At 45.0% G+C, this 265,647-nt stretch overlaps 3 protein-coding genes and 2 long non-coding RNA genes across 18 annotated transcripts; 2 read left to right on the forward strand and 3 right to left on the reverse strand.

The window, feature by feature from the left end:
• Nucleotides 1–14,826: 14,826 nt before the first annotated feature.
• Nucleotides 14,827–45,977, reverse strand: LOC122235964. 3 transcript variants are annotated; one of them, XR_006214130.1, is made up of 5 exons: nucleotides 41,591–41,666; nucleotides 39,073–39,298; nucleotides 38,034–38,154; nucleotides 30,458–30,501; nucleotides 14,827–15,374 (listed from the first exon to the last, which is right to left on the reverse strand). It is a non-coding gene; the product is annotated as an uncharacterized LOC122235964 (long non-coding RNA). The 3 variants fall into 3 exon arrangements; XR_006214131.1 differs by lacking the exons at nucleotides 30,458–30,501; nucleotides 41,591–41,666 and adding an exon at nucleotides 45,919–45,977; XR_006214129.1 differs by lacking the exon at nucleotides 30,458–30,501.
• Nucleotides 27,408–35,501, forward strand: CCDC190 (coiled-coil domain containing 190). Its single transcript, XM_015542438.2, has 5 exons — nucleotides 27,408–27,775; nucleotides 28,817–29,015; nucleotides 33,887–34,010; nucleotides 34,281–34,848; nucleotides 35,051–35,501. Exons 2-5 carry the CDS (start codon nucleotides 28,829–28,831, stop codon nucleotides 35,165–35,167), a joined length of 996 nt encoding a protein of 331 aa, XP_015397924.2. The 5' UTR covers nucleotides 27,408–27,775; nucleotides 28,817–28,828; the 3' UTR covers nucleotides 35,168–35,501.
• A 6,797-nt stretch (nucleotides 45,978–52,774) lies between the features above and the next one.
• LOC122235935 lies at nucleotides 52,775–58,166 on the forward strand. 2 transcript variants are annotated; one of them, XR_006214075.1, is made up of 4 exons: nucleotides 52,775–52,856; nucleotides 54,487–54,628; nucleotides 57,596–57,896; nucleotides 58,007–58,166. It is a non-coding gene; the product is annotated as an uncharacterized LOC122235935 (long non-coding RNA). The 2 variants fall into 2 exon arrangements; XR_006214074.1 differs by having other exon boundaries at nucleotides 58,010–58,166.
• A 3,377-nt stretch (nucleotides 58,167–61,543) lies between these two features.
• On the reverse strand, nucleotides 61,544–84,849 carry HSD17B7 (hydroxysteroid 17-beta dehydrogenase 7). Of its 8 annotated transcripts, none has more exons than XM_042976142.1 (9): nucleotides 84,779–84,849; nucleotides 82,870–83,073; nucleotides 78,818–78,910; nucleotides 77,170–77,284; nucleotides 73,465–73,659; nucleotides 69,799–69,903; nucleotides 69,029–69,085; nucleotides 65,549–65,647; nucleotides 61,544–62,938 (listed from the first exon to the last, which is right to left on the reverse strand). In XM_042976142.1, exons 1-9 carry the CDS (start codon nucleotides 84,811–84,813, stop codon nucleotides 62,837–62,839), a joined length of 1,005 nt encoding a protein of 334 aa, XP_042832076.1. In that variant the 5' UTR covers nucleotides 84,814–84,849; the 3' UTR covers nucleotides 61,544–62,836. The 8 variants fall into 8 exon arrangements, with proteins under 8 accessions (XP_042832076.1, XP_042832077.1, XP_042832078.1 ...); XM_042976143.1 differs by having other exon boundaries at nucleotides 82,870–83,001; nucleotides 84,779–84,823; XM_042976144.1 differs by lacking the exon at nucleotides 65,549–65,647.
• Nucleotides 84,850–89,136: 4,287 nt separating this feature from the next.
• On the reverse strand, nucleotides 89,137–243,491 carry DDR2 (discoidin domain receptor tyrosine kinase 2). Of its 4 annotated transcripts, none has more exons than XM_042975992.1 (19): nucleotides 243,424–243,491; nucleotides 242,899–243,097; nucleotides 218,649–218,796; nucleotides 151,685–151,793; nucleotides 123,923–124,025; nucleotides 122,287–122,518; nucleotides 121,831–121,978; nucleotides 121,345–121,450; nucleotides 117,285–117,468; nucleotides 112,773–113,016; nucleotides 111,023–111,085; nucleotides 110,047–110,177; nucleotides 107,281–107,491; nucleotides 105,436–105,659; nucleotides 103,945–104,072; nucleotides 101,476–101,667; nucleotides 100,948–101,182; nucleotides 98,051–98,200; nucleotides 89,137–95,984 (listed from the first exon to the last, which is right to left on the reverse strand). In XM_042975992.1, exons 3-19 carry the CDS (start codon nucleotides 218,652–218,654, stop codon nucleotides 95,850–95,852), a joined length of 2,601 nt encoding a protein of 866 aa, XP_042831926.1. In that variant the 5' UTR covers nucleotides 218,655–218,796; nucleotides 242,899–243,097; nucleotides 243,424–243,491; the 3' UTR covers nucleotides 89,137–95,849. The 4 variants fall into 4 exon arrangements, with proteins under 4 accessions (XP_042831926.1, XP_042831925.1, XP_042831927.1 ...); XM_042975991.1 differs by having other exon boundaries at nucleotides 117,285–117,471; XM_042975993.1 differs by lacking the exon at nucleotides 218,649–218,796 and having other exon boundaries at nucleotides 117,285–117,471.
• Between the last annotated feature and the right edge of the window lie 22,156 nt (nucleotides 243,492–265,647).

The raw sequence follows: 265,647 nt of genomic DNA on the forward strand, positions 1-265,647 counted from the left end.
CAGCCACTTCAGTTTTGAAGAAGAACTTTTCAAGGAGTTACCCGCCTTTCAAAATGTTGATGGAAAAACCTAGATAGGTAGGCTGCCACCAGGTGAGAGCACTTTTCCATGGTCCCACGTTCCTCGACAGCCTCACTTACTGAGTCTGGTGCACCCCTGTGTTCAAACGCTGCAGTTAGGTTGCCATGAACCTTTTTAAAAAATAAAAACACGTTTATCAAACCAGGTAAAATCAACAAAGATTAAGCACCCATCAGTTTTAAAAGCAATACTTTAGAACAAAGTTTAAAAGTGTTTGGTACGCAACAGTAACTTTCCCGGTGATATTTCACTCTTGTCAACTCATCCCATATCATTGTAGGATTGACAACTGTCTTAGTAATTTAACTTCCAGGTAGCTCAGCCTGAAAGTGACCACCCTGTTGCTTGTTTCTAAGGATACTTGTATATCTGGCTTCAGTGAGAGGCAATCCAGTTTGTGGCTTATATGCCTTGAGTTCCAGAAGGGATGTCCTACTTGGGCATGGGTAGTGGCAAAATGGAAACTTCTAGGAGACACTGGACCTGGGAGTTAGATGGCCCCAGAGGAGTAGAGGGTCACGGGATGAGTGCAGAGGCAGAAGGCAACACAGAGCAAGTAAGTCTGGATCAGGATATGGGGAACCATGCAGTGCCAATTTCAGTGATATGAACCAGGGATCTAGATTATACACTAAATTAGAGAAAATGTAAACAGTGGATGGGAGCACAGGCATCCGCAGACAGAGTAACAGGAGTCAAGAACTTAGAAACAGGCCAAATCCAAACACCGAATGACAGCAAGACATAAATGTTTGTAGTATAAATGTCCCTGATCCTGATTCTGTTTGAAACCAGATGTGGCTTATACCAGGAAAAGGAGACTGCAGGGAACCAAGTTCCAGAGCCCAGTCCACCAGAGTAGCAGAGGACCGCAAACAATAGATATTCAGTCAGGTTTATCGAGTGAATAGAGTTGAAAATCATTCCTGGTTTTATTTGCATAGTTTTCTCACCAGTGACCGTGGTGTGCCTACCACAGCCTGCCCTCACTCTCTGTTAGAAATGAATCTATCAAGGGGCACCTGGGCAGCTCAGAGAGTTAAGTCCAACTCTTGATTTCAGCTCAGGTCATGATCTCACAGCAGTTCGTGATTTCGAGCCTCGGCATCGAGCTCTGCATTGACAGCACAGAGCCTGCTTGGGATTCTGTCTCCTTCCCTCTCTACCCCTCCCTCCCCCTCTCACTCATGCTCTCTCTCTCTCTTAAAATAAACAAAAATAAACTTAAAAAAAAAAAAAGAAATGAATCTATCATGGCCGCTGGAGGGCAGAACGTAAGTTTAGGTGTGTTTTGGGTAGAAAACACCAAGCTATGGGCTAGGAAATCTAGATTTGGACCCTAGCTCTGCTTCTAACTGTGTGGCTTTGGGCAAGTTCTTTTCTGCCTCTGCATCTCAGATCCCCTCGTAGACAATGAGGCAAGGAGGACGGAAATATCTACTCCATGATCTCTAAAGCATGTCTCAACCCTCAAAACCTCTGGCCCCGCACAGCAGCGACATTCCTAAAAACCCGTATCGAAGACTGATCTGCCAGGTCAGCTTACGTAGGGCACCTGCCTCTTACTGGCTCCCCGTGGCTGGTGATCTTCCGGACATTCTCAAGGCCTCCACAGTCAACGGGAAGTAAATCTGACCTTTCGGGGGTGTTCATGCGGCCAAAGGGCAACCCTGTGGTTATACTGATGCCAGCCTTAGAGGGCTTTTCTTGGCTCCGTTTAAATGGAAGTTCTGCAGGGTTTCCCTGAGGAAAGCCCTTGTATTTAGGGCAGGGAAGCAGAAATCAGAGGCGCGGAACCAGACATCTGGTATTAGCTGTGGTCTTTGTGCGCTGGGGTCAGAGGTCGGGGTGGGAACCAGCAGGGCAGTGGAGAAAAGTATCCCAGACACATGGAGAGTGTTCTTCCCTCCTTCACGTCCTCCGGAGGGCACAGCCCGCACCCGGGGCCGCTACGTGCTCCGCAGCACTCCTAGCCAGATGCGGGTTGGCCCGAAGGCCAGCCATCTGGACTGGAAAGCCAATTATAGCCATAACAGGCAGCTGATTCTAGTTATACACGACAGCCTCTCCCAGCCTGCATGTCTCAAGCTGGAAATCACACATTTAGGAAGCATCTGCTTGGGACACGAGACACCGCTCCCATGGGGACCGAGGGAGAAGAATGTGGGGCCATGGACACAGGCTCACAGGCTGCTGGTAGAAGCAGGTTCTGAGCAAGGTGTACAGGCTCCTTCCTGCCATCCCAGCCCTGATCTGTTATCTTCTCTCGCCTCCCTGGAAGGAGCACGTACGTCCAGGACTGTCCAGCAAAGAGCACTGGGAATAGTCACATCCACAGACCGTCCAAGCCTTAGACAAGAGGAGGCTCTGCTGTGGGGCTGCTGAGGCCCTCGGTGGGGGCCTCCCAGAAAACCCCGTGCTTACCTCCACAACCCTTTCTCCACGAACCTCCGGCGGACCCCATGCGGTGTCCAAAGGCTGATGGCCATTCAGAAGGTGGGACACACAACAGCAAATCCCACCTTCCTCTGCTCAGGTGCCCTGATGCCCTAATGTGCCTCCCTTCCCCAGGATGGGTCAGGGTCCCCCCCTCAGCCCAAGTCAGCCTGATGTCCAAACTAGAAGACCAGAGCAGATGTCCTGAGACGTCCTGAGAGCCCCAAGCCCCGGCCTCCCATGCCTGGCTGTGTCCCACCACAGCGAACTGGGCTTTTGTGAAGACCACCCCTCCCCCATCCTGTGTTCTCCTGCCTCCATGACCAGCACAGCCTGAGCTCTCTTTCTGGAATGTCGTCCTGCTCCACCCCACCTCTTCAACATACAGGAAGCAGAAGAGGGGGCAAGAACACCACCTCTGAGTGCCAGCTGTCCTGGGTTCAGAACCTAGCTGGGCCACCCTTAGTAGATGCCTCCCTGGCCTCTCTGTCCCTTACTTTCCTTTCCCGGAGCGTGAGGATGACGACTACCCAGTAGTTACTTCACATGGCTGCTTTGAGAATTAATCAAGCCAGGGCACCTGGCCGACTCAGTGGGTGGAGCGTGTGACTCGATCTCAGGGTTGTGAGTTCGAGTCCCACATTAGGTGTAGCGATTACTTAAAAAAATAAATCTTTAAAAAAAAACAGAATTAAATAAGCTAATACTTATAAAAGATTTTTTTAAGTTTATTTATTTATTTTTGAGAGAGAGAGAGAGCACACGCTAGCAGAGGAGTGGCAGAGAGAGAGAGAGAGAGAGAGAGCGCGCGCGAGCGAGCAGGCTCCACATTGTCAGTGCAGAGTCCAATGCAGGGCTCAATCTCAGGAAGAACCATGAGATCATGACCTGAGCTGAAATCAAGAGCCGGACACTTAGCCAACAGAACCACCCAGGCACCCCCTGGGAAAGGTTTAAAACAACACCTGCTCCATAGGAAACACAGGATGGCTGCTGGTCTTTTTCCAGGAACACCCTCCTGACTCTCCCCATCCTCTCTCACCGCTTTCCCCAACGATTCCTAAGTAGAGCGCTCACACCGTTTCTCCATTATTAGTTCAGATGCCTGTCTGCTGCTCTAGGAGTTTCTCAAGGAAAGAGATGGGGACTTATTTGTATTCCCATCTCCAGGACGAAGTGATGGGCATCAGGCAGGGATTTGAAAGGATGCATCTTGAGTTAAATTGGATGGGAAACTCCTAGTAATGCCTTTCATTCAATGGGCGGTACCCACACGCAGGACGTGTTGCTAAGAAGTTTATTTGTATTAATAAGTAGTTTCTCTCAATTCCATTTCTCAGGTTCTCAGAGCTCACAAGTTGGGCTTTGAGAAGCGTGACGACACATTGCTACTATAAACCAAAATTGAGGACTTAAGGAAAAAGAACTGGAGAAGTAGAGATAAAGACATGGGGCACCCGGGCGGCTCAGTTGGTTAAGCAACTGACTTCAGCTCAGGTCGTGATCTCCCAGTTTGCGAGTTCGAGTCCCACGTCAGGCTCTGTGCTGACAGCTTGGAGACTGGAGCCTGCTTCGGATTCTGTGTCTCCCTCTCCCTCTGCCCCTCCCTCACTCACACTTTGTCTCTGTCTCTGTCTCAAAAATAAACATTAAAAAAATTTAAAAAAACAGACAGACACACAGTGACCTCTACGGAGAGAGATACAGCAGAACTGCCACCTTGGAGTCTTCAGCACAAAAAAGGAGATTCTCTGTGGCCAAATGAGCTCTCAGGAAAGCACACTTAAGTCCAGAAAAGACAAATATATAATCAGACATATGCCTAAAAATATATAACAGAAAATTACATAGAAATAATTCAAAATAATAGAAAAATGGGGCACCTGGGTGGCTCAGTCGGTTAAGCGTCCGACTTCAGCTCAGGTCGTGATCTCATGGTCTATGAGTTTGAGCCTCACATCGGGCTCTGTGCTGACAGCTCAGAGCCTGGAGCTGCTTCGGATTCTGTGTCTCCCTCTCTTTCTGCCCCTCCCCTGCTCATGTTGTCTCTCTCTGTCCCCAAAATAAATAAAAACAAAAACAAAACAAATAATAGAAAAGTAAGTTCAGGGGATCAGCATAAAACAAACCAAAGTAGATGAATGGGAGGTTCTCTATATTATACACACACACACACACACACGTCCCTGTATATATTACATGCATGGCTATATATTATGTAACATACATTATATTAATTGTTGTAGTGCTACAGTAATATATAATCTTAATTATACCAATATGCTATTACTAAATAGTTACTAAATAGTAATAGAATGATATATACACATAAAATAATAATATAAAATAAGGAGTCACAAAATGGAAGTAGCTCAGTCTGCACCCACCGAGGGTGGCCTGGGGCTGTGAGGACAGGTGTCAGACAGGCAAACTTCTGGAGCGAACCGGGCAGGAGAAAAAGGCCTAGAGAACAAAGGAGATTCTTCTCTGAGGTGGAACAGGTGCTCAGCCAGTATTCAGACGAACAGAAAAGAGGGAGCCGCCCCTTAGGAAGGGCGCTGTCTGGGTGGATGATGGGGACTATGTGCATCCCTCTCCTGGGAGGACAAGCTTTGGCCAGTTAGGAACTGGGGGAAGAACTGATGACCAAAATAAGTGAAATGATAATAACAAAGTCCTCAGTGGTGCAAAAGAACATAAACCTCTTGCCCGGGCAAAATTTTATAATGACAATCATCATTTTATGGTTTTTAAAAAGTCCTCTCTGCTATTTGATGAATTTAACTTCAAAATGCTTTAGGAGGTTCAGGATGAAGAGTTGATGTGGGTCTTTGGGCAGGGCCCTGCAGAAATAATTCTTGGATGCAGAAAAGTCGTCTTAATTTCACTCACACCAAAGATGGAATCAACTCACGTGGCATAGTTTTACCATTAAAAAAAAGGTATTTTGGGGGCACCTGTGTGGCTCAGTCGGTTGAACGTCCGACTTCGGCTCAGGTCATGATCTCACAGTTTGTGAGTTCGAGCCCCGCGTCAGGCTCTGTGCTGACAGCTCAGAGCCTGGAGCCTGCTTCAGATTCTGTGTCTCCCTCTCTCTCTGCCCCTTCCCTGCTCATACTGTCTCTCTCTGTCTCTCAAAAACGAATAAACGTTAAATAAATAAATAAATAATAAAAAAAGGTATTTTTTAAATGTATCCCAAATTCTATCATGAAAAAAACATTGCCGCAGCATAAGTCCCATTAAAAGAATAACCCCCTCCCCGTCAAAAAAAAATGAAAACCCCATTTCACAAAACGGGATCTGGAGGACTGCAAGACCGGCCAACGTTCAATGTGAGGAAAAGGCGGAGGGAGGGTCCCCTTGTTGGTGGAAACCCGGCTCAGCCCCGCTCTCACCTCCACCCCCCTCCCGCCTGCATTTCGCGCTCCCAGTGCAGCGCAGAGGCCTGAACGCCAAGCAAGCGGTTTAGCAGCGCCACCCGGTGCCAGATTCACAAACCACAACAAGTTTTCACCTGAAAGGCTATAACTGGAGGCCTCCTTCTGAAATTCGGCGCAGGCACTAACTTCTTGCCTGGGGTTATTTCTGGAGCCCAAGAAACCTAATTCCAGCACACTTTTAAGAGTTCTGTACAGGAGAGGAGCCAAGATGGAGGAACAGCACGGAAGTTCTTTGTGTGTCTCGCGTCCGTGAAATGCAGCCAGACCGACACGAAACCATCCTACACACCTAGACAACTGATCGGAGGATGAACACGACAATCTGCACAACCCGAACCACAGCATTCAGCAGGTACGCGGCGCAGAGAGGTGAATTTGGGGCGCGAGAAGCCGCTGAGGATAGGGAACCGCTTTTGCGGGAGGAGAGAGGACGGAGACTGGGGAGGGGGGAGAATTCGGGAAAAGCACCCCTCCCCAAAAGCAGCTGGAGAGAAAGTGGAAAATTGGAAACGGCCGCAGGGACTAAACTCAAAAGGGAGAAAGGAGAAAGGAGAGGGTTTCAATTCCATTAAGACCGTAAATAAGGGGAGCGCAAAGGCTGCAACCCCGCAGCTCCCTACCTGGGGGTGCTCTGGTGGGAAGGGCGAATCCCCGGGAGCAGAGTGGAGGCCGGGAGGTCCTCGGGCCACACGGGGAAAGGCGGTTCCACTGCCAAAGGGACATTTGGTGGAGACTGTTGAAGCCACCTGGTCCCGGCAGACCCCAGAAAACGGCCACATTCGCTGGTGCTGGAACAGGGTCGTTGGGGGTGGACCCTGGTGCCAGATGTGTTGTGATTTCCCATCATCCCTGAAACGCTGCTGCTGCCCTAGCTCGCGAAGTTTCTCTGGGCCGGGCTGGCACCTCGGCGCAGTCTCGGGGCACCAGCAGCAGCAGCAGGGTCCAGCGGGCGTCCCTGGGTGCAGCCGACATTCGGCCATTGCTCATTTGGCCACTGCTGGTGAGACCCTCCCGCAGAGGGGCGGAGCGGGTCAAGGCCGCAGTCCTTCGGAAGTAAGGGGCCGGGGAAAACAGCCGCGTCTGAGACAAAACTCGGGAGAGAGCTGCTGCCTGGGGCCCGGTCACGGAGAGTGAAGAAGCAGGGAGTGGACGAGAGCTGAAGACGGAGGACGGGTGCGCGACTGCCGATCTGGGAGAACAGACCGGGTAGCCGGGTGACGCCATTTTTACGGCTCCCGCGCAGGCGCATACGCACCTACGAGCGCCGCAACCTCCGCCCCAGTAGGCTAGCAGCGCCATCTAGTGGAGACGGGAGCCGTTACACAGAGCCCCGCCCACTGGGCAACCTTGCTCTTCAAGGACACAAATCTCACCGCTGGCTTAGTTTATGGACTATAAAGAGCTTCATGATCTGACTTCTAGGGGAAAACGAAGTAATTTCAGTCGTATTTCAGTCTGTTAGCAGGTCCATCTATTCCATTTTCTTTCTTTTTTCTCTCTTTTACACTACTTTTCTTTTTCTTGAATACAGAAAGAAAAAATTCATTTTTATTTTCAATTTTTATTAAAATATTTTTCGTTAATTTTTTTACTATATTTTTTACTTTTGTGCAAACTTTTTCAAACTCCATCCTACTTCCATCATTTTATTTTAGTCTACCTCACTGTACTCACCTTTTCAAATTTTCAAACGATTTCCTTTTTTTTCTTTTTTCTCTTTTTCATTTCTTTTCTTTTTCTTGAATGCAGAAAGAGAAAAACTTCATTTTTACTTTCAATTCCTATTAAAAATATTCTTTAATTTTTCTACTATATTTTTTGCTTTTGTATAAATTTTTTCAAATTCTATTTTACTTCCATCATTTTATGTTAGTCTACTAGAGTGTATTCACTTTTTCAAATTTTCAATTCCTTTTTTCTCTTTTTCCTCTTTTTTGTTTCTTTTCTTTTTCCTGAATACAAAAAGAGAAAAATTCATTTTTATTTTTAATTTTTATTAAAAATATTTTTCTTTAATTTTTTCTACTATATTATTTACTTTTGTGTAAATTTTTTCAAATTCTATTTTACTCCCATCATCTCACTTTAGTCTACTTCAGTGTATTCATTTTTTCAAATTCTCAAACGATTTCCTCCCCCCCCCCCTTTTTTTGGTCTAATCTGTCAAACCACTTTCAACACCCAGACCAAAACACACCTAGGATCTAGCATCATTTATTAGATTTTGTGTGTGTGTGTGCGTGTTTAATTTTTTAATTTTAATTTTTTTAAATTTTAATATTTCTACCTCATTAATTCCTTTTCTACCTTCAAAATGACAAAACGAAGGAATTCAGCCCAAAAGAAAGACCACAAAGAAACGACAGCCAGGGATTTAACCAACACAGATACAAGCAAGATGTCTGAACCAGAATTTAGAATCACGATAATAAGAATACTAGCTGGATGGGGTGTCTGGGTGACTCAGTCGGTTGAGCGTCCGACTTCGGCTCAGGTCCTGATTTTACGGTTTGTGAGTTCGAGCCCCACGTCAGGCTCTGTGCTGATGGCTCAGAGCCTGGAGCCTGCTTCGAATTCTGTGTCTCCTTCTCTCTCTGCCCCTCCCCCACTCATGCTCGCTCGCTCTCTCTCTCTCTCTCTCTCTGTCAAAAATAAATAAACATTAAAAAAAAAGAATACTAGCTGGAGTCGAAAATAGATTAGAATCCCTTTCTGCAGAGATACAATAAGTAAAAAATAGAATGAAATTAAAAATGCTATTACTGAGCTGCAATCACGGATAGATGCAGCAGCGGCAAGGATGGATGAGGCAGAACAGAGAATCAGCGATATAGAGGACAAACTTACAGAGAATAATGAAGCAGAAAAAAGAGGGAGATTAAGGCAAAAGAGCACAATTTAAGAATTAGAGAAATCAGTGACTCATTAAAAAGGAACATCAGAATCATAGGGGTTCCAGAAGAGGAAGAGAGAGAAATAGGGGTAGAAGGGTTATGTGAGCAAAGCATAGCAGAAAACTTTCCTAACCTGGGGAAAGACACAGACATCAAAATCCAGGAAGCACAGAGGACCCCCATTAGATTCAACAAAAACCGACCATCAAGAAGGCATGTCATAGTCAAATTCACAAAATACTCAGGCAAGGAGAGAATCATGAAAGCAGCAAGGGGGAAAAAAAGTCCCTAACCTAAAAGGGAAGACAGATCAGGTCTGCAGCAGACCCATCCACAGAAACTTGGCAGGCCAGAAAGGAGTGGCAGGATATATTCAGTGTGCTGAATCAGAAAAATATGCAGCCAAGAATTCTTTAGCTAGCAAGGCTGTCATTCAAAATAGAAGGAGAGATAAAAAGTTTCCCAGACCAACAAAAACTAAAGGAGTTTGTGACCACTAAACCAGCCCTGCAAGAAATTTTAAGGGGACTCTCTGAGGGGAGAAAAGATGAAATATATATATACCAAAAGCAACAATGATTAGAAAGGACCAGAAAACACCACCAGAAACTCCAACTCTACAAGCATGATAATGGCAATAAATTCATGTCTTTCAGTACTCACTCTAAATGTCAATGGACTCAATGCTCCAATCAAAAGACATAGGGTAACACAATGGATGAGAAAACAAGATCCATCTATATACTGTTTACAAGAGACCCACTTTAGACCTAAAGACACCTTCAGATTGAAAATAAGGGGATGGAGAAACATCTATCATGCTAATGGTCAACAAAAGAACGCCGGAGTAGCCATACTTATACCAGACAATCTAGACTTTAAAATAAAGACTGTATCAAGAGATGCAGAAGGGCATTATATCATAATCAAAGGGTCTATCCACCAAGAAGACCTAACAATTGTAAACATTTATGTGCCAAATGTGGAACAGCCAAGTATATAAATCAATCACAAACATAAAGAAACTCATCGATAGTAATACCATAATAGTAGGAGACTTCAACACCCCGCTCACAGCAATGGACAGATCATCTAATCAAAAAATCAACGAGGAAACAATGGCTTTGAATGACACACTGGACCAGATGGACTTAACAGATATATTCAGAACATTTCATCCTAAAGCAGCAGAATATACATTCTTCTCCAGTGCACTTGGAACGTTCTCCAGAATAGACCATATACTGGGACACAAATCAGCCCTAAGTAAATACAAAAAGATCGAGATCATACCGTGCATATTTTCAGATCACAACACTATGAAACTCGAAATCAACCACAAGAAAAAAAATTGGAAAAGTAACAAATACTTGGAGACTGAAGAACATCCGATTAAAGAATAAATGGGCTAACCAAGCAGTTAAAGAGGAAATTAAAAAGTATATGGAAGTCAATGAAAATGATAACACCACAACCCAAAACTTCTGGGACACAGCAAAGGTGGTCATAAGAGGAAAGAATATAGCAATCCAGGCCTTCCTAAAGAAGGAAGAAAGATCTAACCTTGCGCCTTAAGGAACTGGAAAAAGAACAGCAAATAAAACCCAAAACCAGCAGAAGACAGGAAATAATAAAGATTAGAGCAGAAAGTAATGCTATCAAAACAAAACAAACAAAACAAAACAGTAGAACAGATCAGTGAAACCAGAAGCTGGTTCTTTGAAAGTATTAACAAAATTGATAAACCACTAGCCAGTTTGATCAAAAAGAAAAAGGAAAGGACCCAAATAAATAAAATCAAAAATGGAAGAGAAGAGATCACAACCAACACAGCAGAAATAAAAAAAATAATAGGAGAATATTATGAGTAATTATATGCCAATAAAATGGGCAATCTGGAAGAAATGGACAAATTCCTAGAAACATATACACTACCAAAACTGAAACAGGAATAAATAGAAAATTTGAACAGACCCATAACCGGTAAGGAAATTGAATTAGTAATCAAAAATCTGCCAAAAAACAAGAGTCCAGGGCCAGATGGCTTTCCAGGGGAATTCTACCAAACATTTAAGGGAAGAGTTAACACCTATTCTCTTGAAGCTGTTCCAAAAAATAGAAATGGAAGGAAAACTTCCAAACTCATTCTATAGAGCCAACATTACCCTGATTTCAAAACCAGACACAGACCCCACTAAAAAGGAGAACTATAGACCAATTTCCCTGATGAACATGGATGCAAAAATCCTCAACAAGATATTAGCCAACCAGATCCAACAATACATTAAAAAAATTATTCACCACAACCAAGTGGGATTTATACCTGGGACACAGGGTTGGTTCAATATCTGCAAAACAATTAACGTGATTCATCACATCAATAAAAGAAAGGACAAGAACCATATGATCCTCTCAATAGATGCAGAGAAAGCATTGGACAAAATACAGCATCCTTTCTTGATAAAAAACCCTCCAGAAAGTAGGGATAGAAGGAGCATACCTCGAGATCATAAAAGCCATATATGAACAACCCAAAGCTAATATCATCCTCAATGGGGAAAAATTGAGAGCTTTCCCCCTAAGGTCAGGAACAAGACAGGGATGTCCACTCTCACCACTGTTATTCAACACAGTATTGGAAGTCTTAGCCTCTGCACTCAGACAACACAAAGAAATAAAAGGCATCCAAACCGGCCAGAAGGAGGTCACACTTTCACTCTTCGCAGATGACATGATACTCTATATGGAAAACCCAAAAGATTCCACCAAAAACCTGCTAGAATTGATTCATGAATTCAGCAAAGTTGCAGGATATAAAATCAATGCACGGAAATCAGTTGCATTCCTATACACCAACAATGAAGTGACAGAAAGAGAAATCAAGGAATCGATCCCATTTACAGTTGCACACACACACACACACAAAACAACTGTAAAATACCCAGGAATAAATCTAACCAAAGAGGTGAAAAATCTATACACTGAAAACTATAGAAAACTTATGAAAGAAATTGAAGAAGACACAAAAAAAAAATGGAAAAAGATTCCATGCTTCTGGATAGGAAGAACAAATATTGTTAAAACGTCGATACTACCCAAAGCAATCTACATATTCAATGCAATCCCTATCAAAATAACACCATCATTCTTCACAGAGCTATAACAAATAATCCTAAAATTTGTATGGAACCAGAAAAGACCCTGAATAGCCAAAGCGATCTTGAAAAAGAAAACCAAAGCAGGAGGCATCACAATCCCAGACTTCAAGCTATACTACAAAGCTGTAATCATCAAGACAGTATGGTACTGGCACAAGAATAGACACTCAGATCAATGGAACAGAATAGAGAACCCAGAAATGGACCCACAAATGTATGGCCAACTAATCTTCGACAAAGCAGGAAAGAATATCCAGTGGAATAAAGACAGTCTCTTCAGCAAGTGGTGCTGGGAAAACTGGACAGCGACATGCAGAAGAATGAACCCGGACCACTTTCTTACACCAGACACAAAAATAAACTCAAAATGGATGAAAGACCTCAATGTAAGACAGGAAGCCATCAAAATCCTGGAGGAGAAAGCAGGCAAAAACCTCTTTGATCTTGGTCGCAGCAACTTCTTACTCAACACGTCTCCGGAGGCAAGGGAAACAAAAGCAAAAATGAATTACTGGGACCTCTTCAAAATAAAAAGCTTCTGCACAGAGAAGGAAACAATCAGCAAAACTAAAAGGCAACTGACAGAATGGGAGAAGATATTTGCAAATGACATATCAGATAAAGGGTTAGTATCCAATATCTATAAAGAACTTTTCAAACACAACACCCAAAAACAATACAGTGAAGAAATGGGAAAAAGACATGAATAGACACTTCTCCAAAGAAGACATCCAGATGGCCAACCAACACATGAAAAAATTCTCCACATCACTCATCATCAGGGAAATACAAATCAAAACCACAATGAGATACCACCTCACACCTGTCAGAATGGCTCACATTAACAACTCAGGCAACAACAGATGTTGGCGAGGATTCAGAGAAAGAGGATCTCTTTTGTATTGTTGGTGGAATGCAAGCTGGTGCAGCCACTCTGGAGAACAGTACGGAGGTTCTTCAGAAAACTAAAAATAGAACTGCCCTATGACTCAGCAATTGCACTACTAGGCTTTTATCCAAGGGATACAGGTGTGCTGTTTCGAAGGGGCACATGCACCCCCATGTTTATAGCAGCACTATCAACAGTAGCCAAAGGATGGAAAGAGCCCAAGTGATGTCCATCGATGGATGAATGGATAAATAAAATGTGATACACACACACACACACACACACACACACACACACACACAATGGAGTATTACTGTGCAATCAAAAAGAATGAAATCTTGCCATTTGCAACGACGTGGATGGAACTGGAGGGTATTATGCTAAGTGAAATCAGTCAGAGAAAGACAAAAATCATATGACTTCACTCATATGAAGACTTTAAGAGACAAAACAGATTAACATAAGGGAAGGGAAACAAAAATAATATAAAAACAGGAAGGGGGACAAAACAGAAGAGACTCATAAATCTGGAGAACAAACTGAGGGTTAAGGGAGGGGTTGTGGAAGGGGGGATGGGCTCAATGGGGAAGGGGCTCTAAGGAATCTACTCCTGAAATCATTGTTGCACTATATGCTAACCAATTTGGATGTAAATTTAAAACAAGTTAAAAAAAAAAAAAAGTTCTATATAGGATGATTCACGAACTGTCTGAAGGCCAAATAGGGACCGGATATATATCATCACCGTCATCGTCACTGATCACTAAGTACTCCTTGACCATGAGGGCACATGCCCTAAAGATTCAGGTGTTTCCAAGTGGAAGCCCTCTCCTTTGCTGAGTGTGTTAATGCCCTTGAGTCTCTTCTTCAAACCTCCCCACCTTTACACCCTACACCTGAGGGAATAACCAAGCCTCACCCCAAACCCTTCTTGTGTCTTGAAAATTCTGCCACCTCAGACATCAGTTCAATCTCCAAGACGTTCTTTTTGGTCCAAATTTTGCTGAATTTGGAATCAGGAAAGGATGTGCCTTGGTCTTAGGGATGGAAAAAGGAAGTAGAAAATGGATTAGGGCATGTGGGTGGGCAGGTGGGCCGGGGCACGGGGCAGGTGGGACAGAGCCTGGAGAGAAAAACAGGTGCTTCAGCTTCAAGGCACCCCTCCATCGTATTTCCCCCCTAATTCACCTAAAATGTTAACACACTTGGTGCCTCAGAACTTAATTTTCTCCCAATGATCATATAGATCAACCTATACATTCCTTGTAAAAACAAAAAGTCCTTAGCTCTACTTGCAAAATAGTAACCCTGACCTCATTGTGTTAAAAGTAAATCTGACTTCTTCTTTTCTTGGTTTTAATTACAAATGGTCCCCACATTAACTCAGATGCTTCTGCTGATTCCAGAACAGATGGCCTTTTATTGAAGTCATTTCTCTCTGGTCATAATTTTCCCAAACATGTGACCTGTTTTTGTACAGAGAATACCTTAAAAAGGGGAACAAACTCAATTTTGGAATCTCTTCATCTTTCTACCCACTAGTTCCCCTCAACCTGCTTTTCACTTCCTCGAAGCAAGAATTATTTTTACCTTCTCCACAGCTCTCCAACTACTGAGCACAGCGTAACTCTCAGTGCATGTGTGTTGAACTAACCCGCAAAAAATGACAGTTGATGTGGAGGAAACTTCTTGATAGTGGCAGTGACAGAATTTCAGAATGGGCGGCCATGGGCAGGAACAGAATCCCTGGCTCTGGGGCTCCTTAAGAAGGGAGTGGATGTGAGGGCAAGAAGCGCCAAATCTCAAGAAAGGACTCTAGCTTCTCAAACAGTAACCTCTTTGGATAAATAACCCAGCCTGTGAACCGCCATCCAGTGCAAAGATGGTGGAAATGAGGAGGGGATGGGAGTAGAGGGAGAGACGTACAGGGAAGAGCCTGAAAGGAATGTCGGTCTTCTGCATGTGAGGAGACACTGATACTCTTCCGTGGTCGTTTCCACTCTCCTCGGGGAGCTTCCAGTTCAATTGTTTGCATCCGCGAAGCCATTCCCAGGTTTCTCTTCTTAATGAAGGGGAAGTTGAATGGATCTTGGAAGCCAAGGATGTCTTTAATTTGTCCATTTCAGGGACGAGGTCAGATGGGATCATACAAAGAGGGACATCAGCCTCTCTGCACAGGGTAGTTGAGTTCAAAGTTGAACTCGTCTTCCTAGAAGCAAGAAGGCAGGTCAGAATGTTCAGAGATGCCTGTGGGTCTCCATGGAGAGTGGCCAGAACCGTCCTCTCTCGTGCTCTTGCCCCCCACTCTTGAAGATCTCCTCGGGGAAGGTTCCCGGGTGCTGCTGGTTTGCAATCGCCTTACTTCCTTTCTCTCCAGCAGGTGGTGCCATAAGATTCAAGATGCTTTGGAAAATCCTCAAGACCCCAATTCCTCTGAAGCTTGGTTTGGGGAGAAGAAGCCTCAACTCAGCTCCTAGACATGAGAAAAGAACGTGTGGAAAACATTGAACATGGAATAAGCATGATTGGCTAAGTTAAAATAGTTCGAGACTGAAGAGGTAGGGATAATAAGAGGGGTAAGGAGGTCTGTGGTGGCCTGGAGAGAGACTACACATTCATTAGACATTCATTAAACCGCCCTCATTAGACACTTTTCCTCCTTAAAGACTAGACAGAAGCATTTCAAAATGTTAATAGGTTGATGAGCCCACAGAACGTTTTTCCACTATTTTACCAACAAAATTTTCCAAATTTTCTGCACAAAGTAGATCTTCATTTCATACCTACCAAATATTAAATATTATTACAAAAATCTCTTTTATATCAATATTCAATATCTAAGTTATACTGGTTCTATTATCTCTGTTTGTAAGTAGTGAGTGACAAAATCTGACTTCTCTTGGATGATTGGGCATGTTGGAGATCATTGTGCTCCTTGCTGTGGATATTATGTGTCCTGATGCCATATTGGTAAGACATACAGAACATGAACCCTTCTATCACCCACGCTATAGAGTTGTGTCCATGTCAAGCTTCCAGTTCTCCCAAGTTAAAGCATTTCTCTCATTCATCAAAGACATATTCTAGAAAAGTTTTAAACAATGGGGTTACATGAGTACTAATCCAACGGTATGAGGAGAGACCAAGGTTGGGAAATCAGTTAGGAGTCCGTTATCATGGTTTAGGAGTCAAAAGCATGATGGCAGTGAGTATTAAGGAAGAAATGGAAGCAAGAGGTATTCTAACGGATGGGTACAGAGGGTTTAGTAATGGATAAGCAGTTCAAGGGGAAAAGAGGAATCAGTAATGGGGACAAGGTAGACTGGGGCGCCTGGGTGGCTCGGTCAGTTAAGCGGTTAAGCGTCTGACTTCAGCTCAGGTTACGATCTCCTGGCTCAGGAGTTCGAGCCCCGCGTCGGGCTCTGTGCTGACAGCTCAGAGCCTGGAGCCTGCTTCGGATGCTGTGTCTCCTCTCCCTGCCCCTCCCCTGCTTGTGCTCTGTCTCACTCTGTCTCTCAAAAATAAATAAATGTAAAAAAAAATTTTTAATAGATTAACAGGATATGTTGGGTCATTAAAATAGCATAACTCCTATTAGTGAATATAGTAAATGTTAGTATTACAGCAATTTTGGGGGGGGGGGGCCTTGGTGGCTCAGTCGGTTAAGCATCTGACTTTGGCTCAGGTCATGATCTCACAGCTCATGAGTTCAAGCCCTGCATCAGGCTCTGTGCTGACAGCTGGGAGGCTACAGCCTGCTTTGGATTCTGTCTCCCTCTCTCTCTGCCCCTCCCTCGCTCACACTTTGTCTCTCTCTCCTTCAAAAAGAAACATTAAACAAAAATTTTTTAATGACAGCAATGCCTTTGTTTTAAAAAACATACAGGGCACCTGGATGGCTCAGTTGGTTAAGCGTCTGACTCTTGATTTCAGCTCAGCTCATGATCTCACCATTCATGAGTTCGAGCCCCACATCAGGCTCTGCAGTGACAACACAGGTCCTGCTTGGGATTCTCTGTCTCTATCTCTCTGCCTCTCTATCTCTCTCTCAAAAATAAATAAATAAACATTTTAAAACTATACATATACAAATTATCTATTTGCAAAAATTAGAACTAAAAAATTAAGGGAACTCAAAAGAAAGGGTTCCATAGGATTTCCCTGGTCCCTGTGAATGTGACCTTACTTCAAAATATGGCCTCTGCAGACGTAAACAATTTAAAATGATGAGTTCATACAGAATCAGGTGGGCCCTAATCCATTGTGACCAGAGTCCTTTTAAGACAAGAACAAACATTGGGGCACCGGGGTGGCTCAGTCAGTCAAGTGTCCGGCTTTGGCTCAGGTCATGATCTCACACTCTGTGAGTTCGAGCCCCGGGTATAGGGCTCTGTGCTGACAGCTCGAAGCCTGGAGCCTGCTTCGGGTTCTGTGTCTCCCTCTCTCTCTACCCCTGCCCTGCTCACGCTCTGTCTCTCTCTGTCTCAAAAATAAGTAGCCCTTTAAAAAAGAATACAAAAAGACAAGAACAGACATAAAAACAGACACAGAAAGGAGACAGCCAGGAGAGGGTGGAGGCGGAGAGCAGCAGCATGCTGCCACAAGTCAAGTCCAGAGCTACCGGAAGCTGGGAGACTCCTCCTCCAGAAGCATAGGAGACAACACGTCCTGTCTACACCTTGATTTCAGACTTGTAGCCTCCAGAGCTAGGAGGGAATACATTTCTGTTGTTTTAAACTGCCCACTTTGCTATGGCAGGACTGGAGACTAATACAGTCCCTCTTGAACGCTCAGAGCACCCGAGGAGAGGTAGATGTTTAGTTTTGAAGGCGGGGTGGATATTACAGGATTATGTCACTATGGAGAGCCACACGCCATGTAAAGTTACCCGTGAAACAGATGGGGAGATTAGGAGCGTGTTGGTCCAATAACTCTGTGTACTTTTTCCTTGATAAGGGTGGCTGCTGCCCTTATCACTGTGTGATGAAGGCTGAAGCCTCGTCACCAGAAACAAAGAGGTGTTTGGCCAGCCCACTCTCCTAGCACACCCCATCCCCACCAAAGAAACACGTCCTAGGCACCTCAGTGTACCCCTTCCTCCCTGGTGAAGGCTGCTGGTGCTTGGAAGGCCAACAAGCTCACAGAATGTTCCAACATAACACGGGAAGACAAAAGACAAGAAGCTCATCTATAAATCGAGAATGAGCCAGCTGTGGAGACAAAAGGGGAAAAGGAGTCAAGTTTCAATAATATGAGATAACCATGACAAGCACGGATGTGTCCCGTAGGCTACAGTCTTCCCCACTTGAAATGTTAGTAAGACATTTGGCGTTCTCTTACAAAAAACCACTCTCCCCTTTTCAGTGTGGTAAGAGAAGCCCCAACATCCTCTTGGTTATTAATTAACAGGAAAATTTGAAGGTTGAGTTGTGTAAGTTTCCAGGGAAGATTATTTAACTTGCTGAGTATTTTTTTCCTAAGGAAGTTTTAATTCAGCAAACACGCACTGAACACTTACCTGCTGAAGAGACCAAGAACTTTTTTCAAGTCTCTGCTCTCAAGGAGTATGCACACCGGTGGGAGAGACAGACAAAGAAATAAATAGCTAGAGGATACTGACGTTTTAAAAAATTGCAGTGCAATAACGGTCCCTGTTGGGGGTTGTGATAATAATAACATAGTGGTAATAATAATGTCGAATGTACTATATGTTTTACATACGTTAAGGGAGCAGAGAGAAAAGTGTGCCCAGCTCCCTCTGGGGTGATAAGGGTGCCCGTCTGTCCCATTGGCAAGCTCCTATTCCTCCAAAGAGCCAAGGGAGGGAGAAAAGGGCCAGCAAGAGACCTGGAGCCTCAGGAATTCATGTAGTCTTTGCAGAAATGCCAACAGCACAGGAGATGATGTGGGAGAGCGGGACACGAGGCCGGGGCCGTATCTTGAAAATCTGTGTGTGAGCCTCATTCCCTGACCCAGGTGTTTCCAGACTGGTGTCCATAAACACATGGGGGGATTTTGAACTTCTCTGTAAGAACGCATGCATGCATGTGATGGTGCCTTGTTTCAAATATCATCTAAAAAACATCATATTAACATATTCTGACCATCTGGATAAACCACCTTATAAGAGAGCACTGCCAGTGATTTCAGGCTTTGCATTTGCATTTAGAACAACGTTTGCCCCAAGCAGTGCTTATTTGATTGTAGCCTGTCACATACTAAGTGTGGTGAACATTCAAAAAACAAACAAACAAACAAACAAAAGCCACATTGCCCAGTCTTTTTTGAAGCTAGCTCAAGTTCAAGTCAACAAGTCAGGTATGAGCAGAAGTACCTTGTGACAGCTTCCAGGAAACTTTCTTTAAAAAAAAAAAAAAAAAAAAAAAAGATGTCTCTATGTGTTTATTTATTTTGAGACAGAGAGCGCGAGCCACTGGGGGAGGGGCAAAGAGAGAAGGAGAGAGAGAATCCCAGGCAGGCTTTGCAGTGACAGCACAGAGCCTGACGTGGGGCTCAATCCCACGGACGAAAAGATCATGACCTGAGCCAAAATCAAGAGTCAGATGCTTTACTCACTGGGCCACCCAGGCACCCCAGGGAACCTTTCTTAACAGCAAGGTGATTTTCTCTATATGTTCATAAGGTGAAGTTTACCACTGCGTTGTTCCAATGGCCCATGTCCTTATTGATTCTTAACTGATTCTGTTAATTACTGATACAGGCGAATTAACCTTTTCCACTGTGATTCTGGGTGTCTGTTTTTTTCTTATACCTATTTCAATTTTCACCTTATAAATATCAAGTTCATGTTCGGGGGAACAATATGAAAATATTTGGATCATCTCAGTAACCATCATTTAATTTAATAGAGAAATTTCACATGATTTCCTCATTTCCATTTGTATTTAGATTTATAACCATTTCGGTGCCAGTAGCGTTCTTTAAAAAAAAAAAAAAAAACAAAACTCAGTCTTTTAATTAGAGCATTTAGTCATTTGTATCCACAATTCCTGATATATGTTTGGACTTAAATTTCCACCTTATTTTATACATTCTTCTTTCCCCATCTTTCTCTCTCCCTTTTTAGACTGTTTTTTCCACTGGCATTCTTATCCTGTACCAGTTTGTAAATCATACTCTCTTATTTAATCCTTTTAGTAGTTATCCCAGACATGGTAACATGAATCTTAGTTTACAGGTATGTAATGTTAATAAGTGTTTTTATTCTTCTCTTGGACGATGGAAGAAACTCAGGACATGTCACCACCCTCCTCCTTTGAAAGCCCCATACTTTACTACTGTGCATTACATATCTTATTTTCCGAATCTCAGGTTTATAGAGCCTGTATTCATTTAGATGTACCCACATATTCATACTCTGCCCTTCATTCCTTCCTGAATCTTGGCCCTACATCTAGGAACATTTCCTTCTGCCTCAAGTACATCCTTTAGAATCTTATTTAGTGCAGAACAAATTCTCTGTTTTGTTCATCTGAAAATATCTTTTACTGTGTATAGAATTTTAGGCTGAGGGTGCCTGGGTGGCTCAGTCGTTAAGCATCTGACTTTGGCTCAGGTCATGATCTCACAGTTGGTGAGTTCGAGTCCCACATCGGGTGAGCACGATCCCCGCTTTGAGTAAAAACACGAGACCCAGGTGAGCCCCGCCTCTCTCTCTCTCTCTCTCTCTCTCTCTATCCCCAGCTCACTTGTGCCCTCTCTCTTAAAAAAAAAAAAAAGAATTTCAGATTGATAATGTTCTCTTTCAGGATATTGAAGATATCCCACGGTTTTCTGATTTCCGTTATTGCTGTTTAAAACTCAGCTAAGGGGCGCCTGGGTGGCTCCGTCGTTAAGCGTCCGACTTCGGCTCAGGTCATGATCTCACGGTCCATGAGTTCGAGCCCTGCGTCGGGCTCTGTGCTGACTATTCGGAGCCTGGAGCCTGTTTCAGATTCTGTGTCTCCTTCTCTCTCTGACCCTCCCCCGTTCATGCTCTGTCTCTCTCTGTCTCAAAAATAAATAAACGTTAAAAAATAAATAAATAAATAAATAAAATAAAAATAAAACTCAGCTAAAAGTGTACCTATCACTCCTTTGAATATAGTCAGTCTTCCCCTCAATCTGGCTGCCTCAAAAAAAAAAATTGTAACTACTTGTTATGGAAATTTTAAAACATGTTCATAATTAGAAAGACTCATCTAATAAACCCTTTCGTGCCCACATCCCAGCTTCAATAATTAGCAGCATTTTTGCCACTTTCGTGTCCACTCTTCCCACATATGCACACACTTAGGCACTAGTTTTAGGATTTTATTTTTACTGGTGTATTTTAGAACAGATACAAAATATTGTCTCATGTCTTTTCATCTGTAAAGCCTTCAATATGCACCTCGAACTGATAAGGACTTTATTAACATAAGAGCCAAGCCATTATCACAACCAGTCAAATCAGCAAAACCCCTTAACTCTTCTAATACCCATTTTCTGTTCACATTTCCTGCTTGTCCCACAGGGGCTTCTCACAGCTGGTTGGTGGGAATCAGGATCTAAAGAAGTCCACACATCGCCTCGGTTGTTATTTCCCTTAAGATGATTTTGTTAGAAGCGGCCCTTTCTTGATTTTTTCTCCCCTTGCTATACGCTTTTCAGAAAAACAAAACGAAACAGATAATTCTTTAGAAAGACCCACATTCTGGATTTGGTGTTCTCTAGCTGTTGGTTCATTTCTTCACATTGCTATGAATTGTCAGTCAGACCTAGAGGTTTGATTGGGTTTGAGTTCAGAATATTTGAGGCAAGTGAATTTTTTTCAGCGTATTCATGATGAATAAATGGTTTGCTTTTCCCTGTTTAGCAGCTCTAAGATTAAACCATGGTTTCAAAGTGTGTCAGCTGATGCCTCCATTATGAAGTCCCCCCTCGACCTTCCAGCCAAGGTTTTAGAACCACTGAGGACTGTTGCCTAGATTTGTGACTTCAACAGAGACTTAAAAGCAATTGTTTTCTTACTGCTCTCGTTCCTTCTGAGCAAGTAGCTGCAAACCTTCTAGAAAACCTCTCCTCCATCTACTCTTTCAGTGTCCTAAAAATACAGTTTGTACAGGAAAGACAGCATAGATGCTGGATCCTTTCCCTCTTAATTTTCAGGACAGAAAATTAAGATGCCTAAACCACCTCCAAACACAGTTGGTCCGTAGAGCCTTTTCAGAAGGATTCTTGTGGCTTTCTTCTTCTTCTTCTTCTTCTTCTTCTTCTTCTTGGAAAAATCAGCTTTACTTGAATGTTCAGCCAATAAAATTCACCTATGTTGAGTATACAGTTTGAGGAGTTCTGATGAATGAAGTATTTATGCAAACGCATCACAGTCAGGATTAGAACATCTTGGGACGCTGGCAGTTAAGCATCTGACTCTTGATTTCAACTCAGGTCATGGTCTCACAGTTCGTGGGATCGAGCCCTGTGTCAGGATCCATAGGGACAGCACAGAGGCTGCTTGGGATTCTCTTTCTCCCTCTCTCTCTGCCCCTCCCCCGCTCTCTTTTTAAATCAATCAATCAATATTTTTTATAAGATTAGAACATCTCCAGGACCCCCCAAAAACTTTTCTCTTGTCCTTTCAAGTCAATCTGTGCTCCCCACCCTGGCTCCAAGCAGCCTCTGTCTGCTTTCTATCACATTGTCTATGTTTCCTAGAATGTTCTATAAGTGAAATCACCCAGATTTAGTCTTTTCTATGGGCATCTTTCTCTTAGCATAATATTTTTGCGATTAATCTATGCTGTTTCATGTGTTGGTAGTTCTTTTTATATGAATATACCTCATTTTATTTGTTAATCCACAGTTTTGTTGGACATTTTATCCTTGCATAAGTAGATCAATACTCTGCCAAAGACTCGAAGGGACCCCTCTGCAGATCTCTGGACCTCCTACCCCCTCCCGTGTATTTACGTCCTGTTTGGTACTCTGTTCTGTACCTTCACCCTCTGCAGCCTGCCCAAACCCCATTGTCTGGATGCTCAACTCAAAGGGACAGTTGGGCTCTGTCTTGGTTGCCCCTTCCTGCACCACAGCCTGGAAACTTCTTCTAGGCACTAATTTAGGGCAGGTACAGAGCTCACCTTGTTTGTATCTTATCTCAGAGGGATCACAAATGTGCATTGTCTGTCCAATGTCTGAAAACAGTCGCTTTATATATTTTGTTCAGTCTTCCAGGTTTTTAAGGGAGAAGGGCGATTCCCGTAGAATTCAATCCTTCATGGTGGAAGCAGAAGCCTCCTGAATCTTTTTGACAAGTTGAAATTCGTTATTTTTTCAATCAACTTTACTGAGGTATAATCTATATACTTTAAAATTCACAGTTGATGTCTCCAGGTTGTTGATTTTGACAAATGCATGCAACATATAATCACCTCTATCTCCCCCAGAAAGTTCCCTCATTCCTTTTTGCCATCAGTCTTCATCCACACCTCTCAACCTGGGCAACCACTTATCTACTCTCTGTCACTACAGAGTAATTGCATCTGTCCTGATATTTTAAATATATAGAATCATTTTGTCTTTTGTAACTGGCTTCCTTCACCAGTATCATGTCTGAAGATTTATTCACGTCATTGTATGTAACAATGTTTTGGCTTTTTTATTTCTGGGTACATGCTTTCATTCCTTTTGGTTAAATACCTAGGAGTAGAATTGCTGGGTCTTATGTAAGTATATGCTAAATTTTATGAGAAATTGCCAAACTCTTTTCCAAAATGGTTACACAATTTTACATTTCCAGCAGCAAGGCCTAAAAGTTTCAATTGCTCTGTATTATCACCAAGAATGGTTTTGCCACTTTTTAAAACTTCAATTTAATCTAAATACTGAATATAAGTGGTGAAGGTAGACATCTTTGCTTGGTCTGTGATCTTATGAGAAAGAATTCAATCTTTCACAATTAAGCACGATTGCTAGCTATCAGCTTTTCATAGCTATCCTTTATGAGACTGAATAAGTTCCCTCTCAGTCTTGGTTTGCTAACAGATTTTACCAAGAAGGAATTTTGGATTTTGTCATCCTTTTTCTTTATCGAGGGAGCTAATTATATACTTTTCTTTATTCGTCTGTTAATATGATGATTCACATTGATTTATTTTCCAATGTTAATCACCCTTCCATTCTTGGGAAAACCACATTTGGTCATAATGAATTATCCTTTTTATATATTTGATATATTTGATAAGCTAGACCTTTACATTTATGATCACGAAGAATGTTGGGGCACCTGGGTGGCTCAGTCAGTTAGGTGTCCAACTTCAGCTCAGGCCAGGATCTCACACTCCGGGAGTTCGAGCCCCACGTCAGGCTCTGTGCTGACAGCTTGGAGCCTGGAGCCTGCTTCAGATTCTGTGTCTCCCTCTCTCTCTGCCCCTCCCCTGCTCAGGCTCTGTGCCTCTCTCTCTCTCAAAAAAGGAATAAACAATTTAAAAAAAATTTTTTAAAGAATGTTGTTCTATAGTATTCATTTTTCTTGTAATGTCTTTTTCTGGTTGTGGTATCCAGGTTAGGCTAACCTCATAAAAATAATGCCTCCTTTTCAATTTTCTGGGAGAGTTTCTGTAAAATTGGTATTAGTTGCTCCCCAAATGTTTGGTAGAATTGCCCAGTTTACTGTGTGGGAAGGTTTAAACTACAAATTCTGTTCGTGTCATCTGTATGAGGGTATTTAGTTGATCAATGTCTTTGAATGATCTTTGGCATTTTATGTCTTTCAAGGAATTTGTCTTTTTCATCTAGTTTGTCAGGTTGTCGGTGTAAACTTATTTATAATACTCTATTAGCTTTTTACTATCTATCGAGTCTGTAGTGATGTCCCCTCTGTTATTTCTGATATTGGTAAATGTTGTCTTCTCTCTTTCTTTATTACTTTTTTTTTTTTTTTTTTAGCAGTTAGATTTTGTATACTTTGGAGTCATTCTATTCGTGTTTCTTTTGCTTGGGATTCATTGAGCTTCTTGAATTTGGTACTCCTCCTTGCTGATCCTAGCTGCCTTGTTTTACTGGACTTCTAGCTCTGTCTCCTCAACTCAGGGAATCCACTGCCTGTCTGCCCATTCCTATGATGTGGCCTGCAAACTCTTTCCAGCAGTAAGCTTGGCAATAATAAAGATCTCTGGCTTGTTTCTGCTCTCTCAGGGACTGCTATCCTATCTGTCTGATGTCCAATGGAACAAAAAAATCATTTCATGAATTTTGTCTGATTTTTACATTGTTTCATATAGAAGAGTAAATCCAGTTCCTGCTACTCCATCTTTGCTGGAAACCAGGAACTAACTTCTACTGAATATCTACTATGCACACTTTTCATTTCTTCTTTCATTCAATTCTATTAGAAGTCCTATGATGAACATACACTATTAGTCCTTTTCACAGATGAGGAAACCAGGGAATACGACAAATTAATGAACAAAGTCATACATCGTATTAAATGACAGAACTAGGGGCAACTGGATGCCTTGGTAAGTTAAGCATCTGACTCAATTTCAGTTCAGGTCATGATCTCATGATTCGTGTGTCAGACTCTGAGCTGACAGCACAGAGCCTGCTTGGAATTCTCTCTCTCCTTCTCTCTTGGCACCTCCCCTGCTTGTGCTTTCTCTCCCTCTCAAAATAAATAAATAAATGTAAATAAATAAATAACAGAATTATTTGATCACAGATGTGTTTTACTACAAAAGGATGCTACCTCCACATAAAGCAGAGAGACAGAAAAGTGCATGAATGCAAATAAATAAAATACACTCTGTAAAATTTATTTTAATCATAACTATTTAAATGATCAGTTGAAACTGCCCCTTTTTCTAGTGGTGACAGCAAGATGTGACCTGGGAACGACAATTTTACATTTCCAATGACTATCTTTGTTGATTTTCCTTTCTTGCCCTTTAATGGTATCATGGGCAGGTTCTCCACATTTCTGGCCACTTTGGCTATAAAAAGTCCAGTCCACTTTGACGTTCCAATCCCATATGCAATCTAAACCCTTCCCTCACTAGACTCCAAGGGACTTGGAGAGAATTTACCAGTCTTCCTTCTCCAACCCCTGGGGTGGCACGAGGAACATGGTCTTGTTTTGTATACTTCCCCTCCCTGTCTTCTCAATATCTGACCCCTCTGAGGTTGAGGGGTCAAAGAGGAACAGAAGAGGCAGAGCTCTTCCTGTATAACGGCTGCTTGGGTGGTGCTGAGGCACTACTAGTCTTTCCCTGACCTGTGAGGCTCCTATTTTCCTGCTGTGCTCTGCTCTTAAGATGTATTTTCATGAGGAAGCTCACCTTCAGTCAGCTCTCTCTGTCCCTGCTCCTTTGGCCCGGCGTGTGGTTCTATACCCGCTCTGGTGAAGTATTACCTTACTTGACCTAGAGTCTTCCATGGTTTCTGCCTCCTTCTATAACCCCTCTGCCCCTTCACGTGGAGCCAGGAAGCTGCCGAGGTCCTCTTTGGCACTCCCAAAGGACCAAGGGGAGCTAGGATGGGTTTGGCCACCATTCCCTTGCACACTCACCACACTAAGGCTCATTCCTGTCCTCCAGCCTTGGATTATCTCTCCAAGCCTCCCTTCTCAGCTCTCTCTCAAGATGACACGGAGTAAGCAGCTTTTCTAAGAAATCCCTCACCATCATCAGCCCTGGCGGCAGCGAAGGGGAATATTTCTGAGGTTCTGTGGGTCATCGAGTCCCTCTGGGGAGCGAGCTGCCAGTCTCTTCCCCTGCTGGCACTCTAAGCTCTAGGTTGGTATTCTTGGAATCCCCAGCACCTTCATTTAAATTCTGGAGGTGAGAGAATTACCTCATGGGAAGGGATGGGAAGGGAATTACCTCCTGCTGAGAGAATAATGGCTTTCCCCTTTCCCTCCCCCTGTCCCCAGTAATCTCTTCATAATAGCTTGTTTGCTAGGTGATGACTGTGGGTAATAGGGCTGTTTTCGGTCCTCTCAGCAAGCTCTGGGGGGGGGGGGGGATGGAGGGATGGACAGGTCCTAGGACTGGCAATCCTCTTTAGACTGACACAGGAGTGCCTCTTGTTTTCCAGCAAAGCCCCACCCCACCCCCCGACCCCCGGCAACAGTAAAAATCCCACTTAATATCCTGTTCTACAACCCGTAGTTCAACTGGCCTTCTGCCGCAGCTCTCCAAACTCTGATGACAAAAGTCAACTTCAAGTTCAGTTTGCCTAATTCTGTGGTCACAGCTGAAAATCTCAAGAAGCTATGAAGTACACAAGACGCGTAGAAGCCCGAGAAAAGTCAGCAGGGTGTGCAACAATGCAGAAAGAAACAATTCACGACTCTCGCCACAAAATGTGCACATTCTGACCAAGGCAAAAGCCAAAACCAAAACCGGGTGCCTTCTCTGGGAGCGTGATTCCCAAGAGGCAGGAAGGAGTGTAGTGGGCAGGGGGAGAGGAGGGTATGGCAAACCAGGAGGAAAAAGAGGGGGGGGGCGGGGAAGGAGAGAGACTGTGAGTACAGCAAGACACTCTCTGCTTTCATTCTTGGTTCCCATGGACACAACCCAGAAGGAGCGCTGTGGGCCCCGCTCTGGGAGGGCTGGAAGCTGGCAGGCTTCCTTAACTCACAGAGCTATTTAGAGCACTGGGATTGCTGCCCATGTCCAGGGAGTTAGCATGCCCGTGTAGGGGAGGTGGCATGGGAGAGAGCTTAAATCGTATTCAAACATTCTACCCCCCACCCCCGCCCGGCCTCTCCCTCCTCGCTCCTCAACACCAAACTCCTAAATTTTCTGAAGGAAAACAAGTGCATTAATCCAGTCTCAGCCTCACGCCGCAAAAGATACAAGCAGCATCCTCCCGGTGAGCAACCTGGCTTTGTAGGTAAGTGCCACCCACCCGTCCTTTGTTTAAAGTTCAGTCTACACTTAGACTATAAAGCAAGCTGTCTTAACCCGTCTTTCCTGGGCCCTGGCCTTATCCTCCCTTTCAACGCCAAGCTTTCTCCTGCATTATTATCACCAAAGCTCCATCGATAGCGATGCATTTATATCCTGGGCACATATTGTGCTCTCAGCGCTGAATATGTATTGCAAAGGACTCCAAGAACAGGAAGGTGTGTCCAGCCTGTGTGTGCGATAGAGTTCCCCAGAGGAGGAAGCCAGCTTGGGCTTGGGGATCGGGGGACAAGAAGGGCAGAGACCATGGGGCTCTGAAAAGACGGGTGAGGGCGTCCAACCCAAGCTGTTTCACCAGTGCCGCCCAGACTGCTGGTCTGGGATGCCTGCACCGTTTTGTGACCAGTAGGTCCCGACCCTTCCCATATTCGAAATGTTGATTGTTCAGATTTGGTGTGGATCCTTGGATTCCACAGCCACAAGTCTGAAAGCCCCCTTGGGAGTAGACACTGTGACTCAGTCACCACCACCCTCAGCACTTAGCATAGCACCTAGCACCTGGTAGGCTAACAGGCTGCGTGGACCCATGCATGTGTGAATGAATGAACAGAAGGGGCCCCAGAATATCTCCGCCTAAGTCCCAGATCCTCTCTAGACCCCCGAGCAGGCTTTTTGGGGAGGCTTCAAGGAACAGAAGGATCTCTTTTATTGGGGGCATCATGCCTTACAGATGTAAAGTGTTTCTATTTTTTTCCCAAAGAGTTATTCGTATGCTTGATCTTCACGGCAGTGTGACTGGGGCCCTGGGGGACCCTATCATCTATCACTATCTTATTGACAAGGACACTGAGCCTCAGAGCAATGATTTTGCCCTCAATCTGGGAATCCATTAGGATAGGGCCAAAGTTCCCAATGGTGTGGCTTCATCGAACGCTGAAACCTGATTGAAAGCCAGGGGTCTGGGTCCCCATCTTGCTCTATCGGGTGAATCGCGGGGCCTGGGAGAATCTTGTTTTACTGCCCCTAGATCGGGAAGAGGATGGAGAGGCACATGGTCGGGGGGCCTCTGTCTAAGCACTTCGATTTGGAGAGGAAGAACGCCAGGCAGGCCGACGCCAGGCTCAGCCAAAGACTGCAGAGACTGGAGCGGGTCTGCCTCTACCACATGAAGTTGCTGACCCGCGAGCAGAGACAGCTCCAGAAAGAACTGCAGAGGCTGCGGGAAGGTGAGGCCTCCGGCTCTGGGGAAAGGCAGGGCGGCGAGCCATAGGGCTGAGGCCAGAGTGACACCGTCACCTCCTAAGAGGGCTCTCTCAGGGGCCTGAATCCCAAGGAAACAAGACCCTGACCCGACCTGGATTTCAGGCTGCCCTCCCTTCCACAGCCCTCCTTCCTCATGTACACAGCTCGCTGGAGAGGCTCACACAACAAGCCTTTTTGAGCTAATACCTCTCAGGCTTCCAGTCACTTCTGTGTTTCAGATGAGCTCTGCCTCGCTTAAGTTCTTCATTGCCTTCTTTCTTATGTCTCCTTCCGCTGTCCTTTCACTACATCTGGGTGGATTTGGTTTCACCTCTTTTTTTTTTTACACCTGGTCAACAACCATGGATTGAGCAACTGTTAATGCGCAAGCCGCCTTAGGAAAGGGAAGTGAAAACAGCCAAAAAAAGACCCCCGGGCTTAGCGACCACAGAGCAGCTATCCTCGAACTGATGGCCGCCCTCCGAGAGGGCTGAGGACAGAGCATTCCGCCATTTTCAACACTCTCCAATGTTGGAGACACAGAGGGCCTCCTTGCCTTCTGGGCAAAAGGAACTTCTCAACCACCCTTCTTGGGCTTTAACGTGTGTTCCCACTAGAGCCTGCAGATCTGGCTTCGATTAGAAAATTTCAAATAAGCCATTGTGGTGTATTGGTACTGTGTTTTCTTTGACTCCATAAGCCAAAGGGCAAATATTTCTGTCATTTTCCCAAAGAGGTCTCTTTACCTATAAGCTGTGTGCTCCCATTCTTGATACCATTGCTCTTCCAAAACACCCCCAGTCTCCACAGAATAACCCTTCCAAATGTATACATTACTTAGAAGGCTATCTGGTTCACAGAGACTATAGTGTTAAGTAGTGATAACAAAAATAATGTAACTAACTTCAAAAACTAGTTCCTAGTTCGTAGCTACTGGTCGTCGCAGAACGAAGGACTACACGGCGGTGTCCAGAATCTCAGACTTTCCAAAGCTGTCTACACCATTCAGTAAAAATTGAGAAGAAGAACTCCCTTCTCAATGATCCCATTAAAATATGGTGGCTTGGGGCATCTGGGTGGCTCAGTCAGTTAAGCGTCTGACTCTTGATTTCGGCTCAGGTCATGATCTCACAGTTTGTGAGTGTGGGCCCCCCTTGGGCTCTGTGCTGACAGCACAGAGCCTGCTTGGGATTCTGTCTCCCTCTTTCTGCCCCTCCCCTTCTTGTTCTTTCTCTCTCTCTCAAAATAAATAAAAATAAACTTAAAAAAAAAAAAACATGGTGGCTAAGAACATAGACTCTGGACCCAGACTGTCAGGGTTGAAACACTGACTCTGTCACTTCCTAGCAGTGAGGCCTTGGGTGGCTTGCTGGACCTGTCTGTGCCTCAGTTTCCTCACATGTAAAATGGGAAAGACGTTCCCTACCTTGTGAAGTTATCTGAGGATTCAGCAAGCACTTGGAACAGGACCTAAACACACAATCAGTGTCATATAAGTGTTTTCTCCTAGGCCTTAATCAATCAGTCAATAAAAGATGATTACAGGATTAAACCTTGCTACTGCTTTGTTGAAAATTGCCACCGTTGTGTAGTTTATAGAAACCGCATCCATCCTTGAAAGAATTAGGTTGTGATATTACTTCAAAATTCAGCATGCATGGGGGAGGGGAAGGAAAAAAAAAGTTAGAGAGGGAGGGAGCCAAACCATAAGAGACTCTTAAAAAAAAACCGAGAATAAACTGAAGGTTGATGGGGGGTGAGAGGGAGGGGAAAGGGGGTGATGGGCATTGAGGAGGGCACCTGTGGGGATGAGCACTGGGGGTTGTATGGAAACCAATTTGACAATAAATTTCATTTAAAAAAAAAAAAATCAGCATGGAAAGGATCCACCCCAGCTCGGCAAAACTACGGCCCTTCTCACTGAAGGCAGGTGCCGGAACTCAGAAGCTCTGAAAATGCTGCAGCATGTTCCAGAGGAAAACCAGGCATCGTGAATCAATGTAAACGTGTTTAGGTCTACACAGCTAATATGTGGACACAGGAGTGAAGAGTAATGTCCAAACAGCTGGTCTGGGGATTATTTCTAACCCAGGTTGGGTCTGAAAGATGACTCAGAGCAAGTAGCTGAACTTCTCCGCTTTCCATTTCCCTGTCTTAAATGGTTACAACAAACTAGACTAAGAGCTCACACGCTGGCAAAGAATCTTCGAAGCCATCTGGCTGAATCCCACTTCCATTCTCAGAAAGGACACTGAAGGCCATATACCTATTTTCAGTGAGGGGGCGCTGGTCATGCAAAAGGCCAGGCCCCGAGGTAGGTGGCTGTGCTGGCCGAGTAGAGAGTCTGCCCCAGCGGCAGGGGGTGTGGGGAAAATCTGGACCAGGAGGCAGAAAACTGATTCAGGGGCCTCCAACTCTACGTCCTTCAGAAAGTTATATCCTCTCTAATCCTCAGACTTTTAGATGGTAAAGTTAAGGGAAAGGGGAAGAAATAATATATATTAAGTCTCAGTATTTATCAGGCACTGTACTAGGCAGTGTTTTCCCATGATTCACTCACCAAAATTGTTACTGAGATTCAACTATATGCCAGGTGGTGGACTGTCTAAAGTGCATATTCCCAGCCCTCATCTGTAGAGATTTGTTTGGATCGGCAGGTTGGGAATCGGGCTCAAAAATCTACATTCGCAACTGAGGTGGTACTAAGGCAGATTATTCTGGGACAGGTATTTCGTGGACCGGACTTTACAAAGCACTGTGACAGCTACTCCCGTAGATGAAGGAATGTAAATGTGAAAAAAACAAAACAAAACAAAAAACCATGGTCTGTGCCCCCTTCGATGTTCACATTTGATTTGGAAGGTAGCGGTGCTTGTGAAAAAATGATGATACAAGATACTAATTACTAAATTAGAGTTATTTGCATAGTAGGACACGAGTGTAAGAAGGTTCCTATGTCTATCAAAGGAACTGAGGTGAGATCTCCCCAAAGAGGCAGAGTGTAAGCAGAATCTTAGAGGAGGGGGAGAATGAAGGGGTGGGGGGGTGTGGTTTGTCATGAGCACATGTGGAGTGAGGCCGCTCCTGCGAGAAGGAAGAGCACGTACAAACGCGTGTGCATGCGTGCACAAGGCTTGCTACAAACAGCCCGGTACTGAGGAGGCTAAGGGGCGAGGAGAAGATGAGGGAGGCGCTGTGTAGACGCAAAGCGATGTAGACAGTGTCTCTGATCACGAAGAGGGTGATGGGTCTTCCAAAAGAGTTTAGATTTCACCCTATCGCGTCTGGGAGTGGGGAGATGACACATTCCCTCAGGCTGCAATGTTTAGGAGAATTCCAAAGCCCAGGCCTAAACTGGGGAATCGGCCAAGTGAGGAAAAGAAGTATTTTGCGATATTCGGAAAGTGGAATTGTCAGAGCTTTGTGATTAATTATGCGTCCCGGAGGAACTAAAACCAGAGTCAAGAGTCTATTGCCTGGCACAGGGCAGGCATCCAAACAGCCTTGTGAGTTGGATAGCTGGATGCATACAGGTGGCATGCCTCCACAGGAGAACCCTGGAGAAAGATCAAGTTTTGGAGAAAAGATACATTCGTTTCTGAGCCTGTTGGCCCAACAAGGCTAAACTGCAGAATAATGGCCTGGGCGGGAGAAGTAGCTTAAAAATCTCCTGGCTTATAGGAAATAGATGAAGTTCTTACATGGTTCAGACCTACACACATACAGGCAGGCACGCACACACGCAAGCAGGTGACGGAGGAAGAAGGGCTCACAAAAGACTGTCTCTTGTCTCGACTACCTTCCAAGGCAATGATAAGATGAAACAGTGTTAGGAGATGAATGTGAATTCTAGTCCCCTCATCTGGACATGTTCCCTCTGCCCAGTGCCTGCTAACCCCAGTGCAGGTTCAGGGAACCCACTCCCATTAAAGCAAACCAGTGCAAGACTTTCAACCCCAAGTGAGCGACTCATGAGGTGTCTTGAAAACTAACTGGGTCCTCCACAGCGACCATGACTACAAGATGCCGAAACATTTACTCCAAGAGTGAAAAACCCACTTACTCACAGCCAGCAGTTGCCGCTCGTGGTTTGGGCGAGAAGGAGGTCACATAATTGAGGTGAATGAAACAATAGGGCGCCATCTCTGGGTATCGCTCACACCTAGTTATTTTGCCTTGAAGACACCAGGCTTGTCAAATACAACATTCAAAAGCAAAACCTCCACGGGCCCCACAGCCGGTTTAAACCTCTGATCTCAGTGTTTCTAAATCCTTATTAACATGTCGTAGGTCATGCCACACTGGGGGATAGCTGTAAGGTTTTCTGTCTTCATCCATCATGGCAGATCAGCCTTATGTGTATGTGGTCAGAGGGTATTCACATGCTCCTTCTTTGCCCAGAGTCCAGCATCCTTTCCCTTCTTCTCTTACTAGATTAGTTTTTAGGGCTTCCATAAGAGAGAACCACTAACTGGGTGACTTACTTATTGTCACATGGTTCTGGAGGCTACAAGTCCAAGATCAAGGTGTCCGGAAGGTTGATTCCTTCTGAGGCTGTGTGGGAAGGACTTCTTCTAGGCCTCTCTCCTTACAGTGTCGATGGCTGTCTTTCCCCTACATCTCTTCACACTGTCTTCCCTCTGTGTCTGTGTCCAAATTTCCCCTTTTTATAAGGCTACCAGCCCTATGGATTAGGGCTCCCCCTAATGACCTCATCTTAACTTGACTATCTCTGCAAAGGCCCTATTTCTAAATAAGATCACATTCTGAGGTGCTGTGGGGATTAGGACTTCAACATGTGACATTTGGGGAAGACACGATCAACCCATAACACTTATTCATTAACTCAAAGCAGATATTGTCAAGAAAAAGCTCTCCTCTGATTTGCGGAATGGAATTCAGAAGAGACCAGAAGACGTCCTTGTGTCCTCACCACCAAGAGGGAAGAAGCATGGAGGTCCACACACTAATAACGTTAGGTAAGAGAATGCTTGCTAAACTCATGGAGATGCCATTGAATCCCTCTTCCCAACTGACCTCCCAAAGTCATCCTCTCCCTGAGAAAATGTTGCCTTTTCTCCTTAAGCAACAAGACACTTCCCCATTCTGTGACCACCCCCTTCTCAGCCACTTCATTACCTCAGCCGATACCAACTGAAGGGGACCGTGGTCTGACAACTGGAAAACTCAAAATATGGGCCTTCTTGTTGTTTTTCACAGACCTTTCTTCTTTTTACCTCCTTCCCCAGAGTGCTGGCCACCAACATGACCCAAGAAACGTACAGAACTAAGTCCCAGATGCCTCTTTTCCATCACGCTGGCTTCAAAGACGCCACGAAAAGCAAAGAGCAGTCGCTATCTCAAAATTACAGAGCTTCTCACTTCACAGCCGAGAAGCCACAAGCCCAAGAAGAAGATTTCATGAGCCCACCAAAAGGCAAAGACTCCAACAAGGGCATCTCTATTCTGTGTCAACATCAAGACGTCTCCATCAACACCCTAGACCAAGGCCCTGGTTCGAGCCCAGTTTGTGAAAGTAGAACAGCACACATGGATGAGACCAGACCAAAGGATGCCAGCCTAAACCCAGGCCCCAATGCGGGGAAACAAAGTCCCTTGAATCCCATGGAATGTGCAAGAAACTTGAAAGGCGAGTCCGTCACACCTACCTTCTTAGAGCTGTTTGCTAAGGTCAGAAATGCCCACTACCTCCGGCACAGGGTCCCCCCGGAGTCTGAGAGATTGCTTAGCATTGGGGAGATATTCGGGCACAAGGAATCCTTACAGCCCAGAACAGGACAGGAGTGTAAGAACAGGGTGAGCATCTAATTTCCTTCCTCTCTAACCACCTAGTGTAACCTCACAATAACTTGCTAAAAAGATGTATTCCTCAAGTAATTGTATATATACATACACATATATAGGTACACACACACACACACACACACACACACACACATATACATATATGTCAATTTTATTTTAAACCCTCAGGTTTTTCTTTTTTTTCCTTTTACAGGGATATAATCTCTCACTGAATGAGCAATACAAGTATACAAAAAAGGAGGGGAGAGATGAATCTTCTGACAACACTTTAAGGGGTGCGTATATGTTGCGGATGTCATCAAAGATATGAATCTACATTGACGACTAGACTTTTTTCGAAAGGAAAAATATGAAGGGTCCTGCTTACGTTGGCCACCCTTTTCTTATAGGAAGTTCTTACGGTGCCACCTTCTGGCACAATGACATAGCTCTTCTCTTCGAGTTCACATCTAACATCCATGCGGGGAGAGGGACTCAGTTGGAAACAGTTACCGTCATGCGGTCTATAATTAAAACCTGCTCTCTCCTGCCACAGCCCTGGGCTCATCGGGAAGTCCTTGCCTCACCTCTTTCCTTTCCACGTGGCTTCACTTTAGCTTTCTCAGTCTCGTTTCCACGTGCTCATTATCACACTTTCTGGATCCCAATAACAGAATAATACACAGTTTACAACATTTCCTCTAACATCTGACGTTTCTCTCAGAAGCAAAGCAACAGAGGAAGGAGGGCCGGGGCGACAAAACCGACTCACGGATACTGAATGTATTCACACTGGCCCGTGACCAAGCTAGCAGGAGCAGGGTCACATAGTTTACAGAACCCCTCTGCAAAGTGCCCCCCAGCCCTTTCTTTTACGTCCTTCCTTCGTTCTCCCTCCTCGTCTTCTGCTTAAACCCCATCTGTCTCCATTACAATCACCCTCCAAGGGTGAATTTCCAAAAATGACTTATCCTACTTCTACGTGAGCCTTTTCTCTGGCTCAGCCACTGGAGGACGGGCCATCACCAAGGCAGCCGGGAGGGTGGCCCCAGCCTGAGCCTCTGCTCCACACGCCGTCAAATCCGCCACTCCAAGGACACCTCAGTCTTGTGAGCTCGAGAAATAAACATTCTGCACATGCCTCCTCATAACTGTGCTTGTGTCTTCATAGACCTGACGGGCCCGGATCTGTCTGTGCTTCTAACGCCAGTATTTTGGACACGCTGCTTTGAATGACATGTGATGCACTGCCACAAAATTGTGCATTTCCAGGGGCGCCTGGGTGGCTTAGTCGGTTAAGCGTCCCACTTCGGCTCAGGTCATGATCTCATGATTTGTGAGTTCCAGCCCCACATCGGGCTCTGTGCTGACAGCTCAGAGCCTGGAGCCCGCTTCGGATTCTGTGTCTCCCTCTCTCTCTCTGACCCTCCCCTGCTTGTACTCTGTCTCTCTCTCTCTCTCAAAAGTAAATAAAAAACATTTTTAAAAAAAAGAAGGAGGAGGAGGAAGAGAAGGAGAAGAGCAGTTGAAATCCCTGGGCTTCACAAGGCATATCAAGCTCCAGGATGGCTTGTACCCAGTCATCTGAAGTCACTCATTCATACCCTGGTCTCAGCTGGGGATACACGTGCTCCCCAAAAGACATTCGGCAGTGTCCAGAGACAATTCTAGTTGTCGCAACCCAGGCAAGGGGTTTAAGAAACCCCAACCTATATACCGTTGCATTAAATCTTTGCAAAACCCTCTGAAGGGTAGGAAATCCGTGAGACGACCGCTTCTGTTTTACAGAAAAGAAAATCGAGCCTCATGATAAGCCAAGCGACTCTCTCCGTTCCAGAGTGTGACTGAGGCACAAAGGCCAGGATGCTGCTTTCCTGTCCTAACTTCTCTCTCAAAAAGAGGGTGGGGGGGGGGGGGGGCTCGTGGCACAGTTGTCCAATGGCTTGTGTCCTCATTTTCACTTTGAAATACTTTCTCCCTATAAATAAAAATCTTAAACAATCAAATTAGAAAGAAATGGTGAAAAGGAAAACTGAGTACTTCAATTTTGAGGGAATATGACACTTTCTACTACATCCATTCATGTATTTAGAGATATATTGAGGACAATGTCTTCTCCATTTAGCCCCCCTGCCCCATGAGGAAAAGGGGGCTTTCACCTTGATACCTGAACCCATCCAATGGGCAGGGGATCCATGCTTCACCTGTAGGCAGAGGCACCTGGAAACTCTGAGGTGGTTGCTCAGCCTCTTACCCAGGGTCCCGAAGTTCTGGAGGCTGTTGAGAGGGACCCCAAAGGTCCCCACAACCCGCAGTGATTAGGTAAGTTGCTACCAGTAACTCTGGAGCAGCAGCCCCCCTGAGGGTGAAAGCCCCAAAGGCAAGGCGAAGGGAGGAGAACTTGGAGGGCGTCACCCCCGCACCAAGAACCCCAGGACAGCAGAGGCTCAGTCCAACCAAACAGAAGTCAACGGTCCCACATCACCAGCAACAGCCACCAGCATAGCAAGAACTGCTGAAAAAACAAAGGAAAGCCAGGGCACCTGGGTGGCTCAGTCGGTTGAGAGTCTGACTCTTGATTTCGGTTCAGGTCATGATCCCGGGGTCGTTGGATCGAGCCCTGCCTCAGGCTCCACGCTGAGCATGGAGCTTGCTTGAGATTCTCCCTCTCCCCCACTCATGAGCTCTCTCTCTCTCTAAAATACATTTTTTAAAAAAATTAAAAAACAAAGGGAAGCCAGGGATGTGTGAGCCAAGTCCTTCCCTCGCCCGACCCGACCCCAGCCCTGTGCAGGCGTTGAGACACTGAGGGCAGAAGGAGGGAGACAGGGGAGGTCCAACCTCACACTTGTGCTGAGCCCAAGCTGCACTGGGGTGGGGAAGAAAGACTTTAAATCGGACGAGGACCCAAAGTGATAATATCTAATGTGGTCGAAGAATGTCTACCAGAGATGAAACTTGTAAACCAGAAGTGACCGGAAGTTGTCGGATCAGACTGAGGTCAGATTAAGCCAAGCTGGTAGCAGTTACCGGGAGAAGAGCCCCCCACCCCACCCCATCCCATGGTTACACGTCATCGAGCTGGGATTTCTCAGTCTACTTTACAGGGAAGAGCATCGTGCTGAGAAACATTCAACAAGGAACACACGTGCTTATTACACAACCTCATCTCAGATGGGGCTGGGGATGTGGCTCACCTGAGACTTATAGGAGAAAATTTCCTTAATTAGATGTTGTATGAACTAGGCACCAGTCCTCCCATCGTCCTGCCCCCGCTGCGAACATGCTCTGGGTCCCAACAGCTGCATCACTTAGAAACTGTGGATGAGATTTAATGTAATCAGTTCAATTACTTTGAATTGCTCAAGTTTAATTCCCTTCGAGTTGCACCACGAAGCTGGGCCAGGAAGAAACCTTCCCAGGAAAAGGAAAACACGTGCAACTATACATACAAAGACTCCAAACACACTTAACACACGTTGCTTGGAATCAAACCCAATGTTAGCATGGGGCTTCTCAACTCAAAACTATTTGTAATAAAATATTATTCCAAAAGTGTGTGACAAGAGAAAATGTAGGCAAGCTATCAATAAAGATGTCTAATTCTGCAATTCACTGCTGGGAATTTTTTTTCATGTTTATTTAGTTTTGAGAGAGAGAGGAGGATGAGGAGGAGGGGCAGAGAGCAAGGAGGACAGAGGATCCGAAGAGAGCTCTGTGCTGACAACAGTGAGCCCGATGTAGGGCTCGAACTCACGAACTGTGAGATCATGACCTGAGCCAAAGTTGGAGACTCAACCGGATGGGCCACCCAGGTGCCCCACTACTCGGAAATTTTGAACACTCTTGCTGAGGACTATTTGTGCATGATGAGGCAAAAGAAATGAGACAACAGACGATATGTTCAAAAGCAAAGGATAAAAGCTAAGACTGCAGGAGGAGGTCTGACAGTGCTGGAGAAGCCACCGGAAATGGGAAGTAGGCTCCTACATGGCCATCACTGGGGCCTCAGCCTATTCCCCCCTTCGGGCTAAGCCCTAGCAAATAGGATGGTATGAGCAGAACAATGAGCGATTCCAACAGTTATCTTAACATTATTACATAAAACGTTAGGTAGAATGTTGTAGAATATGTGCAAGCATTCATATTTGAAAGATAATTTCCCTAAAGACTTTTCCTTCATTTTCTTAGGGGGTACGCACTCACGCAAACACTCACACACAACACTCTTCCAACCTGGCCGTGAAAGCCAGGTGCCCCATGGTCTCAGGGCACCTGGGCTGGTTCACTACAAAAGCTCCCACTAACATGGCAGCTCTCGGCATGTGGGTGGGAGGTGGCGGTGTTTCAGGGAGCTTCATCCTCAGTTTCAGATATGAGATGTGAACAGTCGACCTAATACGCGTTTCACATTCTAGCAAATTTGGTAAAAATTTTCAGCAGTGTCTTCATCCAGGTCCATCTGGAAGTGAAAGCAAAAATAGATATAATTTGGTCTTAAAATTAAAGGAAAACGAGATTAATAAAATTTGGATTAAAATGGGTGGTATTTAACATGTATAGGAAGGGTGGAAAGCTATAAATTGGAAAGAGACCAGCGAGTTGGGCTCCTCTAGGAATTACTGGCAAACTGAAGACATGTGATCTCATGGTCCCAACCCTGTCCCTTACCAGGTCAGCTGGGACCCTCATGAGCAGAAACGCTGACAGATCTGAGCTTTGCTGCCCGTAACGCCCTGGTTTTGGGGCAGAAGATAACTACTGGTGCCATGACCCAAGAAGAGACAAGCCCCTATATTAAAAACACAACAGGGACCTCAATTCTGAACTCAAGACTCATTCATAATTATCTGAGCAACTAAAAGTATAAACTTTTTTCCTATTACAACTGATTCTCAACAGACATTCCTTCAGTATAGAAAATAAGCAATAATCGTTGGGGTACCTGGGTGGCTCAGTTGGTTCCATGTCTGACTCTTGATTTTGGCTCAGGTCATCATCTCACTCTTGGATCTCATGGTTTGTGAGTTTGAGCCCCATGTCGGGCTCTGGGCTGACAGGGAGGGACTTGCTTGGGATTCTCTCTCTCCCCCTCTCTCTGCACCCCCCTCCTCAAAACAAATAAATAAACATTAAAAAACAGAGAACAAGCAATAATTGTTCAGCCATATCTACTATGCTTTTGCCCCAGAGGCAGCCCTGCAGAGGCTGTAAATGATCCACACTCAGGAAATAATTCACACTCTCTGAAATCCGACTTAGAGTGATCAGAACCCCTAGGGTGAAGGGTTCTACAGCTCACCCCCACGTTACTGTTTAAACCTACATATCACTAAAAAAAACAAAGAAAGAAAGAAAAGAAGCCTATGTTTGATAAAATAGAAATAACCATCTTATTTATACTCATCCTGGAGCTTTTCATAGGATATTGGGGTTGGGAAAGGCTTTGGGCATGAAGCAGTTCAAGCTCAGTCCCAAGGCGTAAGATGACTTCTTCAAAACAAACAGAAAATGAAAATACTCGCCTGCAGTGACTCTCCCAACAATAACCTGGGTCTAGAGTTGTTCTAGAGTTTTGGCCTGGAGTCCGGTCTAGAGTCTAAAGAGTCTAGACTCCATGTACACCAATGACCTTCCCTCGTGAGGAAGATGGGAGGTCTGAGCACCTAACCTTGAGAACCAGGGGTTTAGTTATTAGACTGATACGATTCCCTAGAAGGCATTCCCAGAGATGTTGCTGAGTGCCAGAGGAAAAAAAAAGAACTCTGGGCTAAAATAAGTTTGGGGGGCCACGGGTTAAACAATAAAGACAAGCGTCTCTCTCCAAAGGGACCTAAGTCTCTAATGTGCTAACGTTATGATGAATGTCTGAGGGGAAATTATGTTCCCCTAAATGATACAATCATGAAAATTTTTGTGCATAAATCATCTTCGGGTGCTGTGGTAATTTGCTAGCCGCACTTTAGAAACATTATCTTGGAATAAAAACTAGATTAGGAGAGGTTTTTTTTTTTTCCTCAGGTCAGTCTAAGAGTCAACCAAGAGCTTACAATTCCAGATGACAGTAGCACGAATGACACTTTTTGTAGAGACTATTTTCCTTTCAGGTGTCCCTGCTTGCGTGCGCGCACACACACACACACGCACACACGCACACAAACGTGACAACGGCCTCACTCAAAAAATGTCTTCCGGCAAAATGACAAAAATGGTAAGAAGGCGAGGCAATGTTTGTGGCTGTTTCAGCCACTTTATATAGGTTACATGTGTTGAGCAGTAATCTTTGCTTCATTTCACAGGTGAGAAATCTGAATTCTGGATCCTGCATAGGCAGTAAATACAGAACTGGGATCAAGCCTCTTTCTGCCCACATCCCATAACCTTGCTTACTTCCACCCAAAAGCTCAACAACAATAATCGCTAACTCCAAGCACTGGGCAACCGGCACTGGTCTCGCGGAGTTTGCCATTGAGGAGAATGAACAGACCCAGAGACAAATTCAGTTAAGACTGGCGTTGTAGTCACTATTGGGCTCTGTTCTCTAACATCTATTCTACCCCGAAGGGTCAAACAAAACCAATCGTGGTGACTCTATTCTGCCTGCCAGGAACTCTTTCAGCAAAGGGCATGTGACTCGATCCTTGCCAATCAGACATGAGGAGAAGTCAGCCAAGGGCTCTGGAACAGGTCTCCTCAGTCCCAAGAAAGCAACACGGAGAAAACAGTTGTGCTCGTCTTTTAAACGCTGTCGTACCTGCGTGTGATTCCCTGAACGGCTGCCATCGTCCTGCTTGAGACTGAGGAGGAAGCCCAGGCAGTGGGGAGCAGAAGGCAGAGCTGGACAAGTGGGTGGGAGGCAGATCATAAAAGGCTTTATGTGTTGGGTGACCATATAATTTACCACCCAACCCGGAGCACTTCTGAGAGTGAGCTCGGGGATGCTACTCATAAATATGTGCCTGTTAAGGCACAAAAGGGACACATCTTCTTGCATCCGATGCCAAGGAGTGTGGGCTGTGCCTGGGTCTGGGCACTTCACAGCTTTTAAGGAAAGGAAGGCAGCTCAGTTACACCTTTCTGGCCACAGTGGGGAGAAGAGGTTCATGGAACAGGCCAAGAATTGGGATGAGGCTGGAGGCATGGTCCGTAGTAGAGAGGTGGAAGGACTGACCATGGGCATGTCATAGAGATGAGAAAGATGAAAAGTGTTTAGAAGGAAAATAACTAGGAGAACCTGGAGGCTGAGTAGCTCTGAAGGAAGAAGATGGGATTCTGAGGATGGAATCCAGTTCCTGGCATGGACGTCTACATGAAAGACGGTGTCACTTCCCAGGACTGGGGCCACATGAAGGCCACAGTCCTCACCTCACCCCGGGGAAGGCCCCGGTGACCAAACTCTGAAGACTGGGGTAGGCTGAGCTCCCCTGGACCCGCTGAAGAGGCTTGTGTGTGAGATGGCATCTTGAAGGGATTCGTAGAAAATAAATTAGGGGTGGGGGGAAATTGTTTGTTCTGACAAAGATTAAGAACGAGAGAAAAATTTGAGGGACAAGAATCAGTTAGTGGCTCATCTATCGGACTGTCAACAAGAAAAGACTGAGGGCAACATATTGTGACGTGTCTGAGGCCCAGGACACATCAAGGAGACAAACTCGCACTTCGTGCCTGGATTTTAGATCACATGCATGCTGTGACTCTGTTCAAATCATTCCCTTTCTCCCCCAGATCAATCTGTCTCTCCCTCATTTCCTCTCCTTGTTGTCTTATCAGTTTTAATACCACTAGGGGGCCCAATTTTTATTAAGCATTCGAATGCCCGGCCGAGGCAACATATGCAATGTGGTGTTACTGGCCGGGGGATAAAATGCCCACTGCCCTATTGCTTGGGAATTCATTAACTCATTCATTTAACAAATACCTCTACTGAACACCATTATGTGATAGGTCTGTCCTTTCATCACAGAGAACAGAAAACAAGGCATGATCAGTGCATGTCCGGCCAACTTCCATGCTGTTTGTTCATGCCTGTAATCTAATCCAATAAGGACATCTGATAGGCTGGTGTTTGTCCAGAAAACACGCCGCTCTCTCTCCTCCCAATTTCCCTCCCAAATCGATGACCTTACGACGCACTCTACAAGAGCCACAGAGAAAAACACGAAGAGGCTAACTGAAGTTGGCCTTGAGTGTGACCACGATCAAATAATACACAGTTTCTGTAGGCCAACGATGAGTTTTCTCTTTTCCTATTACAGCTCATCTTGCAAAAAGACCCTTCGGAGCCTAAGAAGACCTTCCCTCTTTCTGTATTCTGTCGTCGGTGCCTTCAAAACCACAGCGTCTATCGCCAACTCTCATGGCTGGTGGTGCTCAAAGCGAGAGCGGCCTTAGGATGACTCAAAAATAGTTCACCTCTTAAGGGAAAACTCCTTTCAGTTAATGAGAGCTCTCCTATTTGGTCATTCATTCAATGTGTTTTCTATTGGATACTCTCTATAAAGTCCCCATCCCAGGTGTTGGGGACACAGAAAACACCCATAAATAACCCTCCCTCTTGGAGCTTTTACTCTGGCAGGGACACCAAAGAGTAAGACAGTAATTATTCAATTAATGTTTTAATCACGATTATGATGAGTGCCAGGAAGGAGTACAGGGGCTAAGAAAGCCTGGAACAGGGGACCTGGCCTCATCCGGAGAGATAAGGAAGGCTTCCCGGAGGGAAAGGAGACGTCGCCAAGGTAAAAGGGGAGGTGAGTTTCTAGAAGGAAGATGAACCTGAGATAAGGGCCTTAGATGAGAAGAAGCATGGGGTTAGGGGGTCCCGAAGGAAGAGCGGTGTGGCTGGCGCTTAGAGAGAAGAAGCAGAGAAAGGTCTGGAAAAGTTGTAGAGGAGGCAGTTTTCAGTTAAACAATGTTCACGTAACTTACAGTTGACCCTCGAACCACACAGGTTTGAACTGCGTAGGTCCACCTATAAGGGGATTTTCTGCGATAAATAAGGTACAGTACTGTACATGGATTTTCTCTTCCTTATGATTTTCTTAACACTTCTGTTTCTCTAGCTTACTTTATTGTAGGAAGACAGCATGTAATACATATAACATACCAAATGTGTGTTAATCTACTGTTTATTTTATGGGTAGGGCTTCCGGCCAACAGTAGGCTATTAGTGGTTAAGTTTTGGGGGGAGTCTAAAGTTATATGTGGAATTTCAACTGCTTGAGGGGTCAATGCCCCAACCCCCGTGTTGTTGCTCAAGGGTCAACAGTACTTTGGGGGGATTCATACCACTGCTTCGAAGGCCTGCGATAATGGTGAGTGGACCAGGAGACTCAGACTTTTGCTGGAACGGGCACAACCAGAAAAGAAACAGGAACGTGTATGACTCATTCCTACCGAAGCCAAGGGAGGGAGTCTCTGGTGCTGCTCACCTAGTACCTGACAGTGAACAACCTTATAAGACCCTTATTCTTATATTTGTCATCTCTCTGGTGATTGCATGTACCTGGAAAATAAGCCAGAGGAAGGAAGTAGGACCAACTGATGAGCAGCGTCCTCGCAAGTTACTTCAGGGAAAAAAAGTCCCATCACGGCTGTCTCCTGCCCTCGGGCTTACGGAATATAACTTAGCACAGCCTGTGTCAACACAAGACACAAATCCCTAATCTCCTGGGACTTGAAAATGGGCTGGGAAGGCATGGATCTAAACAGACCCCTCAACCATAACTAATTCAACATGTGTTACAGACACCGCTTGGCATAGAATTATTATTCTGCTAGTTTTCCGAGTAAAAATGGAGACCAGTCACATCCAAAAGGCAGGTTAGACAGATAATAAAGGGCTAAGCCTTATGCCTACTGGAGCACCTCATCCTTTCCAAATTACCAGAGGACAGCAAACTACATCCCTAACACAAGCTCAAACGCCGATGTGAGTATAGATATACATATGCACGAGCATGTACGTTTATACATATGGAAATAGGCACATAAATATTCATTGCCATATTTCATCTGACCCAGGATACCATATTTTGTGACATGAACCATTATTTTCTAGTAAGAAAGAAAAAAAATGCTGCCAATTAAACTGACATCTTGTTGACTGGGAGACCCATCACAATTTCCAAGAAGTTAAAACATGAAAATGTAAGTGTTAGAATTGAAGAAACGAGGTCTATCTGAGGGTGTATATTGGGTGCGTGGCACACACCTACTTTTTTTCATGTCTGTTAACCTGTCCACAACCAAACATCGTGTTAGAACATAGTCTTGGGTGATTGTCTCCTGTTGCCCAAATCATAAGAGATCAGAAAAAGATCACATCGGCACATTTCGACTGTGCTGACATTCCTTTATTCCCGCTGAAGTCCCACCGGATGCATGAAGCCTTTCCCAATGGATCGCCCTTCCCATCACTGCTGGAAGACCTGCGTTCGTACTACGCAATCCCAAACTCGATATAGAAAGTCTGATTTTCACCTCTCACCATTTCTGTTTTCAGTGGTGTTCCGGCATCAGGAATAAAGGTTCTTGCAAGTGTGTGTGTGTGTGTGTGTTGTGTGTACGAGGGGGAGGGATTACTGGGGACCACACTTTCTATCTATCCCAGGGAGTTTTAGCAAGTACATCCGTAAATACCCATGCTCTTGACTTGTTCTCCCCCCAGCGCTCTAAAATGCAAAGTGTGAACATTCCCACTAGGTTGCTTTTTAGCGTTACTGGCTCTTTTCAAAAAGAGAAAGCCTCATAAGAAAATCGATGCAAGATTTGTCACTCGGACGACAAATCTCCCCTTCAGTAAATCCTTTACTTGGTTTGAATCCAGCCACCGATTATGTTTTTATTTATTTTTGAGACAGAGAGAGACAGAGCATGAGCAGGGGAGGGGCAGAGAGAGAGGGAGACAGAATCTGAAGCAGGCTCCGGGCTCTGAGCTGTCAGCCCAGAGCCCGACGTGGGGCTCGAACTCACGGACCGTGAGATGATGACCTGAGCCGAAGTCGGACGCTTAACCGACTGAGCCACCCGGGCGCCCCTCTAGCCACCAGCTATGAAGTATTAGTTAGGAGTAGGCACTACCGAGGTAGTGGCAGAGATGCAAAGAGAAGAGTGACACTGCTCTTGGACCCCCTCCCCGGGCCAGATGAGGGCTGGAGGCTGCTCACAGAGAGGCTGTGGGGGGCAGACACCCCAACGTGCAAGCATAATGCCCTGTGATACAAGACACATATGTCACAATGCACGTGACCCAAGAAAGGTTTGGGCCATAATGGTAGCTGCTTCGGGGTGACGGTGCTGAAAAGGGTTCTGAGGCCCTAGAACTCACCCACCGATCTGTGCCACCGGAAGGCATGGCTGGGAAGGAATTCACAAACAGCACAGCTGAGCAAAGAATGACAGGTCACTCATTAACAACTTGCAACATTTTGGTCGTTGGGCCAGGGTCACGGAGAGGCAACACGGTTACTATGCTAGCATGTTTCTTGCCAGTTTGTTTGTAAGCATCCTCAAAAAGGAGAAACATTACGACAACAATAAACATATAGGAAGGACAGCAGTCTCCAGAGTGTATTCACAGGGCATTCTCGCCACAAGATGCTCTCAAAAAGGAGATCTGCGATCAAATGCATTTGGGGTGCACCGCATCGTGGGGTGGGGGGGAGGGTCCGCCCTAACATGGGATTAGCATAACAAAGATCTTGGAGGTTTCGCGGTAAAGAATTCCCATGGAAATTTCCCTTTTTTTGTTACTGTCTACCTTCCCTTCCTTCCTTCCTTCCTTCCTTCCTTCCTTCCTTCCTCCTTCCTTTCTTCCTTCCTCCCTCCCTCCCTTCTTTCCTTCCTTCCTCCCTCCCTTCCTTCCTTCCTTCTTTCCTCCCTCCCTCCATCCTCTCCTCCTTCCTCCCTTCCTTCCTTCCTTCTTTCCTTCCTCCTTCCTTCCTTCCTTCCTTCCTTCCTTCCTTCCTTCCCTCCTTCCTTCTTCCCACCCTCTCCCTCTCCTCTCTCCTCTCCTTCCTTTCTTTCCGCCCTACTTGCTTTTATTACCAGCCAGCATTTTGCAGCAGAGTAACATTCCTACAGGACACGCTGGGGAAATAGTTTCTCCGTTGATGTTCCCTCATCCCCACATTTATATGTTCCCCCGAGCCAAGCAACCAACATGAGGGAAGCAGGCCGTTCTCGTAAGTGCTAAGTGCTCGCGATGGTAAATGCTAAGAGGCTCGCGCCGCGCGTGGAAAGCTAGCTTGGAAAATCCTGCGTGGACGGGACTAGACTGTCAGACAAAACCCTACTGGGCAGGACCCACCGGAATGGGTAGGATAAAGGCAAAGTAAACTCTGAAAACTCTTAAAACTTTCAATTTACATAAATAGCCACTATCTTCATTTCCCAGACCTGAAATGCGTCTTCTATGATCCACAGTGAATGCACTTTTATACGTAAAACATACTCCTTATTTGCCAACAGTATGATGGGCCCCAGCAGCAGCCGCATGAAAGGAAACAGGACTCCAAATGTGGACCCCTGCACCACGGGAATAAAGGCCCTGAGGGCAGGGGGGCAGGCGCTGTGAGCATCTAGAGTCATCGGATACCCACTAAGTCATCAGTATCTGCAACTTACCTCGGCCTTTTGGCTAAGATCAAGTGTAGGAAACGTTCTCTTAATTTTCTGTGAAACCGAACATCGGGTTTGACCACCACGTACTGCGTGTCCACTCTGTGAAAGAAGGCTGCAGTTTGAAAGAAAGGCTCTAATCCCCGGAATCTTCTAGTATAAAAACACTGGCAGCTCTCCGGTGCCTTTATCTAGGAAATGGCTGGGGGATGGGCCGTGTCCCCAGAAGGGGGAACTTCTGGCCCCAGAGAAGCCTCAAAGTGAGATGCTTAGCCAAGGTCCCCTCACTCCAGAAAATTCTGCCCCTATAATGAACAGCATAGCATTTTGTGTGCATAGCCACTTACTGTATTTCATATAAAGGCTTGATCTTCAGTGATACCCACAGCCAAATTGCTCTACTGTTTTATCTAGTTTAATCGTGGGTGATTTATCTTCATTATTGATCATGTATCTTTGAAACTTATGTACTATTTGTCACCTTGGTTTCCATTCATTTTAAATCTAAATTTTGATCTATTTTTCATAAGCACGATAATAATCCTGTTACATAATTACAGACCATATGATTATACATAATTACGTGATATGATTATAACTATCGTATATAACCTTACCATAATTATTTTCAGTAACAAAGTATGCTAGTCTTCATCATCTTAACCTTAATTCTTTTCCTTGAAGTGAGGAATAGAAAATGCTGACGTTCCTGAGCTAGCCCGTGTTTGGCCTCCGCCCCGAATAAAAGAAGTCCGAGGCCTTTCTTCTTCCCTAGTCAGCAGGACAGAAGTCTGTGATCCCTTAAAGCACAAACCCTATTGAGTTCCTTGGGTTGTTTTGTTTTTTTGTTTTTTGGGGTTTTTTTTTTTTTTTTTGGCTTTCAGGCTATCACAATGTCCCCATCGGGGCAGAATTCATAAAGGAAATCTAGTTCCTTGTGTGGTTAAATGAGAAGCCCCTAATATCCTCTGGGGAAGGTCAGGTAAATAGCCTTAGACTCACCATCACGGCCCTTGGCAACTCATTATTTATTTTTTACTTATTTATTTTAATAAACACTAATATAGCAGTAGCTGCTGTATGCCAGATACTGTTCTAAGCATTTTATAAATACTGACCCAGAACTTCCCCCCAAAAGAGTAATGAGCCCCACCTCAAGGAGCGCTCAGAAGAGCTGAGAGAGCTATGTTGCCATCTTATTTTTAGAACTTGCACTAAGTCCCTCGGCAAGGAAATCTCGGAACAAAAACTCAGAGTCCCCAACACATAAATCAATATTAGAAAAAGAACGAGAGCAGAAAGTCACAGCCTCGCGGGCCCCTCCCTCGTTATAATTTCATTGCACCCGCTGTTCTGACCCCTTCCAGAACTTTCTGGGAGCAAAAGTTTACCTGATGAACCCAGGGGGAACACCAAGAAGCAGTAGTTGGTGCTGGAACAATGGTTCCTGAAGTGTGATCCAGGAAACTCGGGCAGAGGGCCCATGAGGTCAAAACTATTTCCACAGCAATACATTACTGCCTTTCCACTCTTTTCTCTCACAAGAATATATAGACCCAAAGTTTCCAAAAGCTCCATGACGTGTGGCTCCACGACATCGCCCAGAAGCTGCTGGACCTCCGGCCACCTCTGCCGGTCCGCCCTGTGGGATGCCGGGTGACTCACACACGCCATGAAACAAAGGGAATGAGCGGACACGCTGAGCTCACCCAGAGCTGGCCTGCCCCCAGGCCGTGCAAATTCTCTTTCCTGCGCCCGTAAGTCAGGCTCTGCCACCAGAGCGAAGGCTGACGACATGCATCCGTGCAGGGTGATCTCAGTTCACAGAGAAAGGACCAGCAAAATCTACTGGGAGCCTCAGGCCCAGTTTGCCGGAAATAAAGCCTATCCGGTAATCCCTGTGTGCACGTGTCTCAAATAGTGCACACGTGGGAAGGGAAAGGGTAGCAGTGGGTTATTTATTGACCTTAGGTAAGTAGAGTCTCCTCTGTACCTTAGTCACCCCCTCTGGAATATGGAGATATCCCAGGTGCCTCGCAGGCTTGTGAGCTAATACAGATAGTCTGGTACAGTGCCAGAACAGATAGCCGTTGCTTTATTACCATTCGTTAGATACATGAGAGGCCCCAGCGAGCTTCAGAGCGTGCAAGAATGAGCTCCCTGTCAGTGGAAGGCCACGAACCCCCATTCACTGCTCTAGAATGTTCCCTCATGCCACCTAGCAACACTCGGGTTCTACCTCGTCCTCCCGGCAATCTTGCTCAAGTGGCTGCAATGTGCTTTGTGAAACGATGGTGGTTATCTGGCGGTCAGTCTCATCATCAGGAATTAAATGGTAATAAAGAGACTCTTTTGCTGCGATTTCCACATCACCGAAACAGGCCTCCCCTGTGGGCTGAAGCCACACTCAGAAAGTCAGCGGAGTATATGGAAGACCTGGAAGGTTCCTGGCCTATGCTGCGCTGCCTGTCCTCAGGACTGAAATGAGATTTCGAGGCACCGCAGGATGACGTCCAGATGAGCTGAGATGGATGGTCAGAGTGACAAAGGGCACACAAGAAACAAAACTTTTAATGTTTATTTTTGAGAGAGAGAGACAGAGTGCAAGCAGGGGAAGGGCAGGGGGGGATGGGGACACAGATCTGAAGCAGGCCCCAGGCTCTGAGCTGTCAGCACAGAGCCCAATGCAGGACTCGAACTCATGAACCTGACCCGAAGGCAGATGCTTAACCTACTAAGCCATCCAGGCGCCCCCAGAACTGTACCTTGAAAACCAGCTCACTTTTGGACATGTTATGGTGATTACTGTGATTAGTAATAAGAAATACACATTTGGTCTTCGTCCCCCATTCCTGGCACAGAGCTCCTAAAATCCTCGGAAATTTCCTAAGTGAAAGGCAAGAAGAAACAACAGACACCAGAATCCAAAGAGAGCTGTGGCTGTGGCTGTAGCTATAAGAGGGCACCTGCTGAGGCTGTGGCCTTCAGTAAAACATTGCCTCTTCCCAACTTTGGCCCAGCAGGGAGGGACCCAAGGAAGTAAATACTCCAATCCTCCTTTTCTCCCATCTTGCCATCTCACCTCCTCCTTCCAATGGCTAAAACCAACTGGAAGCCAGATGGCGGGGGGCTCTGGTAGATCGTTTATAATGACAGCATCTCTAGCCACACAGCAGCGTGGACCAAGGGGCCGGGTGGATCTGGAGGTGTATACAAAGAACAAGGACGAAGAAAATGCACCCCAGAGAACCCCAACATTTAGACGTCAAAGGGAAAAGGAACTTGCGAAGGAATCACTGGCAAGGTAGAAGGACCATCAGGAAGGAAAGCACCGAGTCCTGGAAGCTAAGTGAGAAAAGGTTTCGCTAAAGTAGAAGTGATCCACGGAGTCAAACGCTGCTGAAGGCTCCAGAAGATAGACTCCATGCCAAGAAGCAGTGAAGGTCATTGTTGAGGTGGTTAAGAGCTGTTTGGGTAGAGGGGTGAGAGTGAAAGTCTGAAGTGGATTTAAGAGAGCAAGGGAGGGGCGCCTGGGTGGCTCAGTCGGTTAAGCGACCGACTTCGGCTCAGGTCATGATCTCACGGTCCGTGAGTTCGAGCCCCACGTCGGGCTCTGTGCTGACGGCTCAGAGCCTGGAGCCTGTTTCAGATTCTGTGTCTCCCTCTCTCTGACCCTCCCCTGTTCATGCTCTGTCTCTCCCTGTCTCAAAAATAAATAAAAATTTAAAAAAAAAAAAATTAAAAAAAAAAAAAAAGAGAGCAAGGGAGGAGAGGCATTGAAGACAGACATTCAAGACAGGTCTTCTGAATGTTGCTACAAGAAGAGCAAAACACTGGAGTTGTAAGTTGCCTGGGTGAACGGACTAAAGAGGTTTTGGTTTGACTGATTTTTGTAAAGAAGGAAAACGCTGACACATTGATTCATTCATTCCAAGTATTACTAATTGCCTATTCCAGCCTGAAAAAAATCCAATTTTTGTAGTATCCCGAGACTTTGAATCCTATTAAAACATCCATGCCCAGGGGCGCCTGGGTGGCTCAGTCGGTTAAGCGTCTGACTTCAGCTCAGGTCATGATCTTGCGGTCCGGGAGTTTGAGCCCCGCGTCGGGCTCGATGCTAACAGCTCAGAGCCTGGAGCCTGCTTCGGATTCTGTGTCTTCCTCTCTCTCTGACCCTCCCCCGTTCATGCTCTGTCTCTCCCTATCTCAAAAATAAATAAACGTTAAAAAAAAATTTAAAAAAAATAAAATAAAACATCCATGCCCAGCAGCATTTCTCACCATAGAAATGTTCCTTTCATAATATGCAATACCCATTCCTCCCCCATTCACCCTATTCCACCTCCCCTCGTGTTTTGCCACCACGATTTTGTACTTCAAGGACAAAACGAGGCAGAAAAGTGAAGACTTTCACTCCAAGGATACATCTAGACTATAGAAGTTACCTTGAAAAGAGGCCAGAGAAAAATGCTTCCCTGTCCAGCGTAGGATCAAGCAGGATTCCAGCATTTAGTTGCGCATAGTGTAATCTCCAAGTTGTAAACGGAACACAAACGTGGTATTGTTAGCTGCAACTAGTAAGACAAGATTAGGCCCCTCCTCCCAAACAAGGGAAACGCACTATTCTTTTCCAAGGAAAAGAAGATAGAGGGCGTGGTGTCCAGTATCCCCAGGGTCAACTGTCTACCTTCTATGCAGATACATTTGCTCTATCTTGCGGAAGGGACCTCCCCTGAAGGGAAATTGCATATAGTGTGCTGCCCTGAGAGATTTAATGTAGGAGTTAGAAGTACAGAATCTGGAAACTAGACTGGCCGGGGTTGAACCCTGACGCTATTGCTTACTAGCTCTATACCTTGGGCAAGTTACCCTCTGCCTCGTATGTAATACGTGAATAATGATGGTGCCTACGCCATAGCGTTAAAATCACCAGAAAAATACACATCGCATACTTAGAGCTGTACCCAGTATCTGGTTAATGTTATTTAATTGTTTAACATAGCTTTCTCCAAGACTGTCTCTGAGCTCATGGGCACCATTTAGGGGCCGCTGGGTGGAAGGCAGTGTCTCTTCCCGGAGGTTGGGGTGCCTGGAAGGCTGAGGATTCGCTGGGTGTGGCCAAGGTGCTCTCAAGCACTAAAGAGCTATTCTAGTTAATACAGAGTATAGGGAAATACAGTCAGTGCTGTGTAATTTTAATTAAACCCGTTAAATCTAGCACCAGCACAGACTGTAGGTGCCGGCTTCCAAAAGTAACAAAATGTATCGGTTAATGTCTAAAGCCTTGCCTCTTCGTGGGCCTGCGCTGGAAAGGCAAATGAGCCAAACATCCAGAAACAGAGTCAACAGGATGAGGCACTGGAGTTCTGGTGGTCTTTGATCCCATCCATATTCGAAAGGTAAATGATTCTTCCCTCCAATCGGTTAGTCGCCCAGCAAGAACTGACAGAAGCCAGCCAGTGCGCTCCACAAGCTCCCTCCCCCCAGTTCCTGTCCCACTTGATCATTAGATCTAAATAGAAGATAATCAGATCTCCTCTCCGCGGAGAGAAGGGTACACGGCACACAACTGGAAACCATCCCGGATCCCCGGGGTCAGGACCACCGGCTCCCGTTCTGAGCGGAGTCAGAGCTGGTCGTGCCCATCACGCCTGGATCACTGCTTGGATCTGCGTGGCGGCGGGACTCCGGTTGCTGCTGAATCTGGTTGATTCAACTGCACGTTCGCTGAGCCCTCTCCCCCCACCCCCCGCGGGGCGCCATGGGGCGGGGGGATGGGGGGCGGCGAGCTTAGGGGATCGGGTCGCCACCGCCCCGGGTGGAGCCGGCAGGTGCCTCCGGTGGGGTCCGCGGGAGGGCGCTCACCCGCTCGCCCCTCGACCAAGACCACCCTCCTCCACCGCGCGGCGGGCAGAAGAGCGAGCACCCAGCGGGGGGGCCACAGATTCCCAGAGTTGATTTCCACCCGCGACGACCCCTGCGGCCCGGCCCACCGCGCAGCGGGTCCCCGGCACGCTTGCCCTCCGTGGCCCGCGCCACTCCCGGCGGGAGGGCGACCCCTACTGGCCGAGACGCGCGGCGGGGCCCCTTGGGCCACCTGGCTCCCAGGCTGCACCTGTGCGTCCCCCGCCACAGACTCCAACTGTTCCAGAGCTTTTTTCCCCACGAGCTAACATTTTGAATCCTTGTTTCATTTGTTCTTTCGCTTCCTTTTGAATGTAAAAATCGAGCCAGTGTATCATTTTCGAGTTCACGTTCCAATTCCCTCCATTGCCACGACACTCCTAATTTCAGTCGCCTTCCAGAGAACTCTCCATTTGTCTTTCTTTGTTTCCAGGCGGAAGGGGCAAGTAATCTGGGTTTTGGTAAAGAATTATATGTACTATGACAGGATATGTAATTTCATGATGTAGAAGAGGTGATCCCCTTCTACCGCCTGTGGTTAAAACTGAACATCTATAAAATATTTCAATTTCTTCCCGTCACTTTTTCTCTGCTACTCAGGGCCGTCTTCCCAAATATCCACCCTCAGAGAGGTGGCAAGGGCCGTGTTGGATACCTGGGGACAGAGAAATCTGAGCCAACCATTTAATATCCTCGAGATTTTTTTTTCTTTTTGAGTAATACATGTTGGCAATTAAAGATAAAATATATAAACTACAAAGTCAGTGCAAGAGAAACGCAGAGAAAAGCCCCTGTCTAGTTTATCTTCCCAGAAAAACCAGTCACTGTCACAAAACCCTGGTTTCTTTCTGTCCTTCGAGATTCTGTGTGTGTGTGTGCATGTGTGTGTGTGCGCATGTAACACAAATGGAAGCAAAATATACACACTTCACAGCATCTCTTTATTCACTTAATAACATCAACCCATATATACCTCCTTACAGTCTTTCTACTTAAGGATTTTTAATCATTTTATTACTTTAAATATTTTCATTACATTTTTACGGCTATGACATCGTTCTTTACCCAGTACCCTCGTGGCTAGATAAAGATGTTTAAGTTGTTTCTACTCTTTTGCTGTTACAGGACCAAAAAAAATATGCTGCAATGAATGTTCTTGTCTAAAATCCTTGTCTGCAATTCCGAAGCCCGAACAGCTTTAAAAAATGCAAGTCTCTTCAAATTTTTGGCACGCTCATTTGGCAGCTAAACTATAGCTTGAACCAATGTAAGGCTATTTATACTCTTTATACTACTTAATGTGAATTCATATATCTTTTTGCTGACATGTTACTGGGTTTCATTACAGGTTGTTATCCCAACTCCCACTGGAGTTGTTGCAAAAAAAAAAATACTGTGTTGTATGCACAGACTTATCTTTCTAAAATGCAGGCAATTTTAAGTTCTAACGCACATTCAGCACTAACGGTTTTAGAGCGGTGATGGTAGCCCTGTATAGATATCTTGGTACATACTTATGAGTTTGTATCTTCAGGATACATTTGCAAAAGTAGAGTTGCTAATGATATGTGCATTTGAAATTTTGACAGACTGTCAAATTGTTCTTCAAAGGGGCAAACGATTTACATCACAAACAGGATTAAATAAAAATGCCTGTTCTTTCACCCCCATACAAAACCTTTCCGAAATTTGCTAATGTGATCAGTGAAAAGATAGTAACTTGCATAGTTTTGAGTTCATTTTATTATGGGTGAGATTAAGCATCTTTAGAATTCACCCTGATTTTATGCACCTTCTTTAAGTATTAGGTTAATTACACCATTGACTCTCAACATGTGTGCCAAATATTTTTTTCCCAGTTTGTGTTTTCGTTTGGTTTTATGATAATTTATTGTACAGATATAATTTATTTTGTAATTAATTATATTTATTCATCACTGCTCCAACTGGAATTTAATTTGATGTAAGGAATTGTTTGCCTGCCATAACAAATTGTCACAAAGTTAGCAGTTTAAAAAATGTATTGTCTCTCGATTGTGTAAACCAGAAGTCCAGCACGGTTGATATTAGAATCAGCACAGCCTGGGGGCACCTGGGTGGCTCAGTCGGTTAGGCTACCGACTTCAGCTCAGGTTATGATCTTGCAGTTCGTGAGTTCGAGCCCTGCGTCGGGCTCTGTGCTGACAGCTCAAAGCCTGGAGCCTGCTTCAGATTCTGTGTCTCCCTCTCTCTCTCTCAAAAATAAATGAATATTTTTAAAAAATTTAAAAAAAACCCCAGCACAGCCTGATTCAGAGTCTCACTGGGCTAAAATCAAGGTATTGGCCAGGCAGGATTCTAGCTCCTTGCACAGGAGGTCTGAAGTCCCTCTTTTCCTGGTGTTTGTCAGGTAGGGGACCAACCTCGGCTTCTACAGGACACCTGTCCTCTCCAGTCACATGGCCCTTCTCACAATATGATGGTTTGTTTCTTGAGCAGCCACAGACTCCCATCTACTCTAGCTTTGGTCTGACTTGAGCTCTATTTCTCTTCTGCTTATAAAGGCTCGTGTGTTTACACTGGGCCCACTTCAAAATTCTGGGATCATCTCCCTATCTGAAGGTCAACTGTGCCCAAAGATGACGCAACCATGAGAGTCACTCTGGGCAAAGATCATGGGGCACGTTTTGAATTCTGCCTACCACAAGCAATGCAGAACTCCAAAACAACTCCAACTTCTTTCGATTGTTAGGCAGTTGTCCCCAGATTATCTTGAAGAAACCACCGACACCAATCTGTTTGGTTGTTTGAAATTCAGAGGTCTGGACAATTCAGGAATTCGATGATCTGAGTGGAACTCAGCCCATACCTTTCGGCCACCTCAACTCCTCTAGGAGCAAGAGATCAGTATTTGTCAATTCTAAAACTCCCGGAAGTCAGAATAGTCCCATTCTGGGGCCAGGTCCACGGACTCCAGATGAAAGGTCCAGGGCTCAGTGGTGCCACGTGAGGGAAGAAAGAGTGGAAACTCAGGTGTGTGGCTGTTCCATGAAGAGCTCACCCCTGTAGAGATGAGGGAAGGGTCTGGGTCTTGTAGGTTCAGTACTCATTAGACTCTGGGAGTGACAGCCAGAGAAAATTGAGCCCCGGGGGCTTCAAGGCATTGGAGCACTGCTGGCAGCCCCCCCCCTCCGCCCCCCGCCATCTACCCCCCAACCCCGCACCCTGCGGGAAAGACCTAGTTGCTTGTATTTCCAGAGACTTGGCTTCAACTTCAACTTGGCCTCCACTGAAAAAGTGACCTTCAAGCCGCTGCAGACTTTGAACGGCTGAGCAGTTAAAAATGACAGAGAAGCCAGGACAGCATTTGGGAGGATCGCAATGTCATTTATTCAAGCTGTTAAATTGTTGTATTTTGTAAAGGATAGTTGTCATCACATCGTCCTTCTGTCCACATCTCCATGTGTGCTTCCAAGAACTCCAGTGCTCTCGTCTTGACTTTTGTTTTGTTGTTGTGGATAGTTTGGTTTCTGGACACTCGGCAGGACAGCCTGGTCGTGATAACCCTATTCCTGTACAGTCTTTGATCCAGTCCCTTACTAACAATCTGCCAGCTCTCTCCCTGGCTGGCTATTTGCTATCTTCCTCATCCATTTCTACTCTGAACTTTAAAATCCAGCTCTGATCCCCTCCTTGTGCCGGAATTGTCGTAGATGACCAAGAATGAAATGACTTACCCTTAACTCGTTATAACGGATTTCTCTGTAAATCTCTCTGGAATGAGCTTGCCTCCAGTTGTAAGCAGGGAAAAAAACAAGTACTGTCTTGAAATCAAATACTCCCTCCTTTCTTTTCCTTCCCTCCTATTCCTCGTAGCTATTCTTTTCAAATCCCCACGCATCCAGCCAAGCTCAGAACTAAAGCATGTGATGGGATTTTTTGTATTGTTTTTTATTTATTGGGGTTTTTTTTAATATCTTATAATCTTACTCATAGGCCACAAATAAAAAACCATTTTCCCTTTCTAAAAGTCTCAGAAATGAGAAAATACATGCTTGTGAATAAATATGCTTTCTTTTCAATTACAGAATGTAAATGTTTACAAATGGAGATCCTTTTGTAATCAAAGACATAGAGAATATAGCATCAGTCCAGTTGTTAAATAGAATGGGATAGAGTTACTTCCTAGCCTAAGGAAGAAAGAAATCTGTATATAGCCTATATCTAAAGTTGTACCTATGACACCTATCCACAGGTAAACTCATTTATGAATCACTAACAACAACAACAACAACAACAAATGTGGTTCTTAAACATCAAGAGTCTCTGGGGCTTTTCTTTCCCACTACAAACCCTCTACAAAGCTTCCCAGAATTCCTGTCCTTGAAGCAGGAGTCAAACTGGATAGCAAGGAATAACCCCCAGGAAGACTGAGATGGGCCCTCTCTAATCCAGTATTCTACCGTCCATCATCAACAGACCCTTGTCTGTATTTCATAGCGATAAAAAACATGATTTATCAGATAATGGAAAGAACTCAGATTTTCAGGTGCCAGGTAAGAAACATGCATTTTGGGGGGTAGGGGAGGTGGGGTGGAGTTTCATTACTAGGAATAGAGCTCACTCTGCACTCAAGTTGTTCTTACTACTTTTTCTTTTCCACAAGAAGGAATCGTATCGCACAAAGTGATTTTGAAGGCAGTAACAGCAGAGAGAACCTCCGTAAATTCTGGCTTGGTACTCCCAACACCATTCCACAGTAAGAGAGTGAAACCAAGGAGCGCCTGGGCGGCTCAGGCAGTTAAACGTCCGATTCTTGATTTCGGCTCAGGTCATGATCTCGCGCCTGGTGGGATCGCCCCGTGTCAGGCTCCTTGCTGACAGCATGAAGCCCGCTTGGGATTCTCTCTCCCTCTCTCTGCCACTCCCCCACTCACGCTCTTTCACTCTCTCTCAAAATAAATAAAAAACATTTAAAAAATCTTTAAAGAGAAAAAGAGTGTGAAATTGTCATATAGTTCGTTTCTTTTTTAATATGGCTACAATAAAACAGTCGATTAAGGCTATAAAACAGAAATAGCAAGGAGCAGGATATTTTTATCCAAATAAATGTTTGTTTAATCAATTGTTTATATATTTACTTATGTGACAAGTACTTATCAAGAGCCCACTATGTGCCAGGCACTGATTTAGTGTTGGGGATACAACAATGAACAAGAACAAAAAGTCCCCCAACCCTCCTGGAGCTTATACTTTGATAGGGTTAAAAGGCAACAAACAAGACAAATAAGTAAAATACATATGATAGGTAGTAATGAGTGGGAAAGAAGAAAAAAGGGGAAGGTGAGAAAACTTGACAGGCATGATGAGATTTCAGACGAGGAGATCAGAAAGGAGTCCACTGAGAATCAGGGCAGAAAACAAATGAGAAGCAAAACCCATGAACTAAGCACCCTAATTACCTCCCTCCCCCGCACAACCCCAAGGAAACAACTGCAGGAGAGGAGCACACACAATACACAACCTTGAACTATGTACATGTGCACACAATCTAGCTTAGGAAATATATAGACACCGATGCAAAACCCGTGCTGTGCCCGCTTTCAAAAGTAACCAGTATCCTTAACTTGATGTAACGTTCGCTTTCTACATATGAACGTGTTCTTAAACTATGAGTGGAACCAAACTGTATACATCCTTCCGAAGTTTGTCTTTATTCAACATTACGTATTTGTAGACGTATCCCTATTGACACAAATATCTGCAGGTCATTAGCTTTAAAGTGCTCTGCAGAATTTTATCGTCTAACTACTCTCTTGCTAACAGTCATGTAACTTTCTGACGAGCAGGAATGCAAGTGGCTTTTTAAAAAAATTAATTCGTACCCCTCTTTTGTTGATCCTTTTGATTTCTACGTCGTCTGCAAAGATGTGGCTACTTTGCTTCTTGCTTTCTGATCCTTACACGTTATTTCTTTGTCTTGTTTTATACTCTGGCTCAAACTTTCAGTACCGTGTTGAAAAGAAATGGGCAGAGTAGACATATGTACTTTGTGCCTGTCTTTTAAAAAAATGCTCTCCATTATTTCATTGAATGTGGCATTATGGGTACTTGCCATGTCCGGATATGAAAGTTCCTTTCTTATTACTGATCTCTTCAGATGTTTTTATTATGCATGAGTGTTGACATATTAAATCTATTTCTGCATCTACCGAGAGGAGCATATTACTTTTCCTCCTTATTCTTTTAACATCATAAATTATTAACTCTTCTGGTGCTCAGCTATCCTGTATTTTCAGTGTAAATACAACTTGCTCACATTTAGTTTTGTTTATTAATATATTGCTGTATTCAGTTACAACATCTTTGTAACCATGTTAAATGAACTCAGCCTACGATTTTCCTTCAAAGTATTACACTTGTCTGGGTTTAGTAAAGGTGTTCTGCTGGCTTCATAAAATGGTCTTAGAAACAAGAGTTAAAGTGAACCACAATCTCTTTCTTCTGAACGGTATCTTGAACATCTGTAATCAACTCTTGCAGCTCGCCTATTTCTACCTAGCCTTCTTTCCTCCTGAAACTAGCCAGTTTTATTATTGTTTGATAAAGTCGGTGTTTAAGGCTTTATCTACATGCTTGCAAATATCTTCACTCACTATTCCTTGGTGCATCTCACTTTTGCCTTGTGGGATTCAATTTTCTGCCTCAAATACACCTTTTAGGAATCTTTTCCAAAAACGGGATGTTAGAGGTAAAGGCTTTCGTGAAGGGTTAGAGATCAACTTGCAACTTTTGTCTTAAAATTTTATTTCAGCCTCACTACTGAGTTACAGTTCAGATGGGTCTAATGTCACTCAGTGCTTACTATTTTCCTGTCTTCTCGAACATAACACTGGAAGAAATCTGCTGTCAATCTCATGAACTCTCATTGGTAATCTCTTTTCTCTGATTGGCAAGCCAGCTTCTCGGGGTCTCTCCAGTTTACTGGGTCTAAGTTTGTTTGGGTTTGAGACTTGTCATTTCCCCCCAGTCTCCTGTGATCACGGCTGCCATCAATTCTGATGAATGCTCAGCTCTTCTCTCTTCAAATATTGCCTTTTTCCCGTTTCTCAATTCCTTCCGTTGGGAACACCTATTAAATGCGTTTGGGAATCCCCATTCTATCGCCCACATGCTCACTTTACATCCTCAAAACCTAACAGGGCCTGGGGCAGAGCCAGCGCCCCAAACATACCTGCACCATGAATGAACTACTCATATTGAACCCATCGTGGAAATCGGAATAAATGCACCAGTCCACAGAAATCTGATCAGCCATTTAGAAGAGGAAGCTCAGGCATCTCCTGGAGCCCAACTTCCCAGGAGTCGAATCTTCTTCAATCTAGTAGCCACGTTCAGATACAGAGACAGTGAAATCTGAGACGATTTAATGACAAGAACCAATTGTTGAGGTATGCCACTTGGGGTATGTACTTGGTGGGGGCCGGGGGAGCTGTGATTTGTTCTCTATTTCAAAGAAACCTGATAAAATGGCTCAGAAAATATGCAGAGCCCCAACCCACTGACGCCTCATAAATGGCAGGATACCGGGATTTAGTTCATGTTTCAAGTCTCCTCTGGGGCACTTCCTGTAGAACAGAAATGAATAATAGTTTGTGCTGACTGTGCATCTACTAGGATATAGTCTCACAATCCTTGGAGGTCGCACTGGTAGCAATATTAAATTGCTAATATTAAATTAAATATTAAATTTTGTAGTTAAATCCAGGTATAAATGGAAGAGATTTGCCCTAAGTCGTTAAGTTAGTTAATGACTGAACCCAAATTTGATCCAGTGTCCGCCCAGCCCCAGAATCCACACTCTTCCCCTGGTACCATCCTGCTGGTCTGGATGCTGCCAACCAATTCTCAGTCAGATGGGACACGGACAGTCATCACCATACGTGGCACCATTTGAACCAGGATGTTCCGGCCTGTTGATCTCTGATAAAAACTGTATGGCTGGGGCGCCCGGGTGGCTCGGTCGGTTGAGCATCCGACTCTTGATTCTGGCTCAGGTCATGACCTGACAGTTTGTGAGTTCGAGCCCCACGTGGAGACTGCCCGGGATTCTCTCTCCCCTCTCCCCTTCTCCTCCGCTCACATTCTTTCTCCGTCTCTCTCTCTCTCAAAATAAACATTAAAAAAAAACATACTGTCACCATTCTCAAGAAATGCTCTTTATTCATTCCCATGTGTTATTGCATTGAATGTCCCTCCACACCCGTGACCACAGGAAGCAGGAGGCTAACTACTCCACTTCCCTGATGTGGAGCCCGAGATCCACAATGAAGTGCTTCCTGCAAACTTGCAGTGTGAGTGGCTGCGAGAGTTCAACCCAGCCTGCCCTCCACTCTCCAACCCCAAAGACACCGGGGGGCGGGCAGAACCATTCGGTCCTTCTCTTCACGCACAGAATGTTTAACGGCATCAACGGCATCTCTAGCAACCAAATTAGAGAACCCGTAACCAAAATCCGTACTTAGAATGTATGGAAATGACATTTCTAGAACCTGTTTTGCTTTTGTTAAGTCATTCAAACTTTTGCTCGCTTTATTACAATCCCGGTAGGGTGCTGGTTGTATTCGGGGCAAAACCATCCAGGCATCTCACAGCATTTTGTCTTCGCATCACGCAAACTTGAGTCCTAACCACCTCCAGCTGCTGCTGACACCAGCGGATAGCTCACCGGCAATTATTCAGTTGGAAAATTTGAAACAACGTGAGTAAATCACGTTTGGCCGCAAGTGTGCCAACGTTAAAATATAATCACGAACACAGGTTGGTCGGTAACGAACCAATTTGCAAATGGTGCTAAGGGTCGGGCGCGGTATTAACACAGGCCACCTCAACATCAGTAAAAGACACTTTCAAAAGAAGACAGGATTCAAGTGGTGCAAACACAAAGACACTTCTGTTCCTGCGATGAACTACACGGGTATCTGTATTAGGACTGTTAGGATTCTAACGAAGTCAGGATTTTTAGAAGCAGCATGTGGAGGAAGAAATCGGGTACAAGACCTAAGAAAACCGTTCACAAGGAAAGGGACACAGCTCAGATTACCGCTCAGAGGGCGATCGGTACTTTCTCCTGCTCGGGCAGGCCAAGTGGAAGACCAGCGAGTGCCTGTGTCACGGCTACTCGGGTCCACACCTCATCCCACGCCGTGGGCCTTGGGCTCCAGTTGGCAGGACCAATGAGCACATACTTGGTTGGGTGACCCTCGCACAATTTTGCTGTGACACCATCCTGGAGACTATGTAACTGATATTTTACTTACCCATCTTTTTCTCATGTGTACACACACACACACACACACACACACACAGTCTTAGAATCCTGAAAGGAAGGAAAAGAGACCCTTCTAGTTCATGGTCTCCCAAAAGTGCACATCGTCCAACTCAACGGAAGTCCAGAATGCGCAGGAGGCACACAGTGTTTCTGAGGGGATAACGGTCAGCTCTGATGATTTCTTTTTTGAATGGTGGCCCTAACGTGCTTTTCCAGTTCCAGTAAGCTTTGGTAAAATTTTTCAGCGGTGTCTTCATCTAGGTCCATCTAGAAAAGAAGTGAAGACAGCGATGACCAGAGAGGAAAAATGAAACAAATGGGCTCTGTGTAAAAGGAAGGCCTTCAACATACATTAGAGAACCGGAAACAAGAGAACAGGGCCGGGGTTTCCGACTCTGAGATCCTGAGGACGTGTTAAGACCAAACTCCAGCACTCCCCAAACCTCCCGACGCTGCCCTTGCCCAGCAAGACTGAAAGGTCTGGTTTTTCTCTCCCCGCTAACCCCTGTGCCTCCAGTAACAGAAGACATCAACCGACTGTCATATAAGGACAAAACAGAAACATCAAAAGATTTTTTTTGAACTCAAACCGCCATCTACCTAATGTCCACCTTCTTTCATACGGAGCCCTAGTTTCAGCTGGGTGCACTGCCCTCCAGATAAAAGCCCACATGCCCAGGCTCCATTGAAGATGCTGGGTGCCATGCATTCACGCTTTGGCCAGCGAGGTCTCAGTGGAAGCATGTCGTACTGCCCAGGAGTCTCCTTTACAGGCATGGGCATCCTTTCCTTTCTCCCTGCTTCTGTACTGCTCTCTTGAGCCATAAGAATGAGCGTCACACGTTATGGACGGTAGAGGGGTGACGGAAGGACCCGGGGGACCTGACAATTTGGGGGGTGCCAGACCGGCCCAACACTACCTCTCTCCAAAACTGCTTTTACGCGCAAGAAATCTAAGCTTTCATCTTGTTTAACCTGCTGTTATTTCACACTCTTCTGTTTTAAGTGATACACTGTATGTAAAAGCAAGCTTTCACCCCCTGTAAAATAAAGTGGTGTCTCTTTTCAGGTCAACACCGATTCTAAACTTCGGAAAAAAACAGTCTCTTTCTTCCCAGAGCTGAGAGGCTGAAAATCAAAGACAACTTAACATTTTGGAAATAACATTTACCTTCATTTTAAACCCTGTCAAGCATTTTTCATAATGGAACTGGTAGAGGTGTTCGAGATCTCCTTCAACCCCACCTCTGAACAGAGGAGAAAGCTGACTTCTCTGAATTAATCAACATTTAAAACACTTTCTCCAATGCATTTCAATGAAATGCCAGTAAAATATTTTGGTGTATGGAATTAAACATTTTCTCCCCGTTCATAAACAAGGCATTCCCTCTAAGGGCCTTTTTAAAAGGAAGCTTATTGGAGCGCCTGGGTGGCTCAGTCGGTTAAGCCTCCAACTTCGGCTCAGGTCATGATCTCGTGGCTCGTGGGTTCGAGCCCCGTGTGGGGCACTGAAGCTGACAGCTCGGAGCCTGGAGCCTGCTTTGGACTCTATGTCTCCCTCTCTCTCTCTGCTCCTCCCCTGCTCACGTTCTGCCTCTCAAAACTGAACAAATGTTAAAGAAAACAAAAATTTGTAAACAAGGAAGCTTACTAACTTACAATACAATTCCCAAGGACTTCTTCTTCAGGATACTATGAAGTGTTACATAAAATTTGAAGGGAAAAACAAGTCATAAAGTCAGGAAACAGAAACAGCAGGATGAGACATCACACACACACACACACACACACACACACACACACGAACTGCAGCAACTTCTCAGAGCCTGTCCTGGGCCAGTGTGCATCGTGGAGGCCTCGGAAAAGGGGGAGTAAAATACGAGGCATTTCTCAAACTTGGCTGACAAACTGCTTTTTGCAAATCTTCTCAAGGAACCAGAATCCCACAGAGCATACTTTGGAAAACGCTGGAGGTTCAGAGGTTCATTGTTAGTAAACAGACACCATGGGAAGCGAGAGCACAGTCCCCTGAGGCCTCACGTTCCTCACACAGACAAGACCACCGCCGATTATGCGACGTCGTCGCTGGGGTAACTGGTCTGCCTCCATCTCATTTTATTTTATGCCAATGCCTCCCACGTAAATGAGGCAGTGGGAAATGGGAGGCTGAAATAAACCTTGCTAACAGGGGCAAAAATACATCAAAAATAGTTCTGTAAGTTCAGAAGAAATTTCCCTATTTTCTCCTATGTCACTCCATGTGTGACTTCTTTCTGGAAAGGCTATACGGAGTCTAAAAAACAGCACTCTGGGTTTTTTCCCCCACAGTTCATCCCCTGCCTCCTGAAAACACCAATGCGCGGAAGCCAGTAACTGTCGCGAGCAGAACTGAACACCCAAAGGGAAGTTAACTTCACTCAGATGCTTCACGTTTCACCCACGTTGCAGCATATCTATTGAGCACCTATCACACGCGAGGCAACGTGCTCGCAAAGGGGGTATAATCCTCCTGCTCACAGAGCTTACAGTTGGCCAGAGAAGTCCGGCGTTGAATGAATCCTACACAGAAGAGGTATGAGATGTCAAGAGAGCCTGCGACGGAGGCACTGGACCTGGTCTACCGGGTCACACAGGGCTGAGGGACAAGCCGAGGTCTCAAGCGTAAGCAGAAATTGTCCGTCAGTTGAAAGAAGAGGTAGACATTCAGGCAGAGGACATGCAAAGGCCCGGAGGCAGGAGGCAGGAGGCAGGAGGGAGCAGATGGAAAGGAAAACAGGCCAGTGAGATGCCAGTGACCAGAACGGGAAACGAGGGAAGGGAAGCCGGGACGCCATGAGGGCCAGTTCAGCAGCCGAGCCACAGTGTAAACACATTTACCTTCTGGGTCATTACGTAATTGCTTCCGAAGCCAGTGGTGGCGCTCAGGTATTTGGTCAGGGGATTGAGAGACTCGGGCTTTTGGTGGAAAAGCCATACCTAGGAAGGAAGAGGGTGTCCATGATTCTTTTCTTCTTCTGCCCGACATGAGTGAGGCTGGTGGGGATTGATAATCAGCACTTTACCAAGCTCCGAACAAACTCTAAACCTTCTCTTGAATATCATCAGCGAACTGTAACGTCTTCGTGAGCCACTACTGTACCCAGAAGGAAGCAGGCAATCTGCTTAATAGTCCTCTTTGAAAATTTATTTAAAGCAAAGAAACCCTTGTGTTTTAGCCATCTCTCCCCTTAATCCCAAATTGAAGTTCACAGCATGGAGACGGGCTTTTTCAGAGTTGATCCTCAGCTCATGCCACGGTAAGTACACGATATGTTGTTACGTTATTTCACGTTCTTAATAGGCCTGAACTTGAACACCATTCAGGAGACGTACTGGTAAAAAGTAAGTCTCCCTACCTTCACAATTTTCCAGCCACCTAGCTCTCCCCTCTGGAAGCAAGCTAGTATCTTACATATTCCTCCAAAGAAAAGGTATTTGCTTAAAAGCTTGTATATTCTTTTCTCTTACTCAAATGGAAGCCAAATGTATACTATTCGATACTTTGCCATTTTCATTTGAACAACAGCCCTTTGAGATATTTTCAACTCGGTAAATAGAGAGCTGTTTCATTCTTTTTTAAAGAAACAGTGTTCTATCTCATGGATGGAAATTGACACAATCAATCAAGGATGTAATGTACACAATCAATTTCCAAAGGATGGACATACACGCTGTCTCCAGTCTCTGCTAGTACAAACCACGCTGCAGTGAATGATCAAAGTCTGAGAACATCTGTAAGATAAATACCAATGATGGAATTTCTGGGTCAAGGGGACGTGCGTGTGTTATTTTGAATGATCTTGCCCAACAGTCCTTGATCCAGGCTACGTCAGTCAACCCTCCCCCTGGCTAGATGGGAGAACGCTCTCTCTCTACGCCCCTGGCAGGACAGCGCGGTACCAAACTTTCTAATCTTTGCTGATCAGAGTTGAGAAACCATCTCATTACAGCCTTAAGGGGGCTGCCTCCTAGTATGAGTAAGGTCGAGCACCTTTCCATGTGATTAAGACAGTTTAAGAACTCTCTGTTCACACCCTTTGCCCACTGTTCCAATAGGTTGTTGTTTCTCTGGACTGTTGAAGCTCCTTAACCAGGAAGAAACTTAACCTGTTACTGTGATATGAGTGCCAGGTACCTTTTCTTGGGCATCGTGGTTAGTCTTTGGAGTAGACTTACAGTGAGGATTTGGGTCACACAAAATTTGATTACTTTTATTTAATCAAAATGTTCAGTCTGTTCCTGGGAGTAAGGACGCCCCCACACTCTTAGACGATTTAGAAACGTCCCCCATATTTCCTTCTAGTCATTATATATTTTAACTCCGTCATGTGTAAATCTTTGCATTTATCTAGAGTTTTATTTGGGTGTGAGGTATGAAGATCCTATTCTATTTTTTGGCACAATTTCCAGAATAACCCCTCTCTCCCACTAATTTGGAAGGCCATCGTTGTCATATACTAGATGCCTGTGTGCTGGGGGCCTGTCCTGAATTTCCTATTCTACTCCACTGACCTGTCCATGCACCTGCCAGAACTATACTGTTTTCATTAGGACAGTTTTCTTTGAAATCGTTAACGCTGAAACACACAAAACCCTTTATAGTAAAGCTTCCTCTCGTCCGTGCCTGGAATTCCTGTTTTGCAGATAATGATAAAAGCAAATGAAAACATGTGCCCCGGCGTTCGCAGCCAGAAACCGGAGACGTGGGATCTGAAGAGAATCCGTAGAATTCCAGAGTCCACGCCCTCAACCACTGTGCTTCTGGCCACTCCGGCTTAGCCCACGTAAGGAGGTGAATCTCACCTGAGATCCTTCCTGCACATGCGCTGTACCCAAATCCCCATCCATCCACATCCACCAGCATCTACAACCATCACTAAATGGCAGTCAGGGGGATACTGACTCATCCATCGACATTTTAGGAAAAAACAGCAGGGTCACAACGGATTTCTTTAAACTGTGACGTGGGTCACGCTGTCCTATCCAGAGCCAACTTATCCCTCAGAGCCCAGACCAAGGAAGCAAAGTCTGCTTCAACCAGCCCAGCTCCCACTGATTCCCCGGTGATTAGTCTGAGGACTTACCACCCGATGACAGAATGTCTTATTTTCTCGCCTATTTTTATTTTCGACATTCTCTTTTTTTCCAAATACGACTCTAAGCGCCTTAGTACCTGGAGGTTTTGTCTTCTAAGTGTTCCTCGCACCGCCGACGCTCAGTATATACTTGACCGCCACACCTGATTGTCAGTATCTGGGATGTGAATGAGTAATCACATTGTCTCTAATGCTTTGGCAAATATATTAAGGACTCATTAGAAGTGGCTTAAAAGCACTTGCTTCTACAATCAATTTGTGTCCCTATAATAAATGCATTGATTTCTGCAACGTTTACCAAAACAAGAGTGGCAACCAATTTCTTTCATGTTTTCCTTGGTTAATTTCAACTCGGCCAAGATTTAAGAGGCTGCTAAGTACAAGCACTACAGTGACAGAGGACAGATAAGCTTCATCTCGTGTGACAATTCGGATCCGTTAGCAGAGGGCACCCTTGGGCCCTGGGTTGACAAACCCTCAGAGACAGCACTTCCATAGTTAATCATGTCTGCCACATGGGATCCACTTGTCACGTGTGATTTAAGGAAACGCACTGGTTTTCTAACAAAGCAACAAACCGATTCTCTAATATTTAAACAGAGGAAAGAGAATCTTCGTATAAGGAAACGGGAGTTGGACTGTGTCACCTGTACTCTTGGCCTGCAAGATGACCTTCTCCATGGAACCGAGGGCCCGGCGACCATCCTGCTCTGCCTGCCCCTGTAGTATTCCGCTGCTCTGCTCTCTAGCTGTTGGCGGACTTTGCTTCCACAGACGTGCTGTCCCTACAACCATGGTGTCCGGGGCTACGGTGGATACTAAACTTAAACTTCACTCCTAATACTCTGCGCTCGGCCTTATGGTCCCCCTTAGTCCAAAACAGGACGCTGATGATTTACATAGCCTATCGTTTCCATTGAGATTGTTTCCACTATCAGTGAGCTGCAATTTATATCCGCTCTGGGGCACCTGAGTGGCTCAGTCGGTTGAACATCCGACTTTGGCTCAGGCCGCGATCTCACGGTGCGTGAGTTCCAGCCCCACATCGGGCTCTCTGCTGTCAGCACGGAACCTGCTTCGGATCCTCTGTCCCTCCTCTCTCTGCTCCTCCCCCGCTCGCACTCCTTCTCTCTTAAAAATAAGTAAACATTTAAAATACGTACGTAAATACATTTATATCTGCTTAGCGACTGTACAAGCTACTGCAACTCTAGTGACCTACCAGGGCTTCTGTTCCATTGTACGGTGTCAAAGTGAAAGCATTTGCAAAAAAGCGAAGCTGAGGAAAAGAAAACGACAGTTATTTTGTGGTGATTTAGAGGAGTCACCAAAGCATTATTCACTCACATACTGAAAAAAGGTTAACTTGGATTTCGTATCACTGAACACTTAAGTATCACAAGTCTAGAAAAGAAATATCACATAATCGCCATCACTCTGAGCCAGCCACTTTTAACACGGGAGGCGTATTTCCTTCTCATCTTTTCCCCTTGCCTGCCATAACAGAAGGACGTTTTCTGCCAGAGCTCTGCGAGAGAGAAACCTTTCCCGTAAGCAAGCATTTTCTAACGTGTACTGTGGAAACTCTGGTCCTGCCACGTGCCCAAAGCGCAAAACAAAAACAAATGAGCAAAAACATGGTTCCGTGGTCACACAATGCACAGCCATTCCCTTCTTGTGGGAACTTTCAATGCATTGACAGCTCAGAGAAATCCACTTTAACGTCACCTAACACAGATTTCCCCAAATTATGCCATCCTAGAACTCTTGGGAGCTACGATGCATGATCAAAGGCTCATTCCCTTAAAGAGAAGGGGCCATTCAGATGGGTGGTGCTGCGGGAGACGTAGAGGTTCCTTACTAAGGAACCTCCAATGAAGTGAAACCCTGCCACCTTCTGGTTCAACTGCTTAGATCATTTCCCAACCCTTAAACACACCTTTTGGGTCCCCAGTCGAAGAGAAAGTAGGAGCAGAAGTGTCTGTCACTCACCAGCCATATGATTGGCATCAGCAGTGTCCACACAAAGGGAGGGAGAATTCCACACGTCATATTGGTCACCATGGTACCCGGGCACACCACACTGGAATACAGACCCTGGGAGCAGAGACAGGAGCAGTCATAAGACTCAAATTCCGTGCATACCAACGCAGCCCATCTACATGCTCCTGAATGCAGGAGAGACGCCAATGAGCCAGGAAGCCAGGGCGCGGAGGGTTTGTGCTCTGAGCTGCCCTCGAAGGTGGGCAAGCCATTTCGGCGTAAGAATCACGTGCGGAGAGCTCGCTACGGAGAGGCACTCAGGATGCAAAAACTAGTTAAGACAGGGTCTCTGCTCTCAAGAAACTCCCAGTACAAAGAACAGCCACGCTGGAGGCTGGAAGAGAAAAGCAGGATCCGGTTACCCGAGTCTGCGACGTGTTGGCGTAATCGAAGGCCAGTTTATTGATCGTAGTAAGTCCTGAAGATGAAGAAGACATTTCCAGTACGGTGTCTGCCTTCAAGAAGTTTCTGATCTACACGTCAAAGACAGCCAAACCTAAAAGCCTGGGTCTGCCCCCCACAGGCACATAAGAAGAACACCTCTGGCTCGAGGGGGGAGCTCGTGCCGTGAGAGGGGAATGGAGGGTTGCGTGTGGCGCCACAAAGACACCGCTCGCGCAGCCAGCCCTCCATCAGCTCCCTAGCCCGGCACCTGTCATTTTAGAAAGATCTGCCCTAGGAAGAGAGCCCAGCTACCAGGAAGGGCCCTGTGCGGGCTTTACTAATCCCTGCAGCACTGGGATTCGTCTTGCTAGTTTATTCAGGTCAATTTTTACTACATTTTACCTCACGTAGCTGCTGACCATTTTAACTCCTACTTTTCTCGCTTGTAATTTTATGTTTTCTTTTAAAAGAAAATAGGACACATCAGTGTACCACCAACTGGTCAGTGGACAGAAAGCACCCTGGGTAACAGAAGCTAGAGTTTTGCTTTCTTTATTCAGAGCTGCAGAGGTCTGGTGGCGCCTGCCACAGACAATCCAATGCCCGGGGATCCTGTGGTCCACCAAAGGTCCCCTGAAAACAGTTAAGAGCCTGGACTCATCAGCGACCCCAAATTCTCCCCAGGAAAGTAACATAGCTCCCCCCCGCAGATAGCTGAGGAGGATTTCTTATTCTGGCAGCTAGCTAGGAAGTCAGGGCCTACTCAGTCCTAAGCGAAGAAATCTGTGAACTGAAACCCAAGGTCCCTGAGACACGTGATGTTCTAACGTTGAGCAACAAAAGAAACAAACAAGGAGGCAGCCTCGTCCAAGAACACGGTCCCCCCACACGTCACAGGGAATCAGCTGTGAGGACCTGAGTGGTTCGGAGACGCGTGTGATGGGTCATTAATGAAGGATTAAACTCTACCAAGTAGCCGGCACGGACCCACCAGCATTTCCAGTGCTACGAGCCTTTAAAAGGATGGAGTTCTCCCGGGGCGCCTGGGTGGCTCCGTTGGTTAAGCGTCCGACTTCGGCTCAGGTCATGATCTCGCGGTTCGTGGGTTCGAGCCCCGCGTCGGGCTCTGCGCTGACAGCTCGGAGCCTGGAGCCTGCTTCCGATTCTGTGTCTCCCTCTCTCTCTGCCCCTCCCCCAGTTATGCTCTGTCTCTCTCTGTCTCTCAAAAATAAATAAATGTATATATAAAAAAAAGGAAAACCAATCATACAGATGTTAGAAGGCAGCAGCATTAGCCAAAACTCCCTTTCTTGTAAAAGATGAAATCCCAAAGCTTACTGGACAATCAAAACATACGCAAAGTCCCAGAGCATTTTACGAAAAGAGCAGCTAATCCACTCTGACCTTGTCTTCAAAAGGGAGCTGTCAGAAACAAGCAGTTGTGACAACTTTTTAAACATCTCAAGAAACCTCAGAAGGAGGCTAACAACTAGACCAACACACGGACTCAAGAAATAATAATAACAAGAATAATCCTGATGATGATGGCCATACAAACACGTACAAGCACAGGTGCACACACATAGACCACCCGCCTTCTGTACACCCGGGGCACCTCCACACGTGCACACACCACCTACACGATCACATTCACATCTGCACTCACCTGCAAACCCGACATGTGCGTGTGGGCAGGCACACCCTCGTGTGCACACACGTGCAGACGTGCGCACGCACGAGCTCATTCCGAGACCACGGCTGCGACTGCATCACACCCGGCCCCTCTTCAACCCTCCTAACGAATCTGTGAAGCAGGCACTGTTTTTCAGATGAGGAAACTGAGGCACGGGGAGATGAGATAATTTGTCCAAGGATTCCAATCCGGTTCTAGGGGAACGTTCTCAGCTTCGACTCTTCACTGAGAGGCACGGTTCTAGGACCCGGACCACAGAAGAGAGAGCTCCACCTGACAAGGTGTCCATTCCAGAATAAACCAGGTCTAGACTATCACAGAAGGCCCAGACTATGGGGGCGCCTGGGTGGCTCAGTCGGTTAACTGGCTGACTCTTGATTTCGGCTCAGGTCACGATCTCAGAGTTCACGAGTTCGAGCCCTGCATCAGGCTCTGCGCTGACGGTGCGGAGCCTGCTTCAGATCCTGTCTCCCTCTCTCTGCCTCTCATCTGCGTGTGCTCTCTCTCAGAAATAAATAAATTAAAAAAAAAAAAAAAAAGCCTTAGACTATTTCTGACGTATCATCAGAGAAGGTCCGGCAAGGGCAGACAGCTCCTTGGTTATCTTTTTCTCTCTCCTTTCTCTGCAACCCTAAGCCTGGCCCAGTGCCCTACACGCGGTAGGTCTTTTGTAAATATTAGTGGAATTAAATTTCCCCACAGTCCCACACTCAAACAGCAGAGTCAAAGCAAACAAAGGAAAATGCCATGGGAAAGACTGGAGATTTTCAGTTAAGATTTTAGACCCGAACAAGAGAGACATTCAGAGCAGCAGTGAGTTCCAGACCACAGAGGCCACAAGGAGCCAGTGAGACTGACAAGGGTTGCCTTCTGCAAAGACACACCCCCTAAACCCAGCGTCCTCATAAAGACAGAGCTCTGGAGCGTCACCCAAGCCCACTGTGCAGAAGGCTTTGTCACCCCTGGCTGTCCTGTAGCACCTGATATGGCAGACACTGGGACATGGTTTAGTGGGAAAGTTCCAACCTACAGTCACACGGCCCTGGGCTCAACTCTGAGCTCTACCATTAGTAACGAGTTGTGCGTGACGGCTGGGGGCAATCACCTAACCCTCATCTGAAGATGGGGATACTCAGACCTACTGTCCGCACTGTCCCCGGGACAGGAAAGGCATTGAATGACACACACAGGTAAGGATACAGCACCTGAAACGCAGCAGGTGCTTCACAGTAGGTACTCGCATCATTCGTGGGTCCCGTTCTGCTGCGGAAGCCAGAGCTGCCGAGGAGCTACGGGACGGCGAATGAATGCCCGTGTACCCAAGGCCAGGAGCTAATTATCTCTGCCCTAAAACTTTTACACGCACCACCTGTCACTCCTTTTCATGTCTTCTCTTGTCTTCACGGCAATCCTGCTCAAGAAACAGTACTGCATCTTCTAAGTGACAACAGTTAACAGAAAGCCAAGGTGACCAGGAAATCAACTGTAGTTCAGAAATCACCACCCTGCCATGTCTGCGTCACGGAGACAGGACTCACCCGCGAGTTGAAGTTCCTGTTCACAGCCACGCTGAGCAGGTCAACCGCGTACTTGGAGGAGCTGTAGGGCTCCTGGCCTCTGCTGTGTTGGATGTCCTCGAGGCAGAAATTCGATTTCCTTGCATTGCGAGACGATGTCCAGATAAGCTGGGAAGGACTGTCACTGTGACAGAGGAGAGGTGCCAGTTCCTGAATCTGAAGGGGATTTAAAAAAGAACAAAAAAGGAACAAAAAATGGATCAAAATCTACCCGAGGCGTACAGGGTAACAAGCGGGAAACTTCTATAAATGTATGCTGCGACTGAACAGGTAGGTCGTTGCCGGGGCGGCTCTCACAGACACGCGAGAGAGGAGGCCAGAATGATCCATGTGGAAATGAGTTCGAGACATCAGACGAACTGATGTTTAGCTTCATAAAGATACAGATGGTTACATATAAAAATATTTATAACATCTACTATAACATCACTATAACATATACTAACATATACACGGGTTACTATGCACGGATTCTCTCCCTGCTCCATCAGCCTAGAAGCTACTGATGCATCAATAGCAACGAGCCCTCGAATCTTGGTTTCTAATACCACTGTCCAGCAAGAGGAACCAGATCTCCTTAGAGAAAACGCGGATTCTAGGACTGGGGCAGGAAATGTACCGATGAGCCCACAGCATCGTGCAGTGCCAGAACGGGCATGCTCAAAACATAAACGGGAAACCATGACAATGAGGCTACATCAAAGACATGCAGGGTCCAACAGAGAGCACCCCCAATGGCCCAAAGGGACACAACTTGAGCAAATCATTTTTTTTTGCACAAAATACAGTATTTACAACTCAAAGTAGGAAATGAGTATCCACAAGCCCACGTGAATATAATAAATGATTTTTTTTAGCTTTTTTGAGATCAAATCGACTAAGAAATGATTGAATAAAGAATTAAATGGGGAGGGGGGGGGCGCCTGGATGGCTCAGTTGGTTAAGCATCCAACTTCAGCTCAGGTCATGATCTCATGATTCATGAGTTCAAGCCTCGCATCAGGCTCTGTGCTGACAGCTCAGAGCCTGGAGCCTGCTTCAGATTCTGTGTCTCCCTCTCTCTCTCTGCCCCGACCCTACTCACTCTCTCTCAAAACTAAATAAATGTTAAAAAAAAAAAAAAAAAAAAAAAAAAAAAAAGAATTAAACGGGGAACGGACAAATCTTTCTTGCAGAAAGCTTCCAGATAATTTAGGTAGCTAATCGACCCTTCAGGGGGTCAAACACAACCTCTTAAGTGTGAGCTACACACACTAACTCTCTTCCAAAGAGTACAATATGGAAAAGGAGAGAAAAACCAGAGAGGAACTTGACAATGAGAAACCTGACCGACACTACCTTGAGCCAGGGGATGGAAGAGAACATCAATGCTGATAAGCCACGTTGACAGTTCACACCCTTGATATTATGTGACGAGAATGGTACTTAACCTCTGTGGTCCTCCTCCCACACATGACTCAAGTCTAACCACGAGAAAAACTTCAGACAAATCCCAACTGAGGGCTGCCTACAAAATACCTCAGCAGTGATCCTCAAAACTGTCAAGGTCATCAAAACCAAGGGCAGTCTGAACAACTGTCACAACCAAGGGGAACCTAAGGGGACAGCTACTAAATGTACTGTGGTATCCAAGATGGGATCTTAGAAAATTGAAGAAATCTGAATGAAGTTTGGACTCCCGCTAATAATAATGTTGGTTCTCAGATTGCAACAAATGTACTACATCAAGGAAAGGTGTTAAATAAGACAGGAAACTGGGGGTCCAGGAACTCTCTGTACTATATTTGCAATAATTCTGTAAATCAAACTATTGGAAAACAAACAAAAAACTTACTAAAGAAAAACCTAGGAAAGTTTCCAGATGCGCTCCATCCACATTTGTGATGAACAAATAAATCAAATGCAAGCAAAGAAACTCAAAAACCCGAGATTAAATCAAGTTAACTGGTACCACTCTGTGCTTGGAACTTCACGGAAATTACCTCTATACTTTGTAACGATCCTAAAAGTTTGGTCATGTTGCATATGGATCAAACTTGGGATGGATCCATTTATAAAATGCACTGACACCTGGAACCTAGAATCCAAGTTTGTGTTCCATAGAAAGTGGTAAGATTCTTAAACCTATTTGAAGACAGTGGGAAGCATTCTAAGCCTCCTGATTATTTTATTAGACAAATCAATTCCCAAACTCCAGCTGCCTTGCCCACCTGTCAAAGGATCCACAGGCTGGGTCGTGTCACCAGGACACCTATGCTAACTCTGCCCACGGCCACCACTCTCCTCCGCCACTCCCCTCACCCAGATGACCCCAATGCTTGATCTTCTGAACAACCTAATTTTTAAACACTAGACTCATCAAAAAACTCACAGAGTCGTAATAGCAATAATTATCTTCTATCGTTATCGATTAATTTAATAATTCAAGAAGAGGGCAAAGAACGAGTATTATAAAAAGATACAGGAAATACTAGATAACTGATCTGTGGAAAGGTATAAAAACAAAGACCAGACAAGAATTCAATCCCGTTCTGACTTTACGTGTTAACGAACTTTTGCCATTGAAAAAGTAACACCACATCGCATTAAATAAACAGCACTAAAGGTTATAGACTGAAACATGAAACTCCCCCTCCTTGCTGATACCCTGGTACCCGAGTTCATCAAGGTGACCAGTGCTCCCAGCTTCCCCTGTATCATTCTAGAAATATTATACACATTTATCTACACTCTGTGAGGATACATCTTCTGCTGTGTGTTTGCATACATGAGACCACACTATACACGTTATGCCTCGCTAGTCCTTCTTTATGATAAAATGCTAGAAGCCGTCCCACAGAAGTGCAAAATATTTATCACATGTCTTTGAACGGGTCCATACTGTTCCAGAGTTTGGCTACACCTTCATTTATTGCAAATACAGGCTGGTGCTGAAAGAGGTCCAATTTTAAGGGAAATTAGGCTTAAGGTGGAGACAGGTGGCGGCGAATAAAAAGGTGTCAGAAATACAGGTTCTGCGCTGGCCAACCCAGCATCAGGAGTCCCAGCAACACCAAGGAATTACAGGCAACCAGCAACGTGGTCTGGCATTACTTCACGCACAGTAAATCTGTCCCTTGGGGTCAAGCCTGAGGCAAGAGCCCTGAACAAGCCAGGCAAACTGCACACCTCCCGCTTAACTCCACGCGCATGCCTGGAACTGTAACGCAGTATAGACACCCAAGAATCCGCAGTCACGATAATAAAAGATCGGGTATGAATTCCCATTTAACAACGGCTTGCCCACCACCCCATCCTGTCTGATGCCAAGCCCAGTGTCAAAGAACATTCAGAACAGGACTGGTATACTTTCTCACAGTTCTGCGCATGCGTGCACACACGTGCGCACACACACACACACACACACACACACACACGCCGTGTGCCTCTTTCGCGCTTTTTCCTCCACTCTCTAGAGCCAATGTCAAAAGAAAAAATTAATGTATCAATACACTGCTTTAGGGAAGCAATGTTTTCAGAGAGTACAGCGATCATCCTATTTAAGTACTCGACGACTTAATGCTAGCCAGGAATTTGTGAGCTGAACAAAGAGACCTGGGCTGCAGCCATGTGAGCCTTCAAGGTTACAACACTAACGTGGGCCGAATGAGCCTCAAGTCGTTTTACCAGGATGAAGTGGCCAAAGACGTTGGTCTCAAACACCTCCTGGAGCCCGTCGGCAGTGATCTTATCTTCCTGGGTCAGCAATCCTTCAGCTGTGGAGAACATATGAATCACTTTTCTGAAACAGGAGAAGACAAGTGTATGACTTTTAAAAGCTTCTTTAACTGAAGATCCTGAAAAACGCTCCCTGCTGCCCCTCCCCTGCCCCAAAACTACATTTTCCTTGATCCTATAACATCAGGAATAAAAACATGGGGTTCCTGGGTGGCTCCGCTGGTTAAGCAGCCGACTCAACCTCGGCCCCAGTCATGATCTCACGGTTCGTGAGTTCCATCCCCGTGTCGGGCTCTGTGCTGACAGCGTGCGGGGCCTGCTTGGGATGCTCTCTCTCCTTCTCTCTCTGCCCCTCCCCCACTCTGTCTCTCACAAAATAAGTAAACATTTTTTTAAGGTTTTTTTTTTAATGTTTTATTTATTTTTGAGAGCCAGAGAGACAGAGCACGAGCTGGGGAGGGGCAGAGAGAGAGGGAGACACAGAATCCGAAACAGGCTCCAGGCTCTGAGCTGTCAGCACAGAGCCCGATGCGGGGCTCGATCTCATGAACCATGAGATGGTGACCTGAGCCAAAGTTGGACGTTTAACCGACTGAGCCACCCAGGCGCCCTAAATGTTTCTTTAAAAAGAATAAAAATATCGATTTCTCGGACTGAGTCACGGTGAGTGCATAATAAGACACAAAAATGCTTCCTTTCTCCCAATTCAGAGACATATTTACATACCTCTAACTCCTACCACCAACAGGAACCTGACACAAAAAACCTGCTGCTAAAAGTCTCTTCACCTTTTCCCGCATTGGGGTGCAGGTGAACCTCTGTGGGGAAATAACAGCCATGCCAAGGGGAAAATGTCTCACCCCAGCACAAACTGATGTTTAACTGCGAAAGTTACACAGGTTAGTTTTCTACGGGGAATTCCTGAAGCACCCAACACATTAACACGGTGATTTGCCACGAGATCAACTTATTAGGTCAAGACCAGCATGTGTGTGTGTGTGTGTGTGTGTGTGTGTGTGTGATGGAAGAGAAATAAAATAAAAGTAGCAACGTAGTAAGGAGCGTGCAAAAAGAGTATGAATATCTATTTATAAGTACACGAGGTCACAAAATAAGGTATATTTCTTACTACAGGTCACGGTCAAACACTTCTGGAGCCACTGTGCTACTCCGTATAGAGAATCTCCCAGGGGCACCTTTAGCTGGGCGCGCTTCCCAGCCCCCCGGGCAAAGCACCTGCCACAGAGCTGGGAGATACTTCCAAAGCAGGTCTCGTGGATACTGGAGTCTCGCGGACAATGCTGCCTGATTCTGAAATGTTCTTGCTGCTAATCACACCCAGGCAGACCAGAAATGCACCTTCTGAAACATCCAGCCGTCTGGAATGTCCTGGAGACCTAGAACACCCCGAGATCCAGGACTTCCAGCCTCTCCCACAAAAGACGGATGCTTTTCTTCCATGATGCGGCTGCAACACTTCCTGTCTCGACTCATCTCCACCGCCCCTCAGCCCCCTAACTTAACCTGCCGAGGGCAAAACCAGGCAAAAAAAGGAACGGGTTCCTTCCACTGGGTTCATCTAGAAATTGAACATTACCTTGAAAAGAGGCCAGAGAAAAGCGCTTTGATATTTAGCTGTGGGTTGGGCATGATCCCAGCATTCAGATAGACATAGTCTAATCTCTGAAACCTGCAAGGAAAACACCACGATAAGACGGTTCATTATCCCGAGAGCAACTGGAATAAAGAAAGCCTATGAGGGACAGAAAACACTTTCTGAACCAAAAAAAGCGGCCACAGCCAGTTGAAGGGAATGTACAACACATCACACATTACACCCACTTCTTTCTCAACGGTTTCTCTTTAGCCACAAGAAATATCTGAGTTTTTTTTTTTTTTTTTTTGACAGTGGCTGCAAACAGAATTTGGGGAGGTAGGCTGGGTTTTGAAGTTACATCTCAGATCAACACTCCTCCCACCTCTGTCCTCCCAATTAGGATCTGCACACGGCCACGCTCGGTCTACTAAACCAACTCTCCTTCTGGTCTTAGAATGGTCTTAGAAACATTTTGCCTTTTTTTTTTTTTTTTTTTTTTTTTTTGAAGAGTCACAGGGGCGCCTGGGTGGCTCAGTCGGTTAAGCGTCCGACTTCGGCTCAGGTCATGATCTCACGGTCTGTGAGTTCAGCTGTGCTGACAGCTCGGGGCCTGGAGCCTGCTTCGGATTCTGCGCCTCTCTCTGCCCCTCCCCCGTTCATGCTCTGTCTCTGTCTCAAAAATAAATAAACATTAAAAAAAAAATTAAAAAAAAAAAGAGTCACATCTTCCCTGTTGATAGGTAAAATTTATATCATATTGATAATCGCCCAATCTGATCCATTAATGCTGGAACCTGAATGCCAAGATATCTACTGAAGCAAAAGATGCATGTGGAAACCTGTCACTGTTCGCGGCCGGCTCCTCTGTATCACAAGATGAGGGGGGCTCATAAGAATACAACGAGATTACGGAAGCTGAATGGGGGGAAGGCACATGTCATGGAACCCGCCATGGAGAGAACAGTGAAATGTGGACTAGAGGGAGCACTTTCATACTGAAATCCCATGTGAGACTTAATGTAGTGTACTCCTCTTGAGCTAGGGGCAAGCCTGCCCTCGTGACACTCACAGACACCATGAATATTCAGAATATCCCCTAGACTTCTGCACATTACACGGTCTCCGTGCCCTCTTGTGTGCGGCCCAAGACAACACGGGCCGTAGCTACTAAAGCTGGGACCCTAAAATACATCCACGCTCACCAATTCAGATCCCACACAAACATTTCTTGATCAGTCTACAAGTGATGAACAGCCAAATGACTCTAATTACTAAATTTACTGTTTAAAATCCTGACGTGGAAGGGGTGCCCGGGTGGCTCAGTCGGTTGAGCATCCGACTTGGGCTCAGGTCAGGATCTCACGGTTCGGGAGTTCCAGCCCCGCGTCGGGCTCTGTGCGGACAGCCCGGAGCCTGCTTCGGGTTCTGTGTCTCCCTCTCTCTCTCTGGCCCTCCCCTGTTCACCCTCTGTCTGTCTGTCTCTCTCTCAAAAATAAAAAAGTTATAAAAAATTATTTTTAAACATGCTGACGTGGATACTACTGGACCATCCACATAAGCACCAGTCATGTGGGCCCATCTATTGTTGGATGTTCCATCACCTAATTTGCAAACTTCCATCTAAGAACATGAACACATCTTGCTAGGAATGGAAAGGAAATGTTTAGCAAAGGGTGGAAATTGCACCAGAATGCCAGATTCAGGTCTGGCTTCAGTAAAATGGCATACTTACCCCTCTCAAAGATTAAGTGACGGAACATTAAGTGCTCTAGTCTGGATAAAATGGAACTACAATTTCTTACTGGTTTTCCTCTGCACGTAGCTTACAGAAGAGAGTCGTGCGGCCAGAAAACCCAGGTGTCAGGAATGGTGCTGAATTAGCCAACGGAAGGGACCTTCCCAAGCTCTCTTTGGCTCGAATTTACCTCGGGTCTACCATCATGGACAACCATTTGGGGCCATTAAGTGCAGGAGATCCTTTTTTTTTAAGGTTATTTATTTATTTTGAGAGAGAGACAGACAGATATGAGCAGCAGGGTCGGGGCAGAGACAGGATCCCAAGTGGGCTCCACACTGTCAGCGCAGAGCCCAGTGTGGGGCTTGAACTCATGAACCGTGAGATCATGACCTGAGCTGAAGTTGGACACTCAACCGACTGAGCCACCCGGGCGCCCCAGCAGATTCTTGACATAGTAATGGATATGTCTGGACACGAGCACACATCCCCAAATTTGTGACTCTCGCTACAACTATCATTTCCTAACTTTGGGAGACACCACTCAGCTCAGCAAGAGCTGTTCTGCTGATGAAATAAATACATCAAAGCTGCACAAAATGCTGACGGCAGACACGTATTACCTTCGTGCTCCCTTCTACCTTACTGCCCTGCGGCCTCAAATCCCTGCGAAATCACTACAACTCAAACTAAATGCTAAGTCACGAAGCTTGTGATAACTAAACATCTTGAAACTTTGAAGGCAACTGAGAAAAGTCAATACTATGAACGTTACAACTTAAAATCTCGAAAGTCAACTGTACTAGCACGGGCTACTCTTAACTGAGGACAAAGGCTCTTCTCTGCTAAGTGAGGAAACACCACGAAATCTCTACAAAACAGAAAAGACACGCTGGCTGAGAAGGTTTGGGGAAAACAATGCCTGAAACCTGATTTGAGCTCGAAACGTCTGTCCTGACGCTAGGGTTTTTTAAATACCTTTATTGAGCGGTTTCACAGACTTGGAAAGTCAAAGTTATGGAAGAGCAGAGGATAGGAAATGTAGATATTCTCAGTTTTTTAGAAGGATGATGTGGCAGAAAATTCCAGGAGCTCAGGACTAGTGAGAAGTGAGATTTCCCAACAGGGTGAGGCTGCACCCAGAAGAGCCGGGTGAAGAAGGCCGGCTTCCACCTTCACCCTGTCCCTTGTGTCTTTGGAACAGGGACAGGCAAATGGCCAGCAATTCCCACACGCAAAACACGAATTGCATTCTTCAGTAGATGCCTTTACCAAGAAGACCTTCCTCGTTTTTACTGGACATCATTTTACTGTCCGCGGAAACAAAGTGGCTTAAGGACCTCGAGGACAGGGGTGACTGGGTGCCTCAGCCCATTGAGCGTCTGGCTTCGGCTCAGGTCATGATCTCACAGTTCGTGGGTTTGAGCCCCACGTCGGGCTCTGCTGACAGCTCAGAGCCTGGATTCTGTGTGCCCCTCCCCCGCTACTGCTCTGTCTCTCTTTGTCCCTCAAAAATGAATAAATGTTTAAAAAAAAAGTTAAAAAAAAAAAAAGGACCTCAAAGACAAAAATGTTTGAAAATTAAGTATTCCACATATCTCCGGGGCTCAGTACAGACCAGTGCAGGGCTCCTGACCTTTTTGGATCATAAATTCTTCCTAGAATTTAAAATTTACAAAAAAAAAAAAAAAAAAAAAAGCATGCCTTCTTTCCCCAGAAAACAAATGCACTGTGCACCTGTATGCAATTTTGTGCACACTTTCTAGGGAGTTATACGTCCAAGGACCCTATTCCTTCATACACCAAATATTTCTCAGATACCTGTTATACGCCAATTACTGTGTCGATGTGAACAAATCTTTATGGACCTGTGGGGGAAAAAATCTCCGAAGAAATAGGATGCAGACGTGGGCTCTAAGACCAACCCAACCGACAGGAAGTCCAACCACCTTCTCAGCCACATTCCTCTTATCTCTGCGTCTCGGGCTCTTCACCTGGTAAATGTCAACACCTGTCCAACCTACTTCATGCAGGTGTGACACAGAGGAAAGATACAAAAACCGCATTCAGAAAGGAATCACCTTGCTGTCCACGCAACTGACCACACATCAAGGCGTCCTCATAAATTCATCCCCGTGAGATAATCACGATTACGACTGAGCACGAAGGTGCGGTGAGTCGCTCCATACGGATCTCCCCGGCACGACTACGGCTTGCGCCGCGCCTGTTTCTTTCTAGGTTTCCCTACCCTTTCCTATTCTGTTCGCCGCTGTGTGACGCAATCAGGTGAGAGAAAACCCATCAGCAAGAGGCGTACCTTTGCTTGAGCTCCCGGGAAGCCCGGAACACCGACTGCAGGTCGCTGACATCCACCTGCACGATGCTGACCTCGGCGAGGGGGCGAGAGGCCAGCAGAGCCGCGCGGACCGCTTCCGCTTTGCTCCCGTTCCTGCAGGCCAGACACAGGTGCAGCTCGTGGTCCTCCTCCAGCAGCCGCTTGCAGAGGGCGAGGCCAACGCCGCTGGGGGTCAGTTCGGACACGGAATATGCGTTAATTCAGGCGGTGCCACAGAGGCCTTTCCCTCCGGTTCAGAGAGCCGACCTTGTCAACGTGAGCTCCGATGAGGGGCCCGGGCGGGGAGAAAAGACTCAAAAACTATGAAAAGAAAGGAACCCCCTACCCCAACTGAACAGTCAGTCCCTCTCTCAGGACGCTGTCCCGTGTGTTTCTCTCATTCTGCAAACGCTGTCGCCCACAAATAACTGCACTGCAAATGAGAGCTGTCTTTCAATGCAGCGATTAACCTGCGAGCAGGGTTCCTTCTGGACTTGTTACGACACTCATGAACGTGATTCAGAGCATCGCCAGCAAGAGCTGAAAAGAGCATCATATGAGCTGTTTCCCGTGTGCATGTCTGACTCTGCTGTCTAGGCTCCTCAAGGGCAAGGGCTCCACGCCCCGTTGGTATGGTGGCCACTATCAGGGGCAAGAGCAGCTCCCGATAAGGACTGGATGGATCTTTCGCTACCGCGGCAGGAGGCAGGTTCCTCTCAACTACTACGAGATCGAGTAACCACTAGGAGAGAAAAAACCCAACGCGATTAAGTAGAAGGTAGGAAGAGGAAATACAAGATGGGCACCAGGAAAGAGGACGAGTCAAGGAGAGATAAACTCCTTAGAAAAGGCATTTGAAACTGCACAGTAGGTGGGAACAGTACTCCGACCAGCCCGGCTGGGGGCGGCCGGAGCCTGGGCTTTGCCAACAGAGCATCAGGTATATTTACACTTGTTCCTCCTCACTTGAGAATAGCAGGTCTTTATGATAATTATCCAATTGCATCCATCACAACGTATGCGAAAGAAGCAAACATACAAAATCAACTCGGGTCACTTCAAGGACAGCTTGGGAAGCCCCGAATCCGTTGTTGAGGGCACTGAGGAGAGGACACGCTAAACCAGGCCACTCACAGACACCTGCCACGCTGGCTTAGCTAATAGGGATGCGGCTAGGTAGCCCCGAGTGGACGGATTTTAGATGACATTGGACATATCCCCTGCCTTCATCCCTCCCCACTGCAACGGGCAGGAGAATGGCTGGGGCTGGGGGGGGGGGGGTGTCGCCTCCACACGTTCTTCACATTAGTGCAAAGAGAAAACAGAGGGGGCGGAGTCCACGCGGGCAACCCTGGAATAACTAGAAACGGGCGGTGATGGTGCTGTGCGCGCCTCCCGGGACTTTGCAGAAGACGGTTAGTTTTGTAACAGTGTGTGCAGGCGTCCAGCTCTGCGCTGGATGGAATGACACACCCCACCCCCACCCCGTCCTCCTGCTCACGGGTGTCGACACATATCCGGGGTGCAGCGTCCTGCACAGACAGGACACCGGGACTACAAGACGGACCAGGTGCAGGAGGCGGGGGTCGGCGTGGAGAGCGCCCCTGTCCCGGACACCAACAGGACCCCCGCGACGCCCCCAGGCTGCTTTTCCGCCGTCACGTTCAATTCCGGCACCGGCTCCCGAGCCCCCTGCGCGGCCGGACGCCGGGACGTCGCGCGCCGGGGACCCGGGAACAGCGGGGCAGGTGCTCGCGCGAGGTCCCACCGCGCAAGGCCGGGGACGCGCGCTCCCGGGGGCGGTCGCCGGCGGTGGCCCGCCCCGTACTTCCTGCTCCCTGAGACCCCTGACCCGCCGCTGCCGCCGCCGCGATCGCCGAGGACGCCTCACCTGCTCGCCCCGGTGACCAACACCGCTTTCCGCATGGTCTCCCACCCCGCCGCCCTGCCGCGGAGCCGGCACCCGCCACTGCCTCGCGAGCAGTGGAAACCAGAAGCGCTCCTCGGCCACGCCCCCGCCGCTGCTGTCCAATCAGGACCCGACGGTGCTCCCCTCGCGTCATCGGCTCTTCTCCAATCGCGGCCGGCGGTGCGCTCTAGGCGCCGGGCCCCGTGTGGGGTGAGGTAGGCCGAGGGGCGGAGCCGCACCCGAGCCAATCCGGACGCTCGTCGTCCCACCCTAGCTCAGGTGTCCCGCGGGACCCACCCGGCTCCTGCTGCACCTGCCCTTTGCTGGGTCGGGCTTTCCCCCAGCAGAGCACTGGGGCGCGGGATGCGTGGCACGCACGGGATCTGTACCCTGGTGCCCCCGCCTGGCCTCTATTGCAGGAAGGCCTCAGGATGTTTGCACCAGAACTCCTTGTTTTAGAGAAAAGATTTGGGTCTAGGAGTTAAAGTTTGGGTATTGTCATCTACTTCGTTTTCTACTCCTTTTGGGATGTGTAGATCCAGGCACTGTGCCACTTTACAGACAAGCTTCTGGTCCCAGACCTGCTGTTCCTCTAAAAAAAAAAAAAAAAAAGTCCTCTTTGGAAAAATGAACATTGATTTCCTTAAAAATTTTTTATACAATCATGGATGAGTTGCCAGTTTTCAAAATTTGGAACGTCTATGAACCTGAGAACCTAAGAACTTCATAGGACATTATCAGTGGTGTACTATAAACTACTTCAGTGCTTCTCAAACTCTGTGATAAACAACCCCTTTTGTTTTTCCCAGCCATCCCAGATGGGTACTCCTGAAAAATACGAGAGCAATGAGTTATGAGAAAAATGAAATAAAAGGCAAAGGATGCAAAATTCAAGCCCGGATTTTTTTATTATTAGATTTAACACATAAAAGAGTCTTCTGCCCAAGTGCTATTAAAGTTTCTAATGCTTAATCCAGGTTTCTATATTTATCGTGCATTGGTAACAAGGTGACCATCACTAGTCCGGTTCACGCTAAGGAACTCGGCACATCATGTATCTAACTCTAGGGAACACGCTTTAATCTACTTCATGGCCTCTGTAACAGTTTCAATTATTTATACACAGCAATGATCCCCGAGCAATTTGAGACTGATATAATCTATACTGTCTTTTGAAATCATAGAGGTCTTGATTAATTTGATATTGTAACAGCACTCCAACCGGTCGTAAGAGTTAAGTTGCTTCAAGTGTATGTGCCTCTGGCCTTAAGGAGTAAAGAACCAAACTTTCCCAGAAGGTAAGACCGGACTACATTCGAAAACGGGTGCCACGGAGGCCAGCAAGTCTGTGCAGGGTCATGTTGACACATAACTAACTGCCTGGGCGCCTGCTTCTCCTGCACACGGCCCCCCTCCCTTCTCCCATGCCTTCTCCTTTAAAACGCTCCAGCTTCACCTGGATGGGGAGATGGTCTTTGAGAAGTTAGTCTTACGATCTTCCCAGGTCGCTGGCTTCCTTGAATAAAGCATCCTTTGTTTCCCACCATCACTTGTTTCTCGAGTGTTGATTTTGAGTGGGGAGCAGCTGAACCCGAGTTCAGAACTGGTTCTCTGTCCACTGATAATATCAGCTAGTTTAGAAATCCCTTATCCTCTACCAATAAAATTATATTAAAAATAAATCCTATTATTTAAATATTGGATTCCTAAATAATCACAGTTTTTTTCAATTTTTTAGAGAGAGAGTGGGGGAGGGGGTAGAGGGGCAGAGAGAGAGAGAGAGAGAAAGTGAGAGAGAGAATCCCAAGCAGGCTCCATGCTCAGTGCAGAGCCCAACTCGGTGCTTGACCCCATGACCCTATGATCCTGACCTGAGCCAAAATCAAGAGTTGGTTGCTTAACTGACTGAGCTGCCCAGGGCCCCAAAACTTCGTTATTGTTCTCTGGATGGAACTCAGCTCCTACCCTTACCCCATGTTTCAACCATTCTAAAGAAACCACACTTTAACAATATTTTCTGGGAGTCCTAAGACTAAAGTTAACCCCAATCTTTACAGTCTAGACCCAAAGGCTCCTTTTAAAGTGTCCTAGGGCTCAGAAGTGACATGTAAAGGGAATACAACTCCATGTTTGTCCCGTGGCAAACTCATTCCTACGAGGGCAGGGGTGGGGGGAGGGTGCAGATTCTGAAGAGTCAGCATCACCACAATCTGGGGATGACAAGAGTACAGGACTATGAGTTAAGTGAAGGCAGGAAAAGCAGAGTGAGATGGGCAGTCTCCTACTAGCGTGATGTCCGTCCCATCCAAGGGGGAAACCTTGGTCTCTGCTTCCTTCTTTCATTTGAAGTTGGGGCTTTCAAAGTTCTTTAACATTCACGGGATGGGCTGAACCACTAGAGGGGCCAGAGAGACTAAGAGAACGGAAATCTGTTGACAACACATGTCATTGAATTTTGTATTTTAAAAAATATTTTATCGCGTGTAGGACACAGCTCAGTAAAAGTTATAATATATAGTTTACTGATAGGTGAATTAGTATGACTTTCATCTTCCCAAACTAGTCATCTTGAGTTTGTATTGTTTGTGAGCTGTTTTCCTGGAAACCAGAAGAACCTGGTACACAATGATTGATCCCGTTTACCCCTGGCAAAACTTGGTCCCTTGACCACCATAGTAAATTGACTATTTACTGCCTTATAAAATAAATTTTGCTCTACCCTGAACCCTGAAACCGATCTTTGGTTTCTTTTATGGTACCTGAAACAGTCCTCAGGTAGACAAAGATCAGTAAAGTTACCTTTAGCACCCATGACAGAGCTCTATTCTGGGTCCTCAGAAACCTCTCCAGAACTAACTTGTCTCTGGTTTGCAAACAGGGTCAGAAACAAAACAAAACCAAACAAACAAACAAAACAGCTACCGTGGGGCCATGTAGCATTTCTCGTGGGTGTTTTTTATCTGTCTCCTCTTCCAATCACCGTACATCCAGCCTGGACCAAACCTGCTTTAAGAGTGGGATTTTACCCATTTCCTCAGGTAGCAAGAGGTAATATGTCTTATTATAAGACATATAACCCGTAAGGAGTTATTGTTCGGTGTGATTCAAGGACCAGAAGATGAGTGTGTATGTTTCTTTTTCAAATACGAAATGAATAGAAAATTGTAAGTGGCGACAAATCAGTTTGTAGTGCTCAATATTAAGCAAAATAGAGTCCCCGAAGTTGTTAGTTAAAAGATAAAAGAGCAGGGGCGCCTGGGTGGCTCAGCTGGTTGAGCGTCTGGCTTCGGCTCAGGTCATGATCTCTCGGTGTGTGAGTTCGAGGCCCGAGTCGGGCTCTGTGCTGACAGCTCAGAGTCTGGAGCCTGCTTCGGATTCTGTGTCTCCCTCTCTCTCTGCCCCTCCCCCACTCATGCTCTGTCTCTCTCTGTCTCAGAAATAAACATTAAAAAAATTTTTTTAAATAAATAAAACATAAAAGAGCAGACTTAATATGTGTCCTCAGAACAAATTACATACTCAGATACATGCACAGCATATACCTATGCTGTATCACTCACACCCACCTTTAAAGCTTGGCGACAGGTGTTGACCATGGAATTGGACCTCTTTGAACATCTCTGCTCTGTTACTTTTTTTTCTCCTTTGCCTCCGACCCACTCCCACTACACAGATATTTGCATCCCCGGGCCTTTGGTACTGAAATCACACTAGATACTTTGGGGGTCTGAGTGTGCGTTCGTGAATTATTGTCCTCTGAGAATTTTTATCCATTCTCTACCATGGCCATCGCTGAAAAAACATATAATTCTTCAGAAAATTCAAAGTATAAATTTATTCTTCAGAGACCAAGAAACATGTTGTAGGGGTGGCTGGGGGGGGGAGGGGAGGTTCACCTTAATGTGTCGTATGAAGACTCGGTCTGTATTCTGTTCATAGTTTTTGTTGCTTTTTGTATGCGTGGTCTGTCTCGAGCCAGACGATCTTTGGATTTGGGAGGGATTTCTATGTATCAGGCAAGACAACTTTGTAATAACAATAAAGCATCCTCTATTAATTCCGGACTGGACTCTCCGGAGCTGGACTAATGGGACGACACAAAACTCCAGGTCTCTAGTACGTTTGGATGTGCCAGAGACCCAGACGCTTTCCTTCCCATACACAGTCAAGGAATAGGAGACAGGCTTGCGCAAGAGACCCTCTACCGACCCCGCGCACCCCGCGCACCCCCCGCACACCCTTGGCTCTGCCCCCTTGCCCCGTCACTGCTCCAGAAAGACTGTAAGGAGTGACGATCGCAAAGCCAGGAGCCGGCGCTATTTGCACAGAAGAAGGATCCGTCAGTAGCATATTTCTTTAATCATTGTTATTTACAATTTATCATCTGACAGACTTACAGAGAATAAATAAAGAAAATATACAATTGGTATCTTGTTTCCTTTTCTAATACAGAGAATTTTACCTATTCTGTTTCGGAATGACTAGGATAGTTTTAAGCAGAAATCAATCAGTTTGCTCTTTGCCCCTTGACGAGACACATCATCCTCCAAAGCCTGCAAAATGAGGCTCAGATATTCCCTCCTCGTAGGAAGAGTGAGCCGTGTTGATTCAGAAACTCAACCCTTAGGAAGTTACCAGACAACAGGGTAGAAAAAATAGGATATCATGAGTAGTAAAGGGCATAAAATGAATAGGCTAGATTACAAACTCTTGGTGTGTTTGCAGGAATCCTCCCCAATTTCAACTATTTCCAAGCCTCTTTGCAAGAAAACAGGTTTTCACTCAAAGTAATTGCCTTATCACATTATGCTTTCCCAGTAAGTCTTTGTGCAAAGTCTCCCCTTATATGCAATTGTGAATGTGGGTAAGCACAGGCCTGCTTGGGACTTTGACCTTTCTCCTTTACAAGTTCTTGACCAGGTGTCTGCAGGAGAAACCAAAGAGCTTCAAATGGGCTGGGTTTGGGGCTCTTGCTGGGGTGCATTGCAGAGAACTGCCTTGAACTGCTGTCGAAACACCTCAAGGAATGAGGTATTTCCATAGATCAATGTCATCGTTAGAAAATATACAAACTGAGAATGAACTTCACCAGGTACAAGTCTGGGCACTTTTTTCTCTCTCTTCGTTTGAAAATAAACCCTCTACGATATAGCAAAGCAATTCTCCCTAAATTCACCCCAGTTACGCTGAATGACAAGTTTCGGTTTCTATCTTTTATTCATTCAAAAAACAACACTCAGCAAATATTTGCTGAGTGCTCACTACATGCTTGGAACTTTACAGGACACAGGCTAAGCAGTGTGAACACGGTTACCGCCTTGTGACCCTTAAATAGGGCACGTTAAAGATGCCATCTCAAAACACAGCTGCGATCCACAAACCCAGAGTTTCAACTGCCCCCAAAGTTGCTTCTGTGTTTACATTTAATTTGGTCCAATGTACCTGCCATTCCGTTTAAGAATTGGTATTTAGGCAAATTAAATGTCTGTACTACCCTGAAAATTGTGTTCATCACACGTTAGGGGACCCTATGCCACTGTACTCTGTTCCTTCCACAAGCCGGCCCTGGTGCCATCAACTAAGTGCCACCTAGCTCTTGACCAAAAGACCCGTTTACCCTAAGTCCCCTGCTTGCCACCATCACAAATCTTACCACTTGTAGGAACTGCAGGAACCATCTAGAACGTCCTACAACTGATTCTCTAGCCATCAAACTACGTGCGGGTCTCACTGTCTTTTGTGTTTCCAAATCCTTCTGAGTTGTTTTTGGGTTGTTCCAGAGGCTAAACAGCAAAACTAGTCAGAAAATGTGGAAGCGGTCTAGGCAGGATCTTTCTCATTGACAAAGGAACACATTAATTTGTTGTATTCTCTCTAGAATTTTGTAGGATTGTAGTGTGTTTCCTGCTGCATCCCACACAGGGCCAGGCTACAAATCAGAAAGGGATAAAGTATCCAGAAACTAAATAAATACATGTAAAAAAACTGGTGACATCTGAGTGAGGTCTGCAGTTTAATGAATAATATTTCAAATGTCAATTTTCTGGTTTTGAGAATAGACTACGGTCACATGTGATGTTATCAATGGGGAAAGCCTGGTGTTAGGGAAAGACCGCTCTACTATTTTTATAACTTCTTGTGAGTCTTAAAGTATTTCAAAATAACAAGTTTTTAAATAAAAGATACACCAAGTAAATAATTACCCACCACTTGTCTGCCCCATCAAGCAATGCAGCTAATCGTGCCAGAGAACTAAAAATGCCAGAAATCCAATCACCGTTGACCATTCTGGTCTCTTTCCGTATTGATTCAGCATTCCAAGGCATTTACCAAGTGGAAAAGGCGTTCATCCGTTTCTATAAAAATGTTAACTTTCAATTCAAGAAGGACTTCCCAGCATAGATCAGAATCTGCAATCAGTATTCCAGAAATTTTTAGGGACCTACCGTATACACTGCCAGAGGTCAGAGATCTTACTGAAAAGGCCAAGACGGCAGGAACATAAATTCCAGTTAGGATCAAAGACTTATTAACCATATGCTGGAAGTGATCTGGGCCCTGGCTGTAATTTTCTTCATTTTCTTTTCAGTTTTGGGCAAAACAAGATGCTGTTCTGCTTTGGAATATTTCCTTGGAATATCTTCATCTCTCCCTCTTGCAGACACTCCCCCTCTTCTGTTCCCCTTTACTCAAAACATATGGCTCAGCCCCACATCATGGCTTCCTCGTGGGAAGTCTGGATGGGACTAGAGAAACACATGGTTCCAACGTGGCGTATACCTCTCCGCATAGATATCAAGTGAGATTTGGTCTTGTCTAACTTTGGCCTATTATTTCAGTGTTTCCCTGTGGCTTTTCTGGGCACAGCAGTGATGGGCATTATTTTAAATGGCTTTGATCGACAGAAGCAAGGGAAGGGAAACAACGCCCCGTGAACTGCCATAAATCATTTCCAAAGCGGCACTTGGGAAACACAGTCCAGTTCAAGCAAAGGAATGGTCTCTTCCCACCACCGTTATCCCCAGCGCCTGCGGGGTCCAGAATACACTTCGACGGGGCGCCCCCTCACCCGCCCCCGTCTGAAATTAGGTCATTCCCTGATGGTTGCTTATGTGTTTTCATAAGGACCTTCCCTTTCCAAAAACTCTGAAAAGCTCCCTTCCTTTTCATACACCGCACCTGACTTTTCATTTTTTAATAAATACTTTTATCGTCTGTGCCATCCAGAATTTCTTTCCCTACACATATTTACCTTTTATCTCCAATAACACTTACATTTTCTGCCCTCTCTCGGATCTCTCTTCCGAGACTTGCTTTCGTGCTTCGGCATGGATTCTCACCTGCCCCACCTGTTTCTGCCTTGCCGCCCTGACTCACCCAGGGTCCTTCCCCTGCACTCTCCCTTACCTTTTTTTGTGTAGCCTTCTTTCTAGTCCCCACCCGCCTCCCCACTCAGGCACATGCACATTCGTTTATTCTTTTTCTTTGTTGGTTACTCCATTTCCATATAATGCTCTTCCTCATACTGTCTTGTGGACTTGTACGTGATCTTTCCACGGCATCAAGACCACGCTTTCCCCTCTGTGCCTCCTTCCGTACCAGATCCCTTCTGATCACACAGGTGTCTGGACAGCACATCCAGATTTGGACCTAGTTAGCAGCACATTCACCAGCAAAAGTACAACGTGAAATCTGACGATCCCAAAACACAATCTGGATATGAAGCAGTTCATATCTATCGCGAAGGGGATGACTCACTACGAAGGTCAACAAGGCCTCCGTGGTTCGCTGTCCCCTTTCCTATCTCCTTTTCTCAAAGCTCCCAGCTACGTCTTTCTCATCGAAGTTTGAGCTACTTTGAAATTCTACGTACTAAGCCTTCTTCACCATGCCCTGCTTTTGGGTTTCTTTGGTCCGTGCAGCGAGGCTCTGCGGGCATGGCCGGGCTAGGAGCTAGAGCAGGGTCTCTAAGGTAGGAGTCTCAGTGCCAGAAAGCTTCCTCCTCCTTCTTCCTCCGTTCCTCCTGAACGGGCTTGGGAGCCACGTGAAACCAATTACTCTGTGGCTCAAGGCCAGGAAAATCCAGACACGTTCAGTTTATCTCCAATACGATTTTCTTTTTATATGGGGGATCATGGAATGCGTGCGGTGGTTTGAGGCAGAAGTGTGAAAAGAAAGAAGTGGAGAGATTAGGCAAAGACGGGGAGATGATGTTATTCTCTCTGGCCACATAAGAAGCCGGGGGCGCGGGCTGCATGTGGGTCTACCAGAGGCAGGTGCATAACGGAGGATAGGCCATAGGCCTGGATTTCACCTGCAGCGAGGTGAGTAAACTTCCGTGTCAATGTGCCCAGACGAAACAGGGTTTCTGGGTGGCTCTGTGAGGGTGTTTCCAGAGGACTTCAGCATCTGAATTGGTGCACTGAGTGAAACAGACTGCCCTCTCTGGTGTGGGCCGCTCGGGAAAAGATGCAAAAGACAGGAGGGGAGTCTGCTCTCTCTGCCTGACTGCTGAACTTGAACGTCAGTCTTCTCCTGCCCTCCATTTTCCTGGAACTGGGCCCCACCCACTTCCCTGGGTTTGCAGCTGCAGGGGACAGCTTGTGAGACTCCTAATCACATGGGCCAAATCCTTATAATAAATTTATATGTGTGTGTGTGTGTGTGTGTGTGTGTGTGTGTGTGTATACATATGTATCCTATTGGTTCTGTTTCTCTAGAGAGCTCTCGAATACATGAAGTTAACACGGGTCTTGAAAGCAGTGTGACAGGTCCTGGGACATAGGAGAATGAGTCTGGCCCTGCAATGTCAGATGAGATAATGTCTATGGAAATGCCTGATGAACTTGAAAGCGCCGTACAAGCGGCCGCTGTTACTATGACTATGACAGTGCGTTCCCTGCATCGTTGCTTTTGCTGACCTCGATCGGCAGAGCAGGACAACCACGTGACCAGATGACAGAATCTGCGTCAACTCTAGATGCAATTTTCCAGCCAGCACGGAACCTATCAGAACTGGGCGAGGTTTCAAGGCCGTCTAACCCCATCCCCTCATTTTACGGCTAGGGAAAGTAAAGTCTGGAAAGGTGAAGTGATTCCAGAAAGTGTGAAGAATAACACACTTGGCTTGAGGCAGAAGTAGGATCAGAGCTCCAAGCCAACGCTCTCCTGACCCCCACGCCAATGATCTCAGCAGAGTTAGCCCTGGCAGAGACTGCAGCCCAGAGTTGAAGGGCAGCTATGGGAGAAGGTGTCTGCTCACGTCACAAGACCGTCTGGGGAACTTGGGCACTTGCCTTCTGCGGTAGCCTGGAGAGATGTTAAAGGCTGAACCAGGGAGGACAGTCAAGTCCCTGAGCGACTGTGCGCAGGGGGCCGGGTGAGGGCTAGGGAAGCAGACCCAAGATCTCAAGACTATTTCTTACACTTGGGAAGCGTATTCTGTAACCTTTTCTTGTTGCTCCCTCGGAGGGAATGGAGGGGCCCCCTTTCCTGCTTCCCATTAAGTCTGAGGCCTCGTGGAGGAGAGAGCTCATCATCTGTTCCGAGGGGACTCTTACTAGATAGCGTATCAGTTTCCGTGGCTTCTGAACCCAGAACCCCAGGATTTCTTTCCTGCTGGCCGCACCATCCGCCGGGGTAAGAGCCTCCACACGAAGCAGGAGCAGTGAGGGACTTCTCTCTCACACTCACCCTGTGCCTCTCTACAATCAAGGACTCGGAGGGTCAACCATCTCATACAACCATTTACCTTGGGTTTCAAAGCCTCTCCCTTCCTTGCCTGGCTCCTCAGCCTGCATCTGAAACTCTTCGGCAACAAAGGACTCCCCCCGACCTCTGGAGGTGACCCGTTCACCGTCGTGTGTTCTGCTGCTTATGCTCGCTCTAATAAGGAGTGGAAAGCTATCTCTTTGCGACTTTCCCTCGTTGGCCCTAGGTCAACATTTTGGAAACACTCAGAACAGACCTACTCCCTACTCCACCGGGCCTTCAGGTATTTGTGCCAGAGAAACTCACACACACACCCCAGCCCACGGGTCCCCTAGGGGATGCACCTAATAAAAGAGCTGAAAGACTTGGAAAAGACGAACCAAAGGACCCACGGTACGGATATCAAAACACCAGTCTCTACTGATTCAACACCAGGCTGTCACTGAAACACATGCCTGAAAATATCTGAGCAAGTGGGGGACCCTCAGCAGAAATCACAAGGGAATAGTCCACGTGTTACCTGCCCTCCATAGACTTCTTTTCCTATGTCCATTCTCTGTTCAGGAACCCTTCCACGCACAAGGTACTTTTTTGGCAAATGACGATTCCCCTTCACACGGCCTTGCGGTACGCTCTCTCCTACACACACTCTCTGTATTTCCTATGCATCTAGACCTCCCCCTTGACCCCGCCCACAAAATGAACAAAACACCCATTCTGAGAACCTGGGGTTTTTCAAGCATGTATCATCCACTTTGACAGGAGAAGGAAAGGCAGAGGGTAGGACGTGTCCAGAGGCCACATTAGGAAACTCAGAAATCTCTGATCAGTTACCGAATACCAACCATCTCATCGGATTCTCCACGCTTACCGAGCGTCTTCCCTAAGCTTAATCCCACGTTTCCTAAGATATCAGTATTCTTCAAGTTTTTTCTTTCTGAAGATACATTTTGAAAGGTGACATGGAAAAATATTGTAGCATTTGCACATTTATAAACATAGCATATTTAACCTTTATAAATTATCTAAATTGTCTAGCTTGCTATCCAACACTTTGGTATATTAAGTAAGATTTCTTTACTAGATTTTATCTTTCCTAGGATTTTTTTTTTCTTTTTGAGTTCTTTAATGTAAAAAAAAAAAAAAAAAAGAGTATATATGGGTCAGGGGTAGAGAGTGGGGGAGTGGAGTGAAGGCAGGCCAGGGACAGAGACAGAGAAGTGAATAAGCCTCCGTCCCCCGGGCCCATTCAACGTCCGGATGGAGTGGCTTAGGCGTGGGTGAGTGGTAGGTCTCATGAGAAGGACCTGGGCCATCGGAATGTCGCCAGGCAGTGATAGCGTCACTCGTCCCCTTGCTGAAGGAGCAGAAGGTGGATCTCCTGGAACGAAGGACGATGCTTGGTGTCTCTTCTCCAGCAACTGAGCATCAGCTTGTACACAGAGTCAGGGCAGATGGCAGGCTGGGGGAGGTAGGTCTTTGAAAACAAAGGTGAACAGAAAACAAGGATGTTAAGAAGCGGGGCGGGGGGGGGGGGGAGTGTGGTTGCATTATAGTTTTGTCTGCCTCCCTCCCTGCTTGAACTTGAAAACTAAAACGGGTGTGGTGTCTGTTCTTCCCGCTCACATCTCGGCCCCCGTCCCTTTGCTTGTCTTGCCCAGTTGTTTGCAGCAGCGTTTCCTGATGAACCATTCTGAGGTCCCCACTGTCACACAAAAGACGAAACTCTAGCCAAAAAGAGGTCTCAGACTGAAAAGCAAGTTGTTAGAACACCAAGTCCTCCGGTTACGGCCCAAGTGTTGAGGTTTATCTTGGCCGAGCCCATCACGGCAGGGGCAGAAAGTGAATTAGGTGGTCTCAGCTCCTCTACCAGAATAGGACCCCAGCCGGATGCAGACGCCGGAATGCTGGAAATATCCATGTTGCTCCTACCATAATGTTCTCTGGGACCCCCTGTCCCTGATTGGGCCACGCAGAGGAGTCTGCTGACCTCAGAGTCCACCTTGCAGCTGACAGTATTGAGAAACTGCTGTCCCTACACTCTAATGTCAAACTTAAAATTTGAATACGGACATTTTAGGAATAAGATTTAAAGTAATGAAATTTTGTAGACTATAATAAAGTTTAACTTTGACAAGTTATGTTTAGTGATTAAGGTGCTAAATGTAATAAATTTTTATCGAAAATTGCAACTTTTGCTTAGAGGGGAGAAGTTTACTGAGCATATAATGGTAATATCTGATTTTGACCTCAGCTTCATTCAATAACTTAACTTTGCTATTTGACCCCTTGGTAGTGGGTGAAAATACATTTGGCTCACTACTAGTAGTGAAGATGAACTGGGGGACCCTTTTAAGCTGAGTATTTAAAAATAAATAAGAAAAATAAAATCCTGGGCATTGTTAGAAATTAAAACTAGAATAGGTCAACCTGGTGTCATGATGTATTAGTCCAGGAGAAAAATCACTCTTTTCCTTGGTCCGCTCACTTGGCCTTGGTCCACTGCACACAGGAGTGAATTTGCCCTTTGTCATGGTATGAACGCAATTATTTTACAACCAAGACAGGTCATTTGGATCCCCTGCTCCCAAAAGATCTACAGAGCAGCAAGATAAAGGGAAATCCCAGGCCCTCTTCCTCTTGCTTTCAACTTGCATATTGTCTTATCTCTTCTTATCTTTTGTTTATCTTTTGCTTATCTTTCTTATCTTTTGCTTACTTCGATGTATTTAAGGATTTAAGTTCTTTTCTTTTCTTTTCTTCCCCCATCCCCCCAATGTGGGGCTCGAACTCACAAACCGTGAGACCATGACCTGAGCTGAAGTCGGACCCTTAACCAACCGAGTCACCCAGGCGCCCCTACGTTTTCATTTTCTGCAGGCCTTCTCCCTCTCACTAGCTGGCTTCAACTGCCACCCTCCAGGGTGCTGTGGCCAGGCCACTTTGGGGAGGCTCAGTGCTCCAGCCACATCAGCAAGCTCCAAATCCGACAGGTCACGGGGTCTTTACAAACCGAGTCACTAAAGAAATGTTAGAGTATCCTGACTGGGAATTGGGACCCTCGTCAGCGTGGGACCCCGCTGTTCCCCGAGTTCTGGACACATCTGCTCATCTCCCGGCACAACAGTCCAGAAACGTTGCTAAATATTTAGTCCAAACCAAGTTTTTAGGTACTGCCAATGAATCCCTTATTCATTTTTTAAACTTATATTTTTGTTCTTAGTGTTTCAACCAGGAAGATGAACCATACGGTCCACAGCAAGAAATAGTGAGAGAGCAGATTTGATTTCCTGCTGTCTTCGAGTCGCGGAGGCACCTGGCGGAACGGATCCCTGCCATGTGGATCAGGCAGAGTGTATGGCTGGCAGGGGTGGTGGGGGGGGCAGACCTCAGTTTTTCACGTTCTCTGGATAATTAGTGACCAAAGACTGCCATCCATGTAGCCCATCTCCCGGCTCCGGCTATCCTGCTAAGTCAGGACTTTCTTCTTCTCACCTTGTGGAGCACCCAGGTGCATACCCTCCCACCCCCAGCAGTTCTCACCTGCCTCCCTTGGTCCCGGAAGAACTCTCCAGTATTCTCAATGACCTGCTCATCAGACAGCTGGGAATAGGGCTGCTCCTGGCAAAAGGTGAACGTCTCCCACAGAGTCACCCCAAAGGCCCACACGTCACTCGCTGTCGTGAATTTGCCCTGTTCACGTAAGGAAGAGAAGAGGAAACCAGGATAGCCGGTGCATGATATGCGCAGGTGAGGTCTGCATGACCTGGTCACCCCCTTCCACTCCCCAGGGCAAGGAAGACTGGGACTGCCAAGATGTGCTTGGAGAATCTAAAATGGCAAAATGGGGCGCCTGGGTGGCTCAGTCAGTTGAGCGGCCGACTCTTGGTTTCAGGTCAGGTCACGATCTCACAGTTCGTGACATGGAGCCCCGTGATGGGTTCTGCACTGACAGCGTGGAGCCTGCCTGGGATTCTCTCTCTCCCTCCCTCTCTGCCCCTCCCCGACTCGTGCACTTGCACACTCTCTCTCTCTCAAAATAAACAAACTTAAAACAACAACAACAACAAAATGAAGTTGCTTGGGCCTCAAGCTGCAGATCATTGTCTTGTCCCCCGTGGCCTCAGCTTAGACCTGCTTCTCTTGGGGATGAGATCCCAGGGCTGAAAGAGGTGCAGCCGTAAGCCACCTGACTCTCCCACCAAGTGTCAGAAGCTCAAACTTCAGGCTGTAGGGTAGCCTTGGGAAAATGCCCATGGGAATGGCAAAATTAGAATGGAAAGTCAATCGCCTTTACGTTAGAGACAGAGAAATTTAGTTTAGGTGCCCGAAGTCCCTGGGAGAATGCAGGACCCTTGCTTCCCAGGTCAGGGAGAGTCCCAGTCTTGAAGGGTAGACTAACACGTGACAGCAATGGGATTCAGATGTAATCAGCATGCGTTAAATACGTGCACATTTTCTATTCAATAAGTACAACCCTCAAGTAGATGAGGTTATTTATCCTTATTTATTTGGGTCAGAAAAGTGAGACAAGAGACGTTTACTAAAAATCTCCTAGATAGCAAGACCATTAGTCATGGAAAAACTGAGATTTGGAACAGGACCCTCTGAATCCCAGACTAATAATCTTTTACAACACTCTATAATACCTTCAAAGAGAGCACTGCTCAATAATCACATCAGAAATGGGAAAAATGTGTGAGTCACGTGTAGATGGTAAAGATCCTTGTAAGGACTTATGTAATCTGGTGTATACACGGCAGCATTCATAATAGTGGGAATCAGAAAAACACTGACATCTCAAATTACAGAGATATCATTAAATTATCGGCTATACACACACCATAGGGTATGATGCAGCCATTAAAATCCCATTTTTGTAAATGTTTTACTTATTTTTGAGAGAGAGAGAGGCAGAGAGAGAAGGAGACAGAATGTGAAGGAGGCTCCGAGCTATCAGCACAGAGCCTGACCCAGGGCTCGAACTCGTGAACCGTGAGATCATGACCTGAGCCAAAGTTGGATGCTTAACCGGCTGAGCCACCCAGGCGCCCCTAAAATCACCTTTTTGAAGAACGTTTAATGACATAGGAAATGCTAATGTTGTAGAGTTATATGTGCATCGTATCGTCCCAATTATGGAATGTAATTATCTGTACACAGGAGTCCCCCTTATCTGTAGTTGCACTTTCCACGATTTCAGCTGCCCACGGTCAACCGCGATCCAGAAGCCAAGAACGCTCTGCCCACGCTACGTGGTAGCCTAACGTCACTTCACGACACCTACGCAATTCACCTACTTCATCTCCTCATGTAGACATTGTATCATCCTACATCATCACAAGAGGAAGGGGGAGCACAGTACGATATTTTGGAGACAGAGAGAGAGAGAGAGACCACGTTTGCGTAACTTTGATGACAGTATCTTGTTATAAACAGAATCTTGTTATACGATATAATATAACAATATTATTATTGTTTTTACCCTGTTACTGTGCCAAATTTATACATTAAGCTTTATTATAGGTATGTATGTATGGGGGAAAACAATATATATAGGGTTTAGTACTACGTGTGGTTTCAGGCATCCACTGGAGGGTCTTGGAACATCTCCCCTGCAAATAAAGGGAGGCTACTGTGTATATATATACATATACATATATGTACACGTATATGTACACACACATACACACACACATCTATATATACACAGAAATGTGTGTACAGAAAATAACCCTCAAAGGAAATATGCCAAACTACTAATAATGGATATCTTGGTGAGAGAAAGGAAATAGCTATATATATTTTTTCATTTCAAATTTAATTAATGAATCCTTTAAGAACATGAAAGAGGAATAAACAGATTAACTATAAACAAGGAAAGCTAGATTGCTCCCAGGCTTTTCTCAGTGATGTTAATTTAGCCAATTAAGACAAAATTAACTGTGTGCAGCATGGCAGGAAGTAAATGTTTAAGTCTAAAAATTCCATAAATCAGCTAAGTGGTATAAAACCAACAATAAAATATCTCAAATATACACGGCCAGAAAATACACCTCCAAAAGAGACATTTGAAAAACTATTCACTCATGGTCCAGAATACCAAGCGTTGAATAAAAATTATAAAGTGGAGGCACCCGGCTGGCTCAGTCGTTTGGGCATCCGACTCCTGGTCTGACTCAGGTCACGATCTTGCGGTTCGTGAGTTCAAGCCCTGACACGGGCTCTGTGCTCACAGTGTGGAGCCTGTTTGGGATTCTCTCTCTCTCTCCGTCTCTCTCTCTCTCTCTCTCTCTCTCTGCCCCTCTCCTGCTCATGTTCTCTCTCTTTCTCTTCCTCTCAAAATAAATAAATAAACTTAAAAGTGGGTCCCTATGCACCATATGCACCTGCCTCCACGTCAGTCGCTAAGGTAGGGCTTACAGACGTGAGGGACTCACCAGTAAGATGCTCTCCCAAGACATCCAGCGGATAGGGAGGACTGCCCGGCCCTGGATCCGGTAGTAGTCACCGCTGTACAGGTTTCTGCTCATCCCAAAGTCAGCTATCTTGATGGTATAGTTCTTACCCACCAAGCAGTTTCGTGTGGCCAGGTCTCGGTGGACAAAATTAAGAGAGGAAAGGTACTTCATACCAGAGGCTATCTGGGTAGCCATAAACTTCAGGTTGGCATAACTGAGGGAATAAAAAGGAAGAGAGAAAGTAGCCTGTGGAAAGAGGGAGCCGTGAAAGGCGTGCGTTCCCTGGGTGCTTCCTACGAACTGGAGTTTCGACCTCAGCATCCCTTCTCTGCTCTCCGTGAATCTCCTTGCTTTCCCCCGCAGGACAGTTGCTCCATTATTCCCTGCATACTAACCTCCCTGCCATCCCAGAACACCAAGGTACTTTCAAGTTCACCCCTCCGCTTCTTCAGAGCCCAAGTTTGTCTCAGGAACACACAGAAGGGACAGACGAGCTGGCTTGCTTACCTGACAGTGGGTGCGTTGCTGGAGGCAGAGCTGGGGGGCTCGTGGCGGGAAAGAAACTGATTGAGATCTCCATTCTCCATGTACTCAGTGATCATGCACAGAGGGTCCTCGGTGATGCACACAGCTAAGAGGCGGATGATGTTTGGGTCCTTGAGCCGGGACATGATCTTTATCTCCTTAAGAAAATCGTTCCTTTGGAGGACACAGACACGGGTAAGCCCAGAGGTTGCCAGGGTTAGAAACAGGAAGGGGAAGAAGACACGGCAAAGCCTGGTCCCACCCATTATTCCAAGTCTTGTCTCCCTTTGGATAACCTTTGAGAGGACAGAGAAGTTGGCACCCGGACACTGTCTCATTCTAGTCACCCTGGAATCGGATGCACCCTCTTCAACTGAAATCTTTTGGAGAACACGAACCATGATCTGCTCACATTTGAATCCCTAGAACCTGACAGAAGGCCCACCACGTAGAAAATGATTACCATTTGCTGAATCGAATACACGCTGCTAACAACGAGTCTGCGAAATCAAACTTTTCACTGGTAATCGTATCTTAAGTGCCCTGGGGATTTACCTTTTTAAAAAGCCATGGAGTCACTCTATGAATAAAGCAAAGAAATCTTTTATAAAGTGAATAATCATCCTCTGGTTTATCTGATCATTCTTTTATTTTTCCCCCCTCATACTGGCTTTTCCTGATACAGGGCACACCAGCAGTCAGTCACAACACACACTGAGTAGCCCATTCAAAACAGAGCTGTTGAAAGCTCAGGGTGGTAATGTGGGGTCATTTCAAAAACAGCACTCGAGTGGCCAAGACCATTAACCTATTGAGTGCTTAGTGACAACCACCCTTGAGTCACAAAGTGGGCTATCACCTTCCCAGTAACAATAGCTGCGTTAGTGAGACCACTGGCCCACATTCTGGAAATATCGGAGCAGAGGAGTCATCTCCAGTGAGTTTTCTAGGAACCTGGACTGGCAGTCATATAGTGTTAATATAACACCCTTGAAATCAATGTAGTCGTGATGTGAAACCTGCCCTCTTGGATTCCCCCTCCATTCCAAACCAGGGGTTTCCACGGCTTTGGGGGGCAGGGCAGAGTCTAGGTCACCCATCACTGCTAAAGTGCAGTGGGTACAGGAGGAGAAACACCAAACCTCGCCAACCAAAACAATGGGCAAAGGCTTTGTCACATCGTACGCTTTCTTCCTCTTGCCACTCTCTCCAATCGTGTGCTAAGGCCAATATAAAGAATATTCCATCTCTCTAAGGGAGGCAGAGGATGTCATCAGTGCATACTGATGTCCTTAAGATTGAAATTCTCAGGGGCGCCTGGGTGGCTCAGTCAGTTGAGCATCTGACTTCGGCTCAGGTCATGATCTCACAGCTTGTGAATTCAAGCCGCGTGTGGGGTTCTGTGCTGACAGCTCAGAGCCTGGAGCCTGCTTTGGATTCTGTGTCTCCCTCTCTCTCTGTCCCTCCCCCGCTTGCTCTCTCTCTCTGTCTCTCTCAAGAATAAACATTAAAAAAAAAAAGATTGAAATTCTCACAGTTGAAATTCCAGTTCTGTTCCCTCACCTTTCTTCATTCCACATCCTGTCCATTGCAACACTTTTAGTGAAACTCTACCACCACTCGTGGAATTGACAATAATTTGGGGAATAGGAATAGTAAGTTTTCTCTCACTGTGAGTATCAGTGAGACTAATCAAGTCAACACAAATGGGAAAATACATACGTTACCCAGATGTGCAGACTTCTCTGAGACACAGACAACCAGCTTTCAACCAGCACGCCTCCCTGGGTGAGGATTAACTCACCATTACTGTAATGGAAAGGCTGTCAGACAACGGAGTATGGCTGGAAACTGCAATTTATGTGGCAAAGGATCCAAGAGACTATTAGCCAGTTTGGGAAACAGCTAAAAGGACTGTGGATCCTTTTGCTTTGAGGTCCATGGATACTTTTCCAAGTAGAGGTAGCTTCTCACTTGGGGGGTTGCTGGACACAGAAGAGAAGAAGCATAAAAGAGAAAAAAAAGGGATGAGAAAGTAAGTAGAGATGCGAAAAAAGGAGAACGGAAGAGACTCAGCAAGAGAGATGTGTGTGAACGTGGAAGTCTGCCAAGACGTGGTAATGACATTCAGGAGTATGTCTGTGCATAACCATGGCAGGAGCAAATATTCAGGCTGTTGTGTGTGTTGGGACGTACAGCTCTGTGCAGAAGGAGTTAGGAGGTAAATAGGTAGCTAATTCGATGGATGGTGGGCATTTGCGTCTGCCAGGGATGGAGGGGAGAGGAGACGAGGGCGACAGCCCATCAGAAAAATAAAGCATAACAGTGAAAGGTGAGGCAGCTCACAGACCTTCCCATCTCAAAAGAAAAAATTGCTCAAAGGTTTCCAGGGGTGTTCCTGATCCCGAAGGTGAAATACATAAGGGAGAATTCAAAATGCAGACCACAGACCTGGCGTTCTTGTTGGCATCTGCTCGGAGCATTTTCACGGCCACCAGGACAGGCTGGTTGGCACTGACATCTAGGGCAAAATCTTTGTCTTTGAACTTTTCCATCCCCTCCACTTCACAGAGATGAACCTAGACAAAAGTCACCTACTTTCAGCATCATCGTTTCTCCTGAAGATGCCTCAGTGCTCTTGCTGGGCATTTCCTGGAGACAAGCTAACTCTTAACAACTCCAGCAAAAATCATCAAGAGACTGTTAAGATGCGTGTGACACACCTTTAATTCAAATGGTTGACACACACAAGGGTAAAGTACCCAGCTGATATGACACGTTACTGCTTTGTGAAAGAAACATACATTGATTGGAACATTAAATATGTCAACGAATCTACAACATGGTATTTTATTACAGCACAGTCCATTATAAAATGTCACTTGGCATAAATGCTCCAACTTTGACTCAAGGGAGTTTAGTTACTGGATCATACAAAACACATGGCAATCTCCTCTCTAAGTCATCCTTTGGTATGGCGTCAGCAACATAAGTAACCCCGATGTATTATCAACAGTGTAACGAGCCTGTGTTTTCAACCCAGGGGACAGAATGAGTACCTACGACATCACAGACAGATGCCATGGACCCTTCTGCCCCCACCAACACCAAACCTACCCAAGGGTAGAGCGCCACCCATACTGAAAACCAATAACACATTCTTATATTTCATTTAGAGTTCAGATGGCACTGTTGAAGTGCCTATTGCCACTTAAATCATGGCTTGGAATTCTCAGAAGGTTCATGTGACCGATGGAAGAGTGCAAAGTCACTATTACGTGCATCACTCGGAGGGCAATTGGGAAGAGTGCTCCTCCTTATCTCAGTTGGCAGTTCATTCCCTGGTGGCTGATTCTGGGACTAAAGTCAGGGGCGAGGTTGTTTTTGACCACTTTACACATAACTCCCATTGAAAGGAAGAAAACAAAGTGCCTGTCAAGCAGCAAGATGTTCTTGGACAGTTTATAAAAGATGATCACATCTTATGGGTCCCCACCCTCTGTAACCTATCGTAAAAGTTGCTGAAAATATTGAATGTTTTTCAGGATATCTGAAGTCCAGTGACTTACTGGCTTAAAGAACAAACTGAGGGTTGATGGGGGGTGGGAGGGTGGGTGATGGGTACTGAGGAGGGCACCTATTGGGGTGAGCACTGGGTGTTGTATGGAAACCAATTTGAGAATAAATAAATTTAAAAGATAAAATAAAATAAAATAAAAAACATTAAAAAAAAACCTCCTACACAGAAATCAGAAGACCCAGGGTCTCTGTTATTTCGCAGAGATGAGGTTGACCCAATACCAGCCTTCTGGAAGACAAGGCGAGGAGAGATAAGTGAAGGAGACATTCTAGTATGAATCCACTTTGGAAAGGGGTCCTATGCTCTACTGGACAGTTTTGAGATACCAAGAACTGGAGACCCCAATGGAAGACTCAACTCACCTCCCCGAACTGGCCTTCTCCTAGCTTCTCCTTGAACGTTAGGAGTTTCCTGGGGAACTCTTCCACAGCCACGTCTTTTCCTGAAAGCAAGTCCATGGTAACAGCAGGCACTGAATAGGTGTTGCCTCCGGTTACCCCCTGCAGGTTCACAATGTCAGCCTCCGCGTAGTGGGGCGCCCCCTCGGGCCCGCTGGGCTGGGCCGGCTTTGCAACACCACTGCAGCCTGGGAAGACATGGGCGATGAATCTTACTCCAAGGGGCATCTTGACAGGAAGACTGGGAGGCACCCCCAAGATCACCCACCACACCCCATGCCATTGTCATTTGGAGAATGGCTCCTCTAGAGACTCTTTCTTAGAGCCTTTGGAATGTAGACCATCATTTTCTCTCTTTTATTCTTTTCAAACTGCATGATCACCAACAACCTCCTTGGCTAATCTTATGGGATTGTGGTGAAGCTATAGGCCACTTCATGCACTATAAGGGCAGGAGTATTAAAGTTTGAAGATTTTATCACGTTTCTTTAATTTTAAGACACCATCATTGATTTAATAACCTATATTAGGGATTTAAAAAACTTTCTGATTATATGATCTAGTTTAAGATATATCCTTCCTTAAAAAATAAGCATTACAGGACACCTGGGTGGCTCAGTGGGTTGAGCGTCCAACTCTTGATTTTGGTTCAGACAGTGATCTCATGGTTCATGAGATCGAGCCTGTCAGGCTCCACACTGCTTGGAATGCTCTCTCTTTCCCTCTCTCTCCGCCTCTCCTTCTCACTCACTAGGTCATTCTCTCTCTCTCTCCCAAAATGAATAAACTTTAAAAAATTAAAAATAAACATTAAAACATGAGGGGGGAGATGTTTTAAGACTTTGGAAAATACATAAATTACTTTAGTTCAACCTAGGAAATAAATTAGTTTATATCCCTTATTCTTGCTATCTCTGTAAAATTGTCTGAGTTCAATGTGCTCCTTCAGTGTTTGCTGTCTGCGGAATGATAAATACATGCTAATTTCCTTCCTTCCTTTGAAAAGAGCCCTTGAAAAGCCTATGCACCCCAGTTAGTCCTGTCTACTTCTCTATCCAGCTCTTCCTGCCCCCCCCCCAGTTCTTCTACTGACTTGGATCACTCTTCAGTTGCTGACCTTATGGAGAAGCTACTTTGAGCCCCAGCGATGACCCCAGAATCCCTTCTGATGTCACTCTGAAACACGTTAAAAAAAAAAAAAAAACCTGGATGTGAATCAATTGGCACAGTTTTACCAAAGCAATGCTTTTACTGAAGAAAGGCAAGAAATATTTGCTGTCATAAAAATTTTTTTGTATTATTCTAATAAACTTTCACCAACGATAAATCAACAAAAATTAGATAAACTCTATTATCTAGATGGCCAAAAAAATTGGGAATTCTAGGATGTCTTTAGCTTCATGTATTTGTTTTCTCCAGGGGAAGTGCTAGCCCTGAATTTACCACGAATGATGTTTAGTAGTGGGTGAGTACCCTATCTGGGCTTCCTCATCTTCTTCCTATGGAAAATGAGGAGATCAGACTAGTTGGACTGCTTTGAGTCTTCCGGTGTTAACACTTAGGGAACACCTTTCCTCTTCTGACCTGGGGGTCCCTTCAAACACCGGCTATGTGCAGTAGTGAAGGAGAGGCGCTCAGATTAGGGTAGGAGAAGCAGCAGATCAATCTAGAAAAAGGGTGTGAACTTCTCAGGAGAATGTGGACTTCTCTCGATCAAACCAAGATTTGGTTGAGTAGGAGCAAAGCATCACACCTTCATAATCCCTGTCAAGAAGTCTCCCTCATTCTCTGCCACTGGGTCATCCTCACCTGACTCTTCCTCCCCTGGCGCAAATTCTGGGAGTTTTCGTATCAGCCTCGATGGCTCCTGGTAGTCAGGGCGAAGGGGAAAGATGCGATCATAAGTGGAATTGGACTCCTGCTCACTTGGCGATGAGGAGCGGTTGTTGTTGAACATGCTGGACTCACTGGGCAGGGACAGGCTGACTGTCATTTCATCATCCAGCATCCTCCTGGAAGCCTGAAGGAGAAGGATGGTGAAGGCAAGTTGGTACAAGGGGGATCATCACTTCCTCCTCTCCTCAAACCCAGCTCTTTCACTCAGCTGAGATACCTCTCTGTTACTCTTAAACTCTGGAAGCACCACAGGTGACAGGATAAGGCACAGTCTGGTTCCACAAATACCTGTGTCATAGAAATTTAGAACAATCCTTCATTGTGTCAAGGCAGAATCTGACATCCGAACTTCCATGCTGCCAACATTCATTAGCCTTCACTGAAGCACTTAGAAGCGTTATTTACGTGACACTAGAAGAACCCCTCAGTAGCCAATCAAAGATCTTCTCAATCTTGCAGAGTTTTTGATGTTCTATTAAATAATAGATTTTTGCAGACTTATCCTTCAACTGGTTTGATTTTGCGTAGACATACACTAAAATGCTCATTCAGTCAACAAACGTGCTGCACCATGATGGGTTTGCAGTCCACCTGATCACTCTGACCCTGTAGGTTAGGATAATATGTCCTCAATCCTTCATTTTACTAGCCAAAAATAAAATGGCTACAGAATGGGAAAGAAAAGCCCTGAGGATACTGAGGTGAATTACACCTGGTAAAGAAAGAGGAAGATGAAAATAACAAATTGTTTTGGCATCCTATTCAATGTGACCTACCTGCTCCTTCCAAAGGAAAATGCCAGAATCCGAATTATGTGACTATTTGGATTTGAACATGTAAAATGTTCCACTCCACTCCAACAAACACACTTTGGTTGCTCAGGAGAAACTTAGATGTCTGCTTCATCCCCTAGACTGAAAAGTCCTTTGTTGCAGTAACGTCCTCGATACTGCATGGGATCTAGCACATAGTAGGTACTCAGTAAATATGGGTTAACTCTCTCAAAGAAAAAATGACACCACCGAAAGTATCCTACAAGTAATGCTTAGTCTAAAGCTATTTTGAGTAATGTTTCTTGGAATATATGTGCATGCTTAAGGGTTTTATACACACACACACACACACACACACACACACACACACACAAATTCTGTCCCCAGGAAGAAATCTTGGGTCATTCAAGAGCATCCAGAGTTATCTTACTAGGATATACAGGGTTAGAAAGGATTTCTTGAAGGACCAAGTTAAATATTCCAGGGCAAAATTTTTCCTCTCACTTTTACTTAAAGAGTCTCCAATCCGACAGTCATCTTCCAACCCATGAACATATTCCAATTAGACTCAGTAGAAAGACCCAGAGAAGTCCGGTAAATTCTGGTTCCAATAAAGAAAGAAATAGCTCATAGAGTATAGAACACAGACTCCCTCTTCTCAAAGAAAATGCAGTCATAACAAATTACTGAAGGACATACAGTAGCTTCCAGCTGTCCCATGAATCTCTAGTCCACCAGCTTCTACTACCACCAGTACTCTTTGCTGCCCCTCATCCTGAATCTAGACACCCAGTAGGTTCTAGCATTCTAGAAGAAAGAAGGTTTTAACATTGCCTCATCATGCCTCACAGCTCAGAACTTCTACAACATCTCACAGTCCACATCCCTTTGAACTCATTGATCAAGTGAAGACGTCCACGGCCAAATGTAGACATATGTAATCATCAGCAGACCTCAAGAGCATCAGATGCTTAGCAGGAGTGCCCAGAAAGCTGCTATCTGGCCTTAGGAAACGAAAGAAAGTCATAGATATTCCATCTTTGGTGGAATGTACATATTTTGGAAGAAAAACGTCAACAAATTTCAAGATGGGAATGAGCATAGAAAATAGGATACCAGTTGTATGACCTTGAGCACATCACATTTTCTCAACAGAAAAACAGTTCAATATAACTACTCTGCCCAGCTCACTGGAAGTATTCATTGAGGTTCAAGTAAAATAATACATGTGAAAAAAGTCCTTGCAGACTGTCAAGTATTAGACAAATGTATAAAAAATTACTCAGATAATTTAGACTGGACAAAACAAATCTGAGGAGGGACTCAGAAAGATGCATCATCATAACTTCCAAGTACACAAAGAAGTAGAAATAAGATTACAAGAAACTTGGCTTGGATATTAATGAGGCTGAATGTTTTTCCGCACATACACACACACACATGCATGTGTGTGCATGCGTGCACACACACACGCACACACACACACACAAATGTAAACTGTAACGGAAGAGAAGGAGTAGCATTATCAGAAGTTTCAGCTAGGTTTTTTTAATTCAAAAATTAAAAATATATATACAGATTCCTGCACTCCCCCCTGCCAAACCCAGTGAATCAAAACCTTCAAGGGAGATGCTTGAGTTGAGATTCAATGTATTAGGAAGAGTTTTCTGAGTTAGTCTAGGGAGGTTCCAAACTCTCCATTCCAAATAAGAGAAAATGGACTTAGCTTGTTCTTTTCTGACTCCTTTCAATAACAAGCTTCACCACTCCCAGTCTTCTTAGTAGCCCCAGTTAATGCTCTAAGCATTCATAAGTTCTTATAGTTTGCCATTTTCTCCTAGGGAAACAGTGGCTTAGGCAAGGGTGGGGTAGGTTCCTATCCCATGACTGTTCTGCATTTCCTCACCTTCTCCAGCATCTTCTGCCAGAACTGCCTCCAGAGGATGATGACAATGATGGCCAGGAGGATGAAGATAATGGCCACCAAGCAGCCGATCAGGATCCGAGTGTTGCTGTCATCGACTTTAAGCATTGGATCTGGGATCAGGAAAAGAAAGATGGAGAACACCATCATCTTATGGGGCAAGGCAAGGCATGAAGGACTGGACCAGAGACAGGGAGGTAGAAACTCTTCCTTCAGGATAATTCTGCAAGATGCCACCTCAACACTTCTGCTTCGTTTTGGTCTTGCTACTCACGTAGTACTTCGCTTCTACACTGTACAGACCTCCTCCTTGGGACAGTAGCCTTCTCCTCCTCACCTATCAGACTGGATAATGGAGAGGTTTTGCATTCATCCTCAAATTTTGTTCCTTTATTACCATTGCCTGGATCTACTGGCCCCCAATCATACCTCGTGAAAAACAGGTGAAGAGCCAGTTTCACCCTTCTCATTCTGTGAAGCACGCCGAGGTAGCTGAGAGTTCTCTTTGGAGACACTCAATCACCTGTATTTCCCAGATTGCTACTCATATGACCGGTGACCATCCGAGGTGCTGGACACGCTTTTGCATGTATCTCCAATTAGAGAGACTAGCATTTTGTTTAATGACTTCCATCCATTCACTGAGATCCCCTCTATGGGTCTTACCCAGAAATGTCCCTTCCTGTGTTTCTGTTCCAAGCAACCTGAACTTTCATGAAGCAACTGGAACAACTCCAGACTCTCCTTTAGCTGAAGAGTCACATGGAACGGCAGTGAGAAGAGTGAGTTGGGGGTCCTTTGCTTTGGAGGTGGACTGGCCTACCTTCCCAGAGCTACTCTTCATCCAAAGCACCTGGTATAAAGCCTCCTACGCAGACAGGCCCTTGCGAATCTCCGCCCATCTCCATCCTCTGAAGACACCCTCAGTTGACCTTTTGTAACTAGAGATCACACATACCATAGGTTGTGGGCGCCACAGGTGAGGTAGGCAGGGCTCCAGAGTTGTTGTACATGGCCGCATCTGTTACAAAAGAAGGGTGAGTCAGAGCAGGGGAGAAGACAGTGAAGTAGTGATTTTTCTGGAGGTAGATTGTGACCTAGCACATGGTGAAATCCATTTAGTGGGTTGCCACCGGGCTTTCTCAAAAATGAAATCATATAATATTCTAAATTTAAAAATCACCACTCATCTATATAGTAAGGACAACCCTTGTTTTGTGAAATGTTTGTTGCAGTGACACTGGCTGCCATGGTACAAAAAAGTTTAAGGAATAGTGGTTCAGAGGGCTGTGACCACACATTATCATAAAGCACGCACAGGAATTCAGACCCAAATTCAGCAAAATGTGGAGAGAATACGGTGGGTGAGTGGGCATGGGGTAGACAGTGCTAAGAGGCTCTTTCCTTCAAGGAAACTGTTTGCAATTGATTAAACATATTGAATTTATAAAAATGCAATGAGTGCATAATGATACTAAAAAAAACAACTATGAAAAACAAAACAAAACTCATTAGACATTATTAGAAGTTGCTAGGGCATCAATTCTGAAAAGAGAAAAAATTAATCGTGTATCCTGTCCTTCCAATGTAAACTGTATTTCAGGGTAAGCAAGTTCATGAGGAACAGTTCTAATCTGAAGAAATTCAGCTAATAAATGCCAAAGGAATGCAAGAATTAGAATCCCTAATGAAATAAATAATTCAAGCAGTGGTCATCAGTTCATGGAGACAACCTGAGCCCAGAAATTAATCTTAGCACCACTAAAGGTGAGAGAATCTAATATTACATCCCCATGATGGGGTTGAACGTGAAGGACACAACCCTATCTATGACAAATTCTTGACAAAAAGAAATATTGAACTTGAATCAAATTAGCCTGTAGATATCACCTCCAGTCTATTAGAATGACAAAAGATAGAAGCTCTGGAAAATGACATCAAAGAAAGCAATCAGTCAAACCAGAATGGATGTTTTTAAAAGGACTGTTTTATATTAAAAGAGACACTTAGGAACATAATAAAGAAAATCTTCCAAGAGGACCTTATTTGGATCCTAATTCAATCAAGCCAGCTGTAGTGGTAGACAACATTGTCTATGATTGTCTATGATTATCTGTGATTGTCTATTAGATAATACTAACAAATTAGATTATATTAGATAATATTAAGGAATTACATACTAAGAAATGCTGTTAGATGTTATAATGCTCTAAGCTTACAAGGCATCATGTTTAAAAAGACGATGTTATTTTCTTTGACGTATTCTCAAATGTTTAGTAATGAAATCAAATAACGTCTCAGATTTGCTTAAAATATGACAGCAAAAGGGAGAGACAGATAAAACAAGCATGGAGAAACATCAGTGGTTAGTATGGCTGAGTGACTGACCAGTGGGGTTCACTGTTCTCTTTACTTCTGTGTATATTTAGAAATTCTTACTTAAATGTTTTAAGAGTGTGCTTCCCCTTAACTGGCTTGATTGATATAGCTTTAACACATTGGACTCTCACGTTTTAATGCTTTATTTTACATGCCTCTTAGACAACATGGGAGAGCCCAGTAAATATTCTAGTCACACAGAAGATTCTTCTGTCCGTCAACAAGGAGTCGCCGTGCAAGCCTCTTTCTCAGAGACCCGCCACCCTCCTCCTTCACCACCCGACCCCCATGTCCACAGGAGACCCCCCCCCCCACTGCCAGCTCCCAACCTGATTGGAAGGTGATCTCACTGAACATCATCCAGGTGTCAGCAAAATGGTACTGGCACTTGATGGCGCTGGCCATGCGGTGGTGGAGGGGCACCGTGACAAAGCGAGCGCTGGGGTTGACGTCGTCCAGGACAAGGGGGAAGGACACGGCGTTAGGTTCCCACTCATTGGCTTCAGAGCGGAAGTAGCACTGCACCTCCTTGAAAATCTTCACACCTTTAGCAAACATGTTGTTGCAGTGCACCTGACAGGGAAAGAGGCCCGTGAGTGACAGGCTGGCTCCAATAAGTGGCATGGGGACAACCTAACCCAACAAAATCCTAGCCCCGCTGGTTTCTCTGAGCACTGCCCTTGGTGGGTAGTTGGTGCTCTGCTGTCTTTTGGATCTGCCCCTCCAGGAACTTCAGAGCGTGTGGCATATCGGTCTGCTCCTCCAAAACCACGGTGGCTCCCCAGTCACCTCTCTGCACCTGTGTGCCCCTGACCACCTCATTTCCTGTTGCCTCATCTGCTAAATGAGGGCTGGACCAGCTTCCCCTTGGGTCCTTCCTTGCCCTTAACACCCCAAGTCTCTAATCCTCTCCAGCCCACTTGTCGTCCACCCAGAATCAAGCTATTCTGAACTGAGGTAAGGGGAGCCCGCCCTCCTCCTTCCTCCCAGGTACATGCTAAAGCCAGTCCCCTCCTTCTAACAGGTAGTTGTGAAAGCAGAAATAAGATGCAATGTGAAACAATTTCAGCTTTCTCTTTAGAAATCTCACGTCAAGTGCCACGTATTTATTAGCAGTTTTCAGCCAGGGACACAAGACTTAATTATCTATTGTAATTAAATTCAGTTTAGGTAAAGCCATTCTGATAAGGGCATGGAACTTCCTCACAGATATTTTCTGAGACGAGAAAAGAAGGCCTTTTGGGAAGCAGCTTGTATCCTCTTGCCCTGCTGTTGTGACTCTTTCACCGGGATATTTGTATGGCTTTCAAAAGGTCAAAAACAAAGATCCCACAACAGTTCCTCTGGAACACCTTGCTGTGTCTAACGTCCCTTAAAAATGGGATATGCATATTTGTAACTAGGTCAGGTCTCTTGTGACACTTCAGTGACATTTCCTCTGGCTCAGTCACACGTGGAAAATGGAGCCTTTCTGGTCACTGTCCCCTTAATTAAAAGACCTTATAGGTCAGGGGCACCTGGGCGACTCAGTCAGTTAAGCGTCCAACTTCGGCTCAGGTCATGATCTCACGGCTGGAGTTCGAGCCCCACATCGGGCTCTGTGCTGACAGCTCAGAGCCTGGAGCCTGCTTCTGATTCTGTCTCCCTCTCTCTCTCCCCCTCCCCTGCTCGCACTCTGTCTCTGTCTCTCTCTCTCAAAACTAAATAAACATTACAAACATAATAAAAAAATACAAGGCTTCATAGGTTGGAAAAGTATCATTGCCATTCTGGGAATATATTTGCTGCTTGCATTTTGATGTCTTGCTCAGGCCCCGAATTGCAACCCTTCAACTGCCTTTGACACCCTCCTCTGCATTCTGGATGGCAAATACAGGACTGCCGTTCAGAGTTTATTTTCAGCTGAAGCAGCAGCAGCAATGGTTATAGCAATTGTATGATCAAAGAAATGAGCAGAGATGCTCTGAAAGAATAGAATAGAATCACCTACTTGGACTTTTTATGTCCCAGTGAGCTAGGGCTCAGCTAGGTTTGACCTGCCAGTGGCCAGTCAACAACAGAACGGAGTCTAGAACCCTAAATGCCTCGTCCAGGGCTCTTGCCAATAGCATGTCGCACAGCAATGGAACAAGGTGCCCCAACTTTTCCATTTGGACTTTCCCGTAAATGTTATAACGATGAAAACATCTGTTAGTACCTTCCTTGGGATGCATTAACCATTCCAGTTTATGGAGCGCAAGTCAATGGAGCAAAACTAAGAAAAAAAAAATACCAACTACAGCTTGAATAGATTTTTCAGATCTTTTTTTTTTTTTTTTTTTAAATCTGCAGCGTGTTAGGGGCAGCTGGGTGGCTCAGTTGGTTAAGCATCCGGCTTTGGCTCAGGTCCTGATCTCACAGTTGGTGGGTTCGAGCCCCATGTCGGGCCCTGTGCTGACAGCTCGGAGCCTGGAGCCTGCTTGGGATTCTGCATCTCTCTCTCCCTCTGCTTCTCTCTCTCTCAAAAATGAATAAACATTGAAATCTGCCAAGTGTTGGGTAAGAAGCCTGTAGGGGAGGTAATGATATATCTTACAGATGTTTGGGGAATTCTCCTAGAATGCCAATAAATAGTATAGAATTTCATTCCCCTATGGACTTACATATTTGTTTAATAAACACAAGACATTTTAAAAATATATCAATATATGTCAATGGTATATCTTGACTATACTTCAGGGGTGGGGAAAATGAGCAGTAATTTGCCGAGAAAGCAGTAACTACTCTCTAGATGTTAGTGACCTGAAAGTCATCGCTTACATTTGATTTGTCTCAGAAAAATTAAAATATGCTAGAGACCTGTTTGGCCTAGACAGGACTGACCCTGAGTTAGCTCCTTAGAAGTTCCTGGCACCTGCTTACTGCAGAATACGCTTCTGAGTAATTTTGATGTGTGATAAGTTAGTTACACAGGAGCTACGGGGGGCTCAGGAAGATCAAAGTCTATCGACTGAATATTATAACTTCATGGAGAGTTTAAAATACATTTTATTAATTGTGAGACAAAAAAACTGTCCCAATGGTACATTTTTGTGAATTGATACGCATGTTCATAGGTGCATGTGGATATATCATTATTCAGCAATATAAATAAATTTTCCCTTGAGGTATATCTTTGTTACTGTGCATATGCACACCCCCCTCTCCCAGAAGAACCTGTGAAGAATAATGCGTTACACACAGTTGCACACGGTTATGTTTTATAACCGCCAAGGAGCCATCCTTCGACAATATCCAGGCAGATGGGTGAATGTTGCTCCTTCTGTTCTTATCTTAAATGTTTGTTCATTTAACTAATGGCTAGTAATCCAGTTAGGAGATATTATCACATTACATGTGAGAGTAAACATAATAGAGTAATATAATAGTAATATAATAGAGAGGAATATAATATTATAATTATATAATAGAATAGTAATAGAATAGTATTAGAATAGACAGTACATAATAGAGTAATATAATAGTAATATAAGGAATCCATTTTATTTTTATTTCATTTTTATATAAATTCTATATCTTTTTGACTCCGAGTTTGTGCCAAGAATAACACATTGTGATTAATAGGGGCCCTTAATGATGACAAAGATTTCTTTCTTCTGGGTCCCCATGTCGTCCTACATTCCTCCTTTTGCAAATAAATAGTGCCTTCTCCCACTGAACTGCAAACCATCCCAAGGCTGGGACCACTTCTTATTCATCCGCTTACCCCCAGAACTTAGCACAGAGCTACGTATACTTCAAATACTGTTGCTACATTAAGAACAAAGAAGAATGAATGAATTTAGGAAACAAATATTGAAATAGAGGCAGAGTTACCAATTTGTTGGCCATTAATATTCTGTACCCAGCTATTAATAGGGGAAATAACAGATAAACAGAATCCATGTGTGAGGTCAAATTCACTTGCCCACTCTCTTTCTTGGGCCTCATACTGGAATTCCTCTAAGGCTCCTTCACAGACCAGTAAGAGTTATATGTGAACCACAAAAATTTCAGGGGTCTCTCTTACATTTAACAAAAGGATTTTCTACTGCTAAGCCCCAGTTTTACTCAAGCTTAGAGTTCAGGTCAAAGGAGCTTGAAATCTAGTAAGACAACCAGACAGATGTGGTGTTGCCACAGACAAGGAAACAAAGACCTCTGGAGACAGAAGAGAAAGGAGGCTTCTAGAATGATTTCTCAGGGTTGCATGGGTAGAGGAAACAGAGTAGGGGTAGAAAATGATTCCAAAGACAAAGTACAAAATACTCAATTCTCTCATTGAGAATCAGAGCTGCAATGAGCCAGCTTTACTGATAAAAGTATGTCTTGTCCCTGGAGAGCCCTAGGCAGAGCCATAAAATGATTTTCATGGACTCTGGTTACTTTTGCTTTTGTGGGCCCTCCCTCCATAAAAAAAATCAAAATCGTATTTTAAAACCGTGTTGTTAAGTAGATGAAAATAATTTTTGACCCTACAAGTTCTTTTTTTACCCCTGATGTTAAAAGAAATTAAAACATTTCCACAGGGCTTCAAAGTATTGTGGGCTCTAGACACTGGACCCACTGTGCCTAATGGTACCTAGACGCTGATGCTGGAACAACGACACAAAACATTGAGAAACAGCGACCTAGTCTGAGCCCCCTTTTCACAAATGAAGCAGGAAGCCCACAGAGATGAAGTGACTTGTGAAGCGCATGTAGCTAGTTGGTAGCAGAACACCTATTTGAATCCAGTTCTGCTGGCAACACCCAGGGATCTTTCTAGCATGCCTTTTCTCACTGCCATTATCTTGGCTTCCACCACACCTAACTCCACTGACCTTCATGGTGGTGAAATTCCTGATGCGGTCAAATTCAAACATGATCTCGATGTAACCACTGGGGGCACTCTCGTTCCTCCAGCCCACGTAGTCATAGCCTGGCCACACGTGGTATTCATGGGTCTGAGTGAAGTCGTCTAGGCCCGACACCCCATCTGTCAGCTGGCCCAACCCTTCGGTCATGCTGCTTAGGCCAGAGGAAGAGAAGGGAGAAGGGAGAAATGAGCCTGGAATTAATTACACATTCGTGGAAGAGCCTTTACCCAGCTTCTTCACCCCGGGGTTTTGTAAGAGTTGATTATCTTGAAGGTTCAAGGATTGTGAAAAACCCAGTATATTTTATAGTATTGACTCATTTATCCTGCATCAATGGAGAACAAAGAATTTCATATCAATGAATTTTACAAAATACTTAATGCTTACTCCTTCATTAGGAAAGCTTTGAAACAGTATTTTATCATTTTCTAAGAAAAGCTTTCTATAATCTATTGTATCCTTACCTATTCTTGCATACTGAATATAAGTTTTTCTATAATAACTCAACATTATCAAATGCATTTGATTAATCCATGAACAAGTAAATGAGGGAATGGATGGATCAATGCATAGAATGAACACTACAGTAGATGGTAGCATTTGACCATCACTAAACAGTCTCAGAGCTTGTTGGAAATTTTTCTGACTCTCCTTTGACTGTATGTTGTCATTTTTCAGTGAATCAATTCCAGATAAGCCAGTCATGCTCTCTTCTACCCCACATCCAACAACCCAATTTGAGTCCAACTAAAGGGGGGGGGGGAAGGTGATCAATCCCAAATTTAAATACTAATTTATATGTAATTTTAATTAAATTGGTAGAATACTAGACTCATGGAATAAAAGGCATTATTTACATGAGGGTCTCAGGCATTGGATTTAGTCTTGTTTTCTAGCTTGGCAGTCTTTCCACTTCTGATTGTAAGGCTTTGCTTGATTGGTATATGGGATGATTGTGTATTTATGTCAGATTGACTATTTCAGGAACACAGAGACCTTCTTCCTTCTTTATGAAAGACAGAGCAAGGAACTTCTGGAACTTCTCTCTCCTCAAGCTCTGCCTTTCAAGATTTAAACGATGAATCAGGAGTCTCCCAAGTGAAGAAACTGGGATACTCACCCTCAAGTGATAATGCATGCACCCCTTGAGGTTATATAAAAGTTGTGAATTTACAAAAAAATAATTGAGTGATTATGCCAGCCTTACAGATACGCTTTGTTTGTTCATTGAAAAATGTTTGGCAAATTATAAAATTTGACTGGCCTTATCCACAGTGACCAGAGCTTGGGTGTCCCTTCCAAGGATTTGCCATCTTTTTCTTCTCTCTACAGATCAGAAGGCTGGGAGAACATAAGTTTACTTGCAATAAATATATTTCCCATTGTCCCCAGAATAATAAATCCCCATGAAACTCTTATGAAAAGCAACACAAATTAAAAATTAATTTCTTGCAGTCAGAATTAAATCAAATGGGGGTGGGATAAGCAGAGAAACTTTCCCTGCCATATCCTTTAGAATTGTTAGAATTCCTATAACAAGCATATACTACTTCCATAATTTTTTTAGTTTTTAAAAAAGGAACTTTTGCTCCTAAAACTATCTATTCTTGAGACTCTGAATTGGATGACTTTAATACCTCACCACTCAGGCACACTCCAAAGAGATACCTCACTACCTCAGTTATCAAGTGGAGGCAGTCTGTATCCAAATCTTATTCTTGATCTTTCCTTCTGTTACCAGTTACCTGCCTTATCTATTTGAATGTCTTGCCAGTCCCTTAAACTTATGTCCCGAACTAACCCCATCATTGCCCTTTTTCTAAACTAAATCCATTTGCATTTCTGCCCATTCTACTTTTCCTTCACACTCAGTGAAGGTGCCTGGTGTACCGGAAGCACCAAGATATACCTGTTGAGTGAATAAATGCCATCCCCACTGTTTGATCTACTTCTCCTCACCCTACTGTCTCGCCCCTACACCCAATCAGATTGCAAACGGTCCCCACATGGATGGCTGCTCCTCTTCTGTTCCCACAGTCACCATTATCGCCCTGGGCCCACACACTTTTTACCTGATAGTGTTTGCAATGAGAAAATGTCCCTCATCACCTCCTCTTTCCCGTCACATCTAACCTTTGCGACCTGCTTGATTAATCTGTCTAAAGCACCGTGCCAATCGTGTCCTTCCCCAAGTTGAAAAATCTTCAGTGATGTGTTCTATCAATGATTATGCTGATGAAGAGAAAGTCAACTCCTCCTCCCCTTCTTCCTGGCCCTGACATTCAAGTTCCTCCAAAATCTGATGTAATCTGCCCTATAGTGCTTCTCATCTACTATTTTGCTACAGAAATACGGCTGGTGGTTCACTAAACTATTGATCTTTACCAGGCATTCCCCTAAACTTTACAGGGTCGTCCTTTTGTCCCCATGCTATTGACTCTGCCTGAAATGCCATTTCAAGATTGTTTACCTGTGAAAGCTCCACCCATCCTTTGGAGCCTGCTTCAGATTTCATCTTATTCCATCATGTCTTTGCTGGTTTCCCAATCAGATACAAACTTATATGTATTTAGCACTTTACCTTTACAGAATGCTTTTCTTATACATTTTTATCACTTAAGCAAACAGAACTAACTTTTATTATGTGAATCCAGGTGTTTTCACTCCCAGTGCTGTGCTTTCTCCTACCTTGGCTTGCTCTTTCCCTTGATCCCCAGAGCACTCCTACGATCTCTTACTCCAGGGCTTATATCATAACAATTTATATCCTGGCTTAGTCCCCATTCCTAATGGTGAGCTTCTTAAAGGTAGGATCAAGGACTTCCTTATGTTTGAATACCTACCAAGTCTGGCCAAATTCCTTGCAGGTATTAACGGAGGATCAGCAAAGATTTATTGAACTAAACTGAATTCAACTGATCTCTGATTTCCTCTATGCCTCAAGCATATGCCAGTTGGGGTGTGGCTGAGTGAAATGATGCCCAGATAATTTAAGCGAATGGGGAAGAACGGTGACTAAGCACATGGAAAGGATGTAGCTGGAAATCGAATACTGGATGAGTCAGGTCTTCACTCAGGGGATGGCAGCTGGTGGGGCAGGAATTTATTCTTTACACCTAAGACAATGGAAGTGCTATAATCCCTCACTCCCCTTCCTGAGATTAATCTCTCCCTCTCTCAACCACTAGAAACCTCCATCATCTGGTCTGGACCTAACCTCTCTCCCAGGCTCAATCTTTGCAGGCAAAGACCAAGCTAAGAGAGAAAAGTGTGGAAGTGGACTAGAAGAAAAATGGCAAGGCTCAGAGTGAAGTGAGATAGGGAGGAAAAGCTCTCATCCAACCCTAAATTCCCACTGTGTCTGATCATACTCTTCCACCATGGCCCTTCCTAGGTCCACTTCAGGACTACCCATTGGGCCCTCCTGCTGTTCCCGGATCAAGCTTCTGCTGCAGTCAGGCCACTCTTGTCCTCAGCCCTGCTTTCTTTCCTCTGCTCCCTGCTACCTGCCTCCCCTGCTCTAATTATCATCTCATCACGGAAACTCTCCTTGTTTACTGTAAGTCTTACGGGTGTCCTTTTCATAATTTCTAAAGCATTTCTATTTATGGGGTTCATTCTTCCCGAACTTCTTGACCTGTCCAATTTATTATACTTATAACTTCAATTCTTCTGGCCCTTTGTCTCCATAAGTAGGCCATTATTTGTGTCAGACCACATGTCCTGTTTTAAGAGTCAAAAAAATATGGCTACCGTACCTAGAGCCATACTACAATTTTAGCTTTTGTTTTGTGTAATTTATTGTTTCCCTTGTCTTCCCAAAACAGGCAAACGTTCCTTGCAGATAAATACTCCATGTTTTACTTCATCTAAATTATCTCACAATGCCTAGTACAGGGCCTAAAAAAAAAAAACACTAGTTGGTTGACCAGTTGATTGATTATTGATCCCAAGCCATAATAAAATATTATCTCTTCTAGTGGCCACTTTCCCATTCTGATGACCAAAGTTTCCCAGGATTTACCTGTACCCAACGGCTCCATCATAGACAGAATCATTCAGATAAATGATAGAGCCTCCAGGGAGTACAAATTGTTGTCCAGCTGGAGCATTATAAGACACCAAGCCATCTGTCAAAGGAAACACAGATGTGTCAGTGCCTTTGGGAAGGAAGTGTACCTATGGCTCAGACCAACTACCCCAGGGAGCTCCATGTGACTTCAAAGGTACACTTGTTCAGTGTATCCACATAGGACTCAATCTGGGTACACAGGGAGCGCTGCTGAGGAGCACTCCTCACTAGCAGTCAGTGAAGTGACTCAGAATGCATTATTCCAGGAATGGAATGAAGCCTTGGGTGGAGGAACAATGTCCTTTCTTGACTCTAACCTACAGGGAATCACTTCACCCCAGAGATTACTAATCCCATACCTTTCTGACTTAATTGCCTTTATGTTCCAGGAGTTGGAGGTTTTAATAAGGTCCATATGCTCTGTCTCTAGAGACCTACCTAGCCAGACACAGCCATAAAGCTCCACTCGCATGCACACATTCATGGAGTGGTCAGTGACTGGAATGAAGCGGACAAATCTGGCCACAATGGGTGGCTCTAAGTCCTTTAGGAAAATGTCATAGGGGTTACTGTTCCCATCCAGCACCTGAGGAGACAGAAGAGAAATAGTGGGGAGATGCTGTGAGGTTATGCTGAGTCTTCTTCATAGCCTCTTTCATGGACCCTCTCTTTTTAATTGAAGGAGCAGAATGTATCCACTCAGCTTTCCCAGCAGCCTTGATATTCCTCCCGGTGCCCCCTCCCCACCCTCCCTCCTCCTCAGTCACACATTTACAAGGGCATGCCAGGTCTGTGGATGCACATACCTACAAGACAGCCTGTGTACTTCCTCTTCTAGCCTAAGTCAAAATATGGTCCTGGACATCTCAGGGTCTGGATGTCTCTTCTTCCTACCTGTTTTCCATGCCGGTTCCGCCAAGAGATCCAGCGAGTGCCATCCCGACTGTAATTGATCTTGTACATGGGGGCAAACTCAATGCCATGGCCCCCAGCATGGCGCCCTTGGGTCCCCACCAGAGTGATAAAGTGCAGGGTGTGCAAGTCAATCTGTAGGAACTCCTTCAGGTCATCAGGTTCCACTGGAATCTCAGGGCACCAGGCTCCGTCCCCTTCTTCTGAGTCCAGCCTTTTGACACAAGGGGTGGGAGACAGAGAGGAACCATGGAACTAGAGTTGTTTACCAATCCAGAGCAAGCAGCTGCTCTGTCCTGAGGGGAGAAAATGTATCCAACCCAAGACTCAATCTAAAAAGTTGGGACCCCAGTCTAAAAAGACTCTTTGGGTCTCCCCTCAAGCCTGACAGTCTTCTGTCCCTGGGGCACCATGAAACCCAGATAGACAGTCACCACCAGGGCTAGAGTCCTTCAGATCAGATGTAGCCTTTATTTCCCACCCTGATTTAAAGACCACAAGGGAAATGAAACTCTTTCTGCCCTCTACTCCCCCATGAGTCATTTTACCTCCCCGTTCCACTTTCAGTCCCAGCATAACAAGGGTGGCCACCCCTTGCTTGGATATCAAGTTATAGGAAGGAGGAGGGAAGGATCATAAGATCTCCAGTGTGGGTTATGTAATGCAGTGGAATTTTAACCAACAGGATGGGCATGGCAGCCCAGCAAAACGCCATGGGAACCCATGATGAGAGTGAGGGGTAGGAGCATGTCAGGAGAGTAGTAAATAATCTGGTTTCATTTTATTACCTCCAAGCTAAGCTACCAGTGAGCAAAATTGTGAAATCAGTGGAAGGTTTCTTTTGGGAACGTCTTACCACTTTCCCTCTTCCCTGGAATGTTCCTTTTCTCACAGATGTCAACCTACTCATTGCCGTTCTCTTCCAACCCCACCAACCATCACTCTCGTCTTTCACATACTCAGAAATTATGGAGAAGGTTTACTAAGGTTGCTTTTCTCGTGGGTGATTCCATTTGAACAGACATCAACACTTTAGACCAAAAAATCAGATCCCAGGAGAAGGATTAGACCCTCACCAGCAGAGTAGCTTTTGACAAGGGAGTTCGTTGCTTTGGAGGACTCCTGGTACTAGGCCACTAGGAACCCACCATACTCTTTGTGGGTGAGGATGGCCCTTCAATGAGAGAAGGGAAGACTTTGCTGGAGTCCTCAGTGTCTGCTCAAAACCTTGATGCTTTGCACCGCGAATAATGTTTCACAGACACCCACTGACAAGAGGATGGGGTGTCCTCGCTTCCAGTGTCCTACCCCATCTGCGCCTTCCCCAGTCCACCACGGTAGTCAGCTTCCTGTAATTTCTCACACTGAGAAGGTGAAGTAAAGCAAACCCACTGCATATCCATGAACCCATCTGCTGTGGGCAGGGTGGCTCAAGGCCCTGTGATTGGGAAGGGGTGGCCAGACCAGCACATGCTGCCAAACCCTGAATTTTCTCCCCGAAAACATACAGGACAGGCCTCCCCCATGCCTACCAGCTCCCACCCTTCTTCCCCAGCCCCTTGAGCCAGAAAGTGCATCCAGCCCGTGGCTTGGGCTTTCTTGGGGCCTCTGTCCTCACCTTCCGTATTTGGCAGCTGTGGATTCTGACCACTGACTGGAAGCTGTGATGTCCTCATCTGGAATGTGGCCTCCTGACATACCCAGAGGATAGCGGCATATGGCTGGACCAAGAGACACCGAAGGGAAAAAGAGAGGAAATACTTTTCTTTTTATTTCCATGGATGCCCCATCCCCTTCTAGGAAGAATGTGATTGACTATTGGACAGGGAAACAGAGGCTTACATCTTCCTAAGGCTTTCTATGACCGCAGTTTGATCACCTTGACTCTCTCAGCCTTTCTCCCTGGGCCTGCCTCCAAACTTAGTAGTGTTCAATCCCCCAAGCACGGACCTTCAGCCACATCTATCTTTCAGTCCCAGACCCAAGTAATGTAATGTGATGCAATGTGCTGATTTATTCTTTTATTTGGTAATAAGCCCATGGCCCATCCCCATTACCTTATCAGCAGATGTGTACTACTAACCAGTTTCCCAAAGGTGCTGAGTCATCCTCACGGCCACCAGGTACCACCTGATCCAAAGCATTCGTTTTTCTAGGTAGCTGATTGCACAAAACTACAGGGCAAAGCCAACTGTCCTATGAAAGTACTGGACACACAAATTTGGCCCCCATCAGCACCATGTTTTCACCTCTGGCTATAAACAATGGCCTCTGGGGAAGGACTTCCACCTCCAGCCAAGATAGAGGAACAAGGACCAGATTGACTCTCCTGGGTGAAACAACCAAAGAATGGACAAAGTATTCAAAACATTGAGTTTCAAACAATGAATACGGGATAACAAAGGCCAACAATCCCTGAGAGGGGACAAAGAAGATGAGTCCTACAGTGGCACCAGCTTACTGCTGTGGCAGAGTCCACAGTGAGTGAGAACAAGGCAGAGTTTGGAGGGCTCCCAATCAAGGAGACAAGGATAAGAGTCTGGAGAGGTCGGGGGAATCTAAGGTTGCCAGAGAAATACAGGATTCCTAAACTTAAATTTCAGATAAACAATGAAGAATTTTTTAGTATAAATAGGTACAATGATGGCAGGCATATAAAGAAGCAGAGAAATAGAACCTATAATGAGAAAAACAATCAATCAATGGAATTGATTCAGAATATAGAAGAGGGGCGCCTGGGTGGCTCAGGTGGCTGAGCGTCCAACTTCGTCTCAGGTCATGAGCTCACAGTTCGTGAGTTCCAGCCCTACATGGCCTTCTCTGCTGTCAGTGCAGAGCCCACTTCGGATCCACTGTCCCCCTCTTTTTCTGCCCTTCCTCCTCTTGTGCTGTCTCTCTCTCTCTCTCTCTCTCAAAAACAAAAACATTAAACAAAAGAATTTAAAAAGAAAATTAAACCAATTATAATTATATTGTTATAAGGTCAGCCACTGTGGAAAACACTATGGAGTTTCCTCAAAAACATTTTTAAAAAGAATTACCATATGATCCAGTAATTCCACTATTGGGTATTTACGCAAAGAATACAAAAACAGTAATTTGAAGGGATTACTAAGTTTTTTAAAATTTTTTTAATGTTTATTTATTTTTGAGAGAGAGAGAGAGAGAGAGAGAGAGAGAGAGAGAGAGAGAGAAAGCAGAGGAGGGGCAGAGAGAGAGGAAGACCCAGAATCCGAAGTGGGCTCCAGGCTCTGAGCTGTCATCAGAGCCCAATGTAGGGCTCAAACTCACGAACTGTGAGATCATGACCTGAGCCAAAGTCAGACGCTTAACCGACTGAGCCACCCAGGCATCCCTGTACCCCATGTTAATTGCAGCATTAATTATAATAGACAAGATATGGAAGCAATCCAAGTGTCCATCCATAAGACTTAATCCATAGGATCAAGGATATGTGGTATATATTGGAATATAATGGAATGGTAGTCATAAAAAAAGAATGAAATCTTGCCATTTACAACAATGTGGATGGACCTAGAGGGTATAATGCTAAGTAGAATAAGTCAGTCAGAGAAAGGCAAATATCATACGATTTCACTCATAAAATGCATTTAAGAAACAAAACAAATGAACAAATAAATCAAAACAAGAGACGACAAACCAAAAATCCAGTCACCTAAATACAGAGAACTAGTGGTTGCCAGAGGGGAGGTAGGTGAGGAGGATGTGAGAAATAGACAAAGGGGAACAAAAGTACACTTATCTTGATGAGCACTGAGAAATGTTGAATTGTTGAATCATTATATTGTACACCTGAAACTAATATAACACTGTGTGATAATTGTACTTTAATTAAAAAAATAATAAATATATATAAGGAGAGCTAAGTGAGATAGGGAAGGATATAAATAAAATTTCTAGAGATGAAACTTGACTATATGAGAAAATACATTGAATAAGATTAAAAGGAAGATTATACATTAAAGAAAAGATTGGTGAACTTAAAGACAGCAATAGAAATTATCCAAAATGAAACAATGACAGAAATTAATCAAATCACTCAAATAATCAATCAAACAAAAAGATAGAACATAAGTTAAGTTGTGAAACGATTGCAAATATCCTATTATACATGTAAATGGATTCCTTAAAGAAGAACAGAGAGGAATCAAAAAATTATTTGAATAAAACATGGTGGAAATTCTTTTCGAATTTGATGAAATTATAAACCCGAGAGGCTCAGTGACTTGAACCATAAGAAACGTGAAGAAAACTATACTACAGTACATCATAATTCAACTGCTTAAAACAGGTGATAAGGAGAAAAGTTTTTAAGCAGCCAGAGAAAAAGGATACATTATGAACAGAGGAACAAAGATAAAAATGATTACAAATGTCCCTTTGGAAATGGTAATTACATAGTAAATATATAAGATGAGTTTTCATGTTATTTACACCTCTTTAAATGGTAATTGACTATTTAGATTAAGATGATTTTTCATGTTATTTAAATCTCTTTAAATGGTAATTGACTATTTATATAAAAACAGTAACAATATACGGTGGGGTTTATAATATGTACAAAACTAAAATGCATGAAAACAATAGCATGAGGGCTGAAAAGGGAAAAACGGAAGGCATCCTGCTCGAAGATTTTTTAAATGTTTATTTTTGAGAAAGAGAGAGAGTGCACAAGCAGGGGAGGGGCAGAGAGAGAGGGAGACACAGAATCTGAAGCAGGCTCCAGGTTCAAAGCTGTCAGCACAGAACCCAACACAGGGCCTGAACTCACGAACCGCAAGATCGTGACCTGAGCCAAAGTCGGACACTTAACCGACTGAGCCACCCAGACATCCCTCTTGTTAGATTTTTTTGCTGTATGTGAAGTGATATACTATCACTTACAAGATAGACTTTATTTAATTAAAATGTACATGACAAACCCTAAAGCAAGCACTAAAATAATATTTTCAAAAAGGTTCATGGCTAATAAATCAACAAAAGATAAAACTGAATCATAAAAAGTTCAATTCACTGAAAGGAAAGCAGAAAACCACAGGTAAGTTTACACATAAAAGGATGCGAAAAGATATACCACGAAAACGTAATTAAAAAAAAAAAAAGCTGGAGTGGTTATATTAATACCAGACACAACAGATTTTAAGACAAGAAATAGCGATGGTATTTCACAATGATAAAGGGGTTAGCTCATCAAGAACACATGACAGTCCTAAATGTTTATTCACGTAACAGAGCTTTACAAAACAAAACAAAACAAAACAAAACAAAACAAAACAAAACAAAACAAAAAAAGGCTGCAGGGAAAAATGAACAAAACCACATGTCGTTGCAGATTTCAATACTTACGTCTCAATAATTGGTAAAACAATTAGACAAAAAATCAGTAAGTATACGGAAGATGTGAACATTATCCACTGGTTTTTGCCTAGCTTGACATTTATAGAATTCTACTGGAAAACATAGAGTATTCATTCTTTTGAAATGCACCTGTGATATGTACCAAGATAGACCATATTCTGAATCATAAAACAAGTCCCAATAAATTTTAAATATTCAAGTCATACAAAGCATGTTCTCTGTCATAATGCAATTACTAGTTAGAAAAAATACATAATAGAAAGATATCTGGAAAATCCCCAAATATTTTCAAACTAGCATAACACTTTCCTAAATATGCCATGGGTCAAAGAAAAAAGGAAAATTAGAAGAAATTAGAAAACAAATTAGAAAGTATTAGAAAAGTATTAGTATTAGAAAGTATTCTGTACTGCAAGATAATGAAACTATAACAAAATTTGTGGATACCACTTGACAAATACTTATGGACAAAATCACCACAGTAAAATCCTCCATTAGAAAAGAGCAAATAATAACTCTAAATAATAATCTCTAAATAATAACTTCAGTCTTCACCTTAAGAAACTAGAAAAAGTAGAGCAAATAAAATACAAAGTAATTACAAGAAAGGAAGTAATAGATTATTAGTGGAAATCAGTGAAATAGAAAACAGAAAAACAATAGAGAAACTCTAAAAAACTAAAAGCTGGTTCTTTGACAAGACTTAAAAAAAAAAAAAAGGCAAAAAGAATCTCTAGCCAGATTGGGAGAGAAAAAAGAAAACACTACAAACATCAGGAATGAAGGAAGTTTCCTTGTTACAGAAATTAAAGATATTAAATGCATAATAAGAGAATCTTATAAACAATGTTATGCCAATAATTTCAACAACTTAGATAAAATAATCAAATTTTTGAAAGATACAAACCACTAAAGCTCATTTATAAAGAGATAGATAAAAACCTGAGTATCATTTATGTTCTAAAAAATTTAAATATATAGTCAACAACCTTCCTACAAAGAAAACCCCAGGACAAGATGGCTTTACTGTTGAATTCTGCCAAATGTTTCAGAAAGAAAAATTACCAAGCACTCACAAACTCTTCCAGAAAATTAAAGAGGAGAAGATAGAAGGGGATATTTCCTGATTCATTTTATGAAATCCTATTACTCTAATACAAAAACCAAACAGGAAGCTTATAAGAAAACTATAGACCAATAACTCTCATGAACATAGATACGAAAACTCTAAACACAATTTTAGTAAACCGAATCAAAGAATATATAAAAAGAATAATACACCATGATCAAGTAGGATTTGTTCTAGGAATGTAAGGTTGGTTTGACATTCAGAAATCATTCAATGTAATTCGCCACAGATTTAGAAAGTGAAACCGTATCATCACTTCAAAAGACACAGAAAAAGCATTTGCTGAAATCAAACATCATTTCCTGATAACAATTCTCAGCAAACTAGAAGTAGAAAGGAATTTTCTCAATATAAACAATTGTAACCGAATATTATGAAAACCTAAATGCCAACAAATTGGACAACTTAGGGGAAATGGATAAATTCCTAGAAACGTAAACTACCAAAACTGAATCAGGAAGAAATAGAAAATTTGAAGAGACCAATCACCAGCAATGAAATTGACTCAGTAATCAAAAACCTCCCAAAAAACACAAGTCCAGGACCAGACAGCTTCACTGGCAAATTCTACCAAACATTTAAAGAAGAGTTAATACCTATTCTTCTCAAACTATTCCAAAAAACACAAGAGGAAGGAATCATCCTGATACCAAAACCAGATCAAGACACCACAAAACAAAAGAAGTACAGGCCAATATCTCTCATGAATATAGATGCAAAAATCCTCAACAAAATATTAGCAAACTGAATCCAACAATATATTTAAAAAATCATGCACCACAATCAAATGGAACTTATTCCCAGGATGCAAGCGTAGTTTAATATTTGCAAAACAATCAACATGCTATGTCACATCAACAAGAGAAAGGATAAACACCATATGATCATTTCAATAGATGCAGAAAAAGCATTTGACAACGCGCAACATGCACGATGCCATCTGATACTTCCAGGAACAGTACGATGAAGCAAAACCAGACTCCGCCACTTTGGCAAGAATCATGGCCATATACACCACCGAAACACTTCCATGTTCCTGTCCCCTGCATTTTCCAAGTCAAATTTAAATCAAGAGATGAACATGGGATCTAGTATCATTTTGCCTATTCTTGTCAAATGTATAACTTCTGCATCTGGGGTGACAGGTTCTACAAATAATCATTATGTTTGAATCTCGAGTGTAATTCTGGGCTGTTCAGGAATGAAGCATCAAGTTCTCAAATTCTAAACCCTCTGGAATGTGAAAATTGAAGGGAGGGGTAAGGATGAGGAAATACTGATACAGAATGCCAATGGGGCCCAAATTACCAGTGAGTGAGGTCAATGAACATTTCAGAAATCACTCACAGGGTGCGCCCTCTCTTGTGCTCCACCCCTTTAGGCAGTGGAGGCCATGCCCTGCCTCAAGGCCTCCTCCGGCCCCCTCCCAGATGCTTGTCCTGCGTGTTTTTGGGTGTGCTAAACGTTTTCGCACTGCTGCTTGGTGTCCCTCAGTACCAGTGACTTAATGGGCCAGGAGAAGCTTCTGGACACCTTTATCTCACAGGCTACACGTTCCAGTCCAGGTTACCAGAACACTTGCCTTGGCATTTGTGACCCAAGCCAGCTACTAATAAAGTAACTTTGCTTTCCCATTGTTACTGCTCTCTGCGTGTATACATCCCTCAACGATCTTCTGGGGAGGGGACCTGGCCGGCCAAGGTAGACGGTCCTTGCACCTTTGGCTATCATTCATGTCGTGGTGCCCCCAGTTGCTATCTTGACTCCTAAAATACAGTTCATTCTTCACAGTTTTCAAAGTGCTGTCCCATTGTTTTCATCTTGTTTACCCTTACGATAACCCTGTGTGGTAGGCGGGGCATGTATTATTATTCTCAAATTACACATGAGAAAACCGGTTAGAGTCCCACGGCTATGAAGGGGTCCTAATCCAAAGTTAGCCCAATGTACCAGACTGCCGCTCTCTGCTCTAACCAAAGGAATGGCAAGATGTAAGCTGTTTCTCCCAACACGCCAGGCTGTCGGCAGAAGCACTGCAGATTCGTAAGAGAGCTGGCCTCTGGCACCTTCTTTCCCTTCAGAAAACAAAGCTTTATTCATGGACCCAGTCCTATCTCCATTCCCAGTGTGGTAATCAACTTATTGCTCTCCAAATCCATAGGGGTTCTAAGCTCCTATTTTTATTAATTCATTCATTCCATGATTTTTTTTTTTTGAGCCCCGTGGGAATATAGGCATAAACAGAACAAAGTACCCTTTGCCAGAGTTTACATTCTAGAATGGGGACAAAGACAAGAGGCAAATAAATATGTAAGATGAGAAAAAGTGGCAAGTGTTGTGAAGAAAAGAACACAGGGAAAGGAAATAGCTGCTCTTCCATGTCAAGAGATAAGGAAGGTCTCTCGGATAAGGTGTCTCTGAGCAGAGATCTGAGTGAAGGAAGACAGCCAGGTGACTCTTGGAGGGCGGAATGTTTCGTGGAAAGGGAACAGAAGTCGAGAAAACAGCCTTCTTAGTGGCTTCGGGTACAGCAAGGAGGTTCGTACACCTGAAGTGGAAAGACTAGCTTAAGTTAGTATCTAGCACTGTCCCTTTGCAATGTAATCAACTTGGTTGCAACTAAAGCAAGTGTTTTTTTAAAGAAGGAATAGTACCAATTTCGGTAAATTTCTCCTGACTCCGACGTCCGACATTTTTAGTATCTGTTTTATAGCCTTCGGTACATAGTGCTTTGTCTTATAATTGTCTGTGTGTGAGTCTCATCTCTCCTACAGATGGCAAACTTCTGGGGGGATAAAAGGGCGTAGGCGGGGAGATTAGATCTTATTCAACTTTATTTCTCAGGGCACATCTGGGGAGACAGGAGGTGCTCAAAAATATTGATTGAAAACAGAGGTAGACATAGATTAGGAGTTAGAATAAAGTGGAGTTAAATATGTCACCCTGCAAACCTTACCCCCAGTCTGTTCCATTTCAACCAACTCCACTCTTCCAATTACTTGAGCCAAAAATCTTGAGGCCACCCTTGACTCCTTTCGTATTCCATATCCAGCCCAACAGCCGATGAGGAAATCCCATTAGCCACCCTAAAGAATTCCCATAACCCACCTCCTTTCCACATATGCCACTACCATTCTAGGTCGATCCTGGAATAAAACAATAATCTCCTAACCAGACGTCCTTTTGTCCACCTTGTCCCATTTATCTATGAAGATGTAAGTCAGACCACGTCACTCTTTTGCCCAGCACCCTCCAGGGAGTTCCCACCTCACTCATGATAACATTGAAAACGCATGCGTGGTCTCCAGGGTCCTGCAGAGCTGATCCCGGGCTATCCTGGACCTCAAGTCCAGCGCACTGCCCCCTCCAGTCACGCTGGCCTCCTGGCTGCTCCTCAAGCACACTAAGTATGCTTCTTCTTCAGACATTTAACTACTTAATTCAATAATGGTAGGAATCTGCGCTGGGTTGGGGAAAGAGAAGTGGAAGACTGTATCTCCCATTATTTTCCACGTGCTAACATCTGAAATCTGAACGCACTTCACAAGCAAATGGTGAGTCATAGCTTAACTGGCTGGGGTTTTTTCTTAGAGTGACACAGTAGAATCCGTAGAATCAGTACAGTAGAATCAGCAGGCTCTTCAATTTGATGATATACTGTAATAATGGTAACCACTTATAAACAGCACTTATCAAATGTCAGACGATATGGTATTTTTGTCACTCATTACTTCCTGTTTCTCACGAATCCCCCATCTACAGGTAAGACGTTAAATAACTGCCTAAGGCCATTCATGGAGTAAATACTAACTCACTTTAGATTCGGACTCTATAGACGGCTCTCTCTAAGCTACACAACCTCTGAAGGAAAAAAAAAAGAGATTTCAAATCCATTCCAGGATCTGAGCAAAGTTCACATCCTTTCTGGGTCTCAGTCTTCTCCTGTGGAAATCAGGGGAGCTGGATTAGATGTTTTCTAAGGCAGTGATTCCCAAAAGCCAGTCCATGGACCGACTGCTTTAGAATTGCTTGGGAAGGTTGTAGAATATAGGTTTGTGAGCTCTGTCTTAAGAGATTTTTCTTCGGTAGGTCTGAAACTGTGCCCAGGAACCTACATTTTTTTTTTTTTTTTTAATTTCCCAAGTGATTCTGCTATGCAGCCACGCTTGGAAACCATGCTTCCAGGTCCCTTCCAGCCTGGACACATGATCATTCTCTGGGGCCATTCCAAAGTCCAGGGACATCCACATTCACAGTCCCACTGGGCTTGCATTCCTGGCTATCATGAATCTCTAGTCACTGGGCCATGAGTGTAACGAGAACTTCTGTTTCTCGGAACATCTAAAGTAAACCAGAAATGGGGAAAGAGGGTCGCATGGGGTGAGTCATGATATTGTTGCAAATAACTTCCCCACCAAGGCACTGCTTGTCCTGGGAACAGCAACCAGGGAGTTTTAACACAGCTGCCTTAGCTGCAGCTGCCTGTATGAAGCATGTTGGTATTTCCCGGGCTTAGGAACCCTATCTATTTTGTGTTCCAATTATGCCTATATAGGTACTTTCCATATTTAACAAAGAAAGGGAGAGAAAAACCGAGAGACAGAGAGAGAGAGAGATCCCAGCTAGGATACTCTATTTGGTGTCCAAGGAGGGCCAGTTGCCTGGCTGAGGCTCTTTGCTCCCCTTAATTACTGGGCTAAGGCTTTGATCCTCAGAGTGGTCTCCCAGGACCGGCAGCCCCCAACACTCTCTGAGAACTTGTTAGAAACAGAAGTTCTCTGACATGTCATTTGCCAATACCTTCCCCAATTCCATTGTGAGGGGAGGGGTGAAATGGGTGATGGGCATTAAGGAGGGCACTTTTGGGGATGAGCACTGGGTGTCATATGTAAGAGATGAGTCACTGGGTTCTACTCCTGAAGCCAAGACTACACTGCCTGGTAACTAACTTGAATTTTTAAAAAAATTGGGGGGCGCCTGGGTGGCTCAGTCGGTTAAGCGTCCGACTTCAGCTCAGGTCACATTTTGTGGGTTCGAGCCCCGCGTGCGGCTCTGCGCTGACAGCTCGGAGCCCGGAGCCTGCTTCAGGTTCTGTGTCTCCCTCGCTCTCTGCCCCTCCCCCACACGTGTTCTGTCTCTCTCTCAAAAATACATAAACATTGAAAAAATTGCTTTGATAAATAAATAAATAATAAAATAAATTTTTAAAGAAAGAAAAGAAATGCAAATTCTCAGTCCCCACCCTAGACCTACTGAATCACTCTGAAGGCGGAGCCCAGCCAACCAGGTTTTCACCAGCCCTCCAGGTGACTCTGCTGCTGCTCAGGTTTGATAACTGAAGAACCGGGGGATGAAACGAGGCTGCAATTTGTCCACATAAAAAAAGAAAATTCTAAATGTGTCAGTGCGCCCCTCCTCCTCATCCCCTCCAGTGCTTCCCTCGCACGGAAGGGTGTAAGCCAACCACGTGTGGACAGCTGTGGCAACACCATGTCGAGAACTGGAAGGCCTCCCTGAGCCGCGGCACACGTGGCCCTGAACCTGGACCAGTACAGGACTCTGGGACAGGAAGAGTTCTGGAATGACACGTGACACGTTTATTTCTGCTTTAGGAGCAGTGGAGGAGTGGGAAGTAAACCTGTCCTTCGGGAGTCAGCTGCTCTATTAGCAAATCCTACCGCTTGTAGGGATGGGGTTTCGGAGTGGTAGGGGTCCAGAGCCGATGGCCAAGAAAGAATTCTTGAGATGTATTTGGTGTAAAAAGGTGACTTTATTAAAGCACAGGGACAGGACCTGTGGGCAGGAAGTGCTGCACTGGGCTTGTAAAGAGTGACTGCTTATGTACTATGGAGTTGGGGGAGGGAAAGGCCAAAGGGAAGCCTCCAGAAGGACTTTCATCTGCTAAACAGGACTCATAGGATGCCACAGCCTTGCTAGGGTCAAGCTAAGGTTGTTTTCCCTCTAGGAAGCCATTGACATTAAGACAGTAGGGCGTTCCTGGAGAAATGTTATACTTTGTATTTGCCTCAGGTATTTGTCAATGGGCTGCAGGTCACACGGAAATTTAATTTTACCTGCCATTTTCTTCTTGCCTTTGTCCCCACAACACTATGGAGGGTGATGTTGGGGCTCCAGGAAACTGAGTCTACAGGTTTCTGGAGATCAGTGTATTGATAAAATTGCCTTTTTCTTATAATTTACTAAGACATTTGTAACCTGAAGGAGACTCATGTCCCGCATGATTGTGATCTCTATCACAGTTAACCATTTGTTTTCTTTCCTTTCCTTTGTTCTTGGGTGGCCAGGAGAGCCTGAGGAACGTCACACAGATCCCACTTGGGCGGGGGAGGGGCGTGTGTTGGCTTGTGCTTTGCCCTCAGCTTGCCTTATGGTCCCTCATCACTACGTCCCGCAAATTTCTTGAGTCCAGCTGTCTCTCTCCTTCTCCACTCCTCCCATGCAGGGCCCAGCCTCTGCCACCTCACATCTGAATGACGATAATGCCTTCTAGCTCTTCCTCCAGTTCCTCTACCAGTCCTTCTCCACACAGCAGCCCAAGCGAGCTTCCTAGAATCTTATTCTGACATGAATCTTCTAACAGCTGTCCAGTCTTCCTGGGATAGTGTGGCCCATGACGTCTGCGGGATCGGGCCAAACCTACCTCTCCGGCCTCACCTTGGGCTTTCTGCACATCTCTGCTGGCTCCCATCCTGACTTCGTAAGTGCACAAAGTACCTTCCAGCCTCAGGGTCTCCCTGCATGTCATGTTCCGTGTACCTGGAATGTTCTTCCCCTCCCCTCCCTTACCTGCTGACTCCTGCTCATCCTCCAGCTCTTAGAGAATTCCTCCGAGCCTTTGGGGAAATTAGGAATTTCTGTTACATGCTCTTACAGTGCGCTGCTTTCCTTCTTAGCACTTTTCACACTTGTAAAACAAATAATTGTTTGTTTCAATACAAATAATTGTTTCATTTTGGTCTCTCCACTAACTATTCAGTGTCATATGGCCAGAGATCTTGTCTATCTTTCTCTCTGTTGTTTGCCTCGTTTCTAGTAGGGTGTCTGGGTATTAACTGAGTGTTCAATAAATATCTGTTGAAAAGGTGATAAAAGAAGAGTTTTCTGTTGTTCCTAATTAGGAGGCTTAAAAACAAAGACCTGGGAAGTCAGGAAAGGGTAGCCCTGACTAATGATGCTTAACCAGGCAGCAGCCATATAAGACTTCTTTGTAATTCTGGGGCATTACATATCTATTGCAACCCATCTTTTTGTTCATGTATTTATTTAACAAATATATTTACTTAACATTAATGTTAATTTATTTAATGCTTATGAATTTATCTAACAAATCAGTTCCTGCTGTGAAGATACAGTGGTGAACAGGACAGATAAAATGACTTAGCCCACGGATCCTACATTCTGGTAGAGGAGAAAGACAAGAGGCAATAGATTTTCGATTCTCAAATAGGCAATCAAATTGTCTGACAATAGCTATTATGAATTGTTACTATTTCAGATAGTATGACAAAACTACGGAAAACTCTAAAATATGATAGGGGGATAAAAGAGATGCGTGGGGGGTTCTTTTAGGTAACAACCTTCACCAGAGATTTTCTAGTTCACTCATGCTTGTTTACCTCCTTAGTGAAACTGTAAGCAATTTTGAGAATAGTAATCATGTCAGATTCTTCCTTTTCCCGCTGGGCAGCTGCCAACACATGGTACCCATTAGATGCTCAATACACATTTGGCAAATAAATAAGTAAGCAAAAGGGTAGAAGGCAGGTGGATGGATGGATGAACCCAAGGCTGGATGAATGGAGAGTTCACCATGTGTTGAACTCTTGAGGGCAGGTTCTGTAATTGATTCATTTCTCTAGGATTGTTTCATTTCTCAGCAATCACCAAAGGACACCAAGTTTCAGGGATGTTCTTTGAAGGGCTTTGTGGGCATTTGCATGAGAGGAAGAGAAGCTTTAGCATGAATTGTAGTCAATGGACACTGGATAAAGGTCCAAGAAGCTGCACTAAGGAGGGGTCCCCAAGCTTTGGTGAGGGAAAGAGCTGGGAGTCTCACTCTATGCCTTGATGAAGATCTCCAGCTCAATGCCAGAGCAAGGCTCTGAGCCAGAGATATTACAAAGCTTCTTGAGACAATTGGAGTGGGTCTTGAGGTCTAGATGTTGGAACCAAAGATAATAAGGATGAGGATAGGGAATTCAGAGATAAGAGCCAGAAAAGCAGCCAGTAGGCGAAGTTTCTTGGTGAATCAATATTCCCAGGGGCCTCAGAGAAAGGGCAGAGGAAAAAAGACAAGCTGATCTTGGATGGCCTTCCTCATCCTAGTGGGTCTTTGGAACCAGGATAAGCCTTGGCCCAGGGCAACCAACGTGGCACTTTTCAGCGGTACCAGTGCGGTTTTCCTAGTGAATATGCCTATTTTTGGTAAACTCCTGTGGAAGGGACCCCAGCCAATAGCAAAGACTCAGAGTGCCAAATCCTAAATGTCAGGCCCCTGTGCTTTTCCCCAAGCCCACTTCATTTTTTTTTTTTTTATCAGATCCCATCCATCCATCTCTGAACTCCTCATTATGAAAGATCAGGAAGCATGGAAAGGCGGAGGACAGCAAGGGACAGCGAGGGACCCAGAGACCCAGCAGCAAAGAAGGGTGTCCTGATTTTGCTTGCTGAGTTGTTCTCGGTGGTTCTTGACACTTCCACTACCCACCAATCTCCTGGACAGAGAAGCCAATTCACTTTCCAGTTTCCCAGAGTGGAAAACTACCAGTGTCGGCCACCGCATGCCCAGGCAGAGCTCGATCTGTCCTGAGCTCTGGTAGGGCCTGGCAGGCAGGCAGAGGAGAAGCAGGCAGCTGCCACCAGGCTCCAGCTTCCCAAGAATTATTTTCATACTATGCTGCCAAGGTTGAGAGCCTGAAAGGGCAGCTTGTTCCGTGATGTTTACCATCTCCCTGCTAGTTCCAGACCACAAGCTTACCCATCAATGAGTGTCCTATATGCAGCTTCCAGGAAAACACACGCATGGCACACGTGAGTCCTGAAGCATGGAGAGCTGATACCTGGGCCTCTCTGGGTACAAGGAAGACCAGACTGACCAGGAGGGGGGACACTGGGGTCAACCAGGGGACCGAAGACAGTCTCTGGTCTAAAAGAACATCTGCAATCGTAAACTTTAGAGCCAAGAAGGGGCTTCAGAAAACCAACCCCTCCAATGGCTCCATATCAAATATTAGTTAGAACCTCTGAGCCCCCAAAAGGTGAAATGACTTAGTCAAGGATGCACAGCTGACGAGGACTGAAATTCCTGCACAGGACTGAGACTCATGTGTCCTGATCCCTGGTTCCTCTTTCTTCAACCACAGGCTACCATGATCAAGTTCTTCCAATTCCAGAAAGGACAAGGTGGTCCCATTAGAGAAGCTGTCACTTGGGTCCCTGTTCCCCCAAGCTCCACATTGGCTGCTACTCCAGACTGGTTCATTATTCAGGTAAATATCTATACAGCGGGATGCTACTAGAGGCCAACGAAGATTATTTGGGTTCCTCTAGGCACATAGGGTGATTCTGCCAACACCCCTTTTGCCCAAGTTGAGATTCCCCTTGGGATTAGCCCTTTAGAATTGCAGCCTTCCTGGAAGCCCAAAATACTTTCCAGAAACAATTATTGCAGAGCTCTGGAAGAGGAGTCCCCAGGCTGTACTGGATTCCAGGGTATCAAAGTGAGGGTCAGTCAAGATACATTCTTCTTCCTGGCTGCCAAAGTCAGTGAAGGTTTCATAGTAGAATAGTATGTCCTTCCTTCCAATAAGAAGGTGAGTTGAAGGGATGCCTGGGTGACTCAGTCGGTTAAACATCCGACTTCAGCTCAGGTCATGATCTCACGGCTTGTGAGTTTGAGCCCCACGTCGGGCTCTGTGCTGACAGCTTGGATGGAACCTGGAGCCTGCTTTGGATTCTGTGTCTCCCTCTCTCTCTACCCTCCCCCACTTGCATGCTCTCTCTCTCTCTCCCTTTCAAAAATAAATAATAAACCTTTTTTCTTTAATTTAAAAAAAATGAAGGTGAGTTGAAGAGACAGCAGGTCAGGAACTGAGAAGAAAACTGGGGCCATGGTCTGGAAGCTTAAAACTGGATTCTGCCACTTCCAAATCATGGGACTTCAAGACAAGTTAGTAAAGCTCTCTGAACCTGAATTTCCTCATCTTTAACAGTATTGCCAAGAGGGCTGTTGTGGAGATTTAACATAATGAATACAAAGAATTTAGCATGCTTCATGAAATATAATAGGGCTCCAGATAGGACACTCAGAAGGAGGAAGAGAGAGGATTATTTGTTTTAAATGTTACATTCACTCTAAAGCAATTTGGAGGTTTTATGGTCTTGGGAAGGTTACTTAACTTTCAGCCTCTCAGCTTAATGGTAATAATAGTATTTGTTTATAAGAATGCTATCAGGAAGCATGAGTTAATATATATCAAGTACTTAGTGATGTTTAAAGCAGAATAATGCTTGGGGTGCCTGGGTGGCTCAGTCGGTTAAGCGTCCGACTTCGGCTCAGGTCCTGATTTTATGGTTTGTGAGTTCGAGCCCCACATCGGGCTCTGTGCTGATGGCTCAGAGCCTGGAGCCTGCTTCGGATTCTGTGTCCCCTTCTCTCTCTGCCCCTCCCCCAACTTGTGCTCTGTCTCTCAAAAAGAAATAAATGTAAAAAAAAAAAAATTTAAAGCAGAATAATGCTTAAAACCGGATAGATGTTATTTATAGATGTTATTTATATTTTAACTATTTTTACCCTGACTCATTCTAAAACAGAGATTGGAATTGGCTTCCCAAATGGTATAAAATAATTAATAAATGAATAAACGTATGTATGTTCAGGGGAAAGAGAATAGGGAAAAAAAGGATAAGCTAAAGAGCTAAGGTTGATATCCAAAAGATACTGCATGTGGGTCTATATACCTTTGCTGGTGATGGGCCTCACATTTGGCTCTGAGCTTCCCACTAGCCAATTCAAAAAGCAAGACACCATCAGTTAACATAATCTGGCAATAAGGTAAAAGTTAACTTTCTATTTCTGTTTCCAGGTGGGATGGAGTAGCTTACAGTAACCAGTGCTCCCCCCTGCATTTGAAAGATGCAGATAAAACTTATAAATCATCTATTTGAAAGCATCTGACTGCTCTGAGGTTTAAAAAAAAGTTAAAAACGGGCAAAACACCCAAATAGAAGTTTTTTTCTCCGAACAGATCGTTAGAACAGGGGACTAGAACTTCAAAGAAGGGAGAATCTGAGAGGGGATATACCTCCTGCAGCCCCTTTCAGCCATTCCTCAGTTTGGAGCAGGGGCACAGGGCTGGCTCTGGGCTTTGCGCAGGTAGAGAAGCTTCGCTATGGGGCAAAACCCCAGAGCTTCTGGAAGAGATGGGTGATCGCTGTAGCCAGCAGCATCTTTCTCACTCTGCACATTTGCCAAATGCATAGTTATCAATCACAGCTGAGCGAGTTTCTCAGTAAGAAAGCTACTACAGAGTCCTGAATATTGGTCTAACCTACTAAAAGCAAATAAATTAAAATTATAGCTTTCCAAAGGTGGACTTACCCACCCCCTCCCCTCTTCTCCCCATAGCCGGGGCTCCTCCTGTGCCAGGATGAATCATTTCTTGTTAGCTATGCTTGTATATATAGAGAAAATACACTTCATGGTTGGGCTTTTTTTTTGAGAGAGACAGAGCACAAGCAGGGGAGGGGCAGAGAGAGAGAGAGGGAGACACAGAATCGGAAGCAGGCTCCAGGCTCTGAGCTGTCAGCACAGAGTCCGACGCGGGACTCGAACCCACGGACTGCGAGATCGTGACCTGAGCCGAAGTTGGACATGCAACCCACTGAGCCACCCAGGCGCCCCCAAAGGGTTGATATTCTTATGAACTCTTTCTCGGCTTCCTAACATCTTTGTGAGACCAAACCTCAAATGGCATAATTTAGATGCTTTTTTTGAAGAAAAATACAGAGAAGCCTGGGAGGCCCTTGACTCCCTTCCTTCTTGTCTTCTCCTTATTCCTCAGGCACTTATCGATTGTCTATATAAGCCAGGTACTGTCATAGGTATTGGCCATGAATACACAAGAGATCATTGCCACACAAAATAAGACAAAGACCAAAGTCATAAATGTCTGTGCAGCAGGGGGGAAAAGTTGCATATTTTTTAACAACTCATCACCTCCTACTTAAGCCCCCCCAAAAACCTCACTGTTTTGAATGTCTTAACTTTTACTTTACTTCACTGTGTATGTGTCCAAACCACGAAAAATTCTGGGAGGCCTATCTTGCCACATCCATGCTCTTCAGAGGCCTGCTGGCTAGGACCAAAAGCTAAGCCAACAATCACACTGTTCTCCTCAGAAAAACATACTGCCATGGATAAGCTCGCCTGGGCACAGGGCCCTGTGTCCCCTTGGAGTCAGGATGGCCAGAGTTCAGGGTTGTTAGAAGCCCCCACTTCCCAAAGGTAACTTGAGTCTCTCTTGGAGACCACAAGGGACCATAATGGTCACTAATGAACTCTTTTTCTCTTTCCTCCCCCACCGTCTGCTACATAGAAACCATTGTTTTATGGTATTTGGTTTATTTTATTTTTCTCTTCTTCCAAAAGGAACAAATCACAACCCTCAATATTTGCATATCACTTTCGAAAGCCCACTGACTTCTGTTATCTCATTTGGTCCCCCTATTGTAGCCACGTGAGGTGCAGAGGGCAGAGTTCATTTTCCCCCGTTGTGTCAGTGAGCAAAGTGAGATATGGAGCTTTACCTAAAGTCACAAAGCTAGATAGTGACAGAAGTGGAAAGAGGCTTGAGGTCTCTTTATTTCCATCACCCGGTCTCTTCACCAAACCACATTGGCATCACACGGTATGTCTGCACTCACTCTCCACGCTATAATGAGACCTCAGGGTCAAGAAGAACCACCGATTCAGACAGAGGACCCGGGAAGGCTTACTGCCTGTCTAATTTCTTGGAACATCTTCGTCTCAGATTTGCTGAAATATGATAGCAAAAGGACACCCTGCATCCTGGTTATGGGATGTAAAATCAATACGCAAAAAAAACGGTTGCATTTCTATACGCTGATAATGAAGTATCAGAAAGAGAAATTTTAAAAAAATCCCGTTTTTATAATTGCACAAAAATAATAAAATACCCAGGAATTTTCCTCCTCCTTTCACCGAGGAGGTGAAAGACCTGCATATCGAAAAGCACAAAACATTAATACAAGAAACCAAAGAAGATACAAATAAATAGAAACCTATTCCATGCTGATGGATGAAAGAATCAATATTGTTAAAATGTCCATATTATCCAAAGAATCTACAGAGCCAAAGCAAGCTCGATCCAAATTCCAATGGCGTTTTTCTAATAATCCTAAACAAATGATAGAGATAGAACGAATAATCCTAAAATTGGTATGGAACCACAAAAAATTCTGAATAGCCAAACCAATCTTGAGAAAGAAGAACAAAGCTGGAGGCATCATGTCCCCCAATTACTAGATATATGACAAAGCTATAGTAATTAAAACAGTATGGTATTGGCATACAAAATAGAGACCCTAGAAATAAATCTACACGTACATGGTCAGTTAATTTATGACAAAGGAGCCGAGAACACACAATGGGAAAAGGACTATCTCTTCAATAAATGGTGCTGGGAAAATGGGACAGCCACATGCAAAAGAATGAAACCTGACCACTCTCTTATACCATGCACAAAAATTAATTCAAAATCAATTAAAGACATGAATGGGAGACCTGAAACCACAGAACTCCTAGAAGAAAACATAGGCAGTAAGCCTCCTGACATGGCTTTTGGCAATGATTTTTTGAATCTGACACCATAACCAAAAGCAACAAAAGAAAAACATAAAGAAGCGGGAATACATCATACTGAAAAGCTTATGCACAGCAAAGGAAACCACCAACAAATAAAAAGGCAACCCGCTGAACGGGAGAAAATATTTGCAAATCATGTATCTGATAAGGGACTAATATCTAAAAGATATACAGAACTCCTACAACTCAATAGCACAAAACCAAATGGTCCAATTAAAAAACAGGCAGAAGATGCGAACAGGCATTTTCCAAAGCAGACATACAGGTGATCGGCAGGTACATGAAAAAAAAGGTTCAGCATCACTCATCATCAGGGCAAGGCACATCACAACGATGAGATATCGCCTCAAACCTCTTAAAATGGCTACTGTCAAAAAGGCAAGAGATAATAAGTGTCGGCAAGGCTGTGGAGAAAAAGAGATCCTTCTGCACTTAGGGAAGACAGTGTGGAGTCTCTACAAGACATTAAAAATAGAACTGCCATGTGACCCAGCAGTCCCACTTTTGGGTGTTCATCTGAAGAAAATGAAACACTAACTCAAAAAGATATGTGCACACCCCCCCCATTCACTGCAGCATTATTTACAATAGGCAAGATACAGAAACAACCAAAGTGTCCACCAGTGGATGGATGGATAAGGAAATTGTGGTATATGTATACAGTGGAATATCGGTCATGAGAAAAAAGGAAATCCTGCCATTTGTGACAACGAATAAAACCTGAGGGCATTACACTAACTGAAATAAGTCAGACGGAGATCTCTCTTATATGTGGGATCTAAAAATATATATATAAGGGACGCTTGGGTGATTCAGTCGGTTAAGTGTCTGACTTTGGCTCAGGTCGTGACCTCATGGCTCAAACGGGCTCTGTGTTGACACCCCGGAGCCTGGAACCTGCTTCGGATTCTGTGTCTCCCTCTCTCTCTGCCCCTCCCCCACTCACGCTCTGTCTCTCTCTCTCAAAAATGAAGAAAAACATTAAATTTTTTTTTTTTAAAGCTCACAGATACAGAGAACAGACCGGTGGTTACCTGAGGCAGGGGGTAGAGGGTGGAAAAAATGGGTGAAGGCGATTTAAATTTATTAAAAAAGTAAAATAAGGAATCTAACTGTGGGGGGGGGGGGAGGCAGTGGAAAGAACTCACAACCTGGGAGGAAGGACATGGCATCCCATTTTGTTATCACCGGGTGAGGACAAAGCCTTTGATCGGAAAGTACCTGTCACATACTGGGGATCCCAAAGTTAGGTGGCTCCTGTTTCTGGTACGACCCTAACCTCACTGTTGCCCTCATGACCCCTCAGTGACAACCATCTCCACACTCTTACTTTCCTGTTTGTGCCTCTGAGCCTTTTCTTAGCTCAAATGCTCTCCTTTCCTCTTTCCACCTAGCCTGGCAAATTCCTCCATGTCTGGCCCACATTCATACCTTCAGTATTTCAACCACTCAGACCCTGGGGAGCTGACCTGGTTGGGTAGTACGTGAGCATCCAGTGTGTCTGACAATCCAGGAGCACAGAGGTCAAGAGCACGCTTGCTGGTCAAGAGCGCCTCTTAGCTCTGCCACTTAGCTAGCTCTGCAACCTTGAGTGAGTTACCTAAGGTTTCTGGGCCTCAGTTTCTCCTGTGAAGCTGGAAAGACAATACTACCTACTTCATAAGATTACTGCAAAGATTAAATTTGCTGACGCCCACTTCGAATGGCACCAGGAATATATTAAGTGCTGGTTGAGTGTTAGTTGGTATTCCCCTTTGAACTCTGCATTCTCTTTTTCCCTATTTGGCACAACAGAGGGTGTTTAAGGGGCAGATGAGCTTCAGTTGTCCCCAGAGAAAGATCCTTTTACTGGCAGGAAGGATACCAAAGGCCACCCTCAGGCTAGACTCGACAAACATATAAGCAAGAAAGAGCCAATCTGGGCAGCATCAGGCATTGCTTGCTTAAGAGAAATTCAAGCAGGGAGGTCCCTTCGCAGCCTTTTTATCTCCCTCTGAGGGCCCTGCTCAGTCTGAATAAAGCAAACAAGCAATCTCTCTCTGTCTCTGTCTCTGTCTCTGTCTCTCTCTCTCTCTCTCTCTCTCTCTCACACACACACACACACACACACACAGAGCCCTAGCATCTCGGGTCTGGTTTCAGAAATCTGAAACCAGTGCCACATTCTCATTAGATGAAGCCCCACAAACCTTCTCACACATCTCTGGGGACATGAAGGATGAGAGCCCAGGATTTTCCAATTTGGAAATGTGTGTGAGTAAAGTTACATGTATCAGCTTTGGCGGTAGACAAGGGGGTGAGGAGAAGGGGAGAACGCTGTGCAGAAGGGAACCAGGGTATCTCTGGAGCTTTGGTATCTTTGCGAGGCTGAGTCAGTACCAAAGGGCTTCTAGACCCTTGCTTACTGGGCATGCTAATGAGACCAAGTTTCCCAGAGCGAGCTCTGCATGATCCTCTGAGTCTTTTCTATTCCTTCGCCTCAGGCCATCCCTCAAACCCCAATTACCTGTCACCCCCTTAAATGCACACTGATGGTCACAGAAAAGTAGCCATCAGGCTGCCCAGCTATTACATGATTATTGGAGAAAGGTCATTTCCTCACTGGCTCCCTGAGGGGCTGAGTGGTTTTGGTGGAATGACCTTGGAGCTGGGAGACGGGAGTCGTGGGCTCCTGCTTTACCATTCGCTAGATGTGTGCTCGTGGACAAACCTCTCACTCCCTTTGACATCACTTCCTTTACCTGTAAAATGGGGAAGAGGGACTTGGATATCGTTAAGGTTCATTGCAACTCAAATAGCCCAGGACGCTAGTTGCCTAGGTCCAAAGAACTCACTGGGGTGTAGGATTGATGCTGGAAACAACAAAACCACAGTGATGAACCTAAAACTACAGGAGTCTATAGGAGAAGAAATTCCTCCTCTCAGAATCCCAACCCTTTAATGTCTTTGTCTCTCCCCCGAAAGTAGGAACATTATAGACACCAAAGGAGGACTCCCCCACCCCAGGGTTCTGAATTGCTAGTAAGCTTCCTGCCTCCTATGAAGGGAAAATGCGGAACGGAAACAGGAAGCCCCAACACTGCCCTGCCCTGGCTCTGTCCTGTGCATCCTGAATGCCTGGGTTGCCTGTTAGGGAAAAGAGCTGTTTCTCCCTCTTCCAAGTAAAAGCACTTCTCACAGGCCAAGTCAGAGGGTGGGGCCAACTGCCTTTGTGCTCCTCACAGACAGCAACTGTCTGGTTGGTTGGCTGAGTCTTCAGGACCTCAGACCCCTGGGCTTGGTGTCCAGGATAATCAGGTCACTTCTACTCGTCCTCCTCCCTCGAAATCCCTAAGATTCTGGGCCCTGACTGACCACTGAAGGAGAAGCCTGGAGGCGTCTAACCTGGCCAGGTGATCAAACCACTATTATAACCCAGACTATTCTTATACTTCATTGTGGCATCTAGAGATGTCCCTTTGTCCTGGAGGTACTCTCAGGCTCTCCTGTTAAGTCCAGTCGCCCCACCCAAGGATCTACAAGAGGATGAAAAGGCTGCCCCTTTGGGTCTCTCACTCAGCACCCTCCACCAGGCAGCCCCCCATGTTCCTCCCCGTCCCTTCTGGCCATTGCATACATGCTATTTCTTCTTCCTGAAAGGCTTCTTCTTAGACCCACCTCCAGAGGAAAAAAATTGCCCAACAAAAAGCTTCTTGTACTATGAAACTCCTACAGATTAGGCTGGGGCAGGCTTTGTGTACCCAACCTGTCACTAGGGGGCATTTTAGGGTACGTGTGTGTGTGTGCATGTGTGTGTGTGTATACACACTGATATATATATGTATATATCAGCTATCTTCTTTGTGCTTAACCTCAAAGGCGAGGTTCTTCCAAAGTTCAGATTTTAGAACCCCAAGCCTGAGAAGTGCCAGGGAGCTGGGGACAAGTGGATTTTCTTACAAAGAACAGCCATGCAAGATCAGGGACCCTGCTTCCAAGTCCAAAGCCCATCCATATCTTCCAGTATAGGTGGTAAAGCTCCCACACCATAAAATCACAGTAAGTTTGTGACAGAAAGGCTCTCACAGATCACCTAATCCAACATCACCTTACTACAGGTGAAAGGATTAAGGAAATACGAAGAGAAATACAATGGCAGGTGTAATGTCACATAACTAATTAAAGACCAAGCCAGGATCATAACCAGGTTTTTCCTCAGAATCACTTTCTAAGTGAGTTAAATACTATTTTCTTGTCTTTCTTTTTTCTTTTATTTGAGAGAGAGCATGAGCAGGGGAGGGGCAGAGGGAAAGGGAGAGAGAGAATGTTAAGCAGGCTCCACACCCAGCATGGAGCCCAATGCAGGCTCGATCCCACGACCCTGGGCTCATGACCTGAGCCAAAATCAAGCGTCAGATATTCAACCGATTAAGCCACCTGGGCAGCCCAATGAGTTAAATACTATTTTCTAAGTAAACTGCAAATCATTCGGCAGAATATTCTAACAATGTCCACATCATTTGTTGATTTGTAGAAATGTTTTTCACAAATTGTTGGTATGATCGTTTGATGGAGACTAGCTAACTGATCTCCTGAGCCATGATTGTGACAGAGGAAACTGCCTCAACCTCTTCCAATGACCTTCCATTGAATCGACAGTCATCTGGTCCCTGTCCCTGGTGCACGGTTACAATGGGAAGCTGGCGAGGCATGCTGTCCACACTTCAGAACTGTGTACATACTCCTGCATGTCAGTATTTCCTGGGTGGACCCGTAGAGCCTACACTGCAGCCCCCAGTGACAACGCCACCTTGAAGCCTGCCATTACTGGAAATGCCACTATTACTACCTTTCTCCCTACCTGCTTGGCTGCCACTGTCAAAGCTCTGGTGCTTTAGAGCAGTGGGCCAACGGCCTCCCTGCCATCATGTCATGACCTACTACCTATACCACACTAGTAGTACTAACTGGGAGTCTCCATGGCGTGGAGGCTCCATGACACCAGCAGCCATGATGAAATCTCCACAACGGGCTTAAACTAATGAGCTGGTTGTAGACTTTATATTAATTAAATTTAATGTTTAGCCCAGTTGCTATTTGCCAGCCAACATTTTATATCAAATACTCTATTAAAATATGTGTCGATATTTTAAGATCTGTTTACAACCCAGTTCTCCCGACTTACATCCAAGATGGCATCTATTTATACCATGGGACCAACCTGTGGGGAAAACCTACCTGGCCAAGAATTTTCGTCTTTCAGTAGAAACCAATAAGGACTTCTGAAAAGTCATCCATAAATCAACATGCGTTTATTATGTATCTACTCTACATTCATCAGTGTGCAGGCCCTAGGACTCCACAGACCCCAAGATTTGTGCCTTGATCCTTTAACACTGATTACCGTTTCTCGTTGCTGGTCTCTAGCTTAACTTGGTAAAACAGAAGAAATGGTAGAGAGAAGGATTAGTTCTTCAACATACCTCCAATATTCTATGTTCTATAAAGATCTTTGCAAGTCAAGACATTTCTTCCTTTCTCCCTGGGAGAAAGAGGCAACAGAAGGGGCACTTGGGTGGCTCAGTTGGTTAAGCCTCTGACTTTTGATTTCGGCTTAGGTCACGATCTCACAGTTCACGAGTCCAAACCCTGCGTAGGGCTCTGCGCTGATGGTGTGGAGCATGCTTGGGATTCTCTCTCTCTCTCTCTCTCTCTCTCTCTCTCTCTCTCTCCCTCTCTCCCTTTCTTTCTGGTTCTCTCTCTCTCTCCCAAAATAAATCAAAAAACTTAAAAAAAAAAAAAAGAGCCAACAGAAATGGTTGGCACCAGGAATATGGGGAAAATGTTTTAATGATAACTGCTTTCTGTCTTCACACAGCTCATTCCCTGCCACAGGGCTACAACAATGCTCTCGAACAGAGAACACTAGCTCTTTTGGTTCATTCATCAAAATGTCCTCATATCATCCTAGTCTCTGTTAATGTGCCTGGCACCAAAACACGCTACCACTCTGTGCACACATAGTGACCCTTCCTTGGAGACCGAATCAGAGAGATGACCATTTGCTTGTTCAATGTAGCAGGAAGCAACCACACTTCAACGGGGTGGGAGGAATACAGAGGAGAGAAATGAGGGAATGGTGTTCAAGTTCAGATCTGAGGTGAACCAACTAAGCTTATTACAAGAAAGTAATAAGGCACTGGGTTTATTAAAACAAGAAATCCTTGATTTTAAGGTGTTTTGATTATATTTCCTTTTCAGGTATAAAGAATATCCCACAGAGACAGAATTCTAGTTAGGAGAAGAGGGTGAGGATTTTCACAATGTACCCTCATGCTATATGAAGAGGACAAAAGAAAAATGTCCTCAAAAATCCATATGCAGTACGGAGCAGCAGAACTTTCATACATTACCGTGGGATGGGCAAATTGGTAAAATCTCTTTGGAAAACTCTGGTAATGTGTAGAAAAACATACTGTATGTAACATATAACTCAGTAACTCCACTTCCAGGTATATGCCCCAAAAAGCTGAATACACAAAAGACCTTCTACCAAAGGTAGAAGATCTTCTACCAAAAGACCTTTACAAGAATGATTATAGCAGATTTATTCATGATGGGCCCAAACTGGAAACGATCCAAATTCCCATCCACAGTAGACTGGATAAATAAAATATTCAAACGAAGTAATATCACACAACAATGAAAACAAACAGTTGCCAACTGCATGCAGAAGGGTGGATGAGTATCATGAACAAAATATTGACTGAAAGAAGCCAGATGCGAAATAGTACTTATGCATCATCTGCTTCCATTTATGTAAAGTATAAAAACAGGCAAAATTAATCTATATTGTTATAAAGCAGGATAATGATTACCCTTGGAGTGAGGGTGAGAAGAAGTGACTGAAAAGGAGCATGAGGAGAGCTACTGAAATCTGCTAAACCTCTGTTTCTTAATCTGGATGCTGCTTAGATGGATGTATTCAGTTTGTAAAATTCATCACATTGAGCACTTATACTAAGTATAAGGATATATGTATACTTTCCTATATTTATATTTCTGCCAACATGGAAAAAAAAAAATGACTCCAATCCTTTACCCTTCCCTGTATTCAGGCCATCCCCATGTGATTTTTTTTATGCCATCCCACTCTGACTCAGGGCTTGGCCATGTGACTTGCTTTGGCCAATGAGATCTCAGCGAATGTGACTAAAGCATTGGCTTGGAAAATGCTGCACATTTCTGCTTCTGCTATTGCTCCTGTGCAATTTCCATTAAAACATATCCATGCTAGTCTGCTAGAGGAGAGGACAGCCAAGCTGCCCAGTCGTCAGAGCCAAGGCCATCCTAGATGAACCAATAACCAGCTGACTCCCAGATAGGTGCATGAAACCAGAGATCAGAAGAATACTTCAACCAACCCCAGACTGGATCACCAACTTTACGTAAGTTGTTAAGAGGCATTACTCTGGTAATAGACAAGTGTACTTCAATTTAAAGTTAAAATACACATGCAATTTTCCCCAATGTTTATAGCAGCGCTATCGACAATAGCCAAAATATGGAAACATCCCAAACGTCCATTGACGGATGAATGGATAAAGAAGGTGTGGTTTATAGATACAATGGAGTATTACTCGGCAATCAAAAAGAATGAAATCTTGCCATTTGCAACCACATGGATGGAACTGGAGGGCATTATGCTAAGTGAAATTAGTCAGAGAAAGACAAATATCATATGACTTCACTCATATGATGGAATTTAAGATACACTCATATGGAGGAATTTAAGATACAAAACAGATGAACAGAAGGGAAGGGAAGCAAAGATAATATAAAAACAGGGAGGGGGACAAAACATAAGAGACTCTTAAATATGGAGAATAAACAGAGGGATGCTGGAGGGGGTGTGGGAGGGGGGATGGGCTAAATGGGTAAAGGGCATTAAGGAATCTACTCCTGAAATCACTGTTGTACTATGTGCTAACTAACTTGGATGTAAATTTAAAAATTAAGTAATTAATTAATTTAAAAAATAGAAATAAAATAAAATATATAGAGAGAGACACACATACAATTGTTTTAAAAAGTTGGGGAGAACTAAAAGATTTCTCTGGACACATCTATTTTTGAGTATGGCCACACCTGATAGGAAAGAAAGACTGCCTGAGATCCCATAAGACCAGGGTCGCAGAAGCACAACATGACATCCAAGTAAAACATAGGCCTAAACCAGCCAAAAATAACTGGAAACCCAACCTGTGGAAGTTCTCCAAGTCATCTAAAAATTCTTTCCTGTTTCCAAGAAGATGCAGAAGCAAACAGATGCTTCCTCCGCCTCCCATTTTTTAAAATTCCCATTTACTCCACTCTAGTTTATATCAAGAGCCCTTTCACAATAGCCAAGATGTTATATAGACAGAGGATATTAGTTTCTGTTTCTGCTTTAGACAAGTTTCATCATGAAAGTGAAGGAAGGAAGGAAGGAAGGAAGGAAGGAAGGAAGGAAGGAAGGAAGGAAAGAAGGAGGAAGGAGAAGGAGGGAGGAAGAGAGGGAGGGAGGAAGGAAGGGGAGGGAGGGAGGAAGGAAGGGAGGGAGGAAGGAAGGAAAGAAGGAGGGGAGGGAAAGAGGGAGGGAGGGAGGGAGGGAGGAAAGAAGGAAAGAAGGAAGGAAGGAAGGAAGGAAGGAAGGAAGGAAGGAAGGAAGGAAGGAAGGAAGAAGGAGAAGGAGGGAAGAAAAGAGGGAGGGAGGAAGGAAGGGGAGGGAGGGAGGAAGGAAGGAAGGGAGGAAGGAAGGAAGAAAGGAGGGGAGGGAGAGAGGGAGGGAGGGAGGGAGGGAGGAAGGAAGGAAGGAAGGAAGGAAGGAATAAGGGGAAAAGATGACCCTTTGGATACCCTTGGCAGGGCCTTTGCCAAGATGAACATTGATGGACTTGAGTGTTCAGCTGGTCTTCTAGCATGTGGCTGAGCAATGGCCGTGTTACCTGGATTAACCTGAGCTTTTGCAGAACTCAAGATGGACAGCAGCAGGAGTAGCATCAAGGGTGTTCTGGGAATCGAAGTCATCTCAGAAGATGGTGTCGGAACTGGAGCCTGCAGCCCACCAAAATGCAAGCAAACGAGAAAGAGAAGGAGAGGAGAGGAGTGAGACAGATACTATCAAAATGAATGGATACAATTTGCACTATTATGTTTGGGTTCTTACAGTCTTTGTTTCTATATTTAGGACTTCAAGTCACAGACTTGGAGAGTCTTGTGGGACATTCAATAATCACATAATGTAAGAATTTCCAAACTCAGATCGTGAAATTACAATTACCAAAACTATAGGCAAGTAACAAAGTTTTACTAAGATTAATACTTACCCACATTGTGAACGGTGATAATCTAAAACTTACATTTATGAAGTCCTCACAATTTTGATATTGATTCCAATATTAAACCAAGAAAAAATATATATATATGGGGAATATTTACAGATACCTACATATATACAGGTTAGTATACACACATGCATCTCTTTGCTGTATCAGCTGAGAGGGCCTAAAAGCCAGACACCACAATAGCAACAAGTATGCCTAGTGCCCAGATCTTGGTTTTTAATACCATTCTCCAATAAAAGGAGTCAGAGTTCCTTGGAGAAGTGGCTGATCCCAGGCCTGGGGCAGGATATATACAATATGAGCCTGGAGAATCTTTTAGTGGCAGAAATCAAGAAAGTATACATCCCCCCAAGTGATGGGGATATATCAACAGGACACAGGAACCAACTGAAAGAGTTCTCAGTGGTCAAAGCTGGAAGAATTTGAGCAACAGAATAAATAAAGTAATATTGGACTACAACCCAAGGAATAAAATAAATATCTACAAGTCCATGTTGATATAAATAAATGACTGAATAAGCAAAAGGGGGAGAACAGAAAATCTTCCCATTCAAAAGAATTCTAAATAATTTATGTAGATACTCTGCTTTTAAGGGGGTGGCACATAGTCCCTCCCCTTAGGGTGAACTGCACACAGTGACCTTCTCCCAAATAGTCCAGTATGGAAATGGAGGAAGTAGTTTTTCAGTGGAGGAACTTGACAAATGCTACCTCAAGCCAGGTGATGGATGTTAACATCACCTTTGATAAGTCATACTGTTAATATATACCCTAGATATGATATGATGAGAATGGCACAGGATAGCCTCTGTGGTCTTCCTCCTAAAAACTCATTACCTCAGACTAATCATGAGGAAAACATCAGTTCAGTCCCATTTTAGGGACACTCTACAAAATTCCTATTGAATAATCCTCTAAGCTATCAAGATCACAAAAGACAAGAAAGTCTAAGAGACTGTCACAGCTAAGGGAGCCTAAGGAGGCACGACAACTAACTGTAAAGTGGCATCCTGGATGATGATCCTGGAATAGATAAAGGACATAGGGGAAAACTGAGGAAATCTGAATGAAGGATAGACTTTAGTTCATTATAATGTATCAACATTGGTTCATTAACTATGACAAAGCTACTGTACTAATGTAGGATGTTAATAATAGGGGAAATTGGGTATTGGGTAAACAGGAATTCTATGTACTATCTTTGCATTGACTCTGCAAGTACGAAACTGTTCTAGAATAAAAATTGTACTAAAAAGTTTCTGCCAGGTAACACTAATCATCAACCAAACCAACAATGGACCCATTGTTATAAATAATATGCAATACATAATTACAAAGGAAGACAAAATCCCATTAAGCTGGGGTGATTACAGAAGGCTTCATGGAGAAATCTGACCTGATCAGGCTCTTGAATGATGAGTAGGATTTTAATGGGCTATAATGGGAATGTAGTAAATAAAGGGGGAACATAGCCAAGACACCTGTTGAGGAAGCAGAAACTTTCTATGATGTTTTCTAGGTGATAGAACTCTCACCTGCCCTCCTCAATAAACAAGTAGGAAAAGAAAGGAAGGAAGGAAGGAAGGAAGGAAGGAAGGAAGGAAGGAAGAAAGAAAGAGGGAAGGAAAGGCAGATATTCAAATGCTTGAAGAGGATGAAGCCAAAACGAATCAAGGACAAAAGACTAAAGTGGCCTTCTGGTGGGGGTCAGGGGTGGGTGATCCACAGACCACAAAATGGTGATAAGCGTGGTTTCATGGAATTGATTTGGATGGGGTAAAATATGTGTCTCAGTGTGCGTGGTCACTGCCAGCAGCAGAAACACTGTGTTTTCATAAAGGAGTCCCCAAACTAATATGCCCAGAGAAAGGAAGACATGGGCAGATCTTGGAGACATTGGTCATAGCTATAATCTAGCACTAGCCATGACCATGGTCCAGGATGTCCTTCCACAAAGACCCAAGTTTCTTGTGCACAACCACTCAGCCTTGTCAGCACTGCCTTGACTAACCACTCTCTCCTTTGGTAGAAGAGTCCCACAATTCTCTCTTGGGGCACCTTTCTCATGAGTTGTTGGCCATAACCTCTCCCCTCTATAACCTTCCCCAGCAGTTCCCTCTACAAGGAATGACTTATACCTCATTCCCTTAACCAAAACATACGCTGATTTTGCCTCTATTAGATCCTCCATGGCATAGTTATAAAAAAAAATCCATTTAGTCATTACCTTCAAAATGGCTCATTCTTGTATCTCCAAAAGAATACTTTCCATTTTGTATAAAGCATGCACTCAAAAATGGTTTTCAACTGAACTACACAGCACTTACTAGACGCTCAAAACTATCTGACTGACTTCCCTTTTGGAAACTGTTACTTGAGGGTTTCAGGCTGTGAATCTCCAGAACAAGTGATTATTTCTACTTTGCTGGCTTCAAATTAGGGTGTCAGCAGCTAACGAACACAGAAGAACCATTAACAAACTCAGAGGTATGGTAACTACAGTGTGTATATCTAACGTGGGCCAAAGACGCTCTCATGTAATATTCTCAGTAACCCAATGAGGTTGTTTTTCATCAACAAGGTAACTGAGCGGGAAGAGAGTAAAACTGATCTGATTACACAGTTGACAGGTGCTCACGTGAACCCAGAGTTTGTATCACTCCAACATCCACATGGGTTTTGTTGTTACTGTTTGTTTTGTCTTTGTTTGTCATTATACTGCACTCCCCTTTGATCTGGCCTCGCCTACAAGACCCAAGCTATTCTCCTGCTTCTGCCTCATGGCCTCTGCCGGGATACTTCAGGCTCTCTTTGTCCAGATCAACCCTCTGTTCAACGGTCACTTCCTCTGTGGAAACCTCTCTGGCCCTCTTCCTTGTTACATGCTCTGAAAGCTTTTCATTATTTGTCTACATAGAAGTGATCCCAGTTTCTGATCATATATTCATTGCTGTAGGGTCTTCCCCATCCCCTCCATAAACTCGATGTTTATTTTACTCGCCATTGCGTTCTGCACACCCACCAGAGTGCTGGGTAAATATTTGCAGAGGGAATTAATGATTGCCTTGAGCCATATATTCAGTGATTACATCTGGCCACACTCAATTCCACACCCTAAATGGAAGTGTACCCAAGACTTATTATAAGCCTACATCACCCTATTCTGCACCTTTGAATGAGTTTCTCCGAGGGTTCCGGATTTAAGCAATGTGACATGTGAACAGAACCCACAAACATAGAGAGAAGAACTTCAAGGAGGTAGAAAGGCCCTTTCCTATCCATTTCTTTGGTTGATAGTACAAATTCCCCTGACAATTTATTCAATCTTTGAAAATAAAGCTCAAAATGCAAATATCCCTGGCCAAGCAGTATTCTTTCATTCGTTTTTTTCAGTAACTATTCTCTATGTGTCTACTAGGTGCTGTTCCACGTGCTGTAAAAGGCAGCTTGGAGCTGTCATCATGGAGCTTGTAATGCACAAGCAGACAAGTAAATAAATAAGAAATCCAAAGAGATGTGTGTGTCATGAAGAAAATAAAATGGGGTGATGCGACAGAGAGTGAATGCGGGCTATTTCAGGCAAGGTGGTCAGGAAAGGCCTCTCTGAGTATGGGATTGGCACAGAAACATATAAGGAGAACAATGAAGAGAAGAGGCAACCCAGAAAAGACTCATATGAATGGGAACTTACTCTTTTATAAAAGGGGCACTTAAAATCAGTGAAACAGGGGTGCCTGGGTGGCTCAGTCAGTTAAGTGTCCAACTTTGACTCAGGTCATGAACCCACAGTCTGTGAGTTCGAGTGCTGTGTCCAGCTCTATGCCAACAGCTTACAGCCTGGAGCCTGCTTCAGATTCTGTGTCTCCCTCTCTCTCTGCCCCTTCCCTGCTCATGCTCTCTCTCTGTCTCTCAAAAATAAATGTTAAAAAAATTTTTTTAAAATAAAATAAAATCAGTGAAACAGTTCATTTGTTTTCAAAAACAAATAAAAGTATATCCACAGCCTACACATGAAAAAAGAGAATTCCCAAAATGCAAAAAGAGAACTATCAAAGTATTTCAAGAAAATATAAGGGCATTTGCTAGGAGCTAAAGGTAAGGAAGGACTGCACAAGTGAGATGTAGAAAACAAAATCCAAAAATGATAAAATTTTCCATCAAAATTTTAAATGCCTTTGAGACCAAAAGCATCAACAGATAAACAATAGGCTAAGATAAATTTTGGAGTTTTATAACAATATAGTTTCTGGTATAAATATAGATCTATAGATCATTTTTTGAAAACCACTATAAAAGTGGGCCAAGCAGGGCCACCTAGGTGGCTCAGTCAGTTAAGCATCAGACTTCGGCTCAGGTCATGATCTCCCAGTTGGTGAGTTTGAACCCCACATCGGGCTTGCTACTATGAACACAGAGTCCGCTTCTGATCCTCTCTCCCTCTCGCTCTCTGCCCCACCCACTGCAGAAGTCAATAAACATTAAAAAATAAATAAAATAAAAAATTGTTCTAAAAAATGCATATGCCTTATGATCCTTATATTTCCCTTATTATTAGTTACCTTAGAGAAAGACCTAGGTATCTGCCTAACGAGGTACACACAAAGAAGTGCTTTGCAATATTTCCTCAAATTTTATTTTATTGGGGTAAGAACACCTCACGAAAGATCTACTCTCTTAACAAATTTTTAAGTATTCAATACATTATTGTTGACTGTGGGTACAATGTTGGGCATCAAATTTCTAGAACTTATTCATCTTGCTCAACCTTAACTTTATTTCCCCCTCCCCTCATCCCCTGGCAACCACCATTGCACTCTTTCATTAAATAAATGTGACTATTTTAGGTACCTAATATAGTGGAATTAGGCAGTATTTGTCCTTCTGTGACTGGTTTATTTCGCTTAACATAATGTCCTCAAGGTTCCTCGATGCTGACTATTACAGAATGTCCTTCTTTTCAAAGGATGAATAATATTCCACTGTGTACATATACCACATTTTTCTATTCATTCACATATATATGGATAGATATCTAGATTGTTTCCACATCTAGTGCTGCGATGAACATGGGAGAGCTAATTCCTCTTCAAGACCCTGATTTCAATTCTTTGGAGAAAATACCTAGAAGTGGATTATATGGTAGTCCTATTTTTAATTTTTTACTGAACCCCCATGCTATTTTCCATAGAGGTTGTGGCTAACTTATCTTCGAGAAGGATGCCAAGAATACACAGAGGGGAAAGGATAGTCTCTTCAACAAATGGCATTGGGAAAACCGGACACCCATATGTCAAAGAATGGAATTGGACCATTATCTTACACCACACACAAAGATCAACTCAAAATGGATTAAAGACTTGAATGTAAGACCTGAAACTTCAAGACTCCTCGAAGAAAACATACAGGAAAAGCTTCAGGACATTGGTCTTGGCAATGATTTCACAGATATGACAAATGCACAGGGAACAACAACAGAAACAAACAAGCAGGATTACACCAAACTAAAAAGCTTCTGCATGGTAAAGGAAGCCATCAACAGAGTGAAAAGGCAGCCTATACAATGGGAGAAAATATTTGTCAGCCATACATCTGATAAAGGATTCACATTCAAAATATATAAGAAACTACTACAACTCAATAACAAAAAACCAATAACCTGATTTTAAAATGGGTTAAGGACTTGAATAGACATTTCTCCAAAGAAGACATACAAATGGTCAACAGATATATGGGGGGGGGGGATGCTTAACATCACTAATCATCAGGGGAATGCAAATCAAAACCACAATGAGGTATCACTTCACACCTGTCAGGTGGCTATTATCAAAAAACAAAAACAAAAACAAGGACAATGTTGGCAAGGATGTGAAGACACTGTTGGCGCTATATATTTTTTTATTAACAAAAACTTGGAGAAATTTCTATGAATAGGAGAATGCTATAGATGATGGTATATTCCTACTGTGAAATACTATGCAAGACTTTAAAAGTCTGAGCTGGATAGGCGTCCATGACTACTTTTGGATGAACAAACAGGATGTAAGATTTATGTAAAGCATGCTATGTATCTTTGTGGATAAGTGCACACACACACACACACACACACACACACACGCATACATGTATGTATACACAAAAGATTGAGAAGGGTAAATACCGTGCTAATAACAAGTTTCACTCTAGTGCTTGCTCTGGTGCTCAGATAAGAGGGTGAGTGGGGACAGAGCAAGGAGCTTCAGGAGACAAGGCTGGTAACAGTAGTTCCCTCAGAGATTGGAGTGCTTGGCAGAGGAGACCAGGAATGGTGATCAAAAGGAAACTCTAGACTTGTTTGTTGTGTTGATTCTTAAGAAGGAAAATATGTTCCTTGTTACTGCCTTTTACATTGGTTTTTCCGACAAAAACCAATTTCCTGGGGGCAGTCTATCAGAAGCTGGAGGATGCTTTCCAACCAACCGTGCATATCCCAGAGGTTAGAGGTACATGGAGAACTTGTCTTGTATCTGAAGAATCACTTGTGGGATTGAGACATACTATTGGTTGGTACATCTTATACATGAATAAAGTAGGCAAACAACAACAACAACAACAGTAGCAGTTGAGAATTGCCGCTTAGACATTATTTTGTTGTTTTGGAACACTTGTACTTCCGTGGATGCTTATGGATGCATTACTAGTGGGCCTTACAACAATTCTAAGGAGAAAGATTACCACTGTCCTTTACGAAGTAGGAAAGTAAGGACCTAAGTCACTTTACCCACAACCTACGTAGACCTACATGCTCAGAGTTGGCACGTTGACCCATCTGTCATGCCGGACCCTGAGTCATTTAAGGTCAAAATATATGTCATTTAACGTCAAAGACCTTGTTTATCTCTATATCAAAATCAGGTTCACTCTGACTTGCCTGGGTCACAAAACTAGAAAGAGTTAAGAATCAATTTCAGTTGCTCTGACTCTAAGGCCAGTGTTTCTTCACTCACAACCCAATACTTTTCCAAGGAATATCAATGGACAGGTAGCCCAGAGAGAATGTGTCCCTTGTAATAAAAAACCCACACTTCCTTCTTCTCAGTGAAAATCCCCTCCCCTCCCCAGGCCAAGCTGGATGAACACTCCAAACTGACTGCAACGAGAGCCGTGGCTCAGGACTTCCCGGGCCTGCTAGGAGACAGGTAGCTGTCCATCTCAGGACCACCCACATCAGGATCTGGACAGGCTGTGGGTCAAAGCCATCAGGAAAACCAGCAAGTAAATGGAGGGCAGAGGGGAGTGCGGCAGCCACAACTAGAAATAAGCAAGAATTAAAAAAATAACACAAAAATCTAGAAGGTCAAATGTCTTACAAATTATCTGGGTAATTGAGCAAATTGAGGCTTCCTAAAGCCTCTTTCTGAAACGTAGTCCGGGCCACACCATGGTGGCAAAGCAAGTCGCACTCGCTGCCGGACACCATCCCATCCTGTAGACGGTTCACACGCCGAGGGCTCACTCCTGGTCAGCCCCAAGTCTCCTGTGGCTCTAGGTCATACACACCTGAGGACGACCACACTCCCCTTCTCCAACTGCCTTGAACATCAGACTGTTTCCCTAGTAACAGGCTCTATTCTAGTGCCCAAATAGGATAGTAGGTGAGGGTGGAGTGTGGAAATGATTTGGGGGCTGCTGAGTGAGAAAGGGTGGGAGCAAGTTCAACTCTCTCCCTCCACACTGGTGGCACAACAGCCTTTCAGGGCTCCAGAGCACGAGCCCTACACCGTGTCTCTTTTTTTACTACAGAAATGAAAACACATGATAGGTAGGTAGGTAGGTAGGTAGGTAGATAGATAGATAGATAGATGATTGATAGGTAGATAGATAAATAGATGGATGATAGATAGATAATAGATAATAGATGATAGATAATAGATGATAGATAGATGATAGATGATAGACATCAAAATTTAGATGACACATATTTAGATATAAACTGAAACACTTTTAGAAATGTAGCTATAATAGTTCACTGAATTTATTTGGGGGAAAAGTACCATCATTTCCTGTGATGATATGGAAAGTAGGCAGAGCAAGCCTGCCTTTGTCGCCCAAGTCTGAATATGAGCACAAACCATCTTTCTCTCTGACGCAGAACTAGAGGTACACCCCACTTTAAGAAATGCCTGTAGTTGCCAAACTCATACGTTGTGAAATGTTCATCCGCATTACAGAAGAATTCTTTGCACCACCCCAAAGAGCCAGGTACCTTTGAATAACAAGTTTCCATGTGGCACGATTAAAATAACATTCAGCACACAGGAATGTTCCATCTACTTAACTGGACTCATAAATCACTGAGCAGGGGTCCACATCACAAACTAGTTCTTCACTTTATACAATGATCCAGTGCCCGGGTCCTTCGAGTAGCAAATCCCTCGGGGACATTCAAACTATGATTCGATATACTTGAATCCAGGTCATAATCAAGTGTTCAGGGATACGGCCTGAGCACAGAGCAAGAAGGGTCATTCTCCCCAGACAGTCTGTCCTCCCAGATCCCAAAGCTGGAGACAATCTGAGGTGACCGCCCCTCTGGCGAAAAATAAAAAGTCACAGATTTCCGGCAGACATCTTCACACTGAGTCCGTGACAGGGTCCAACAAGGAAGTGCCTGCCTTCCTGGAAAGTTATCTATGCCTCCAGCCTTGGCCCCTCTACCTAAAGACAGGCCTTCCCTTCTGGAAAGGGTGGGGGTCTGACAAGGCAGAGACAGGAATGGGAAGTGAGATAAAAGCACTCGGTCGAGTGGGAGCAGACACACGAGGCGTGGTGTGGGCCCAGCTGTGCACCTGCCTGTGTTGAAGATCAGGGCCTGACGGGGAGACAAAAACCCACTTGCTTTAGGGCCGTCCATTTTCACTCGGAGGACCCTCAGGGCCCTGGGTCCTCCCTGCTGACTCATTTTCATTTCAGATTCAACAAATGGAAAGAACAATCTTCGCACTGTTTAATACTCAGCAAACAAAGATGCAGAAATGAGCCTGGTTTTGGCAAGAGATGGGCCCCCAAACACACGCGTGTGAGCACACATGCACGCATGCACACACACACACACACACACACACACACACACACACACACACCCTGGCCAACCTGGTGTTATCTGGCTCCCCAAGACTTGCTAGAGTCTTTCTCACTCCCACCCTTTCCTCTGGGAGTCCCCACCTCGTGCTTCTCCAAATACATCCCTGCAGTGCTAAGCCAAAGGCCCCCCAGTGGCCCGATCCGTGTTTACACACGGGACATGCTCCAGACGACCCGAGGTAACCCTCACGGCTCGCAGGCCACGCTCCTGCCTTTGTTAGAAGAGCACTGGAGGCCCCCTCCAGCTCACTCCTTGGGTCGTAAAACAGAGACAACTCGAGTCTGTCGCAGAGTAGAGGCAGAGGGGGAAAGGCCAGGTGGCCATCTCATCCTTTCTCCCCACCTCCCCCTACCCCCCTCCCCCTCACACCTGGGGAGAGGAGAGCTGCCAGGGACGGAGTGGGGCACAGGACACTGACGTGTGCCATCACTTTGATGTCACTTTCTATATCATTAGCATGAGGGATGTCAGATCGAATGCCTTCACGTCATCAGCAGGAGGAAGGAGAGTAAATACAGAGTGAAGGCAGGGCATTTTCCAAACACAGAAAGATCCATGAGAGGCTCTAAAACCCTGTACCCCTGGGCCTGCTGAGTCCTTGGGCAGTTGGCCCAGCCTCTCTGAGCTCCAGTAATCCCTGGCTCTTCATTTAGATAGATCACGGGTACCCCCGGCTTCCATGGTCCTGCACTTGAACATCTTTCCCACCCAGCCTCCAATTCCTTCCCCAGCCCACCCTCTGTCCCCGGCTCCTCATGGCCCCAGCTCATGTGCCAGGGAGCAGAGGGCGGCCTGTACGCGTTCCTGGGCACAGGAAAGTCGGCAGGAGGGACTCGGGTCACAGGGGGTTGGAAGTTATGAAAGAAAGGCACTAGTCCTCAAAATTACACATGCACAACAATGGAAGCTTAGGGGACCGGAGAGCTCACCCGTCTCAAACTCTCTGGTTAAAGGTGAGTAAAGTAAGGTAGCCTGAACAGCCAAGCAGCCTCGTCACAGGCAAACGCTGGTCAGAGGCTGTACCCGGGGCCCTGGCCCTCCACACTGGCTCTGTTCTGTCACACAGCCTCTCCTGGCCCTACGTCTTGTTTTTCCTTCCTAAAACTCTGAGCACACACACCTTCCTCAGGCCCTGTCTGTCCCAGATAACTGGTCTCCTTAAACCAGAGTGAAGTTACTGGGAAAATCTCTGCGGTGGCTTTGCCACCGTCTCCCAGTGAGGGCTGGTAGCTTATCTCCCATCTCTTGAACGGGCTCGGGCAAGTGTCTTGCCTCCAACAAAGTGAATGCAGGAAAAGTGATAGTTATGGAGCTTCAGAGCTTGGTCCACAAAGGGGATACACCACCACTTGGCTCCCTCTCTCTTAAAGCCCTTTCCCTGGGAAGCCCAGGCCACACGGAGAAGTTACAACCTGCTGGTATCCAGGCTGCCCGTCCTAGCTGAGGTCCCAGCAGACAGCAGGGTCAGCTAGTGGAGTGAGCGAGGAGGGCTGGCAGGTGACTCAAGCCCCAGCTACTGACTGCTGCAAACACAGGAGAGACCCGGAGCCAGAACAGCCCGGCTGAGCCTCGTCCCCTCGGGGGGCACGAGCGATAATGATACCGTGGCAGTCTGTCTGAGCTGTGAGGTGACTACGCAGTAAGAAGAGACTAGAACAACCTCCCTGAGTAAGGACTCGCCTCCCACAAACGTTAAGTACTGGTTTGGGAACGTGGCCTGGTTTTTACTTGTTACCCATCTTTCCATTGCCTCCCATGCCTACAGTGAAGAGTTGGGCCACATAGTAAAGGGGTCACATGGGGAAATGGTAAACAAGAGATACATCCCTCTCCTTAATCCCAGAAGTCATGTTCAAGAGGATAAAACCCTGGAGGGCTCAACGGTGAATCTGGGAGCAGCACCTGAGTCAGTGGGTCACCCCTTCCTGTGGCCCCTGGGCCCCTGAGAATCCCCAGCTCTGCCTCCAACCCCCCTGGTGGCTCCTTCTGAGTCACCTTGTCAAGGCCACACTTGCTGAGTCTGCATCCTGTCTCCTCCTCCACCGGCTGTGTGGACCTGGCCCCACACCTGAGCCCTGGCGCCTGTTTCCTCAGCTGCAAGATGAGGGTAAGCATGGCACCCACAGAGGGACGTGTGGATGGAATGAGTTATCGCCAAGAAGTGCGTAGAACAGGGCCCGGCTCCGAAATGTTCATGGTTATCTGTATTTCTGTCATACTCTTGCTGTGCCTATGCATCATCTCCTCAATAAATCTGCAAGTTAGAGGCAAAAAGCATACCTCCCTCATCCACACCTTTATTTGGGGATCAACCAGGACCTGTGCAGCAGGTGCTCAGAGGACGCTGTAGGTTGACTGACGGGCCATCTCAATGGTAATAAAATAAAACAGGCAAGAACAACAACATGAAGTCCTTGCTTTTGTTTTTTTTTTATCAAATTTTTCTAAATGTTTATTTATTATTGAGAGACAGAGAGACAGAGCATGAGTTGGGGAGGGGCAGAGAGAGAGAGAGAGGGAGACACAGAATCAGAAGCAGACTCCAGGCTCTGAGCTGCCAGCACAGAGACCGACGTGGGGCTTGAACTCACAAACTGTGAGATGGTGACCTGAGCCAAAGTCGACGCTCAACCGACTGAGCCACCCAGGCACCCCTATTCTATTCTATTCTATTTTAAAGTACGCTCTACACCCAGCAAGGGGCTTGAACTCACAAGCCCAAGATCAAGAATCATGTGCTCTACTGATGGAGCCAGCCAGGCACCCCAGGTCAGACCCTTTTAACAGACAGATACTAATTCATCTCTGGGCTGAAGGGCACTTTTCTAGATTAGGGAAGTGTGAGATGTGGGTAGAGGTGGAAAATGATGTCATTGTTATAACTCAACAAGATGGTGCCTATAAAGGGCTTACAGCAGGGTGCCTGGGAGACAGTCGGCACTTATTAGCATTTCGGTATTATTTAGTGGTGGTTTTATGAATGGGATGGTGCATAAGAAGAACACAAGGTCAACAGTCAAGGTGACAAGTGTCCACTGGGCATCTGCTGTGAGCCCGGCACAGGCTGGGTCACCTGGAGATGATACAACAGAAAGCATCAGTCTTGGTTCTTGGCGGGAGATGCACAGGACTGGCACATACAGACATTTGGAAAAACAAACAAGACAGCGGTTGAGCAAGTTCCCATCTTGCTCTGACTCCGGGGCTGGCAGGGCAAAGTGGAACGTTGGGTGTCACACAACTGCGGGTCCAGGGACATACAGACACCAAGGCTCACGGGCCCCGGCGCCTTGGACAAACACAGCCCAAGAGTTTCTGCCCAAATCGCAGAGCTCGAAAGCCTCATTCGGCAGCTGGGTTTGAACCAAGTGTCTGAGATTCCTTTCCGGGTCCCTACCCCTTCCTTCAAGCAAGTCACTTCCTCAGTACCTGCAGCTTCCGCCATCCCGGCCAAAACAGTAATGGCCTCCATCAAGAGAAATCAGCTTCTCACACTTTCCATTTCACACTTCCTTCACATTGCTGACTGGACCTTCCCTTCTCTGTTACTTTCACTGGCAGCCTCTGAAGCAAGTGGTGCAGAAAACACAAGTTTATTTAAGGGTATGAGACATCTGCAGAGTCCATCTGCCTTCAGGAAGTTCCCCCATTGAGTCACCAGAGCCTGGCGCTCACCCCTGATGTCTGAAGAGTACCCTCCCCAGTCTGCCAGGCCCACTCACCACCCCTGACTTCCCAGCCCAGCTCAAAGATACCACGTCATCAGAGCCAAGTGTGGAACCAAGGACCTGCCCCATCCTGGCCTTGGAGATGCTTCAATCTCAGTCTCAGAACACTCTGATTTAGAGCAACTGACCCCACCCCTCCGGCAGAAGGCTCACACCCACCAGCTTCTTCCTACAGGAGCTCATGGCTTTGAGTTGCCCCCCCTTCACCAAGTAGATCCCTACTTTCTTTCAAACTGGTTCTGAGCTTCCGACCCACCCCATCCCACTTTGGGCTCAGATGACTGGTTTCGGGACATAAGTAGATATGGATATAACATTTGTTAGCTGTAACATTTCTATATTTCTATCTGTGAATATATGTCTATCTATATTTCTCTCTGGCTAGTCTGTGAGCTCCTGGAGGGATGGACCTTGTCAAGGTCTTCTCCAAATTCCCAGTGCAGAGCAGAGTCTGGAGATACGTAGTGAAGGTGCCGGGGTGGTTGAATGGGTGACCTGAGGGGTCTGCAGTGTCCAGGAATGTCCAGGAGTCCCAGTTCACCTGCTACCAGCTGAGAAGACGGAGCACCAGGCTTCTTCTCTTTGGCACTTCTTCTGAGCCTAGAGGAGTCTCCTCCTTCGACTCCATTGCTTTGATACTCCTTAACTTAGCAGATGACAGGAAGGAGCTTCTACACTCCCTACCTGTGCTTGCATATGGTGTGAAAATCTTATCTCCTCATAAGACTATGAGCTCCTGAAGGGCAGGAATGTTTTGCACCCCAGGGCTTATGACAGTATGACAAACATTTATGGAACACATATGAGATGCCGGAGAGTATGCTAAGTTTTACCTGAATCTTCTCACGTGGTCCTCAGAACACCTCTCTGAGGCTATCACTATTATATCCTCGTTGTACAAACAAAAAGACTGAGAAGAGACAATCTGCCCAAGATCACACAGGTAGCAAGTGTGACGGCAATCCATCGATGGTCACTTATAGGACGGTTACGATGGTTCCAAAGTTGTGCCCACATCTTCCACAGCCACCCCTACTACCAGGCTAATGGGACATTCTCATCTGGCACAAAAGGTATGGTCGACTCCATTCTTGCAAGATTTCGGTCATACCGCCAGCATGTGACTCCGACTTTGGGAGGGAATTCCCACCTGACTCCAACATGGCACCCGCTGTCTCCCACTGACTGACCTGAGCCTCTCAGGCGCCTGACCCCGAAGCTGGGTTTGGCGTCACGGCATCAGGACAGCTCAGTGTTCACACTTGCCCGTTCTGCTCACACCCAAACTCACACACACGGTCGATTCGGGGCAGTAGAAAGTTCTCGTCAGCGGTAGCCGTTTCTATGGCTCTTGAAGCTCAGACAGTTTGAAAGGCCTACTTCGTTAAGAAATGGAACATAAACTTACAGATACGAAGTTAGGCTCAGGGCCTCAAAGGATCTTGAACAAGTAAGGAGGGCAGAGGCAGAAGCTTCACCACCTGACCGCAAGTCCACCTCGGGATCTGAGTTCTAGTCCCTGCTCCGCTTCTCACCACCGTCACCTCAGTGGCAATCCCTTTCCCTGAGCGGGCTCAGCCTCCCCCTTGTTCAAGTGAGGGGCTGGGAAGGGTAAGAATGGAGTGTGGCTCCGAGGCCCCCCTCAGCCCTGACGCGCTGACTTCCATCAGGCCCGGGGCCAAACACGTCCCCAGGCTCACCACAACCGAACAGAACCACCCGCTGATCCAGGGGGGATTCTGCTCCTCCCTCCAACCCAGGCACATACTGTATTACAGTAATGAGAGCTTTGGTGGCTTTAAATATCACGAAACAAAAACAACGGGCAGCCTGCGTCCATCATCATTCCGGGTCCAGACCACAGAGGAGAGCGCCGCCAGACCAAGGCCAGAGCAGAGATGGCGACAGAAGCCCACGTCGTCCCTTTCAGGAATCCACTGGCTCGTATCTGGAATGAAAATCACCGACGGCAGGGGCCGTGAAGAGCCAGTCAGAGAGCGAGCCCGCGAGGTCACTCTGGGACAGAGAGGCCCTAGCCATAGAGAGATTGGAGACCTGGGTCCTGGATCCCCCAGAGACGAGTTGGTGCCAAGCCTGAGGCCACAGGAACCGCTGCCTCTCACCTCTGGGAGAGGCAGAGAAGTCCAGCCAAAGGTCTCCACAGAAACGAGGCGAGCCTCCCCCTGGGTCCTGGGAGGCGCCCGCAGAGCAGGACGCAAGCATTCACCAGCCGGGAAGGAGCGGGTGCACAGCGCGGGGAGGCCTGGAGCCCGAGGCTCCATCCCTCGGGACCCCCCCAAAGCCACAGGGCCAATCTACAGGGGATCCAGGCCGAGAGGCAAGAGCTATGCTGTTCAGCTCACCACAGAAGGGTCCCCAGGAAACTCATATTCTGTAAAACGACCTGCGCCTGTGCAGAGGCCTTATCACGCAGTATGTGGTGTTGGTCGAGACCCGATCAGGACGAAGGGCGGGTGCGCCGAGCGGTCCTCCACCAGCCGGTGGACAGGGCCACGTGCGCCCTCATCCCGCAAACCTGGCCCCTCCGCCCCCTGCCTCTCTCTGGCTGTCTGGCCGCCTGCCACTCCAAGGCAGTCCCTAGTGACGAGGGAAAGTGGCCAGCGTTTACGTCGGGACAGACAGGGGTTGGGGGCAGACAGCCGCTCTTTCTGCACCATGCCAGTCCAGGCCCTGCCCCCCTCGCACACGGTGTCCCCCCCCCCCCAGAAAAGGAAGTTGAGAGGCGATTTGCCAAAAATGTGTGTTTGACAGTAAACACCCACGGGCTGCTCTTTCCCGAGCTTTAGGTTCTTTGCAGGATAAGTCTCTTCAACAATCATGGCAGTCAGATATTTTCAAAGGGTCTCCGAAGCCAAATGAAGGACTGAGCTTCTGTGGCCAGGATCCCGGCCAGAAGTTACTGCCAGGAATGTGCATCACCTATCTCGTGGGGATCCCTGCGCGCTTGCAGAGGATAGGACTAGGCCACAGGAAGTTAGAGAGTCTTCAGAAAAGGCTGGGGTTGGATGGGGGGTGGGGTGGGGAGGAAGCTACTGCGAAATCCATTGAAGACGAAAACCAGGACCTGGGATGTTTGGTTCCTACCACATGGACTGGCCTGCACTTGAATTTAGGCTCCATGAAGGCAGAGACCTTTCCCTGTTGACCACTGCTGAATCGCCAACACCAAACACAGCACCCGCCATGGAGCAGGTGCTCAGGACATATTTGTTGACTGATGTACAGTAGGTGTTCACTAAACCTTCGTTCCCTTTCCATCATTCCCAGTGTCTTCCAGGAGCTTAAGTGGACTGTGGGTTGGCGGCCCTTTTGCCACCTGTGGCTGGTACTGAATGGACAAGACTGTTCTAGAGCGCCTGTTTCTCATTTTCCATCTGGCCTCCCTCCCGCCTCACACTCACCACCTTCCACCAAAAACAACGACACAATAGCAAGCTCTCCATCGTCTTCCCTTCTCTGAACTCCTCACTGATGTTGATTATTTTCTGCCTTGATCTGCAAGTTAATTTTTTTCATATGATTCAGTCTTGTCTCTATTTTTATCCCATTTATATCGGGTCAACTATATTTATTTCATTATAAACTCACGGAGATCAGGGACTGACATATATGGCCGTTGTAGGCATCCCGGCACCCAGCACAAAGCTTTAGATGTTTCCAAACAAACTCCACAGTCTCCCAAGCCTTGACTTCCCTGGTTATACTGTATTCCCCATTACTTATTGCACTCCTTTTCCCTTTAGATGCATTCCCCAATTTTTATTTATTTATTTTATTTATGTATTTTGAGAGAGAGAGAGAGAATAAGCAGGGGGAGGGCCAGAGAGAACAAGCAGGGGAGGGCCAGAGAGAGGGGGGGATAGAGAGAGAGAGAGAGAGAGAGAGAGAGAGAGAGAGAGAATCCCAAGCAGGCTCCTCAGTGACGGCACAGAGCCCGATGGGGGGCTCAAACTCATGAACCATGAGATCATGACCTAAGCCAAAACCAAGAGTTGGACACTTAACCGACGGAGCCACCCAGGTGTCCTGCATTCCCAACTTTTAAAAGGAAAAAAGGCTCTAAACATTCCCTAACCTACATTTGACAACTTTATCAAATACCGGACAATGCGCTAGGTGGGAAAGAGGAAAAGCTGTATACAGGCATACCTTACAGATACTGAGGGTTCCGTTCCAGACCACCACAAAAAAGCTAATATCGTAATTAATGAATCAAATGAATTTGTTGGTTTCCCAGTGCATATAAAAGCTATATTTACGCTATACTGTAGTCTAGTAAGTGTACAATAGCATTGTGTCTTTAAAAAGCACATACCTTGGGGCACCTGCGTGGCTCAGTCAGTTAAGCGTCCAACTCTTGGTTTCAGCTCGGGTCAGGATCTCACGGTTTTGTGAATTCAAGCTCCACGTTGGGCTCTGTGCTGACAGTGCAGCGCCTACTTGGGATTCTCTCTCTCCCTCTCTCTCTGGCCCTCCCCCACTCGAGCTGTCTCTGTCTCTCTCAAAATAAACTCAGGGGCACCTGGGTGGCTCAGTTGGTTAAGTGTCCGACTTCAGCTCAGGTCATGATGTCTTGGTTTACGAGTTGGAGCCCCACGTTGGGCTCTGTGCTGACAGCTCAGAGCCTGGAGCCTGCTTTCGATTCTGTATCTCCCTCTCTCTCTGAATGCCACCCCCACCCCCCACCTCGCTCACTCTCTGTCTCTGTCTCAAAAATAAATAAACATTAAAAAAAGGTTTTAAATGAATAAACTTAAAAACATTTTTTAAAAGTACATACCTCAATTAAAACTAATTTATTCCTAAAAAATGCTAATCATCACCTGAGCTCTCAGTGAGTCATAACCACTGATCACAGACCAACATGACAAATATAATAACGATGGAAAAGTCTGGAATAATGCGAGAACTACCAAAATGTGGCACAGAGACACAAAGTGAGCAAAACCTATTGGAAGAATGGTGCCAACACTTGTCCCACGCGGGGGTGCCACAGACCTTCAATCTGTAAAAAACGCACCTGCGAAGTATAATAAAGCAAAGCACAACAAAACAAGGTATGCCTGTGTGGACACACACGCACACACGCACACACAATGTAAATCAAAGATGCCACAGTTTAAGTCTGTTCTCTACAAAAGCCAATAGAGTTAGCCAGCTGAGTGGTTCAGTGGAAATGGCGCCTGGCCCGCTGCTCAACTAATGGTGTAACCTTGGACGAGCCCCATACTCTCCCTGAGATTCTGTCTCTTAATCTGAAAAACAAAGGACATGCCAAGGACACGTCCTCTCTCATGTTCCGTGCCTTGTGGACAAGGAGCAGGACCAAAGTTCATGCGATTACAATCTGTAGTAGAGAAGAAAAGAGCTGCAGCTCTGAGAGGAGGATGAGAGTCATGAGGTTGAAATAGTTAGAAGACAAAGTCTAAACTGTGTGCAGAAGCGGCTACTTCTGAAACTGAGTTAGAGTCAACATACGGTGGCTGTCAGTTTCGGGTGTGCAACCTAATGACTCAACCCTTCTGCACCCTACTCAGTGCTCACCACGACAAGTGTCATCTCCACCTGCCAGCAGACAACATCATTACCCTGTTGACTCTATTCCCTGTGCTGTACTTATCATCCCTGTGACTTACTTATTTTATAACTAGAAGTTTGCGGCTCCTCATCTTCTTCACCTATTACGCCTGTCCCCCCACCCACCTCCCCTCCGGCAACCACCAGTCTGTTCCGTGTTTGAGAGTCTGGCTCTTCACTGGGTGTTGTATGGAAACCAATCTGACAATAAATTTCATATTAAAAAAAAAGAGTCTGGCTTTTTTGTTCGTCTCTCTTTCTCCTTGTTCATTTGTTTTGTTTCTTAAATTCCACCCATGAGTGAATTCATACAGTTATTTATATTTCTCTGACTTACTTCACTTAGCATAATTCTCTCCAGCGCCACCCTTATTGTTGCAAATGGCAAGATTTCATTCTTTTATGGCTGAGAATATCCCATTACATATATATGCCACGTTTTCTTTATCCATTCATCTGTCAATGGTCACGGGATGCTTCCATATCTTGGCTATGTTTACAATAGCCAATTTATTTACAATAAAGCTGCAATAAACACAGGGGAGCATATATCTTTTTGAATTCATGCTTTTGTCTTCTCCGAGTAAATATCCAGGGGTAGAATTACTGGGTTATATGGTATTACTATTTTTCATTTGTTGAGGAACCTCCTTACCATTTTCCACAGTGGCTGTGCGCCAATCTGCATTCCCACCAACAGTGCACAAGGGTTCCTTTTTTCCCACATCCTCACCAACACTTGTTATTTCTTGTCTTTTTGATTCTAGCCATTCTGAAGGGTATAAGGTGATAGCTCACTGTGGTTTTGATTTGCATTTCCCTGATGATTAACAATATTGATCTTTTCATGTGTCTGTTGGCCATCTGGATGTCTTCTTTGGAAAAATGCCTATTCAGGCACTCTGCCCATTTTTTTAATCGTATTATTTGTTTTTGTTGTTGTTGTTTTTTGGGGTTTTTTTTTTTTTGGTGTGGAGTTGTATAAGTTCTTTATGTATTTTGGATACTAACCCCTCATTGGATATACCATTTGCAAATATATTCTCCCATTCAGCAGCTTGCCTTTTTGTTTTATTGATGGTTTCCTTTGCTATGCAAAAGCTTTTTATTTTGGTGTAGTCCCAATAGTTTATTTTTGCTTCTGTTTCCCTTGCCTGAGGAGACATATCTAAAAAAAATGCTTCTATGGCTAGAAGCAGCTACTTTTAAGCCCACATCAACAAACTCCATACCCAGAGACTTCAGTACCGACAGACATTCAGTGAATAATCTATACTCAAAGTCACACTTGTGAATCCAGTTGGGTAGCCAACTTCTATGCAAAACAAGAGTGAATATAAGACTTTATATTGTTTTTGGTGTTTTTGAAATCATCTGTTCCATGGGCTGTTAATACAATCTGGTTTTATAGCTGGTGGAGAGAGAAAAGGACCTAACAGAGTATCTCTCTTTGTTCCTGCTGATGGGAGAGGTGAACATTTTTCAAAGGAAAATGGAAGAAATAATGCAACAAGGAAGCAGGGAAGAGTGCCAGTATTTACAAAGAAGCAAAAGTAAGGAATGTGATTCGGTACTTTGTGCACAATAACGTCTGTGGTGAGGATGCTGGGAAGAAAATAAGAAAAGAGGAGAAAGAGAAGAACTCCAGATTGTACAGCTGGAACCATAAGAAGAATGAGGCTTTCCTCAGGGAGGGTGTATTGGACCCTGTGATAAGGGCGTAGAATCTCCAGAGTCCACAGGTTCAAGTGGGAAGAGGGAAGCTGTTTCTCTATAAAGAAAACAAGAAGATTCGTTGGAGGACCTTGGAATGTTTTACCAGGCCAAAAAAAATCAATCAATAAATCAATCAATAAATCAATAAGAAAGATTCCACTAGGAGTTGTTGGTCTTCAAAAATGTGATGCGCTGTCTGAGCATACAACGGAGCTTCAGAGTCATAACTAAGGAAATTGCAGAGAGGCAGATCTCAACCCAAAATAAGGGGGGAATGTCCTAAAAATTAGAGTCATCCAAAATGTGGGTGTGTTTCTTTGTGGATATATGAGGTCCCCATTCCTGGAAGCGTTCAAGGGGAGGCTGACTAATCATCTTATTTAGAAGACCAGGGAAGAGTCCTTCTCTGTGCAAGAGACTTGGCTAGCTAACTTCTAAAATCCCTTCCAGTATTAATAATCCATGTATCTGTTCGTCACAGCCAAACACAGGGTAAGCTGACACCAGTCCAATACAGAGGACAGGGAGGCATATATGAGCTGAAAGATTCTTTTTTGTGCCGATGCAGATTTGAAGCTTCACACAATGATGACTTATGGCCCAAAAGCCATATGATTTGTAGACATAGGGACACTCACATGCTCACACCATGTACACGACCAGACCCGACTGCTCATTAGGCACATGCCATCTGGCCCAGATTCCGTGGCAAAGGTGACTGATCGGGACTTTGCTCTACTACAGCTAAATTACTTAAAGTAACTTTGAGCTTCAGTTAGAAGTGAGATCTGGAGAGTAGTATTGATCACTTTTCCAAGAAAATGTGGTCAACGTATTTAATGCCACCTAATAGTTGTAAAGAATGATTAGATCTACTGCGGTCAGTCATAAAATCCCAGTTAGTCAAGGGTTTGAATCCATAAACATACACTGGTAAATTACCTCTGTTTTTCAGTTCCTCCTCTCGTGTCCTGATCTCCCCAGACCCTAAATTATTTATCAGCGTCTTAAATACCACTGAAATATAAGCCAGCACTCTTCAGTATTTCTCTTATTTCGTTTCACTACCACAACACACGTGGAAGACAGAATATGGGAAAGACAGCACTGGTTTGGACCACACACCATAGGGTTTCCTTTTCTGTCTCAGCAGCTCTAAGCAGTTCGGGGGCCTGGACTCTGCCGTGTCCCCATAGTGCCCTGCAGGTGATTAATGACTGAGCCACATCTCATACCTGCAGCTCCCCAGAACCATCTCCTCTAACGGCTTGTCATGGCCTCAAATCCCAAAATTAGAGTCCCAGGGCTTCCAAATTTTTGCTTTGAATGCACATTTTAACAAACATACATATTTAATGTCCATTTAATAAAAGAATGACGCAACCCCAGCATACCAATCCTCTTACGCAAACACTTCCTCTGGGTAGAAGTCTGCATGTACACCAGGGTCCCAAGGCTGAAACACGGGATAAAAATTCTGAAAGTTCAACACCAGCCAGGTAATTTGGAGTCCCAGGGTCTCAGGCTGCCCAGGGACAAAACACTCCCCTGGGTACGAATCTCCAATATGGCGCTCAAATGAGTTGCAGGAGATCTTGGGCTTAGCTCCCTGAAAAGGAACACGACAGACAAAAGTATCTAGGTCATGGCCGCGGGCTCCATGAGAGCCCAAGAGGCGTAGCATTCACGAGGCCCCAAGCCTGAGGGTCCCCAGCCTGATCCAGGGCTGATAAGAAGGAGCACATTCACTCAAAGTGGCAGAATATGGTCTTGCCAGGGGGAAGCCAGGGCAATGCTGCTGAACATCGGGTGAGCTAAGGCTGAAAACGGGAACACGAATCATCAGGTTAGAGTCCTACAATTCTGGAAACAAAAAATGTGCTGAGGGAGTCTCAGGGCAAAGTCAGGGTCACTGCGAATGTGCTGGACGCCCACCTCTGTGTGGCCCGTGGCAGTTTAAAGAAGCTCTCTCATGAGTAACAACATTGATTCAAAAACTCGTATGCTTACAGTCAGGGCGCGCGTGGGCTCTCACCTCCCCAACTAATTTAGCCACGTGTCTCTCGAGACAAGAGGGTAGATGAGAATAGAAGTTAATTAGGAAGAAGAGATCTTTCTGAGCATTATGTGAACGGTTTGTTTGCAAATCCAAAGACCCTGGCATTTATGCCTCAGAATGTTCCCAGGGAGCCTCGGCTTTTATTCTTATTTCCGGGGTGTCATAAGCTAAAACCAGGTTTTCACTTGGATAAAATTGATGGCATTTGTAGAAATCAGGAGTGCAAAAAAAAAAAACAGAAAAAAAAAAAGAAAGAAGGAGTGCGTCTTACAGAAAGGAAATGAAAACAAACTTAAACTGAATACATTGAGAGAGCCCACATTTTGCTTTTATTTTCGCATGTTTTGAACGAACCAAACAAGAAACAGGATGGCACGAGAGTGTCCAGCCACCTGCAGGGCGGCTCGTGGGGACCAGATCACATGACCACATCAAGCCGCAAACCATCGCTGACACTGTTGCATGCCCTTCGAAACCAAAGCTTCTAAAAGGGAGCAGTCCCCAATTAGGGCAACTACCACAGTCAGGTTTTCACAAAAATCTGGATGTGCGGTGCAGGACAGAGCAAATGAGTGATATTGGGGAAGTAGAAGTGTCCAGAACAAATGCAGAATGGGAACAACAGAATATAAAAGAATGTGAGAGGAACCAGCACAGATCTTACGAAGGCAAGCGTTAAATCATTAATGGCCCAGCTAGGCCAGCCCTTAGAATTCTAATGCCAGCAAGACAAGTTTCAATTCAATTCTTCAATTCAGCACACACTCTCTGAGGCAGGCTTGAGAAATCCTCATGCCTAAAGGCAGTTTCCCAAATCTCCTTGCTCCCTCGCCCTGTCCACAGGCATCACGGTGCAGTGACATAAGTTAACAGTCCAGGCCTGCCCTCTATGGCAGGTCCGGGGTAAATAAGGACCTGAAGAGCCCCCAGAGGCCATCCTCACAGCACAGAAAACCCCAAAAGGATTACAGATTGAAAACTCCTCTCACCCTGTTCACCAAACAGAGCAATTTCAGGCCTGGGTAAGCCTACTAATCTCTCCTCCTTTTCCTCTGAAAACCCCCAGGACAGCCTTTAAAAATAAAGCACATTCAGGGGGCCTGGGTGGCTGAGTCGTTAAGCTTCTGGCTTCAGCTCCGGTCATGATCTCACAGTTTGTGAGTTTGAGCCCCGCATATGGTGAGCTCGAGCCCCGTTTCTTTCTCTCTCTCTCTCTCTCCCTCTCTCAAAAAAAAAAAAGAAAAAGAAAAAAAGAAAAGAAAAGAAAGAAAAAGAAAGAGAAAAGAAATGAAGCACATTCTTAAGAGACCTTGAATTGTACGAGAAACCCTCTAAAGCTAGCAAAGGGACAATTAGGGAGGAAACTCTAAACGACTCCTCAGAGTTTCCTTACGGCTCAAAAGGGAGCTGAGTGGGTCAGGGCGCCTGTGACCTTCCCAGGCATCAGCTTCAGCAGGTGGGAATGTTCCTGACCTCGACCTTCTCCCAGCCCTGAAGGAGCCGTGCCCACACAGCAGGAGGCAGGAGAGTGGCAGCCCTAATCATGGGGCTGGATCTCAACCCTGCTCAAGAGGTACCATCCCTCCCTATTTCCTGAAAAATAATCTCCATGGCACATCCAGAGTGTAAATATAAGACAAGAAAGGGTGAATGAAACATATTCTCTGGGGCGCCTGGGTGACTCAGCCAGTTAAGTGTTTGACTCTTAATCTTGGCTCAGATGAGTTCGAGCCCCATGTCAGGCTCTGTGCTAAGAGGGCGGAGCCTGCTTGGGAGTCTCTCTCTCCCCCTCTCTCTGATCCTCCCCTGATCTCACTCTCTCAAAATGCATAAATAAACTCAAAAAAAAACCAAAACAAAACCATATTCTCTGTACCAGGCAGGCCTAAAGGGGCAGCAGGATTAGGCATCTTGCATGAGTCTCAGACTGTGGCTCTCCTGATGCTTTGAACAAGCACGCCCACAAGCATGCCCACAGCAAGGGGCTGATGCCCTCTGGTAAGCAGAGCGTCTACCTGGACAGCTTCTGAGACACGGATCCCTGGCCTGCTGTGCGTGAACACAGCGCCCCACAGAGCTTGCAAATTTATCTGCTCTCCCTGTCTCTCAACTATCCCACCCACCTTCCCAGTTTCCCCCCCACAGTCAGCTGCCCCAGTGTTCAGTGTCGCTCAGCACAGCGTTCTAAGACAGTTCGCGTGTGCAAGGACGAGAAGATAACATCGCAAATATGAGGCACCAAGAAATTAGTAGGTTCTATTCCAGAAGATACATCGCAAATATGAGGCACCAAGAAATTAGCAGGTTCTATATTCTCTATCACCGTCAGAGAGGGTTTACTTAATTGGCAGCTCTCTCTGTTATCAGTGAGTATAGATTCCTGGGGTTAGTAATGGATGACCCTGGTCCGATCAATGCTACAATCGCCGAAACCCGAGCGGGCCGCACAGCTCAGCAGGGAGCTCCAGAATGGGTGTCTTTATTTATTATTTTTTTAATTTTTGTTTTAATGTCTTATTTATTTTTGACGGAGAGAGAGAGACAGAGCATGAGCTGGGGAGGGGCAGAGAGAGAGGGAGACACAGAATCCGAAGCAGGCTCCAGGCTCCGAGCCATCAGCACAGAGCCCGACACGGGGCTCGAACCCACAGACCGCGAGATCACGACCAGAGCCGAAGTCGGACGCTCAGCCGACTGAGCCACCCAGGCGCCCCCAGAATGGGTGTCTTTAAATCTCAACACTGACCGTCACGCTAGCTGTGTGATTTTAAGCGCGTTACATAGCACTCACGCCTCAGTGTCCCCATCTAAAAGATGGGTGCCAACAGCAGTCCTGCCCAAAAGGATCATCACGAGGAATAAATGAGGTAACACTTAGAACAGGCCTTAGCCTCAAGTCTTAGCTATGATTATCACAACCGGGGGTGTGGAAAGAACTGGAGTTTGTCTCATTTCGTAGTAAATATATTTGACTCCCCTTGGTACCCGGCTTGGGCTCCTGCATATTAAATAATCATGACATGACAACAAGTTGGCAGTGAAAACAAACATACCAGGAACAGCCCCACCTCTTTTGTTCTAAAAAGAAGCAGTCCAGGTTCACGTGCAAAATTGTCGGATTCCACCTGTCCCTGGAATGTGTCTCTCCAAGTATGTCCTAATGCTCTAAGTTATAGACTTCGGGGGGAAGGGGAATACTTCAGCTCCCGGCAAATGACTGCTTGAGATTCTGCAGTTTCCAGTTCTCCTTGCCAGGGGGTTCTTAGGACCTGGATTTTACGACCTACCCAGGAGGCTACTTTGGCTCTGGTTGTTTGAGCTGCTCTGTAGGCTCCTGGGAGGGCAGTCCTTGGTTCTTCTTAAAAACTATGTTGAGGGGCTCCTGGGTGGCTCAGTCGGTTAAGCGTCCAACTCTGACTCAGGTCATGATCTCACGGGTCGTGAGTTCGAGCCCCAAGTCGGGCTCTGCGCTGACAGCTCGGAGGCTGGAGCCTCCTTCGGATTCTGTCTCCCTCTCTCTCTGCCCCTCCCCTGCTCACGCTCTGTCTCTCTCTCCTTCAAAAATAAATAAACATTAAAAGCCAAACGATCTTGAATTCCATCTCTTGCAAGAGGCACACACTCTAACCAATAATCCTGTTCCGTGAATTCCATGAAGTCAACGAACAAATGAACGGAGAAAGTCGCTCCTAGAGGGGTCCTTACTTCTCCAGTGCGCTCTCCCCCTAAGATGACAACCAGACTCCGGACGCATGTGTCTCCCCTCCCCCCAGGGGTGCCGGGAGGCTCTGCAAAAGCAGGAGCAGATGCCCACGGAGCAGGCGCTGGTTCACTTGGAAACCTCAGCCGGGAAGTCGAGATTCTGGCCCACTAAGTACAGGGACTCTAGATCCAGAGTTTGGGAAGGGAATTCTGGAACCTCAGACAAGTGGGGACTTTCCGTCAGAGGAGACTAGCGACGGGTAGAGGGCATGGCCGGGAAGAAGGCTGTGGGGCACATGGCCCAGCCCTGATTTCAGCAGTAAGAGCAGGGCAAGCGGCAAGGGTGTGGGTGGGGAGCAGAGAGGAAAGGGGCCTCTCTTAATAAGGCAGTGGTTTGGGTCCCAACCAGGAGGGTGTCACTGTCCGTTTTATTTGGGGCTAGGGATTGGTGAGGTCCTCGTCCAGCAGTCGCCCCCACCAAACGTGCATCCAATCGGTGTCGTTTGGCAAACCCTGCCTCAGCTTTGGCCGAGGATCAGTGATTAAAGCCGGAGGCTCAGGCTGAAACAGGCAGGGGCCTGGAGCTCTTGAAACACGACACGGACACCGAGAGAGGGAAACTGAAGGAAAAGAGTCACAGCCAAACAAACCCGCCCTTGGCCAGAGCTGAGCCCGGGGGGGCCAGAGAGGGAAGGAGGGCCAGCCTATTCTCTCCCTCACCCCCTCCAGGATCACAATTTCCCCAGAGGAGGGACCCTTTTTGGTCAAGGACTACATTTATCCACCCCGCCTACAATTTAAAGATCTTCTTGGGGTGCCTGGGTGGCTCAGTCGGTTAAAGCACCCGACTTCGGTTCAGGTCATGATCTCACAGTTCGTGGGTTTGAGCCCCGCGTCAGTCTCTGTAGGGACAGCTCGGAGCCTGGAGCCTGCTTCTGATTCTGTGTCTCCCTCTCTCTGCCCCTTCCCTGCTCATGTTCTGTCTCTGTCTCAAAAATAAATAAAACATTAAAAAATTAAAAATAAATAAATAAAATAAAGCTCTTTTATGAACCCTTGCTTAGTGAAGCTTATTTTGTGGTTACTGGATGAAAAAGGATGTTAAGAGTCTTCTGTAGGTCAGATGCCCACATTTGCATGGAATTTGCTATCCCGGCTCTCCTATCCTTTAACCAGTACTGGAACATAATGGGTAGATGATGCCATGGATAATCCACAGTAATAGATACCCTAAGGTAAGATGCATTTAGCTTCAAAATTAGTCAGTTGGTTTATTGCCCAATATGGGAGGCAGTGCAGCCTTGGTTAGAAAGAGGGAATGATAAAGGAAATTGAAGAAGACACAAAGAAATGGAAAGACATCCCATGTTGATGGACTGGAAGAACAAATATTGCTAAAATGTCTATTCTACCCAAAGCGATCTACACATTCAATGTAATCCCTATCAAGATACCAACAGCATTTTTCACAGAACCAGAACAAAAAATTCTAGAATTTGTATGGAACCACAAAAGACCCTAAGTAGCCAAAGCAATCTTGAAAAAGCAAAGCAAAGCTGGAGGTACCATGATCCTGACTTTAAATTATATTACAAAGCTCCAGTAATCAAAATAGTCTGGTACCGGCACAAAAATAGACACATCAATCAATAGAACAGAATAGACAATCCAGAAATAAAACCACAATTAATCTTTGACAAAGCAGGAAGGACTATCCAGTGGGGGGAAAAAGACAGTTTTCTTCAACAAATGGCTTTGAGAAAACTGGTCAGCTACACTCAAAAGAATGAAACTGGACCACTTTCTTACATCATACACACACATAAATTCAAAATGGATTAAAGACCTAAATATGAGACAGGAAACCATTAAAATGCTTGAAGAGAGCACAGGCAATAAGGTCTCTGACATGGGCCATAGTAACATTTTTCTAGATAGGTCCCCCAAGGCAAGGGGAAAAAGGCAAAAATAAACTATTGGGACAACATCAAAATAAAAAGCTTCTGCACAGCAAAGGAAACAATTAACAAAACTAAAAGGCAGCCTACAGAATGGGAGACAATATTTGCAAATGACGTATCCAATAAAGGATTACTATCTAAAATATAGAAAGAACTTCTACAACTCAACACCAAAAAACAGCCCAATTAAAAAATGGGCAGAAGACATAAACAGACCTTTCTCCAAAGAAGACATCCAGATGCCCAATAGACACCTGAAAAAAAAATACTCAACACCACTCATTGTCTGGGAAATGCAAATCAAAACTACAATGAAATATACCTCATACCATGTAGAGAAAGGGAAAATCTCGTGCATTCTTTGTGGCAATGCAAACCGGTGCAGCCACTCTGGAAAACAGTGTGGAGTTTCCTCAAAAAGTTAAAAATATAACTACCCTATGATCTAGTAGTCATGTTATAGGGCATTACACAAAAAATACACAAACACTAATTCAGAGGGATATATGCACCCCTATGTCTATAGCAGCATTATTTACAGTAGCCAAAATATGGGAGCAGTCCATTCATCGGTAGATGGACCAATAAAGAAGATGCGGTATATACATACAATGGAATATTATTCAGCTATAAAAAGAATTAAAATTGCCATTTGCAGCAACATGGATGGATCTAGAGAGTATAATGCTAACTAAAAGTCAGAGAAAGACAAATACCATATGATTTCACTCATGTGGAATTTAAGAAACAAACAAACAAAATGAGTGAAGGAAAAGAAGAGAGAGAGAGAGAGAGAGAGAGAGAGAGAGAGAGAAGCCAAGAAACAGACTCTTAACTATGGAGAACAAACTGATGGTTACCAGAGAGGAAGGGGTGGGGGGGGGGGGGAGTAGGTGAAACAGGTGATGGGGATGAAGGAGTACACTTATTGTGGTGAGCACAGGGTGAAGATGCATGGAAGTGTTGAATCACTATATTGTACACCTGAAACTGATATAACTAATAACTAATATGCTAATATAATATAACAAACTAATATAATATAATATAACATAGAACTATGCTGGAATTAATAAGATAAGTAAAATGAAATGAAGTGAAATGAAATGAAATGAAATGAAATGAAATGAAATGAAATGAAATGAAATGAAATGAAAAAGGGAATGGGCTCAGAGCTCAATACTACCACAGATCTGCTGTGTGACCTAGGGCAAATCACTGAACCTGTCTGGGCTTTACTTCCTCATCTGCAAAATGGGGATATAATGGTTTTGATCCCATATGACTATTAAAATTAAATAAGATTGTCTATTTAAAGCAGTTACAGCGCCTGCCACCCAGCAAGGGCTCAACAGACAGGAGCTCTAGGTATACCTGATGCTCAAACATTTATAATTTTTCAAATCATCCTGTTGAAACCGTTTTTAAAAGTCAACTTGAGAGACTTTGGCAAAGTGCCCCATGCCCGTTTCGAGTCCCTGGTCCAATCTCTTCTGATCCTCGTGCCAGGCAGGGATCAGTAACCTCCCGTCTCACCGGGGTACAAACCATGGGCATAAGAAGGGTTACCAGGTCTTTCTTCCCATGTCTCCCACTCTGTCATCATGTTAAAAGCTTTCATTTCCATATGAAGGAGTCATGATAAATTGGAAAGAACATCCACCTAGCATGCCCCAAACCTGACAAAACGAATAAAGTTTAACTCTGATTTCTTTTTCTAGAAATTTAAGTTTCAACTCTAGAAATAAGTCACAATAATGATATCGCTCTGCTGCCTGAGCAAAACATTTGGATCTCTACATTTGAACGTTTTCACAGATCCCAGGTTCTCTGAATGGATGTTTTACGTAGGACTGAGTGAAATAAGGTAACATTAAAATTTGTGGGATAATATTTATGTGTTGGAGAAATTATGGAACACAAAACGACCAGGCATAAGAATTTAAACCCAGCAGGCCTGGCTTTTTGTGAACCGATGAATATTGTTTTGAGCGTAAAACAGTTCCATTGGTTACCCATAAAAACATTACTTGACTCTTGTCATATCAGAGGGATCTAAGTCAACATGCATTCATTCGTTTAATATTTTTTGTGCAATTTCTAAACGTCAGGAACTGGTAAGCACAGAGGCACAAACCACAGTTCCTTCCCACCTGAGTCTTTGAGTTTGGTGGGGAGCTCAGAAAAATCAGTGGCTGTCAGAGAATGGCCTAAGACAGTGACGATAGGGAGACACCCCTGGGAGTGACACCTGACCGGGGTTAAAGGGCAGGAAAACCTTCCCAGAATCAACTACATCTAAGTTGAGACTTCTGGGATGTGCAAAGCCTAGAATGAGCAGGTGGGGAGAAGAAGGTTTGCTACAAGTAGGGGCACCCTCGTGGAGAAAGGCCCAGAGACCAGAGGGCTCAGAGGGAAGCTGAGGAATGTTGTCACTTTGGCGTGACCTGAGCATGGGACGTAAGGCACAAGCAGGAAGATATGAGACCAGAGAGGACAGCAGAAGTCTTGTGGGGCATTTAATCTGAGCATAAAGGGGGCCCCTGTCAGAGGACAAAAAATTTTTAAAAAAGGGAAACTGTTTCCCAAAGAGACAACGACAGATGGAGAAAAAGTAGAAACAGCATGGAGGTATCTAGGTATGGATCCAATGGATTGGAGATCTGGTTTGGATATGAGGGGGAAGGAGAGAGAGACAAGCCAAGAATGAGGCCTAAGCTTCTGGCATGGGAAGCTGGGGAATCCCACCACAGGACCTTTGCACGTACCATTCTCTTTGCATGCAATGCTCTTTCCCCGCATACCTGTTGGGTTCACTCTGTCACCTCATTCAGGTCCCTGCTCAAATGCTGCCTTATCAGAGAGACTTCTTCAACCACCCGATATAAAATGACACCTAATCAGTGCCCAAATCTTCACCCCAGCTCATGACTCCCTATCCTCCTACCCTCTATATTCGTTCACAGCACTCATCACCATCTCACATTTTATAGATTTGCCTTCCTCTCCCCGCGGGAATGGGGGTTCCATGAAAGCCACAAGTTTTTCCATTTTGTTTCCTGTTTTATCCTCAGTATCTAACATAGTTCCTGGCATACAGTCACTCTCAATATATTTTGTCTGAAGATTAAATTCATAAAAATAGAAAACGCTAAAAGAGAAAACACAAGAGTGGTCCAGAAAAACACACGCTGACCTCTATTTCTAACATTTTCATTCAGAAGCTCCTCTGTTTTTCGGTTAATGAAAATGTAAGATGAACGGGGAGGTAGACAACAAATCATACATGGATAGCTCAGGGAATTACAACAAAACAAACACACTCCTCACCACTCAGGGCAAGAAAGAAAATACCATCAGAGGCTTCCAATGTGACCCTCCCACCCACCGCTCACCTTGCTCCTCCCCAGAGGTACCCTGGAAGCTGACTTCTAATCCCATAAATAGTTTTGCCTGGTTTTGAACCTTATATAAATGGAATAATTCCATCTGTATTCTTTAGTGTCTGGCCCTTTTCATTCAATATTACATTTATGAGCGTCGTCTCTGTTATTATGGGGAGCAACACTTCATTGTTTTTTGGGGGCTGTATAGGATTCCACCCCACGAGTGGAATCACAACTTATTTTCTACTATTGATGAACATCTGGGTATTTCTTTTTTATTTCTTTTTATTTTTTTAACGTTTTTTTAAATTTATTTTTGAGAGAGAGACAGAAAGACAGAGCACGAGCAGGGGGGTGGGGGGGGGTGCGGGGCAGGGAGAGAGGGAGACAGAATCTGAAGCAGGCTCCAGGTTCCAAGCTGTCGGCACAGAGCCCGACATGGGGCTCAAACCCACACACCACGAGACCATGACCTGGGACGAAGCTGCACGCTCAATGGACAGAGCCACCCAGGCACCCCTGGGTATTTCTAATTTGGAGCCATTATTACTGATGCTGCTATGATCATTCCAGGACACGCCTGCAGGCGAACCACGTATGTGCTTTTGGGCTATGTTTCTAGGAGAGTGATTACTGAGTCTCAGTAATATGCTCAATTTTAGTAAATACGGCCAAAAACGTTTTCGCAACGATTGTAGCAATTTCGACCCTCGCCTGCAACGTGTGTTACTTTCCATTGTTCCAAATCAGCAGTAGGGTGGTGGCGCAAGTCTGTTTAGTTTTGGCCTTTGGGGTGGGTAGGCAGGGGTGTCTCACCTCCCGGGGACTGACTAGCACAGATAAGCATCTTTTCATCCATGCCACCTGGACACCTGCTCTGGTTCCTGCACAAGTCTCCCCTCCCCGCTTCCGTCTTTCTCTTTCTGCCCCAGGAGCTCTCTCTCTCTCTGTGTGTTCTCAGCGCAAGCCCTTCGGTGCTCGTGAAAGCTGCAACTATGTTTTCTGACTCTGCTGTCTGCCTTTCACCTTCTAACAGTGACCTTGGATGAACATACATTCCTCACTTTGACGGGCCCCACTTGGTCCACCTTTTATCCCTTCTGGCTCGTGCTTTCTGTGATCCGGAAGAGCTGGTGAAGGGGCACGAGGAGGTAGGAAGACGGGGACCGAGGGCTTTCCAAACGCGGAGACTGGTGTGAACCGAGGCAAGGTTGCGTTCCCAAGACGGGGCTGGACCGGCTGGAGGTAAAGTTTGTGCGGGTCAACGCAGGAGAAAAGGTTAGCCCGCTAGAGGTGACCCGAGGATGTGAGGGACCTCCCGGTAGACCAAGGCACTTCCCCCTTGACCTGAAGACATGGGAGGTGCCCCCAAGGTCCCCAGCTCACCGTGTGGATGTGCCCACCACAAAACTGAATCATTCCCCCCCTCCCCGCCCCATGATGCCTTCCTGCCTTGTCTACACTCCACCTGTGCTCTCCTCCAGTCGCACTGTATTTTATCCATGTTGGAGTCGAAACTGACAACTTTTTGAAAACAGTGGCAGTAGACCACAGGACGAGCTTGCCTAGCCTGATGGGAGCTGTTAAAAGTTCGAGAATTCCGCAAGCCCATTTGACACCATGTCGGTAGTTGGAAATCGACCGCGGGGAGAATATGGAAATCAGCAAACCTGTCACCCTCTCCCACAGAGCCTGTTGTCAAACGGTTGGCCAGCACAGCATGAGACACCGGGCTCCTTCATGTCTAATGACAGCACTGAGCCTAGTGCCTGCACTGATGTCCGTTGAATTAAGTTGCATTTTTCCTGCCCCCCCCCCCCCCCCCCCCCCCCCCCCCGCCGGGCGGCTCAGTTAGTTGAGCGTCCGACTTCGGCTCAGGTCATGATCTCCAGTTTTGTGAGTTTGAGCCCTGCATCAGGCTCTGTGCTGACAGCTCGGAGCCGGGAGCCTGCTTTGGATTCTGGGCCTCCTTTTCTCTCTGCCCCTCCCCAGTTCATGCTCTGTTTTTCTCCCTCTCAAAAATAAGTCAACATTTAAAAAAAAAATTAAACTGCATTTTCCCCCACCTGCCATTCCTTCTGGAACACAAGGAAGCAGATTCTTCCCGTTGTAACTGACACCATGCTAACTGAAACAAGCCAAACACAGGAAGGCAAGTACTGCATGATTCCGCTTATATGAGAAATCTAAAATAGTCCAATTCATAAAGTCAAAGGCTGGGATGATTTCCAGGGGGCTGGTGGGGGAAGAGGGAAAATGGGGAGTTACTGTCAATACCCATAAAGTTTCAGGTAAGATGAACACACTCCAGAGATCTGCTTCCAACATTGCACCTACAGTCAACAACAACATAGCCTACACTCAAAATGTGTTCAAGAGGATAGTTCTCATGTTACGTGTTCTTATCAAAATAGAAAAATTGAAGGGGGGAGTTGCACCTGGGTGGCTCAGTCAGTTGAGTGTCCGACTTCGGCTCAGATCACAGTCTCAGTTTGCGAGCTCGAGCCCAGCATGGGGCTTGCGGCTGTCAGCACAGAGCCCGCCTTGGATTCCCTGTTCCTCTCTCTCGCTCAAAAATAAATAAAACATTTCAAAAATTTTTTTAAATAAAATTAAAAAATGTTTAAAGAATCCTGTCCTCTACTCCTCCTCCAACCAGCCAGCACGTGGTGCTCATTTACTCAGCGTGGTGCCACCATCCCCGAGACCTTCTGCATCCAGGAAGCAACAAAACAACCCGGGGGCGAGAGCAGGGTCAAGGGCAAGGAGGTCTGTTTGAGAAGCCCAAGCCTCAGGGGGCATCGATGAGCCAGTTGGTGTTCCTAAGAGCTCTGGGAAGCCTGGTTTCCCAGGCAAATCTCAATAAAAACAGCCCAGATGCTTCCCAGAGCCCAAAACTCATGCAACTCACAGGGTCCCTGAATGAGGAGGGAACCCTGGGCCCCTATGTCAGCCACACGGACATGTCCCTTGTTGTTCCCTCCATAAACAGGATGAGGGAACGTCAGTTGGTGAACAAATTCATGACTCACAACAATGCCTGGTGGGGGTAAGGGGTTTTCAGTAAAAGGAATGAGCAAAGTTTTATTTGCCACACACACCCAGGAGCCACAAATTAGCAAAAGAATGAATACAAATTAAAAAGACAAAACCCAGGCATTTCAAAGCAATTAAAAGCCGAACTGTAGGTCCCTTTGTTGTTGGATTGGAAACACCATCCGTTGGATTGTCAACGGAAGGACAGCCCAGGGCTGGGGGGGCCAATGCATCAGACTCACCCTCGGGGTATGGAGGAGGGCCAGTGTAATTCAAACAAAAATTACTCAATTTTATAATTGATTTAACTTATTTTTAGTCATGGTAATTCACTCGGAAATTTCAAAGAACACTAGGGAAGGAGGAACCGTTTTACAGTTATAAAAAAAAAGGCATGTGTTTTCAAAGGGATGAGCAATGTTTTTAACATGTTTTAATTCTCATCTTTTACAAACAAGAAAATGAAAATTCAACTGTAAGGCCTACCCCAGCACGGACCAGTTCTGTCTTACTCACCGGGACGTGCCCGGTGCCAACAATGCCCGGCACACGGTAGGTACGCAACGAGTCGTTGTTGAATGAATGAACGAGAACCAGAGAAAAGACGTGACTTGGCCGGCATTATGCCCGTTGACATTTTGGCAGAGCCGGTGTGAGTGACCTAACCCCAAACCCAGTGATCGGTCTACCCTGGAGTGGTGGTTAATTAAGAACATGGGGCTCTGGAGCCAGGCTGCCCGGATTCCCGAGGCAGGCCTACAGCTTACTAACGGTGTGACTATAAGCAGGTTATATAAAATCCTCGAAACTCAATTTCCCCTTCCATAAAATGGGGATAATCATGGTCCACTTCCCAAGGGCAATTATGAGCATCAGGTGAGGAAATATAGGTAAATTATTTAGAAAATGCCCAACTCACAGGATGTGTTCGGTATACAAGGCCATTATCCTTATACCACAGTTAAGATGGGACTAAATGATCTTCGTTCCTAATGGTTCAGCGTTGTCTTCTGTGCTCTTGGTAAGTGAGCCCTTTGAAGAATTAGCTTGAGACAAAACTTGAAGTATTACTTGTAAATGACACTTCACATTTTTTCCAGAAGTCCATCAACTTAAAGTAAACCCCCAAACTAGCAAAAACCTAAGTCGATGAGACAGTCTTGGAGGGAAGGTCCTACGTTATTCATCACTTTAACCCCTAGAAAGCCTAGCCTAGGAGAGGTGGGATGGCCTTGGCAGTCAAGAGCACGGATGAGGGTCCTTAGTTGCAGAAGTTTCTATTCTACTTCCTCCACTTGTTTACCGGATGACCTGGGGCAAGTGATTTACTCTCTGTGCCGACGTTTCTTCAATTTACAATGAGTTTAACAACCGCACCTCCCGACAGGGTTGTTTGTGGTGAGGGCTCTTCAGGCACTTGGACCGGCCATTGCCACGCGCAGTGGGCACACATGTGGATTCATGTGCAAAGTCATGAATTCAGCTACATGACAGTGCATGATTATCTTTCCATTCACTGTCCTTGCAGCGGTTAACCACACTGCAACTGGCCCCAGAGCCACGGTCCCAGCCCACGGGGCAGCCCTGACGCCAGCCTGAAAAGATGCACGGAACAGCACACGAAGCCAGCACCGATGACTAGAACAAAGTCCAGTCCGTCAGACTGAATTTAAAAACCCGGGTCATGCAATAAACGTGGGGGAGGGGGGGTGCAATTTTCTGGCAGCACATTGTGAGCGGACCCCAGGGTTTGGGTCTCCATCATCAGTGGACAGACACAAAGCCACCAGAGTATCAGTCCACGGACAAGAGTCTGAGGAGAGCCAGCATCACCAAGCTGGTTCTCGGCCAGCACCAGCCGAATTTCGAGTGCTGGGTGCCAGGGATACTCTCAGCTTACCTTCTACCCCTTTGTCCTTCCCTGGACCTTCTCCAGCCGGGGTTCTGGAAGCCCCAGCATCTCAGGTCAAACCAGGACAGCTCTTGGATGATCGTCTCTACTGACGCACCGCACCCCCCCGCCCCGCCCCCGGACACCCCTCCTCCGTGAGTCAGGGCAGAGTCTTTCTTACAGATAGATTCATAACACACGCACAACTCAGAACACACTGGTAGATTTTATAGAGACACTGCAGGGTTGTAGTTATGAGTCTAGATTCTAGAGCCAGGAGCTGCCTGAGTTCAAATCTTGACCGAAGCACTCATTTACCGTGGGTGAGATACTTAACCTGTCTGTGCCTCGGTTGCCCTATGAGTAAAAATATAACAACTGTACCTACTGCACACGGCTTTGGAGGGAACATGTGTGAAACAGTTAGGAAGTATCTGATAAATTGTAGGCGCCACGCACAGCTGGCTAGTATAGCATAGCCCTCACACTAGGGCGGAAAGGTATCGGTGTAAAGGAGACAAAAGAAGACACAAAGAAGTCTCGGGCTGAACGGGACAAAAGACTGTGCCCACTCGTGTGTGCTGGTGTTTGGACTGGAGAAATCTGCTGGTCTCCTGGTTTCCCTCTTGACCCCTGCTCAAGTAATCCCCTTGGTAAAAGTCACTTAGAATGAGTCCAAACCAAAGGCTCTTGCAAGTGCCCCCATCGCTCTACTTGCATAACATTGAACTTGCCCCAACCAATCTCATTCAAATTTTCCAAAACAATCACCTTTGCACTGAGTCAGCCTGGAAAGTTTTAGTAGATATGGTTGCCGGTTCAAAAACTGTGAGGAAAACACCAGAGGCTCACCTACATCATGCTTTGCTTCTCTGATCGCACCAAAATATGAAAGGGTACCCGCAAAAACGACCCGCCCTACTACCTCATTAGTGCTTGGCATGTGTACCCCCAAATACGCATTGTCCGCGATGGGATGAGGTGTGTAACCACAATTTGGCCAGAATGGATGAGGTCGAGGTCTTAGAAGTCAACCTCTCCCCATCCCCACCATGGCCCAGGCAGCGTCACCTCTGTTTCAGTGCATGAGGCACTTGCTCCATCACCACCAGAAATCTGGGTCACGAGAGAACACGGGTCAGAGTGTCATCATAGTATCACACTCAGTTAAAACCAGAACTGGGACAAGAACACCCAGGGCAACTGGCTGCTAGGATCAGAGCTCTTTTCCTGGGGTAGCTGCGAAAACATCTCTGATTATGTCCTTTCAACGGTACACAGAACCAACAACATGAAATAAAATGAATAAAACAAAATTTAAGGAAAAATGCAGAACAAAGCAACATTGCTCTTCGACCATGATCACTCTCAGAAATCGTAAGTGGGCTCTCACATTGGGAGGGAAAGTCTACATCATCAGCACCAAACTTGCAGAGGCAGGGGAAAGGATAGCAAGCAGTGGTGCCATTTTATGGCCATGGTGGCCACACTTGTTCTTAGGCTTCGACAAGTGCACTAGGTGCACGGGAAAGAGCAAACCCTTGTCAGTATTCCTGGTCTAGGTAATGACCGGCCTCTGCTTCCTTCTACCATATTCAGGGCAGTTGGAGGGACATCAGAGAGGTGCAACTCTGTCTCATAGGAACCCACAAGACCACCTTACCAGTCATGAAATGAAGCCAATGGCAGGCAGAGGAGAGGCCAGAAGAGCCCAGAGCGTGGCAGCCTCACTGCCTTCCTCGTGCTCTGGATTTTCCCACTTTCCACCCTGTCAGGATCCTTCCTGGGCCCTTAAGCAGAACCTTCCCCTTATGTGGATAACATTAACAAGAGAAAACGAAGCTTAACACCATCAGCTTTGCTACACTCTTCGCAACACAGGAGGCTGCAACAATAGAAGTCAATAAATGTTGACTTCATCACCATCAGCATCATCATCTTCAATAAGAACGATGCATGTTTACTGAGGACCTATACAAAGCTGTGTGGCAAACAAGACAAAGAGGACACAGTCTCTCCTCTTTAGGAGTTGTCTAGCACTGTCTGGTGATGAATTGAAGGTCCAGGATATAGATCCTATACCATATGGATAGGAAGCCCAGCTTTGCCACTAATAGCCACGTGACCTGAGGCAAATTGCAGCCTCTCTCTGCCTCAGTTTCCTTATCTGCAAAATGGGAATAATAACAAAGCCTTCTTCATAGGATGCTTCAAGGGTTAAATGGGTCAAAGGGTTAAAAAGAGTGGCTAAGAATCCACAGTATTTATTTTGGTAAGACAGTCTCTTCACCTGTGAAGCACGCTGTCTCTTCAGATATAAGACCTGGAAGGGACTTCAGCGAGCATACAGTTCCACCTCCTCAGTGTGCAGGTAACTATGAGGCTGTGGGACACCAGTGGACTTGTCTGAAAACACACATCTTGTTAAAGGAGCCTTGGCATTAGACCCAGGCCCCTCACCCAGATCTGCAAACTGACTCCCAGTCTAATAAGCTACTTTATAAATAATTCTGCTGACCCTCCACATAACATATTTGTATTTTAGTGACTCAAATAAAGAAATGGAAAATGGTAGGACTATTGTGGTAACCACACCATGATAAGATACATGGAGAAATGACTTTAAGGCAGTGGGTCCCCAATTATCCCATTGCATTTGTACATTATATGAAAGACCACAACTATTTCTGCTTCACCCTATTCTAATATATAGTTTGAGAAGGAAAAGCTCTGTGACCCAGTTCAAGGTTAGGTGTTATCAACATCATATATGCTTAAAAATGTTTTGCTTGGTTTTAACCATGAATATTTATGGTAATAATCACATAAGGTGGCATTAGTCTGTGTGTGTGTGTGCATGTGTGTGTGCATGCATGTGTGTATCTGTGTGTCTGTATTCCATGTATATGGCTTGCAAAGCTCCCGGTACCCACACCCCATGAATTTACATAAAATCCTCTTCAAGTGGTTGGTTGTTGGTTGGTTGAATCATTTCAAGATTGTTCTGCCCACACAAGCAGAATCGGTCTACTGGGAAACATATCATCTCTCTCTGAACCTCTCTTAAACAACTATAAAATCTCTTATTCACAGACATTCTCAAGAGCTCACATAACCAAGTCTGGAACTTTGGGACTTAGAGAACCCTAAACATAGCTCCTCAAAAATGAGTCCTATTCCTTGTGCTTCTTAAGAAGTCCAAATGAAGAATTGATGGTGTTAGATGGGAAGAAAGAAACCACATTAACAACACATTACACTAATGTTCTTTGCATTTGGCTTCAGGTGCACAGAGTAGAGTTCTCATGGTGTGGAGGTGTATTATTGACAACAATCAAGGTAGCAAATCTTTCAGCTTGTAGAATTCTTTATACAAAAAATAGAAAGGTATTTTGTCATCCCTGGTCAAACAGAAGGCTATAAGGAAGAGACGGCAGGTTGTCCCCATTAAATAGAACAGGAAACTGAGACAGAAAAAGTTAAGTGATGTAGACCCAGAGAATCAAAGACTTATAACTGGAAGAAGTCATTCATTCAAGGGCATGCAGCAAGTGAATACTAGTCCTGCAACCTAAACTTGGGTCTCCTGAATCTGAGTCTAGAGCTTTTTCGCAAAATAAAGCCACACAGAGGCATTTTCTCTATTGTGTTCTTTTGATCTATGTGCCTACTCTTCTGCCAGTACTACGGATTACTGTGGTGATCTGTCAGGACAGTCTTGATTACTATAGCTATATAAGTCTTCAAATAGGATAGACTGATTCCTCCCACTTTATTCTTTTTTTTTTTTCAAAATTATTCTAGTTATTATAGTTCCTTGCCCTTTTCATCTAAATTTTAAGATAATCTAGTTTATATTCATTTTAAAAATTGCTAAAATTCTGGGCATCTGGGTGGCTCCATCAGTTGAGCATCCAACTTTGGCTCAGGTGTTGATCTCATGGTTGGTGAGTTTGAGCCCCATATCTGGCTCTGTGCTGACAGCTAGCTCAGAGCCTGGAGCCTGCTTCAGATTCTGTGTCCTTGTCTCTCTCTCTGACCCTCCCCTGCTCGTGCTCTCTCTCTCTCTTTCAATAATAAATAAACATTAAAAATTTTTTAAAAATTGCTAAAATTCTGATAGAAGTTGTGTTAAACCTGTATATCAGTTTGGGGAGAATTGGCATCTTTGCTACATCGAATTTTCTAATCCATGAACATAGTATGTCTCTCCATTTATTTAGTTCTTTTGATTCTTTCCTTGTGCTTTACAAATTTCAGCATATAAGTTCTTTTATATATAGTGTTTATTTTGAGAGAGAGAGAGAGAGAGAGAGAGAGAGACAGAAAAACAGAGCATGAGCAGAGATGGGGGCAGAGAGAGACAGAGACACAGAATCAGAAGAAGGCTCCAAGCTCTGAGCTATCAGAGAATAAGCCCCAATGCGGGGCTCTAACCCATGAAGTGGGAGATCATGACCTGAGCCAAAGTCAGACACTTAACCAACTGAGACACCTAGGTGTCCTCAGCATACAAGTTCTGTGCAAGTTTTATTAGATTTACACTTCAGTGTTTTTGAGTGATTATAAATGGCATCGTCTTGGGGAAAAAGCATTTGGTCTTTCACAATTGAGTGTGCTATTAACTGTAGACTTTTTCTAAATGCTCTTTATCAAGTTGAGGTAACTCACTTCTATTGCTAACTTGCTTAGAGTGCTTATCATGAGTGGGTTTTGGATTTTGTAAGTGCTATTTCCATATCAATTAATATGATCCTATGATTTTCCATATTGAACCATCTTTACATACCTGGAATAAATCCCACTTGGTCATAGTATACAATTCTTTTTTACATTATTGTATTCTATTCGCTAATTTTTTGTTAAGGATTTTCACATCTATTAATACAGCCATTCCTGTTCTCTTTGGGTTAATATTTGCATAATATAACTTTTTTTCATCCTTTTTCTTTCAACATGGCTTTATCATTACATTTGAAGTGCGTTTCTGGCAAATAGCACATAGTTGAGCCATGTTTTTAGAGCACTCTGCTATCTTTGTTACGTTATAGATTCAAAACAGTTAAAACATCAGCAATTACATGTATTTCAATCTAATATATTAGTTTGTTTAATCCTTAACATGATAATAGTCCTACGCTTCACCAGCCTGGGCTAGTCAGCAAACGGGCCACCTAGTTCTGGTCCCTGGAGTTGTTTGTCACAGGCTGTACATATTCTAACAAGCCCACCTGCTCAGGGAGCCTTCCCCGCTAGGGAAAGAAGGAAAGTTCCAGGTCGCTGGCTAGACCTTTGGTCTGATAGTTCTTGCAACCATGCATGCCACTCATAACTGACTGCTGCTGGGTTGGGGCAGACAGAGGGAAATATGCTCTCCTTATGATCCCCAAGGGTCTGAGCAGCAGGGGCCAAAATCATTGGCAGACCAAGTGCCTGGGGGAGAGTCCCTAGCCAATTAAAAAAGGAGAACCATACTTCAGCCTGAGCCAACAAAGCAGCAGTGTCCAGCTCAAGTGAGGTCCACCAAGATAAACATTGACCCTCCCCACCCTCCACCCTCACTGTGGATAAGACACAGGGCACAACCTTGGGTCTGGTCCAAAGCAGACACACAGACACATCAGGGGCCTCATGAGGTTATAGCTCAAGGCTGTTCTGAACATGGCAAGAGTCCCCTGAATGTTCCAAAGAGGACCCAAAATTAAATTTCCTCCCTTAAAAATGAAGCAGCTAATCAGATGACTCAGGGCAGAGAAGCAGAGTTCCGCACACAAGTCATGGCTCCCTTCAGCTGTGAACATCCTTGGGCTGGGAACGTTCACTCTCCTACCACCCCCACCATCCATGCAGGGTCTCCTGGGATCTAGGCGGGTTTGGATGGTTTGATTAATAAAAACAGAAGGATATAATGGTCTGCTAAGTACCCCTGTCACCATGGAGAGAAGAGGACCTGGGGAGCCAGCATAAAGAAAAACAACAAAGATTCTCAGTCAACCCACAACTGTAAATTGGCATAAGTCAATCAACCAAACTGCAGCTGAAGACCATATAGATGAGATATTTTCTCGCATGAGGCCCTGGAAACCTTTCGCCTTCGTCAAGGCTGGGCACAATACACATTCAACAGCATATGCGACCTCTGTGTGGCAGTAATGTATTTTATAAAGGCTAGAAAACAGATCCAGAAAGGTTAAGACACTTTCTCAAGGTCATCCAACAAATGGGGAAGCAGAGCTCAGGCTTAAATTCTGGTTTCAATCCAGACCTTTTGGCTCCAGAACATACTTTCTCCATTCTACCACACTCCATCGCAGAAGCGGATGCCAACCCTCAATGTAAGGATGCAAAGCTCTCCAGACTGACTTCCCTGAGAAAAGTCAGCAAGTCCCTGACTGAACCAAGAACAGGACTTGGGTTTTCTTAGAAATGTTTAGCTCTGTAGTTTCAATTTTATAAGACTTGGCGTTTATAGAAAAAAGACTGGAATGCGTTCAAGCTGATAGGATGTTGAGTAAAGTTCTCTCCCCCAGAAAGGAAACTTTCTCCAAGATTTAGTTGTCTTATTTTTACACTTTTTTTTTCAAAGGAGTCCGGTTTTCCTGATGTCGCTCTAATTATGTCTGAGGCCAATGAACTGAGGCCTTCAGAAAGAAAGAAAGAAAGAAAGAAAGAAAGAAAGAAAGAAAGAAAGAAAGAAAGACAGAAAGAAAGAAAGAAAGAGGCTAGGAAGTGTTGCTCTTGTTAAGAACGTGCCTCAGCATTGCAGGAAGCATCATGACAACATTTTACCCAAGTCTTTGATTTAAAAATAAGATGTCCATCGACGTCTTTGAGAATTTTTGCGTTTCTCATTCCATGTCAAATTGCCCCAAGGCCTCTCCTTTACCCATGAGTCTCCCAGTCTCTCAGACTCCACTGAGCTCCCCTCACCAAAACCAAGCTGGAGGCCAGCGGCTGGGCAGTTTCTTCACTTCACTGGGGTTTTTGAACACAACCTACCTCGTTATCTGAGAGACTCTAATAGAAATTGGAAGTGTACAAGTGGTTGTCGGGAGATGGATTTACAGGGAGATGTGAGGTCACACCTGGAGGGTGGCCAGCTTTGTGAGAAATGCGTCCTGGGCAGCAGACTGGACGCTCTTTTCTCATGCCTCAGTCACTCACTCTGTGACCCGGGGCCTACATTTCCTCTTCTACAAAAGAGATGTTTGGATTAGACAATCTCTAAGGTTCCTCCCACCCTGACTTTCTGCAGGCGTAGGTTCCTAATGCTAAATCCCAGAGGATTTATTTGACCAAGGTTGACACACCAGGTAGGACAGACCTTTAGCAACCAAGTATTAACAATAGCTTTTTAATGAGTGTTTACTACGTGTCATGTACCATTTTTAGTGTTCTATATCTATTGCTTCATTGAACGCTGACAGCGACCCTGTGAGGTTAGGAATTACGATCATCGCTAATTTACGTATGAGTAAATTAAGGCTCAAACAAGTTACTTAACCTACCCGAGGTCCCACAACTAGTAGGTAGGAGAGTTGACTCTTGAACTCACTCACAGTTTGGATTCAGAGCCATGTTCTTTAGTTCTATCCTCTGTGGACAGATCTGTGCAGAACTCAGTGTCTCCCCAGAAGAGTGACCTTTACTGACTTCAGGTTTCACCAAATTCATGCCCTGCTTTCCCTACAAGTTGCCCAAAACTCTGTGACCTGGGGCCGACGAAAGAGGTGTCTGAGGATTTCCCATCGATAAAAATTTTTTTTAAAACAAACAACAACCACCACAAAACCTTTGCCAAAGCCCCGGCACATCAATAATATGAAATGAGAGAGGTGACAAACAGCGTATCTAGAGATCTGAGCCCAAAGCTGAGAGAATAAAAATAATATCCAGGAAGTGACTTCAGAAGTAGGATACCTTCCAGGGGCCCTGAAATCACTGACTTCCCCCAAATTCATACCCCCATGTTGGCTTCTGCCTGGTTCCCACAGCAGAAGGCTGCCTGGGAGGTGCCCTTCAGACCCAAGACGCTAAATGGAAAGTCTGTGTGGATGAGTCATCCAAGCTGGAGAGTGTAGAAAAGTCAGGAAGGAAGGAGCTGGCTAGAAGACTTCCCTCGGATGCCCCCACCTGTCTCTGCTGTAAGCCCCTCTGTGCTTCCTCCGCCTCCCTGGGTTACCCCCGACAATGAGAAACCCACCTAGAAAAGAGCTGAGGAGACTGAAAAGATGAACCGCGATTTATCCATGCATGGAGACTTGCAAAGAGTAACTAGCCAATGAGAACCCATCGACAAATAGAATATTAGTAGAATACCAACTATATATGCGAGGCAATCTGGAGATAGAAACGCCTCACCCTTTTGTCTAAATCCACCAAAGTAACCAACACAGAGTTGGAAACAGGAAACCCACAATAAATTTGAAGTCTTCAACCCAGTAACAGTAGAATTGGGAAGTGGCTCCCCAGGGGGTAGAAAACATCCTGTCCAGATCCTTGGGGAAGAAAAGAAAAAGGCAAACATTTGAGGGAAAGAGAATCTCTAGCCTCATCCTGCCGCCATGAACTTGGATCTCAACTGAACGATTATCATTCTTCCTGCACTCCTGGGAACCAGCCCACAGCATCCAGAGCTGGCACTAACCCAGACTGGCCATGTCTCTGGGATAATATTGTTTTTGGTTCCCTTTCTGTGATTGGCCAAACCTCCTTTTGAGCACAGAGGAAACACTGTTGCCCTTTGACCAAATTAAACCCTTTTATTCCTTACAGGAAAAGGAGCAACTTTTCCCATTGTGTGGGGAAGAGAGAGCTGGGGATAGGGCACCGCGGGGAACAGCAGGATGGAGAGCACACGAATTAAGGCCACAGGCTTTGGTTCCGGCTGTATCTATTTTCCGGGGGACTTTAAAAAACACCGTACATGAGAGATGTCTGGAGGGCTCAGTCGGTTAAGCATCCGACTCTTGATTTCGGCTCAGGTCATGATCTCACGGTGGTGGGATCGAGCCCCGCATCAGGCTCTGCACTGAGTGGAACCTTCTTGATTCTCTCTCCCCCATCCCCCCCCAACTCTGCTCCTTCCCCTCCCCCACCCCACCCCACCGGCTCTCAAAACAAATAAATAAACATTTTTTTAAAAAAAACACTGCACATAATGTACCTGGCATTGTAATTAGCACGTAGTAGGTTCTTAAAAAATGGTAACCATTATTACTGTTGTTTCCTAAGTCCAGGAGGCAATAATGAGATTTTCTAAGTAACCAGCCAATTTTGGCTAAATAAGTTACAAAACAGCTGCTTTTCCTTTAGTTTGTTAACAAACATTAGCTGAGAACCTACTACGTGCCCGAAAAGGCTTTGGGGACAGAAAGAGAAATGACACACTTTTCCATCCTTAGGGATTTCACAGGCTAGCAAGGGGAAAGTATTACATAAACCCTTAAGAACAGTGGTGTGACAAGTGTTATAGAGCAAAGGGCTGTGTGAGCACGAGGAGGGAGCAGTTAATTAACTTGGCTGGAAGCGGCTTAGCGTGAGTCAGGACGGAATCACTGGTCTGAGCCGTTCTGCCCATTTCTGCATGTGACTTGGAGCATGTGATCGGAAGTAAGGCACAAGGATAACTTCATGAGCCTCCAGGCCAAATAAATGAGTCTTAGTAGAAAGCATTCCTCACCGCTCACTCGCATTTACGCATGTGTGTGCACATGCACACACACACGCTCCACTGCACTAACATACAGGGCATTCCAGCGCACGCGCACACACCCCAAATCATTTGCACACACACACACACACACATTCCAACTTACTCCCCCAAACATACACATACACTCCCCCAAACATAGACATACGTATTCCAACTCAAGTGCACACACACACACACACACACACACACACTTCCCAACTTTCTCCAACACATGCATTCAACTTAATCGTGCTTACACGTTCCAATCAGCGCCCAGGTGGTGGCGTTTCACCTGCCTGTCTCTCCCTCTGTGCTTAGAGAAATCCCCCGGGGCCACCTCTCCATGCCATCGCGGTCCCCAGCAAGGCACACAAGGCCCTCCATGATCTTGCCCCTCTCTCGAAGTCTCAAGCCCACCCCCCCAGGCCATTGTGACCCACTCATTTATTTACTAAACATTAACTGAGTGCCTACTATATGAAAGTCTTTGGGCCAGGCATATTCTCCTTGTACCTCCTGCTTCAGCGGGCCAAAGCGTGGCTCCCTGAAAGCCCCAGCCTTTCTCTAGCCTCCAGGCCTTTGCTCACGGGTTCGTTCTGCCAGGTAAACACCCCACCAACGTGACATGACCACCAGCCTTCCCTTCCCACCATCATCACCCCACAGAACTGACCGCACGCCTCTGCGATCCCATCCAACCTGTGGCAGGAGCGGCACAGCAAAGGCGTCCCTTTCTTCCAGTCGTTGTCTACCTGCCCCCGTCCGCTAGCCTGTGATCTCTGTACTACACACTTCTTCATGTGCGGCATCCAGCACGGTCCCTGGACCACGAGGAGCTCTCGGGAAGGGTTTGCAGAGTGAAGCAGTGTTTCTGCTCAGTTCCCAATTTTGAAAATGGTTTGTACCATTTATCCCTCCCCATTAAAGTGCTTCTAGAAAGGACAACTCTACATGGGTCTCTGACATTGATATTCACTTTATTAAGAATAATTACAAGGATGCCTGGGTGGCTCAGTCGGTTAAGCATCCGACTCTTGGTTTTGGCCCAGGCCATGATCTCACGGTTCGTGGAATCAGGCCCCGTGTCAGGCTCTGCACTGTTTGGGATTCTCTCAGTCTCTTTCTGCTCCTCCCCAGCTCACGCGCTCGCTCTCTCTCTCTCTCTCTCTCTCTCAAAAATAAATAAATAAACTTTAAAAAAAACCCAAAAGAACAATAATTACAATGTCATTAACAGATGACAGATAAGTTTTGTACGGTGTTCTACACCACTCACATTCAGACTCCTGACTGAACTGTGTGTTCACAGCAAAAGGGAAGAAGCATAACGTCATAAGCCTGTAGACCAAGTAGATGAGTCTTAGTAGAAAGCATTTTTGACAGAGACAGAAAGTAGAACGACAGTAGCCAGGGGCTGGGCAGGAGAGGAAAAGGGGGGCTCCTGCCTAACGGGTGGAGAGTTTCGGTCTTACAAGATGAAAGCACCGTGAGGAGAGAGGGAGGTAATGGTTGCATGTTATGAATACAGTTGCCCCTTGAGCATGAGTTTGAACTGCATGCGTCCACTTCTGTATGGATTTTTCCCCCATGAACACAGTACAATACTGCCAATGCATTTTCTCTTCCTTATGGTTTTCTTAAGGACATTTCCCTTTCTCTCGCTCATTTGGTTGTAGCCATACAGTATGCAATACATGTAACAAACAAAATCTGTGAATCAACTCTTTATGTCCTCACTAAGGCTTCCAGTCGACAGTGGGCTATTAGTAGTTAAGATGGGGGGGCGTCAAAAGTTAGGCACAGATCTTTGACTGTTCAGGGGGTCAATGTCTCACAACCCTGGGCTGTTCAAGGGTCTGCTGTATAGTTAATGTAACGAAACTGTGTTCTTAAAAATGGTTAACACGGTATTCTTATGTTACATGTATTTTACCGTGATGAAAAAAAATTGGAGGAAAAATGGGAGATTTGTTGGTGAAACAGTACATACAGCGAAGGGGTGGTCCACTCGCATCAAAAGATAAATGTCACACTTTGCCCTGTTCACTGATCACCTGTGAAAGAGGGTTAATCCTGCTCTGAGTTATTAACTCCTAGCAGGGCACAGTCCCTGTTGCTGGTTCGTTCATCCTTCGGCGTCTGTCACTGAGTATCTAACGTGTTCCCGGTTCTGTGTTACGTGCTGGATACCCTATCAGCGAGTTAAGGGTCTACGTTATTGGGGTACACTGAATCCTGTGACAGAAACAACCAGCCCACAGTGACTGAGAATGCAAAGGGTCTCTGCAGGTGGGGACACCCTCCCTGAGATAACTCCCAGACCGGAAGAATGATAAGGAGCCACCAGGAGAAAGGTCTGGTGAAGCTGGGTACTCCATGCAAATAAAATAGCCTGCAAGAAAGGCCTCAGCAGAAAAGGGTTTTGGCCCGTTCAAAACAAAAAGAACCCCAAGTGGCTGGGGTGGAGACGACCAGAGTGGGTGGAGAGCCTCGTGCCACAGAGAGCTTCACAGCCACGCCTCACAGTGACGTGCTGTGATCTGAATTGTCCCCCCTCCCTGCCAAATGCATACCATGGAGCCCTAACCTCTGCTGTGACGGTATAGGGAGGCAGGGCCTATAGGGGGGTAATTAAGGTTAAATAAGGTCATAAGGGTGGGGGTGGATCCTACAGGATCCCATAGGATTAACATTATTGTAAGAAGAGAAACCAGAGAGCTCACAGGCTCTCCCTCTGTGCCCTGTGGGGACCCGGCAAGAAGGTGGCCAGCGGTCTACAGCCAGGAAGGTGGCTCTCGCCAGAAGCTGAACCTTTCCCAATCTTAATCTTGGACCTGCTAGCCTCCAGAGCTATGAGGAAGTAAGTTTCAGTTGGGTAAGCCATGCAGTCTATGGCATTGTGTTATGGCAGCCCAAGCTGGTGAAGAGGTTTGAGTTTTATACAAAGGAAATCAATGAGAAAGCTTAAACAAGGGAGTGACATCAACTAATATGTATATTTTTTAGGCCACTGTGTTTGCTGGCACTGGGAGGAAAGGTGGGGACAGACAAGCACTGGAGGTGGAAACAAAGAGCTACCTCGGTCATGGTCACAAGGCAGGCCGTGGTGGCAGCCAGAACCAGGGCAACGGCGGGAGCCCGGCAGACCTGCTTTGCTCTGGAGCGCAAAACACGGCTTGCTAGCGGCTCATGGGTGGAAAAAGGAACGAGCAAGGATGACTGAGCGTTCTGGCCTGACTGGCTAAGTGCATGTGTCACCACTGATTGAGTTTGGGAAGAAAAGAGCAAAGAGTTTAGAGGAAAAGCCAATTCGGTTTGGGACACACGAAGCTTCAAGTGCCTATGAGTCATCCGAGAGGAAATATCAAGAGCTCTGATTGTTATCTGTGTCCGGAACTAAGAGGAAAGGCCGGGGCTGGAGACAGGAAGTTGAGGGACAGAAGCATATAGACAGCACATGAAGTCGGAGACTGGCACAATCACGCAGTGTATTTGAGTAATGGAGACGAGAAAGGGGCCAGAACCCCGAGTGAGGCTCTTTCTACTCTACCACATTGCCTCTTTTTGCCTAGATTTATCAATGGGGGCAAGTAGGTAAGTACGTAGAATAAATAGAATAAAATGGGCATAGCATAAGCCACTGGTTAAAACTCGGGAGTTAGTCTTTTTTTTTTTTTTTTAGAGTGCTATAGATGGAGGAAAAATGGAGACCTGACTTGTTGACAATACTTACAAAATGAATTCTAGTTTAATTAAGGTTTGCGGTGGTATCTTTTTAAAAGTGAAGCAACTTCTCTCCCTCCCTCTCTCTCTCTCTCTCTGATAATGATAGATAGAGATAGATAGATAGATAGATAGATATAAATAGGCAGATAGATGATAGATGATAGATAGATAGATTGATAGATAATAGGCGATAGATGATAGATACATAAATACACAGACAAATATGATACATAGATAATCTGCTGCCCATACATAAATAAAAATACAAATTTCATGAAACTAAAATGCCTCATATTCTCATCTTGAATAAGTCACGAGAGAAACAGAAAGCCAGAGCTGCCCTAACATGAGTTCTTTCCTCTCCCATGATTCAGTAAGCATTGGTGTCACGTTTAAATTTTCTAGTCAAGAAAAATTGTCTCCATATGAGTCAAAAGGGTTCTTCACTGTTCTGGACCCGGCATGATGCCTCCCACACGAAGCTGCTATGTGGAATCAGGCCCCGTGGGGGTCTATGGGGGACACAGGCAGGATAATGCCTCCATATCCCTCCTGAACCAGGGACCACTGGCTCCCAAAAGGTGCCCTCTGCGAGGCTCCTTCCACGCACGAGCCTTTTAATGATGTATTAATGTTCTTTAAAAGGCAGGGTAGGGGAAAGAATCTGGAAGGACATTTGAGTTGATTATAATATCTACAAAATTAACGTCTTTATATCTAATTACAGAACTAAAATGGACAATTAGAGCCCATAATTAAAGGACGCACATAATGATGAATTACAGTGTGCAATGAGTCGGGAAAACTCCTAATTATACTCTGGGAACCTGAAGTCCCCGGCACGAGCTCGCATTGCTATTTTCATCACAGGAAAGTACCTCCATTGAGCTCATCTCAGAAGTTTTCCGTGTCTCTGAGTGGGTCTGTTTCATAGGGACAGAGAGTCCCTGAGAACTTGCTCCTGAGAAACTTTTCCTGAGACCAGTCAGCACCGTCCACCCTTATCAGAAAGATGGGAACACTGGCAAATAGGCGAATCTCATCATTAGTGATGAAAAGCCAGCCTCTGGATAGTTTTGAAAAATGACTCTTTTACTGTCACACAATGGGTAGGGATTTGCCCAAGTAAGTCTTTTTAATTTAGAAGCATCATCAGAACAGTGAGTCCATTAATTAAAAAACAAAGAAGACAGTATATGTGAATCTATATGTATATGTGTGTGTGTATATAGTCTACTGTACGTGCACAGGGGTGTATATATATAGTCTTCAGCAGGATGTGAAGAAAGACAAATACATCATATATCCATGTAGGTCCAGCCACTAGTGCGTGGACTAGTTTGCAAACAACGATTCTAGCATATGACACACAATGAGGGTTAGAAAAACGCTGAAGTCCAGGCATAAGAGAGAAAACGTGGAGGAACGTGGGGCCAGAGGATCTACCTGGATGGAATGCTCCCAGGACATCAGGCACTTTTACCAGCACTGCCCGTGCAGACTGACCCATTAAGCAGATCACAACTGTATGAGATGGGCATGACTCTTTTGCAGGGGACGCAGCGCAGCACAGGGTGGGCAATCGCTTGCCCAAGCTCACCCGGCTGGTTTAAGTGACAGGATCGGGCTTAGAAGCCCAGCGTCTGGCCACGGAGCCCAGCAGTGATCCACCGAAGGCTTCCCAGTTAAGAGTGACCCCGCCAGGTCTGTCAGGAACATGAGGTCTGGTAGCTCTGGAAAGGACAGACTAACACAGAGGGAAACCTGCCATATGGAGGTTGTCGGGAAAAGTGGCCCAGACAGGGTGACAAACAAAGAGAGAAGAGACTTGAGGGAACAGAAAGGGTGGGGCTAATGACCGGCAGGCATGATAGGGAGGGTAGGTCAAAGATGACGAAGTTTTTGACCCAAATGGAAAAAATAATAATAATAAAGAAAAAAGAATCGTAACAAACTTATCAGAGACAGGAAAAAGGAAAGGAAAAATATAATGGAAACGTTAAGTTCTTGCACAGATGCTGCGCCTTTGAAATGCCTACTAGAGGTTTCCACCAGGGGTTTTCCACCAGGCAGCTGGAGATTCAAGACAAGAGCTTGGGCAAAGGTCAGGCTGGAGAGACTCACTGAACAGAGGTCTGTGAGGACCGGCGGAGACCCAGGCCGCCCAACACAGCCGAGGGAGGGGACTCACAGGACAGGAAAAGAGGGTCAGACGAAGGGCGTGACTCCAGGCAGGAAAGGCATTAATAATCAATCATCTCCTTCCAGAGGCTCCCCGCCCCTAACCCACACTAACCCCCGACGTCCGCATGCATAACCCACACCCTTGGAAAACGATAACCTTCAGGAAATACTAAAGCTATGACCATTCTTCCAGCTACAGAATGCGTAAGCTGCGGAGAGGAGAGGTGCAGCACCGGGACCACAAGGGCCCTGCCATAGCGCTGCCTGGTGACAGCGGGTGGCCGCACTCGCGGTGGGCACGGCCGAGCGTGTAGAGGTGTCCAATCACTGTGCTGTGCACCAGAACCTGATGGAATGTTGTGTGCTGACTACTCTTCGATGAAAGCCACAAATAAAGACGTGATCGTTACTACTCATTGGAATTGCTCAACAGGAAGCTCGGGAGGGGACGAGGGGTAGGGACCGTCTTGCTCACCACTCAATCCTAAAAGCCTACTGCTTAGCCTGGTACTGTCCGTATCAGGACACGTTGACCATGGACCTCACCAGTGAGAAGTTAGCAGCAGGGGCTCATTCCCAGTCCAGTGCTGTTTCTACCACTCCCCGCCGCCCCCCTACCCCCAGACCGCCGCCTGTGGTCTCTCGGGGCGGCCCCCATGTCACAGAGCATGTGTGTGTGCTGACAGCGTGCAGAGGCCAGACCACACCCCTAATTTACTGTGAACCTCCTGGCCCACGAATAAAAGATCCAGTCCAGAATTTCAACCACCATAACAAGCAGAGAATGTTTACTGGGGCCAACGCAAAAAGCATCCTTCTACCCTCTGGCTCCACAGAACTTGCACCAGAGTCAAATCTCTGAAATTAATGTTCCGGCTCCTCAGCTAACATAACCACTCGCTTCTGGCAAATCAGAGAGGAGCCACTTATCCTTTCAGACCGTGTGAGCCTTTGCGTATCCGACCCAACACAGGCAGCTCAGGGTCAGAGGCAGCAGCAGAGCCGAATTCAGTCAATATCGTCAGAAGTATTCAGGCTGATATTAGCTACGTGGTCGATGCCCAAGAGAAAACTAGAGGGCAACGGTTTCTTTAATCATGGGGACTATAGTCTTGGGTCTGTCAACTACTAGGCTCTAGTCCCCAGCTATTCAAACACTAATCTAGAGGTTAGCGTCAACTTGTTCTTGTAGATGTGGCTAAAGTGCATCATCCGTTGACGTTATATAAGAGATCATCCTAGATAATCTGGATGGAACCGATTTGATCCATCGAAAGGCCACAAAAGCAGAGCTGAGCCTTCCCTGCAGAAGAAGTTCCACTGGGGACAGCAGCTTCAGCCCAGCACCAAGATCCCCAGCCTGCCCTCCCTGGTGGCCTGCCCTGCGGGTTGGGCACAGGCCGAGGCAGCCCCCGCGGTCACCTACGCCAAGTCCTTGCAATAACCTCCCGACGTATATCTCCTACCGGTTCTGCTTCTCTGGTTGAACACTGAACGATGGCATCCGGGGTAGCCCTTGAAAAGATGCATCCAGTCAGTAAATATTCGTTGAGTGTCAGCCGGATGCCATGCCCTGTTCTAGATGGCAGAGATGCGAGAGAGTAGAGCAGAGACAGGTAGAGGGGCTGCTGTGGGCGTCTTGTGACGTACGAGTGCCAGAATGCCTGCTGCGCCTGGTGCTCCCCCTGTAGCACCATGAACCCCCAGTTTTAGGTACACAGAGATATGGAGACACACACAGGGAAGAAGGCTATGTGACCACAGAGGCAGGGGTGGGAGTGACTGCAGGAGCCCCTGGAAGTAGAAGAGGCAAGGAAGGACGCTTCCGTAGAGCCTCCAGAGGGACCCCGACCCTGCGGACACCTTGATTTTGGACTCCTAGCCTCCAGGACTGTGAGACAATAGATTTCTATTGTCTTAAGCCACCCAGTCTATGGCAGTTTGTTAAGGCAGCTCCAGGCAACTAACAAAAATAGTCAAATTCATTCGTTCTTTTTCCTCAGCAGTATTCGTCCCATAAATCGGAGACTAAGGTCTGATGTGTCTAACATCCACATGCTTAGCCAGGGTTTCCGTGTGTCAGAGAATTAGTGTGGAGGCCCCCTGCTGCTCAGCGCCCACTCCCAGGGGCTTTCCAACTCAACTTTGTTCACAAACAGGCCACCAGCCCATGGGTTAGTTTGCCAAATTGACTATTTTAATACTGTATTAAAATTGGATTCATCTTGGTCACCGGATCTTCTTTTTTTTTTAATTTTTAAAACTTCTTTTTTTAATGTTTATTTATTTTTGAGGGAGATACACACAGAGTGCCAGCAGGAGAGGGACAGAGAGAGAGGGAGACACAGAATCCACTTGGAGCTGTCAGCACAGAGCCCGATGCGGGGCTCAAACTCACAACCCGTGAGATCATGACCCGAGCCGAAGTCGGATGCTCAACCAACTAAGCCACCCAGGTGCCCCGGTCACGGGGTCTTCTCTACAGTTGTCCTTTACATTTGTCACCAGAGGGAAGGGCCTCACTGTCTCAGCCCAGGCCCTGCCCTGTTCCCTACAGACTTTTCAAGTTCTTTGCATCAGTTTGCATTTTTCCAGGCTGAATTGTTCTCCTTCCGGCCAGCCTCTATCCAATTCTATGAAATAATTCTTGGTCTCCAGTAACTGCCTATCAATGCAGCTGTTTTTATATCTTTTTAAAAATATTTTAATAAAAGCTGGTATTTCCTGCAGATAATTGAGGAAGATGTCCATTAATGCCAATCTTAACGAGGTGCCCACAGGCCCCTTTTAGACACTGCCCTGGGGTAGGGTGGGGGGTCAGTGTCATTGTTGGGGTGTCCTTTGTAATTCTCGGGCCACATTTGTAGCACCTAAGCCAGCCTCAGCACTGGGATATCATCTTGAGAACATTGGAAAAGAGGTGGTAGCTAGAGGGTCGTCTGGGTGGCTCAGTCGGTTGAGTGTCTGACTTCGGCCCCGGTCATGATCTCACGGTTCATGGATTCGAGCCCCGCGTTGGGCTCTGTGCTGACAGCTCAGAGCCTGGAGGCTGCTTCGGATTCTGTGTCTCCTTCTCTCTCTGTTCCTCCCCCACTTGTGCTCTGTTTCTCTCTCTCTCTCCCTCTCTCAAAAATAAATAAACATTACTTGTGCTCTGTTTCTCTCCCTCTCAAAAATAAACATTAAAAAAATTTTAATAGATATTAAAAATTGTTTTAAGTAACTGACTTAGAGATGATAGATGATAGGTAGGTGGGGAGATAGATAGATAATTGATAGACAAATAGATGTGACTAGTTCCATTTGGAAATGTGGGTATGTGTGCATATAGGTAAGCCTGTGCAACTTTGGAAAAATATCAGAAAGAATAAGCATAAAACCTTGAATGTTAAGGAAAGCAGTTATCTCTGGGGAATTAAAAGAAACGCTGGAAAGGGAAACTTTACTTCTCATTTTATATCATTCTTAAATGCTGAGATTATTGAGTTATGTTTATTTGATGACTTTCAGGTTCTTTTAATTTTACAAATGTTTAAGGGGAAAAAAGTGTTACATAAATGCCTACTCTTCAACTGCAACCCTATGCCAGACAATTTTACATACATGTTCCCGAAGGTACACATTTCAATCACCAGCCACTTCACACACACACACACACACACACACACACACACACACATGCATGCACACTTTTTCAACAGCTGGGAAACTCAGCTGTGAGAACTCATCCCACAGGGATGAAGAGGCGTGCTCAAGGTTACATAACAAGTAAGTCAGAGCAAAGGCCCGTGGTCCACCCTGGCTGTCACCCTGAGCTCTCCACAGTTCACACTGTCCCCAGGGCCATCGGAGTATGTCTGTCCTTTGTGTGTTCACTCATCCAGTCCACTAATACGAAGGCGTCCCCTTGGTTCAGCACCATGCTTGGTTCTAGAAAGAGCTACAAAGATGAACAAGGCAAGTTTTCTGCCCTTAAGCAGCTCACAGTCTCCTGTGCTGTTAATATGAAACAGAAGGAAACAGAATGCTCCATGGGCAGAGACAGAGTAAGCAGCCGGGGACTGCCCAGCTGCCCTGGCTGTTCCTGTGAGGCTGAGTCAGAAGACGACTCTGATCCCCTTCTTCTTGAGTGGCCTTTGGGCTGGAACATGGCAACGATGCCCTCAACGTTCTGGTACACCTCACTTAGCTCAACCAACCTCTTCATTTTGTCCCATGTGGACGTACGGGTAGTAGAGAGAGAGGAGGGGAGGCAGGTGTTTGTAGAAATGTGAAGGGAGAGAAGGGCTCTGGTCATGGTGGGAGCTACCCATGAGCTGAAGGTCAAACCAGTGGTTGGCAGAAGGGCGGGCTGTGAAGTTCACATTTATGTGCTGGCTAAAAAAGAAAAAAAATTCCTCTGACTCAAAATAAACAGACTTGCTGTGAGGCCCATGTGTGATTTTTCTTAGGATTTTGGGGAATATTGTAAATGATCTATATGTCCCTCTCCCCCAAAGTATGTGGGGATCACAAGCTGGCTCTATTTGGACCATAAACAAAGGATCTAGAGAAGTATGCACTTCATCCCAGAAGCTCACTTAATTTGTTTTTTACCCCGTGGAGTTGAATTTTTATGCAGATGGGAGTATCTGTTATATCCTTGACCCGAGCCATGGTTTTGAGAAGACATAGTACGTATGAGGGGCCAAAGGGCCAATACACATGTTGTTCATCGGAACCCCAAGGGACACATCACGAAGGAAAAGGGACAAGAGCTAGGAAGTGCAGGATTTGACAGGTGGAGAGGGGGAGGGACACTTAAGGGCAGCAGTTACAACGTGGGGCAAGGAACAGACAGCTGTCCCCTCCTGGGACACTGAGGTAACACGGCTTGCCCGGCTTTGAAGCTGCAAGGAAGCTTGGCAACCATCCACTACCTCCCTCATGTCACAGGTGCGCCATGTGAGAATCAGAGTGGTGAGATGGGCTGGCCAGGACCACACAGCACGACCAATCCCCTGGCCTGCTTGGCCGCGTTTTGTACTTGCTCTGTGAACATGCTGTTCCCTGAACAAGCAGAGGTTCAGAAATGGGAAGGTGGGGACACATACAAGAAATAGCAAGTCTGAGAGGGGATTTGATCTGAGGAGAAAATACACATAGAAAATACACACAAACTGGAAAAGGCGAGTTGGGATTTGCTTCTGGAAGATGTTGAATAGGAGACCAAGGGGTTTGGGTCTTTTTTCCATGTAGATGACAGAGACCTACTACATGTGTGAGAGCAGAGTTCAGGTAGCAAACTTGCTGTTTTCTGTCCCCAGGCACACATGAGGACATTCAATTGGGAGCGAGGAAAGACCTTCAGAGTCCCAGGGAAGGAAAGAGCCCACCTTGATTTTTCATATTTTCTCTCTGAAAACTACAATTACTCCTTCATAATATCATTCCTCTTCAAAAAAAACTTACATAGCTTCTTTTCTTTCTTTTCTAATAGAGAAGCCATGCATCTTATTTATGAACTTTCAATCTTATGAAGAACCAAAATGGCTCCTATGAGCTCCTCAGCTAATAAAAAATCAAGCTCAGTTAATATTTTGACATATTTTCCTCAGAGTTTTTGTTCTGTGGATTTTACATCATTATTTAATACCTTTGTGTAACTTTGAAACTTCTAATTTCACTTAATATAAAACCATAAATTCTGAAATTATCTAAAGTTCTTAAAACGAGGGGCATCTGGGTGACTCAGTCAAACGTCCGACTTCGGCTCAGGTCATGATCTCACCGCTCGTGAGTTCAAGCCCCACATCAGGCTCTGTGCTAACAGCTCCAAGCCTGGAGCCTGCTTCAGAGTCTGTGTCTCCCTCTCTCTCTCTGCCCCTCTTCTGCTCATGTGCTCTCTCTCTCTCTCAAAAATAAACATTAAAAATTTTTTTTAATTCTCAAAACCATCATTTTAAAGGCTTATAACCTATATATTTAACCATACCCTCAGTGCTGGGCCTTTAGATCATTTCTTTTTCCTACCTAATGCTACCTACCTTGTTGTGTGTAACTTTTGTCCCCTTCAGAGTATTTCCTTAGAATAGATTCATAAATAGGAAATTCCTACATCAAATAGTATAGACAGTTTTTAAGGTCATTCACACACCTCATCAAATTGATTTACAATGCTGGGGGCATTACGATACATATAAATAACATGTAACTCTAAAAACCAGAGTTTTTATTGAATGAAAGTCGTTTCTTTGTTTTAATGACTTTTCTTTAATTTTGAAAATATTTCATATCTTAGGGTGCCTGGGTGGCTCAGCCAGTCAAGCATCCAACTCTTTTTTGTACTATTTTTTTAATGTTTATTTATTTATTTTTGAGAGAGAGAGAGAGAGAGAGAGAGAGAGACAGCAGGGAAGGGCAGAGAGAGAGGGAAACGGAATCCCAAGCAGGCTCCGAGCTGTCAGCACAGAGCCCAATGCAGGGCTCAAACCCATGAACCATGAGATCATGACCTGAGGTAAAACCAAGACTCGGATGCTTAACTGACTGAGCCACCCAGGTGCCCTTTAAGCATCCAACTCTTGATCTCGGCTCAGGTCATGATCTCACAGTTTGTGACTTGAAGCCCCATGCTGGGCTCTGTGCTGCTTGGAATTCTCTCTCCCTCTCTCTGCCCCTTCCCCGCTTGTGCTGTCTCTCTCTCTCTCAAAATAAATAAATTGGAAAAAAATGTTTTTAATTTCATATTTGAAGGAAAAATTCTCCATAAAATTAGACTGGGGGTGGGGGTGGGGAGAGAAATACAGCTTCTAGGAAATTCAAGGTCTACTCACCCTGGACCACTTTTGCTTTCTCTTGTCTTCTGACCAGTGCTCCGCCCCTCCCTTTCCTCACTACCCACCCCACCCCATCCTCTCCCAGCCTCTCTGATTCCAGGATGTTGTCTCTTCTGTGCTTATTAAGGGGGATTCCATCTTGTATTTCCTAGTAAAGGGCCCGAGTCCGCACACACAGGCTTCTGCACCCTCTCCCAGGGCTCTGGAGAGTAGTTTGCAACGAAAAGATTAATGGTGCTTTCCTGATCTTCATGGCCTGTGTGTTTCTCATCATCTCCCTCTGGATGCAGTCGCTGGCTCTCATTCCAAAGCCACACATGGCTGGTCCTTGCTCCTCCCAGAGCAAGGAGACTTGCTAGGGCTGATGCTATGGAGCCAGCCAAGTCACCAGTCTCTTGCATAGTCAGAACCCCCCTCTTCTCTTTTCCTCCTGGTACAGCTCTGCTCAGTCTCCTTCACTGCCCACCTGACCTTTTGCTGGCCTCCTAACAAGCTTCCCCACCTCTGCCTCCTTCCCTTACAATCTTTCTTGTACACTGCAGCAAAATCGAGTCTTCCTGGGGCAAAATTTGTATCGTCTTATAGCTCTGCTCAAGCATCTGCAGCAGATCTCTATTACGTGGGAAGCCCCATATCTTAGAGTGGACCAGTAAATATGTACCAGGTCCTTTTTAATGGGTACACATTAAGTGCCACAGAGGCTACACCATGAGCTCTGGGTCTAGTTTGGGGAACTAACCCAGACATGTGAAAAGTCACAAGGCTCCAGCCCCCACCTCCTTCCAGCAATCCAGTCCTGCGTGTGTGACAGACAGATCTCACACTTGACATGTTTCAAACTGAATTTACTCTCTTCTCCCCAAATCTATGTTTTTTACATAATGGTTCCACTCTCCAGGCTCTCAAGACAAGATAGATGCATGTCACGAACATGGGGAGATTTGACGGGTGGAAGATTTTGGTCTTGTACTGTCCATCAAAATCCAACTGTCTAATTACTCACTTTCTTGGTTGTACTTAAGAACATAGAGGGACACAGAAACAAATAAGACATGCCCCCACTGCTGTAAGCGTATAATGTTCTGTGGGAGACACAGAGCTGCTTGTCCATTGTCAACTCATCCACCCAAGCTGTGCCTCACAAGCCTGGGTCTCCAGATCCAACCTCCCCCCAACCCCCTCAACCATTCACTTCAGGAAAAGTGGACTAGGACGTCTCCAGGTATTTTCATGATTCTCCAGTACTTGTCATCTACCAAATCCCAACTGATCCAGATAGTAGAATCACCATAATATCCAGGTGTATCGGGAGCTAAGGGTAAAAACTATTAACAGAGATCCCTGCCATGGATGACTTTACAATGTGGGGAGAGAGGCTGACACCTGAACAGATGATTTCCCAATCATACTGTACGCGGCCAGACTATGGAGCTACAACAAACACAAAGAGAAGGGATCTTCTGGCCCGACCGAAGATTCAGGGAGATGTGGGGAAAGTGGGGTGAGGAAGGAGGAAACCTGCCAACTGGAACGGGAGTGGGGAGTGGGTGGCTCACAGTGGAGAAACCAGAATTTGCACCCAGGTTTGTCTGACTCTCCAGTTCATGCTTTTCCCACCATCCTGTTACATGGTAGGCTTTCAATGGATATCCACCCACTGGATGAAAGAAGAAATAACAATACAGGAGGCGCCAATTCACTCCTACAACCTCTCAGAATAGTTTGGAGGTAAAATAAAGTCTGGAATTGAGAGGGGACTCCTCACTCTTGTCTACACCTCCTCAAAAAAACCCTGCTAGTGTCCCGGGCTATGCAGACAATGGGAAAAGAAACAAAGGAAGCCTAGAGTTCCAAGGGCTACAGCAAAGAATCCCATAGAATCCCACGTTAAATCACGCTGGCCCCGGAAAACCCCTGGACAAGGAAAAGGGATCCTAATTCTCCTACACCCATCTCCTCTGAAATTCGGTTCTGGAAGGAGAGCCAGGGGATCAGAGCTGCGCGCCCACATCCTTGAGCGATTACATGGGGCTGCCTTCTCTCCACCCACAACCCCCCTGCTCCACTGTGTTTGCAGAGCAGATGCCTCGGGCCAGCAGCCCCCCTTTCTGTACTTCCTGCTCCTTGGCCCCAGCCTCTGCCTTCCGTCTCTGTATGCTTGGCATACACGCAGCAAGCCTGGAGCTGGAGTGTGCCATCATTTCACAATTCACAACCCCCAAATAAGAGACAGGTGGTGGGATTCTCCCAGGGAATGGAAAGAAGGACTCCAAGCCCACACTGTCTGAATCTGGCTGCCCAGGGAACAGCCCGGAGGTGGGCTGGGCTGAGGCTACTGTTTCAGGAGATTCTACCCAACCCTTTCCAGGCTGTTTGATCCCTTGGTCCCGGACATTTCTCCTCAGGATTTCCTCTTGGATCCTCCCAGTTCTTTGGGAAAGTCAAAACTCACTTTGAACAGTTCATGGAATCGATTTGTAGAAGAAGGAGTCAGCTCAATAAAATTACAATCATTTCTTTAGAGGAGGTTGTTATAAAATGGGCCTTGGAAAGTCACAGACTCCTTGGTACTGATATCTGGATCGATTTGGGGCTCAAGACACTTCATTGCCCACTAGGGAATTGTTTTATGATTTAGCTTCTCCATGATAGATTAAGACGGGCTTGCAAATTTTGCCACTGGGGCAAAAGACTACAACTACTTCCTTTACTTCAAGGAAATATTTTAGGTTCATCTCATCAGCCACTACCAGCAAACTTTTTTTAAATTTTCTGTAAAGGCCCAGAGAGTAAGTATTTTAGGCTTTGTGGGCCATAAGGTCTCTGTCATAACTATTCACCTTGTCCTACGTAGCACAAAAGAAGCCATCGGCACTAGGCAAATAAATGAGCAGAGCTGTGTGCTAATAAAACTTTATTTACAAAAACAGGCAGCAGGCTGGATTTTGACCACAGGCTGTAGTGTGCCAAACCCTGACAAAAACCCTGTGTTCTGTGCAGAAGTATCAGTTTGAGGAGCGAATGATGTTCACTGACACCCTTAGGAAGGAAGTTGCTGCTTTGGTATGAGAAAACTTTGAGGTCTTCTTGTCTACTATTACCTAAGGAACCTAAAATAATATCAGAAGCTACATATTAACACAATCCTCAGATGCTTTGTACACATTACATCTGGGGACCAGTGTGTCTCAAACACCTATCAAATTACAGGGGTGCCCAGGGGGCTCAGTCAGCTGAGCGTCCAACTCTTGATTTCGGCTCAGGTCACGATCCCAGGATCATGGGACTGAGCTCCTCATTGGGCTCTGCACTGAGCATGGAGCCTGCTTAAGATTCTCTCTCTCTCTCTCTCTCTCTCTCTCTCTCTCTCTCCCTCCCTCTGCCCCTCTCCCCCACTTACATGCTCTGTATGTATATCCCCCCCAAAAAAACTAAAAACAAAAAAAATTACAGACTCTGAGGTCTAAGGCATGCAACTCTGTCTTCAACAAGCTCCTAGCTGACACCGATGCTATCAGTGAATGAGGCTTCGATTAGCAAAGATCTGCTCTGGACCATCCTCTATAAAACTCAGTTCCAGGGTGAAACATGGGAGCAGATGGGTTCCAGCTGCCCACCACCAACAACCCCGTTTCTTAACCCCCAACAGATAATGCATGTGGAATACTACGCTAGATGTTACACAAAAGCAAAACCACCTGACAAAAAGACTCAGACCTTGGCTAAGAGGTTCTCGCAATCTTTTTTTTGGGGGGGTGAGGGTGGGGGTGGGGGAGGAGGAGCTCATACACATAAAGAAATTAATCAGTATAAGAGGTCACATGAATGTCTAAGACAATAAGACATCAGTGAAAAATCCTGACAGAGGCTATGAACGTCTAGAAGGGATACCCCAACCCCTCTCATCCATCACAAGGGGAGGAACCCGAAGCTCCATGCCCCAGGAAGCAAGAATTTTGAATAGGTTCAAGCTCAGAAAGAAATTCAGGAAATGTTGCCAGCCAGGAACACTTAACATCATTCCTGCAGCCCACAATCTCAGGCTAAAATAATTAATATAATATGAGAAATTATAAGGCAATGAAAATGGAAACAACGGAAATAAGATTCTTGCTAGCAGCCCTAGATGTACCCTGAGGGCGATGCAGTCTGTGGCTGACCCTCAAATCTCTTATAAGCCGTGAAGATCAAAGCAAAACCAAGAGACTGACACCTTAGAACGTGCTGCCTCCAAGTGTTTCACGCGTATATATTCTTAGGTGTCTGAATATTTCCCCCCTAAATCTGGCTCAGGACTGCACCCCCACTCAGCAAGAGGGGCATCTGAAATTGGCATCCTCAAAAGCAAAGTCACTCCTAGGGCACGTCCCACGCAGATGCTGAATCCCTAAGATGGCGTCCAGATGTCACAGACCAGCCAGCAGTCAGAGCTCTCCCCAGTCTGGCAGCCACCCTCCTTTCCAGCTCTCCCTTCCACCACCCCTTGGTCCTAACCCTCTGCTCCCCACAGGTTGCTATCTGCCCCCTCCCCTCCATTCCCACATCCAGCGTCATCTTCGTCCACTCCTCACCCTCACTGCTGAGGTCAACCCCACCGCTAGTAACCAACCCATACCTCGCCCTCTGCATACTGCACCGCTGCCTGGCACCCCCATGCTTGGCCCCAGCCCCACCCCTTCCACCGTCGGGGGCCCCCTCAGCCACAAGTGCCATCCCCTACAATCACCACTCACCACCCTCTGGGCACCTCCTTGAGCACGGCTCTCTTTTTTGTTCCTTCCCTTTCTTGTTGGCCATGAGCACTTGGGCTGGAACGATCCCCCATTCCTATCCGTATGCTTTCAAATCACTTGTGGAGTCCCTCACACATCACAGGTGTCCTGTAACAGTTACTATTTTTGTAAGTAAAGCCGTTACCCAAAGTCCTTGGGTCCCACACTGCTCTCCAGCCCCACGGTTTCTTGTACATCACCACCGTCCATTCGCAGTTCATGCTTTTCAGAACACTGTTGAGCCCATTTCATCTAGAAACGTCTAAGCCAGCTGCACACCTGGCCTCCCTTCCCCTGGGCAGGCATGTCCCCCAGTTTCTAACCAGTCTCTTCTCTCCTCGCCTCGTGGCACACCCACAATAGCTGTGGCTCTCTGATTAGTTAGACACCGATCCTGACCTTGTCCTTCCTGTAATGATCCTGGCACAGCCAAACTCCAAAATCTCAGACGCCTAGGTTTATGTAGCAATGTGGTCACAGCGCCTCATTTATCTCAACCGTAACGTGCTCTGTAACAAGCAGATGCCTCCCAGGTTTGTCCCGGTCACCGCTCCGAATGCCACCTGTCCCCACGCCACCCCCACGTGCAACCCCCCAGGCTGTGCGGTCGCCATGCCCTGGAAAACATGTCCTCCGGGACACCTGAAACCAGAACCTCCTACCCAAGACACTCATGAGAAACAGACCAGCCCTTGGCCACTTGCAATGGGAGAAAGACAGCTTCTAAGTCACGAGGGAGAATCAAGCTCCGGTTGGAAATACAAACTTTTCCTTTAAAGGAGAAGCTAACGTTGGCAGTACTACTCTTTTGAGCTGCTCTCCAACAAAGCTGGAAGAGCCATTTTGGGAGAGAGAGGGAAAGGAAGACAGTGTGAGTGACAAATGGAGAGAAGGAGACAAAAAGAGAAAAGTGAGAGGAGGGAGGCACGGAGGGGGGAGGAGGTGGGGGGGGGCAGAGTGAAGGAATGAAGACCCAAAGGGGAAGGAGCAGAGGGGGAGGGCAGAGGAGGGGATGAAGAGGGAGGAAAAGGCAGGGAAGACAGGCTGTGCTATGCTGGCTCACAAACAAGGGCCACCAGTTCTGTGGTGAGTTTGATGGTGTCCCCTGGGAGCTCTAACATCCATGAGGGGACAGGGTCTCCATGGGCTTGTATAACACTGGCCTGGGCTGGGTGGACCCCAGAGCCCGCTGGGGCCCAAAACAAACAACCAAACAGAACTGGAGGAATTGATCTCCAAAGGCTATTGTTAACCTCTGCTCTCAGTATTTGCGACTGATGCCAGATCTTGACCATACGTTGGGATCAGCCCCATGTTCCAGAGCATCTATTAATAACACTGCCTTTCCCTCGCAAGTGTTCCATTTAGATGTTACATTACTTGGTCCTCCTATTAATAGGAGACACAGGAAACTGAGACTGAAGTCTCTGGACAGAATGAAATACTTAAATGTCGTCATTCTCAGAAAAGGAGGAAGCCGACGTTGGTCACCGGAAAAGACCAGAAGGATTCTGTCTTGGGGGAGCAGGACTTGAAATAGTTCTCGGTGTAACATGATAGTGGAGATGGGGGGAGGCAGCCGGATGGGGCTTCACAAGACAAGGCTGTAGGTTGCATACGCCGTGGATACTGAAATAGTAATTTCTGGAAACAGTCACTTAAGATCGGGTGGCAGGGGAAGAAAAGTCCACAGTGATAGCTTCTGAAAGGTAAAGCGGAATGATCCACAGATGAATCATGTTTGAGGAATCTCGTGTAATAGAGAAAATCTGCAATAACTTCTGGTTAGTGGTTAAATGTAGCTATGAATTATTCATTCTCAACTGCACATCATGAAGGCTCCAGTGAAGACCTTTTAGCTTTTCCAGTATCAAGAGTCTACTTGAAGTCTATTGGAAGGGAGGAAGGGAGGGAGGGAGGGAGGGAGGGAGGGAGGAAGGAAGGAAGGAAGGAAGGAAGGAAGGAAGGAAGGAAGGAAGGGAGGAAGGAAGGAAATACATTAGTTTCAAGGCGATCTGTGGGAAGAAACGGACCCAAGATATTTTCTCACCACAAGGAGGTGAAGGAGAAATGGGGAAGAGGTTTAGTCCTTACATAATAAATGGCAAGGAGTGTATAATCCAATGAGCATCCTGACAATGAGAAGAAATCTCCTGGAAAATGTGAGAAAATACCACTTGTCCCTCCTGCCCTCATCCTTCACTCCCAAGGACTCACGGGTCCATATTATTTACTCAGCCATCCATTCATTCAGCGAGTTCTACAGAAGCCATATGGATGGAAGTCAGCAGGTTCTCCCCGAGCATCTTCTGTGAGCCAGACCCCGTGCTGGAGGCCAGAGATGCCGGCGTGAAGGAGACATGGCTTGTGCCTTTGGTGAGCTCCAGGCTGAAAAGGTCTCAGACTCATGGAATTACTAGAATTTTAGATTCATTAATGGGATCTGAGTCTGCTAAAGGATGAACTGAGAAGTCCCATGGAGACCAAGATTCACCCAGAGCAGACACCTTGAGGTGGGTGAATGCTTCCTAGTTTGCTCGTGGATGCTCTGAGATGTCCCACACATCTCTTTCTGCCTTGCGTCCCAGGGCTAAGGGTTGCATTTATCTACAGTAAGTACCCCAGGCCGGCTTTTCTCATACATTTAGCTCCTCCAAAGCTTATTATGGGACTCTGATTCAATGACCCTGATTTTAGTAGCTCTCTGAATTATTATTTTTCTCTAAGCCACCTCAAATTATTGCTGGAAGAAGGCAACTTACAAAAAAATAAATAAATGAATGTAATCGGAGTGTTGGGAGAGACCCGGATCGACATAGGAACCCCAAGATTCCAGTGCGTCCTGTCGGGACAGGGAAGACCAAGATACCCTGAGCCACTCAGAGTTGGGGAAGACACCCCAGGACCAGCCGCGAACCTGGCACAAGCCACATCTGGATCAGTGAAGTCTGAGGAGTGAGCTGACATCCAACATCAGCTTTCCTATACAATCCAACACATGGTCTCCGCTGACACCGGCTCTCGGCACAGAACCCGCGTGCTCCACATTCCCTGTGACACCAGCCAGGTAAGTGAGGGGCTCCAGGGAGGCCACACTGGCAGCAGGTGGTTTCCCCTCCTACCCTCACCCCCGGCCTCATGGAGTGACAGCTTCAGTGACTGGCCTTACTTACATCCATGGGTGCAGAACATTCTCTGAGGAACGAAGTCCTCGACGACAGCTGGCTTCTGTATGTCTTCAGTTGTCACAACGTCTTTGCTTCAAGCCACAGGACTTGGAACTTTCTAGAGCACTGAACCCCAGACCACTTGTAGATATCCCTTTATGGGGGGGGGGAGGGAGAGCAATGTTGCATTACAAACTTTTTATTTATTTATTTATTTTAATCTTTATTTTTGAGAGAGAGAGACAGTGTGTGAGCAGGGGAAGAGCAGGGAGAGAGGGAGACACAGAATCCGAAGCAGCTCCAGGCTCTGAGCTGTCAGCACAGAGCCGGACGCGGGACTCAAACTCACGAACCGTGAGATCATGACCCGAGCCGAAGGTGGACACTCAACCGACTGAACCATCCAGCGCCCCAGCATTACAAACTTTTGCATCACTCGCACTTTCTTTCCAACTTGATACCTCCCAAGTACCCCAGGCACTGAAGGGATCTCAAAGAGAGTCTGTTTAGGAGGGCTACACCTATTGATATCTATCAATCTAGAAATTTAAACAGAATGTTACATTTACTATTTATTTAAGATAATAATTACTCAATTTTATTATTAATGTTTAAGTTCTTAAAAATTATTGTTAAATTATTATGATTATGTGTTAACATAATTTTTTTAAATAACAATAGCTATTTTCAAAAAAAATTCTTAGTGAGAACAGTGGCATTAGTTTACATTAAAAAAAAAACTCATTGAGGGGCACCTGGAGGGCTCAGTCAGTTGAGCGTCCAACTCTTGATTTCGGCTCAGGTCATGATCACAGGGTTATGGGATTGAGTCCTGTGTCGGGCTCCATGCTGGGCATGGAACCTGCTTGGGATTCTCTCTCTCTCCCTCTCTGTCTCTGTCTCTGTCTCCCCCTCTCTCTGCCCTCTCCCCACTCTCAAAATAAATAAAATCTCTTCAATATCTGGCTTAATTGAACACAGATTCTCATATCCACTTCTGAATTCAATTTGTTGCAATATCAGATATCATGCATCCTCTCGAAAATTCTACCGTATAATCGTGGGAGGAGAGCGAAACAAAGCCAAACATCCTAGGATTATTGTGGAAATAGTTTTGCTCTCACAGATCCCCTGGGAGTGTCTCCAGAGCTACCAGGGCTGTCCAGATAGCTTACGATCAAAGTAGGTCTCACTTCCCCCTCAGACTATCGCCCCCATTCTTCAACGCCGCTAGTTATCAGTTACCTGAGCAGTCTTCTAGAACTATGGACACATAAATGTAAATATATGGATATACAGTTTTTGCTAATGTTTTTTTAAATTAAGTATGAGCGCACTCTACCCCTCACCTAGGGTTTTCTGCTCCACATGTTGGGGTGCTTGCATTCTAGCATGTGTCATTACGTCATTTCCGTCTTTTCTGCCGGTCTCTTTCCTCCATTAGATGGTAAAACAATGTGTAACTCTGTGTGGTGCCACAGCGTCCGGGTGGGTTGCTGAACCGCTACTCTAAGTTGCCACTGTCTCCAGCGAAGGACACGGAACTTAATGGGAATAAAGTGGCCACGTGGCAAGAACAGACGTCACCTATATTAGTCCAGCTCTCTTCTGCCTTCTAGTTCCCTAAGAAGGCAGGCAACTGAAGTATTCAACATTTGAGAAAAGATCCAAATTTTCACTGTATTGCTGGGACTTACCAAGTATTATACTTGGGGTTTATTCACTGGGGCAAAAAGACTTGTACTGAGCTACCCAGGGGATTCTCTCTCTCTCTCTGTCTGTGCCCCTCACTTTCGCTCGCTCTCTCTCTCAAAATAAGATAAATAAAAATATATATATTTTTAAAGCTGGAAACAGGTGAACACGCTGAGCAGACGGAAACTTGGGTCTGCCATTCAAGGGAGTTTGGGGCAACAGATGCCTATTGAAACATCAAATACATAAAAGCAGTAAGAGAAGTCTGAGGCGGATGAAATGATCTGGAAATTTAAAAAATGATCTGGGAATAAGGAAAAGAAAGACAATGAAGACAAAGCCTTGGGGCCTGTCTGCCTTGAGTGGCTGGAGGAAGAACATCTCCAGGTAAGTCCCGGGACTTAAAAACTTCACTCAAAAATAGCTCCTCGTCACACAACACCCGCAGCCCTTAATCTAACCCAACTCCTTTATCTCGCAGAGGAAGAAAACCCAAGCCCAGAGGGCTGATTTATCGAAAGCCTCACAACTGCTTAGTAGCAAAACTGAAACGAGATGGTTAAGTGATCGCTGGGGATGAGCATTGACTTAGCCACTTAACCTTGCAGGTGCACCGTATGATACGGCTGGATTCACAGGAGCCTGAGAACAAACCAGAAACTTCATTGATCTCTGTCTGCTACATTAGCCCAGCACTGTAACTGTGCCCGACCACACAATCAGCTCAGGGTTCAAACCATATCTTACTCATCTCGTCGTCACCGCCCCTCGGCCCCGAGGTCCCCCACCACTGTCTCTGCCACCCGGCTTATTACAGAGTAGAAAATTCACAGCTGATGTTCTTTTTCTGAATGTGCACATGATTATAGATTCCTACGGTTGAAAGAACTTACGAGTACATCTACTATTAGTGTGACCTCTGTGGCAACAGACCCAGAGTAGTTCAGTGACCAGATAAGCCAGGAGAATCAGACCAAAATTCCAGTCTCCTGTTTCTTTCCATTTCACTGACAACCTTTAGTGCAGGAGTCTTATTCTAAAGACAAACTCCTTAGTCTCCAATTTCTCCAAATGAAGCCCTCTCCCCTTAAGACACTTCTTTATTTTCTGCCATGAAGCCCTCTCCCCTTAAGACACTTCTTTATTTTTTTTTAATTTTTTAACGTTTATTTATTATTGAGAGACAGAGACACAGAGCATGAGCAGGGGAGGGGTGGGGGGGGGGACACAGAATCGGAAGCAGGCTCGAGGCTCTGAGCCGTCAGCACAGAGCCCGACGCGGGGCTCGAACTCACAGACCGCGAGATCATGACCTGAGCCGAAGTCGGACGCTTCACCGACTGAGCCACCCAGGCGCCCCTAAGACACTTCTTTAAAAATGAGCTCCATGGTCCCGAAAGTTTGTGGAGTGCTATAAGCTACCCCTCTCTTGAACAGCTGAGATGCTTATGACCATATTAAAGACCTCGGCGACTCCTGCAACAAAGAAACCTGGGTCACTCTCTAAGAATATTTCTCAAACTTATTTGACCACGGAACACAGGCTCTTGCCCTGCTCCTGCTGTTATCCATTCAAAACCCCGCAGGTTTCCAGGGATCGCACTTTGGGAGACACCACCTTTGTCTAATTAGCAAGATTTCCTTTGTCGGTCCCAAGCAGACATGTCAAGACTGACAGGTCCTCAGTGTGGGAACCAGGTGGGGAAGCGACGAGAGCCAGAGAAGGAGAGAGAAACGACAAACATCCCAGTCTGAGAGCCATCTGCTCTGCCAGCCACAAAGGCTGAAACAGCTATTTGGGAAATTTGGGGTCCTGGCCACAAGCGTCGGACACTGATCTCCAACCAAGACTTCTTGTGGGAAAATGGGCTCTTTGGGTGCTCACGGCCACACGTCGCTAGCACCGGGCGTCACTGGGCTTTGGGCACCATTACCAGCCATGCTCTCTCCTCGTGTCCTTCTAGGTACTTCCACAGCTGCTCAGGCTTCTCCTGGCTCACTTCACCACTTTGGCCCAAACCCAACCACATCTGGAACACTGACCACAGCCTTCTAATAAGTCTCCTGGCCCAACCCCCTCTCCCCTGCCATTTACCTTACCCCCTACAGGGACACTCATTTTCTTAAAACAATCCTTCACCTGCTTCAAGACACAAAAGAACATTCTGAACTCCACAGCATCCAAAGCTCCCCTTAACGTAAGAAAGCACAGCTACGCAATGTCCTTTCTCGGTGCTTCCCCGTGCAACTTCCACCACGCCGGGCTCACGTCCTCTGTGTCAGCTGAGCCGGCGGGCCATAAGCAGTCTGACTGCCAAGGCTCCACCTTTGCTGTTGTTTGCCTCTTGCCCATCCAATCCTGTCCGGGCTCATGCAGCTCCCAGCTCCAGACCCTGGCTGTACAAACGCTTCCGCGACTTCTCGCGCTTGTAGACACTGGCCACCTAGCCCCACGTGCATTTGCACAGCTTTACTGTTTCCTGAATTTTCTGCTGGGGAATAAACTCAGGAAGAAAAAAAAAAAGACTATGCCTTACGACATTCAAGGCACTTAGGAAGCATTCAAAAAAAACCCTCTTGCTGAATAAAGGAATTAATCCACATTTGACCTCAGAACTGTAAGTTAAGCAGAAAACTTCACGCCTATAACACGCTAGGGAAACTAACCTTATTCTGGCCCTCAAAGGCATTTAAGCTTTTCTAATTCGATTGGTCTTTGTTTTCTTCAACCGGAAGAAGACAGATTGTGTCCCATCCCGGAGGACCCGGCGGGTTTTTGTTCTTTTTTTTCAAGACTTAGTTGTGCTTTCTGCTACCTTCTCGCAGGCTTCTTGCCACGGGCAGCCCCCAGAGGAGAGTCTAGACTGAGTATATTACATGATATTTAAGCGCATATCTCTAAATTTTCCAAAGGTCTGGCCAAAAGAGTGTTCTTCTCAAGAACATATTTTCTGTCGACAATTGTTTCTTCATTCATTCTTTGAATTATTCAACACGCGTTTAGCAAGCAAGTCCTTGAGATGCAGAGGTGGTTAGAAGCCATGAGGCACCCACAGTCGAAAACACTTTTGCTCAAAATGCATCAAAGGTATACACCTGCAACAAAATCACCTGAGGGAAGTGATTTAAAAAAAAAAATACAGGTTTCCCTGGACACTACAGAAAATTTCTTTAAAAAAAATGTTTTTAAGTTTATTCATTTTTGAGAGACAGAGAGAGAGCATGAGCGGGGGAGGGGCAGAGGGAGAGGGAGACACAGAATCCGAAGCGGGCTCCAGGCTCCGAGCTGTCGGCACAGAGCCCAACGCGGGGCTCGAACTCATGGACCGCGAGATCGTGACCTGAGCCGAAGTCAGACGCTTAACCGACTGAGCCACCCAGGCGCCCCGAACATGTCTTATTCACTAAGTCTGTGGTGGAGCCTGGAATCTGCATTTTTAAAAAATCTCTCCAGGTGGTTCTGACAGACTCAAGTTTGAGACCCACTGGCCAGTGGAAAAGACAGGCTTAGAAGGAGCTCATTATAAACAGTGGTGCCTGCTTACGATGCGAGGGGAGTTCATGGTATGTAACTGAGACGCACAGACAGGAACAGAGTAGTGGTACAAAGTCAGGTGTGCTGATGAGAAAGACCTACATGCAAATTCTGACTCTGCCACCAACCTGCTGTGTGATTCACGCCGTGTGTCCTTCTATATAAAATAGGAAAAATACCCACCTCACACAGCTATCATTAGGTTTCAGTGAGATCATATTTATAAAAAGGGCTTCACATAAATCTTAGGACACAATAAACATCACTGAATTCATCACGACCGTTTAATTATATTTTCTCTATTTTTCTCTAAAGTTTATTGAATTTGAGGAAGAGAGAGAAAAAGCAGAGGAGGGGAGGAGAGAGAGAGAGAGAGAGAGAAAGAGAGAGAGAGAATCCCAAGCAGGCCCCGTGCTGTCAGCGCAGAGCCCAATGTGGGGCTCAAACTCACCAACTGTGAGATCATGACCTGAGCTGAAGTCAAGAGTCAGAGTAGCTCAACCGACTGAACTACCCAGGCGCCCCCTGGTCATTTAATTATTAAAATATTTAAGAGAGAGAGAGCACTCTCCCTCTCTCTTCCTCCCAAGAATAAATAAATAAAAATAAATAGACATTTAAAAGAGAGAGGGCGGATCAGAAAGTCTTTCCTGAGAAAACTGGAGTCTGAACTTAGTTTTAAAGCAGGGTCTCCCAAGTGTAAGTGTATTCTTGCAGCCCACAAGATTTGGAGAATTTTTAAAATTTTGTATCTACGATTCTATCATTTGAAACTCTTCATACAATACTCATGGGGACCCGATACTGCCATGCACTTTCATTGGCTGCCTTTTCATTTGTGTCCCTGACTGCACGGATGCCAGATGGGAGCCAGATCAAGTCAAGAGCCAATCACAAATGGGACACGGTGGGAGAGCCGAGTCATGGAATGGCTTGGCCTGTTCAGTCTGCTCACCACAGACGTCAGTGCCACGTTCGTGCTGCGAGCAGATGTGTGGAGCGGACTCTGACTCCCCACATCCCAACACCTACCGGTTCCTAAGCAGAAACCTGAGGCAGAAATACACAAAGCGGGATGGTTCTGTCTCTAACTCTGGTAGTAACTGCACGAGATACTCATCTGGAGCTATTTCAATGCCACCGCAACGCTAAACTTGATCTTCAAGTGAATAGACAAGTTAGCAAATTATCAAATGATACCTCATTAAAACTGACATTTGACCATTTCCTACTCGCCAAGTTTGGTGAAGTATGAGATTCGATTTTCCTGGACTTATAAACCTTTGAGGCTATTATTAACACTTTGTTTAACATACTTATACCAATGGGCATTTCTGCGTGCATATTAATTACATTTAAATAACAGACCCAGATTAGGGGCGCCTGGGTGGCTCAGTTGGTGACTTTTGGTTTTGGCTCAGGTCATAATCTCACAGTTTTGTGAGTTCGAGCCTCCAATCGGGGGGCTCTGTCCTGACAGTGTGGGGCCTGCTTGAGATTCTCTCTTTCCCTCTTTCTCTGCCCGTCCCCTACTCGTGGGGTCTCTGTCTCTCTCAAAAATAAATAAACTTTAAAAAGTTAAATAGGAGTGCCTGGGTGGCTCAGTCAGTTAAGCGTCCACCTTCGGCTCAGGTCATGATCTCATGGTTTGTGAGTTGGAGCCCCACGTTGAGCTCTGTGCTGACAGCTCAGAGCCTAGGACCTGCTTCAGATTCTGTGCCTCCCTCTCTCTCTCTGCCCCTCCCCTACTCACACTGTGCTTCTCTCTCTCTCTCAAAAATATATAAACATTTAAAAAAAATTTTTTTATCAAATAAATAAATAAATAACCGAGATTAAACATAGAGCAGGTCCTGAGGCCACCTGGTTCCACTCTATCTTTACCCACCCACCCACACTAGTGGTTAGTTTCAACCAACTACATCATTTGACACAGTAAAATAATGTTTTTAATTTCTTTTGTTGAGTTTATAGTTATGTGTGATTTCATTTCTAAATCTGGTTCGGCTTTATCGTTGCAAAAGAACTATAAGCGTAAGAAGCATAAACCTAGTTTTACGTTTGTACATATTTTAATGATGTCCATATAATCAATTACCCTGAGAGGCTGCAAAAAATTTTTTCCTATAAACTATGTCTATACATTGTTCAGGTTTGAGGAACATTGAATTGGATAATCCCAAGGGAAGACGTTTAGCGAGCTGAGTCTATCCATCGGTACCTGTCTCCCATGAAAAGCTTTTCCACTCCCCCTTTTTCACCAAGGGTAAGCCGCAGAGAATCCGTTCCTTCTGAAATCCATGACCAAAGCCACCCCCGCAGCATGTCTGTTCCGCACAGCCTCCTGTGCCATTTCGTTAACTTTCCAGAGCACCCTGCATCAGCATCGGCAAAAGTACTATTCTGGGGGGGTGGCAGGAGGAGCTGAGGTGGGGGGCTCTAGAGAATATCTTCTTTGAATGTGGAACACCATTTACCTTATACTTGAAGCCATATTGCTGGCCCTAAGAACTGTGGCTAGTGGTGTGGCCGGGAATTGCTGAGATGTGATCAGAAGAAATGACATGGGTCTAGACGGCACTGTGCCTTGTCACCACGCTCACCTAACCTCTCATTTAATAAGGAGAATGTGTTTTAACACCTCGTGACCCGTGGGGTGGATGCGTACCACTTCCCTAATGCATATCGCTGGATCACACAGTAGAAACTATAATAACCTCATCATGGGGATGGATTTGAGTGTATTTCTGAATAGCATCACAGTACTTCTCCAACAGCCCCGAGGAACTGTGGCTGAATAAATTTGGGAACGAGTCGGCAATGACAATTATGATTTATGCTCCTACCAAGCACCGGAGCGAGACCTTTAGAGGCTCTGAGCACCGGAAGTATTGTAGCACCCTCCCCCTCTCACCCCACCAAGTACTTAGTTATAAAAAAGAAAAAACACCACTATAATATAGCAGTAAGTATAAGAACATTCAGTAAAGTTTCTTTTTTTTTTTTCACTTGTGATTTTTTCAGTACTTCCTTGGAAAACCAAGTATCAGCCTATTTCCAAAAGAAAGTGGAAATGCCCCTGCTCGCGCCTTAATCACTTTTGTGCAAAGCAACATCGTAAGTGTATCTAGACTTTTCACAGGCACCATCTCACTTGAGACCAGGACTCGTATGTTCCATACAGTCTGGAGATAACAAATATGGGGCCATTTGTAATGTGTCAAACTCTTTTTTTTTTTCTATTTACCTGCCCAAGAACTTCACCAGACTTTTCCTTGCCCTGCCCAACTCAAATGAGGATTTATATCTTAAACACTGAAATCCCTTTCAGGATTCGTACTCCTTGGGAGGTTAGGCCTAGAGATGAGACCTTTGGCCTATTTCAGCATGCCTTCTGTCTCCCAGACTATTCTGCCCAAGGCCCGAAGCTCCAGGTGATAGGATCACCAGCGAGTGCAAAGTCTTTGCATCTCATTTATAGGATAACATTAGACTTTTGGAGTGTCTTTGATTGAATATGTTTCATAAATGCTGGCAACTATGTGATCAATTGGAAAATTAAAGTAGGGAGACACGGGATCCTAGAACTGGAATTTACTCCAACTAAGCATACAGCGCAGCAGAGCGCCCCCCACCTTTTTCTGGAGGATGTGGGGTACCTGTGGAACCAGGAGAGGGGCCAAAGTTAGCACCATTGCTCATAAAAATGAGGAAGGCAAGTAAATATTGCAAAGTCATGAAGAGATAATAGTAAGACCATCAGTCACCTCCTATCCTGCAAAAACAAAGTTTGCCATCAAAAACACAGCAAAAGGATTAGAAAGTCACTTTTCACAGTCCTTTGGGGGATCCACGTAAGTCTAGAATTTACATCCTAACTTGACAGCCCTTTGGCAAGGAATGACTGAACAAAAGGTTTAAAAGTTTTTTCACCTCCAAACATGATATTAAACAACAGTTAATTTGCTTTTTACATGACACTTAATGTTCAAATGAGAGGGTTTTTTTTTTTTTTTTATGATTCTTCTTACATGAGAGGGGTCTCAGAGAAGAGTGAACACTCAGTGTCGGAGAGGAGGGTGAAAGGTAAGGACTTCTTGTCTCAGAGGTTTGAGCAAACCCATGAGAGAAGAAGCGTGATCAGGAGAAAGACACCAGCTCTGCCCATCGTCAAACCAAATTTGGGGTTATATCCTGATATCCAGATTGACTAGTCATCGGTCTCTGGGAATAACTATTCTCTACTTTCTGCTTTTTAAAAATTAGCCCTGCGTGTGTTTACATACCCAAAGCCCACCAAGTGTTCACGTGTGAGTTTACTCCTCTTCATTTGTATTCATGAAGACATTAGTTCCTTTCTTCAATGTTCACAGCTCATGAGAAGCGGGAACTGAGGCCAGTACTCCTCAGAGCAAGCCCAGTGCTTACACCATTTCTCTGTCACCTGCCTCTCTGGACATCCTGATCTCACAGAATAACCAAGCAAGAGAAATTTATTGAACTCCCTTACGTCCTCAAAGACGATAGTATATGAGGCTTCAATGACAGCCCTCTGAGAATGTTCTCAGCAACAAACAACACTGTGCTAGGCATATAATAAGACCTTAATAGAATATATATTGACAGGTCAGCAAATACTAATGGGTTAGGCTACACAGTGAGTTATAGAGATCACCTAAGACATGTTCCTTGCTAGACGAGGTGATTATGACCCAAAACACCAGGGATTCCAAGAAGTAAGATCTGAGGTGGCCAGAGGATCTGAAACTCAGGCTGGCCTTTAGAGACGGTGGCATTTAGCTAACATAAGAGGACAGACGAAGATATTCAGAGTACATGGGATGGGGTGAAAACTGCAGTGAACACTGTAGCGATTGAAGACTTAGCCATAAAAGTGAAAATGGTGTGAGTGCTGATATGGACCGTGACTAACATTAATTGGACTAGAAGATATAGAAAATTTATATTGCCCTGTATAGATGAGAAAACTGAAATGCAGACAGGTTTAAAAAAGACTTGTACAAAATTGAACCACTAACAGGTGGCAAAATTAAAATTAAAAACTCAACACTGCAAAAATGAATAATCCAATTAAAAAATGGACAGAAGACATAAAGAGACATTTCTCCAAAGAAGACATCCAGATGGCCAACAGACACATGAAAAGATGCTCAACATCACTCATCATCAGGAAAATGCAAATCAAAACCACAATGAGATACCACCTCACACGTGTCAGAAGGGCTAAAATCACCAACACAAGAAACAACAGGTTTTGACAAGGATGTGGAGAAAGGGGAACCCTCTGGCACTATTGGTGGGAGTGCAATCTGGTACAGCCGCTTTGAAGAACAATATGGAGGTTCCTCAAAAAGTTGAAAAGGGGTGCTTGGGTGGCTCAGTCAGTTAAGCATCTGACTTCAGCTCAGGCCATGATTTCATGGTTCGTGAGTTCGAGCCCCGCATCAGGCTCCATACTGACAGCTCAGAGCCTGGAGCCTGCTTCAGATTCTGCGTCTCCCTCTCTCTCTGCCCCTCCCCTGCTCACACTCTGTCTCTCTCTCTCTCTGTCTCAAAAATAAACATTTTTTTTTAAAGTTAAAAAATAGAACTGCCCTATGATCCAGCAATTGCACTTCTAAGTATTTACCCAAAGAATACAAAAATGCTGATTCAAACGGATACATGCACCCCAATGTTGATAGCAGCAATAGCCAGACTATGGAAACAGCCCAAGTCTCCATCAATTGATTAATGGATAAAGAAGATGTGGTATATATATTCAGTGGAATATTACTCAGCTATAAAAAAGAATGAAATCTTGCCCTTTGCAACAACATGGATGGAACTAGAATGTATTATGCTAAGTGAAATAAGCCAGTCAGAGAAAGACAAATACCACATGATCTCACTCATATGTAGAATTTCAGGAACAACACAAATGAGCCAAAGGAAAAAAATATAGAGAAAGAGAGAGAGAAACAAACCCAGAAACAGACTCAACTATAGAAAACAAACTGATGGTTACCAGAAGGGAGGTAGGTGGGGGGTAGGTGAAATAGGTGACGGGGATGAAGGAGGGCACTTGTCGTGATGAGCACTGGGTGATATATAGAAGTGTTCAATCACTATACTGTCACCCGAAACAGGTATTACACTATATGTTAAGTAACTGGACTCTAAATAAAAACGTAAAAATAAGAAGCTTACTCTTTTAACCTGGCCTATTCCACTCTTTCTACCATACTATGATTTTAAGTGAGAAAATTTATATGTTGCATTAATTAAAACAAATGACTGGGCGCCTAGGTGGCTCAGTCGGTTGAGCATCCCACTTCAGCTCAGGTCATGATTTCACAGTCCGTGAGTTCGAGCCCCGCATCGGGCTCTGTGCTGACAGCTCGGAGCCTGGATCCTGCTTCAGATTCTGTGCCTCCCTCTCTCTGACCTCACTCCCCCGTTCATGCTATGTCTCTCTCTGTCTCAAAAATAAATAAACATTAAAAAATTATTTTTAAACAAATGACCAGAAAAACAAACAAAAACCATATGACTGTTACTTAAGGTGATAGCTATTACAATTTGAATGATGTGGCAAACAGATTTCCCAAATACCTGTTATTAACCCATTAGTCTTTATCAATAGTTTCAACCATTGATAGCAAGGGTTTTGCCTCCATTATCTTTACTAAATAAGATATTATTGAAGTTATGATGCAATAGCAATAGTTATCTGAAAAATACAATTAATAGCTTTTAAATAGAAACGTTCATCATTGTAACTATAAAAAAGGTCTGTCTTCAAATAAGAAAGTACCAGGAGGAAATCAGAGTGCTGGGAATTTGGGATTTGGGACTTTAGAACAGTTTTCAGTTCACGGAAAAACTAGGCAGAAGAAACTAGAGTGTTCTCCTGTATCAACCACCCTGGGCCCCCAACACACACCAAACCTCCGCCGCGTCAACATCCTAGAGCACAGTGGTACATCTCTTATAATCAGCGTGCTTACACTGATGTATCACTCTCACCCAAAGTCCAGTGTTCACATTAGGGTTCGCTCTTGGGGTGGTACATTCGGATGAAGTTATAATGACACGTGTTTACCATTTGGTATCGTGCAGAATAGTTTCAGTGTCTTAAAAATCCTGTGCTCGGCGTACTCATCTCTCCCTTCCCACTAACGCCCAGCAAACACCAATCTTGCTGCTGTCTCCAGACTTCTGCTCCTTTCCAGAATGTCAGAGTTGCAGACTGCAACCTTTTCAGATCAGCCGTCTTTCACTTAGTAATAGGCATTCAGTCGTCTCAGGGCCTGATAGCTAACGTCTTTTTACCGCAGCATACTATTCCATCGGGTGTGCCACAGTTTATCTGTTCAGGTTATGCATTTGGCAATTACAAACAAAGCTGCTATAAACATCGCCAATACCTGAGGCAAGCTTCTGGATGGACATATGTTTTCAATTCATTTGGGCATTAAGGAGCATGAGTGTTTAATCATAGGGTAAGCGCATGTTTAGTTTAATTAAAAAACAAAAAAACAAACAAACAAAAAAACACCTACCAAACTATCTTCCAAACTGGCGGCACCATTTTGCATTCCCACCGGCAGCAAGTGAGAGTTCTTGTGGCTCCACCCACACCAGCATTTGGTGATGTAGGTGTTCTGGGTTTTGGCCATTCTAACCGGTATGCAGTGGTAAAGCACTGCCATTTTCATGTGAGGTCTTCTAATGACGTATCATGTTGAACATCTTTTCATCTGCTTACTTGCTATGTGTGTTCTTCCTTGGGGGGAAGTCTGTTCAGGTCTTTGGCCCCCTTTTTAATCAGACTGTTCCTTTTCTTATCATTGAATTTTAAGAGGTCTTGGCACATTTTGGATAACCATCCTCTATCAGATGAGTTTTTGCCCATAGTTTCTGCCTGTCTGTGGCTTGTATCATTGTCTTGACATTGCCTTTCAAAGAGCAGGGGGTTCTCATTTTGATGAAGCCTAGCTTATCGATTCTTTCAAGAATCAGGTCTTTAATAGGTGATGGGGATTAAGGAGTAAATTTGTTGTGAGGAGCACCAGGTGATGTATACAATTGTTGAATCACTATATTGCACACCTGAAACTAATATAAACTGCATGTTAACTACCTTGAATTAAATTAAAAAATTAAATTAAAAAAAAAGAAAGTATCACATCCCTAGTGTTGTGTCTAACAAGTCATTGCTATACCTGAGGTCACCTGAGGACACCTAGACTTTCTTCTAGATTATTGTTCTGAAGGCTCTGTGTCTTGATTTATTTGTTTTCTTTTTGCACAAGGATGTCCAGTTGTCCCAGCACCATTTATTGAAAAGACTGTCTTTTCTCCATCGTATCACCTTTGCTGCTTTGTCAAAGATCTGTTGACTGTACTAGTCTGGGCTCTCTATCCGGTCCCATTGGCCTATTTGTCTACACCTGCACCAACACCACACTGTGACTTTGGAGTAAGACTTTGTTCTTCTTCTTCAATATTGGATTGGCTGTTCAGTGTCTCCCGCCTCTCCATATAAACTTTGGAATCATTTTGTCAGTATCTGAAAAATAACTTACTGGGATTTTTATTAGGATTAGGATTTCGTTTTGATTTCCTGTGATATCATCTTATCATTATTATCTCCATTTTAAAACTCTACATAATGTAAACATTCTAAAAATTAGAACTACCTCTGTCCCAGGAACAATTAACGACTCTTGAGTGAATTTGTCCCTCGCTGCTCTCTACTTCGGATCAGCTTGTTCCCGGGTCTCAAGAGGCTACGTCCTCAAGGCCAAGTGCCAGCAGCCTTGGACCCTTCACCACTCCTCTTAAGCTTTGCGTGCCCCTGGGAAGTTACAGTCCTGCGAGATGCCCTGGCTGCACAGCCCCCGTGAGGGTTAAGGTGGTGCCCTTTTACCCAGCCTAAGTCCTTTTGCTCCTGGTGAGCAAAGGAATGGGCATGTATTGGGGTAGGGGCACTTTAAACCTACTACAATCACACACGTACACACACTTCTCCGGCCTTACTGTGGGGATGTGGAAGTTTGCTTTTTAATGTTTGGTATTCAGACACATAATGGTGGCCAGAATTATGACAATAATGTGAAGACCACAGCACCAAAGACAATAGTGACCAGAAGGTGAGGAATACAATCCCAGTAAAGAAGCTGGGACGGTCACTGATTGCTTTATGCCTTATTTGCCTATACCAATGTGTCCTTTACTAAGATCCAATACTATTTTCTCTACTTTTGAAACGTTATCTAGTCCCTGTCATATGTGTCAGCTGTTTCCCAAGTTCTTAAGGACAGTGATTATGTCTTCTACTTCTGGATCTTTCGTTCTCATTTTTCATATATTCAACAGATACTCACTGAATGTCTATTATGTCCAGGCACTGTACTAAACCTTAGCCCTGAATCAGGCAGGCACCAAGTGCACAAGAAAAAATTTTTAATGAACAAGAGCCTCCAAATTGTAGATATGCAACATTATAAACAATTTGAGGGGCGTCAATATGATTTATTCATTTCTACCCCCATAATAACTGGTGTGGAACATACAACGGATGTTTAATAAATACGTAGTGAGTAACTGATTAAAAAAAGAAATGTAGGGGCACCTGCGTGGCTCAGTCGGTTGAGCGTCTGACTTCAGCTCAGGTCATAATCTTGCAGTCCATGAGTTCGAGCCTTGCATCGGGCTCTGTGCTGATGGCTCAGAGTCTGGAGCCTGCTTCGGATTCTGTGTCTCCCTCTCTCTCTGCCCCTCCCCTGCTTGTGCTCTCTGTCTCTCTCTCTCTCTGTGAAAAATAAATAAACTTAAAAATTTTTTAAAAAGAAAAAGGAAATGTAATAAGGCACCTGGATGACTCAGTCAGTTAAGTATCTGACTTTGGCTCAGGTCATGATCTCACAGTTTGTGAGTTTGAGTCCTGTATCAGGTGTGAGCCCTGCCTCTCTCTCTCTCTCTCCCTCTCTCTCTGCCCCTCACTCACTTGAACCCTCTCTCTCAAAAAAAAAAAAAAAAAAAAAAAAAGAAACGTAATAACAATACAGGATGTTAATAGGGAAACTGTGTACAAAAGGAAAGCGAGTGTGTGGGAACTCTGGGCTTTCTTCTCAGTTTTCTGTGAAGCTAAAGCTGCTCTAGAACATAAGGTCTATTAATTTTAAAAAAAATAAATTATGAAGAATAAAATATTAAACTTTGGATCTTATTTTTTTGTATAACATCCGGCTCTGCTGACAATCACTGTGCAAGGACACTATTTTTGAATTACGGTTCAAATTTAAAAAGGAAAGTCTGGGGGCACCTGGCTGGCTCAGTCAGCTGAGTGTCTGACTTCAACTCAGATCATGATCTCATGGTTCCTGAGTTTGAGCCCCACATCAGGCTCACTGCTGTCACACAGAACCTGCTTCAGATACTGTCCCTCCTCCCTCTACCCCTCGCCCACTTATGCGCTCTCTCTCTCTCTCTCTCTCTCTCAAAAATAAATATACATTAAAAAATTAAAAAGTAAAATCTTATTAACCCAATCCTGGATACCAATTTTCCAAACTGAACTTTGTCTGTCCCCAGAATGTAAAGTAGTGATTGTCTAAAGTAATGAATGAATGGTCCAGGCAGTTAAGCGTCCGAAGTTGGCTCAGGTCATGATCTTGTGGTTTGTGGGTTCGAGTCCCACGTCGGGTTCTGTGCTGCCAGTTCCGAGCCTGGAGCCTGCTTCGGATTCTGTGTCTCCCTCTCTCTCTCTGCCCCTCCCCTGTTCACATTCTGTCTCTCTTTCTCTCTCTCTCTCTTAAAAATAAATAAACATTAAAAAATAATAAAGTAATGAGTGATCATAAACATCCATCATCTTGTTGGTCTTCTTTTTTAAATTTTTTTAATGTTTACTTATTTTTGAGAGAGAGAGAAAGAGAGAGAGAGAGAGAGAGAGAGCACAAGTGGGGGAGGAGCAGAGAGAGAGGGAGACACAGAATCTGAAGCAGGCTCCAGGCTCCGAACTGTCAGCACAGAGCCTGGGGCTCAAACCCACGAACCATGAGATCACACCTGAGCCGAAGCCGGACGCTCAACCGACGGAGCCACCCAGGCGTCCCTAGTCTTCTTGATCACTAACACCTAGAGAAGCACCTGACAGAGAGCGAGCATACAATAATTATTGGCTAAGAAATAAATAAATGAATTCAGCAAAAACAAAGTTATGACAGAGCTTTCCAGAATGCTATAAAATTCATAATGGATTAAAAAATTTGATTTTTTTTTTAAACCAGCACTATTTGTGTAAAGACATGAAATCAGGGGGAAACTACTTCTCTTGGACATGAGAGTTCACCAAGCTTTTAATTGTTTGATTTTTCTGAACTCATACGGCGTTCAAAATTGTAAAAGAAAGAAAAAAAAACTAGATTATTCATCCTTCTTTTTAATCCATCTCCCACCTCAATGCATTTGTGGCTGCCTAAGCCCATAAGACCCTAAAGACAATCTTGTGTATGGTGAATTGTGCTGGATTGGCTCCCTGTGAAACGTGTCCGAAAGGGCACACAACCTACCTACCAACTTCATAGGCACGGCATGAGGACACTGAGGCCCAACGAGGATAAGAGACTTGTCTGAGGTTAAAAATCTTGAAAATGATGCGCTGGGACCAACACCTTACCACGCGTTCTTTTCCCTCACTGCCTTTTGCACAAGAGGCTCTATGCTTCACACACCCTCCCCTCTGGCCCCCACACCATGGAGCAGGTGGCATTAACCTCTGAGCAGTAGGTCATTTCCTCCAACACTACTTTGGTATCTCTCTAGGCACAAAACATAATCCCTCCCCCGAGGGAGCCACTGCAGACCATGCCCAGGGTCCCGGAGAATCCCAGCTGAACCCAGGGACTTCGGATTGAGTCTAAGCCCTTTGCCTTTTCAGCGCATCTCCAGGCCTCAGTGATACTTGCGCTGGGCCAGACCTGACCTTTCTCAGTGCCTGGAGGCCAAGGTGAGATTCCAGCTAAAACGTATATACCCTACCAAATTCTGGGATTCGCCATTGCTTGGAGAGTCACAGCAACTTGGAAACATCAAAGAGTTCCACGTTAAACAGAAAGGAAAGCAAAAATGAGAAAGGAAATCAAAATAAGAAGAGAATTATTTTCAACCAAGTCATGTCTGAATAACACTGGCTCTATCATAACAAATTCAAATGTATGCAAGTGAGATGAAAAGAGACAGAGAAAGTTTAGGGAGACCATCACTTTAGCCATTAGGTGATGGGTGTTCTGGTGAATGTTCCTGGAGAGACGACTGGACATCTTAATTCCTTTATTAAGCTATGGTTATTTAAAAATTTTAAACAAAGTGTCTTACACTAACAGGCAGTGAATAAATGCTTACTGAATGGGATAAAACCAAATAAAATGGAACCCAGAACAACCAGAGATAAACAGATGGAAACTCCAGAGAAGTGTAGCACGATGGGGAAGGGAGATAGGGACTTGGGAGTGAGGAGGAGGACAGAAAAACAGGTGAATGCGAACAAGGCAAGTCCAGTTTGCACCCCCGTCCTCCAGCTTGGAGGCTTTGGTGGGACCAATCTGGTATTGGAGGACTTATACAAAAGCACAAAACTTGAATTTCTCTTTTATTAACTCAGGTCTCCCTTTCCTGAATGCATTTTACGTTCAGTTACAACAGCAGTAGTAATGGTCACTCATACTTCTCATCATAATGGGGCTGTCTTTTCGTTGTAATGGACCCTAAGTCTTTCCATTGTGGGGGATTAGCCTGCCCAATGTACAACCTCTACGATCCCTTCTTCCCTACCTGCCCCAAATTGCCAATCCTTTTTCTCCTGGTGTTGTGCAGACCCCAAGCCAAGTAATCCACTCTTGTGATCAGTTCCCCATGAAAAGACGGTAGTAGGCACAAGTGTGTCTCAGGTAATAAGGGAAAGGTTGGGTAAAGGTGCATGCGGTGGGGGAAGGAGGAGGTGAGGGGAGGACATGACATGATAACTGTCTTTTCAAATCCCAAAGGGCCATTTTCCAACAAATCACATCCATGACCTAGTCAAAGCGTTCAAATGAAAGGAATCAACCCAAGATATTAATCCCCAGGGTGCATACATGGTAAGCTTTTAGACCATAAGGAATCAATGGTTCCCTCAGAAAACTGAGAGGGGCACCATTTACTGGGCATTTATTTATTCAAAACATCTGCCATGTGTGAGGGTTTTTGCTGGCCCCCCTGCATATCTAATGGCACCCATTTCTCATAACAAACCTATGAGATGAGAAAAAGGAGATTCGAAGAGGTTAGGTATCTTATCCAAGGTCACATGGTTAATAAGTGGGGGCTAAGCCAGAATTTAAGCCCATGTCCTTTCCGCTGCGAGAGCACTTTGGGTGGTGTTCTCGGCAGAGGTGGCCTTGGGCAGGTGAATGTTGTTGCGCTAAAAACCGGGCCGCGGGAAAACAGCTGGGCTGATGTTTTGTGCTTCAACAAGGGGACCAAGCAGCAACGCTGAACTAATAATAAAAATCATCCGCATCGACATCATCTATGAACTACACAAGCAATATCACGCTGAGTGCTCAGGGGTGGCATTTGTGATGCGTGTTAGATGGGGATTATAGTCCTGATTTCACAGGGTGGGAAACCAGGACTTAGGGGGGGTTGAGCAGGTCGCCCCGGGTCCCAGAGCTGTTGAGCGCAGGCTGGGATTGGAACCCATGTCTGGCCGACTTCACTCTGGAAGAGTCTGCGGCCTGCACAAGCTCCCACTTAAGGGGAAAAGGGAGGTCGTGCCCATCACGAGGAGGTCTGCACGAAGCTCAGAGAAGCCAACTAGAGGAGGGAGGTATGCCAACCAGAGAAGAGAGGCACTAAGAGTGAAATTCTTTAGAGGACAACAGGAGAGGGGGAGGTAGCCTGGGCTGGTTTCTCTCCCCTGCCCGCCCTTCATCCATGCTAAGGAGAGGCTGAGGCAACAGACATGGACATTTACCGGCAAAGGTTCACAATAAAATCACTTGGGGAACACTTCAAAGTACTGGTTCCCAACCCCCACTGCAGATACTCTGATGTAATTGGTCTGGAGGTCCTTAAGTTCCACCGAGGTTTCTAATTTACTGGGGAACAGCCCTCACGGTGGATGGTTGCTGAATTCAGAGATGTTCGGATGCCTGGGGATGTTGGGCACATTTCTGGACTGAGTCGTCATTGCTGGGAGAGAGTCGATTCATATGGTGCACGGCTTCCAACAGGGGAGGGGGCATAAAGAACCCAGTGTGTCTGCACTGCAGATGGTCACCATTTATGTGAGGTGGCACAGGACTTCAGCATGTCTGTGGAGGTCTGTCTTTAGACGGAGGTGAGCTTTCTGGATGCCAGTGAGACGTGTGTTTGGGTTGCATGTTTGAGATGTGGGTGATGTACAGTGCCTGAAGGTGGATCATATAAAGGGGAGATTGGGAAGCATGTCTGAGAGTTATTAACACTAATTTAGAATGACGTGATATTAACAAAAGGGGGTGGTCACTCTAATTTTTTAGCATGTCTATTAAAAACGCAATCAGAGGGAAAGTCTGAACTACATCCCTCATGTGTGATAGGTCATTCATCCAACTTAAAGTCTGGGGAGTGACTCGATCAGAAGGGTAGAAGACAGGGGTGCCTGGGCGGCTCAATGATGCTTAAAGCATCTGACTTTGGCTCAGGTCATGATCTCATGGTTCATGAGTTTGAGCCCTGCATCGGGCTCTGTGCTGAGAGCTCAGAGCCTGGAGCCTGCTTCAGATTCGGTGTCTCCCTGCCTCTCCCCCACTCACACTCTCTCTGTCTCTCAAAAAATAAATAAATGTTAAAAAAAATTTTAAAAAAAGAAGAGAAGACAGTGACTTAACAGGCTAGAAGAGAGTGGCGGGTGATGAGGCTCCTTTGGGTGATGCTTCCACTCTGTGCTCAGACACTGTCTAGGAAAAACACTGTTTCCTCTCCTCACGCACTCCCAATATCTCTGACACCAGCTCTGTGGATTTTCCACAACCAGAAATTCTGACACTAAGTGCCTGAAGTTGGAGCAGACCCGACAGGTTGAGGGCTCAGTCCCACAAGACTATCCTCCTCCAGTGCAGACATCAATTGCAAATAGTAGGTCTGCAGCTTCCAGCTGATGTGGCTGCAAATCGGAGGTCCCCACGACCCCCTCCTCAGATTTGAGCTGCTCATCGAACAGCTCACAGGACTCAGGGAAACACATTCACCAGTTTATTACATAAAGAAGGATATGTCAAGAGATACAGAAGAACAGCCAGAAGGAGAGATACATAGGGGTGGTCTGGGAGGGTCCCGAGGACAGGAGCCTCTGTCCCTGTGGGATTGGGGTGTGCCTCCCTCCCGGTTCATGGCAGCTTTCACCCGCCTGGAAGCTCCCCAAACCACATACTTTGGGGGTTCTCATGGAAGCTTCATCAGATAGGCATGATGGCTCATTAAGTCACTCTCCAGCCTCTCTCCCCTTCCTGGAGGAGAGCAGGTGGGGCTGAAAATTCCAGGCTTCTAATCATGGCTCAGTCTTTCTGGTGACCAGTCCCCATCCAGGAGCCCACTAAGAGTCACCTCATTAGAACAAAAGGACATTCCCATCACCCAGGAAATTCTGAGGATTTTAGGAGCTCTGCGTCAGGAACCAGAGTCAGAGACCAAGGACTGGAACAAAAATGCCCCAGTGCTCTTATCACTTAGGAAACTATGAGGACTTCAGGGGCTCTGTGCCAAGAACCAGGGGCAGAGACCAATACTTTTATTTTCTGTTATGCCACAGACACAGATACCGTTGGAAGTTTCAATCTGAGGATTCTTGGTAAAAGATTCTGAATATGCCTTCCCCACTTCCTTTACCTTTGGTGTTTATAAAGCAAACAGACCTTAACCAGAAGCAGAGGCAGGGGCCTCCCCACGGCCCCGCTGGCCCTCCAGCCCCACCCCCGGGAGCAGCTGTAGTCCTGCTGACTCCAGGCACAGAAGGGGGAACATGAGGTAAGAGACAGGGTGAGATGCGTCTGTGCCAATGAGAAAAAATCTTGGGCCAAGGATCTATCCTCAGCTAGATACGAAGTTCCTCCAAAGCTGATCTCCTCTGAGGAGAAACCAATGAACTGATCCTGACGACACCCCTCGTGTTCAGAGGCAGTGCGGACAGAAGCAGGGGATGCTTGAACAACATGGTGTCCTTCCGCCCCCACTGCCTTCTTTGGGCGAGGAGTCATGGCCAGGCCAGGCCGCCAGAGGGGAGTTCCAGCTAGAAAACCTGGAGGGATTGCTTCCACCCAGAAGAGGTGGACACTAAGGACTGAGGCCTTCCTTGCAGAGTTACACGGCCACATACAGCCACCCTCCTGCTGGCCCCAGCACTGGCTGCCACAGCAGCACTGGGACTGCCTCACACTGGGTTCCAGTGTTGACAACGATTATCATTAGAAGAACGGGTATGGTTAAGCCCTTCGTAGCCTTCCGAACACACGTGTGTCCAATAGCTCTGCAAACAACGATACCGAAAACTATGGCTGTTATTCCCATGGAGTAAGTACAGACGCCAAGGAAAAAGGAGAGCCAGAACCTGAACTTGGTTCTTCTGACTCTAAATCCCAGGCTCCTTGCATAACAAGGGTAAGTATTTACCAAGCGCACGGAAATTAGCCCACAAAGATGCCCACTTGCAGCCCCCTTCCCGTGTCCAGATAAATATTCATCCACGCGCACAGAAACGGCCTCAGGAGAGGATCCGTACTGTCCCCGCAGCCTGGCACTTTCACTCGCAGTCACAGAAGGAAATGGAGACCTCACCTCCAAAAGTAACTAACTCTGTGTGTGGAGGGATAAGGGGTGCACTACAGCCCAGGGACTTGGATTTTAGTTCCTATCCCAAGAAAACAGTTTGGGGTCACCAAGTGAGGAGACAGATGGCAGCTGGACTGACTGTGGTTCACTTCCTGATGCATACAAACATCCAGTCATTACAACCTCAGTTAAAAGAAAATAAAATGTTGGGGCACCTGAGTGGCTCAGTCAGTTAAGCCTCCGACTCTTGATTTCAGGCTCAGGTCATGATCTTGCAGTTCGTGGGCTCGAGCCCCATGTCGGGCTCTATCCTGGTGGTGCGGAACCTGCTTGGGATTCTCTCTCTCTTTCTCTCTGTCTCTCTCTGCCCCGCCCTTACCTGTGCGCTCTTTTTCATAAAATGAACTTAAAAACATGAAAAAACAAAATGCAAATGATTTTTTTAAAAAAGCACAGATTTTAGAGTCAGACCTACATGACTTTCAAACTTATTTGCTGCATTTCTTTGAGCAACTCCTTCCACTTTGCTAAGCCCTCATAGCCTTACCTATAAAACAGGAACCATGTCATACAGAACTGTGAAAATCCATCAAATATTGCATAGAAAGCTCTGAACATGGAGTGTGGTGCACAGTCAACCCTCAGCGTTAGCTTCTTTATTTTCCACGCACACATACACCAAATAGAGTTGACCCTCGAAAAACACGGATTTGAACCTCACAGATCTGCTTACGCAGACTTTTTTCAATAAATACAGTACAGTACTGCTCATGTATTTTCTCTTCCTTATGGTTTTCTCAATAAGAGTTTCTTTCCTCTCGCTTGCTTTATTGCATGAAGACAGTACATAATATATACACATATACGTACGTATAACATACACAGTATGTGCTGATCGACTGTTACGGGTAAGGCTTCTGGCCAACAGTAGGCTATTCGTAGTTAAGTTTTGGGGGGAGCCCAAAGTTATACGTGAGTTTTCAATGCGCAGGGGGGGTCAATGCCCCGGCCCTTGTTGTTCAAGGGGCAACCGTACAAGCACAGACACCACGAGCAGATGAACATCGTTGGCATCCTCCCATCTGGTAACTAGGGTCCTTGTGGGGACTTGTTCATTAAAGTGCCTCCGTCATCCCAGCCATGAAATGAAGAAGAAAGCAGAGGTAGGTGGCGGAAGGAGCCAGAGATCGGCAGCGAAGAAAGCCCCGACTTAATTTTCAGCCCCACCGCTGGAGCCCCACCACCACAAGCCGTGCGTCCCTGAACATGTCAGTTCCTTGCTACCATTTCCGACATCTGTGAGATGAGGGGCCGGGTGGATCTCCAAGGCTCTTTCCAGAGCTCCGACTCCGTGCTCCTCAAGGGAAAGGGTGCAGAAAACGGTAGGCAAGATGGTGCTGCCCCCCCCCCCCCACTGGCTTGAACGGTGCGAGCTCCCGCCTCAAACTGCTGGCAGGAGAGTTTCAGCCACTTGGAAAAATTCTCTTTCTCCCCCGATGGGACTCTGGAACCTCGGCCAGGACACAGAGGTCCCAGCTGCAAACAGTCCCAAGTCATTTGATAACAAAGGGAAAGGCACCCCAGGCCAGCCAGGTGGGGTGAAAAGTGTCCTATGCGTGCAGGCCCCCCTCCCGGCCACCCCAAACTTCGCCCTGAAGACGCCCCTCTGCCCAAGTGGCCCTTCTCACGATGAAGTCAACAGTGCTGTTGAGAAAACGAAAGTACAAAAAGCTGCCCTCTCCAAGGCTCGGGACTCTCGAGTCCACCACGAAATGCCTAAAACCTGGCTCCCCTGCTCCGCTTTCTCCCTGCCCGAACCAGCTCTGCGATCGGCCTGTCTTGCCTGCCAACAATTTCAACTCTGCTAATGCTGTTTATTGTATCCTGCAGCTCTATGGATTCCTTCGTTTTGCTCCTGTCGTCTTTGGTTTAGTGTTCCTTATCCTTCCCTCCGTAAATATAAATCCAGGAACCCCACCACCACCAAAATGTGAGATCGTGGATTTCTCCAGTCTACGGTGCTCTATTCCTCTCCCTTCCCCGCCTGGCTTGAAACCCCCTCCTGCCTCCTTTTTACAACTTTTCCTGAGACATCAGAAGTACACTCTGAGCTTTCGTTTTTAGAAAAGGGAAAAAAGGAAAGAAAAACAAAAAGACATAACTTACGTTCGTCCAGGAGGAGCACACAGATTTGGAAAGAAGAAAACAGAGTTATAATCCACCACGTTCCCCCAGCCCCCCCCAAAAACGAATCTGTTGTGAAACTCTTCTTTTTCCACTTTGCCGGCGAAGGAGCCCGGTGGCAGGCATACGTCCACAGGCTGATGCAAGATGCTTTGAGAGAAACCTCACATTCTGAGGATTCCTGGGAGAGCGCCAGGGATCCCAGCATCCAATATATTGCACATTTGGTTTCAATTAGGAAGGGGGTTGGGGAGGGAAAAAGGAAAGTCACCAATCAGAGCTGTTTTCTGTTTAGAGACTATGTCTTTTGACCCAAGGGACCGCGGGCAAAGCTATAATTTACAGCAAAACCCATTCATAGAAGAAAAAATATGTATAACCATAGGACAGAATTAAAGACACAGCTCCCTTCCGCCATGTCCCCACCGCATGCGTCCCCAAGCCCTCCCCCACCACCTAAGACTTGGTCCCCACCCTGTGTCCCCCCCCCCACCTCATTTTTCTTACTTGGGCTGAAGTTATAAGCACAACTTAAGTTTTGGATTCTCTTCCAGTTGAAGTTTCCAGGACAGTTGGGTCACACACATGGAGTTGATCTTTGGTGTTTTATCCATGAAAGCCCAGAGCTGAGCCCTCCCCAAAAAGATTTTATTTAAGCCCTCCCCCAATTCCCTCTCCGACCAAAAAAACTGGACAGTTCATAGTTCTAGGATTCCTATTTTTTTCCACTCAATTCCCAGTTGGTTGTTGCTTCTGTGGGTCTATTGCTGTCCTGGATTCATGCTGCTAAATGAAAACACAAGCATTTGTGTTTTTTTTTTTTTTTTTCCTTTTTCCTCTTTTCTTTCCCTCCTATCCATGGCTGTGGCCAGAGACCATGTGAAAGGGGAGTGTAGGGGACACGGAAAAAGACCTTCCTCATTTCCCTGATACTTTTCTCCCATCCATCAAGGCCCCTGTCCTTAACCCTTCAGAGCGTGGATCATTCCTGACCAAGCACAGGCTTGGGCTGTCCCAGGGGTCCTGATTCTCCATGAGTACAGGGAAGGCAAGGCAAGCTGAGACTCTAGGTCAGGAGATCCGGGGAGGACAGTAGATGGCAACAGAGAGGTTATGAACACCTAACCCAGCCTTGAGAGATGGCCTCCTCCTAAAGAGACCCCCTTCCTCTGGGCCTGTGCTATCACTGTCTCTTCTCTGCTTGCATTTTGGCAGCCAACAGAGGATCGCACAGCCCCCAAGATGAGCAAGAAGAGACACAGGGCACACAGGAGAAGGACAGGAGAAGGGGACCATGGAAGGACATTCCCGTAGTAAGCCTGGAGCAGGAGATACTTCATAAGAGGACCAGGGGCCAAGGAGACCTCCAGCTGGAATGGCCATGAAGAGCCATGCTGTCGGTGTTATATCCCCACAAGGCCCTTAAGCTCAGTCAGAAAGTGGCCTTTGGTGTCTATGCCTCACATAGAAGAGGACACAGAGAAGTTGGATGCAGCTCAGAGGGCAGCCACAGAGAGGACCAAAGGTAGAAAACGAGACTAAGAAAAAACTAGAACCAGGGTTATTTTACAAAGAGAAGAGGTAAACCTCGTAAGAAAGCTCTTCAGTGAGAAAATCTGAAGTCAGGTCTGAGGCTGACTGAGGCCAGGACACTTGGCTTAAGGCGGTAAATGTATATTGAGCACTTGGAGGCCCTTGGCTGGGTGCTTGCCTGAGACAACTCCAGACATCTTGTCCTGGGAAGGGTCCTAGAATCGTCCCCAAATATTGCGGTCTAGAGTAGTTTACCTATTTGGCACCACCATAAAGAATGCACCCAGAGGATAATAATTTCACAGATTTGGTGAGACTACAGGTCACATGTGGACAGCAGTGTAATAATTCCGTAAATCTAGAACCTAATAAAGAAGAGACACCTACAGGTATGTGTCTTCAATCACCAGTATTTAAGGTGGTTCTACTCCATAGGCTGGGTCAAAAGTAAGGAAGAGCTCTAAGAAAAATACCTTGTCTCTCACTCAAGTTAGTCTCAGCCAGATTTGGAGTCTGACCTTGAACTCTTAAGAAGATGCTACCAAAAAAAAAAAAAAAAAAGGGCAAGAAAAAGCCAAGGTGATGTTTTACCAAAATATGTGAGTGGGCATTTAAAGAATCAAGAGGAATGATCAGATTGGAGCCCCCGTTTTGGAAGACCATCCAGGTTGCGGGAGTGGGCTATGTTTTCTCAGGCTTGACAACAGCCATTGCTACAGGAAGCCACGGCTGGAAGGAAAGAAAAAGCAAGTGCCACTTCAAAGCTGAGAGGAGTCATTCATGGAATACACAGAAAAAACTTCTTGGAGACTCTCAGAGCTATTTGATAGAGTTTTGAGTAAGGCTGGAATTCCTACAATTGTGGGAACAGATGTGGAAAAATACCATTTTGTTACTCTTGTGTGAATAGATTTTGCCCCCTGGTTTGGCTTGGGAAACATGAGTCATTGCAATCAGAATGATTTATGTTGCATGGGAGGTAATACATCCCAATTATGAGGACTGTTTTACACTAAAAATGAGTTACTGACAAGAGTATAGAATTCCCCTACCTGGACTTTACTAAAAATAGGAAAGATCTGGAATGGACAAGATGCGGTATTCATTAGAAGTAAGGAGATGTTCAAGATGACTTTTCAAAATCTTTTCTAGTCTGCAAGCCAAGGTTCAAGTAAATACAAGTGTTAAAAATTGAAATAACTATGGTATTTCTGTCTCCAAATGGCCAGGGATTAGACACCTTTGTGATGCTTCAGGAAATAAAATACAAGATGGAAGTAAGGAGTGTAACTTGCGCGCGCGCGCGCACACACACACACACACACACACACACATCTTAAAAGACTCTATGAGTATTCACAGAAACCAAACCCAGTTGGTACATTTAAGCTTCACAAGGAATTAAAAATACAAATAAGCCACTAGTAACCTAGTTCCTAGTCAACTGTCTTCTCTCCTCACTTCTGCTCCTTCTCTCTCTCTCCTCTCTCTCTCTCTCTCTCCCTCCTGTGTATCCCTAACACATCTTTTAACCTATTTTTCAGCAGATCAGACTTTTCTGCTTCGTTTCACATGCTATGGAAGATGGTTAGCCTAAAAAGACACCTTAGCTCTCTCTCACTTTAAATGAACAGGACAGAATGACTAGTTTTGTTGATGCCCCAGTTCTAGAACCCTGAGAGGAGGAATTTGATTGGTCGGGTGTGTTTCATGTTCTCATCCTCTATCTCTAAACTGGAGACCAATGGGCCATGTAATATGAATACAGCTCCATCCCACTCACAAGTGGGTCACTTCTTAGAAAAAGTGCCATACACTAGAAGACAGGTCACATTATCCGGTGCATCAATAATTAACAACTGATGATCCCTGGATTTTATAGAAATTATACCTCACCGGCCAAAACCAGAGAACACAGTACACGGTGGAGTCATATCGTGCACGTATTTAAATACCAATTTTAGAACCTAATCCTTAAAATAAGATGCCTAGTTATTGGGTAATCTGTCCACAAGAGACAAATCCATTGACATATATTAAGGCATAAAAGCTAAATTTTTTTAAATTTTTTTTAATGTTTATTTATTTTTGAGACAGAGAGAGGCAGAGCATGAACAGGGGAGGGGCAGAGAGAGAGGGAGACACAGAATCCGAAGCAGGCTCCAGGCTCTGCGCGGTCAGCACAGAGCCCGATGCAGGGCTCGAACTCACGGACAGCGAGATCGTGACCTGAGCTGAAGTCGGACGCCCAATCGACTGAGCCACCCAGGCGCCCCAAAAGCTAAATTTTTTTAATCAATATGGAGGAAATCTTGTAGGCAATAGAAATACTTAGGTTTTCTTCACAGCAGAATGGTCTGAATGTCCAGACAGCTGTATAGAGACTTTCCTTTGGTTTTTGCTTGATTTTAGCTCATCATTCAGGAATCTTAGTGCGCTTAAGAATTATCATATGAAGGGGCACCTGGGTGGCTCAGTAAGTTAAACGTGCCACTTCCGCTCAGGTCACGATCTCACGGTCCGGTCCGTGAGTTTGAGCCCCGCCTCAGGCTCTGTGCTGACAGCTCAGAGCCCGGAGCCTGCTTCAGATTCTGTGTCTCCCTCTCTCTCTGCCCCTCCCCTGCTCACACTCTGACTCTCTTGCTCTCAAAAATGAACATTAAAAAAGGTAAAAAAAAAAAAAAAGGGGGGGGGGGCGCTTGGGTATCTCAGTCAGTTAAGCGTCCAACTTTGGCTCAGGTCATGATCTCACAGTCCATGAGTTCGAGCCCCACGTCAGGCTCTGTGCTGACAGCTCAGAGCCCGGAGCCTGCTTCAGATTCTGTGTCTTCCTCTCTCTCTGCCCCTCCCCTGCTCATGCTCTGTCTCTGTCTCAAAAATAAATAAAAACATTAAAAAGAAAAAAAAGAATTATCGTATGAAGCTGTGTCCACAGAAGCATGAGTACTATCTTTGTGAGTGATTTAAAGGTCTTTTAAAGATCATCTTGACCCTAAGAAATGTTTCCCTTTATAGGCTGGGTCCTAACCCCAAAGGCTACTAGATGCTATTCTTCTGTGACAGACATTCCTAAAAGGTGATCCAAGTTCAAACTCCTAGTGGGAGAGCCACCCTGGATAAGTCACTAACTTTCCTATCTATAACATGGGGGATGATACCAACTCACAACTCATAGCCTTGGGAGAAGATGGAAACAGGAGAGAATAATTCATTGCGTTTTTACTACATGCCAAGCACACTTCTAAGAACATTATACTTATTTGTCACGAGAACTTTATGGGGTGGGGCTATGACTTCCCCAGTGTCCATACTAAGAAACTGATGTACAAAAAAGTTAGTGTGCCCAAGGTCGTAGCTGATGGTGCTGGAATACATGTGCATATGGTATGTGCTTTGCTGACAATCAAGCGTGTGTGTTCATGTGAAGAGGAAAGATGTTCAGAGGGTGGGAAAGAGTCGATTCTCAGGTTTTCAGGGATGGAAGTCTTATTATCCATATGGAGAATCATCTACGTCATTTTCCTTCCCATCCTTTCTCCCCCCTGAAACCCCTCTTTGTGTCACTGTTTCTTAGTACATCCACTAGAGAAAGAATGAGACATTTTTAAAAAAATTTTTTTAACATTTATTTATTTTTGAGAGACAGAGAGAAACAGAGCATGAACGGGGAGGGGCGGAGAAAAAGAGAGAGAATCCAAAGCAGGCTCCAGGCTCTGAGCTGTCAGCACAGAGCCCGGCGTGGGGCTCGAACTCATGAACTCATGTGGGCTTGAACCCACAAACTGTGGGATCATAACCTGAGCCAAAGTCAGACGCTTAACCGACTGAACCACCCAGGCGCCCAAGAAATGAGAAATTTTTTAAAAATGAAAATCATTCTGGAGGCACCTGGGTGGCCCGGTCGGTTAAGTGTCCGACTCTTGATTTCCGCTCAGGTCATGACCTCACGATTCGAGGGATCAAGCCCCGCACTGGGCTCCGTGCTGACAGCGTGGAGCCTGCTTAGGATTCATTCTCTCTCTCTCTCTCTCTCTCTCTCTCTCTCTCTCTCTCTCCCCCTCGCCCGCTCACTCTACCTCTCTCTCTCTCTCTCTCAAAGTAAATAAACTTTAAAGAACATTAGAATCCCTCTGCCTGTGACTCTTGCGTGGATGGGGCGAAAAGTCAGGCGAAGAGGAAGTCGAGGTTAATGGCCAAAATGAAGCTCTTACTCGCCTGTGTTTTTAGCAATGCCGCGTGTGCTGGTTGGCGGTTCGTGGAGTGCTTTCACAGACATGACTTCATCGGATCTTCACACAACACCAGTAAGCGCTCGGTGCGGATATTAATATCCTCGTTTTACAAATAAGGAAACCGAAGCCCAGGGAAGGAGCAATGGACTGCAGGGTGTTTGCTGGTGGACGTGTGTGGGTTGTCACTGCTCTTTCCGCCCATTTAACACTAGCACCAAACCCTCTCAGAGCCTCTAAGACTCCATCTACACCCGCTTCTAGTGAACCAGGTTATCTGGTTTCCCTGCCTGCTTTCCTGTTCTTCCATGTCCTTCTAAACCGTGGAGAGAGAACAACACATCCTCACCTTGGCAGAAATTCTGAGATCAGGGTGTGTGTGTTGGGTGGGTGGGGGGGGGGGGGTGCAAAACCAGGCACAGCAACTCAGAAGCGCAGCTCGGCTCCCCGTCCCCCGACGAGAGGGAGGGCTACGAAAAGAGCTTTTAAAACAACGACTTTCACATCCTCCTCCCGGGAACACAACCCTTCTCCAGGCTCAAGGCTGGAAACCTAAACCGTCCAGGTCAGATAAGAAAGCAGCCTACTTTCCAGTGTCCCCAGGGAACAGGATCTCTCGACAGCCTGAGTGTTGATCAACACCGGTGTCGAAAGTCCTGCTTTCCATCTGTCCTGAGCCTCCCCTGCCCCCACTGGTGAGGGATCCCCCCCTGGCAGGCACTCGCAGCGACTTAAACTGCCCCCACCAGCTCCTCAGGCACACCTACATGCATTTTGGAGCAGAGTGGACTCAGAGAAGCCGTGTTTTGTTCCACGCTGGGGGCCCAGTTTGGGGCAATCACCTTCTACATGATGATAACCCTCTTCATGAAATCTGATGGCCCTCAGCTGTCTCGCTTCCGGGCTGGGGCCTTTTCCGGCGTCTGGGAGAGAAACAACATGATCCCCACCGACTGCGCTGTTAGGGATCCAAGAAGCTTGGGACATCAAGGGACGTTTAGTTCATTGGAGTCTTGCTTTTGAGGGATTCATCCTTCCTTCCTCATGTGCCTCGACGGCATCGGGAAGTCTGAGAGGTTCATATCTGAGAGCTCCTGTTGGGAAGGAGCCTCTCTATCATTATTAAATACATTTTATCCTCTAAAACATCTCCCTTTAGAGACTCTGTTTGCTTCGTGTCCTATCATTCAGCTCTCAAAGCATAACTCCATCCCATCGCCCTGAGTTACACCATAAACACCACCTCTCTGTTTCTAATACACAACATATTTCAAAGCAGAAAGGAATTTATAGCACCAATGTTATTTTTCCATGTACAATTCCAGTTTGGAATGTCCAGCAGGGCTCGAATTGCCTTTCAAGATAAAGACCAGATCCTGATTCTATGTAATCCTTGCGTGCTTCTGGGAAGGCTCAGATGTTCGTCTTATGGATGGAATATGCATTCTCCAGGGCCCATCATGCCCCCGAGAGGAACCATTTACACCAAGCCAGACTCCGACAGAATTCTGCAGTGGCCTTTTGCCAACATTCTCACAACCAGAGAGGCAAGTTTCAGTCCTGGGACCCGTGCAACACAGAGCAAGGGCAAGTCCTTCTACCCTGACCTCGGGTGCACAGTATGCTGGAAGGAGCCTTGGAGGTCAACCAGCCTAGTCCCCTGGTTTCGTAGCTGAGTCTCAGCACAGTAAAGTGACTTGTCCAAGGTCACACGATACAGGAAAGAAAAGCACAGCAAAACAAAACAAAACAAAACAAAACAAAACAAAACAAAACAAAACAAAATCACCTCTCTTAAGTCCCCATCCATTAGTCTTCCCAAAACATCATGCAATTGCACAAAATACTTCTTATTTCAAACATTTAAGAGATCTGAGCCAACAAAATAAACAGGAAAAAAATAGGTAAAGCATCCCTAGGCCAATGCCAGGAGTGGAGTCTACAGGAGATCACCCCGTGGGATGGATGTCAGCAGTCTCTGAGAACACAGATCAAGTCCTGAGGGCTCTCGTTCTTTGCTTAGCCTGCGGGGAGCCCATTTCTTCAACAGAATGAAGGTTAGAGGTAGAATTTTTTTTTTTTTTCTTCACAAGAATGCTGGAATATGCTTCAGAGACATCTGGCAGAAGAGAATGGAGACATGGGTTCTGAGTCTGCATCCTTCCCACCCCCTACTGTGGAAGATCCCTGGATCCTCCCCTGCAGAGTCAGTCTTCCTCCCTTCCCCCACCTTGTTAGAACCACTCCCGGCCTGAAGTGAGAAGATCCGGCTCATCTGTCTGGGATTAAAGACTTAACATCTGGCCATGGCCCCGATTCCAAGTTTTATCAACGTTCCTGAGGCCCAGGATAGTAAATACTTATAGGTCTGCTCAATCCACAGTGACCTCAGTGCTGGCCCTCCCTTATAGGGGCGTGCTACCAGACTCCGTGCTCATATTACGTAACCTCCACTTCCATGGCCATAATTGCAAATCCAATCTGGACTAGTTTCACGGAAGGAGGAGATATTGACTTTACAACCGTAAGCGGTCATTTCTCTGCATAGCATGGACTGTCAAAGCAAAGACAGCTGGTGTGCAGGGAGAAAAGAATGAAGCCAACGTGCAGAAAATGCAAAAACAAGTCAGAATCCTAACAGGTTTCTAGTTTCCAGGCCCGAGGTCTTCCCAAGGTCAGTGTGCTCTTCCTATTCTTGGATCCCATAAGACACTCCATAGCTATCAGATGCATTCTCGTGTGTTCTTTAAATTATGTCAGGTGGGCTTCTGTAACTTGACATCACACCCCTTTCAGATTTCTGTAGAGGCACCTCTTCTGGCAAATTAACTAGAAGGTAGTGTCCTTATTCCAGTTACAACAGACAAGGAAACCAGCTCAGAGACTCACACAGGCATGCCAAGTACCTGTGGCTCTCTGTTGACCAACTAACTTGCCTGGGTTCCTGAGCATTACCTTTCTCTCAAGTTCCTCTGAGGTCTACTCTTATACCCATCTAGGATCAAGTCAGGAAAACAGACCCCACACGAGGGATTTCAACAAAAAAGATTTAATAAAAGGAATTGATCACATAGGTGATGGAGGGCTGACTAATCAGAAGAAATAACTGCAGAAAGAGCTACCACCTGAAGGCTAGGGGATAAAACAAAAGGATCCTGTGACTGTAATTTGCAGAGAGCCAACTGCAACATCCCAGAGAAGAGTGTAGAAGAATGGATTAGGGCTAAGAGACAACAGGCAAATTGCCATGCCTATTTCTACGCACTTGTCGGAGACACTCTCTCCACTCACGACCAGCCTCTTTACATTGCCACCCATGTGTGTCCTTCTTCCTTAAATGCCAGCCTTGGCTGTGCCATCGAAACTTTCTTTCAATCGCCGTACCTGGTGCAGTGGACCAGGTCCCAGTTCAATGGTTCAGTGGTTCACCATTACTCTCCACAAGGTGTTTCTAGTCCTGTAATTGTCTTTCCTTGTGGTGTATCAGAGTATTGCTGACCTCATAAAATGAATTTGGAAGTGTTCTCTCCTATTCTATTTTTTGGAAGAGTCTGAGAAGGGTTGGCATTAATTCTTTAAATATTTAGTAGAATTCACCAGTGAAGCTATCTGGCCCCAGGCTTTTTTCTTTGTTGGGAGGTTTTGATTACTGATTCCATCTCCATACTTGTCATTGATCTGTTCAAACTTTTTTTTTAATTTTTTATGTTTATTTATTATTAAGAGACAGACACAGAGCGTGAGCAGGGGAGGGTTAGAGAGAGGGGGGAGACACAGAATCTGAAGCAGGCTCCAGGCTCTGAGCTGCCAGCACAGAGCCCGACGCGGGGCTCAAACCCACAAACTGTGAGATAATGACCTGAGCCGAAGTCCGTCGCCCAACCGACTGAGCCACCCAGGCGCCCCTCAAACTTTCTATATCTTCATGATTCAGTCTTGGTAGGTTGTATATTTCTGAGAATATATCCATTTCTTCTAGGTTGTCCAATTTGTTGGCAATATAATTGTTCACAGTAGTCTCTTATTTCTGTCTTTGCATTTCTTTAGTATCAGTTGGAATGTTTCAAATTTTATTTGAGTCTTTTCTTAGTCTAGCTAAAGGTTTATCAATTTTGTTTATCTTCTCAAAAAAACCAACTCTTAGTTTCATTCAAATTTTTAATTGTTCTCCTATTCATGATTTCACTTATCTCTGCTCTGATTTTTATGATCTCACCCCTCCTACTAACTTTGGGCTTAGTTTGTTCTTTTTTTTTTCCCCTAGGACTTTGAAGTGTAACGTTTAGCTGTTTGAGACCTTTCTTTTTTCTTAATGGAGGCATTTATTGCTATAAATCCCCCTCTTAGAACTGCTTTTGCTGCATCCCATAAATGTTGGTATATTTCCATTTTTGTTCTTCTTGGGGTATTTTTTATTTACTTCTTGATTTCTTTTTTGAACCACTCATTGTTCAAGAATATGTTGTTTAATTTCCACACGTTTGTGAATTTTCCAATTTTCCTCCTGTTATTGATTTCTCATTTTATATACTTCAGTCAGAGAAGATACTTAATACAACTTTAATCTTCTTAAATTTGTTAAGACTTTTTTTGTAGCCTAACATATGATCTATTCTGGACAACTGATCTGTATGAGTTTAAGAAAAATGTATATTCTGCTGTTGTTACACAAAATGTCCTATATATGCCTGGTAGGTCCGTTTGGTCTATGGTGTTGTTCAAGTCTGCTGTTTCCATATTGATTTTCTGTCTGGATGATCTATCCATTATTGAAAGTGACAGTTTTTTTTACTTAAAGTCTATTTTGTATAATACAACTATAGTCACCCAGGCTCTTTTTTGGTTACTATTTGCATAAAATACCTTTTATGTCCTTTCTATGTGATAAGTTGTTTTTCTCTGGCTGCTTTCAAAATTCTCTTTGTCTTTGACTTTTGCCAATTTAGTTTTAAAATATCTCAATGAAGACTTCTTCATGTGCACTCTATCTGGGGTTCTTTGGGCATCAGGAACCTGAATGTTCATTTCCCTCTGCAAATCTGGGAAGCTTTTCTTTCTTTCTTTCTTTCTTTCTTTCTTTCTTTCTTTCTTTCTTTCTTTCTTTCTATTGAAGAATGGTTGACATACAATGTTGCATTAGTTTCAGGTGTACAACATAGTGATTAAACATGTCTTTACATTATGTTATGCTCACCACAAATGTAGCTACCATCTGTCACCATATAATGCTATGACAATAGCATTGGCTATGTTCCCTGTGCTGTACCTTTCATACCTGTGACTTATTCATTTCATAACTGGGAGCCTGTACCTCCTACACCTTTCACCCATTTTGACCATTCCCTCAATCTCTCCCCTCTGGCAACCATAGTTTGCTCTCTGTTTTTATGGGTCTGCTTCCACTTTTTTTGTTTGTTTTGTTTTTTTAATTCCACATATAAGCGAAATCATATAGCATTTGTCTTTCTCTAACTTATTTCACTGAGCATAATAACCTCTAGGTCCATCCATGTTGTCGATCTCATTCTTTTTTTTTTTAAGGCTGAATAATATTCCGTCATATATATATACCACATTTTCTTTATCCATTCATCTATCAGTGGACACTTGGATTCCTTCCATATCTTGACTATTCTAAATAATTATGTAATAAACATAGGGGTGCATATATCTTTTCCAATTAGTGTTTTTGTTTTCTCTGGGTAAATAGCTAGCAGTGGAATTACTACATCATGTGGTATTGCTATTTTTAATTTTTCGAGGAACCTCCATTCTGTTTTCCACAGTGGCTGCACCAATTTATATTTCCACCGACAGTGCATCAGAGTTCCTTTGACCTCTACATCCTTGTCAACACTTGTTATTTCTTTGACATTATTTCTTTAAATAAGTTTTCTGTCCCTTTCTCATTCTCTGCTCCTTCTGGGATTCCCATAATGCATAGATTAGTTCTTTTGCTGCTGTCCCACAAGTCATGTAGACTTTCTTCTCTTTCCTATTCTTTTTGTTCCTCTAATTGGATAATTTCAAATAACTTGCCTTCCAGTTTGCTGATTCTTTCTTCTGCATGATTAAGTCTGCTGTTGAAACTCTCTATTGAAGTCCTTGCATTCTTCAGCTCCAGAATGTGTTTGGTTCTCTTTTATGATTTCCATTTCTTTGTTAAACTTTTTATTTTGCCCATGTATTGATCTACTGATTTCATGTAGTTGTCTGTATTCTCTTGTTGCTCACTGAGCTTCTTTATTATGAATTCTTTGGTAGCCATTTATGGCTATTTCTTTAAGGTTGCTTACTGGAGCTTTATTAGTCTCCTTGGGTGGTATCATGTGTGACTAATTCTTTTCTTTTCTTTTTCTTTTTCTTTTCTGAGAGAGAGAGAGCAGGCAGGGGAGGGGCAGAGAGAGAGGGAGAGAGAGAGAATCCCAAGTAGGATCCACACTGTCAGTGCAGAGCCAGACGTGAGGCTCAAACTCACGAACCATGAGATTATGACCTGAGCTGAAATCAAGAGCCAGATGCTTAACTGACTGACCCACCCAGGTGCCCCACATTTACCTAATTCTTAATGACCCATGTAGTCTCGCATTGATGCCTGTGCATTTGAAAGGCAGACACCTCTTCCAGTCTTCACAGACTAGTTTTGGCAGATCTTTTCCTGCTGGGTCCCTGGGCTGATGAGATTACCTCCAGAATTATGGGCAAGCAGAGCTGGAGCCAGGTCTTGTGGCTGTTGTGGGGTGTGTAGTCAAGTCTGCAGCTGGCAGGTCTTTTACGGGGGGCGAAGTTGGGCATGGCTCCCGCCTATGCATGCACCCATCAGATGGCTGGACTGGTCTCTGAGGATTACAGGGTTTAAGTCCAATGTCTGCCATTTTGCCCCAATCTTTATTGAGGTATAATTGACAAATTTCGAAAAATGTATATATTTAAGGTACATGTCGTATGTTTTGACATACATGCATCAGAAAATGCCACAATCAAGCTAATTAACATATCCATCACCTCACACAGTTACTTGTGTGTGTGTGTGTGTGTGTGTGTGTGTGTGTGTGTGTGTGTGGTGAGGACACTTAAGATACACCCCTTAGCAAATCTGAAGTATACAATACAGTATTGTTAGCTACATTCACATTACCATACATTAGATTTCCAGAACTCACATATCTTACGCAATTGAAACTTTGTTCCCCTTGACCTATTGCCTCCTGCCTATTCTGCCACATATTAACTATGACATTTGGGCAAGACTTTTACCAAAATTCTCACAATGGGCAAAGCGAGTTTCCATTCTAGGGTCCCATGCAACATAAGAAGAAGCCATTCTACCCATGACCTAGACTTTTGATGCCTCAGTTTTATCATCTGTAAAATGGAAATATTAATAGTATCTATCCTGTGGAAATGTTAATAGGAACGTTATGAGTTAGTACACGTCAAGAGTTTATAATGGTGCCAGCATTCCTCAGCATTAGCCATTATGATCATTATAATTATACCATTATACGTTATCTTTATAATTATTATTCCTAAGTGCAAGCTTGACCAGCTCCCTTAATGGTCCAACTGTTCACTTCAGGCTCCCATCTTCCATTTATTTCAATCCTACACAAATCTAAGTTCATCAGAGTGTCTTAATTCTCCCTCAACTGTTAACTGCTTCTACCTGGAAACTATTAAACAATTACTTTCCTAAATAATTCCAATAAGCCTCAAGAGCCTCCTCCAGAAAATTTCCCAAGAAAGAAAAGAAAGTTGTTCTACACAGTTACAGAGGATGATGACTAACTGGAATCTACTAGCTTCTCCAGGAAACCCTCCCACAGAGGTACACTGGCAGTGAACCTTGTTCCAGTGCCCCTGACTAACATAGTTCCTGCCCCGCTCCTCCCACCTCTGCTTTGAATAGTCAAGCAAGTATCTCATCCACCAGCCTCAAAACCTCTCAAAAGTTGGTGTTATGTCCTATCCATCTTTATATCCCCAGCAACTTCAGCTCACAGAGAATGATCTGTGTGAGATTGAGAAGAATCTATATTCTGCTGCTGTTGTATACAATGTCCTGTGTACGCCAATTTACAAAAAAAGGTTTCATAGGAATGCTCTCTCAGATAGTGGAGGTTACATGTACATAGAAAAAGGTAGGCTATTAAGAAAATCAGGAAAAGTCAAAAGCACTGCACAATTAAGGCTTATATTGCATAACCATAAATATTTCTCTTTTGAGTCATACTTGAACCTCATTGAGCCCAGCTTCTCCCCACACATACTCTGTTCTGTTCTATAGAAGAGGAAATCTGAGGCTCGGAAAGAATGAGTAATCTGGCCTCAGGTCGTTCTGGTCAATAACAAGACAGAATTAGGACCCAGGTATCTTGATTCCCAATCCAGTGGAAAGAAACCATCTCATTAAAAAAAAATGCTGTAAAGATGACCCAACCATTTGATCAAAATCTGAAGTGATTTATCAAAAGAATAAGTGGGGCACACAGAGAAGTTAAGAGGTGGAGCTTACTGAGGACCAACTACACTGAACTAGACTATCTCTCAATCTTAATTCTCCAGCAGTTTTATTTCTATTTTGAAATTGGTTTAAAAGACATTGTCTCTAGAAACAACTGACAAAATATCCCAATCTACAACACAATATTATATAATTATAATCATATCCTAAAATGTACATTTGGAAATCATGTCATAAAGAAAAGGAAAAGTTTTAAAAAGCAACCACACACACACACACACACACACACACACACACACACACCTCACTGTGGGGTTATAAAAATAAAATATTAGTTAAGCTTTTAATTTTCCACTTTCAAATTTCACCAAATGATATGATACAATTTCAGTGTGTCCTTTGTTGTACTAACATTTCTGTTACCTATGGAAAGCTAGATGAGTATGTTTCAGTCAGAGATTGAGATATATCTTTCTCAGATATATTAGACAAAATTTGGTAACCCAATAGGTCAGATTATGTTTCTGATTAAACAGCTTGCTGGTTAAATATAGGACTTAAACCAGCAGCAGATTACCCGTGGTTTGCTATTGTTTGGTTCTTCACAAAGAAGCAATTATTTGAGAAACCAGGGATGGAAAAAAGAAAGGAAGACTGTTTTTAGAATAATATAAAGGGAGTTAATTTGTAGTTTTCACAGAAAAGAAGAATCAAATCAAAATAAAATTGGTGCTCTGGGTTTGGGGACCTAAACAGCTCAATATAAAAAAAGAAAGGGAATACAGAAATGTGAAACTATCATCATAACTCCAGTTGAACATTTGAAAAAAATAAGGAAAAATGTCTAAAAAAGAACTTTTATTTGGCCTCCCAACTGAAAAATGATATTTTCATTATGCTTTCAGTCAAAGGTTGATTTGTAAATACTAGGTAGAGTTTTGCTCCATGAGTTAAACAGCTTTTTCCTATGGAGAATCTTCTGGAGAGTATAGGAAGAAAAAGAATCTCTTGGGAAATTTTTAAATGATGGCAGAGATAGAGGACCCTGGATCTCATCTCTTGCATTTCTATAGGATGAAGCAAAGTTCTACTTCCAACTTCACCACTCATTAAATCCTTTTTGGTTCGTCCACCTAAGTCAAGGAAGATGAACAGAGGCTCAAAGAATCATGGTACTTAGCTAACCACTGGTTATAAATTATTCTGGTCTGAACCACAAAATTTGATACTTCAGCTTTACCAATAAAAATAGTACCCTATAAGAACAATGCCTGGATATGTTTAAGGAAACTGTCAAGGCAGAAATTTATTTGTATCTGCTAAATGGTAACCTTTAAACATAAGATATATGGATGTGTCACCATCCACCGGTTTCTAGTCTCTCCAAAAATCAAAGTCACTGGGATCACTCATGAGACGTGTGCTTTTTTATGCTAAAACTCCAGGTTTTGAGGTTAGGTTCATAAGCCTTGAGACAGGATTATAAAAGCACTTGCTTGTGTGGGATGTGTTGTGATGTGTTATGACCGGGAGGAATACTAATGTGGCAATCCAACATTTCAAAAACCAATTTAGACATTTCAAGGTGATATATTTACATGCATTTCCATGCCTTTCCACCTGAGTTTGCATCCGAATGTTAGAAAAAGGAGAAGCTCTTTCAGAATGGTGGAGTAAGCATGCCTCCCAAAATCTGCTCCTCCAGAAAATCAAAAGAGCACTGGGCAAAGGGTCAAAATGAACTTTCTCAAAACTCGGGAAATTAACCAAAGGCTTATACCCATCTGAGGAGCATTTATTTGAAGAAAAAATAGCTGAATCTAGGTAAGAAACTAGGTGAGGTTTGGGGAGTTTTAACTTACTCTATTCTCAACCCCTTCTGCCCAGCTCTGCAGTAGCCTTTAAAACACCCAGCCTCAAAACCATGTTGTCAATTGTCAAAAACAGTCAATGGTGGGGCGCCTGGGTGGCTCAGTCGGTTGAGCATCCGACTTCGGCTCAGGTCATGATCTCACGGTCTGTGAGTTCGAGCCCTGCATCGGGCTCTGTGCTGACAGCTTGGAGCCTGGAGCCTGCTCTGGATTCTGTGTCTCCCTCTCTCTCTGCCCCTCCCCTGCTCACACTCTGTCTCTCTCTGTCAAAAATAAATAAACATTAAAAAATTTTTTTCTTTTAAAAAACAGCCAATGGCAATGGTTTAATGTTGCAGTGATGTAAGGCAGCAATACCAGTTGGGGCAAAAAAAGAGGCTGGCCAAAAAGAAAACTTAAAAGGAAAATGTGGGTGTGCTGTGACCATAGAAGACTTTGCAAAGTCCCAATGTATTTCTGGCGATGTAGGAGGCCCCATACATATGTCTGTAGGCATACTCGGAAAAAATCTGAAAAAGATTTCAGCTCTCACCTCTGGCCAACCTTGAAGTTCTGTGCAAGTTGGAAGTGAAGACTAGGAAGTCTTGTGAACTGCTGGCCAATGCATTGAAGGTGGGCTCCAAGACAAAACCCCTCCATACAGGTGGGAGACTTCCTGGTTCGAAGTATTTTTTAAAAATCCCTCCCTGATCATTGACTGACCAATAAGTTAATATAGCAGAGACTCCAGTGGCCACACACACAAAGAATACAGACTGTAGAATTAGTCAGGAAAAGTCACTAAACAAACAAACTGCAACAACAAAAAACTACAACAAACCCTTGGGAGGGAGGGATGCTGATTGCTATATTGCCACAGTGTATTATGTGATTTGTACAATTTAAAAAATAAAAAGACACATGCATACAACCAGGAAAGGGGAGACCACACAAGGAAAAAAAGCAGTCAACAAAAACTATCCCTGAGAAAAACCATGTGTTGAACTTACTAGTCAAAGACCTTAAATCAGCTACTATAAATATTTTCTAATAACTATAGGAAATCATACCCAAAGAATTAAAAATATGAAAACAATGTCTGACCGAAGAGATAATATAAATAAAGGGGTAGAAGCTATTAAAAAAAAAAAAAAAAAAAAAGAACTAAGAAGAAATTCTGGAGTTAAAAAGTGCAACAACTAAAATAAAAAATTCACGAGAAGGGCTAAACAGAAGACTTAAGCTGGCAGAAGTAAGAATCAGTGAACTTGAAAATAGATCAATTGTGATTACCCAGTCTGGGAAACACAAAGAAAAGAAAAAAAGAAAAAGCAACCAAGCCTCAGACCTGCGGCACACTACCGAGTGTACTAGCATATGCATGATGGCAGCCATGGAAGAAAAGGATGGAGGAAAGAGCAAAAAAGAAGATATGAAGAGGGGTGCCTATGTGGCTCAGTCAGTTGAACATCCAACTCTTAATCTCAGCTCAGGTCTTTATCTCAGGGTCATGAGTTCAAGCCCCACATCAGGCTCCACACTGGGCATGGAGCCTACTTAAAAAAAAAAAAAAAAATATATATATATATATATATACATACATATATATATATATGTATACATATATATATATACACATATATATATATATGTATACATATATATATATATATATGAACAAATAATACCCAAAAACATACATTTATTGACAAACATTAATCTACACAGCCAAGATCAAAGAACTCCAAGGAGAATAAATCTATATGTATCTATACCTAGATACATCATAGTAATACTGTAGAATGCCCAAGACTTTTAAAACAGAATTTGAAAGCATCAACACAATAATGACCCACCATAACAAGAGATCTAAATTAAGATTACATGTTGATTCCTCATTTGATACCATGGATGGCAGAAGGCAGGGGGATAACATATTTAATGTGCTGAAACAAGAGATTGCAACCCAGAATTTTATGTCCTGCAAAACTATCCTTCAAAAAATGAAGGAAAAACTAAGACACTGCCAGATTTTTTTTTAACTGAAAAAATTCATCGCTAGCAGATGTTCTCTGTAGGAAATACCAACAGGAGTCCTTCACGCTCAAATGAAAGGACTCTACATAGAAACTTGAATCCTTATGAAGAAATAAAAAAGCATTGGTAAAAGTAACCACACAAGTATATAGGAAAACAGTATAAATGTATTTTTTTAAACACTTTTCTTTTCCTGATTCAGACAACAGCTGCATAAAGCAAGAGTTATAAAAATGTGTTGAGAGGTTTATATTTTATTAAGATATAACTTGGGTAGATAAGACAGCAGAAAGGAGTGGGCAAGGAGATGAAAAGAAAGCTTTTATAAATTAAAAATATATTTCAGTAGAAGAACTCTACAGATGCGAAAGTTAAAGAAACTGTGAACACAGAGCTAAAAGTCAAAGAGACATAAAATAAATAAATACTTAAGTCAAAGTCCAGAAAAGGAAAACATCTAACCAAAAGGTGGTCTCAGGGCACCTGCAGTGGCTCAGTCAGTTAAGCATCAGACTCTTGATTTTGGCTCAGGTCATGATCTCATGGTTCATGAGATCGAGCCCCATGTGAGGCTCTGCACTAACAGCATGCAGTCTGCTTGGGATTCTCTTTCTCCTTCTCTCCACCCCTTCCCCACCTGTGCTTTCTCTCTCTCAAAATAAATAAATAAATAAAAAGTGAATGAATGAATGAATGAATGGCCGTCCGGAAAGAGCAAGGAAATCAAGAGGAGGTGGATGGTAATTAGGTTCCACTTCCTGGAGGAGAAAATATCTACATATTTTACTTGAAATTCTTCTCTAAGAAAGATTGTCTCTTCTTCTCTGTTTATTTAATTTCTTATTTACTTACATACTTATGTATGTATATACATATATACATATATATATAATTTGTTTTTTTTTTTAGAGAGAGAGAGAGAGAGAAGGTGGGCGAGAGGAGCAGAGGGAGAGAGAATCCCAAGAAGACTCCTCGCCCAGTGTGCAGCCTGACATGGGGCTCCATCCCACAACCCTGGGATCATGACCTCAGCTGAAATCAAGAGTCAGACGTTCAACCAACTGAGCCACCCAGGTGCCCCACTTACATACTCATTTATTCATATCAGTATGAACTCATGTATAGTTACTTCACACTGCAGGTTATAACCCTATACTGCATTATTTAGTTACTCCAATTATTCCAGCTTTGACCATTAAGAGCTTTTTCAAGGTGACTCCTGTGTTGCTTTGGCATGCCCCATCCTTTTGGTTGCTTGTGCACTTCCTTACTTTGTGGTACTACAAGATGCCCCAGGCTCATCGGTGGTTTCTCTGCCCCAGCCATAGCATCAGCTGTTTCTCCAAGGAACCCTTCAGAATGGTATTTGGAAACCGAGATCTGGATACTGGGTACGCTTATTGCTACTGGGTCTACCGTACTTTCATAAGTTTCATGTATCCACATTTTGTGCTTTCTTTTATAGCTATAAAAAGACTCTAATCTTTGCCTCAATCCTGGGGCTACTCAAGATCTTATAGCAACCTCAATCTCTTTGCAGTTGCTACTGAGAAGGTATTTTTTAGTACCTTTCCCATGAGTATAAATATTAACTTTTCTTCTCAAATGTTATTACTAGCACACTACTCCTTAAAGTTTATCTCTACAAAGGAATTTTGTTTGTACTTTGAATTTTTTTTCATAGAAAGTTGGCATATGACGTTCTTCATTTATCATTCACTCCTGGGGTGCCTGGGTGGCTCAGTCAGTTGGGTGTCCGACTTTGGCTCAGGTCATGATCTCACGGTTTGTGGGTTTGAGACCCCCATTGGGGTCTGTGCTGACAGCTCGGAGCCTGGAGCCAGCTTCAGATTCTGTGACTCCCTCTCTCTCTCTCTCTCTCTCTGCCCCTCCCCTGCTCATGCTCTGTCTCTCTCTCTCTCCAAAAATAAATAAACATTAAAAAAATTATAATTCACTTCTAATTCCTCTCTGGGTCAAACTGCCCTCACTCATTCATCTGGTTTCTCTAAAAAGACATTCCTTTTCCTTCTAAACTACTAAGAGGCAGCAAACAAAAAGGTTTTGTTTTGTCTTGTTTTGTTTTCAATAAAGATTTCTTTAGAGACTCCCAACACCCAAATCTCTATTTCTGAAAATACACAATTAAGAAATTCTTTTTCTGACTTAAAGTTCTGTCCACTGCTAAGATATAAACACAATACTTGCTAACTAAATGTGGTGGATTGACCACATGGGAAAGGAGGCACAGTGAACAGGGATTTCCTCAAACTTTAGGAAGATAAATTAGATTGGGGATTGTTAACTCTCTTAGCAGAGCAGAAGTTTCATTGAAATTCAAGTGCCCGCACAGGGAGAGATGGATGAGAAGTGGGCCACGTGGTCCCCCTAGGGCCTTTGAGACTTGGGGCCGCTGAGCCCTGCAGGGCCAAGCAGGCTGGGAGGAGCAGCAGGGCTCACAGGAGAGTTAGACTCTCCTCCGCGACACACAGAACCTTCAAGATAAAGTTTGTCAGTACTGGGGCATCTGGGTGGCTCAGTCAGTTAAGGGTCCGACTGCAGCTCAGGTCATGATCTCCCAGTTCGTGGGTTCAAGCCCCACACTGGGTTCTGTGCTGACAGCTCAGAGCCTGGAGCCTGCTTCGGATTCTGTGTCTCCCTCTCTCTCTGCTCCTCCCCCACTCAAGCTCTGTCTCTCAAAAATAAACAAACATTTAAAAAAAAATTTTTTTTTAAAGATTATACCCAGCAAATGATCTAGCAAGTGTGGCATTAAATTAAAATACTTTAAAGTATGCCAGGACTCAACAAATGTATGTGTCACGCACCCTTATTTCAGAAGGTACTGGAGTATGCACTCCATCACCACAGAGGAGTAAGCCAACGAAGCCGACATTCAGAGAATCCAACACAGAAAAGGTGCCAAAGGGAAAACCTGAACGAAGGCCGTGGAGCAGGCTTACAGAACACCCAGTTCAAGTGGGAGTACAGAGAAAAGTGGAAGGGAAGGGATGTCTGCTGCGTTTGAACATTTTGAAAATACAATTGCTTTGCAGTTGATAGATCTTTTGGGTCGTTTGCATCGAATAGCAGTAGGTTAATAGACAGCTAAGCAAGTAGGCAAAAGGAAGAAATTATTAACTGTAAGCTAAACAAAAAGTTGTATATATACAGAAAGCATAATCATAGTATACTATCTCAAGCAATTGTGGGATGCATTTATATACTCGAATACTGCAAATGCTAATATTGACTTGATCGATTAGTGTGCTATAATCATACAGAGAGGCTATTAGCAGGATGAAGGAAGACAGTAAGAGAAGGTACTAGAAAGCTAAGCCCTCATCCACCATACAGAGACTTAATAATGCCTAAAACTGACAAAGAAATCATAGGATATACATATGAAAATATGGAAACACATACATAAAATATATACATATATAATATATATGAAAACATGGAAATAAATACCAGAAGAAAAAGCTACGAGAATAATATAAAGTGATTACTTCTAGGCAACAGGACTGGGAGGAGGTTGAGTATGAGTGGGGCAGGGGATTAGTATTTTTTAAATAATCCTTTTGGGATTTAATTTTCTAAACACATCAAGAGAGGTAACAAAATTAAATCTGTCAAGGAACATTTTAGTACTAATGAATTTATCAGACCCTTTTTTTCAAAAGGACTTTGTTGGAGTGAAATCCAGCACTAATTTCTTTTTAAGTTCTGAGAGAGAGAGAGAGAGAGAGAGAGAGAGCGAGAGAGAGAATCCAAAACAGGCTCCGCACTGTCAGCACAGAGCCCAACTCATGGCTCAATCTCAGGAACCATGAGATCATGACCTGAGCCAAAATCAAGACTCAGATGTTTAACTGACTGAGCCACCCAGGCGCCCTGGAAGTTTCACTAATTTCTATAATCCATACTGTTGGCAGTCTTTCTCGGACTCGTCCTGGGCCCTGTCTTACCCTGCCCATTCTTATCTTATTCTACAGTCTCTCTCATCCACACCAAGACCTTTCATTACTCTTAATAAATCAGTGGCCCCTAAATTCTAACTCCAGCTCAGATCCAGAATCTAGTGTGAATTTTGTCACTAACTAGAATTGTGACCTTCAGGCAGTCACTTTTCTTTGGCCCTCGGCTGCCTCTCCTGTAAAATGAAATGCTCGGACAAAGTGATCTCTGAGGCCTTCTGCACACGGGAGTGGTGACAATGAAGAGAGACACATGCATGTGGGCCAAGCTGGGGCGGGACCCCTCCTGAAATGTTGATCTATAGTGGAAAGTGGGCTCATGGCGCAATCGTGCTGGCATTCTGGGATAAGCAGACAGAGCCCAACATTCTAGAACCTCCGGTTCCCGGTTTTGTCCTAATGAGTGAGCATTTGAAACTGCTGCCCTCTACTGCACAGAAATAAGCCTACCAGGAAGGCTAGAGGGGCCTCCAGCGACTACAGCCAGCCTGGACGAGGCCCCCAGGGAGGCGGCTAACTCACAGGAAGCAGCTATAACACACACAGAGAAGTGAGAAATCCAGCCATAAAAATCTGCTTAAGCAAATACATTCTCTTCCGGGGCTTCAGCTATGACCTCATTACTATCAAGTGTCTCT

Source organism: Panthera tigris, chromosome F3 (genome assembly GCF_018350195.1).
Source record: "Panthera tigris isolate Pti1 chromosome F3, P.tigris_Pti1_mat1.1, whole genome shotgun sequence".
Lineage (NCBI taxonomy): Eukaryota > Metazoa > Chordata > Mammalia > Carnivora > Felidae > Panthera > Panthera tigris.

Excerpts from the sequence above, each read along its gene's own strand:
- DDR2 (XM_042975991.1), bottom strand. Across the intron at positions 122,519-123,922 it reads ACAGCTGCCAAATACGGAAG|GCTGGACTCAGAAGAAGGGG; the intron begins GTGAGGACAGAG and ends TTGTGTCAAAAG. Across the intron at positions 107,492-110,046 it reads GGCAGAAGATGCTGGAGAAG|GCTTCCAGGAGGATGCTGGA; the intron begins GTGAGGAAATGC and ends CTTCTCCTTCAG.
- CCDC190 (XM_015542438.2), top strand. The coding sequence starts at position 28,829 with ATGGAGAGGCACATGGTCGGGGGGCCTCTGTCTAAGCACTTCGATTTG. Across the intron at positions 29,016-33,886 it reads ACTGCAGAGGCTGCGGGAAG|ATATTGTCAAGAAAAAGCTC; the intron begins GTGAGGCCTCCG and ends AACTCAAAGCAG. Across the intron at positions 34,849-35,050 it reads GACAGGAGTGTAAGAACAGG|GGATATAATCTCTCACTGAA; the intron begins GTGAGCATCTAA and ends TTCCTTTTACAG.
- HSD17B7 (XM_042976142.1), bottom strand. The coding sequence starts at position 84,813 with ATGCGGAAAGCGGTGTTGGTCACCGGGGCGAGCAG. Across the intron at positions 69,904-73,464 it reads ACAGGAACTTCAACTCGCGG|GGTCTGTATTCCAGTGTGGT; the intron begins GTGAGTCCTGTC and ends CTCTGCTCCCAG. Across the intron at positions 65,648-69,028 it reads ACAATGGAACAGAAGCCCTG|GTATGGCTTTTCCACCAAAA; the intron begins GTAGGTCACTAG and ends CTTCCTTCCTAG.